Raw genomic sequence first — 232221 nt, 5'->3', positions numbered from 1 at the left:
ATGAAATTCAGATGATCAATGATCATAAATTTTCAACCTTCACATATGAAGTGATCGTTTCATTCAACTTGTGTTGTACTACAGCACGAATAAAAGGGCTGCCCTGACATGTAAATATGCTTTGACATGCAAAGCTCACATCTCCAGCATATATCTTGCAAATATCTTTGGATCCTCATTTTTCTGCTGAACCCTTTCGAGAAATTCAACAATGGATCCATCTTCACCTTCATCCTGCTGAACTTGTCTGGAACTTTTACCAAGTACATTTACATTAATGACAGAATGAATTGGCGTCAAGCTCAGATTTACTGTCAGCAGCACTACACAGACCTGGCCCCTGTCAGTACTGAGAAGGATAATGACAAACTTCAGCAGCTCTCCAGCAATGTCACTGAGTATATCTGGATAGGACTGGTAAGAAATTCCTCAAACCGAAAAGAATGGCTGTGGTCAGGAGGTGGAGTGGCGTCCACGTTTTTCTGGAAACCAGGTCAACCTGATGACTATAACGGGGATGAAGATGGTGGCTGTGTGCGGAATAAAATGTGGAATGATGAAAAAACCTTCTTCTGCTACGATGCAGTTGTGGTGAAGGAGAAAAAGACTTGGGAGGAAGCTCTGGAGTACTGCAGGGAGCACCACAATGACCTGGCCAGTGTGGCGTCTGAGACTGAGATGCTGCTGATCCAGAAAGAGCTGAGCAAACATAACACCACTGAACACGTCTGGATTGGATTGCGTTTTCTGGCTGGGAACTGGCTGTGGGTGGACGGGCAGGAGATGGACTATGACGCCTGGGGTGAAGAGGGAAAACCATCATGTCCACATGCCAAGATAAAGTGTGGAGCCTCACAGGTGACAGGAGGGAATAAGGCTGTTTGGGACGCTCATGAATGTGAGGAGAGACTACATTTTATTTGCTACTGAGCTTATTTACTGTGCATGATTCATTTGCATTAATCCTTCATTTCTGTGATTGATAAAGTTTTGAAACAAAACAGTTGGGTTATTTATCACCTACATCTCCTTCATGTATATTTCTTTCATTTCTATCTTGTGGGAATGGCAAAGTCAGCTTTCAATTATTTAACAAATATTGTGTTTCTTCATTTTTTGTTTCAGTGAATAAAAAGTTTTCAAAATAAAAGTTATTGAGAATAATCTCCAGATTCTGTTCATCATTCTAGCTTTTATAGCTTTTCTTGCACACAAAGAAAAACACTCAGAATAGACAAGCAGTCTTGTGTTACATTTTGAGAATGCCCCACTGTTTGTAGACATAGTGAAGCTACACTTGTTGAATGAGTGCTGTTATGGAATGAAATTATTCTGAAAGGTTTAAAAGTGCATATGATGTGATCGATAAGTGTAAACTGAACTAATAAATTTGCAAATTTTGAATAGTAACAAATGCATGCTCCAATCCATACACAAACACAGGCAATATGAATAGAACCAAAGCTATTTAGAAATGTGTATATAAAAATCTGACTAAATAGTCACAGTTCTATACACAAGTTCATAAATCAAATCTTTTTAGCTATGCTTTCCTGTCTGGATAGATCTCTAAAGATACTGTTCACAATCTTTTCACTCACTTACAAGCCATTAAATGCACAAATCGCCTGATATTCAAAGAACACATCAGTTGTGCATGTGGGATTTTGAGACTCTTTTCACACTGAATTGTGTCATAACTTTGTTTTTGTGAAATGAAAAAATATAAACATCAACCATGCACTATAAAAAAATGTCTCAATTTAGCACATTTAAACAACATAAGTTGTGCTTTAGAGACGGGTTAAGTTTTTCAAAAAAAAACAAACCAACCCTTAGTTTCAAAGTGCAGAAAAAGCTAAAAAAAAAAGTGTTTTTATTGCGTTAGCTCATTATTGTAGAATCACAGTGATTTAGTGGTTATTGAAATGTGTTCAGAATTTGCAAAGTTACGATCCCTCATGTCATAAATCATGATACACTGCTCTCCCCTACATAAGCTGCCTTTATAGATTTAAAGTATCAGTATATGTATTGGTATTGGCAATACTGGCCCTATATTTACCTGGTATTGGATCTATACCAACATCTGCAGTGTCGCGCACCACTAGTGTAAAACTGGGACACCTGGGCTTCCTTGGTATTTCTTTTCTTCTTTTTTTTTCAAATAAAAAACATCTGGCAACAGTTCATTACTGCTCTACTAAAAAACACATTAGAATATATTTTTTAAATAAGCTGCTGGTGCATGTTGGATGTGCTTCTACCGGAAAAACAGTTGCAGGGCAGTTGCAGACTAAAGAACAGCATGTTTGTAATTCCCTGTGGCTTATCCTCTGGCATGAATATATGCTAACTGATCCCTTGCATGTTTTCATATAATCCAAGTGATGTTGGGTAATTACAGCTGACACTTCAATGTTACCTCACTGACTGTTAAAGACTCAGTTTTCTTAAATCTTAATTAAAATAAATAACAATCTAAATTTAAATAATCTAGTTCATTTATGTTTATAAATATAGATGGATGTAAATCATAATTTCTTTATTGAACAGCTGGATTGTGGAGTGGTGAGGACCCAGATGTAGATGCATGATGAAGACAAACTGAGTGGACTACCAGGTTGTCCTGAAAAAGCATGTAAAAATAATGTATTGTTGAAAAAAAGAAAAAGGAAACACTGGTACTCAATGTAATAGTGGCTGAACCAGCCAATTTTTAAACATTACTGTTGATTACCATATGTGCCAGACCGGAGGGAGGGGACCAAGAGGATCCTGCCTCTGAAGTGTAAAGTGCGGTAACCACACACTTAGAGGAGAGAGAGCACCAAGGTATTCCACTTATTAAAAGTTTTAAGTGAGTGAGACTATATATTTGATCCTTTATGTGTACCCATGACACTTTGTGGATTACAGAAAATCCAAAATAAATGAAAACTTGTGCACCCATGTTTTTAAGTGATTGAAGCTTTTCGCTGTACAATCATTCCACCCAGCAAAAGAACAGTTTGCATGACATTCACGGCCACGATGACTGGATGCAAAATTCTGACTACTACTGTAACATCCCCAGACATACATCGTGTAGTTGTACTGTAAACCAATATTAAGTCCACTTTTGTTCAATTTATTTTACAATTTTTGCTTAGTTCTTTGTTAACATTTGCAAGCATTTAGTAAGTAAGTTTTATTTATTTATTTATTTAATTGCTCTTTCAGATACAAGGTCACAAAGATGTGCAACCAAATTTTGGAGAAAAAAGTCAGACTTTTTTCTCAGAATTTTGAAAAAGAAGAAAAAAAAAGACGAGCCCACTTTTTCTTTTTTTTCCCCCAGTGGCCCTAATCCTCTTCCATAGCTCCCTGATATAACACTGTAAAGAAAGAAAACTGTCCAGAATTAAATCAGCAGAGGCAATTAGAAACCTAACGGTGTGTTCACACCGAATGTGATAGACGCGACCAAAAAGCACCAGACGCCCCTAGCTGGTCGCATGCACATTCGCACCTCGACGCGCTTCAAAATATGCAATTTTCACGCGCGTGAAGTGAAAATGTGGGAGGAAGTATTGCTAGACGGTATGTTTGCAAGATGGCAGCTGTCGATCTAGCGTTTGAAGAGAGAGTCTCCCTTCTCTATTTACTGTGGAGAGCAGACCAGCGGCGTAAAGGACGTCCTCGCCGTACCTGGGTCCATCAGGTCCTCCAGAAGCATGAGCAGTTTGGTGAGTTTCACCACTTGCTCCAGGAGCTGCGTCTGGATGACGGCCGCTTTCAGCGGTACCACCGTCTTTCCCTCGCCCAGTTTGAGGAGCTGCTGTCCCGCGTCGGTCCCAGCTTCGCCCGCCTAAACACCAACTACAGGCGCTCAATCCCACCTGCAGAGCGCCTGTCTGTCTGCCTGCGGTTAGTAAGAGTGTTTAATACCGGTAGTCCTTTAATGATACCTGTGCTAATATATGTTCATTAGAAGTCCCAGTGACTTCCCCACAACGGCTCTTTTAAGAGCCAACCACAAACCTCTAAAGAGCGTTCCTGCCTTCTTTTTTTTTTAATTTTCTTAATAAATGGAGCTTGCCTCCAAAATAAACTAACCTCTCTTTATTCTCTTAAATAACTGGGCATCACTATGTTCCTATATAGTAGTATATTTTTTCATTAGTATAATATGAAATAAATTCTATATGTGTCAAGCAATGTTCCCTCTAATTTTTCATGTGTCTGAGCGAACACACAAGCTCCCTGAGCGATCTCGTGGACCACTGTAAGCGACATTAGACGTGTGCACTGTGGTCACGCCAGTGTCGAAGCCTTCCAAGTTTCATGGTTTATTAAAATAATAAAATTACAGTATTTACATTTCTGTTAGACTACGTTTAATTAACCGCTTTAGCCCATTTACAATGAAAATTTTAAAAAAAAAAATCTTGTTCATGACTTGTGTAGTATCTTAACACTATTGGAAGTAAAAATAACTTGAACTCCAATTTGGAAAACACAACTTTCTTTTTTTTTTAATAAAGCTCTGACTCCTGTAACTCTCTGTCTGCAAAATACAGCATATAATGACCAATGCTGGGCAATTAATTATATAGTTACTTCTTCAAAAAAGTTACTGAGTTTTGCAAACAAAGTTTTTTGCAGCTGTTTACCTAAAAATGCAGCCAAGGCTTTTTTTTAAACAAACATTTCAAACTATTTACAGAACAATCAGCTGTTCTGCATCAAATTTGATGCCAGACAAATTATTTGTGCCACTCCAAAAAATAATTTCTGTCCACTATTAGATAAAGGAGAACAACAGCCTGACACCTGCAGGCCTGACAACAGGAGATGTATCACTCCTGTAACACCTGTAACATTCAGCAGTCGCCTCATTGTTCTGACACACACAACAAAACTGTTGACTACACTACACACTAACTACACAAGATTTGCGCTAAACGTTGCAAATCTCTCACATCTCAAAACACCGCCGTCACTCCTAAAACTTCCTCCCGTTTCTTAACAACTAAATGCCATGTTTTGATTGGTCGACATGGTAGATTTTTCGACCAATAGGAAAGGGTGGTGTGTTTTGGTTTCATCACTGCTCACAGGTGGAGAATGCTTTCGAGCGTTTTCCTTGAGAAACGCCCTTTTTACCTTTTCTTCCCGCAGTAAATATGAACAACAATAGTATTCAGGAAGAAACCAAACATTGCATATTTTTTTTTTATCATAACTCTGGTTTTACGTGGCCTATCAACACAATTTAAAAACTGGTATAAAGTCCACACTTTTTCCGTTAATTGTTCCGTCTGTCCTGCTCACATCTCCAAAGGTTGTACACGTTGTCATTAATGTGGCTTCACTCCACATCAGCCACACCGCTTTGCTAGCTAAAACGCAGGTGTCGGCACATATTTACTTTAATTTCAATTCAGGTTAGAATTTTTTTTGTGTGCGCAACGCAGATTTTCTGTGCGCAGAGACCGTGCCAACAGTGCGCAATTGCGCACGTGTGCAGCTTAGAGGGAACATTGGTGTCAAGTTGTGTGCCAGTATGTGCTGTGTAGTAGAACTGAGACATTAGTCATTATAAAAATTTATTTGAAATAATATTAAAATTCTCGGTCAAGAAAGCAGCTGGTGTCGTACAGCTCTGGGTGGTTTCCTACGACGTTGATTAGCCTTTCCTCCATATTGAATGAAGAATGAAGGGCTTTGGCTGGACCTGCCCCTTTGAACTAGGTCATAACATCACGTCACCAGGCTCCTGATTGGTTGTTGCGGCGCGACTTGACGCTGGAGTTCAGATTTTTCCAACTCGAGCGGTAGACGCGATATGCGCGAATGCACAAAATGCACCATACAAACTGCCGCGCGTATTTTTATTCGCGCTTGAAACGCGTCAGTCGCACTACTTGCTTGCGCAACTGATGCGTTTTCGCAACGCAAATCTGCTTCTGAATTTTCACGGGACCCCCAGTCACGCTTCATCGCGCTCCTCCGTTGACTTTACATGTAAACCTGACGCTCTGGTATAGCAAGCCATTAGTGCCAAATATCGCCACTTTTCTAACCCGTTTGGTTAAGAAATGGCGTAAAAAGAACGCCGTTTAATTATTCAAAACGCTGAAAAAAACGGCGTTTCTCCCGAAGGAACGCCGTTTTTTCCACCACTCAGATGGGGCGTTCAAGGCGCCATCTGAGCGGCAGAAAAAACGCCGTTTTTATCTGTCTTTGAACACCGCTTTTTACGTCACTCGGCTGAAAACGCCGTTCAAAGATACATAAAAACGGCGTTTTTTACGGCGTTCTGTGTCAGCTGTAACGGCGTTTAAAACGGCGTTTTCTTGAAATTATGCAGGGCACTCCCCATCGTTCCCTCATCCAATTACTTTCAACTCATTTCACCCAATCAAAGAAGAGGAAGTGCAGACCACATTAATGCATCACTGATTCACCTTGCTGCTAAGTGATTGCCTATTCGGTACCAGTGCTTGTTACCCACTATGCATTTTGATATGCATAGCGGAATGCTTTTTCTGAAACCTTAACTGTGTTATGTGTTATGGCAGCTCTGCTCATTTCTGAGCTTCTTTCTTATTTTCCTTTTTACTTCTCTTAACCTTTAACTTACGTCTTAGCAATCAGATTCTGCCATCATGCACTACCGTTTCGTGCTAGTTCTGTTTGCTTTTCTCTTCTTTTGTCTCCACTTTTTTCACCCGTATTTGGAGACCCGGCGCATGGTTTACGTTAGGGATCAGCTGTTAGCGCTGCGCCCTGCAGCTGCGCTACTGGCAGACAGACCCGACATCCCCAGTGAGCTGAGGGGGAAGAGATGGGGGTGATGTCTCCCAAGAAGGACACCTTACACACCATCTCTCCTTTCTGTAATCACTGTAAATGTGAGATAGCTCCCTGGTATGATTGAGGAGGAGCTAATGACGCTAACCCGGTCACAGTGGCAGTACCCAGGCACTGCCCGGTACTCCCTCTGTGAGTAGGCTGCCCGGCTTCCAGCTGCTGCGGGCGGACAGGATGAGAGACAGCGGTGAGAGGAAAGGAGGGGGACTGGCAGTGTTTGTTAAACGACAGATGTGGTATCCCTGGGCACATCGCTGTGAAAGAACAACTCTGCAACAGAGACATTGAGCTATTAGCCGTTAGCATCCATGGAGGCATCCTGTGACTGTCTCTACTCTGTGGTCAGCAGACTGCAAACGCAATCTCTGAGAGCTCTTCTTCTAATATCAGGGGACTTTAATCACACATCACTGGACTCCACACGGCCCACCTTCACCCAGTATGTGACCTGCCCCACACAGATGGTCGGAGGAAAGCGGGGAGGCTCTTAAGGACTCTTTTGATTCTATTGTGGGGGAGGACATTGACAGCGTTGTGACCCGTGCTACGGGCTACATTAACTTCTGTGTGGATAACACCGGACCCACCTGTGCGGTGTTTCCCTAACAACAAATTCTGGATTACCCCAGAAATAAAAACAGCCCTCAAGCAGAAGAAGAGGGCCTTCAAAGCTAGAGACTCCACACTGCCCACCTTCACCCAGTATGTGACCTGCCCCACTGTAGACAATTAAACATTGTACTTACTGTATGCCAATGCAAAAGTGGCATACATTACCCACCCCCGGGAAGATATGATCACAATCTGGTGCTTTTTCTGAAAGAAGTGGAGACCTTAACTTTTATCAAAATACTGTTTTGCTCAGTGAAAAGTAATACCACTCTATAATATCCTTCAACTTTAATAATATTAACAGCGTCTCGGGAATATTTCTGCCCCTTCAACATGCATTTAAAAAAGAACAACAGATTTACAGTTTTTAATCAGACCTGTATGTACGTTTTCTGAACAGTGATGTAAATAAGTAATCTCAAAAACAGAAAATAGTTCTCTCCCGTGTAAACTGGAGATGTCCTTCTCAATGTCATCAGAGTACTCTGGAAATCTTACACAAATTTGAAACATAACACCAGAGAGTGGCACATGACAGCGTTGCACATAACATAACTAGCAAACCTGTATGACATGTCATCCACGTTTGCTAGTTATATCACAAGTTATAAAAAAAATCCATGTAACTTGGTTATGGCTTCTTTCTGATAACTGTAGATACAATTCGGCTGCAGTGTGCATTATCTTGACAAAAGTATAAGATACTGAACCCGATGATATGATGTGGTGGAGGAGTACAAATACCTGGACACCCACATATATACATTTGCTGAACTGGAAGATCAAAACAAAGGCTGTACACAAGAAGTGGATGGGCAGGCTGTTTTTTGTGAGCAAGCTTGTGTGTGCACCAAAATGTTAATGACAGATGTTCTGTCAGTTCAGGTGAGTGCAGTGCACTTTTATGTGTTCTTCTTGGATCAGGAGAGCTAGCTCTGTGATTGGCTGCCCTTTGGAAGCTGTGGTGGAGGGGAAGTGAGTGAACAAACTGCCATCCATCATAGATATTCCTCTCAACCCACCTCACCAGGTACTTCTCTAAAAGAGTGACTCAGGTCTGTTGCCCCAAAGGATACAGGAAATGCACTGATTTCCATGGCAGAATCATGTCTGTTTAATGCAGTTTTCTATGAGCGCTTGAAGATCACTGACATCATGGCTTTTAGCCTCATTGTGCAATCTGCAAAAGAGATTTCTCCAGTGAGTGAATCTTTTGATAAAATATATTTTTATGCCTCTAGAGGATGGAATATTTTAAGTCTTTACAACTTTACACTTGGGAACATTATTCTGAAATTGTTGCACAATTTGTTAATGGAGGTTTTTTTTGCAGATTGATCAACCTCTGCCCATATTTCCTCCAGAGAAACTCTGCTTCTCTAAGATGCTCTTTTAATATCTAATCATGTAACTGACCTGTTACTTTTAAAATATCCCTGCAGCTGTTTCTTTTTAGTACTACTTTTTTTCTAGCCTTCTCTTGCTGCATCCCAACTGTTCTGAAACATATTGCTGCCATCAAATTCAAAAGGAGTTATTTTTAACGACATAGTCTAGGTTTAAACATTTGACATCTTTTCTATGTTCTACTGTGAATAAATAATGGCTTTGAGTTTTGCAAATCACTGCTTTTTTCTCTCTCTCTCTCTTTTTTTACATTTTACACAGGAGTCTGGTATTTTCAGAACTGGGTTTGTACAATCTGTCTGGGGAACAGTGATCTGCTCTCTAATGTTAAGAATTTTTTTCAGCTGTGCACTGTCACAACACCAAACACACACTAAACCACTTTGTCCACTGCACTGTACTGAGCCACTTCAAGACCTACTATACTGTTTGTTTCTTCATTTAATTCTTTACTGTAAATGTTTTATAGTTGTGTTTGTCAATATCAACTGCTGTAACTTTTACATAAGTTTACTTCATGACAGTTTATATATATATCTATATCTCCATATACATACACACCTATATTGTATATATATAGATATATCACATCCTCCATTTATGTACGCAATATTTTAAATTAAGTATCAGCCCATTCACCTACATTACTCATAAACCAAAACAGGACAGAATAAATAATAAGATAAGCCTTTATTAGTCCCACACGTGAGAAATTTTTAGGTCACGGCAGAAAGTACAAGTTTAACAGCAATAAATGTTAAGAAAAACACAATAGGCTCAGGTAAATATAATACAATACTAAACAACAAGAATAAAATACTCTGTTATAGTAGGAAAAACTGCACACCAGGGAGATGGTTACAGCTGTGTATCGGATGTGAGTGTTTGTCTGCACAGGTTTCATTCATGCCTCCTGGATGAATCAAACCTGTTAATAACCTGTTTTTACTGAATTTCCTGGAGGAACCCACCCAAGGGATTAATAAAGTTTCATCTAATCTAATCTAATCTAATCTACTAAAGTGATTCAGTTCATTTGCCCACCTCACCTCCCCCACAGGCAGAGAGTCTTGATCTTTTATCCCGAGATGGTTCTAAGGCCTCTCTAAACTTCTCTAACACTATTCTGTGTGACCTTTCAGGTCTCTCTTCACCCTTTTCAGCTCTTCCTTGTCTCTAGCTTTGAAGGCCCTCTTCTTCTGCTTGAGGGCTGTTTTTATTTCTGGGGTAATCCAGAATTTGTTGTTAGGGAAACACCGCACAGGTGGGTCCGGTGTTATCCACACAGAAGTTAATGTGGCCCGTAACACAGGTCACAACGCTGTCAATGTCCTCCCCCACAATAGAATCAAAAGAGTCCTTAAGAGCCTCCCCGCTTTCCTCCGACCATCTGTGTGGGGCAGGTCACATACTGGGTGAAGGTGGGCTGTGTGGAGTCCAGTGATGTGTGATTAAAGTCCCCTGATATTAGAAGAAGAGCTCTCAGAGATTGCGTTTGCAGTCTGCTGACCACAGAGTAGAGACAGTCACAGGATGCCTCCACACACGCTAACGGCTAGCAGCCCACTGTATCTGCTGCAGAGTTGTTCTTTCACAGCAATGTGCCCAGGGTTACACCATCTCTCGTTCACAAACACTGCCAGTCCCCCTCCTTTCCTCTCACCGCTGTCTCTCGTCCTGTCCGCCCGCAGCAGCTGGAAACCGGGTAGCTCCACTCTCATGTCCGGAGTTTGCAGTGTTAGCCAGGACTCCGTTAGCATCATAATGCTACCCGGCGGTAGCGCAGCTGCAGGGCGCAGCGCTAATAGCTGATCCCTCAAGTAAACAAGGGAGCCATGCGCCACACAGTTAAGGTCTCCGCTTGTTTCAGAAAAAGCATTCCGCTGTTTGCTTGTTTGATCATGCTTTAAACATATCAAAATGCATAGTGGGTAACAAGCACTGGTACCGAATAGGCAATCACTTAGCAGAAAGGTGAATCGGTGATGCATTAGTGTGGTCTGCACTTCCTTCGGGAGAATCGCCGTTTTTTTCGGCGTTTTGAATAATTAAACGGCATTTTTTACGCCATTTCTTAATCAAACGGGTTAGAAAAGTGGCGATATTTGGCACTAATGGCTTGCCATACCCTGGTCGCATCTCTCGCGTTTGGTGTGAACGCGCCGTAAGGGAATGTTTGATTCTTAAATTGGCACTGTAATGAGGAAGTAATCATTATTTATTTAGGACTTGATGTAAGTCGAGGAATTTAGATCACCAAATTTATAAAGTTTGTTAAGCAAGAAAACTGAATGTCATCTGCATACAAATTGTTTTAAAATTAGCAATAGTGTAACCTCAGTGTTTACTTGTGGTTAACTAACTAAAGTAATGTTATTGCACTGTGTTTTACTAGTAGCTAACATAGGTGCTTACCACTTTAAGCACGTGGGTGTACATTGAGTCTCACGGTTTTCTGAATTTGTACATGGCAGTTCTTGATAATGTCTGATTTTAGAACATTAATGCTTAATTCTAGATGAAATGTATTGTTTCCTCTTTAGTTTGTAATAAATCCATCTTCAAATTGAAATTAGAAGTAGTAGTTAGTAGATACTATCATATTCTGATATCAGGAACAGATATCAGCCAGAGACTTCTTTTTTACTTTGTTTTTTCAGAAATTAGACTATTACTTACTATTAAGAAAGTTAATTCACCCATCCATTCTCTTCCACGTCTCTTTGCATTTACTTTGTCTAATATTAAAAACCTTTAAATGATCCGAAACATGTAAGTGTAACAAATATACAAAAAACTAATACTTTTTCACAGTACTTTATGTAGGCCTGCAATCAATAATTGTTCATTAACAATAATCTAATTGCACCCTCCTTCACACAAAGCCCATGAACTTTTAGCTGTTTTCTGCCGAGACCTTTACCCAACACAATGCAAGCTATAGTTAGCCTTATTTGTTCAGGGTAATGACTTTTGGGACTTAGACTTCTCTTAAAGAGTGAAGATTTTAACATTTCATCATTAAATGTAAAGGTTTTGTTAGCCAAATATATATCGTCCACATAATTAAAACCTTACAGGTTTAATGCCAATCTCTGCATGAACAAATCTACATAGCAATCATAATATTGGCAGATAGCAAAAGTAAGTCAAATAACTTTATTAAGCATTACCCGATTTAAATTCAACTTACATGATGGAAGAACCATTCAGAGAAAAGAATATCAATATTACTGTAACTGATCCGACACACCGTTCTTGCGATCGATTTAGGAGGAGGTTTTTATCTATTTTACATTGAGCTGGAATATCATTGCTTTAAGTTAATAATTAAAATTTTGTTTTGAATGAGTAAAGATTCATACTGGTGAACTGAATAAAATTCATAAGTAGGTGCTGAGAATGAATGTGATCTTGTTTAAGAGAGCTGAGTTTGCTTCCAGATTCCACAGTCCAATCTGCAATCTTTAAGCAACAAATACTTTAGATGCAATGTTTTATGTTTTTATAAACATTACCTGGTTGCAATTCCTAAATTAATTTACTTTGCTGTGCAGTAGTGTTTTGACATATTATGTATGTGTCAGTTGTATTTAAATACCTTTATAAGATGTCCCCAACACATTTACTGTGTAAGAGTATTTTTCTTTAATAAAATATGAAAAGGTTTATTTTCATCAGTGGCAATAAGATTCGTATTTGTACAGCTATAAAGCTCACTCTCTTGCAGAATTAATCAAGACTGTTCTGTTAGTGTTTGGACTGAAGCCAGGGCAGTTTGCACACATGTTACATCCCATGATAAAAAAAAAAAGCTCTGGTGCACAGCATCACTACATGTCATGCTGTAGCTGACCAAGCAGAAAATGGCTTAAATAGTGTTAGTCTCTGCTGCCCTCTATTGCTCAGAATGGCACGTGTTGGCTTTGTTGGTGCTGAAGGAACAAACTGCTGCTTCAGTGGGAAAAGTATTCTCTGAAGCGTTGTATGAATACGACTCATATGTGCTGGTATGCATAAAGGTCTCAGATTTTATCTGAGCTTAGCTTTATACTGCCATGGCTTCTGTTCCCTGCATTTATTTGTTTGTTTATTTACAGCTTCATTAAACAGTGCTGCAGATGTCAAGTTAATAGCACAGTGTGCAACAACATGACATCATTAAGAAAAAAGCACCAGATTTCTCAGAAAGTAAAATTATAGTACTGTTATTTAAATGCTGGCATGAAATCAGCAGATGCTTAGTCTTGCTAAAGTTAGATAAAAAACAACTGTAATGTCTGTAAGTATGGAGCAAAAGAGAGAAGCCCATTAACCACAGCAGAGACCATTACGTATATGATTTACCATATAACAAACACACTCGCTGAGAGTTGCTCTTTCAAAAATCATTCCTAGCTGACCACTTTTTAGTTATATCGCACATACATATTACAGCATGAGTACATATTTTAACATATTAGTGGTAACACTCTAAACTTCTCACTCATCAGTATTTCAGCTTCTGGTCTTGTGCTCAGCAGTCATCAATTACACTGCTCAAATTATTTTGCTCTCTTATTTCCTTCTTCTTTTGAGCACCACTTTTTTGATTTTGCTTGCTGAACATAATTTAAAATGCCGCTCCACCAATGACTAACTACATCAGTGGTTCCCAAAGTGGGGGGCACCCCCCCTAAGGGGGGCCGAGAGCCATTGCAGGGGGGGCACGGTATGAATTTAAAAAAAAAAAAAAAAAAAAAGATTGCTTGGACACTGCTAGCATAATGGACAGGTTTTTGACGGGGCTCCCACACAAACGCAAAGCAGAAGATGAAGCATCACCAAATATGTTTCCAAACCAACCTTCTTCCAAGCCAAAGACTAGAAAATATGATGAAGCATATCTTGCCTTTGGCTTCACCTGCACAAGTGCCAAGTTAGGTATCCCCGACAAAATTCTTTTCCCCTCCGTTAGAAGTACCGGGCTGTCCAAATCACAGACAAAAGTATCCCACAGTTGTTTATGTTTTTAAAGCAATTTTGCACAGAGAGCCATTTTTGGAAAAAAATGTATTGATAGTAATGTTGAATATTCTTACACGTTAAAAAATACAAAAGCAAAGAAAAACAACTAATTGTAAAATAACAGCATCATAAAGACAGTCTGTTTTTTCTGTTATTTACACTGTAAAAAAAAAACTGTCAAATTTACGGTAAAATACCGGCAGCTGTGGTAGCCAGGAATATACCGTGAAAAAAATGTGGAATCTGTAAAAGACAATACGGTATACTGGTTTTGTAACCCTAAATTTTAAGGTAGACAACGTATTATTTTACCAAAATCATGATAGAAAAAAAACAAATATATTTGTCAATTATACAGCAATTTAATATAAAAAATGCAACTTTCCATAGCTTTTTACGGATATTTGCAGTAAAAAAAAAAGGTTATGATATAATAATATTTACAGTAATTTGTTGTTAATTTAACAGTAATAGGATAGACCCTATTATTGTAAATAACTGTAAAAATAACAGAAATATGTTAAACCTTATTAAAACCTTTGACAGTAAAAAACACAGTGAAATTGTATAACAAATTACAGCATTTTATTTTGACCAGATACATTTTACGGTAAATTCCTGGCAACCACAGCTGCCGGTATTTTACCGCTAAAAATACAGTACAATATGAGGAACATAAATGGTTTACCATACATTTTACATTTGCAACCGCTAAATATAGAAAAACCTAAAGATGCTCATATATAACCAAGGTAGTGAATATTACTGATAAACAATGAGAAAATTTGACATACTATTTGAAAACAGACTAAACATATCATTTTCTCTATTCCTACAAAACAGCATAGATCTTGAGAATACAGCATGTGTCCATATATATGGCTGGTAATCCATGGAGGAATGAATAAACATGAAACAAAATATTACCTGCCCCTGACCTATCAACAGTAATGAGTCACTGGGTCCTGCCTTGGTGAAGGAAAGGACTCAGTGGAGTTTCTAATGCGCATGGTGTCGAAGATACAAGCTCTGCAGGAGTACTTCAATGTCCATCAGGAGTTCACTTTGGACTGGCAGGATCCCCTCTGCAGCAAAAAATGGACAAAGTTTGATCAGTGCTTGAGCAAAATGCACAGAAATGAACAAAACGTGCTGCCAAAAACAGATCTAATGATAAATGATTTCTTAAGTGTAAAATATACAGTTCTTAAAGGATAGCTATTGTCAAAATGCAACCTGGGCTGTTTTTTTTTTTTACTGTAAACGAGACAAACATATATCTAAAAGCATAATTACGACAAACAAGCCGTTTTTGAGATTGACCGTGATTTTGTTTTGTGGTCAATAGCCAGTGAATGGGAATACTAGGGGGCCGGGGCATAAATTTGAGCGCATCAAAATTGATACAGTAAAAAAAAAAAAAAAACAGCCCAGGTTGCGTTTTGGCAATAGTTATCCTTTGAATCTACTTATGTAAAAGTGATACATAGACAACGCAGCCCTAATCACAATCATAATTTGTTGGAAAACGTATTTAAGTTTCCTATTGATTTATCATAGAACTTGAAGTTAATGGCTGAATGCATGGTGATGAGACCCATCATTCAATCTACATTTTATAGCGTATGAAACTGCTCACCTGGACATGAACCTGAGCTCGGCTGATTAAGATTAGTGTCTCCTGTCCATCTTTCTTTAGCAAAACTTGAATAATACCACTGCTTACCTCTTCTTGAATCTTTGGGTGCAGACTTAATTGAAGAGCCTCGTATAAACAGGCAGGGTGTGATGTTTAGGGAAACCAAAGAATACAGGCGCCATCATTTCTGCCAGAAGTCTCATGGGGTGCACCGAAGCTTTCATTGTGGACTGGCTAGATACCTTCTGCATTCAGAAAGAAAACAAGAAGGGCATACACCATAAACAATAATAACTGACAAAAATAATGAGACAAGAAATTAAAGTAACAAAATAAGTGCAAATCAAGTTTCCCTGTGTTGCAGTGTAGCTGAATGTTTTTCAACAATTTGATTTACGGTAAAACACATACCAAATATTTCCAGCCAAGGTTTGTTTCAATCTTCAGCATGTTTTTCCTGCCATTGTCTTGAAACTGTTTCATCTGTCCCTCTCATTTGATGCTGTTTACAAAAACAAAACAGCAATATTGTAAAGGGAAAAAGGAAAATGAATTTAATGGAAAAAAAAAAAAGGAAAAAAGATTATGACCTGAAATCTCACCATTTCCTGAGAGTCACAGGTCCTTTGAGTATCCTTATGGTTTCTGCTCAAATTCAGTGTCTGAAAAGGGCAGGAACAAAACAAACCTTTTTAAACATAATAAAGACAAAATAAGATTTAGAGACAGACAACAAAGAAATGTGTATAATATCTTCTTGAATCTGTTTACTTTACTAACCTTGAAAGAGACTCTTGGGTCTTAGCTGTGCCACCACCCTTAAACCTTAAAACACATGCATCAGAAAACCACTGCAACAGAATTTCAGATGTCCTTCACTGACATTTTTATTGTCTTGAACATATTTTGACCTCCACACACTTGCTGCTAGTCAAATATATTGCTTTAAACAAATAAAGGCAAAACAAGCATCTAAAGCTTCTCCTGGCATTATGAAAAAAGAAAGCCAAAACTGCTTAAGGTCTACACTTATAGTCAACTAACAAATGTATATTAACCATTTTCAGGAAAACATGAATTTGAACAAGCACATAAGCTTGCGACATCACTTTTGCAGAAACGTACAGTTACAAAATGCTATAATAACAGTTAAAGTCAAGTAATGTTTGCAACAGACAGTGCTGTTTAAAGTTCAATGTTAACAGTTCAGTGCAACACTTAACTTGTTTGCTAATTAGGGCAATACAAAATTCAAATAGTTTAAACTCTGTTGTATAGAATATAGAACATCTCTGAAACATCAAAAGTACAGTTCTCAGTAACAATCCCTAGTTAGAGGGATTGTTTAAAGATATATGGTCAAAACCTCTGAAAAGCATGCCTGTGATAACAGAAATCAGGTAAGAGCACAGTACTCAATATCAGCTGGGATAACTGAAAACATAAACAACACAGTAGTTCCCAGTCAAGGTACAGTTAAACTGACTGTACCGATCTGTTCAAAATGTCTTTAAACGGTCTCTCGCCACTCGTGATCAGAGAGATCGGCGATGAGGGTGAGTACTCTTGGGTTCACATGCAGTGTCTTCTTCTTAGTTTTTTCAACTTTTGTTCCCTTTTCTGGGTTAATGTTGAAGAAACACCTTGATAAACACAATAATCCATAATAAAACACTATACAATGAAAAAAAAAAAGAAAGGGAAAGGCAAGGGAAAAGTAAAAGAATTACCTCTGAAGAAATTCAAGTGTGGAGCCAAGTTCCAGGGGATAGTGGATGTTCAGGCAGTAGTAGCTACCAAGCATCAGACAGATTGCAGAGATGAAGTCAGTTATTTCGTCATTTACAACTTTGTGGTCAATGCTGAGCATGAACAGTCTCGATGCAAAGCAGGAGGATCCTTGGAATGAAATACAAGTGTAAAAGAATTAACTGTAAAACCCCCTTTACCATTCAAATGTGTCTTAAAATAGTGAAAGTGCAGACATTTAATATAGCATATCCTTGCATTAGCTTAGGTTCTGTGCACACTGTACTGATTTTCAACTCACCACAAACAATGATACATGGTGTCACAGGCAGGCTTTCCACTTGGACTTCTTTTGCCAGACATGTTTCATCAACATAGTGGAAGAGGGTCTCCTCTTTTTCATCAAAATAGGAGAGGAGGAGGAGCATCATATCTTTCACGTCTTCTGAGCAGCCCTTCAGCTGTCCCCTCTGCATTCGAAGCTTTATGACAGCCTCCAAGACACGCTTGCTCTTGTCTGCACAAGTGGTTTTCAGAAAGTCCAGAAGCCGTTTTCCCTTCTTTTCCAGACTGGTGAGGAAAGTCTCTTTCAGCGGTACCCCAGTAAGTTCTTCAAAATGGACTGTCATTCCAATCGCCTGAAACAAAAAAGGCCACTCTTCTTTGAGGGTTTGCATGTCTGCTCCGCTGTTTATTGCTTTGCGCTGAGAGTAGTAGGTGCATTTCATTAGAGTTTTTACTTCTTCATGACTGAAGCTTGTCTGTTCAATGAGAATCTTCATACGTTCCTTCTTCTCCTGCTGGGTTTCCAGTGTCTCACTGACTGGCAAAAACTTCATGTCCCACTTTATGCAGCCATATGTGTCTTGAACAGATGCTCGCTTTTCAGGTGTCACTTCATCGGTGTCATCTGATCCTCCCTGTTTGCGCTTCTGTAACACTGGTAAAGTAGACCTCTTCACATTTTCAATTCGTGCCTGAATCTGTTTTACCAAAGAGTGGTACCCCTGTCCTACCACATCCCCCTCTATGACATCCTGCAGTGACTTGGGATACATCGCAACCAGTTTTTTTGCAATTTCAGTCGAGGCTCTTCTACTTGGAGAGGCACAGGCTTTCATCATCTCCTTCACAATGATGCGGATCATCTCCCTCCGCAGTCGAGGCTTTGGTCTTTTCTCTCTCTGAAGACACTGGATCAAGTCTTCTGGAAAATCTTCACTTGGAATTCTAAAGTTATCTACCCAGTCTAGAGAATATATTGGACTGGGTGAGGGGGAGGCAGAAAATGAGGAGCAAGAAGATGGAGACGATATGCTGGCCTGGCTTGAAATTTCCATATTTGGTGCTGTAAAACAATATCACAAACAATAGATTAATTGTACTTTTTGGACCTTGGCCAAAGCATAATAGAAAAAACAGAAAGCCCTTCATGGCTATTGTGCAATGAAATCATAATACTTACTGGTTTGTTTCCAGGCAGCCAGCAGTTTTCTTGCCTGAACTGGTCTCAGGACAGAGTTCAGATCAGTCTCACTGATGAACTGCAAGTCCTCAGATGTCTCCACTCCTAATGATTGTAGTGCCTCCAGTACAATTTCAAGGATTGAGACAGACAGGTCCGGCAGCACCTTAGTAATGGAACTTCTTATGCTGTCCCCCATTTCCGAGATGTCTGATAAAAGAATGTAAATAAAGGTCAATATACACCAAGTGGTACCTTTGGTCTTAAAATATGAAGCTGATCTTGCTTGATACTACACTTTTATACAGTGTTTCGTAAGTACCAAACTAACAGCACCATTATTGTGACAGCACACTGTGTTTCAATGGAACCATTTGGTACCCATACTTCATGTAAGATGTTAATGGATAGAAATCAATTAAGTCAATGATGTTCACACACTGCATCTTTTCTTTTTCCTTTCTCACTGAGTGCAGATGATACTGAGAATGGTATTCTGTCACGTGCACCGACACCAGAAAATAAACACTGTCATTCTTAATCAAAATGAGAACTACTTCACCAAACTCAACAGAGTCAGAGCCCCCTGTGACAAGGAAGTGTCCTTTCTTGTACTGTGTTCCCTTGTACATCATTTCTACTGTGACCTTTGTATTGGTTTCATTTAAAGTCAAACATTTGAACTGCTTCTTGAATGGCTTTACTGTACAGCACTGAGTAAAATGGAGAACCATCTTTGACTTTCAAGACAGACTGACACAATGACCCTGCTGCAAGATAGGCTTGAAACATCTGATGTATTTCAGAGAGTGTATGGCAGAGGTTTTTGAAGTTTTTCAGATTTCTGGCACACCTCTTGAAATAACTGTGCTTACTTTCAAAGCGCATTGTCCATAATCTTATCAGTGGGCCAAATTTCAGAATCAGTGCTGGGTAATGGCGTAGAAAATGGTGTTTTGGTCTCAGGTTGCATTCTGGGAACAGAGCTTTTCTTGACTCTAAATATTCTTGAATAAGAATATCAAGATATGCTACCTGAGCCACTGAAATTTTCTGAGCACACACCATGTCTACAATATCTTTCAGCTGCAGAGTTAAGTTCCACACATCATCTGTGGGGTCTGTCACTATGTCACCAACTATGAGAGGCAGCAATCGGAGGAAGTTCCAGTTCTGTATAGCCTGTCCTGAGAGTTTAGCTGCTTGAGGACTGACCTCAGATGGCTTTGTAGAAGCATCAGAGGCATGGTAACTAAACTGTTTGATGCGTCGGTTCAGAGTGGAGTAAGTGAACCATGCTTTTGTCTTTATGAAGTATTTCAGATACAGTGCCACATCATAAGCCAAAACTCCCTCAAAGATATCATGACCTAGACATGGTGGCAAGCCTGGCATACAAACGTTGAAGTATTTCAGTGAATTGAACACTGACCTGAACTTCACTCCTTCGACGTCTGGTGTGTTGTCAATCTGGAGGCGATCAACAGCAGAGTTGTAGTTCTCTTTGGTACGTTCTGGTCCACACAGATTTGGGTCAGCACCCTGAAATTCAGATTTCGTTATCAGGCAGTACCTGCAGAAGTACTTTGAAGAACTAAAGTTTTCAGTGAAGCCACCAATACAGTGAGAGCCCAGATTATCACCAGCAATGCAAAACAAAGTTCCTTTGACTCTAGTTTCATCTGATGCAACAATCCCACTGTCCTCCAATTCTTTCAAGTCTGCCAGTAATTCAGAGAACACATTAGCATGACCAAACTCTTTAAAATCTTTCTCCCTGCACAGTAAGACAAGAGACATGTGATCTGTGTCTGAGCGTACATGAAGTGGCAAGTTTGCCACTGATGCATATACAGCTAATACCTTGTGTTTTGTCCTTGCAGAGCCTAAAGGGTTAACAACTTCAAAGGCATCCTGGTAGAGTACTAGCTTGAGACATGATGGGTTTTGACCAAAAAAATCATTTGATTTAAACAGCTTACTATCACTTATGTCACACAGAACATCAGCAGGAGGCTCAGTAGAGGGCTCTTCTGATTTCTGCCACAGATCAGACTCTAGCAGACATCTCAAAGTCTCTCTTAAAGGCACATAATAGGCAAACCTATCTTTTCTGTTTTCATCTCTCCCTAAAAATATTTTCTTTGGTTCCACATAGTTGAAGGCTTTTTTAAAGGTCTGAGCTCTGGAGTGCACTGTCCTCAATGGCCCGGTATGACATGCAGAAAAAAGATCATAGCTTTTGACAGACTCGCAGACTTTGTTGATGTCCTCCTCTGATAATGATGTGTCATCTTTTAACAGTGATGCAAGTTTACCCAAACTGTATGTCTGTCCCAACTCATGTATGTTCTGCATTTCCTCCACAATGTTCTGTATGGTTGAAGCAGGCAGTAGAAACTGACCCTGCAATTTTAAGTAGAATAGTAAAACGTTTCTCAGAAAAAGATCACAGAATTCAGGGGGCATTTCCATGTTATCTTCATCTGTAATAGACTGCGCAGCAGGCTCGGAAATCAAGGGTACAAAGTCATCAGATGTGGTTGGAACAGATGATGATTGACATGCAGACTCTCTATATAAATTACCAATGCTGCTGTCTGAAAACTCTCTGTGTTTACGTGACATGTGAGCAGTAAAAGATGATTTAACTCTAAAGGTATTTGTGCATCCTCTTACTGGACAAGTGACCACGTGTCCTTCCACAATATGGCTCTTCAGATGAGCTATTAACTCTTTGGAGTTCTGACACTGACGTTGACACATCGCCATTGCACATGCAAACGAAGAAACCACCGCCACACCAGTGACATGGGTGGGGGCAGAGTGTCTTCGGTAAAAATGAGCCTTAAACGAGCCATACCTGGTGTATGTCTGCTTGCAGCCTGCTTCAATACACCGAAAGAAACAACGTGGCTCATTCCGATGCAGTTTACAATGAAGCACGTAGCCCCTTGATGACTGAACTACCTTACCACAGAAATTACAGGTTAACATAACCTCATGTACTTTGGTAATTCCTCCCTAGCGAATTAAGCACGCCAAACACAGAAACTAATCCAGAGCAATGTTTCCCTCGCGACAGTAATGCTAACTCAACTCACAAATGCTAACTAAATTCACAACCTCACTCATAAAAAAAACGAACTGCTAAAATTATCTATAAACGCTGGGTTGGTGGATTTTTATAACAGAGATAACCTGAAGTTGCATGTACTCACCTCACCTCGAACTAATTGTAAGCTGCCAGGATGCTGTGGTCCAAGCCGCAATAAATGGCGCTAATATAAAAGTTCAAAACTGTGTCCGTTAGCGAAGCCAACTTGAGTCTCTTGCATGAAAAAAAGAGCGGTTTTCAGCAGCGCGCCGCGCTATTGGTCATTTTCAGGTGACGTCATCCCGCAATGTAATGTCGCTCTTTGTTTCTTTAGGAGGAGTTTCGAATTTGATCAGAAGTCACGTCTGCAGACCGCTGCAGCCACGTCTTGCCTTGCTTCCCCTTTTTTTGGTGAAATGGTTCGCTTATACTGCACAATGTTGCTACCAGAATTTTTTTTCTCTGCAATTCGAACGTAAAAAGTCTATACACAGTTTACCAGCAGTTTAGCTACCAATCAACAGCGATCAAACAAATTCGAAATTTAAGGCGGACCCACTTAAGGTGGTCTGATAATATGGCGTGAAACACAACAACATAAAGTTGTTTTAAAATAATAATTAAAAAAGATTATTGAAATCAGTTTTATTCACAACCATGAACTTTATTTTTAACATCTTCTTTTGCTGTTGATTTTTTTTATCAGAAGGTTAACAATGATATACTGCAGGCCTAACTTTTAATCAGTATATCAGTATCTGAATTAAAAAAAAAAAAAAAAATACTATCAATTTTATTGTCTTTCACTGCTGATATTTGCTTTTTTTTAAATTTTTTTTTTAAGGTATTTACTGGTTGTATTATTACGGTGGACCCTATTTTTTAATATCTTGCTTCTGTAAAAATGAATGGTTTTGTTTGCTTAAAAATCCACAGCTTTATACTGTGAATTCCAATGTGCACAACCCCAAAACATGTAGTTTTACTCAAATAATACCGTAAAATCTAAGTTTTTCAGACATTTTCAACATTACAGTATTTAATTGTAAAATGTATGCATATTTATTTGTTTTCACAGACAATATTTATAATTTCAACATTTTATTACAGTAAAAAACAAAGTTTTATCCAGTCTCACAATTAACGGTTATTCAATCTATTTAATACAGTAAAAGGAAGTTTTTGGTTTTACGCTCCATTACCGTTGGAATTTGACGGTGTTTTGCTGTATATTTTACTGACTTTTGTTACAGTGTAAAAGAGGCCGTAGTTTATTTTATTTCTACTTGTAATTTATTGCAGTTTACTTTTATTTGTTTCATTGTTTACAAAAGGTTTGAGGTGTGAAATAAACTCCAATGGAGTCTTGGTGTGTGTGGTTGGCGGGGGGTATGCAAAGATTTTACTGTAAAAACAAAGGGGGGCCTAGCAAAAAAACTTTGGGAACCACTGAACTACACCAGCTACTCTGTGAGTCAATCAGCAACAAACAAATCTTGCATTGTAGACATCTACAGGTTAGAAGCATTTCGCGCAAATGAAAGCGAGCAACGTACAACCAATGTGTTTCCAAGCATGCCCATCTACTACCAAAACCTCTCAGAAAACAAGTCTGTTTTAGTCAGTGGAGTCTGAAATGAGTAAATATTTGGAGAGGTAAAATTCAGTTCATAAGAAAAATGTATGTTGCCAAAATACAAAATAAAACTATGTTCATAAAGTATAAAACCAGGACAAAGGCTGGGTTTTTCTAAATAAGGCCATTTCTGGCTCCCAAAAATATGGCAATGGCCAAAAAGACAGAAATAACACTTAAAAATCCCACTATCCAAGCCAATGGCTACATTTGTCTTTAATATAAAATGGGTGCAGACATATACATATGTCTTTTTCATTTACAGATAATAATTTTTTTTTTAAAGTGTGGTCCAAACAAGTCTGTAATAATACCATTGTGGGATCATGATTCCAGGACTTGTAGCCTTTCTGTTGGTAAATTGGTACACATTGTGGAAACAAAGTTTATCTATGTTTGCTTTTGTTAGTAGTAAATCATCTTTGATTCTGATCAAAAATATAATCAAATATAAGCTAACAAATGTTGGATGAGAGACGAGAAAGTGAGTGAGTGTGATGAAGCTCTTCTGAAAACAGACATTTCATTCTTGCATTTGGCTTCTTTTTACAATATAGTTTTTCATTGTTTTATTTTTACTATTTGCTGTGTTATTTTCTGTGTCATTTGGCAAAATTTATAATCATGAATGCAGACATACAACCAACTTACAGAACTTACATAACATGAAAACCTTATTTTCTGAAAAAGCAGATATTAAAGCTTTGTCCATAACATGGGCTTCCTAAAGGTACTAACAGGTCTCAGCAACATGTAAGAGGCTGCAATTGATTAGACTGAAAACAAAAAAAATTGAAACAGGTGAGAAATTGTATAAATGTGCATGTAATAACTCTCATTTTGATGCTTAAAAGTGTTGCCTGCATGATTTAATACCCCTTAAAATCATGTCCTCATAAAGAAAAGACTGGAAATTAATGTTTGTGCAAATTTAACTTAATCTTTAAAACCAAAAAAATTATTCCTGAAATGCCCCATAATGGCAACACTAGAAACACAGCTTGGTTAAGTGTGACAGCATCCATGTCTCACTTGAATCGCTCTTCTTTTTCTTTTTTTCCTTTTTTTTTGTCTGTCCCATTTGGTTCTTTAGCCGTCAGAATTGTTGTCTGAAGACCAACAAGAATACCAAATGGATTTATTTTGCCAAATTGATCATCATGGCATTGCCGTATTGGTCCATTTGATCAAACTTTGTTGTTATTATTTATTTTATTTTCAGTTGTTACAGATGAGACAGACATGATTGGGGGATAGGAAAGGGAGAAAGAAAGAGAGGAAGGAAAAGAAAAACAGAAGGGAAAAGGGACAGTGAGAAAGGGCACTTACAAAGACAAAGAGAAAAAAAATATCTCCTGGATCACCTGTTGAGAGAAAAAGAAGAGAAAACAAGCAAAAAAACAAACAAACAAAGCAACATACTAAACACAACACCATCACGTTAATCTAGCTAAGTGTGAACAGCAGTAAATACTAAATATTGAATGTGGTTGTGCAGCACGCAGGACAGACAGCGCACAATGTGCTTTGAAGTAGCAGCTAAGAAAGGTGTAGTTTATGTCTACGAACAGTGAACACCCGTGTGCACACCTGTGTGGATCAGCGCGCTTGTATACAAAAGGTTTCTCCATGTAATGGTCTGCTAGAGGGTGTAGAGGGCCATAGCCCCGTCCCCCAGGGCATGAAGCAGGCATGGAGGAGATCCAGGCTCCAGACATCCAGAGGCCCCAGAGTGCGAGAGCCCAAGGAGTACCACCGGAGGGGCATCCGTGCCACCCTCCTGGGAAGGGCTGAGGAGATCCCCAGACGAGGGGTCACCCAGTAGCCACGGAGCAGAAGCCAGAGGGGGCTGCACTGGCGTGCCCGCCGGCTCTGCCGGCAGCCAGCTGTGCCAGAGTGAACCGAGTTGCAGGCCCCGAGGCCGGAGGCCCGAGGGCCCCCTTTGCCCCGGAAGAGGCCTGACCGAGCGACAGGCACCAGGCCCCACCAAGTAGCCACCGGGAGTGAGCTGGTGTATACCTGAGCGCCCAGCCCCGGACACCAAGAACCACCAATGCACCAACCCCTGAGGGCATCAGTTACCGGCAGGGAGTGTGGTGAGGGGAGATAGGCCTCCACACTTTGGAGGGCCTGGGTGTTCCCAGGGAGGTGGAGTCTAAGACCTGACCTGACATACAAACACAGACAAACAGGCACACACAGACACAAACATGCTTTCCCACCCTCATGCACACATATACAAACACTCAGCACTCACCCAACGTAGGGATAGACATACATGGACATGTACACACGATCATACTCCCCAAACATACTCTATACCCCGGGTCCAGGTACCCTCGCCCCCAGAGGGGGAAAAGGCACCCAGACCCAAGAGATGTGACCCTTTCCCCCAGGGTGGAGGCAAGCAGACCGCCCCAGGCAGCAGCAGGGAGGCCAATCGGACAGCCAACACCTCCTCCCAGCCCCCCGCCCCAACGGCTAGTAGAGAACTGGGGTGTGTGAAGACCCCATACCTCCCTCCTCCCGCTCATGTGTAGTGTTGCTGCGTGTTGTTCTAAAGTGCATTTAAAACAAGGGTGGGCATGGTGCTGCTGCCAGAGAGCAGCAGGTGTTAGCACGGCCCCTCCCGAGAACCCTCAATGTCTACATGGATTTAAAATTGAGAGGTGGGCACCGGCGCCAGAGGTAGGGTTGAATACACAGACCGTCCACTGGACGCCGTAACCTTGAATCACTCTTCAGCTCCATCACACGCTCACCATCGCATTTGCAGTGTTCTCTTCTCCATGTCAGCCACCACTATGTCTTTTTTGTTGGCCAGAAGCTGCTTCTCTGTCTGGAACTTGAAGTCCCACAGGACTTTAACTCTTTTCTCAACCTGTTGTCCTAATCCATATGTGGCATAGATGTTCCTGCACATTCTTGAAGCCATTTGGGTTGTGCTTCTTAGTGTGTGCTATGCCAGCTCGCTTACATCCTACTACTGTGTGCTACATATTCTCCAGAGCACCTTTGCAGAGTCTGTAACTTGGGTCCTGTCAGCTATGGTAGACTCCTGTCTATTTGGGTCTGGTGCTTAAAGTCTGATCAGTCACTGTTCTCAATCAGCTACAGTAAAACATGATGGATCTGGAAAAAGCTAAAGCTGCTACATTTGAAAGCTATGATTAACTTCCTTCACAGTTATTAAATTATTCCATCTATGACTGGGGAATCTTAAATAATGTCAATGGACACAAAGTATATGTAGATAAAAATATATGGTGTTCATAAACTGACCTGATCCACTTTACTGATGAGGCTTCAGTCCCAATACTAGCACAACATGAGTCTCAGTCAAACCTGGAGGAGAGTGAGCTAAAGAATACAAACAATGGGATTTAAAGGATCTTCAGTCATATGAGTTCTATGCAAAACTACACAATAATGATAGTACAACACATGCAAGAAGGCAAATCTGCATCAAAATACACACACTGACAGACAGACAGACAGACACACACACACACACACACACACAAACACACACACACACAGTAAAAGAGAGCTTGCTGTGATGTTCTAATGCAAGTACGAGCATGAGAGCTAGCTAAAGAGCTGAAAAGAACCTACATGTTTGCCATCATTAGAATCAGCAACTGAAAGCTAGAAAAGCAAAAACTGGAGGCATTATGCCATCCTGTACACTAGAAGGCAGCACAGGCTAAAACTATTAAAGCCACTTGCTGTTCAGTCATGAAATCATAAACCTGTGGTGCATTTGAATTATTTTAAAAGCATCAAAACTGCTATAACTGATAACTTTAATTAAATTTCCTCAAGGCTTTTCAAATTATGTTAATTGTGACTAAATGTGTATTGGTGTAACACCTTTCAGTAGTGATGTTACGTCTTACACTGCAAGAAGGTGCTGAGTTCCACTCCATCATCAGGCTAGGGTCTTTCTGTGTGGTGTTTGTTCCAGGTTTCTCTCCAGGTACTCTGGATTCCTCCCACAGTCCTAAGACATGCAGTTAGCTGGGTTAGGTTAACTAGTGATTCTAAATTGCCTTTAGGTGTGAGTGTGAATGGTTCTGTGTCTCTATGTGTTAGCCCTATGTCATATGTGAGGGTCCAGGGTGTAACCTGCCTCTCGCCCTATGGTAGCTGGGATAGGCTCCAGCCCTCATAAGGGTATTCTACATCATTATTTTTACATATTCACCAGTATGTAGCCCACATGTATTACTACAGCAGGCTGCTATACAAAGAATGACCAGCAGATGTCAGTACTTTAAAATGAGCTGCTGTATGGGGATTCATGCAATCTGCCTTTTGGTGAAGCAACTAGCCGAAAAGATTTGACATATTCAAGAAGGCTTCATCACACAACCCCCTACCTTTCAGCTCGGGTACCCAGCACTACATACACATATGGACTTTGGTTCAGTACAAATTGCTTTTCATACATTTGTCTTTTCAGACTGAGTTTCAGTCTCTGTTTTTCCTCAGCTCACTACTCCTTCACATGGCTCAGGCTCAGCTCTCGTATTCCTCTTTTCTGGCACTCTACTGATATAGGGAAGGCATGACCGTTGTTATCAGTTGTGTCACCTGCCTGCCCTGGAACTGCCAGTGAACCTGCTGACAAATCTCAGCTCCAGTTCTGAAGGGCAAGTGTTGGACAAACCTGACACAGACAGTTTCTAGTATTTTTGCTGATAGCAGTTCCAAACAAAACTACACAATAATCACAGCACAAGCAATGAAAGAATGCAAAAGAGAGCAAAGGCCAGTTCAGTGTATTAATTCCTTCAGTCCTCTTTGAACTACTTTTCCTGACTTCTTCATTTGTTTTTTCCATTAGGAAAACGTGATAATATGTAAAATGACTTTGCCTTGTTCCTGAATACAGTGATTTGTTTGTCTGACGTGAAGCCAGCAACATTTCAGTTTTGCCTTATGGAAATTAAAAATTTGTTTAGCTTGGCCCAATATGCTTGTGTTTTGTTTTTTTTTTCACTTTATGCATCTATGGCGGTGGGGTGTGGTGTATGGCTCGGGTGTAGGAAAGCTCAGCTTTCCACAGTATGGGTTCAAAGTGTTTCTAAGTCTGGGACTTCTGAAAGAAAACTACCAAATTTAGCACCTTGTGAGCCTCATTTGTTTGATAAGGTACAGTTATTGTGAGTCAAAGTTATTAACTTGGCATAGGATTCTTCAACACACCTAAACACTTTTAGCTGCCTAACAGCAGCTACTTTAAACTCTAAAGTTTTAATACGTAAGCTTTCACCTTCACCTTCTGAATGTTAGTATGTATGGTTAATAAATATATCATGAATATGTGGCAACACGAAGGGGTGGAAATAATGAGGAAAAGAGCGAGGAAGCAATGATGTCATACACACACACACACACACACTAGAATGCTGGTGTGGCAAGTGGGAGCTTAAAACCTTTTACAATTGTAAGAAAAACTGGACAACGCCCAGTCACCTCCACTTCAGCCCTTCAGCTTCTGAGTAAAAGAAAACGAATTATTAATGTATCCAAAACAAAAATCAAATACACACCCTCTGTGGTTAGCACTACTGCAGAAACACACTGGTTATCTGCAGCTAGAAAAAGGGCCTCCTACAAGTGGTGTAACACAAAAAATGAGAATTTACAAATAAAACGTTGAGAAACCAAATGCACAAACACAAAACAAATTACATTTTCTCTTCTGAGCAGATAACTTCCAAGTGCTTAAACGCTAATCTAAAAACCTAAACCTAAAATCTAAAAAAGCCAGAGGAATGTACAAAGATCAAACATTCTGTTTCACTGCAGAAATCCAAGTCAGTTGTGCATAAGACAAAAAGTGACTCAAGCTAATTAATTCTCTGCCAGTTACTGAAATGGGCAGAAGAAAACCCAAACAAAAGAAGATAGTAGGCAAAACAAAAAGACAAAGCACAAAGAACATAAACAGGCAAAGCAGCAGCACTTCTGTAAAGGTGGCCTAGAAAAGCAGTAGTGGCCCAGCTGTAAAGCTATATCAGTCGCCCACCCAGGCGCAGACTTCCTGTAATGCATCATAAAATAGCTGCAACAGCTAACGAAGTGAAGTGACCGAAGGCCCAGATGCATACGGCAACAGGTGAGTGAGTGAGGGATGCTTAGATGTCAGCTACTATTTATAGTAACCCCATTCAATGTGACTGGCTACTAACGGTGATTAACAATGCAATGTAAAAAATATAATATTCACTCTGCTACTATATAATGATGTTGGAGGAAATAATCTATAGCTCTAGGATTGAGAGCAATAAGTTAAATTCAAAATGAAAATTGTTGGATTTGGAGAACCGGATTCAAATATATGTTAATATTAATATTATTATTATTCAGTGTCTTTAACTGTCCTCTGATCTTCTGCTTTTTGAAAATTGTGATGATGAATGTTCATACATTTTCAAGTTCCATATATGAAATAGAAATTTCATTCAAGTTTTGATGTGTTTAAGATATCAAAATTGGTCCCTGTTGAGTTTTTGGTGAATTATCAGCTACTTGAACAAGTGAGCAGTAAGGTGTGTGTTCCTGCTGCGGAATAATAACAGGTACTGACAATGAAAGGGCAGTCCTGTCATGCAAATAGTTTTTGAAAGGTAAAACTCACATCTCCAGCATATATATTCCAAACTGTTTGGATCCCCACTGCTCTGACGAACTCTTTGGAGTAAATCAACAATGGATCAAATCTTCATCTGCATCCTGCTACTGCTTAGCTTGTCTGCAACTTTTTCCAAGTACATTTACATTGACCAGGAAATGGATTGGCCTCATGCTCAGATTTACTGTCAGCAGCATTACACAGACCTGGCTCCTGTCAGTAATGAGAAGGATAATGACAAACTTCAGCAGCTCTCCAGCAATGTCAATGACTTTATCTGGATAGGACTGGTAAGAAATTCCTCAAACCGAAAAGAATGGCTGTGGTCAGGAGGTGGAGCACCATCCTGGTATTTGTGGGAACCAGGTCAGCCTGATGATCTTCTGGGTCATGAAGACTATGGCTGTATGTGGGAAAGCAAGTGGTATGATGCAAGCCTATCATATATAGAAACCTTCTTCTGCTACAGTCCAGCAGTGGTGAAGCAGGAAAAGACTTGGGAGGAAGCTCTGGAATACTGCAGGGAGCACCACGATGACCTGGCCAGTGTGGCATCTGAGACTGAGATGCTGCTGATCCAGAAAGAGCTGAGCAAACAAAACACCACTGAACACGTCTGGACTGGATTGCGTTTTCTGGCTGGGGACTGGCTGTGGGTGGACGGGCAGGAGATGGACTATGAAGCCTGGGGTGAAGAGGGAAAACCATCATGTCCACATGCCAAGATAAAGTGTGGAGCCTTACAGGTGACAGGAGGGAATAAGGCTGTTTGGGATGCGCATGACTGTGAGGAGAGACTACATTTTGTTTGTTACTGAGCTTTGTAATATTCATTTGAATTTCCTTCTATTTACTGTGGATATTAGATAGTAGTAGTAGATAGTAGATTATTTATCTCATTTGTTTATTTGTATTTTTATGCTTAATCTGTAATTATCTCATTTTTATTGTGGGAGAATGCCAAAGTCACCTGCCAATATTTTTCAAACAGCACATTTGACCAATGTTGTTTCATTGAGAAAAACTTTTTAGAAACAAAACTTAATAATTCAAAATAAATAACAATCATTTGAAATACTGTCCAGATTTTGTTCATAATTCCACCTTTTCTGGAAGGTTCAGACTTACAGTCTTTTTTCCCTCTAGTTTGTGCACCTTTGAATGGCTAAATAAAGAAATAAAGAAAATGAAGGTTTTGTGACTTAGAAGTCTGGACTTAAACCAGACTGAGATGGTTTGGCCTTAAACAGGCCATTCATGCACAAAACCCCTCAAATGTGGATGAATTAAAACAATTCTGTAAAGAAGAATGGGCCAGAATTCCTCTGCAGTGATGTGAGAGACTCATTGCCAGTTATTCAAATGCTTGATTGCGTTTCTTGCTGTCAAAAGTGATATCAGAATACTTTATTAATCGCTGAGGAAAATATGTGGTTTCCGTTACTTCAAGACAGTAAGAACAGTAACTGACTAAACTAAATAAAACAATACAACTTATTGCAAAGTTACAAAATATAAGAAACAGCTCTAATATATACAAAAAGCTCATTTAAATGAGGTGGGCGCTGGACCCTATCCGAGCTACCACAGGGCGAAAGGCAGGGTACACCCTGGACAGGTCACCAGTCTGTCATAGGGCTAACACATAGAAACAGTCAACAATTTGCATTCACCCCTGTAGGCAATTTAGGTTTTAACCATTTAACCTAACCCCACTCACTGAATGTCTTTGGCTGTGGGAGGAAACATGTAAAAATATAATATAATACATTTTAAACATATAAGAAAAAATTAATATATACAATTTAAATTGTATTGCAAAGTGTAAGGCTTTGTTATTTTGTTATTGTAACTATAGAGGATGTGCAGATACTGATTGTGTGCAACTACTGCAGTGTGTACTGAAAACTAGATGGAGGAATTTTATAGCCGCAGGCAGGAATGATTTCCTGTGTGCATTTGTGTAATCTTAGTCTCTCACTGAACGTGCTCCTGTGAATAGCCGGAATGTCATAGAGTAGATGGGAGGTATTGTCCAGCATTGTCCTTATCTTGGACAACATCTGCTTCTCTGACACCACCTTAAGGGAGTCCATCTCCATCCCCACAACATTACTGGGCTTGCAGATCAGTTTGGAGAGTCTGTTGGCATCTGTGACCTTTAACCTGCTGCCCCAGCATGCAACAGCATAGAGGATAGCACTGGCCACAACAGACTCAGAAAGTTCTGAGCATTGTCCGACAGATGTTGAAGGACCTCAGCCGCCTCAGAAAACAGACACAATTCTGGCCCTTCCTGTAAAGTGCAGTGGTGTCTTTAACCAAGTTCAATTTATTGTCTTTGTGTACTCCAGGGTATTCATAGTCCTCCACAATGTCCAATTCGACCACCTGGATTGAAACAGGGGTCACTGGTTTCCTGGTCCTCCTAAAATCCACAATCAATTCTTTGGTCTTTGATGCATGTGCACAACAACAATAAATCTACTAACTGGTACAACCACATTTCTTGTTTCACTCAGGGCCAAGCAGGATTTGAGAAAAGACTGGCAGACCGGGGTGGTGGTCCCCATCTTTAAGAAAAGAAAAAGAAAGCTTCTTTTCTCTTAATAAATGAACTCACCATTTAAAAAAAATGGATTTTGATAGTATTTTCAGGCTGTCTTTGTCTTATAATAAAATGTGTTTGATGACTTGTAAGTATGATGAATGTGCAAAAAACAAGAAATAAGGACGGGGCAACTTTTCATAACATTGTATACAGTCCTGGCATCATTTATCATAGCATTTCATACAGTTGTGCACTCTTTCACATGAGGCCTGTGCACTTTTAATTTAGTGGATTTTCAGAAGACCATATTAAATTCCGTTCTTTTGAATTCTTTTGGCGACAGAGAAAGACTGAACTCAGAGTGGTCAAGCTCAAAAAATAATCTTTATTTTTACATTTCCGGAAATGGAGAACTGCAGAGACGAAGACGTACCCTAGTACCTAGCCTTGCCAGGCAAAATACATATCTATAGTTCTGCTATACGTCACACACACAGTTTACTTAGTTCCGCTTTTTCTGTCTGGTTTCCTGTGTTTTATTAATATGCCTATGCAGCTCTACCCTAGCTTCCTGTTTTTTAACTTCCCCTTACTGAAGTCTCTGTTGCCAAGGCGACCTGTCACCCTCTGACCTTGTTGTTTCTTATGCCTCTATTACAAAGTACAAAAGACAATATAATCAGAAAATAAGCACTAAGAATATATATTTATCTTGTAACAACCATTTACAGACAAAAACTTAAGCTATAGATTCTCATTTATCCAGGGTAGTGACTTTTGGGGCTGAGTCGGCTTCCGTAGCGTGACTACGGTTGTATTTTTGTTTATGTATTTTTTGTCAGTATATAAAGGAGTGAATATAGTGAATATATAATATAGTCCTGTGCTATGGTTGCTGCAGTTGATGCTTTTTTAAAAGCTTTTTGGGAGTTTGCTGTGTCAGTTTTCTCCCACATACTGTAAATCAAACCTAGAAGCAGCAGGTGAGCCATCTCTAAACTGGAGTGAAAAAAGTTATCCCGGGAAGAAACAGACCAAACCTTCAATTATTTTGCGGTCGTGTGAAGTGGACTATCCCACTTTATAAACCTCACTGTAAATAGTAAATCTCTGTAATAGGAAAATGTAGAACATGTTTTGATAAATGTTATGATTGTAACAAAAGGATAAAAATTAAATTAAAAACAATTATATACAGTCCTCACATTTTGTCATAGACACACACAAGAAAATTATTACATTAAAAAGCAGAATAGAAAGAAAAGGAGATGGAAAGGCAGATAAGTGAAAATACCTTAAAAAATATTACTCTTACATTCTATAATTGTGTTTACAGTACAGGTATACTAATTTCCCCTGTGTGTTTAAAATTAAATTATGGGAACAGTTTGAAGCTATATTATTCTTTAATGGTCTTTTTATGGTTTTTAATGGTCTTTCAAATTCTCATGCATGTGTTGTTTTCCAACATGGTAATGGCATGACAGTATGAATGATGACTTCATTTGGTTCTCTAATGAGAAGAAAGCAATGTTTACACTTTGCTGTATGCAAACTAAAACATTTGTTTGGTGTGCTCACTTCCAATAACCTTTACAAGCTTTACATCTACCTGCGTTTGCTTTCTAAGTCTTGGTTAAACCTGGAGGGGCGCGATGTATAAAATACAAACAGAAGGAGAGATTTAAAGGATATCAGTTCCACACAAAACTACTCAATACCGTTAGCACAGGTCATGCAACATTGCAAAAATTAAGAAAGGCAATCCAATGTATCAAAAGACAAATGTCTAGTATGGTTAAAGGAGAAGGAAAAAGCTGCTGGAAATTACAAATTAAATATTCTCACACAACACATGGAGCTATTTCTCTTCAGTCCTCTTCCAGTTCCTTCTATTAACCCCTACATTTGTTTTCCAAGTAACATAATTTCATAATATAAAACAAATTAATTGGTCTTCTTCCTGAATTGTGTGTTCTCTAGCATATCAAGACTATCTCGCCACACCATTACATATTCCATATGTACTGGGTACGACCCCCCTTGGTCGTGGCGCGTGGATAGTTCTTTAAGACACTCCGGCTCGCCCGGCCACGCCCCACAGCTCATGTATAAAACAGCTGTGCAGACGTGACATTGGTGATCGTTTGATCTCCACTTGTGTTGTGCGTGTGAGTGACTTTTCTTCAAGAGTGCCCTGTGTGTGTGTGCGTCCGTCCGTCAGGAGCCTGTTTCGGCAGCCTCCCTGGGCGCTAGCCTCTCCCCTGCCATTTCCCTTAGCTTGGTCTCCCTTAGCTAGTTTCCCTCAGCCCTTGTTACCCTTAGCTTGGTTCCCCTTTAGCTTTCCCTCGGCCCCGGTCTCCCCTAGTTGGTCTCCTGTGGCCCGGTTCCTTTGCTGATTGAGCTGGCATCTGTGTGTGTGGCAATCGGGCTGTGTTCCGTCGGCATCTTGCCCGCTTCGCAGGCTTAGGCCCGCTGGGACCTCGGCCGGCGAGTGACCTTCTCCGGTCTGTTAGCCTATCTGGCGTTTGCCCGCAGCTCGGGTTAATGCAGCCAGCGGGACTACACTCATTGCTCGGCTACATTGGGAAACGGTGTCAGAGTTCCAAGCATACGCTTTCACCTGTCAGCACTGTGATACAGAAGCAAAAAAAACAGTGAAAGGGGAATTTAGGTTGCGGCTAGTGCCGGCTACCTGTTAGCACTTCCTGGTTAGCGTGTGGCCCCGCCCCCCTACTTGAAGCAGAAGTATGGCAGCCCACATGTCCCAAACATGTCTTTGTATGGCATTTTTGCCTTTTGAAGATGGGCACAAGCAGTGTTGCTGTACCCGGACAAGGAAAAAAAAACTGTGCCGAGTATTTGGTTGTGTATATGGGGGTGGGAATGCACGTTTGAGTCTGCGTGCGCCTGTTCGTCTGTGTCTATATGTCAGGTCGGGTCTTAGACTCGACCTCTCTGGGAACATCTCAGGCCCTCCAAAGTACGGAGGCCTATCTCCCCTCACCACACTCCCTGCCGGTGGCTGATGCCCTCAGACGTTGGTGTGCTGGTGGTTCTTGTCGACTGGGGCTGGGCACTCATGTATGTACCGGCTCACTCCTGGTGGCCGATTGGCGGGGCCTGGCGCCTGTGGCCCGGCTGGGCCCCTTCCGGGGGGTGGTGTGTCCTCAGGCCTCTGGCCTCTGGGCCTGAAGCTCGGTCCTCTCTGGCGCAGCTGGCTGCCGGCAGAGCCCGCGGGCACGCCACTGCAACCCCCTCTGGCCTCTGCTCCGTGGCTGCTGGGTGACCTCTCGTTTGGGGCTCTACTCAGCTCTTCCCAGGAGGGTGGCACGGTTCCCCCCCTTTGGTGGTCCTCCTTGGGTCCTCGTACTCTGGGGCCTCTGGATGTCTGGGGCCTGGATCTCCTCCATACCTGCTTCATGCCCTGGGGGACGGGGCTATGGCTCCCCACACTCCCTAGCAGATCGTTACATGGAGAAACCTTTGGAATACAAGCATGCTTATCCACACAGGTGTACACACGGGTGTTCACAGACACAAACTACACCTTTCTTGGCTGCTACCTCAAAGCACATTGTGCGCTGTCTATCTTGCGTGCTGCACAATAACATTTAATATTTAGTATCTACTGTTATCTACTGCTAGCTAGTTTATTGTGATGGTGCTGTATTTATTATGTTGCTGTTTTTTGTTTGTTTGTTTTCTATTCTGTTTTTTTTTTCTCCATACAGGTGATCCAGGTGTTTTGTTTGTTTTCTCTTTCTTTCTTCTCCTCTTTCTCACCATCTCTTCTCCCCTCTATTTTTCTTTCTCTCCCTCTCTTTCTTTCATTCTTTCTCCCTGTCCTATCCCCCAGTCATGTCTGTCCCGACTGTAACAACCGAAAATAAAATAAATACATAATTATAATAAAGGTCAATCAAATGGACCAATATGGCAAGGCCATGATGATCCACTTGGTAAAGTAAATTCGCTTGGCATCTCTCTTGGCCTTAAGACAACAATTCTGATGGCTAAAGATCCAAACGGGACAGGGGGGAAAAAAAAAAAAAAAGAAGATGGGCACAAGCAGTGTTGCTGTACCCGGACAAGGAAAAAAAAAAGGCAATAGAAGCCCAGAGCATGCTTTGCTGGCTAGAGAAGCCCATCTGACACTTGCATGAACTGCTTTGTTGCCAGCACGTACTAGGGAGACCGTGCTTGGTTTTTCTCCCCTCCCCCATCTCATGCCTCAGGCTACAATGGGGAAAATAGGGCTTTGGAGTTGACGTAACGCCGCAATGCATTGAGGGAGCGCGGCGCCATTTGAGAAGGCCACGAATCAAAACAAACACACTGTGTTGGAAGGACGACTGCCAGAACCATGCTTAAAATCAGCTCAAAAGTCAAAGGACTGTATCAAGACCGATTGCGCCCGGACGCCAAGAGACGGTACTTGGAAAAAATAGCATGCATTGGTAATGTGGACCCGTATGAAATACGGCAGTGGAGTAGAAACCCTGAAGACCCACCGCCATTGTCCTACCCTGATACCTTCTCGTACCTTGTCTGTGGAGTCAGTGCATACACGGCGAATCATTTTCGGAACTATAAATCCCTGGAGGCGCACATCTAATTCACAAATGGCTGGGTACAAGATTTGGCCGTTTTTAAGCCTCCACGTCGTGAGTACGTTGACCATATGACCAAGATACAGCCAGAGGTTGCACATAACATTGACTTCTTCTCAGCAACTGCCCCAAAAATTGCTCTAGATGAAAACATAAACACATCGTCTGCAGTGAAAGGCAAAAGGAGCTCTCTCAGGTGCCGCTGCTGCCTGATTGGTCTGGTTGCAGACAGTTGAGTGCTCTGCCTTCCAGCATTTATGGTCCCTGCCCACAGATGGTTGCTGCCATGCATGGCGGGAGTAGATTGCCTTTGGCTCCTCCCCCGATAGCCCCTCCCTTGGTCCCTCTGGATGCTCCTTTGGGCCCTCCCTGGGCAGGGCGGCATGCCCTAACAGGGGCATGAGGGTAACTGATGCCCTGCTGGCGGCCATTTCGTCACTCCCTCTATAGGGATGGAGCTTGACATGACAGCTGCAGGCAGGCTGGGGACACGGAGAGTCCTCCCCATCCTGTGCCTCTCAGGCTAAAATGGGGATGATGGCTGCAGCGTTCCCTCCCATGGCCCCGCCTCTGTGAGCCGGTGGAGGTTGATTATCGTGAGGTTGGATGTTGAAGAAGCTTCCATCCCCTCTGGCTGCCACTGGAGTGGGGCCCGGACAGGTGGACCCATGGACTGGATCGCCTGACGCAGCATTCCCTCCCATGGCCCCGCCTCTGTGAGGCCTGGGCCGGTGGAGGTTGATTGTCAGGAGGTTGATGTCAGGAGGTTGGCTCCAGTCAGACGACCAGGGTTGCCTTATGGGACTGCCTGTCTACCCTGCAGCCTATGCAGGCGTGTGGAGACGGCCATGTTGAGGTGAGGCGGGGAGGACTCGTAGCCTAGGCTCAGCTGTCCTCCAGCCACCCTCCTCCCTCCTGACATCCTTTGAGTTGGGCCTAGTGGCCAGCACTGCTGCAGGCTGTGCTGTGTTTCCCTGGCATATTGCCCGCGCTTCGCCGGTTTATACGCCAGTCGGGCCTCGCGACCAGCGGTTGACAGTTCGCCAGCCTGCGGCACTGGCTCTCTGTCTGGCAGATTGCCCACATGTTGCGGGTTTACGTGGCCGGCAGGAGCCCGCTCAGTGAGCTGACACCCCCGGCGAGTCACGTCCCTGGCTGCACTGCAGCTCAAGGCTGTGTTCCCCTGGCGTGTTGCCCGCTTCGCTGGCTTACACGTCAGTTGGACCTCGCTGTGGTGAGTGAGAGTTTTCCAGCCTTTAGCGCCGACTCTCTGTCTAGCGTATTGCCCGCATGTCATAGGCTTATGCGACCAGCAGGATCCTACTTGGCAGCTCGGTGTGCTGCGTTCCCTGGCGGTCTGTCTCACGGTTCACAGGCTGACCTTGAGCGGACGATCACTTGCGGTCCTGCTTCCTGCATGACCAATTCAGGCCAGTCTGGCGTCTGCAGACTGCTACCTCCACCCCCCAGCTTGGCCTTCGTGTCTGGCGAAGCCCTGACCGGGGTGGTGTGTCTGTTGGTACATTTGTCAATGGTTCATTGGCACCTTCACTCTCGGTGGTCGGTTTCCACTGTCTCCTCGCGGGGTGTCTTACAGAGTTACCCCGTACATTGGAATAAGTAATGGTGTGGAGAGATAGTCTCGATATGCTAGAGAACGTGCGGTTACTGTGTAACCTGGGTTCTCTTAGTGAGAGACTATCTCTCCACCGTCAGCTCTCTCGGAGACGCGTTCCGATCAAACTATCACCGATCCACGCACCACGACCAAGGGGGGTCGTACCCCGTACATATGGAATATGTAACGGTGTGGAGAGATAGTCTCTCACTAAGAGAACTTAATGTTTTCTAGTGGTTTTACACCAGTAGGAAACATCCACCGAGGGAGAGAGTAGAAAATTCTCTCAGATCAAGACATTTAGCTACTAGCAACTAATTTAAACTAACTTTAAAGTACTTACATTAAGCTTTAACATTATTGTACTTGACAAGATGGTATAATATTTAATAATTACGTGGGCAGAATGTTCATAGTGTTATTTTTTTCTATGTACATCTTTGAGATAATTCTGTTTATATGACAGGGAAAAACAATGTTTACCTCTAGGATTTAAATTCTGACTCTTTTATGTGAGTCAGAGAAACCAAGTTAATACTTTCAATTATTTAACTACCATTAAACTTAGCACCAAAAGTAAGGAAATTTGTGTGTTTGTCGATTAATTTTTGTTGTTGTAACAATGCTTCTTGGCAGTAAATGTTATACTGTTGGAAACCCTCTTTGTTTCCTCTTAAATGGTGCCACATTTGTAAAGATAATGGCTGTATCCCAATTCAGGGTCTGCAGCCTTAAAGTACGCAGCCTCAACGGTCCTCAAGGCCGCGTACTCAAAGACCGCTAAGGCCGGAAGTGCGAGGCTTGTGAAATGGGACGGTCTAGCCTCCGTCGCGCTGCCCAGGTTGCCTAGCAACCATGATACTAACAGCTGGAAATGTTTCATACAGCTTTGTTTGACAGAAATGAAGGAGAACATATTTTGTTCATTTGTTTCTACATGAGCTTTGTGTGATTTGATAAGTATCTGAGGCTGAGACCACGGGACTGTAAAAACATGATTGTTGGGCTTCATTTCTGTACTGAACAGTCATTTTAAGATTAGCTAGTAAATAACAATTAGCTAAGGTTGTTCATGAGACTAAAGTCATCTCACTTTGGTAATGTAAATATAATATGGCCAATATTATAGTTATTATATTAATCATTATTAGTTATTACAGCAGTGAGTTTGAACTCTGTGTCAAATACTGAGCTTCAGTAAAGATTCAAGTTGCAGTTATTTATATGTCCTATCACCTTAAAACTTCACTCAAAGACAAGTATCTTTGACAGTGTATATACAGATGTATTATATATAAGAGACAAATATTGTTCTTTTAATATGTTGGCATTACTAAATTTGGCTCAATGCTTACATATATGTGTAAAAAGAAAATGTACGAGCTGTGATAACTGTTTCTGATAAAATGAAGAGTAGACTGATATATTAAATATTCCTTTATTGGGTGAGAAAATCAGACCATGTCATAACTGCTTTAAGTCATACAGAATAGATATCAGAGCCTTAAACAGGCTGATTTCTGCTAAATGGGTCAAACTGGGCAGAAAGTATACAAACACATAACATCCTTATAGAATATGATGTAACACTATAGATCAACTTACCTCAGAATATATAAAGCATATAAACAATTACAGCAATATGATGCAACAAACACAGCAGTACTACTAATCCAAAATACTCAAAGCTTCATAGAACTGAAACAAACATTTATTTTTAGGTCCATTCTGCTGCTGATACATACTTTAGGTTTCTGAATATTAAACTTGTTGCTGCCTTTCATAGTTTTTAACTTGAAGGCCCTGAGTACTTTCTCCCACACTGAAAACACTGGAATGATAAAATTATTTGAACATTACCTAATAAGACTGATTCAGGACAGACAATTAGTTATTTTAAACTTTCCTAGCAGTCCTTAACAAACAGGGAACAGTCTGTCTATTCTCTCCATCTGTCAGCTGCTGCTGGCTCTTCCTCCTCCTCTTCCTCACACACTGCTGAGTTTGTCCTGGTGGATCATCAGGGGTGCAAAGCCTCACAGATGATGTGCAGCAGTGGGTCCCTCAGTCTGTCCTCACTCTGGACACTTGCAGTTGTCACACATGGAAATCAAATGTGTAATAAGCTGCAGGATTCAAACACAAGTGTAACTTATAAATACATGTTCATACTTTTATTACACAATCAGAGAGAAAGAAAAAGAGAGAGAGTGCAGGACAGACAGACAGGTGACAGTCTCAGGTGTATACACTGCTACAAAACAGCACAAGAGAAGGAGGATTTAGTGTTTGTGTTATTACGAGTGCTAAACAAGAAGAGTTCCCAGATGGTACAGTGGACACATGTGTGACTCCTGTGATTAAAGCATCTTTCTTTCAGCTTAACGAGTGAACCGTCAGCTCGTTCAAACACACGTTAAAGTCCGTTTGGCTCGACACCACCGAACAGAGGCAGCAATATAACATAGCTAACATTAACAGTGCAGTGAATCCTGCTTGTGCCGTGATATTCAGGGCTGCAAACCGAGCAGCATCACTGACTTTCAGCTTGTTGTGTTTGTGGATATATGACTGACTTTAATTATCCATAAAATCATCACATTCTCTGTAGGATTAAGGTCAACTATTGAACGGCGTATATTTTAAAGTAAAGGCTTTAAAACGTACAAACATCGCTAATGTCACATAACTTTGCCGACATGTGGCCAACAGTAATGTTTTAATGTTCTTCGTTATTAAACATTTGCACATAAATAAGTTACATAATATTCAGTACTTACTTTTAAAAGTTTACTCTTTCGCCGCTCCGCTTCCACCGTTTTTTTCGGCAAAATTATCCACACCCACCGCCGCGCTATGAAGTCTGGGATATGTTGGGCCACGAAGTCTACACCGCCACATCCTTAAAATTCAGGGAAATGAAGGCCGCATTTGAGGGCCGCATTTGGAGCAGCCTTCGAATTGGGACAGCCTTCATCGCGTCGCTGTGATGTAAGCGGTCTTAAAATGCGGCCTTTAAGGCTGCAGACCCTGAATTGGGATACAGCCAATGTATTTTTGGTTGAGCAGCAGTTTTCAACCACAAAAAAAACACTAGAGGGCAGCACAGAATAAAATTGTTAAAGCCACTGCTGCTTGGTCATGAAATAATAAATGGATGTGATGCACTGGAATGACTGAGAAGCATGAAAACTGTGGTACTTGATAATAACACTTAGGTTCTTTCAGGCATGTCAAAATAATGCTAATTGTGACTGGAGAGTATTAAATATTGTTAAGAAACACAGAATGAAATGAGCTGAGAATATTTGATGTTTACAAGATTCCTCTGCTGACAAGGCTTCAGTCACAATACAGAGAGACATTTCTATGATCTTTGCTGATATCAGTTCCACACAAAACTACATAATAATGACAATATAAGCAAAGAAAGAATGCAAAAAAGAAAAAAGGCCATGTGGTGGCAGGGTGTGGTTTTGGTTTAGCTGCCGGCGGAGAGGTGGAGTGGAAGTTTGATATGACAGTGCCCGTCATGCCTCAGGCCAATTCAAGGTATTAAAAGGTAAATTTGCAACGTGCTGAATTAAAAAAAGAAAAACTGTTCTATTGCTCTTGCATATTATAATGACTGTTTTCAGTTCTCTTTCAGTCGGTTCTCTTGACCTCTTCATTTTTTTCCAAATAGGATGTGACACTATAAAAAATGTCCTTGCCTTGTTTATGAATACTGATTTGTTTGTCTGATATGGAGCCAACAAAACTTCACTTTTGCCTCATGCAAACTAAATGTTTTGTTTAGCTTGTTCCAATAACCTTGGTCTTTTGTCAACTTGATTAGGGTTTTTAAATCTAGGACTCCTGACTGTGTGGTTAGATTCAACTGTTGTAAAAGAAGTTAAATAATTTGGCAATTTACTTACAGTAGCTAACAGCACTGCAGTTAACAGCCCAACAATAACTAATATAAACTAGAGTGTTTATACACAAGCTTTCAACTTCATGTTTTGATAAGCTCATGTAATACTTAATAAGGAAGATGTGAATGTTTTATTATGTACTTTTTTGAGATATTTATATATATGTGTGTGTGTAATGTAGTGGCCATCTGGCAAGCAGTCTTTCCAAAATACAAAAACAAAGACACAGTAAGTAGTAGACTTCAAAAGTCTCCAGTGGTCTACCCTGCCAAGGAACAAGCATTGGAGCAGTTCTGGGAGCTGACCTGAAGACCAACAGAAGAAAAGGGCAACTGGGAGGCTAGTGGCGGAGGTGGAACAACTCTGTAGATCAACATGGAACCACAGGAGGCCGTCTGGGAGGTTGACAATGGCGCCAAAGACCCACAGGTAGAATAGCAGAAGCAAGATGTCACTGGAGGTCGCAGGATACCTCAGGAGGGCTAGTTGGAGACAGACAGTGGTGACAAAGACCTACTGATGGCTGACGTCCTTGACAGGACAATTCAGATGATTTGGCTGTTGGCTGGTGTCAGCGAGCGAGAAGATGGAGACCCTCAAGAGGCTGACAACAAAGATGATTTTGGAGGAGATGAAAGGCAGAACCCATCCAGAGGCTTGGCAGATGGCCTGTAGAAAGGTGGAGACCCATAGGCAACAAAACCCACTGGCCCGAGCTCTGGCGACACTGACACCACAGGCTCTGGACTCGTGGGCTTAGGCAGAGAGGGACGAAAGTAGCCTGCCAGAGAACACAAACATTATCTGGGGGGGCCATGCACTGACCTAGGACATGGCCCCTAGGAGCCGTCTTCTCCAGTTCAAGATACAAAGGCCAGCTCAGCAACCACTTCTGTATTTTCCAACAGCTAGCTCTGAGCCAGAAAACTCAGTCTTAGAATTAACAGGTTGCAAAACATTCAGAATGAATACTAGCAGTAAGCTGGCACAGAAACTAAACACAGTCAGTAAAAAAGAAAAACTAAGTTTTACTATCTGGAGTAGAACGCAGAATTGAAACCTGGACTTTAGATTGACCTGCTGATAAACAGTTGAAACAGCACGGTTATTGGTAAGCTCAGAAATTGAAAACTTGATTGATAATATTCATTTTGAAATTAACTGGACTAAAATTTTGTTTTCAACTGCTTTAATAGATGAGATAGTATTAATCACATTCTGAGTGTAGTTTTTGTGCACAGTGATGACTTCCTTAAACTCCTTTAAAACAAAACTCAAGTCCATGGTATGCATATTTGTGGTTGCAACCTTCTGTCATATAGTAGTGTCAAAACTGTTATTGGCTTTTAGAAGTTTTAAAAAAAATATTTTGAATGTTCCTAAATTTCCAAGCTCCATGCATGAAATTAAAATTTCATTTGGCTTTTGACACACTTTAGTAATTAAATAGCATAAATTGGTTTGATGATTCATCAGCTACTTGAACAAATACAAGTGACCAATAGATGTGTTTTCCTGTTTTGCTGAAACATTGTCCAAGAATAAAAGGGCAGTCTTGATATGCAAATTCTTTTTGAAAGGCAAAACTCACAGCTCAAGCATATATTTTTCAAAACCTTTTGGATCCTCATTGCTCTGAGGGACTCTTTCGAGAAACTTAACAATGGATCAGATCTTTACCTTCATCTTGCTCCTGCTCAGTTTATCTGGCACTTTTTCCAAGTACGTTTACATTGACCAGAAAATGGATTGGCCTCATGCTCAGATTTACTGTCAGCAGCATTACACAGACCTGGCTCCTGTCAGTAATGAGAGGGATAATAATGAACTTCAGCAGCTCGCCAGCAATGTCAATGAAATTATCTGGATCGGACTGGTAAGAAATTCTTCAGACAGAACAGAATGGCTCTGGTCAGGAGGTGGAGCACCAACCATGTGTTTCTGGGAAAAAAATGAACCTAATGACTATGGTCATCAGGAAGACTATGGCTTTCTGTGGAAAAGCAAGTGGTATGATGCAAACCTATGGTATAAAATAACCTTCTTCTGCTACAGTCCAGCAGTGGTGAATGAGAAAAAGACTTGGGAGGAAGCTCTGGACTACTGCAGGGAGCATCACGTTGACCTGGCCAGTGTGGCGTCTGAGACTGAGATGCTGCTGATCCAGAAAGAGCTGAGCAAACATAACACCACTGAACACGTCTGGATTGGATTGCGTTTCCTGGCTGGTGACTGGCTGTTGATGGATGGGCAGGAGATGGACTATGAGGCCTGGGATGAAGAGGGAAAACCATCATGTCCACATGCTAAGATGAGGTGTGGTGCCTTACAGGTGACAGTTGGAAGCAAGGGTGCTTGGAAGGCACACAACTGTGAGGAGAGACTAAATTTTATTTGCTACTGAGTTTACATTATAAAATTCATTACCCTCTATCTACTGTGGTTAGTGTAGGTTGATTATTTTTCGAATTTATTTGTGCTTTCTTTGTTGATGTGTCGTTGTAGATGTGTAGTTTCATTTCTGTTTTGTCAGAATGGTAAAAAGTCTTTTTTTTTCTTTCTTTTAGAACTACTATTTATTCTACTAAGTAAAGAATATAGAGAGAAATAATACCGATGTTAATTCAAAGTAAACAAAAATATTTTGAGATCATTTCCAGATGTTTTTCCATAGGATTTGAGAATGCCTTACTGTTTGCAGACAGAGTGAAGCTACATGTGTTTACGAGTTAGAGGGTGAGGGATGTAATGGGGTGAAATTATGCTCAATGGTCTTACAGATATGTATGTTATGATCCAAAAAATAAACAGTCACTCCACCACTAAATGGCTAAAAAATTAAATAAATAAAATAAAGGTTTTGGAGTAGCTTACTCAAAGTTTGTACTTATATCATATTACGATGCTTTGGCATGATCTTAAAAAGGGAGTTCATGCTGAAAAACTTTCCAGTGGGGCTGAATGAACAGTTTCCGCAATGAAGAGTGAACAAAAACTCCTCCACAGTGATTTAATTATCAAAAAAATCTTGGAGGAATTAAACTCCAAACATGCTACTTTAAAAAAGCATCAACTTTAAAATACTGTGTATAGTGGTTGTATACCGCTCTCACTTAAAAACAGAGAAACATAGCAGGTCTGTGTTACTGTGGACTTCCATTACTGTGACTGCCCTGTGTTACTTTTCTAAGAGATTACTTTGCCATCTGCCTTAGCCGTTACTGCCACTTAGCGGCGAAAGTCAGTTTTGCCTTAATGCCACATCAGGTGGGAGCCAATGACGTCTTTTTCACTGTACCATGATGTTAAACTATGTACACAACAAAAACAAAAAAGTTGACGTTGGGGGGCAACACCAACGCAATAAAAGAAACTTTGACAGGAATCGTAAAACTTGTTTTTAATGGTTAAAATACTCAGGGTATAAACATATACACTTCAAATACTCAGATCATGTGGACTCTGACCCTCTCTGTTATTTTATGTAGCTAATATTTCCTTGTAATTAATCATTTTTTAATGATAAAACAATAATAGAATTTTGTCATAGGTATACTTAGACACAAAAGAAAAGGTTGTTGACGAAAGTTAAAGAAAATAAATTAAAAAACAGAAAAGGAAGAAAAGGAGATGGAAAGGCAGAGAAGTGAAAATATCTTTAAAAATATTACTCTTACAATCTATAATTATGTTTACAGTACAGGTATACTAATTTCCCCCGTGTGTTTGAAATTAAATTATGGGAACAGTTTGAAGCTATATTGTTCTTTAATGGTCTTTCAAATTCTCATTTATGTGTTGTTTTCCAACACATTATGAGTGATGACTTCATTTGGTTGCCTTATGTAAAGAAAAGTAATGTTTACATTTTGCTGTATGCAAAGTAAAAAATTTGTTTGGTGTGCTCTCACTCCCAATAACCTTCAGAATTACCTCTACCTGCATGTTTTTAGCGTCTTGGTTAAACCTTGAGAGGGTGATGTGTAGAATACAAGCAGAAGGAGAGATTTAAAGGATACGAGCTCCACACAAAACTACGCAATAATGTGAACACAAGTCATACAACAATGCAAAAAATTAACAAAGGCCAGTTCAATGTATTAAAAGATTAATGTCTAGTACGGTTAAAAGGGAAGAAAAAAGCAGTTGGAAACAAAGGAAATGCCGCATCCACACCTGTTACATGATGAATCTGCACCAGGGTACGTCCTTGCTATTCTATTTGGAGATAAGTGCAATCTGTGCAGTACCTTAAACTGTAGCAGGCCATGTCCGATTGATGAGGAATGAATTCTTGTGATTGCAGCCTGCCAGGCATCATCTGTAAAGAGTTTCCCCAGTTCTTCTTCCCATAAGTCCCTGAAAAGTTTTAATAGTAAGGGGACTAATTTAAATGCAAATTTCTTAAAAAAACTCGATGGGAAATCCAGGCTGGGGCGACTTAATAGCCTCATTTATTTCTGATGGTGTAATGCTGTTCTCCAATTTGGATTTATCTGAGTCATCCAGAGTGGGCATCAGTAGCGGTTTTAGATACGGGCAACACGGGCGGTTGCCCGGGGCGGCATCGTGGTGGGGGGCGGCATCACGGGCATCGGCAAAAAAAAAAAAAAATTGCTCGTACTCATGCTGCCCCGACATCATGCCAGCGCATATTGGGAATGGCATAGGCACCGATCGGTTTTCTATCGCCCATTTGCTGGGAGTAAGGGCGCCCTCCGTTTGCGAGGTGCGCCTGCTGCTTGCGGCACAGGGAGGAGAGGGCGGGGCGGCGGGGGATTCTCTGGGTGGCTGGAGCAGCATCTAATAACCAACTCGCAAAATAAAACAAAATAAAAACAAACCAACAACACGAAAACACCAGACATTATGATACAGACTTATAATTTTCACCGATGTTTTTTCGAAATTCTATACGCGAAAAGTGAGCGCGAGAGCCCTCGGTGCGCCTGCTCGCTGCTGAAGTCAAAGTAAACTTTATTGTCATCTCCGCTACATACAGTCCAGTATATAGAGAGACGAGACGACGAGGCTCCAGTTATAGCAGTGCAAGTAAACAAACAATAAATATAAGAAGAGTAAGAAAATAAATATACACTTTAGGACCAGGGGTAAAGGGATCAATAACAATTTAAAATGTATATTTTATATTTTGTTGATTTAAAGTCTCACACAACCCGTTTTTAAAGTTTAAAAAAAAAGAGAAAAGAAGAGGAGTGTAGCGACTTCCACAGTCGCAAGAGGCCGGGGATGGAGCCTGCCTATTTGCCTGACGCGCTGTCAACTGTACGCAATAATGCGAGAGGTGGAATTGCTTGCTTGTTTATTAAAGTGCTTGAAAAGTTTACAGAGCAATGCGATCGGCTCGCGATTCAAACTCTTAAAACATCACAGGCTCTAATGTAACAAGGGGAAACTCGTTGTGCTGCGGTCAACAAAAACTACGGCTACCCAGCCCTCCTCTATGTCAAAATCAAACCAGTGGAAGACAGACTGACAACGCCCTCTTAATGTCACCGCTAGCACCCACGTGACTCCCGTTACACATCACCATAGCAATCAAACAAATGAAAACCCAGTGATCATTAAAATTCAATACATTTAATTATGGCTCCTACAAGGAGAAACGAGCAAAAGATACAGGTAAGCAGATGTGTCATTGGATAATGGCAGGTCATGTATCCTAAAACATTAAGAATCAGAATACTTTCTTAATCCCTAAGGAAATTATGTGGGTTACAGTTCCTCCAAGAAGAAATGGTAAAAATAGTAACAGTAAGAGACTAAACTCCAAACAATATATACAATAATATAATATTAATTAGTCAGTGTCAATTGTTGATTTGTCCTGTTCTCATTGTATGACGAATTATGATGTCTGTTTGGTAGCCGTTTCCATACTATGCGTACTCTCTCTCTCTCTTCATATGTGTGTGTGTGTGTGGGGGGGGGGGGGGGGGGGGGTGCAGAGGGCGTGTTTGCCCGGGGCGCCAAACAGGCTAGGACCGCCACTGGTGGGCATAACCAGATTACTGAAAAAGTCTTCCACTAAGGCTGCATCGCAGGCTTCAGAAGTATACAAATTTTAATAAAATACTTAAACTGACTATTAATATTATTTGGGATAGTAAGTATGTTTCCACATTCATCCTTTATTGCTTTAATAAAACCTGCTGTGGCTGACTGCTTAAGTTGGTGGGATAGCATTCTGCTGGCATGGTCACCACACTCGTAATGCATGAGATGTGACCTTAAATACATGTCTACAACTTTGTCATTAGTAACTGAGTCAAATTTTGTCTGAAGTAAGACCATTTCTCTGTATAAATCATCTTAAGGTGATGTTGAATGCAATTGATCTAAATCTTTTGACTTTGACCTTCTTTAGTTTTCACCAGCAACATAAGATATTATCTGTCCTCTTAGATAGGCTTTTAGGCTTTCCCAAACTATAGCATTACTTATCGTAGGCGATTCATTCAGCTCAATAAAAATATCTTTTTGTGTATTAATAAAGTCAAAAAACTTTTGTTCAGATAACAACCTTGTGTTAAACCACCATGAAAAAGTGAAAGACATTTTCCGGGAAGCTCAACTCCAGAGTTACTGGACAGTGATCTGATATTATTATGCCGGTGTAGTTACTTGGGTAACTATGGGCAACAGTTTTTGGTCAATTAAAAATAGTCTATTCTTAAGTATGTTCTGTGTACAGGAAAGAAAAACAAAACCTGTTTGGATGACGGATATTTAAATCTCCAGAGGTCTACTTTTCCATATGCCTTAAGTAACGTGTTGGTGTACCGAGCTGATTTACTAACTGCAACAGCTTTTTTGGGCTGGAACCACCTCAGCGTCGCTAGATACCTCAGCTCATAGCGGACTCTGTTGCAACTGCGAAGTAAATTCCTCACCTCGGTAAAGGCAGCACGCTGTTTACTCACAGCTTGAATGAAGTCTGGCAGTACGCGAATACAATCACCATCTGCAGATTTTATTGCCCCAGCCTCGGCTACCTTTCTAAGAGTTCCTTTTCTATGAAGTAATGACATTTCATTACAAATGCCCTCGGTGGCTGCTCATTTTGTGTTGGCTTGGTGCGGAGGGTCCGGTGTGCCCTATCCAGAGTTGGCATTTTTTCCAGACCAAGAGCATTTTTCAGCATTTCAGCCACATATTCAGATGCGTGTTTTCCCTACTCTCGTCCCTCCTTTACCCCCACGATGCGGACGTTGCAGTGCCGTGACCTAGCCTCCAAATCCTCACACCGGGCCTTACCAGGGTAAGCTCTTTTTTCACACTGGACATGTTCGATTCCATAGCTTCAATAGAGTTGGAATTAGCAGTGACTCCCTTTTCCAACTCAGATGTGTGGCTTTCAGCCACAATCTTTTATTAAGCCTCTCAATGATGCTGCGCAGCTCAGTTTTGGGTCTCTGCAGCCTTTTCATCTATTTATTCATCTATCCATAGTTATTGCTGGATAGATTATTGCAGCTCCTTCAGGATCACCTGCTGCTCGCCCACAGTTGTATCCGTGGCATCTGGGCCAGCAGTTGCTTGAGAGCCCCTTGTTCCATCTGCTCCATCTTGTTTGCCTGAATTTTTTTTGGCATATTGTCCATAGACCAGGATGGTTGTTTTCTAATGTGTTGTTGCTCTTGTATGTGAAGTAATATTGCGTAATTTTTGAAGAGTGATAGTATAAATACAAGGGTTCAAGTGCGGAGCTCACAAATCCATATCCTCACATGGCGCTGCCTCAAACAGAAGTCTAATTGTGCCACATTTGTACAGAAAATGCATTTAGGTTGAGTAGCAGAGTTTATTATGTGGGTTGCACGCATGAAAAACACTAGAGGGCAGGACAGAATAAACCATTAAACCCACAGCTGCTTGGTCATGAAATAATAAATGGATGTGGTGCACTGCAATGACTGAAAAGAGCATGAAAACTGTGGTACATTATAGATACACCTAAGTTCCTTCAAAGATTTCAAAATAATGCTAAATGTCAATGAGAGAGTATCAAATATTGTTAAGAAACTGAATAAAATGAGAATATTTGATTTTTACAATAAAAAAATCACAGTAGGCTACAGAGAGAGAGATTTCTATAAGCATGGCTGATATCAGTTCCACACAAAACTACATAATAATGACAGTATAAGCAAAGCAAGAATGTAAAAAAGAATAAAGGCCATGTAGTTGCATGGTGTGGTTGTGGTTTAGCTGCAGGGGGAGAGGTGGAGTGGAAGTTTGAGGGGACAGTGCCAGGAGAGACTGGCTGGTGGGCATTACCTATAATTCTGCCTCTTCCATTTATTTAGTAGTTTGTAATAACTAATATAGTAATACTGGGAAACAACTGCAACATTACAGCATATAGTGAAAAAATAATACAATTCTGTGCATTTCTGGGACACTCCTGTGGCCCACAATGCTACAGGCCAGTTCAAGGTATTAAAAGGCAAATTTTCAACATATGATTTAAATTAATAAAGAATGTTTAAAGGAAAACAAAAAGCCAGTTGGGGAAAAACGATACAGCTTTCTATCTCTCTCACATAACATAATGAATTTTCCTCTTTCAGTCGATTCTCTTGACCTCTTCATTTCTTCTCCAAGTAGGATGTGACAATGTGAAAAATTACATTGTTTTGTTTCTGAAAACAGATTTGTTTGTCTGATGTGGAGCATCATGTAAATGAAATCTTTTGTTTAGCTTGTTCCAATAACCTTTGTCTTTTGTCAGCTTGAATAGAGTTTCTAAGACTTTTTAAATCTCGGACTCCTTAATGAAAACTCTTTACCAAAATAACATCCCTGTGACCTTTGTTTCTGTGATTAGATACAATTGTTGTGAAAGAAAGTAAATCATTTGAAAATGTACTTACAGTAACAAACACACTGCAGTTAACAGCCCAACAATAACTAATTTAAACTCTAGAGTTCTTATACATAAGCTTTCACCTTTATGTTTTTGATAAGATGATATATTACTTAATAAAGTATTCTTAATTCATAATATTCATAATATTGTGAATGTTTGTTATGTATAATTTTGAGATAATTCTGTATATGTATGTGTCATGCACCAGCTATCTCGCAGGCAGGATATAGACCCAAAACCTAGGACTTGGGAAACAGAATGTTAACTGAAGTCTTTCCAAAAACAAAAACACAATAAGCAGGATACTTCAAAAGTCTCCAGTCGTCTACCCTGTCAAGGAACAAGGATTGCAGAAGTTCTGGGAGCTGACCCAAAGACCAGCATAGGAGATGGCTAACTGGGTAGCATGGCATGTCACTAGAGATGGCACCTCAAGAGGCCTAGTTGGAGACAGACAGTTAGACTTGTAGTCAAGACCGCCTAAACCGAGACCAAGACAATACCAAGACCAGAGGGTATCGAGACCAAGACAAGATCGAGACCGAGACCAAGACCGAGACAAAATAGTCTTTAAACTGCAGCCAGATGCTGCTTTGTTTACGGGTGTCAGGCATATTTATGTGTTTTTGCGATGCACTCACACAGCCCTCCTTATCGCTGTCTACTGTCTCACTCACTTACTGAAAGGACAGACGCACGCTCCACTTCACTGTCGCGTCTCTCACCCTCTCTGTTTTTCACATAATGATATTATCCTATATCCTCACATGTGATTGCCCACAATATGGAGGGACTGGAGCATAGCTGAGCCACTGTGTGAGAGCTGAGCAGCGAAAGGAAATGAAGTGAGGAGCCGGCTCTCTCTCAATGGGAGTCGACTGATTCACTACAAAGCACTCTCTAAGCATGATGTTTTTGCACATGACACATTATCGAACGTTACATTGTGTGTCATGGATACTGTTGACTCCAGAGGCAGAGCCAGACATTTTATACACCCGGGGCTTAGCCCTAAAGGGTAGTATGCATGTGGGATGGGAGGGGGGGGGGGGTTAGAAATGACTGAAAGATTTATTAGGCTGTGTTTTGAGTTTTGTTCAAAAAAGAATGACTTCATGTAGGAAAAAAATATATATCGCATATGCAGGACACCTTAAACTAGTTTTTTAATTAAGCAGCAAGGCAGAACAAAATCAGGGCTGTCTCAAGACACAGGGACTAAACCCCAATTCAACCAGACCCAGAACTGATCCAGAATTAAAACAGGACTACAACAGTTCAAAATCAGGACTACTTAGGACTTAACCAAAACAGAACCAGAATCAAAACTAGATGATAGTAGCACTAAAAATCATCATAGACCTGCACTACACTATTTAGATTCAGAAAAGTTTATATAATTATATAATTTATTAATATAACTTAATAAATATAGAATTTGAAAAGTAACAAATGGTATCTAAAAAGTTACACTAGGTACTAGATACATGTTCTCATGAGTTTTGGCAAACAACCATTTGACTAACATGTCTGTCTCACCTGGCTCTGTTCTGTCCTCATTCTGCTCTCCATCTCCCTCTCTGTTCCTCTCTCTCCCTCTTTGTGCTGACAATCAAGCCAAACACCAACATCATCAAATATACAATTGAAACCAGATATTTACATACTCTTCAGATAAAAACACAAACACTTTTTTAATTGTAACATCAAATCAGACTAAATGTTTATTTATTTTTTTTAGACTTATAAATATAAAAAAACATATTTGTTAAATTTAAGAGTAAAGAGAGAAATTGTATGTATTTCTTAATGGCACCCAAATTGTATTCAAAATTGAGCCACACTTATGGAAGTCCACAATTCTTTTCCTGGTGTTTTGGTTGATATCTCTTGATTTTCCCATGTTAAAGAAACAGGCTCTGTGTTTTGGGGGTGCCTTATATGCATCTACAGGTGTGCCACCAATTTATTCAAATGGACTCTACTATCCTATCAGAAGCTTCTTAAGCTCAGAATGGAATCGTCTGGACTTTTCTTATTAATTAACAATAAACTTAGTGTATATATACTCCTAAATTGAACTCTCTGAATGCAGCTGTATTCATCAGTGGGCCTGTACCGCCCGTCAGAGGAGGAGACGAGAGATTCAGCAGATTGTTTGCACTGAATAAATGGCTTATATCAGCATGTACTGACCACTCAGTGCATTTTATCAACAACTTTAATATTTTTTGGGAACGCAGGCATCTGTTTAAAGCAAATGGATTTAATTTTAACAAGTCAGGGGTGAAACTGTTCACCTCCAACTTGTTTTATTCCATACGTCATCCATCTGTGCTTGGTGCCAAGGCTGAGATAAACGAGGAGTTATCTCATAAAGAGGAACAAACAGTACTCCAAGAACAGACAAAGCCCAGCAGAAACCTTGAGGAGGAGCTCCATCTGCCCCCACCCGGGAAAAGCCTCAGAAAGGAGAGACATCTGAGGCAAGAAGAGGGGTCCCTATTTGCCTCCAACTCTCTCAACAACACCAACGACCAGGACCAGGGACCACGACCTTCCCCAGTCCCCCAAACCCCTGACAGGCTATCACCCTCCTCCCCCTCCCTTTCTCCCTCCTCCCACACATGAAATTCACTGAGGAGATGATGGAGCGGGTCAATGCTGGGCTCAGATCTACCCCCCGGCCCAATCCCTTTTTGTCCCCCATAAACCCCCCACCAGAGCAGCCAAAGGTTCGCCATCGAGCTCCGCCCTCAACAGACCAATCGAAGTCACATTGCCCAGCCTCGCCCCCCTTAGTTCCACCTTACCACATTCATGCTCTGTCTCCGCAGTCTGATGTGTGATGTGTGGAGGGTCCAGGCTGTGAGGATTATGGCAGTGGTGACTTTTCCCAGGAGATGCTGGGACCCTGTTTACTAGAAGGTTTTAAAATTTCTGTACTTTCAGGTGACAGAAGGAGACGTGTGGCCTGGTCAAAACACAGAGAGCTGCACTCTAAAAGATCTTTAAATATAGTAAACATAGCTTGTGTGCCACAGACTGCTCCCAAACACGAGGGGGCAAATAATACCTCTAAAACACTTAAGTTGGCTTTATTAAACGTTAGATCTTTAGCTGGGAAAACATTTTTAATTAATGATTTAATCACTGAGCACAGCCTTGATTTTATGTTTTTAACTGAAACTTGGTTGGACCAAAGTAACAGTGGAGCTGTTCTCATCGAGACGACCCCTCCTAACTACAGTTTTATCAGTGAGGCCAGGGTGAGCAGGAGAGGAGGAGGGGTTGCTGTCTTATTTAATGAATCATTTCAATGTAAGCAGCTATCTCCTGGAAGTTTTCAGTCTTTTGAATATGTGGCGTTACAGCTGAAGGCTCCATCCAAAGTTGTGTTTCTTAATGTTTACAGGCCTCCCAAATACTGCACAGACTTTTTTAATGATCTCAGTGAACTGCTGTCTGTGATCTGTGTTGATTTCGACTGTGTAATTATTGTTGGGGATTTTAACATCCATGTGGACAACCCTCAGGACAAAGGGACTAAAGACCTGAGTAACACTCTGGGCAACTTTGGGCTGACTCAGCATGTAACAGAGGCCACACATAATAGAGGACACACTCTTGACCTACTGATCTCCAAGGGCCTGAGCATTTCAAAGGTTACTGTGTCTGATGTGGGCCTGTCTGATCATTACTGTGTTTTCTTTGAAAGTAAAATCTCAGCCCACACAAATATATCAACAGCAGTGATCACAAAACGGTGTATAACTGAACACAGTAGTGAGATCTTTAACCAGGTCTTCCCATTAACACCTGACCTGTCCAGAGGTTCAGTCAATGAGCTCGTCAATAGCTTCAATGCTAAAATGTTAAATGTAATGGACACTATTGCTCCCATTAAGGTGAAGGTTATCTCTGGAAGGAAAAAGTCTCCATGGAGAAACTCCGCACTGGTGAAAAATGAAAAAAGAGAGTGTAGGAAAGCTGAGCGCAGATGGAGAAAAACAAACCTCCAGGTTCATTATGACATCTATAAAGAGAAACTTCACAATTATAATGTACAACTGAGGAGTGCAAGGAGGTCCTACTTCTCTGACATCATCACCAAAAACAGTCATAATGCTCGGGTCTTATTTTCTACAGTTGAGAGACTAACAAACCCTCCTGTGTCAGTGGCAGCTGAACTTCATTCGACCATGGCCTGCAATGACTTTGCCAAATTCTTCACAGAAAAAATCCAAAAGATTAGACAAGCAATTGGTACATCAACAGCAGATCCAGGATATGTACTGTGTCCACCGAAAAACTGTTTAAACACCATCAAACAGTTTCACCCTATTAACAGCAAAGACCTGGAGGACATCTTAGGCCAACTGAACTCCTCCTCTTGCTGTTTAGATGTCCTGCCAACAAGTTTTTTCAAAAAGGTCTCAAAGACTTTGGAGTCAGACCTGTTACAGATCGTAAACTTTTCTTTAATATCAGGTGTGTTTCCAGAATCACTAAAAACTGCTGTAATTAAACCTATACTGAAAAAGGACAATCTTGACAAGACACAAATGAATAACTACAGGCCGATCTCAAATCTCCCATTTTTAAGTAAGATCATTGAAAAAGCAGTTTCTCAACAGCTCAATTACTTCTTAACACAGAATAACTGCTATGATGCCTTCCAGTCAGGTTTTAGACAGAACCACAGCACTGAAACCGCTCTGACCAAAGTGTTTAATGACATATGTCTGAATACAGACAGTGGAAAAATGTCAGTCTTAGTTTTACTGGATCTCAGTGCAGCATTTGATACAGTTGACCACAATATATTACTCAAACGACTGGAGAACTGGGCAGGTCTCTCAGGAACTGTACTAAACTGGTTCAAAACATACTTAGAAAACAGGAAATACTTTGTATCAATAGGTAACTTCACATCTGAGCAGACAAGTATCACATGTGGAGTTCCCCAAGGTTCCATCTTGGGACCCCTTCTGTTTAACATTTACATGCTCCCACTGGCACAGATTATAAAGAACAACAAAATAAACTATCATAGCTATGCAGTTGACACACAAATATATATCACAATGTCACCAGGAGACCGAGGCCCTGTACAGGCTCTTGGTAAATGCATTGAGGAAATTAATGACTGGTTGTGCCACAATTTTCTCCAGCTAAACAAAAACAAAATTGAAGTAATAGTCTTTGGAGCCAAAGAAAAACGATTATAGGTCACCAAAGAACTTCAATCTATACACCTAAAAACCACAAACCAGGCGAGAAATTTGGGTGTAGTGATGGATGCAGGCCTAAACTTAGAAAAACACATTAAGACAATAACAAAATCAGCTTACTATCACCTCAAGAATATATCAAGGATAAAAGATCTGATGTCTCAACAGGACCTGGAAAAACTAGTCCATGCATTCATCTTTAGTAGGCTTGATTACTGTAACAGCATCTTTACAGGTCTACCTAAAAAATCAGTCAGACAACTACAGCTCATTCAGAACTCTGCTGCTCGAGTCCTCACTAAGACCAAAAAAGTGGACCACATCAGTCCAGCTCTGAGGTCTTTACACTGGCTGCCTGTCCGTCAGAGGATAGACTTTAAAGTTCTGATGCTGGTCTATAAAGCTCTGAATGGTTTAGGACCAAAATACATCAGTGACCTCCTGACCCAGTATGAACCTTCCAGATCCCTCAGGTCATCTGGATCCGGTTTTTTATCAGTTCCCAGAGTCAGAACCAGACACGGAGAAGCTGCATTCAGCTTTTATGCTCCTTATATCTGGAACAAACTCCCAGAAAGCCTCAGATCAGCTGAAACACTCAGTTTATTTAAATCCAGGTTGAAGACTCACCTGTTCTCAGCTGCTTTTGAATAAAGCACCAAATCCACACTTTTAAGCTTAAACTTCAAAACTTACATTTTAACTACTGGTTTTATCTACTGTCCTGATTTTATCTACTGTTTTGATTTTTGATTTTATATACTGTTTTGTTTGTTTGTTTGTTTGCTTGTCTTAATCAATTTTAAATCATGCTTTTTATTTGTTTTTGTTTTTAATGTCGCTGTAAAGCACTTTGAATCACCTTGTTGTTGAATTGTGCTATATAAATAAACTTGCCTTGCCTTGCCTAAATTTGATGAAAGTGATAATAAATAGACAGCTCTCTCTCTCTTTATTCTGACATTTAACTAATTCAAAAGATATTTCAATATTTATCTAAAACAAAAAAAGTTTACTCTAAATTGATGTTCAACAGTAAAAAAAATGTTTTTATGTTTTTTTCCCCCTAAAGTGTATGTAAATATCTGGTTTCAACTGTGAATATACTGCTGTGTATTGAAATTCCTCTTGTTTTGCACAGAAATGTACTGAACAACATACAAAGCATAATATATAAAATAACATCTACCTGAGTTTTTTCTTTGAAAGAAGCCCCTTATGTCCATTGTTGTGTTCAGCAGTACATAACTGAAACCGATTTCATGCTTTGTTTAGCCGTGGAGGGTCACAACTGAAATTATGAAATAAACACACATGTAAGCTAAGACTAAGACTAAAAAAAACAGCAGCATTGTTGTTCGGCTTTTCATTTCGCCATTTGTTGATTCACTCGAAGAGCAAGCAACGTAATATGGGTCAAGTGAACAGTATAATATAAATCTTTTGTGATACACCGTCATATTTACATTATTTGTACAGTACGAATGATTTGCTTTGGTACCTGGTCAAACTTAAGCTCTCCTCTGTCTGCCTGTCTGCACTTCTCCTACAGCAAACTCGCAGGCAGCAGCTTCTCCCCCCTCGCTCACATGCGTAAGCGCTGTGCTCAGTAGTGATGTGTCAGTCGCGAACGAAACGGCTCTTAGAGCCGGATCTTTGACGTGAACGGCGCGAGCCGGCTCCTTATTGGGAGCCGTGGTTTTTTTTTTTCTTTCTCTCACCCTCTCTCTCGCACTTTTTTTCCGCTTCACTCCGCACGCGAGCCTTGTGCTTTGCACTGGGAAGAGGGGGGAGGGGCGGGGTTTACACTTGCAGTAGCACAGGAACAGAGCGGGAGGGAGAGAGACAGAAAGAGAGCCAGGGACAACAACGTCACATTAGAAAGGTATAGTAATCATCCACAACTATTTTCAGTTGCAGATGATAAATGATACAGAAAGTTTATTCATGCAGGCCCATATGACGGAGAATGTGCATCTTCTTTTTGTTTTCATATTTTAATTTATATTTAATTGTGTTGTGGTTTGCAGTGTTTTGTGTTGTTTCACTTTAAATTTGTTTAAAAGGAAAAAGCTGAAAATTTAAATAGTTAAAAGTTGAAACGTGAATAGTTGGTTTTTTTATTATATGATTTATTTATTACATTTTATGTGGAGTGAATAAACAAAAGTATATTTACGGTGGCCGCTAGAGACAAAGCACGTACAAACTTCAAAGCACGTACAAACTTCAAAACACGTACGAACTCTGAAGCACGTAAAAACTCCAAAACACGTACAAAACACAACCGAAGTGCTCCAGGATGCTAGGCGCAGTGTTGAGCTTTTGTTAGTGGCTACACAAGCCAGCAAGTACCAACGACCGGATTTGGTGTGTGGTAGTAACAGGTAAACAAACATTTTTTTAAAAAATTATTTGAATATATATGAGTGCTTGTGTATAAATACACAAACAATACACATATGCTTTCAATTGTGTAATTTAAGTGATCTAGGTAGCTCTGTTTTGGAAGTTCAGTTAAAGCTAGAAATGTGTTTTGGAGTTTGTGCGTGCTTTGGAGTTTGTACGTGCTTTGGAGTTTGTACGTGCTTTGTCTCAAGGGGCCACCGCATATATTTATATATAACCATATATAAATAAAACCACTTTTTTTTACATTAGTAATTCCTTTTGTACATAATTTTATATTATCGTTAATAATAAATTAATTAAAGCAACAAAACAACCTGAAGAGCCGGTTCAGAGCCGAAAGAGCCTGCTCTTTTTAGTGAGCCGAGCTGAAAGGGCCGGTTCTCTAAAAAGAGCCGGAAATCCCATCACTAACAGACGTCTCCAAAAACGTTGGAGCACTTTTGCAAATATGTGATGTCTTGATAAACCAAGCAGATATTTGAAGTTGACACACCTACATTATTGCTTGCAGATATGTTAAAAGTTTATTTTGTGACCCAGAAAGAGTAATATTGCAAACTCTTTAGCCACACTCCTCTGCCATTGCCGCATTTGAAAAGTATTTTTATATTACTATGGAAACATTATTCTAAATAATAATTTGATTAATAAAGTATTGACAAGAGTAATAAGAGTAATATTACAACTAAGTAGCTGCCACCATTGTTGGAAATTGGAATTGACTGGGCCGCGCTATGAATTTTGGAATAGGTTGGGCCACGAAGGATACACCCAACCCATCCTTCAAATTCGGGGAAATGAAGGCCGCATTTGTCAGCCGCATTTGGAGCAGCCTTTGAATCGGGACAGCCTTCGTTGCGTCGCTGTCACATAATTGGCCTTTAAATGCGGCCTTCGAAGGATGCAGCCTCTGAATTGAGACACAGCCTATATAAGCACAGAGTGAAACGAGGAACCTGCACACAAGGGAGACACAGCTGGACCTAATTAACATGACGAGACAGGGAGGAAGCAAAACTGAATACACTGACATAAGACACAGGCCTTCAAAGTAAAACAGGAAACACACCGACTGAACTCAAGATACGTAAAGAGAAGTGGTGTGCCATACGGCATATTTTGGTATGATCCGATACCAAGTAAATACGGGCCAGTATCGCTGATACCAATGCCGATACTTTTCAATAAATAAGGTGGATGCCTCATTGAATTGCTAAATCTAAATTATTTTTCATGACCTTAAGTGTTTTTTGTGATGTTTCCTTTTTTATTAATAAATAGTTAAAACCCAGGACATAATTAGGACAACGTTTATAATTAAATTTAAAAAATGCTTTATTATTGTGGCAGGTCGTGGTCTGCGTTGCCGCTGCAGGTGAGATGGACTCACCTTCATGGCATCTACAATCATGCCTCGCCGGCTTAAAAAATGTGCGCTGCTTGTGCTGTTGTTGTTTTTGGTGGTGATGTGTACGACTGGCAGCAGGAGAGCTGCAGCCGTTGAATGTACTTTTAAAGCAACCGTGTGACTACTGTAAGGGTGGACAGCGCGCGGCTCGTGGTGAGCCGGAGGCTGGCGCGCCAGCGGGACCTGCCAAGCTGGAGACGGAGGTCGAGGTGCGCGGGGGTCCTGCCACGCCCGAGAGCGGCGTGCTGTCCGCTCTGGCCTCCTCCAACAGAGGCCGGTGTTGTGCCAACACCGGCACGCTGCATGGTCCTCCGTGCCGGCCGCCTGCCCCGCTGCCGTGATCCCTGGCTCACTTCCACGCCTGCTGTGCCGCCGCTGCCTGCCACATGGGTGGCCACCAGACCAGCTCTGGGGCTTCCGCTGGAGGCACGGGCGACCGCCAGAGTGGACACTTCCCTGTCGCTGGGCCGGGACATGTGGCGCCGATGCCCTCGCCTGCTTGCGGAGTGGGGAGTAGGTTCGGCTGGATGGCTCCCCGGCCTGAAGCGGGCGATGGGGGTATGTGGCGGGGCGCGTTCTGCGATGCCGCTGCAGGTGTGGTGGTGGTGATGTGTACAGCTGGCAGCGGGAGAGCTGCAGCCGTTGAATGTACTGTTACAGCAACCGTGTGATTATTGTAAGAATAAATGATGCTGCGAAGCGTGAAAATGCCATCGGGTCTGCCGTGGTGGCGATCTTTTTTTTTTTTTTTTTTTGTAAATCCTAAGTGCATGCAAACCAGTAAACAAATTAAAACAAATACTGTTGATAAACTGTAATACAAAAGTTACAATTACAATTGTCAACAACAAAAACAACTGGTAAAAATATAATTAATATGTAAACAACTTAACAACCCCCAAAGTGTCTATGTCACGTCACGTGACAGCACAAAACCAAAACATAAGAGGGGGTGAGGGGGAGCAAAGTGTGCCTGCTCTTCGCTGACACAGGAGCGGCGGGTCCAGCGACCTGGCTGTTTCGTCTTTGCCGAAAGCACAGCATTGTAAACAAGCAGAACTCAAAGTAAAGAATCGATCTCACCAGGCTAGTATCGATCCGATACCGATGCCGACTTGGTATTGATACTATCCATATTTGGATCGATTCGCCCACCACTAGTAAAGAGTACACAACTCATTATGTAAAGAGTACACAAGAGTACACAACACAGAACACAGGGAAGCCAAATAACAAAACCTATGCACTAGAACTCAGATAATAACACAGAACTGGGAAGCTAGAAATACTAGGACAGAAACCTAACAACCAGGAACTATAAAATATGATAAAAACAGAAAGCCATAATTCACAGAATAAAACTTAACCCAAAAACACAAAACACTGGGTCAAATGATCCGGGACCATGACAATGCTTAATTTAAAAAAGAAAGAATGTTTAAAGGAAAACAAAAATGGGAAAAACAATACAATGATTTCTATACAGCTTACATAATATATTTATTTTTTTTCAGTCCATTCTCTTGACCTTTCATTTCTATTCCAAGTAGGATGCGACAACATGAAAAATGACTTTGCTTTGTTCCTGCAAACTGATTTGTTTATCTAATGTAGGAGCCATGACAACTTAACTTTTTCCTTATGCAAATTAAATGTTTTGTTTAGCTTGTTCCAATAACTTTGGTCTTTTGTCACCTTGAATAGAGTTTCTAGTCCCTTGTTGTTGTGATTAGACACAATTGCTGTGAAAGAAAGTAAATCATTTGACAATGTACTTACAGTAAGTAACAGCACTGCAATAACAGCCCAACAATAACTAATTTCTTATACATAAGCTCTTATACATAAGATTTTACTTTCACGTTTTTGATGTTTCATTTTTGTAGAAAAAAAATGATAAAAATGATAAAAGCTGTAGAAAAAAAGGTTAAAAAAACTGCAAGGACATCAGTTTCTCATTACATGTATAAATTTAAAAAAAAATCCCTCTGTTGGTTTCTCTTTTTTTTTTTTTTTTTTAAACCTCTCCCGTTTGGTTCTTTTGCCATTAGAATTATTGTCTAAAGGCGAAGAAAGATGCCCAACGGATTTACTTTACCAAATGGACCATCCCAGCCTTGCCGTAATGGTCCATTTGATTCACCTTTTATTGTTTATATTATTTTCACTTGCTGAATACGGGATAGACTTGACTGTTGGAAAGAAAGGGGAGAAAGAAAGAGGGAAAGAAAAAAAACTGAGAAGAGGGACGGGGAAAAAGGGCAAAAAACAAAAACCAACAGAATAAGCAGACAAAAAATACATATATCGATCACCTGGATCACCTGTTGAGAAAGAAAAAAGAAAGCAAGCAGAAGAAAACGAGAGTAATAAACAACATCACAATGCTATATGGGAATATGACAGTAAATACTAAATATCAAACATTATTGTGCAGCACGTAAGATCGACAGCGCACAGTGTGCTTTGAGGTAGGAGCCAAAAAGGGTGTAGTTTGTGTGTGTGATCACCCGTGTGTACACCTGTGAGCATGGACGCGCTTGTTTTTTTAAAAGGTTCCTTCATGTAATGATCTGCTAGAGGGTGTGGGGGGCCACTGCCCCGTCCTCCAGGGCATGAAGCAAGGACATCAGTTTCTCATTGGAGGAGATCAAAACTCCAGACATCCAGAGGCCCCCAGAACACAAGAGACCAAGGAAGACCAACAGAGGGGCAGCCGCGCCACTATCCCAGAAAGAGCTGAGGAGAGTCCCAGATGAGGGGTCACTCAGCAGCCGCGGAGCAGAAGCCGGGGGGGTTGCAGTGACGTGCCCGTGAGCTCCACCGGCAGCCAGCTGTGCCTGAGTGACCGAGCCCCGGGCCGAGAGGCCGAGGGCACCCCATCCCCGAAGTGGCCCGAGCGAGCCCCAGGCTCCAGGCCCCGATAAGCAGCCGCCAAGGAGTGAGCCGGTGGGTACCTGGACGCCCATCCCCGGACACAAAGAACCACCAAAGCACCGATGTCTGAGGGCGTCCGAGGGAGAGTTATGTTGTCTAAAAACTGATCAGTTTCCTTTTTAGATGGGTTTATTTGTGGTGAATACAATGTTTTATAGAAATCCCTGAAAATGTTGTTTATTTGTTTCGGGTCATATATTGTGTTCCCAGATGAATCTTGAACAGCACATATAGTTGTTTTTTCTTTATTTATTTTTAGCTGGTTTGCTAGAAATTGACCGGATTTATTACTATGTTCATAGTTTTGTAAGCGTAGTCTTTGTACTAAGAATTTTGTTTTTTTATCAATTATCTCATTTAATTCTAGTTTTGTTTTGCGTATTTTGTTCAGTGTTTCCTGATCTTGGTCGGACGCGTAGGCTTCTTCTAGTGATTTGATGGTTTTTTCTAATTCCTGAATATTTTTGTTTTCTTTTTTCTTTTTATGTGATGAGAAAGAAATTATTTTACCTCTCATCACAGCTTTCCCTGCTTCCCATAAAACAGAAGCTGATGTTCCGGGAGTGTCATTAAAGTCTAAATATGAAGTCCAGTCTTTTTTAAAATATTTAATAAAGTCTTCATCTTTAAGCAGTGATGTATTAAATCTCCAGTTTTTACTAGGCGTAGTATTATTCTTGTGCATTAGTGTTAAAGATACAGGAGCATGATCGCTGACAGCTATAGGGTGAATCTCAGTGTCTGAAATGTCCCTCAGCAGTGAGCTGCTGACCAAAAAATAATCCAGACGAGAGTAGGAGTGATGAACATGTGAGAAAAAAGTATATTCCTTACTGGTGGGGTGAAGGGAGCGCCATGCATCTCAAAGACCAAAGTCGCTCATATACTGTTTGATTATATTTATGGACTTATTTTATGGAGTTCCTGCTGTATTGAGCCTATCCATTTCTTCATTTAGTCCAAGGTTGAGGTCGCCTCCAAGAACAAGTGTGCCATCTAAGTGTTCAGAGAGTGCACTGAAAAAACTGTGAAAGAATGAGGGATTATCAACATTTGGACCATATACACTTACAATACATAGCTTTTTATCAAGTATAGATAGTTTAATGATTAAGAATCTGCCCTCTGGATCTATAACTGTATCGAGTACTGTGAAATTAATATTTTTATGTATTAAAATTGCTACTCCCCTTTGTCTAGAATTATAACAAGCTGAGAACACATTAGGAAACTCAGGTGTTTTAAGTTCATTCGAACCTCTAAGAGGTCTGTGGGTCTCTTGTAAAAGGACAACATCTGCCTGTAGTTTTTTGAGTTGGTTAAATATTTTTAACCTCTTTTCTCTGGAGCCAGCTCCATTTACATTCCATGTAACGAATCTTAGTGCACCCATAGATGTCTGTGTATAACTAGGGGTGTGCGCTGTGTGTGTCGCTTAGACAGGTGGAGAGAATACATCACTTGTTCATAAATAAAGAGAGGGAGAGAGAGAAAAAATGTGTGGCGAGATGCTCCCTGAGTCTGACTATGTGTGTGCATATTTACTAATATGAGTACGCTTGGCTTAAGTGTGTGTATCCTATACGACTGTGTGCGCTGTCTGACTGATGTAAATGTGCTGCCGTTGAGCGCATGACTGTGCGTGATCGTGCTGTGCGTATGTGTCCAAATAAAGGATGTTGTTTGTGGATGAGTGTGGAAGCAGGTGATCGAAGCAGTGAAAGAAAGAAAGAGGAAAGAAAGAAACCAAGGACAAGGGTGAGCAGCATAAAAACAAGAGGAGGAAAAGGAGAGAAGAAAAAACGAGAAGAAAAAAAAACCCGGAAACATTCCAATCAAACCATTGACGGAGAGTGACGGTGTTAATACTGCTATGATATCACACCTAAGATGTGATTTGATACTAGTAAGTTAAACAGATGTTAATGCAAGTTAGTGTGAGTGGATGGGGAAAGGGTGTAGCGGATTCTTATCTGGTGTGAAGTTAATACAGCCACGGAGTGATGTCGGGGTCGCGGTGGAGCTGTCTGTCCACGTACAGCTGGTCCACAGCGATGACAGCGCGGGAGCCCTTCTGGATAAAGCCACGTCGGATTGGGAAGAGGACCCTGCGTCGTTCCAGGATCTCTTTGGGGAACTGGACGTTCACGCTGAAGTCCGTTCCTTTTAATTCCCTGCCGCGGCTTTTCACATGTTCCTTTTGTTTGAAGTGGCCGAATTTGGCCACGATAGGACGTGGTCTCCCGGCCTCTGTTGGTCTCTCATATTATTATTGAGTGAACTATATATAAAATAGCTTATGTAACCATATATTATTCTTCCCTCAACCTGTTTGAACGTCATGCCATCATGTCCTCCTTTGATCCTCATTTGTTTTCCAAAGGAGGCTATTTGGAAATTACGTCTGCATACACAAACAGGAGTTGTTTGTCAGCTGCAGTCACAGAACTCTCGCTTTTGATTAAGCAAATTCAGCATTTGTTTAAGATGTTCTATGCTGATGTTGCATTAAATCCGTCTTTTATGTCACTGACACAAGACAGATGCCAATTATCAGCGCCGGAGAAGACAAACGAGAAAGCATGGCAGCCATATTTAAAGCACTTTAACACTTTTAACACTTCTCAGTGTCCTTCTTTCTCTAATTAATTTGTCAAAATTCTGTCAGTTACGACTGTGCAGAAATTGATAGACTGCTGCAACAACACCTACTAGCTCTGTAGCCGCCATTTTTACTTGTTGTGTGTGACGTCTTTGAGCACATCTCCCCTATTTTAGCTTCACTTCACTAGCTTTACTTTTTAGGATTCATTTTAAAATTCTTTTATTTGCTTTTAAAGTTCTCCATGGCCTAGCCCCATCTTATCTCTCTGAGCTGCTACAGCCTTATACACCCACCCGCTCTCTCAGGTCAGTTGATCAGCTGCTCCTGAATGGGGCGATTGTGGCTCAAGAGTTGGCAGTTCGTCTTGTAACCAGAAGGTTGCCGGTTCGAGCCCTGGCTCGGACAGTCTTGGTCGTTGTGTCCTTGGGCAAGACACTTCACCTACCTCCTACTGGTGATGGCGATAGGGGCCGATGGCACGATATGGCAGCCTCGCTTCTGTCAGTCTGCCCCAGGGCAACTGTGGCTACAACTGTAGCTTGCCTCCACCAGTGTAAATGTGAGAGTGAATGAATAGTGGAATTGTAAAGCGCTTTGGGTGCATAGAAAAGCGCTATATAAATGCAATCTGTTATTATTATCATTACCCAGGACTGGGCGTAAACTTAGAGGAGATCGTGCTTTTGCTGTAGCAGTTCCAAAACTGTGGAACGATCTTCCTTTAGAGATTAGACAGGCCACTTCCCTACCTGTTTTTAAGTCACTCCTGAAAACCCACCTCTTTAACCTGGTCTTTGACACCACGTGAAATGTTGGTTTTTATTTTTTAGTTGTTTTTAGTTGATTCTATGCTGTTTTATCTTGTTTTCTTTTTTAATATAGGGCTGTTTTAATTTTTAAGTATTATGTGTTTTCTTTATTTATTTTTGCTGTCTTCTGTTATTCTATTGTTTTTAACTTATTTTCTGTACAGCACTTTGGTCCTGTGCTGGGTATTTCAAAGTGCTTTATAAATAATATTGGATTGGACTGGAAAAAAAATCAGATTTAATCAAAAAATCGGAATTGAGCATTATACCTGCAGCGTGAACGTAGCCTATGATAGTGTGTACACTGTAAAAAAAAAAAACTGTAGATTTTACGGTAAAACGCTGGCAGCTGTGGTTGCCAGAAATCTACCGTAAAATTACGGGTGAAACATTTTCTTCTTTAACGGTAAGAAGGTATTGTTATTGTTGATTTTACGGTTAAAAATAGTGCTAGGGTCAATATTTTACCGTAGAAGAAAATGTTTTAACTTGAAGAAAAAATAATATTTTTCCCTAAAATTAACATGAAAATAACATATAAAATAAAGTTTGTGCCAGAAAACACAACATCTTTTCCCTGTAAAATTAACTATCAAAAAAATAATAAAATACAATTTTATTCTGTAAAAATTGTATTTTATTATGATACAGAACCGTTTTTAGACTAGAGTGCTTTTAAGTGTTCGACTCTGTAAGCTTAATACACAAACCATGATTTTATTCAAATTACTAAATGTAACACAAAAATGTCCACCTTAAATTTCCAAAAAAGTATTTTATTTAACATCTTTGATGTTTTGAACATCAAACATTTACATTTTTACTCAACAAATCACAAATAAGTTATCTCCATGACAGTAACAGTGAGGAATCACAGAATTCTTACAAGTTCTGTTCAAACTGTGCAAAACCAGTGCTGTAAGTTGAGCACACATTATATTTCACATTACCTTTAGCAGAAAATTCAGACACCTTTAAGTGTTTTTGGTGCTGTTCTCACTACACGTAGAATCTTGACTTTTCAAATTATCCAAATACAAATATAGAGAATGAAACATTTTTTCTATAATTGAAAGAAAATCTGAATTGAAGAAATTACAGGAACAAGTTTACACCCACATATTTTGCACACAGAACTGAGCAGTAAAGCTGAAAATGTACATCTTCAAACTGCATCAGGTAACAAACAAAATCTTTACACTTGTTTTGAGAACTTCAACTGCAAATTTTTGGATAACTACAAAATGCCAGCAATGTACATGCAGCATACTTTTACACTATTGGAATACAAATATCTTTAAAACTGGGAAAATTAAAATCCAAGAAACAAAATCGCAGGTTTACCACATTTTTACCAGATACATTTTTCATATATATAAAACAGAGAATCAAAAGTAGAACATGTACTTTTAGAAATTGTGTCTAGTAAAACTTCACATTGTTAAAAACTTCCCACTCACAATCAGAAATGTAACAATGTTTCAAAAACAGAACATCTGTAGAGTATGTAACATAGTATACCTTTATCACTTTGTCTCAAACAAGAGGGGTAGGACTAGATCCACTCATGGTCAGCAATGTCTGAGATGAGAGTGAGGACTCTGGGATTGACTGAGAACACTTTTTTCTTCTTGGATTCAACCTTGGTGCCTCTCTCAGGATTTATGGAAAAGAAAAACCTTCATGAAAAAAAAGGGCAAGAGAGATTGAGGAAATTAACAACCTGAGGTGGGATATCAAATGGCCAAGTTTGATAAGCACAAAAATAAATCCATAATAAAATAAATTTTACCGTTGAAGGAACTCCAGTGTTGATCGTAGTTCCACAGGGTAGTGTATGTTAAAGCAGTAGTAACTGCCAAACATTAGGCAGATAGCAGAGGTGAAGGTTGTGATGCGGTCGTTGACAATCTTCTTGTCAATGCTCAACATGAATGTCTCAGCAGCGAAGCAGGAGGAACCTGAGAATTAAAACAACAACAACTTAAAAACTTTAATAACAAGAGCTTTAATGTCAGTCATATATACAAATACAGAGATACTTGTTACATGGATCATAGGATGAGTTATGTTACTAGCTGAACTTATATGGTTGTGTTATCAAGTGTATTAGTGTGGAAGCAACAGAACATGAAACTAAACAAGCCAAGAGTACAAGAACGTGGCAGTTACAACAGGAAAAAAAAAAAAAAAAAAAAGTTGAATTTTGCTCTTTCGGCTTACCGCAAACAATGATGAAGGGCGTTGGTGGCACTTTCTCCATCTGAACATCTTCTGCAAGGCTTGTCATCTCAACGCAGTGGAACAGAAGCTCTCCCTTCTCGTCAAAATGAGCGAGTAAAAGAAGCATCATCTCAATGACTTCTTGCAAGCAACCACTGGACTGACCTCTGGTAGATGCTGGCAGAAGATGCTGTCCCTGTAGTTTAATGTAAAACATGCGAGATACAGGTCACTGAAATTAGACCCATCCATACCAGGGTCTTCTGTATCTGATACACTGGCACCTTCCTGTATGGTGGCACTTGTAGATGGACTCTCTGACTGAGTATCTTTGTTTAAACCACAAATCACATTTTCCAAACGTTTGTTTTCTAGACATACGGGAGGTAAACGTAGATTTTACAGAGAACACACTTTGGCATCCTCTCACTGGACAAGTTACATACCGTCCCTCTTCTATGTGTTCCTTTAAGTGAGCAATCAAAGCTTTAGTTCCCTCACATTGGCGTTCATAAAGTGAGACCCATTAAGGTAGCATTCTGAGAAACAGTTGCGGTACCAGTGTGGTGGCGGTAGAAGTGAGACTTTAAAGCCGCATATCCAGAAAACACCTGCTTACAACTTACTTCAACGCATTTAAAAATACACCGGGGTTCATTACGATGCAGTCTGCAATGCAAAACATAAGCTTTCACCGACTGAACCGATTCTCCACATATACTGCAAAAATACATAGTCAATATGACACAGCTGCGAGGCTAGCTAACTTAAAGCTTCAGCCGATGTCAAACAAGGCGGGAAAATCCAGGCCGCATTTAGACAAAGCATTCAAATATAGCTATACTAATTAGACGGTTTCCATTAATACACCCGTCTCCAAAACACGTCTCAAAACGCACACTGCTGGTTTTGCAAGGCTCTTTTCAGCCTAATGTAGCTAACGCTAATGCTAGAAACGAGCTAAAGCTAACGTAAATTTATCATTTGCGCCGTCACTGCCTGCAACACAATGCTGTCGATAAATAAACCAAGTTGGCTTATTTTCTTACCTTAGTAACTGAAGACGAGCTGTGGCAGACGTTAAATGAAAAAAAAAAAAAGAGAAACAAGTCCACGAAAATGAAGATGGCGTGCTGCCGTAGTCCAAAGCAAAACTTGTGTGGAGCTGTACAGACGTTGTCTGCGGTGGAGCCTGATGCAGTGCACTGATTGGCCCGTTTGAAATCAGGCGCCTTGATGTGAAACGGTGCTCTAAACTTCAGGAGAAAACGCCTAGTTTTGGGAGGAGGTGCTTTTAAAATCTTTTTTCTTCATATGATAATTAACTATGAATAAATAGAACAGACAACAGATTATTATTTTAACACTTTTGGGATTATATGAATTCACTCAATAATATAGTATGTCTATCATTAGCTGTAGGTCTCTCAAGTTGTTGTTGGCTTTTACATTTTAAGCTCATGGTTTATTGAGTTCAACAGAATGTAGATTTAACAGCTACATCCCATATTCTTTACAAAAACTACATCCAAAAATTGCCCTAATACATTTCTAGTATAAAGATCTTGGGACATGTACCTGTTATATTACAATTTGAGGAAGAATATGCTGTATTAAATGTGCTATGAATCAAGAATGGATTTAATGTAAAGTGCTTTGGGCTTCTTGAAAACCGCTATCTAATCCATTGTTATTATTATGTGAAATTAATGCAAAAATCACAAAGTCATATTACAGCATGTATCCATTATCAGCACAACCATGCTTACACAGCAATTAAAACCTGTATTTTTTCAATAAATAAATGTAAAAAAAAATTGTGTTTGCCTGTTCTAAACTTTATTGGAATCTTCCGTTAAAAAAACTATGCAAGAGTGATTTACAGTAGGTTTATGTATTTTTTTCAGAGAAAAAATGTACATATTACGGTTTTTCCACATTACTTTATTTACGGCAATTTCACATCAAATCAACAGTTTTAAACTGTTTTATAGTTAACAGGTTTTTCTTGTCGTATTTTTACTGTCTTTCACTGTTAAATATACGGATCTTTTTTACAGTGTAGCCTGGTTTGCCATGTGAATGTAGAATGTGTAGCAAGATTTTAGTTTTTAATACTAGTCTAAGAGAAACTGCATTCAGTAATTGTAATTGTTCAGTTTGACTGAATGAAAAGTGAAACATCAAATTCAACATTTTAATTCATTTATTGAAACTGATCATTTCATATTGAAATATGAGTGTCAGTGTCGAGTGGATCATATTTCTGCCCATACTGAACCCCCCACAAATACCTGCTGACAAATTGAAACATGCAAATATTTGGCCTATTCAAATATTTCCTGAAAGAAAACACTGAGCTTAAGCAAGGATTTTCAGATCTCGTTGGATTTCCTTTTCTTTTCAAGACTCCTTGAAACGACACATTAATGGATCAGGTCTTCTTCTGGATCCTGCTCCTGCTGAGCTTATCTACAAGTTTTTGCAAGTATGTTTGCGTGAACGAGGAAAAGACTTGGGATGAAAGTTTGAGTTACTGTCGGCAGAACTACACAGACTTAGCCCCGGTTAGTACTAAACAGGATAATGACAAACTGATGGAGCTCTTTCCCAGTGTCAATGACGGTGTCTGGTTTGGACTGGAAAGGAACCTCTCAGACAAAGACAAATGGCTGTGGTCAGGAGGTGGAGCGGTGACCTGGATTTTCTGGAACACAGGTCAACCTGAGAACCGAAATAATGAAAACAGTGGTTTTATAAACAAAAACAGCAGGTGGCATGATGCGTATCCAGGTAAAACAAGACCCTTTTTCTGCTACAGAGCAATAGTGGTGAAGGAAGGAAAAGACTTGGGAGGAAGCTCTGGGGTACTGCAGGAAGCACCACGAGGACCTGGCCAGTGTGGCGTCTGAGGCCGAGATGCTGCTCATCCAGAAAGAGCTGAAGAAACATAACACAACAGAAGTCGTCTGGATTGGTTTGCGCTTCTTATGTGAGGACTGGCTGTGGGTAGACAGGCAGATGATGGATTACGAGGCCTGGAGTCAAGGGGGAAAGCCACTGTGCCCGAGTACCAAGATGAAGTGTGGTGCCTTACAGGTGACAAGAGGGACTAAGGGTGTTTGGGAGGCTCATAATTGTGAGGAGAAACTACATTTTATTTGCTACTGAGCTACTTTACTTCATAAAATACATTAAAATCACAATTTATTTGATGTGTTTAATACATTTTGGTTATTTTTCTCATCTCTGTCTTTGTATTTTCCCTAATTGATGTGTAATTGTCTCATTTCTATTGTGTGACAAAGTCAGCATTTCATTATTTTACAAACACTATCTATTATGATTTTTGTTTCATTGAGAAAAGCATGAAAAACAAAAATAAAAAAACTTAAAAATAATATCTCCAAAAGTTGATTCTGTTCATCTGGACGTAGCGTTTTGTGGGAGAAACGTTTCGTCACTCATCCAAGTAACTTCTTCAGTCTCAGCTGACTGCAGGTTTCCCCAATCTTATAAACAGTACATTTGCATAATGACTGAAACCAGCCCACTGAAGGAACAATGGGCTGTTTAATCTTAAGGAGACCCAGGAAGTGGCTACAGGAAGAGGGTGATAGACTGTCTGAAGCAGTTAGAACAAGACAAGGCTCATACCACAGGCTATACCCAGGGGAGTCTACACCAAGTCTGTATGGTTTACCGAAAATACATAAACAGGGTGCACCTTTAAGACCGATTGTCTGCATGATCAACTCTGTCACCTATAACATCTCCAAGTTTCTGGCTTCGATCCTCAACCCGCTGGTGGGCAGCTCTGAACACCACATCCAGAACACCCTGGATTTTGTTGAGAAGGTGAGAGATGTCATTATGGAGGCAGATGAAACCATGGTCTCGTACGACGTTACATCTCTCTTCACTTGCATCCCAGTCACGGAAGCGTTGGAGGTAGTCCGTAAGAGATTACAGGATGACCCCAACCTCAGCAACAGGACCACTCTCAGCATCGACCAAGTGTGTTTGCTTTTGGAACTGTGTCTTCATTCCACCTACTTCACATACAAGGGTCAGTTCTACAGGTAGAAACATGGGTGTGCCATGGGCTCCCCAGCTTCACCCATCGTGGCCAATTTGTACATGGAAGAAGTCGAAAAGAAGGCTTTGCTATCCTACCCTGGAACACCACCAAGCCATTGGCTCAGATATGTGGATGACACCTGGGTGAAAATCAAATCTCAGGACATACCACAATTCACGGATCACATTAACTTGGTGGACCGACACATCAAATTCACCAGGGAGGATATGAAAAGTGGCAGGTTAGCCTTCTTAGACTGTGAGATTTCCATCAGTAATGGGGGACATCTAAAAGCTGACGTGTACCGTAAACCTACACATACGGATCAGTATTTAAGGTTTGACTCTCATCATCCACTGGAGCACAAACTGGGTGTCATCAGGATGCTACAACACAGAGCAAACACCATCCCCACTGACACAGCGGCCAGGGAGGCAGAAGAACAGCACATCAAGAAGGCCCTGAGTAAATGTGGTTATCCCAGCTGGACTTTTTTCAAAGCTGGAAAGGCACCTAAAGAAAGCTCCAGCCGATCCAGGAGAGAAGGACAACCACTGCCCAAGCGAAAACCTGTAGTGATCCCGTATGTGTCAGGAGTATCGGAGCAGTTGAGACGCATTTTTTCTAAACACCGGGTCTCTGTGGCTTTTAAACCCCAAAACACGCTGCGCCAAAAATTGGTCCACCCCAAGGATCGGGTCCCCCGACACAAACAGAGTAACATAGTGTACGCTGTTAAGTGCCAGGAGGATTGCCAGGATTTATACATCAGGGAAACCAAACAACCTCTGGCGAAGCGGATGGCACAACACAGAAGAGCTACCTCGTCAGGCCAGGACTCTGCAGTCTATTTACACCTACAGGCCAGTGGACACTCTTTCAAGGATGAGGATGTACACATCTTGGACAGGGAGGAACGCTGGTTTGAGCGCGGAGTCAAGGAGGCCATTTACGTGAAAAGGGAAAGACCATCTCTGAATCGAGGAGGGGGCCTAAGGGTACATCTTTCGCCATCTTACAATGCTGTGATTGCAGCCATTCCCCAACTCTCTGTGAATGGTACTCATGGCCATTGATCAGTGGTCTTTGATCAGTGGATTTTGGTCAGTGGGTTTTGGTCAGTGGTTGTTGATCAATGGTCATGAGAATTTGCATAATTAAGATTAAGGAACTGACCTCCCAGCCCATTGTTCCTTCAGTGGGCTGGTTTCAGTCATTATGCAAATGTACTGTTTAAAAGATTGAAGAAGTCACTTGGATGAGTGACGAAACGTTTCTCCCACAAAACGCTACGTCCAGATGAACAGAATCAACTTTTGGAGATTTACTTTCCTGTCTTGAGAATGCATCAAGACATAAAAATAATATGAAATATTTTCCAGATTTTGTTCATAATTTCACCTGTTCTGTACTTTCTTGAACACATTTTAAAGACAAATATTAAAAGACAAAAATAATAAATATTCAGACTCCGGTATGTCACACCAGTAGTTCAGTAGCACTAAACTTTATATAATTCATTTCAATAACCACTTATTTATTGTGGTCACCATAGTTTGGTTGTTTTACCATTCTGTGTCAATTCTCAAACAATAACAATAAAATGTTAACAGCTTTACCTTAAATTCACCTTATTTCTCCAGAGACTCCATTTTATTTGCTACTGATCTAGTTTTGATTGGGTTATCTTAAGCTTTTTGTGTGTATATTTGTTTATGTAAATGTATATTTACATATATGTACATGTATTTCTTTCATTTCTATCTTGTTAGAGTGTTGCAGCTTCAACTTTGTTAAATTAATAGTAAATATGTTTAAAAAGTAAATGAAAACATTTTACTTGGATAATACTCCAAGTTTTGTTCACAATGCAGTTTCCTGCACATGCTGAAGGAAGGAGTCTGTGGTGACACCGATTCCAAAGCTGGTGTTGGTAAACCCTCATTCATGTGTTCATATTTTAAACAAAAACATAGACGGCTCATCTCCCCAGTTTGCTAATCCAAGGTCACTGTCCCTGACTTCCATGCAGTATTACAGAAGCTTGTCAACCAAGACACTTCACAACATCCAGGGCCTTTAAGGGACATATCTCATCCACACCTGACTCCCACAAGACAACCGAGTTTGATTGGACTCATCCTTCAGCCTGACAGCTGTGTCACTTCTGGTCTCCACAATTTAGTTTGATGGTTGCCACCACGACAAGCACCAACAATATATACGTATAACCAGTAACAGAGATTAGATCAGGGTCTCTGAGGATTCAGGGAACCACTGATTAAATGTTTGGGCATTCTAGACCTGTCTGGCATCTTCCTTCATCACCTGATCCACCACACCACCAGCCTCTCTTGACCCAAGTGTCCATGACGTGGCCTCAGGTCTCATAATACAATTACAAAATCAATCACACACCCATATGTCGGCTTGCTTCAGTAGGACCGTGGATTCCCCAGTTGGGGAGCTTTTCAGCACCTCACCAGAGACTCCAAAAAAGGTGCATAATCTGTGATGGCACTCAGTTCGTAAAGGACCTAAAGGTGCAGGAAAAACATTATCTCGCCCAATATGGACAAACTCTATGTACAGCTGGGGGGCTAAAAATAAACTCACTCCTGTGAACCCCCTCACCTGACACTCCTGTGTCCCTAAATCCAGTTTAAACAGGTACAGATTGAATTGCCTTTGACTGCCGCCAAATTCAGAAAGTACCAGACCGCTATGGTGAGTGGTGGGTCCACAGGAGAACAGACCCGTACGGTTTGTTCAGACTGAGCCAAGCCCCATGCATTTAAGATATATTCCCACTAAGCAATATCAAATGAGGCTCCAAGCTTGGCCTTCATGAATGACAAATCAGCCCTGATGATCCCTCCAGTTAATTTTTCCATGCCAGGGTCTCTCTAATCAAACTGGTTCTGGGTGAGGGTCAGACTAAGAAGTCAGTGTCTGAACCCATTTATTAAAAAAGCGCAGTAAAAAAAAAAAAACACCCACATGCCTTTAACGTAATGTATCTGTATTGCTTTAATGTTTTTATTTCATTTTTTTCCTTAGGAACAGGTAAGCCATGACAGCATAATGTAAATGATAAGCGTAAACAAAATCTGAGACCCTTTTGCACATCCATAGTAGAACATTCATACAACATACAAGTCTCATCTGTACAAGGGGTCACAGAATCTTTTTTTTTTTATTTCAATGAAACAACAAGGTAACTCTTGACTCAAAGCCAACAGGTACAATATAGTTTGGATTTTTTTAAAATTGTATTTCAACATTTAATTCTTCAGTTTTTCTTTTCAAATGACATTGATTTAAGTGCACTGTACCTCTTTGCTTTCAATAAAGCGCCACCGTACATTCCTAAAATCATTAACGCTGTAAAAACTGCAAAGCTGTGACAATGAAACATGGAAATTTGCAAGGAAATAAAAGAATAAATAAGAATAAATAAATCACTGACTCTCAAAGAGGGGGAACGCCTTTGGAGGTCTGACAAGGCTGCAAGTGCAGAGCTTTAGCATCACGATGAGACATGTCTGACTTTATGTACCTCCAGCACTGACGTCCATTTGAAATTTAAGTCTCTCGTGTTTTGGTAATTGAACAGAACTTCATTGTTCTTCTTTGAGATGGGCACAGTGGGACTTTTCAATCTTAAGCAAATATATTTTGGAGACAACAAACGCCTGCCTGCCCCCAAAATACTTTTGTCATCTGCATCTCAATGTCTTGCTGTCTTGCATTTATTTAATACCGAACATCCCATAATAACCTGGCTGCTTAAGCTGAGCTAGACTGAAGAATGAAGGAAACACAAAAAAATGGAAACTGAGAAGCAGCATGCAGCGAGTTAGCATAGACGTATGAATCTTTGGCAAAATTATAACTGTAACTGTCATGGATGCATAAAAGCTGTTTTAATATTGCATTCGAGGTTGGCCTGCTCCTTTTTTTCTCACACATTTAAATGTAACAGCTTCGATATGTTTGCCTTCCAAATGTAAGGAAGCACACTCAGATGTTTCTGTCTACGCATTTCAGACCTATCTCCTTTGCGCCCCACCTCGTTTGGGAAGAAGAAAAAAAAACAGAAGCAGAAAAAAAGAAAAAAGGTTAATACATGACAAGGTGAAAACAAACATATACATGTACAAAGTAATGTACACCATATATTCAAACGCATTTCAAAATCGCCAGACTTTGAAATCATTAGCCAAAATAAGTATATATCTTTTTTTTCTCACCCCATTAGGTAATCTTCTTTATCTAGACTGTACAATATATGTATATATGAGTAATCATGAGGGACCAAAGCAACAAAAATAAATACTTTTTTTCGCTATGTCACCTTTCAAAGTAGTATCTATGTACATTTATACCAATATCAATTTTTTTTCCTTAGCTTATTGTGAATGGTTGAGCGTGTGTTCAACAAGCAGGCATTGTGCACAGTGTGGAAACTTCTCATGTGTTTTTTTTCTTTGTTTTTAACACTAAATGGTATCCAGATGTAAATTTTGACAACACCGTGGAACATAAAACTGTCCTTGATACAGCGAAAGGTAACCCTGGCCCAAACGGACCGAAAACTAAATGAAAACAAAGGTAAAAACATAGCATCTCACCATCATTTGACTACTTCAACAGTGGGTTGTTCTACTTCCTTTTTTTGTTTGTTTTTTAGGACTCTGAGAAGAGTACAAAAAAAGTTTCTATTTCATGCAGTCTTTGACAAGTCATACGACGTCAGTGTACTCATCTAAAGGTTTTTAGTTTTAAGCACATGGCATAGAATGATTTCAGTGATGTTGGATGTCACTATGGGGGGGGGGGGTGCATTTTGGGACAACAACATGCATAAAGAACAGTGCATAGGTCCAGGTCATTGGGCCAGTCCCTGGTGATTTCCAGTGTGTTTCAGTGGCAGCGTCTATCAACAGGTCCACTACTGCAAGCAGTTGGTGATGAGGAAGTCTGTGTGACTCTGGGAAGAAAGAGTCTCAGCCTGAATCAGCGGCTCCACCTTCTAGATAAAACAATCTCTCTGTCTGGCATGCAATTACGAGCTTGCCGATATCAGGTGGATAATCCAAGAAGCAAGGTTTTTTTGTGTTTTTAGAGAGAGAAATCAGGCTCGGACTGGATGCTGAGGTGATGCAAAAGTGGCTGCACTGACACAAAGTTCGGTGACCTTAGCGTGGCATTGTTTTATTGTCCTTTTTTTCCCTCCCCTTTTCCTTTTTTTTTTTGTTAAGTCTGGTCTGTTATGTGCAGTTTAGATCAGTCGTTTCACTGCAGAGCCCTTTCCAACACAAAACAGACCTGGAAATGGCCACTCTAAGGATTTCACAATGACTTTTGTGGAAGGTAGAAGAGTCAAGCTTAAAGATCAAGCTAACATGCATAATGTCTTCAGACAGTTTTGCTAAAAGCCATCAAGGCCAACATTTTTTTTTACTCCTGAAGATGAGTTCAAGAAAACAGATTTCTTTTTTTCAATGTTTCATCTTTTAAAAGGAGGAAATAATAATGGCTTAACAGCTACATCATTCTCGCACTTGTATTGCAGCTACCTTTGGTAAATCAATCGACAAGAACAACAGAAAACCCTGAAACGTCCACTTCCTTATATGTTCCCTGACTAGACTTTGCATTTTTCTTTTAGTCTTTAGCTAAGTTCTCCTAGCACAGGTTACCCTGTCGATAAATCTTCTCCCTCCAATGGCTTCCATGTTTGTCACATGCATAGCTCCACATCACACATCCTCTAGCTCCAGTTTCGATCCACACCAAAGCCTTCAAACAGAGACTACTTCAATTAGATCAAAACAAACCAGCAAGGCAGAGAGGAAAAAACAGAGAAGGAAAACAAAAACCCAACATGAAACAGAAAGAAAGGACTCCATCCAGCCCTGGCAAAGAGGACACCAACAATGAGGGAAGATTGCAAAACAGCCACTGCCATTTGAACGTTAAGGGTTTCATCGCTTCATCATTTTAGAGACAAAGCTGACGATGGCGGAGGCGGGCTGATCTGGGTCCAGCTCAGCAAACAGGTGGCTGACATTGTCTGTTGTGCTTCCTTGTTTCCTTGCCACAAATCCAAAAAGCCTGAAAGCAAGAAAAACATATATTACTTTTAAAGAAAGGCTAATGACTCTGTTATCACAAGTCATTAGTTAGTCAGCAAGCAGTTTGACAGTCTACTTGTTACAACTGGTTTGTTGATAAGCAAGCAAGACAATGCCAAAGCCAAAAGTACTGTGCCAAAGTTAAAAAAAACAAAAACAAAACATGAATGCCTTTCATAACAAAAATATTCCAGTGTGTTTCAGTGGCACCATCTATCAACAGGTCCAACAGGCATTTTTGTTATGCTTTTCATAACAAAAATATAATTAAGGTGACCTTGAACAACTTCACATTCATGCTGGAGCAAGCATCAAAAAAACATTTTGCTTTTAAAGCTTTGGCAGTTGATATCCTCAGTTGCTAAATGCTTGCTAGGTGGTGTTAAAAGAAGAGCTGATGCTTTTCTGAGACATTTTTATTGCATTAAACCAAAGATGTCGTCTATTTTTCAGTAAACAATCAAATTTCTCAGTTTCACCCTAAGATATGTTGAGTTTGTCTTAAAAATTTCTGTTAAATTTAAAGTTTGATGTGTCTCAACTTTTTTGCCAGATAAGATTAAATACTGTAGCTATTGGATATCTGGTAAAGGAAACCAAACAATATTTTTTTAGTGGTTAGTGAAATGAATTCAGTTGTTTGTGACATTCAGTACACAAATAACTCTTTATACACATTCATCTTTTGCATGCAAACTTACCTCACTGAGCCGCCTCCTTCTTTGCCCCATCTAAAGAAAAAAATATGATAAAAATATGATTTTGAATTGAGTAATTACACTAATTATATATATATATATATATATATATATATATACATGAGGTTTACTACATTAAAGGAAATTCTTACTTTCTGTCCTGGGGATCAGTGTCACAGTAGGTTACCGTGTTTATTGGATAATGTCTTCTAAAGAAAAGCCTGCAGTAAAAATGAATGACTAAATGAATTAATGTAAAATAACATTACATTAAAAGACCATGCTTGGATGTGAAACATTGCACAGGGTATCTCTTGGTGTTTGCAGAAAAATGCTGTCATGTGATTACTGGTTTACTGGCTACCACTAGAGGGTGCAAAATTACTTTTGCAGTAAACATTTTTTTTCTTTAGGGACTATTATACTAATTTTTTTATTCTTTATTCTCTTTCACTCATTATGTACAGTATCTCAGCTGTACATATAACAGATATAACAGACCATTGTTAAGACCATTGTTAATATTAGAGTTACTGCACGTGCTTACTCACTTTCTCTGACTGTCGGTGAGTGTGATGCCCTGTGTGGACACTTTAAAGTGGACGGTGGTGGCAGCGGGCAGAGGGTTGGTTGACAGCGTCTGACTAATTGCCTTGGCAATTGCCTGAGGCCCAGTGAGCGATTCCATGTCCACAGAGTTGATGTAGAGAACATTGCACGCTAGAGGTAAACAATGGAAAAACACTGCTACATAAGAGAAGATCCTACAAAAAACCCCCAAAACAGTGTGCATGCAGTTTGTCTTAAAGTGATGGAAGCTGTTAGTAAGGATACTTAAAAATGCATACAGTGAATAATGTTATGACATGAGTTATCATGCAATGCATATTTTTATATAATGTGGAAGTATAATATTGTATCAAATGCTTCTACTGCTACCTGCAATATAACATGCATGAATTTCAAGTTTTTTCTGAGTTTTATTAAGTTGCAAAATTTGTTAACAGTGACTGAAACCCTCTGGGAAAGAGCACATTCATATTCAGTAAAATTTCATGATGAAGCAGAGCAGTGCAAACCAGTATTTACCATGGGCTTCCTCAGGAACCTTCTGGACTGTAAAGTAAGGATGACAAGGTTGTGTAAGCAAGTGAAGTGGTGATTCTTAAAAAACACCAAAAAGTTTTTTTTTTTCTTGAAATGCACAAATTGTCCATTCAGGGACCAGAATAGGCCTGACTCCATTAGTCTGTGCCACAACTGGTGACTGGCCAAACAGTTTCACATATATCTGATTATAAGCTGATCTTTGTCATGCATCTGCAAAAGAGCAGCACACGCTGATATCCAAATGCTGGATGTTAAACTGGATGTTAAACTCTTCATTGTGAGTAAAGTGACAAATTTTAAAGTACACCACATTGGAACCGGCACTAAAACATTTGTAGCAACAAATCTAATCACACATAAAATCACCATCATACAGTTGAATATGGATATTTTAGGGAAGCGAACAAAAGCAAAGTGGCTAAAGCTAAAGCTATCCAGAGTCCGGCGCAAGCCATATGCTAGCAGCCTCAGTATGAACCTCAGTATGCCCGCGGAATAAAAGCAGTTACGAAAAAAACATTTATGACAGAAGTGAAAGGGAAAAGGTGTTGATTTCATGTTGGCTGCTGAATTTATAAACATATCGGAAAATGTAACTGTTTTGTTGTATGAATCTCTTGCAACTGGTTTTATTTGGTAAGCTGAAATATGTCAGGTAAAAGTAGATATACAGGAAGTCATTTTAATTATCTGCATCTCTTTCCAGTAGGTTATTTTCAGTTACTTCTGTGAGACAATACCCAGTAACTTACCGCAGTTTTGGGGGAAAATTTTGGAAGTTTAAAAATTTCTATTATTGATAAATAATTTAGAATATTGCATTGAAGAAAATGTGATTTTGTTGTCATTTTTAGTTTTAAGAAAGAAACTAGAATTCAAAAAAATTGGTATTGGCACATCACACTTAAAAAAAAGAACTAAAAAATTGGAAATTGGAACAGGCCAAGAAAATTGCAGTTGGTGCATCTCTACTTTTCACAAAGAGAATCATAATTTATCCCTTTTTTTTCTGGTAGACTTCAGTGACACTTACCCGCTCCCTGCTTAAGAAGTTCAACAACTGGATCAGTTGGTGTGGTGAGTTCTAGTGCCTCTTCATTTGGGTCTGGAGAGACCGAATAGAGTAGATGTTATATTTTTGCATCTGAATACAATTACTTGCGGCAAATAAATTATAAAGTCTAAAATTTTTTTACATTTTTTATCAAAAACATGGAAGTACCTATCAATAACTTGATTTGTACTAAAAGTCTGAGTGGATTCCCGTACCATAAAATGTTAAAGAAACTAAGAAAGTAAAGTTAAAAAAACAAGAGTTACCTTTGGTGGGGATCATCAGTTTGCATGGCAAAGCCAGTGGGGTCATTGAGTGTTGGTACACCAAAGCAGAAAGACAGCCTACAAACAGAAAGCAATGGTCTCTCTGTCAGACTGGATCAGTCTGATATTAAATTAAATTTCAACCTGTGATTTTGATGTTGTAAACAGAAAAAAAAAAACACCAGCAGAAACTCACCAAAATAGGGTTCATTGGGACAGCCCTTCAGGCGGACACCTTTGGGATTCGTCTCAATCAGGAAGTGCCGCACCAGCTCGTTAGTCATGTCACCAACTAAAAGAAAGACATACTCAGCTGACCCAGCTGTTGGAGAAGGCAGATGTTTCACAAGCAAGCCAAGAGTAGAGTGCGGGAAGCCTTTACCTTTTTTGTTCTGCTGGACAGTTGGTGGTGGGCAGGCCACCTTCATGGCCAGACCATAGGCCCCTCTGAAAGAGTGGCTATCCCTTATGACGAAAGCCCCAGGCTCCCTGTCCTTCAGCAAACTGATGGCTAAAAGAAGAAGATGAGGAGAATGAAAAGAAAAGCAATGATGAGAGGATGAGCAGCTGAAGTTGGTTGAAGTTCCTCACTCTCACCTTGCTCTCTGGAGATGTCTGGCTTGTACCAGTACTTGGAGGTGTCCTGGACAAACTTGACATTCATCTTGATGTCAGGATAACCGTCTGTTTGAATGAAATTAGGTGAAGAAAATCAGTGATATTTAGCCCATGAGGTTCATGAAAGGTATTAAAAAAAAAGAAAGTTCCCTCTTACCGTATATAGACTTGGAGACGTCTGGGAGAGTGTGTGTCCCAGACAGGTTAGGCGTGCTGCTAACACTGATCGGTGTTGGCATCAGGTTCTTGTTCTCCATTCTGTCTGCATCTCCACTGGACATGTGTCGCTTTTCTGGCAGCTGTGGGGAGACTGGGAAAGCAGGCGTGGCAGGCTGATGGATGCCCCCCTGGCGAGAGGCAGCGCCCAGCTCATCAGGCGTACTGTGTCCACTTGTTGCCGTGCGGCGCCCCATCAGAGGGCTAGGTGGCACACCAGCAGCTGCTGTTTTAGGGTTTCGGCCAATCAGAGGACTTGAAGGGACACCAGATGGAGGTGGGTGCCTACCCAGCAAGGGGCTGGCTTGACCCAGGCGTCTCTGCAGCGCAGGGCTCGGAGGAGTGTTGGTGGCCACTGTGCGGTGGAGGGTGTTAGGGCTGCCGGGGACTGTGTGGACGCCCATAATGTTGACCTGAGATCCGTCTGGGGAAGCAGGTCTGTGGGGGTGAATAGAGGCGGGGCTATGCGGGACGCCATCTGAAGAACTAGTTCTTCTTCTACAGTCATAAAAGTGAGAAAAGGTATGTTATTATATTTTTGTATCTGATCCTTACACTTAACTTTAAATGTGATGAGGAGGCTCAAGTTGACTTGATGTTGACATTTCAGCACTTATTCCAGTTCGTAAAATACATCTTGTGGATGATATCGGCAGCTCATATCTAAGTAACCTCAATGAAAATTACCTCACTGTATTATATTATTATTATTATTTTAAAAGCATTATTGGGTCTTTTGGTTGGTTCGTCGCCCTCCGAAATTATCCTAAACATGAACATATTGTATCAGTTTCAGGGAGGGGTTTGGGTTTTTGTTAAATAGTGGCATTGAATATGCATTCATTTTTGTCTCTATCTGTGTGGATAGTTATTATTTATTATATACTGATTGCCAATGTGACAAATCAAGACACACAAAAACTCCTCTTAAAGCGATACTCTAACTACCTAAGTCTGCCATTTTGAATTGAATCTGCAATTTTGACTCTATTTAGCTGTTTATGTGGATTAAATATAGATAGAAAACAGAGTGACTTCATCTGTGCTCAGTCTTTGATACTAAATTAATAAGGCTATTGAACTTTTGTTCAACTGCTCGCCAATGTAATGATGATGCTAATCCGTAAGTTCAACGAGAAAGATATGTAATCACTTATATGCTTGCTTTCCTGGATGTTTGGCTGCTAATCTATTCTGAGCTGGAGCCCCATAGTGAGCTGTGATGGTACTGCAGGTGGGTGCAGTAATAACAGAAATTCAGTTTGAGGTACTGGTTTTATTTCTATCACTGCTGGGATAATGCTGCGATACATCATATACAGGCCACATGACATGTGACTGGTGATTGTTCTCTAATGAAAGACATTGTACACAGGAAGTGATGTGGAATTTCTCAGTGTAAATCCTTACAAGCAAAGTCTTGAATATTCAGGCTCTGTCATGTCTTAAATACTTTTCGTTATGTTATTATGCTAACAGAGCACTTTGATCTCAGACTGCTGGTTTACTTGTGGTTCCTAGAGTATTTAGAAGTATGTGCTAGGACTTCTCATGATGCACTAAGCACTTCTTTTTCACTCACCTCTCTTCAAACACAGTGTGTTTATGTGCATCTACAGCATGTTATTAAATTTTTTCTTCTCTTTTCTATCTTTTCTGTTTTGTCCTCGTGTCTCTATGCTCTCTTTTCTTTCCTCTGTGTCCTCACACACTCTATAACTTGTCTGGCCCCTCCCTGAGCCTGGTTCTGTCAAAGCTCTCTTCCTTTTAAAAGGGAATTCTTCCTTCCCACTGTCGCCAAGTGCTTGCTCAGTTAACCTGAATATCTATTTTGGGTGTCCAAGCTATCTACATGCATGAAATGAAATACTTTCACAGCAGTATGTCCCGATGTGTGTCAATGAATTAGAACCTGAAACTTTTATTTTAATTTAAAAATTTTGGCCTTTCACGCTCCAGTTGCAAAATCACTTTATTTTAACCTCAATCACAAGGGTTCTTCAGAAAATTTTGATCCAGCTAAGTTGGAGTTGGGTTAACCTGTCAGCATCATACTCCGTAAATGACATCCTGGATATGAGTTTGAAAAAAAAGAAAAGTAACATTTGCTTAACATGTATAAAATGCATGTACAGGCTAAAATTTTTATCCAAGAAAAATAAGTGACAGAAGACTCACCCATCAGTGCTGTGGATGGGACTGCTGGAGGAGAGAGGAGCATTCAAGGCTTGTACCCTGGAGTCGCCAAAACCTCGATTATCTGCATGTTAAAACAGACACACACATACATGTGTATGGTCAGATCTGTTTTGGTGCATCACGCAACAGTTGGATGCCCTGAACGAAACAAAACAAATCAGTTAACAGGCATCAGAAGCTTGGAAAAGGCGAAACTGACAGAAACAGGAAATTAATCAAACATCAATCATCATAAAACAAAGACAAATCCGTGTATAGTCGAGCACAGAAATATCAAATATGGGTTTGGTGGTGCCACAAAAAGTAAGCTTACCTTGTTCTCCAGTGTTAGAATGAGAGTCTGACCACAAGAAGAAAAAAAAGCAGACACCAAGAGAAGAAGAGAGGGTGTGTGGAAGAGGAGGAGAGAAGAGAGATGCACTTGAGCTCAGAGCAAGAACTGATAGCGTTGAAGGATTTGCAGGAACAATTCTACACACTAGAGAGCAGCAAAGTATTAAAGTAACCTTCTACTCAGTCAGCTACAGTATGACATAGTGCAGGGATTCTGTGCACTGTACGCTTCTGTATAATTATCACTCGATGGCTAAAGTGCTTTTAGTCAAATCTAATTATGATTTGAGAGATTCAAATTCTTTGTATGCAAATACTGAAAACCTGAATGTTGTACAGGGTCATGATCAGCATGAACTGAATATCATTTTGTACACATCTACTGTAGTATATATTCTGTCAGTTCTAAATGAAGACGAGTATATTTGATGCCGGTAAACTGACCTGCTCCACCCTGCTGATGAGGCTTCAGTCCCAGCGGTGACACAGGAGTCTTGCTCAAATCTGGAGGAGAGCGAGCTACAAAGAGAAAGAAAGAGATTCAAAAGATTCTTAAAAATATTGTATTTGCAAAACTTTCTCATTAGTGATGACATATGAGAATATGTAATAATGTACCCTGACTAATACAAGGAATGAAAGCACAGAAGTTTTCCCTTTTGCAAAAGTATGATGCAACATGGAAATTCGTCAGATGGTGGATTTACATGTACGGTGAAGGCTGTCATTGCACATAGCCACGTATGCGCTTGTGCTGATACAACACCAGATGACACTGTGTGAAATGACAATATATTTTATTCACGACAGAATATTTTTACTATTAATATTCTTTTTAGATATTTTTACTGTTTAATGAAAGAATACTAGCTTATTTTGAATTTGATGGCAGCAACGTATCTCCAAAAACTTTGGATGGGTGTGGCAAAAGGCTGGACAAGTATGTGGTGCTGAAGAGAAACAGCTGGAGGAACATTTTACAACTCATTGGGTTCATTGGAAACAGGTCAGTAACATGATTGGGTATAATGAGCACCCTAGAGAGTCAGAGTTTCTCAAAACTAAAGCTCAGCAGGAGTTTGCCTATCTGCAAACAACTGCTTCTATAAACTGTGGAACAGTTTCTGAGTAATGCTTCTCAATGTCAAAAAATGTAGTCTGTAAACAGTTCACCATCTCCAGTTCACAACATCCTCTAAATATTCTGAAAATCTTTGTACGCAAGGGACAAGGTCAAAAATCAAGAGCAGGTGCTCTTGCTCTTCAGCCCCTCAGGTCATTAAAGACAGACGTAATTCTGTCACAGATCCCCGACCGTACCTTCCGCAAATGCAGGTAAAAGCGCTACAATGCAAAGTGTTAATGCTAAACAACATATAGCATCTATTACAACAGCATGGCTTCATAGTAGAAGAGTCTGGATGGGGCGACACTGCTCTCCTAAAAGTCCAGGTCCAATTGGTGTCCTCAGTTTCTAAACTGTTGTTACACAGTGTTAACACTGTGTGGTACCCTGTCCCAACTTTTTTGAAATGTGTTGCTGCAGAGTAAGCTAATGCTTTAAAAAATATATAAATGTAAACTACTGATGTCTTCTTTGCGCCGCTGTGAATAAAACTGTGGGTTTAAGAGATTTGAAAAACAAGTGCATTCTGTTTTTATTTCAGTTTTACACAGCGTTCCAACTTTTTGGGGAATGGATTTGTAGATGCACATAGAAATGCAAGTATAATGCAGTAAATTTAGTTGCTCATATTGTTGCAGACTAACAGGAAAGCCAAACGCAAAAGTTACTGCAAAAGTTACTGCAAAACATTGTACAAAATCACAAAATTGTTCCCAGAATTAGAAGTGTGCTGAGGGTGATTTCAGTTACTGTGGAGCCTGCTGAGTGACAGAAGTTAAATCTGTGCATATGTTCAAAAACAGACTTTGCTGTCACTGCCTTAAGGCATTGCAAACCTACACAGGTTTTTTAAATTTTATCTTCTGTGTCATACACTTTAAATTTGCATGTAATGAAATGTGCTACTTATTTAAAAACTATCTTTCCATATTTGTATTTCTATTTCTATTCATGCATAAACTTTGGAAATCTTTATCACGTGTATATGCCAAATTATTTGCTTCTTTGGAATTTGTATTTATGCTAACCTCGATCTAAATATGAAAAGAAATGTGAATGTGTTATGGAAATAAATTTGCACACATTTAGCATGAGCATCACCATGTCACCAGTATGGCAACATGAAAACATCAGAGCATTCTGCTACTCAAACAATGACGAGGTAAAATGGAGAGGTAAAAATGTAAAGATGGAGCTGTGATAATGCAAGGTGAGTAGGTGTGAGACACAGAAATCACCACACATATTTTCCAATGTTTCCCAAATAAGAGGCCAGCAAGCACCTTGTAACATGCTTAATTAATTAATTCAAAGGAAGTGGCATGGTAAAGGGTAAAGGTGGGCAAATATGAATGTTTGTGCAAAAGAACACCTTCTTATTAGAACACTTGTGAGTTCAGGACTAATGACAGGAGAGAGGACTCTGGGGTTCCCAAATATCAGTATCACACAGACTGTCTGAACACGGAGGTCAGTGCTATAACTGAATTGAATACATATATTTTGGGGGCGGTAGTTGGTGTGATGACTTGTAAGTTTGATTGTTTTGACTACAAAAACACACCTGGTTTGATGGAGGCAGTGAAAAGGACGGATAAAACGGCATCTCTTTTTCAGTGTTGTTGAAAGGATTATAATTTAATGTTAATAGCTCAAATATATCCTTTGTTATCCCCAACCTGGAGAACAGTTGAGATGCATTTTTTCTAAACACCGGGCCTCTGTGGCTTTTAAACCCCAAAACACGCTGCGCCAAAAATTGGTCCACCCCAAGGATCGGGTCCCCCGACACAAACAGAGTAACATAGTGTACGCTGTTAAGTGCCAGGAGGATTGCCAGGATTTATACATCGGGGAAACCAAACAACCTCTGGCAAAGCGGATGGCACAACACAGAAGAGCTACCTCGTCAGGCCAGGACTCTGCAGTCTATTTACACTTATAGGCCAGTGGACACTCTTTCAATGATGAGGATGTAAACATCCTGGACAGGGAGGAACGCTGGTTTGAGCGCGGAGTCAAGGAGGCCATTTACGTGAAAAGGGAAAGACCATCTCTGAATCGAGGAGGGGGCCTAAGGGTACATCTTTCGTCATCTTACAATGCTGTGATTGCAGCCATTCCCCAACTCTCTGTGAATGGTACTCATGGCCATTGATCAGTGGTCTTTGATCAGTGGGTTTTGATCAGTGGGTTTTGGTCAGTGGTTGTTGATCAATGGTCATGAGAATTTGCATAATTATGATTAAGGAACTGACCTCCCAGCCCATTGTTCCTTCAGTGGGCTGGTTTCAGTCATTATGCAAATGTACTGTTTATAAGATTGGGGAAACCTGCAGTCAGCTGAGACTGAAGAAGTCACTTGGATGAGTGACGAAACGTTTCTCCCACAAAACGCTACGTCCAGATGAACAGAATCAACTTTTGGAGACCTAACCTGGAGAGTTTTTCAAAGATTATAAAATACACCTAAGTCCACATTACTTTATATTTAATTGCACCAACATGGCCAAAGAATAAAATGACAAAAAGCAAAAGGATGGAAAGATAGAAAGATAAAAAGCAGAAGTAATAAAGATTGTTTCTTTCAGCTCTCACTGAGTTTGTTCTCTTGACCTCTACATTTGCATTTGAAAGAAATCATTAACAACATGGAAAATCCTTCTTTTGATTTGTTTGTCGGCTGTGAAGTCACGCAACCCTTATGCTTCTCCTTGAGCAAATGTAAGATTTGGTTGCTCTTTCCCAATAGCCTCAGGCTTCATGTCTGTGTCTTTCTTTGATATATTTGAAGTGCATTGATGACAGAAATTTAAAGAAATCAAATAGCTGTTGAATTTAATTAAAAATATGGAGTCCAAAATTACATTCCTAGAAGACCAATGTTGGACGAGGAGTGCACAGAACAGACATAATAATGAGTCTTTAAGAAAGACTTTTATAGTCTGTTTCTTTTCTCTGTTTCAAAGAGTTGGGAGGAAGCTCTGGAGTACTGCAGGGAGCACCATGATGACCTGGCCAGTGTGGCATCAGAAACTGAGATGCTGCTCATTCAGAAAGAGCTGAATAAATATCACACCACCAAACATGTCTGGATTGGTTTGCGCTTCTTATCTAAGGACTGGATCTGGATGGATGGGCAGGAGATGGACTATGAAGCCTGGGATGAAGGGGGAAAACCATTGTGTCCACAGGCTAAGATGAAGTGTGCAGCCTTACAGAAGACAGGAGGGCGTCTGAGTAGTTGGAGGGCTCATGACTGTGAGAAGAGACTCAGTTTTATTTGCTACTGAGCTGTTTCCATTGCAAAATCATTTAAAGCCTTTATTTACTGTAGTTTGGTTGTTTATCTTTTTTTTCTTCTATTTTATTTGGAGTTTGTTCTTTGCTGTGTATTTGTTTCATTTATATATAATGAAAACAAAATTACTTAATTTAAACTTCAGCCTCTGTTCACAATTCAGTGTTTTCCAGCAGCCTTTCTTGTGCATTTTTTAATTAAGAAACAAATGTAATTTAGATTCAGACCAACAATTTCTATCTAATGTCTTAGGCAGAGTGAGCCTATGTGTGTTGTGGCTATGACCAGGGGATGGAGAATATGCAATATGGAATAAATTCTCACCTCCACCACCTCCAAAGGTGGAACTGTTGGCAAACCCGTCTGTTTCATTGTCCTGAAACGTCTCTCGGTAGCTGTGCATTGGACCCTGAAAGAGCACACATATGGAGTTATGTCAGGAAGTATAAAAGAAAAGTATAATTAGTCTACAGAAAAATCAATGCAGCTTGACTTGATTAGAGTCAAGACACAATATCATGACAGAGTAATTAATAAGCTAAAAATAAATAAATAAAACAAAGAGAAAAATCAAACTATAATGGATCAATCAAAAAGACATGAAAGCTAAAACCTGCCTCTCTTTAATGGTTTTTGCCCAGAACTTTAGATTGACTAGCAGACATGCACCGGAGTGCCTGAGGGGTTGTACAAGTTCCTACACCGTGAGCATATGGGACACATAAAACAGAGCAAGACCACGAAGATATTTAAAAACAAGTAAAAGAAATTAAAATATGGAAAGTGCAGGAACATCAGTGTACTGTGTTATTCCTCTTCTGCAGCGTTCGCAGTCAGCTGTGGGTACTTTACAAAAGTTTTGGGCTGATGAGATAGCAGAACATCACATCAGTCAGCTCTGCTTGATATAAAAGCATGCGTAAGTTTCTCTGTCTCACTCAGAGCAAGCAGAGTTTGAAGTTCAAGCACATTTTTCAGCGGATAAGAGAAACAGAACAGGAAGTTAAAATCCAAATCAGCAGTCACTGCTAGTTTGTTGCTTGGTTGGGGTAGGTCTGAAGTCAGAACTTTTATGAACAATAAACAGTCGAGAGCTCGATGTTTTACTGTAGCTCACCTCATGCTGAAGGGGAAATTGTTTAGGACTCTCTTCCATAATACAAGGATAGGCCCAAAGGTGGGCATGAAGTATGACTGTTTGCTTCCTCCTGCACCACCCTAATTAAAAACATGTCGCTATATGTCGCTATAGCCCCTTCGTGCATAAAGTGAAACTACTTCAGTGCAAATATGAACTTATCGGCTAATAATAGCTACTTGCTGATCTATCAGAAGCAACATTTCTAATGGCACAACAGAATTTAAAAAGCAAATAGGAGAGAGAGCAGAGACATCTGTCAACTATGTAACATGTGTTGACATTGGATAGGTTGTCCACCAGAGGGCACTCTGCAACTTCCCTTTGGGCACTGCACAGCCTGCTGACCAGTGCAGAGTCAGGCAGAGGGTAAATGAATAACTACACATAACAAATATCAAGTAAAGGGTTTATTTTCCTTGTCTAAAAGAATACATATTTACATATTAGAGTATCAGATTTTTAAATCAGCTGATGCTGGTATTGGTCTTGAAAATCCTACAACAGTCAGCCTCTAGGATTTATCATGATTTTCAGTGGGGACAAAATTAGTGACAAAATCATGTGCTCATGGCTTAACCATAAAATCAAGTGCTGTACCTCTCTGGGTCTTCCTCCTGGGTTGAGAGCGAGATTGTTGGCAAAGTCTGGTGAATGCACTGCTGACGTATTATCATGGCTGCTCTGGTACTGTCCCTCACTCGTGGTCCGACGCCTGCCCGTCTCCTGTGTCACTTCTGGGGTCATCCCTCTGGAACGAACTCCTGTATCCCCCCAAAATATTTGAGTATGAGGAATCATCAAATCATTATGCCTTATTTTAACATCTTTTTATGTTGCTTGTGTAGTCCCGGGATATTTGTTCAAAGATGTATCAGCTAAAGAGAAAGCATCCTATCAATATAAAAGGGCGGCATCATTCCCTCTTTAAGAGAGGCAGAGCCAGTGAGAAAGATTCTCAATGTTTAAAAACATGGCTGCAAGTAATAAGAAAGCAGTGGGAAAGGACAAATAATTGGGAAAATGATGAGGAAGCAGAGAAAGTTTCTAGAAATGCAAGACAAATAAAATGAAACAAAGACAGAATTTAAAGGTGGGGTAAAGTGGACAAACCAGAGAAGGAATAGGAGCGATGGCGGTCAGATTGTTGTGGTGTCATGCTTTCACTGATGCCCCGAATACGAGCGTTGTACTCTGTTTCCGGGGAGGGATGTCAAGTGGTGGAAGGGAGGCAGCAGGTGAAGGTAGAGGAGGAGGAGGAGAGTGAGTGCAGAGGAAGAAGCAGTGGTGGGTAGGGTTTCCATAGAGTGAAGAGATGGGTTGAATGGAAAAGGAAAAGAAAAATCAGAGCAGAAATGGATAAATAAAAGTACTCTCCAAATGAGATGACACGCAAGCCCCTAGATAAAAAAGGAACTTACATTTTTGTTCCACTGGGAGGCACTTTAGAGCTTCCAAATCATTTCAAAGAAAATCGTGAATGCCGACAATGCATGGAAGCTGGGATCTCTGAATGCCTGGCTATTCTTACTCTTACCTCATTTCCACTCTCAGCAGCTCTGCACAGCTCTCTGAGTCAGAGAAGCTAACTTTATGAGTAAGGCTTATTCCTCTAATACAACACCCTGTAATGGATTGGTTATAGAAACTGCACAGCTTGCATTCTACTTGGTTCTTAAGAATACAGAGACTTCAAGATCATGCCTAAATTGTGTTAGCCATTTTGGGTATATAAGTTTTGTTGAATATCATTTTCAGAATATCAAAAGTGTTTTAGGCTATATCATATGCTACAAATCTGCTTTACATCTTTATGCTTATTTATTTGCTCATTAATTTCAGGCAAATCATCCATAATGTTCCCTGAACCTCAAAAACAGAGCATCGCTACTGACTGTATTAACCTGCTCTTTGAGTCCCCTTTAGAGGTTACAACATGCCACCATCAGTCCAACAACCCACAAATGCTGACATATGTGTGTTTGTGCAATTTTTTCCTTGCAAACAAGAATAGCAAAAACCTATTTCACATATTCTTTTTTAAACCTTAAAAAACTTGCAAACTTTGAAGTTAATCCATAATAGACATAATAGATAATCAACTGTAAATGAATTAATTTATGCACAAAAAAAACCAAACAAAGAACAGCATAATATCCTGCAACAGTTACAAGTCCAGTGCCACTCACTCTGTCCCTTCCTTATTCATACAATAACTTCAGACAATATCTTGAAGCCTTACCTGCAATACGGTGTGCTACCAGGCCTTCCAAGTTTAGCGTCTCCTCCTCTGCATCTTGTTCTCTGGGCAACGATGAAGAAGATGTGTCCTTGGGCTGTGGAGTTACAGTGGGAAGGGGTGAAGATGAGGCACTATAGCCTGGATACGGAGACGAGCCCTGCAGTTCTGGGGAGTGTGAAGTGCCACTGCTTGGGTGGGAGGTCATGGGCTTCACTGGGGTCTGCTGATTGAAATTAGAATCAGTGGTGTAATGAAGGGGTGCATAGCGAATATGGAGGTAGGGCTCAGGAGTGTGTGTTGGGGTGATATTTTGGTGTTGGTAGCCAGCATTGGGCCTCTGGGGAGAATGCACTGGAGACTCCATAACTGGGCTCTGGCTGACTCTCCCAGATGAGCGATGGGGCTGATGAATGCCGTCGCCAATTGATCCAGAGCTGTTGTAGCCATGGATAGCAGAGTCTGCTTGGTATGATGGCCTGGCCAGGGTCTGGGAGAATGGCACCTGGGATGAATTGAGGTTGTTCTCACCAGGGGGCGCACTGTGGGACTTAGACATGTGAGAGTTGATTGGGTCTAGGTCAAGCATCAGCATATTTAGTGCCTCGATTGACTGCTCAATGTCACGCTGTGAAGCTGAGGTGGGAAAGTGGGGCAAGCTATGGGTTGACTGAAGAGGAGGACCAAATGGATCGTCTGGTAGGCTATGCTGATGCCAGGCACTGAGACCTCGTTGTACAGCATCCCGGCTACTGGTGCTCCTCTCAGGGGCCCTGGGCATATGTTTTGGGGTGGTCTCAGGGCTGCTGGCAGGTGGGTTCCCAAAGGACTGTGAACGATACATCCCTCCTCCATTTTGATAATTGTTGTAACCCCCCTGTGGCGATGGTGAGTCCACGGATCTCTCTTGCATCGCTGTAGGAGTTCGTACTCCATGCACCGGCATCTCGCTTCTATCAAGGTATGGCTCGTCGTTCTGGCCACTGACAGGAGTCTGTGATTGGTAGTACAAGTCAGCTGGTGTTGCTTGGCCCTCAAGGGATGAGATGGTGCCCAAACTGTCCACACTGTTGCCCTCTTGACTATTAGGCAGCTCGTCGTCGAGAATATCTGTCTCACGCTCCTCTGTTGAAGGAGCGCCCACTAACCTGGTGTGGCTCCCGTTGACATGCACCTGTGCAGGAACTAAGTGTCGTACTCCTCCTCCTGGACAGGTAGATGTAGGCAGGTAGGCTTGCCGCTTAGTTGGTGCCTCAAGGCCACTCAGAAGTTGGTCGAGCTCTCTTTTTTCTTGCGGACTGAGTGGTGGGTGAGTTGCTGTTGGATTGTTGTGGCTCACAGCACTCTGCACAGACTGGCTTTGCTCATCTGTGCGATCAGTCTTGATCGATGCGGTAGAATTGCCTGAGTCACTGCTCACAGACAGGGTATGGTCGACAGCAGGGAGGGAAGTGTGGCCTGCCACAGGAAGGGTGTGGTCAGTAGTTTGCAGGGGATGGTTGGTGTGCTGCAATGGGTTCTCATTAGTCAAGGGGTTTTCACGGACTGGGAGGCCATTGACAGTGACAACTCCCTCCAGGGAGTCTTTTTTCCGGATTTGGGCATAAAGACTTCCATCAAGTGGGCCCTGGGTATGAACAACATCTGAAAGAGAGAAAGAGTACACAATATAGTAAACAATATACTAAAATTATGAAACAGCTCTCAACTCTAAAGTTCATGAAATGGAATTAACACAGTTAAAAAAATACTTTCATTTAAATAATTTTGTGTTTAGGAAAAAACTGTTTACGTTAAGGTTAATGGGCCCCAATCATCAAGTCATTTTTTGTGTGGGACAGGATCCCTGACACCACAAACATAGTGACCCCCCTCTGCACTCAACTCGTTTGATTCTCAGCTGCAGCATGCTGCCCAGCCACCAGCAACACAACCCTTGAAGCTCTATTAATAGCCAATTTTCAGATCTTAAAGCCCCTGTCACGTTGCGTCAGTGCAGGCCCACATGGTCTGACGTTAACATGGGTGGGTTCTGCACAACACACTGAAACAACTGGTCTGTGTCAGCCAAAGGGAAAAGAAGTCATGCCAGTTTGAAACCCCAGAGTTGGACTATGAGAGGAGCTGTCGTCTTTAGGTTGATTTCTTGCTGCTGAATCATGCTTGCAAAACAAAACCAGAGTAATTGCGTACATATTGTGCAATGCTATGAATAAAAGTAGCCACCTAACGCTTTACAAGAATGTGCAAACCATGTATGGGTGGACATATTATTATCATTTATTTTGTGGTGTTTATCATTTATAACAAACCAGACAAGGTAATATTTCATCTGAACCAAACAAGTAAACTAAATTCCTTTGGTCTGGCTATGGTTGGTCTGGTTGGGTGTTAATTCAGTATCAGTGTCAGCTGACTTCCCTTTTTAATGGAGTAGCTCCCAAACTTTTTATTTTTTCATTTTTTCAACTCAAGGACCACTTTATCACCAACACATCTAATGTTCATTTTTACAATTTAAACTGTATCACAACTAATTTTAGCCTTATGGCAAACAAACTGTTTCAACCATTCAGCTCAAACTTTACACTGTTAGCTAAAATGCATCATAACTTCTTTGTAATAAACAAAGTTTAATTAACTGATAGCTAGAGCTTTACCAATACCTATATTTTGTGATTTAAAAATCAGCTGATATTTTTTCCTATCAGATATACAAAACAGATACAGATTCCCATAACACACACCAACCAATATAATACAACAATACAGTTTAAAAATAAACCTGTTTTATTGTGTATTACTTGTCTATGCTCGGCCTGACTCTGCTCAGATCAGCTGGTTGTTGTGCTTGTAGTCTTCCAAAAATGTGTTGCCAACAGGGAAGTTGCATCCATAGATACATCGATACTTTGGGTTCTACTGAGCGTAACACTCCGCTAAGACTATTGAATTATTAAATTGAGATTTTTAGCTAGGTATTGTTATATTCGGCTGACAATTTTGACTGTTTAGCCATACTTTTTGCAAACACAAGTTTACTTTCACATTAACCGAACTAATCTTTTCAAGTACCCCCTGACTACTACAGAGACATCACTTGGAGGTTTTCTTCCCGTTCACCCCTTACATGAACACCAAAGGATAGGTCTTATGCCATATGCTCCAATATTTTATCCATATAATAAATACACAGTCTAATTGTATTTTAAACTGTATTTTAAAAAGTTAAGATAAACTATTTAAAAATATAGTTTTACACCAGCAACAAGTCATTCAGTGGCACTACCAACATATTTACAAGAAGGAAAGTCATGCAACAGCAGTGGCTTTCAGTATCTAGTGTGCATATGCAAAGTGATACACAACATATACAGAAGCATGGCTCATATGTAGGGTGTTCCAAATTGAGCGACCCCTGGGGACAGATGGTGAATCACTCAGACCTCAGCTATTTCCAAACCCATGTCAACAACAGCTCACGGCCACAGTAGCAACAAGAATGAGAGGACAGGGGAGGAAGCCATAATCACAGTTTGTTCCTGTGGTTGCTTTTAGTGTTGGCACATTATGAGAGCATAATTCCAGGTTTACAGTTACATTTTGTTTGGACTTGCGGAACTACTCCAAAGCCTTACGCATAAAAATTTAAGCCAAAATAATGAATCTTTTTGTTCTTGCCAGCAATATATACACTTTAAATATTCATGTTTCTTATATTAAGTTTCTTCAAGTTCTAAACCCCATATTTATATTTTAAACATATATTAAACATCCTTACCTGTAGATCAAACTTCCAATTCTTTTTCTGTGATGATTAAGTAAAAAAATCAGGAAAGATTAAATATTTCCTTTGCAAAACAGTGATTCCGTTTCAATCTACAATTCGGAAGTCCTTCCGAAGTCTCTCAGTGACTAAACTTTCTGCCTCTGAGCTTCTTCTCTCACTCCCCCTGTCCTCTCTGATTCATGTCACCCGACATGTGCTCTTCTGGAGCGAGGTGGGGCTGTACCATTGAAACACCCGCAAGGGGTGAGTTGGCACTCTGGGATGATCACTGAGCGTTCCCGGCAGCGGGGGAGGAACTCCACCGCTGTCACCACCTCTACCTCCACCCATGTGCCTGGAAAAAGATGCAGGAAAAAAAAAACCTACAACTCCTGCACCATCTGTCTGCCTGGCAATGCCATTAAGGGGATCCCTTTACTGTGCATCTCACTCACTCCCCCACATCCTAAACTTTAAATCCTTAATAAGTGGGAGGTTCTATTGTTTAAAAGAATCCCATAAACTCTATTAATTATATTAGAACCATAAGACTTTTCAGAGATCGGTTGTGCATATTTTCCACCAGCTGAGCTCTCGGTCTTTTCCTCCTTCTGACCTTTAACAGAATAGGAAATGCCTTTGTTCTGGTTGATAAAACATGCTCTTTTAGACTTGACTAAGCCAGGATGGCACTTTTCCAGCTGCAATTTAACCCCATAGTGATTGTAAATCATCGGAACAAACACTGCCATTTGCCATGTTATGGCTCAGATAAGACAAACTAAAAACGCACAGAGCAGCAGCATCTGGGTAACAGTGTAGTATCAGCTTCCAGTGGATCAAAACTCTAACAGACCCACAAATACCTAATTTGGTCTCGCCAACTAACAGATGTTAAATGAGCCAGTGGGATAAAATTACAAAAGTGAAACCAGTCTCTGACTCACAGGGTGATTGTTTCTGTAGTGAATTTTATCTTTTTAAAGACGGTTTGGGGTATTTTTATTTTTGGTATTTTTTGTTTTTAACTTGTTTAGATGTCACATTGAAAAGAACAGAACCAAACAATTAGAGACTTTCACTACATTTTTACACTTGTCCCAGACTCATGCTGGTATGTGCATACATTGGGAGACAAACATTAAGTGGTATGCACATCTGCTCCAGATGTAGCGTAAAGGAAGAGGGGTAGACTAGTGTTAAAAGAGCTTGACCTTCATCTGGAATATCAAGGGATGAGCATGCTGCAAATAACCAGCCTGCCAGAGTTCCCTTCAGCCAGGCAATGATCATTGTTTCTGTTTCAGAATGTGCAATTTCTGCTAAACCTGAAATGTTTTTGGGAATGTGTCATATAGAAAATTTACTGTTTTCACTACTGTCTTGCAAGAATGAAAGTTTTCAGACAATCTGACCTGCCATCTCCTGGCCAGTATGGGAAGGCACAGGATCCAGAGCACTCCTCACGCATTTCTCCAAGATGCAAGCAACGTCTGACAGAATAATAGGATTTCATGCATTGGCTGAAAACCTGTCACATGTTTTAGGCAGTCAGCTATCAATTTCGGGATGTCAGAGCTTCTATCATCAGAAAAGTCCAGCAATTATGTAATATTATAAGACCGTTATAGTATAATGATGTCATTACTGCCTGAGAGAAGGGTATTAATACAAGAATATATGGATTTTTTATGTTTGCAAGATTTAGAAATATGGAAAGCCAAACTTATCAGAAGCTACTTAAGTCTCAGCACTGGCCAAAGGACTAAAGATGATATGTCCTAGATTTGACTTTGCTTATGAAATACGGACATAGAAATACATTTAATGTCCAACAATGTCAACAGTCAAAAGATATATCATGTCCCAGCCTGGTGCCTATCGTAGTACCGTCAATGTTAGGGAGCAGAGCTCCAGTGTGGTATTTAATCCAGTGACCATTATTATGAATGACACAAACAAGCAGCTCTCCAGCTGCATAGAACAAATTGCTTTCTTATAGTGTCGATAAATAGCTGCAGTGGGCCTCAAATTAGATTGGTTGAGTCACCAAGCCTTGGCTAACACAAATAGCTTACAGCTTGCTTCTTACACCAGCTAACAAGTATAACATGCCATTCTTTCTGCTGCAAAAGGACAATGCCATGCCATCACTACTACTATTTTTAATATGTAGATGAAGCCAAATCAACTCAAAGAAATATTTGAACATATTGAAGCAAGAAAAAAAACCCCTTTTTGACTTTGTCAGAGTCTTTCAGTCTCTCTTACTCACACACTCTCACTCAAACCTGTGCCTGTGCATGCTTTGTATTCCCTCAAGTAACAGGTGCTGTCCTTTTTCGCGAAAGTGGCAGAGGCATTACTCATGCTGTGTTGCACGTGGACACGCATACATCCACACGTAGCACCTGGCTCTGAGCTGTATTCTCTTAAGTGTTCACTTGAGTGTCTCATTGCTACATCACAGCCTTGGAAACAATTAAACAGCCATTTAAACACCTGTGTCCAATGGCTTATTATAAATAGACAACGTGCTACACAAACTGTTATTGCCGTATCCATCCAGCTGGGATGGAGATTATAGACATTGTTAGTACATTCAGGATTAGCAGACAGGTTGATTGAAGTGTCCCATTTGCCAACATACCTATATCTCAATTAAAACATAGTTAGCATATCATTTGATACTGTATACTGTCAACATGTGTCATATTTACAATACTTCTGTTCCAACATGTATTGTTTTTTTTTCTTACAAAACAAAAATAATTTAGTTATCCAGCATGTTCTCTCTAGTCATGATTCATTTAAGTAGAGTTCAAACTTGATTTGTTGTCATAGTCATAGAATATTGGTCAATTTGTTCATGTTGAATGTAATTTTTATACAGATGATACAGTTTTCTATCTAAATTACTGACTATACAAAATAACACAGATTCCCAGCTGTGCCGTGGTGTTCAAGGGTTGCAACCTTAAGATAAGCTGAACACACCTAAAGGGCAGACCGTGACCTTCTAAAATATAGGAGCCATTTTTTCAAAATAGACAGATTTAAATATAGAAGCACATTTAAAGTTTACGTGGAAGATTAAATGGACCCATATGGCGTGTCTCTCACCCACTTAGAAAAGAGGTGTGAAATTATAGCTTTCGTGGACACAGATAATGTTACCTCTTCAATGAAGGTCTTTTTGAAATTGGGAGTGTGTCTGCCTAACAGTTAGCTTTGTCAACTGTGAAAACATTTTCACTGTGTTTTGCAACAGGAAGCATTGTAACTCACATTTCAAATGTTCCTATTTTCTGTGTAATACAATAGTTGTAGAATTCTAAGGTGTACATTTTATTGGTAATTTAATGTATTAAATATGATTGACTCTATTTTAGTTATGTTGTAGAATAAGTTCAAAGACATACAGTGAAGTTTTTACATTACTCTATGCACTCTTGTAAAAAAAACAGTGGTGTAATTACATCGCTGCTGATTCCACAGGAATTAAGAGCTTCTGTTTTTAAACAAAATGGACTTGATTAATTGATCATCAGTGTGAAGTGAGGAGTTTTGGCAGTTTGCTGGATGGGAGCATTCAGGTGTGTAAACACAATGCCGCAGTCGTTCCAGGAGTGGATGTTCCATCAAGGTCAGACAATGCTCAGAAAAACTGCAAAGAAACTCAACAGCTACACCTCAGACTCTACAGGTTTCAGTTAGCATGCTGAATGTGAAAGTTCATGAGGGTACAATTTGAAAAAGACTGAACAAGTGTGTTTAGTATGGTTTCCAGGAAAAACACCGTATTTTAAAAATGACAGTTTGTTTTAGGTTATCACAGGTGAATCTTTACAAACCCAATGACTTCTAGAACAATGTCCTTTGGACAGAATAGACAAAAGTGCAGACAAACCCAGCACATGTGCACAAAAGACCTCACATCAACTCTCAAGAATGGTGGTGGAGGGGTGATGATTGTTTTACAGTCACAGGACCTGGGCAACTTGCATTAGACCATGAACTCCACTGTATAGCAAAGTGCTCTAGAGTCAAATGTGAGGCCATTTGTCCAATGGCGAAAGCTTGGCTGGGTCATGTAACAGGACAATGATCCCAAGCGTAGCAGCACATCTACCACAGAATGGCAGAATGAAGGTATCACAATTGTCCAGTCAAAGCACAGACCTCAGTGTGATTAAAATAATGTGTCTGGATCTTATGAAACCTGTGCATAAACGATTGCCTGCAAATATCATTGAACTGAAGCCAATGTAAATAAGAGTGAGCCAAAATTCCTCCAAAATAATGTGAAAGTCATACACATAAAACAATCACTTCAAAGTGCAATCATTTTTGCTAAAGGTGGTTCTACAAGCTCCTGAATCGTTATACACATTTTTTACTTGACTATATTAAATGATCCAACAAGATCATGACTGGCAACAAAGCTTTGAACATACAGAGGCAGGCCTGCACATGCACAAACATCTATATACATACACGCGGTGATGTCAGCAACTCATCCAATGTCTCACAGCAGGATGTGACATTCACCTTCACAGCTTTCATACCACTGTGACGACGGCAAGTCTGCATGCCACCAGAGGGTGACTGGGTTTGACTGACAAATGACTGACTTTCCCTAAAGAGCTGTGTTCATGTGTGTATATGTGTGTGTGTGTGAGAGTGAGATATATGTTAGAAGAGGGGGCTCAAAACAGGGTGATATTGCAAATAAATTCTTTATTGTGCATTAATTTCAGTTATGGAATCCTTAATTTTAAGACATATAGGTGTGTTTTTTTTAATTGAAAATTCCTGAAAAAATACAAATCTATTAAAGCCAAGCTGAGCTATTTTACTTTTCTAAAAACAAAACTTTCAGCCATGTCCTGGACTTCACAGCAGAAAATCAGAGAGAAAGTGAGACAGGATGATGTGACAGTCCATCGGTGAAAAGGTGTCATGGTTGGCGTATCAGTGACTGGCACAAGGAAAACTGTCGCTGCCGTGGTTTTATATTTGCTATGTCTGTCTCTCGGTCTATCTGTCACTGTCCGGCTGTCACAGTTTGAATTGACGTGATGCGTCTGTATCAGTGTCTGTCTCCGAGATTACTTTCAGGGTGATGTCATCCATCTGTCTCTCTGTCATCTGAGTAACTGTCATAAAAAGCTATATGTCTGACCGTCTGCCAGCAGCATCTGATTCATGTCAACTCATTTTTATTCATGCAAGAGAAGAACTGTCAGATCAAGCTGGAGATTGGAATATATGGGATTTCTTGTTAAGCTAAACCTCAAAGAACCATTTTTACCATTTTGGGGTGAAGCTCGATGTAAAATAAGGCCGATAATAATAATAGGAGGCCATGAAGTACCATTATTGCAAATATGTGTTGCAATGTGGGTCCATCTGTACAAAAATGTCATTAGCAGGGATTTAAAGTGTGAATTTCTTTTTCAATGTTTCAATGTGCTGCTTTCTACAGTATAATTGATCACATGTTCTAGTTGCTGCAGGAGAAAAAGACAGGAGCTCTGAATAGCAGTAACAAGTAAAAGTTAAAATATCCAAATCTTTATTCCCAATCTAGAGGTCGCACGCAGAAGGTCTATCAGAAGAGGAACACTGCTGAAAGTTCCAGTAAACATGCGCAAGGAAGCACAAAAGCAATAACACTAGAAATCATGAAAATGTAGAATTTAAACTTGAAATGCATAACAATGTTTGGAAAAGTAGAAGAGGAAATGAAAGTGGCGAGAAGAAAAGCAAAAACAGGAAACAGAAACTGCTTAAGCACAACAAGGTAGTGAGCAGTTACAAAATAACAAGTGTCATTAAGTAACAGTAAATTTTTTAAGTAACAGTAACAGTGAATTACTGTTATTACATTTAGTAATTACATAACAATTAACAGGTAAATATTGCTTTCTGGGTAATTTAAGAAATGTAACGAGTGCTAAGTTTGAGAGAAAATTTTGAAGTTGTACCAATTCCTGGTGGCAGATCAAATGTATGCATCCAATCTTACAAGTAGATTACTTCTGATTGGGTCATTTCCAAACTCTTCCCAGCTTTCTACAAAGCTAAATAAGTTATGATTGGATCTCATCACTCCAGAACATTTTCATCTCCTTTTTATTCCTTTCATCACAGTTTTTGTCCTCGAGCATGAGTTTTTACTTAGCTATTGTCTTGTTTTTGTCAGAAAATAAAATGTTGGGGGCGAAAAATTTAACACTGGAGTAGTGCAGCCGATTACTTTCTCTGGCATGCAATTAAGTAACTATTATTAAGCAATTATTAAGAAAAATAATGAGTAATGTGTAATATACAACCAAACATCCATCCATCCAGTTCAGGGTCAGGGGCAAAAGATTGTCAAAGGCTATATTTGCCCTGAAATGTAATGTTTTCCTAGGCTTCATCATCCTGTCACATGCCTTTCTGAAGCAAAATGCTGCATGTCAGGGCATTCAAATGTGACAGCAACAGGTCCCAATAAAGCGTCAGTATGTGATGAGCAGAATATCAGAATTAGAATCACACCAGCATATCTGGCGTGCCTGTCTCTGGACGTGGCGCGCTCTGCTAACTGGCACACGTGACATCATCAAGACATCATCATCTGCATGCTGTCTGCACAGGTGCTGGTCTGTCATCCCCTGACTCTGTCAGAGCTTTCCACGACCATATTTACCTCTGCTGCATTCCTATAACACCAATATACAAGTGTGGTTTTTTTTTTCTTTTTTTAAGACACATTTCTTAATATTTGACAACTTAACATGAGTAAAATGTATGTTAAATACTGGATACTAACAGTCATAAATGAGCCTGCGTTGACCAAAGCTGTTTGAAAAATGGGAAAAAGCAGGGTGGCAGACAGCAAGAATTTATATAAAGCTACATGGAGACATCTAGGCAGACAGTAGGAGAAAGGAGGCATTAAGAGATGGGGACACGCTCAGCAGGGTTTCCATTGCTGGGATTTGAACCTGCTGCCACCGCTCACCGTGCTGTCAGCAAGAAGTCTAACTAGAAGCATTATGCGGTCATGCGAGGCACACACATGCAGGCTGCTTTTAAAATACCCCACTGCGCTCCATGTCTCAGGGTTTTATCTCTGCAAACGTTTAATGTGTACAGTAGATCTGTCAGTAAATGTTCTCAATTCAATTATATAGCTTAATTTTTTGTAAATAGGCTTTTTAATGATAAAAAATGGCAATGACTGTGGAAAAAACCACCATCACCAGTTTCTGTGTGTCACTGGAGCGACACAGAATGCAGAAGCTGGGTTTCCGTTAGGATAACAGGCAGGGAGGTTACTATCAGCCTGCAGTACCACACACTGTGTTTGTCCAAGTCAGAACAGCTGTTTGGTGTAGGCCTGTGTGCGATGCTTCAGACACACCGCTGCCCGCTCAAGCAGACAGAGAATGATTAAGCCAAGTCTAATTAGGGATCATCTGTCAATGAGTATCTGCTGAGCAACTGAAGGTAAGTCAGACTCAACAGTTTAATCCCGTGTGACAGTTTTTAAACAGATCTTGGAATATAATTTTGTATTATCTCATGCGGCAAAATTTTCAACTCACTACAAAAGTTACAATTGTTCAAACATCGTTTTAAAAAGAAATTCATTCCTACATGAACTGTGTCACAGTCCAAGCTTTCTGCAGCTCACACGACGTTACCAGCCAACCGAGGTCCCTAATAGTTTTGGTGTACCCAAATTGCAGCCCGCTCATAAAATGTTCCACACACAAATTGCTTGCTCCATGAGTCATTTTATACCACATAGGTGCCAAACACACAGGAAGCAACACTGTCGACATGGAAACCTAATAAACAGACAAACAGACTCGACTATAGACCAAATAGACAGAAATGTGTACTCTTGTAATTTTTTCTGGGCAACAGTGTAAGGAGATGGTAGTCTAAAAGCAAAGTGATGTATATATAAAATGAAATACCATAAAAAAAGAGTTTATCCAGAGAAAAACATAGCAACAATATAATTAAATATATCTATATCTATCTATATATATATATATATATATATATATATATATATATATATATATATATATATATATATATATATATATATATATACATATATATATATATATATATATATGTACACATATATACACATATATATATATAACTTGAAAACATTTGACTAAGGCAACTGCACAATTACTTGAGATTGATAGAAATTTAAAGTTAAGAAAGTTGCTAGTGGTAACTGAAAGGCTACACAGAACCACTCACCAGTCAGTGCTTTCCAGCTGCTCTTCTTCTGTCCTTGACTTTATGTCATTCCTAATTCTGTCACTTTCTTTTTCTTTTCCCAATGCACTCAGACCTCACAGTCTCAAATCAAATCCTCACTTGTATTACACCTCAAATGTAAAACGTCTTTGCTTCTCTCAGCCTCTCCGTCTCTGTCTCTCTGTCAGTCTCTATCCAGCTATTCCAGACATGTTTCAGGGCTCAGCCCCAGCCAAATATGGGAGGAGGGCGGTGAACGAGGAAGGCGGCCTGCGCTGTCAGTGGGCATGCTGCCCTACTGTACACCACACAGACACAGAGTGTGTCTGTGTACACACTCTCCAGTGGCAAGGATGTTTTTAGAGGCTGTTTCCATTCTTTATAGATGAGTTATCTAACAATCATTTTATGTAATGCTCTTATGATTCTTTAGAAACTTATGGAAAACTTGATGAAGGTGAGGAAGCACTTCTAAACGTTACTGCAAACTCTTAAGGACTGAATTATGAAACACAAATGTATCCAGCACCAAATGATGGTGTTAATTCATTTGACTTCATAAAATATAGCGAAAGGGGTCCAAATATATTTGATATTTGTATCAGTGCTTTGATACTGATGGAGACTAATTATGCCTAAATCAAACATATTGTGCCCTTTACTGCAAAAGTCTGGAGTCATCCTTCATTTCTTTGTATTTTGGTAGGAAAATGCGGTATAGGCACAGTGATTTATTAAAATGTTTAAACATACATGAAAATATAGTATGTTTATCTGTCAAGATGATCTCAAACTGCTTCAGAAATGTTAAGGTGGGGAGGCCAATCCATGATTCACAGTGTTCATTTTTAAATAAAATGTTTTCCAGATGGTATTGCATGTTGGATCGAACTCTGGTGGTACTGTTATGTGTTTGTAATTCATCACTTTTAACAAGATCTCTAACACCACTGACTGAAATGTATCCCAAACCATGACAGAGCCTCCACCGTGTTTCACAGATGGCTGTAGACAGTGTTGTACCTCTTTCCTGACCTCCAACATACATACTGATGATGATTTGGATTCAACACTCCATCAGACATGTTTCCACTGATTTCCAGTCAAGTTTTTGTGTAATTTTCATACCTCAGCCTTTTCTCCCTGTTTCCCTTCACTAAGAATAGCTTCCTGACAGCCGCCCTTCCACTGAGACTATTTCTAATGAGGCTTTAGTGAACAGTAGATGGATCAGCTGAAGACCTTTGTTGGATTTTTTTCTGATTTCTTAAGGACATGACTTTCAGATACTGTTCATTTGCTGTAGGTATTTTTTTGGCCTGCCACTTTTTCTTTTGTCCACCACTTTTTAAGGACACATTGTGCAAAATGCCAAGATACACCAAGTTTTCACAATTTAAAATACAATACAATTTAAACAATATTTTTTTGTTAATGATTAAAAACTCATAGGTCAGTGTTAAGTTTCTTAATAATTATATACATTAAAAAAACAATCCGGAAAATGTTCACGTACAAGGATTGGACTGAAAATGAGTGAAAAAACAGCCAATGTCCAAGGAAAAACATTGAAAAACCTTCAGAAAGTTGGACAGCTATTGCTCAAGACAATGTTAAGAAATTACAAGAAAAATCTGACTCCCTGCAAGCTAAATGTAAAGAAATGAGTGATGGCTCAGGTCTTCTACCCCCTACCTGTCATGAAATCACTCAATTCTGCTACAATAGTGTGTTTCTTGGCTTTTTAGCCGGGCCATTAGTGATGACAAGACCAGACCAGTTAGAGGTTTGGAGCTAGGATTATTAGTGGATCCTTGGAAAATGTTGTCTTCTTAAGGTGTTAGCAGCCAAGCTGGAGTACAGAATCTCTACGGCCACCCATTGGGCCAAATGGTTGCCTTTTTACTGATTTGACCTCTGGGCCAACAGCTGCCTCCAGACCACAGGGCTTCTAGTGGAGCAAAGGGAAGCCGACAAACACAAGGTGCACTACATAAACACGCACTCCTGCATACCTCATAAAAAACTGCAACAGAGCTACACTAACATGCAAATATTTACAAGCACACAGACCAGCTTGGATGCCCATATAGAGCAAAAAACACTGTATAATACAAACAGCCGGGCACATACCAGACTCCTCTCCTTTTTTTGTCCATGTGCCTGTGCGTCAGTATGAACCACACACATCTCTAAGCTACCAAATCCTTCAGACCTTTTTAAGATGCCCGTCTTTCGCCGAGTTCTCTCAACTGGATTTCCAGGGTCAGTGGACTCTGTTAAAAATGGCGTCAGGAAGAGCTAGCCAAACCTCAAAAGCATTCAGACATCAACACCTGAGGATGAAGCATTTGTTCAATTATTTAAATGAGACCTGACGAGTGATCATTGTCCACTGAGCTGGAGCAGTTAAAAATAGGCCATTCTGTCATAGAGCTTATAAGCGTTTGGAGTTTGTGTGGGCTTGCCAACTCAAATGTACATCGCACACGTGATTAACCTTTTTTCACAGAGGTGGTTATATTTTATCAAACGCCAAAAAAAAATTGTTCACCAGTCTTGTGTTAACCAATTCTTTGAATCTTGCATTTTCAGTTTTGTGTCTTCCAAAACAACTATGGTACAGAGCATCCCCTGTCGATCCAAACCTTGTGAATACAGACACCATATTCCTGCACAAGTCTCGTCTCAGCATCCACACTCCCGCATCCAAGTGTAAGAGCGAAGCCTGCAATTAGAGAGATGAATACACTGGCCGGGAGTTTTTTGTTATTTTTTTTCTGCTGAGTGCTGCGAACACCGCTGCCCATTCAATTAGGATCAAACTTGCAATCCTGGCGATTCCCACTGACCTTCCTGCAGCACAGCAATTACTGCAACGGTTCTCTGGGGATGTTCATAAAAATGAAATGGGTCTTTGCAAAGCTGGAATAAAAAATCCCATATATAAAAGTGGACGCAGCACTACAAAGACTGCCAAGTCCTGACTCAACCAAGGGTGACTACATCCTCCTGTTTGTGCAGATTTCTTTGATTAACAGCAGTAATCATGAATCTCATCATTACTGAGAGGATCCAAGGGACCGTGCCAGACTGGCAGCTATTGTAAGTAGCCAACAGTACATTTCACGAACTGCAGAAGCAGTGATGATGATGATGATGTGTTAGTGATTCCACTTCTCCAGTTGTTCATTTGCACACTGGATATATAAACATTAACAAAAGGTAAACGCTATGTAAAGCAGGTTTGTAGCATATCCGGGATAAAGCTACAACATAAACTACGAGGACATGCGTACTTTTGCATTACATGGCTGCAAACATTCCTTTCTTTGTGCCATATTTCAAAAATCAGGGCTCTGAAGTAAAAATACTTTAGATAAAAAAAACAAACAGAGCTTCTATAATGGGTGTTTAGCATTAAATGGAGTGCCCGCATTTTAAGTTCTGGACTCCTGGCACAGAAGCAATAGCTCAGAGTGGATAGAAATGAATAGGGGCACTTGTGGCCCGGTGGTGTTTTAAGTTACACCCCCCTCAGGGAGGGAGCAGCCAGTAACAGGGTGACTGACGCCCCCTATTTCTTCAGCAGCTATTTAAAGTCCTAACTGACAAGCTGGGAGAGTAGCAGGAGGAGGAGGAGGGTGTAGGGCTTTACAGGAAATCCTTCCCTTTGGTCAAGGCTCTAGATCTTGATCTGATAAGGGTGAGGAACTTGATTTATCTGTGAAAGATAGGTTGGTACCTATATGTATTATTATTATTATTATTACAAACTATATATATGATTTTGTTTCTGTTTTCTGTTTCAGTCTTCTTCATATTTGTGTATTCCTGTGTGTACAAAATACATTAATCTCCTATCCAGGTTGTTTTATTCAAAAAAGTCAGGTTACCTGGTTGACATTTTTCCCTATTTAGAATTTCGCCTCTCCAAAATAGTCACTGTACTTCATTTGCATACCGTGGTCAGCATCTGCAGCTTCCTCACAGCGATGGCTGAAACTCTCATATGAGTCCCAGCGGATCAGAGGGTCCTGGGTGTTGTAGTCCACTGAAACGCTCGGCCCATTCTCCAAGTGACTCAGGCCTGTGGTTTACGCAAATAACATCATCATACAGGGCACTGTCATATTAGAACCTTTATATAGAGCGACAATATTTGAGGTTGGAATGGCCTAAAATATATTAATAATGAGTTATCTTCTATTAGTCTGTACATTTGAAATGGAGTTCCTCTATCAGTGGTTTGTGGCTATATTGACTTACACTCATCATTGGGAAAACCACTTTTGATTAATCAGCATTTTTATATTAAGGTATTTGTGTCTGAAATTCATTACGCCTAAATAACAAATGTTGTTTTATTCTTAAATAGTGTTTTTTCAAACACAACATTGATTTGTTTGGAATAAATCTTCTGTTATCACTATGTTTTCTTTTTGCTATTTTATTTTTATGCTAACACATTTCTCATGAGTTTTACTCTCAACGGACTCTTTGGTTGACTCTGATGCATTTACATTAACGTACATTATGCTTTTGCATGAAGTTTATTAAGGTAAATAGTTCCTTTATAAACAAATTTTTAAAAAATAATTAAAAAAGAATGAAGTACCATATTTTAACACACTGACACACATTTAAACCACCACCCAATGTAAGGTCTATGCCACAGCTGCCCTAAATTAACAATATTGGTAATTACAAAAATCATTTCTTACATATCTGTAATGGTTAATCCAAACATTTGTGCACATAAATATTGTTCTTTTCCACGAACTTTCAAATTTACTGTTATACAAAACAGCAGAAAAAAAGTAAAGCACACTATTGTTTTTTGATTAAAAGCTGATATCACTGTTTTTGTTTTGTTTGTTTTTTTTTACTTGCTTTACTTTACCTGAACAAAAACAAGTGTTTAGGTGATTGGATGTTTTGCTTGATTCATTTCTGAATTCTTCTCAGAGAAGTCCAGCATGCCGGCTCAGATTTGGGGGTGATAACGTGCATTCAGTATCTTATTTACCTAATAAATAACTATATATACTTAGTTAGTTTACATATATCCATTTTCCTGTTTTATTTTTTATAACAGGTGGTCTAATAAATTCAGGGCCTGTATATATGCACACTTATGAACCCCTGGTATTCTCTGAGTGCTTCAATTAAATAATACATTTTAAGAAAATTCTTTTTTTAAATTTTGAAAACAAAAATAAAAAACTTGCAATGGCTAATACACCAGATCTCAGTTCTAAATGTTGAAAAAAACATGTGATGTTAACAATCAATTTCTCCTTTCCAAAAATGGATTACCTTTGATTTTCTCTGGTCCGTATGAGAAAACAAACTCCACCTTCCCATACTCTGGAAACCTCTCATCTGCAGACACACACAGCGAGAAAATCTTTGTTTTTTAAAACCATGAAAGCATGTGTGGGTTTCACATCAAACAAAGTCACGGTTACAATTTATCATACATAGGGTTTACTATTTTACAGTTTTTCTGTATGAATTTAAATTACTTATCCAAATTCAAATCAATTGTGCAAATTTAGTGTGAATTTGATCTTCCTTTAATAAGATATCTCTGGTTACTTATCACCATAATCACAGTATTACTGTAAGTGAATGCTTTTCTGCTTCACCACCAGAGGACCCTGTTTACTGTGAAACTGTGGGGAACACTGTCCTCCTGCAGCAGGACCCATGAATTTTTCCATGCCGCAAACCAGAGATCCAAGCAGCAGATAGAAGAGCGTCAGACACTGAAGCCATTATACAGTCTTGAGGTAACATTTTGATGAGTCTAGGTCAACACTAGGATAGTGAACACCACCAGTCTTTTGTGTATAAATACATATTTCCATAGATCAAAGCAAAATAAGTCATAAAGTTTGTGCCATATCAGTGCTAATCTTGTGTATTTTTTAAAAATAACCCTTTTTGAGATACATAACCTTGATTCACAAAAACTCTATACAACTGTATGTTTTTAAGTGTCAAACAGTGTGTTGTGTAAATCCACCCAAACCAAAATTACCTTTGAAGGTCTCGTCCAGCTCATTCTTCCCAAAAACCACCCCAAGATCATGGATGGCACAAGTATGGAACTGCACCCTGAACACAACGTCTCTGGTTGGGTTTCTGTATCTCTTGTGGTAACACTTGAGCTAAGTTTAACAGATAATAGAGAAAAAATGGAGAAACATCATGAGACTCTATATAATATTAGGAAAATGTAAAGAAATATTTTTTGTTATCTTACCAGGATGTCTCCCTTAAGAAGCAGTCCAGGTTCAATGGTGATACAGATACTGGTGTTGCTGTCCCCTTGCACATTGCTACAGTTAAAAAGACAAAATACTAACCTTTAAAATAAAATTACTTTTCACCTCACAGGTTCAGTTTATGCCTGAATTCAAAGGCAAACCACGCTGAACTAGAATAAAAATTCCCATACTATATTCCTGACGTATAGACTGGTTGCATTGCCTGGTAGATTTTCAGGAAAGGACGGCAACCTGTGAAGTGATATAAATAAGAAATTTGAAATGTGTTCAAGAAAAACAGTTTTTTCTAGGTTTTTTTAAAATTTTCTTTAAAAACAAATTTGGCAGTGGTAGATGCTCACCTCCTTTGGACTCAAAGTTAGGTATTCCGTGCATGATGACGTGATGCAGGAACAGAGGCTTGTTGTTGATTTTTATGTGTCCTGACAGAAGGCCGTTGAAGTATCGCACATACCTGGACACAACGAAAAGTAAGCACTCAGTCCCAAAGTCTCAAAGTCTTTACAGTTCAATCCTTGTTAAAGCTGAGGACAGATAACAAAACTGCAGGCTTTCCTCTCTCCCTTCACTTGATTTTCATAGGCATTTATTTTAAACAATGCTTTAGAAAAACCCATAATGACATGGATTATTACAAGGCATGTAAATGCTTTAGAGTGTAAGTAAAAGAGGGAATGAAAAACTAAAAACAGCAGACTAAGGGTGATAGCGTGGTGTTAAGGTTGTGCAGCCAAAGAAGTAATAAGAATGGATGGATTATTTTGGAACTAGAAGTCTTCTGTTATCGGTACTAGTCACTTGTAACTGAACAAACCTTTGATAAAGGGATTCTTTGGACCTGATGTGAACAATAGAATGAATGTTAGAAGATTGCCTGTATTACTGGGAAATCTCTCGGGATCATGAATATCTTCACAAAATCTCATGGAAAACAGCCGAATCCTTGTTGAGACATCTCTTTATCCTCCCACTAAGCACCTCCTGGCTAAGTTACACGCCAAATTCTCATCCTGCTCATTCGGTGCGGTTCACCTTTCGCCTGTGAGCTCCAACAGAACAGCCAGAACAAAATTTCACTCGTTAAACAGCCTTTATCCACTTTGGGAAATGTCACACTGAGTTGATGTGTACGGAGGCCAGTTGGGGGTCTGCTGAGTTACTGTGGTCTGGTTGTTAATGATGATAATGATGATGGTACCGAACGTAACCTTGACCGCAGGGTTGCCACATGCACACGCCTTCCTTGCTCTGCTGTCAGTGGCCAGATGGTTTTGCCTCTGTGAAATTCAATTAGACCGAGCTGGGACGCCATGTTAGCAGTACTGAGATTAACAAAGGCTTGTAAGTATACCATATATGTGTGTGTGCGATATGACACATAATTATATTCTGTCTTATAACAAGACAACATCCTGTGATAAAGGTCCTGGATGAGGCAGTGCCATTACAATGTCTTTTTGTCATTTTCTGTTAAGTTGATTTTCTTTTTTTAAACTCATACTGCTAGCAATTGTATTTATATAGCACATTTAATTACATGTAATCTCAATGTGCATATTAAAATTAAACCTAAAAAAAATCTACAACTGTCAGATATACACTCAGTGATATATTAGGTACAACTACTCCATCATTTGTTGATGTAAATTTCTAACCAGGTAATTAGATGGCAGCAAAAAACTGCATTTAGTGATTTAGACATGATGACTTGCTGAACTTCTGAGCATCAGAATGAGGAAGAAAGATCATTTAAGTGACTTTGAACATGGTTGTTGGTGCCAGACATGCTTATCTAAATTTGGTTGGTAGGGTCATGTGAACAACATGAAAGCATGGATCCATCCTGGTTGGTATCAACGGTTCAGGCTTCTGGTGGTGTAATGGTGTGGAGGATATTTTCTCAGTCCACTTTGAGGTCTTTAGTACCACGGGAGCATTGTTCAAACACCGCAGTCAGTACTGACATGGCCAGTATTGTTGCTAACCATGTACATCCCTTTATGACCACAGTGTACCATCTTCTGATTGCTGCTTCCAACAGGATAACACACCATGTCACAAAACTCATGAACCTAACAGTGAGTTCACTCTTCTCAAATGAACTCTACAGTCACCAGATCTCAATCCAACAGACCACAACTGGGATGTGAGATTCACATCATGGATGTTCAGCCTATAAATCTGCAGCAACTGTTTGATGCTGCAGATACTGGTACTAGTGAGTTATACCTAACAAAGTGACCAGTGAGTCTATATTTTTAGCCAGACAGATTTCCAATTTTAAAGTTACAGGAGTAAGATAAAGCTGGGGTATGTGGGGTTCTGCTAATGCCATCACTTCACTGTACTGTGACCCTTATGCCTGTGATTTCCGTTCAAGTTCTTTGTGAGCAACTAGAAAAGCACATAAAACAGGTTAATGGTGTTTTGTCCCATAAATTAAATCAGAACACTTCCAATCCTCTACACAAATGTTCACTGTGCTTTCTGCTGCATACTACTATTTTCACGCTAATCATTTAATGACACTAAAATGCTACACATAACACCTTTAATCCTGCCTTTTACTGGCTTTCGTGGAAGCGGCGGCCTGAGATCATCTCCCACTCTTGATGTTAATGTCACACATTCCAGACCATAATGCGGCCAGTCTCTGGGGGCAGAGATAATTATATCCAAAGCAGGAAATAGCAGCGGGGCAGAGGGCAAGCCTATAGACCTGTTAAAGAATGACTGGCTGACTAATTCACAAGCTCAAATGAAGTGGTGTTAAGTCCCCTGGTGTTTCCTGTGTTCCTTCGCATATCCCCCATAACCTTTTTCCTGCTCATCCTTTCTGAAAAGCCCAGATCAAGACACCAATCTTCTCATGTGAAGAAGGGAAACTGAGAGGGGTCAAGCCTTTTAGCACCTCCCTGCCTAATATGCAAAGGCAGCTAATAATGTAATAGGAGCAGATTTATGACTTAGAGAACAAGAAGACAGTGTCCCTTGAGTGAAAAGTACAACAAAAAATAAATTGCTCAAATGTTTTTTAACCGTCCTTGATTGGTTTGACTGGCTCGGGTTTGGAGTTATACCACTGTATTGCAAAAAAGTGTAGATGAAGTCACGGAAAATATGCTCTGATATGCTTAAAAGACAAGAATGTACTGTCAGCAAGCCTTGCAGCCTCCCCAGAGACACCAGTGGAATTCCTCAGACAGACAAGATAGATCACCTCTCTTGGTGCTGTTTCCTCTTAATTACCCTAATTAAAACAAAATTGGTGATAAACGGAAAAAAACAGAAAGAATTTCCTCTGTAGAATTTTTCTAAATCTAAATGGGAGAGATTAAGTTAACACACTCACTATTAAAAGCATGGAGCTGAGACTTTTTCTTCCCTTTTTTTCAAAAACAAAATCCAAAAATCAAATCTCAGTTTCAGGACTGTAGCGATAGCCTTGTCTGCTGGAGTGGAGTTTTGCAATTGCACTATTTTTAGATACAGGTAACTAGTTTCTTATTGGCATTCTTATTAGTGGTATATTGAATTTGAATCTGATGGTCATAATTCTGTTAATTTTGACAAAACTGTCAAACATGGATTTATTACTCTACTAATCGGAAAGTTAGTGTTTCAACCCTTGGCCACTTCAAAGCATCCTTAGGAAAGGGTCCTAATCCTAAGTTGCTCTCTGATGCTTTCATCGGAGTGTGAATGTGTGTGAATGTTAGAAAGCATTTAACCTAAATGCTGTGGTTAATGAGACATGTTGTATAAAATGGTATGAGTGCTCAAGTACAGTAGAACTGTGTAAAATTACTAAGAAGTGTTAAATCCTCTACTAACCCTTCAGAGCCTTAGCATCAGTCATTAAATGGGCTGCAAGAGTCCTTAAAGAGCTACTCCTTAATATGGTTTATGAAATTGTTGTTACAGTTGCTAAACAAATCAAATTTGGAAAGTAGTGGGCGAAGTGCTACAGTGTTCAGACTAGTTCACCTCATAGCAGATGTCAATAGGAAGTGAGGTAATAACTTACCTCCTCTGTGATGGCTGACCCACTGGAAGTGCTTTGTCTTCATAGAAGCGCCTCATTGCAAACCTGTCCAGTGCCTGGTCAGCACTTAGAGACACAAGAACTGGGTAAGTGATGTTATCATTCACCACAGAACATTTTGAAGATTACAAAACAACAAGGAGAACAGCCTTTATTTTGGAAAACCTGCTGAGATTTAGAAATACCCCCCAGCTTTCATCATTTATGAAGCAGCTTTCATTCCCCCTGGAACCCTCCCACCTATTAACATCTGGTAGCATTAAAGAACGATGACATTTTCAGAGCGTTTCTTCTCACAGAGCCAGAAAAATGAGCTGGCCAGAGTCGAGTGTTTAGCTGTTATAATCACATCGTTGTTTAATTTTCAAGGCTGCTCAAGTCCCAGAGATCAAGGTCTAACCGTGATGGATTGTTGCTCCTGTCCTTACATAACCCTTCGACGAGGAGATTTAAAGGATCAAAGCACGTAGATCAAACTTTTTCAGTGCTGACAGCCTAAAATGTTCACCTTTGTTTAAACTCAAACACCAACGCAATCTGATATGTAACTCAACATTTTAACACGTTTTAGGCTGTGTCTGATCATGACATGTTTGATACCTTGCAGATATGTTGCTGTAATGCATGTAAGCAGCCACCACAACACCCGTTCGACCTCGGTTCCCCTGTGAAAGAAACACAAAACAGGGCTTGTTTAAATGATTTAAAGAGTCAAGATGCGTAACAGGAAAACTGATGGGAATTAGGGAAGATTCCAAAAGGATCATTGAATTAATGATCAAGAAACAGAGCAGAAACAAATCCCCCTTCGATGGTAATAAATTGGTCTTCAAGCATTTTCACGTGTAATTGAAACCCAAAAGTTGGAGCTATATATAAATAATAATGTTTAATCATTCTGCTTGGTTAAAGCGGTCAGCTCAATTCGAGCATAAACTTTGTTGCTTGTCCTACTTTATCTGGATACCATGTACAATTCTCTGAAACAACAGAGGATTCATTGCATAACTGTGAGAGCTAAACAATCTGCAACCTCCAAGGCTGAAAGATGAAGAAACTGTAGTTTCTCAACTTACGGCTCGCTTCACAAGCAGCCAATTCATGCACATGCCCACAGTTAAAATGACTAGCAGAATTTAATGCTAAATTAATGCTAATTTTCCCTTTTGTAACATCTTTACTGGTGGTGACCACTTTAAATTTTAATACTTTGAATGACTGGTGGCTATGAAATAGGTTGAATGCCATTTACTAGACTTGCCTATCAAAGCTGAAAAAGTAAGCTGAAACTCCTAATTGTTTTTGTGGAATTTTGCCTTTTGGAGAAGTTTTAATACATAAGACATCCTTGTGTATCTCTAGAGTCTAAGCTTGCTAACCAAGCAAGCCAGAGTTATCCAAAGCTAGCCAAGTGTTAGCGCTCTAGCCCAATTATGCTCACTTCTGATTACCTTAAAAACAGTGACAACCAGAATACATAATAAGAACACCGGTAATACAGTAGCTCATCCGGCTCATAAGCCACTACCTTGATAACAGTTTTGGGTGAAACCCAATTATGTGATCGCGGTGTATTATTTTGATTAAATTCACATGTTCAGTGGGGATGTTTCACCATAGCATAAGGTTATTGGTCCTTCAGCTAGATGAGCTTAAAACAGTAGTCCATAGCTCAATGTGTGACTTCACAGTGACTATGTTTTATGTCGAGCTATGAAACTGAATAACTACAAATTATGTTGATTTTATGAGATCAGCAATGAAAAAAATAATCACATTTCCATATTTAAAGGGAAACTTTACAATCTCTATGCCCAGCCAATAAATGTTCCAGCACATCACCGCCGCATTATAACAGATGTTTTTACACTTTGTTTTTCTGCCTTACCTTATTGTGCAGTACCACCACATTGCGTGTGTCTCCATTGAGCCACGTGTCAATGGCCTTGCACATGCTGCAGATCTTATCCAGTGCTGGTGCATGGTGGTCCGGCCAGCCAAACTCAAGAACCTGAGAATGATTATTCGTCAAATGAGCTTTCGCTTTCCAAATTTGTTCTTCCTAAACATGAATATACAGTATATGTCATGTTTGTACCTTATGGTTTAACTTTGTTAAGTCGCTCTGTCCTTCGCTCAGGTTGAGCACCTGAAATCAGGAAGAGAGTACATCAAAGCAACTGATGGACATGTGATGCATTTTAGAAAATCTTTGTTTTTTGTTTTCAAGGACATACTGTAACCATCTTCCAAAAAACCTGACGAACAGCAAACAAAAGTGTCAATACAGTCCTGTGCTCTAGTTTCAGCTGAGGGTATTTCTTACCAGATAGTGCTCGCCATGTTTTGACCGCAGCATTGTCGCCACCTCTTTGAGGTTGGTGTTGTAGCTTTGCTCCTCGGCCCCAGCGGGAAAAGAGACAGAGATGATTCTCTCTGTGATGTAGACCAGGTCGACCTCATAGCTCTCCTCCATGGCCTGAACCACACTTTGACTCCTGCAGAGGTAGAAGGTGCAGAAGGTCTTGAAGCTTGCCAGTGGCAGATTTTACATCACAGCACCATTTCACATTTTTGATTGGCAACAAGCTCTTTTCGAAGCAACATAAGCTGTGATTTCAAAGGGAATGGTCAACTCTATTGTATATAGATCTGCACTGATCAGAGTTCAATCACAGAGTCCACAGAGTTAAGCTCAGCCTGCAATATTCATTTGCAAACCCTACTGAGTTTGTCACATGTCATATAGTGTCATACAGGCTTAGACCCCCAACCAGTAAAGGGTTTTTAAGAATGATACCAATATTTGATAATTGAGAAATCCAATACATCAGACAATTTTTTTCCATTTGAAACATACAAAACATATCTGTGTTCTCTAATATTTAATATGTGTAGTTGTCCATACTATGGCGAGAGTGACGTTTAAGTCACTCTGTTGCCAATAGGGAAGTTGCTTGTACTCTCTGGTGGTCAATCTGTGCAACGGCAACACTTATAACATTGTTGAAGGGTGTTTTTCCTTTCTCTTATTTGCCTTTTTGAATCTTCATTTATCAGACACAGTAAATGCCAAAACCAGTATATCGGCAAGCAGCTAATATCAGCCAAGCTTTATATAGCACACTGTACGTAATTATTTTAGTCTATCTACAGTTATAGCTGCCTGTGCAAACCGCTTTGCAACCATCTCCATCCCAGCTTCTCATTTTCATGCAGTTTCTGACTTGGTGTAAAATTAAATTTTTGTTGTGTTTGGGAAAAAGACCATCTTTATTACATCTCATTATGATAAATACAAATATAAATTAATAAAATATACTGGTACTTTTCAACATAGTTACTGTATAGTTGCCAGAAATTTTTAAGAGGCAACTCAATTTAGAAGGACACATCTTGTAAAGGATGCTTTGACCTTTTAACCTTATCAGCGCTAATCATAAGTTTTCCAGTTATATTCTAGTGCAGGATTGCAGCTGCTGTGAGAACATTTCTTGAACTCTCTGATTTCTCTCTGGGATTAGCCAACAGAGTTTATCACAAACATCCACTTCATCACATGTAAACTCCTGCAGCTCACTCTTATATTTCTTGGAAAGGAAAAGATTTACAGTCCTTCCGTGACTGTTGACATGACCTCTGCCAATATTACGCAACCTATTTCACCGGCCAAACAGCGCAGTTTTTTGTTTTTTTTTTTGTTCTGTTTTGTTTTTGGTCAGTGGACATACGGTAAAGCCCTGCATGAGAAACAGCCATGCTTCAAGAATGACAAACAGCGGAGAATATGGAGTGAAAATTTACATTCCTACACACCCAGCACAAACAATCAGTTTCTAATCTTCATTAATAATAATCAAGGACTGTAATGACTTAAAGAGCTTATTAAAGACTAAACAATAATTTGGTAATCTTAGAAGTCATGCTGTTTAGATTGTAGAAAAAATAGACTTAATTTTTTCCACTTATGGAACCCTTATTTCTCCTAATGAAAGCAGTGTGAACAACAATACAACATGGCTGTGTGATGGTGCTTTCTTACCGCGACTGCTTTCGCCTTATCTCCACGCTCTTGCAGGACCTCGTAGATCCCTGGTGAGCACATACACACAGACACACACAGGCAGATGGTGGGAGACAGAGGGAGAAAAATGATTCATAAGCAAACTCCATCTGGTAGTCATGATGATTTTATTGAATTACAGTCTGACATAAGCTATTAGGGAAAAGTCAGATCACAGACACAAAACTGAAACTGCTATGAAAAGATGGAGAAAGAAGAATCAGCTGAAACAGAATGATGAAAAGTAAAAGAAGCAGCTGACAAAAGAAGGCATTCAACCAAGACGCTTGACAAAAGGAAACCGAGCAACAGAAAGAAGACGAAGAAGAACGAAAAAGTATAAGAGGTGTAAAAAAAAAACAACCAAGTATGAGAAATGAGGAGTGTTTTAACAGAAAACCATCCTGAACTGGGATCTTGTCAAGACTCGAGCACGCAATTAATTATCCTGTCCTTTACCCAGATATTTACAGAGGGAAGAGTGAGAACAGGTTGTTTCACTGTGACAGGGCTGCAGATGGAAAATGTTACTAAATATGCTGTACTGTCGAGGAATTGCTGCATAATAGATGCTAGAGTTGGCTCTTCCTCTTACTGCCTGTCGGCAGAGGGGATAACTCTGTGTGAGTCAGGAAGATGAAGCCATCCAAAAAGACAAAACGACTGCTGAATTAATCTCCGCGGACATCATCTGTGACATGCTTTACTTTTCCCCCCACATCGTCATAAAGAGTGAGCGCTCGGCTTCACCGCTGAAGAGGTTAAATAAGTGATGTTGGCAAGAAGTGTCTCAAGGTTAAACACGGAGCTCCCATGGCTCTTCTTACTGCTTGCGAGTGGCTTCTCCTAGAAAAAGCTAATGCAACCCCCCCCCCCCGCAATGAGCCAAAATGGTCACATAATTCTAAGTGATCTGACAGGAACCAGATGCTAAACGCACCACGGACGATGCTGTTTGCAAAATGAAACAGCCTGTTCACACAAGGCTTCACGAGTGTTTCGATGTTATTTGTCACATCACAGGGACAATCTGTTAGCCTGCAGCAACATAGATACATAAATGAAAGTCAATCTGCATGTAAAGTGGGGTAAACGTCTCTGAGATTTAACGTTCACTTTTTGCCCGGTGACACCGGGTTTTGCATCTACCTCACACTTACATCTGTACCCAAGCTCTCTATTGACGTTCACTATTAAAAACACAAGCCACAGCCACTGCATGACCAATGCAATGTGTTTTGACTCAATCTTGCTCCTACTATAAATATAAAGGAGAATAGTGGTTCCCAACTTATTTTCTATCCAAGTGTTTCCTAAGCGCCAATAGACTGAAAAAAAAAGCTTTTCTTAAACACCTTTTATGTTTAAATGTGTTGAGTTCAGCTTTATTCATCTGTTTTACTATTCCATAACTTCCAATTTGAAACATTCATCCATGATTTTTAGACACTATTCCATTTAGCAGCTCGGCATCTGGGCAATTCTAAATGTTTATCTGTTTTATTCTTTCAGCTGTTATGGTGTGTTCCTGACTAAGTAAGAAATCGGAAGTCCCTAATTGCACATTTTTTGCGGAAGACCCCCTTCACTCAGATTTCCCATTTGGACAGTCGAAGTAGACTAGCATGCCTTGAGTTAGCAATCCAAGATGGTGGCGCTGACTGTAAACTGTAGTAGAACTAAACTTTTAATCTGTTCTGTATTTCTGGCTCACTAAATAAGCGCAACAGTAATGAGATCTATAAATGTGTTCTTTCAAGTGCAAAAAATCACGTATAATCACTTCCTGGAACTTGCAAGAACTCGGAAGAGATGTCACTCCCAAGTTCTGACATCCTAGTTTCGAGGCATCTGGAATGGAGTATTAATCTGTATTATTAACATGCAGTTTAATCTAGTAATAGTCTAATTTTCATATGTACTAATTTTCATTTAATGTTCTAATCTTTTAATTGCTTTTGTTTCAGTCTCTTCAGTGAGGAGCTTCAGTTTAATTTCAGTTATGCTAACAAGAACTTTTAAATGTGTATATGTACTTTTGTCTTGCTATACCAATTCATTCATCATGTTTGTGATGACGTGAAGTTTTTTTGTAAGACACTGACTTTTGGTTACTTTGTTTTGTTTTATTTTATATACTCTGTAACTCAGTTTTTTGTTTGTTTGTTTTACTTCTGGCCTTTGTCTGGTTTCCCACCCATGATAGGCCAATTGTTTATTCACACCTGTGTCTGTGTATATTTAGATACTTTATATATTAGATATTTATACACTGAACATTTTTTTATATATTTAAAAATACATAAATAGTTAATGTATTTTGTAATTAATGTATTTTGTTTTCAATTTTCTAATGCTTAGCCATTATTTTGTTAAACGTTAACTTTTCCGACAAATTCCTTTTTTAGTTCCTCTCCATTTTTTAAATAATTTTAATGGTTGAGCTTGTCTTGTCATTTTACCACAGACTACTACTTATCTTATTATCACAAATAAATTATTTTCCTCTCAGTTTAAAAATATTTTAGAAAGATTTTTGAGTAATTCATTTCTATATTTACAATATACGTATCTCATAGAGAAATAGTGGTAGAAGACTGAATGCAGTACACATAGGTCAAAAGGCACTAAGAAATTTAAGTTTAGCTATTTTACAACTTTTAATCACAAATAAATAAAAAAAAACCTTTATTCCATGGGAGTGGCCTACCTTGCCAAATTGGAACCCAGTACTACACCTCCAGCCAGAAAGCAGGTTGGCAAAATGCATTCGAATGGTGCTGACCAAAGGCATGGCGAGGACCCACTGCTCTCTGTTTCTAAGCAATGATAAAGCTGCAAATACCAGGCTTTTTGATAAAATTGAAAGAATCCAGGCAAAATTTGGTGTTGTACATCTCATTCTTTTTTGGGATTTCAACTCATTATCCAGGTGGTCAAAGCTTAATCGTTCATTCTCTCCAACATCCTCATGGTCAAGATGTTAGAGTCCCTTCCATTTGTGCCGAGCCTGATCAGCGATTATGTAATATATCATGATGCATCTTCCTTTTCTTCGTTCCTTCTCAGCTGTCTTCTCCCTATTTTCTCTATCTTTCTTACTCCCTCCCACCCACTTTGTGTTCTCTGGAACTACTCCTCCCTTGGTCTTATTATCTCTCATTATATCTGACTGCCCCTCTCTCCCCTCCAGCTTCTCTTGGCTCATATCTCTCACCATCCCGTGTGCTTGTGTGGTGTCTGGGTCCTGTAAATGTTTGTTCCTAACTACCCTTAAGAATATGGTCAGCAGCATGGAATAACAGGTTGCATAAAGTGTGGAATAAAAATAACATTTTCTGTCTGTTAGAATTATGTTTGATTTTTCTCTAGCTAGAGCTTACATCTGTGCATCCACTCTTCCATGCTAAATACTGATTTCAAAAATCCCCATTATACCGTTGGATGACCCTCAGTAGGCCCCACACTGACTCTGTTATGGTCACAATGGTGCATTTTGAGTCAAAACCACAATGCATGTATCCTGCATGAACTAACCAAATAAATATCCCATCTGCACGTTGGTCCACACACCACAGATAAATGCACACATACACGGAAAACCTCATAAATGATGACTCCAGGATTTAAGTACAGAGAGAAGAGGATACCATGACAACTCATCAAGATATTAACCAATAACCATAACACTATATCTGTGAAACATATAAAAGGCAACTTGATACAATGGGATAACACAGGGAATGCTATAAAAATACATGACAACCACAACAGAGATCTTACTGGTTAAACAAAAGGCATGATTGATACATTAGGATCACAAATTCAGCCGACGATACAACAAAATTTTTATTGGAAATGTCTGGAAGGGACTGTATCTGTTTAGTCCCAAATACCAGTATGCCACTGTCAAACTGTTTGTGACAACTTTTTATAGTTACAATTTAAAAAGATTAACAAGACCATAGTCAAGACAATTAGTAGCCTCTGTCTTTGTATTTTTAGTGCTGGTGTTTCTCATCAGAATGCCTGTTTTCCTCACAATCTCAGTTGCTTGCTTGTTTACACAAGAAGATGACATTTCTATGAAGCCGCAATACATGGCTTGCATTTAACTGAACAGGATGAATATAACTTACACTTCTAAATGCACTGCTAAAATATTTTTTTTAAAAAGATTTTGATAGAATGATGTTAAAAATATTAAAAAGTATCGCTGAACAATAAACATTGAACAATAAGAGGAGGGGGGAGGTTTTCACATGTTTGCAGCTTGTTTTATTGTGTTTGACAAGCTGTAGTTAGCTGCAATTCATAGCTGTTGGAATGGTTTCCAACACTAGCCTAATTTCACAATAAAAAAGCACTCTAAAACATCCATAAAAGCTGCTCAAAACACTGAGACATAACCAACTTCATCCCCAGGATGTGCTAAACACTAAATTTCTGCCAGAGCATGCAGTTAAGTACTTGTGGCTAAATACACACTTTAATTTGTTGCTAGCTAGCACAATGTGTTGTTTACTTTAGCCTTATGTTTGCTTAGATTCGTAGCTAACAACAAATGCAAAAAGCTAACTAAAGAATGCTCTTGATAAACTAAAGCTGTGTACCTCTGGATGTGTTTCAATCATACTTCCTGGACAGCGATAGGAGGACACTAACTGCGTTGTATAAGCTAGCTAGCAAGATAAAATGTGTCTGGTCATTGTTTCTCGTTTTTTGGGGGTGTTTTTGTGCTTTTTTCTGTTTTAGTTTGCTTGTTTGTTCTTTGCATATAGCACATTAGACGAAATCATCTTCCATTCTGTCTCCCAAGGCACAAACTGTGGATAAATCTCTATATAAGCTGGTGTGTACATGCCGATCTGTGTTAATAATCCCACTCTGAGTCATCTCCTTATTTCTGCTTCTGATCTAAACATTCGGGGGACATTGGATGTAGACATCGACTCATTAAGACACACAAAAAAAAGAGAGGAGGAAAAACAAGGATGTAAGAATTCTGCTTTTATCTTTTGAAATACAAAATTCTTCTGGTCTTATGAAAAAGGAGACAAAGACAAAGGAACCCTTTTAGTCAAAAATAATTAATTGTGACCTTTGGATTGGTTTGCATTAAATAACAGTTTTTGTTTTACATTGGTAGTGTTCTGCTCTGTTCGTTCTTTGTTTTTTGTTTTTTTAGCTCTTCCTTTCTTGGGTCCCCACCACCTATGCCTACACTCTCCACTGTTAGCAATGACAGGCAGAACAAGCATGCCTAGTCTCTAGCCAGGACTTGGCATTGATTTCTGGCACAAATAAGAGAAAATTTGCAGTGGACTGGCAGAAACATATGTCTCTACAGCTTACTATTTTTTTTGTTGTTGTTTTTTTGTTTTTTCTCAGGTATGTACCACATATTCATTTACAGTAGCACAGAACAGACACCTCAGCTAACCTGAACATCTGAACATATGCAGTCTGAAATTATCCATTGGAAAAATATGTACCAGTCTTTAAGGGTCTGTAAACTGAGTTCTAAATGGATAGCTGTTATGTAGTGGATGGTGCTACCACCTTTTGCAGTTTGTATGATTTAAAGTGAACCATGTTTGAGATCAAGGCTTAACAGAATTATTCCCTGATTAAATTATTGATTCAAAGCTAATAAATATACAACTTGATGGAGACTCTCCTTAGTTGGTTTAATTTAGTAAGAAGTAATTTTACATGCCTTAATGCAAATATCAGAGCTCATGTGTGCAGTTTGCACTGTATATTGTCTGTAGTTAGCATTTGTTTCTACAGTAGGTTGCTGCACATGTTTCTCTATTTCAAAACATACAATTCAAAGCACAGCATATTTCAGTGACTGCTGAGTCATCGTTATTACATTTATTGCTTCTTAATGATTAGATTTTTTGAGAAACTGTATGTGGACGCCTCAAATTACAACCTTAGCCATTGGCATTAATCGGCTCCTCCGCTATTCTGTGAAGGTTTTCCATAATTATCTGAAACCTTGTTAGACTGCTCCCTTTCAGCCACAATAGCTGAGGCTGGCTTGTGATAATTGACAGTAAGGTTTGGCGTATGTTTGTGTTATATAGGGTTGTGAAAGTGATTCAAGTACTTCAGCACTGAATTGGGGAAACCATTTCTCTACAGACCTCAGTTTCATGCATGTGGTGCAACATACATGGAACTGCGCTATTTCTGTAATTGCAGGGACTGAGGGGTCTTGAGAAACAAAAGTACATAGCTGTATCTATCCAGGTGTCTGTGTATGTTTTGCTTCATACAGTAATGTACTTGAGGATTGTTATTCCAGCGTCTTGTTGCAATAACAATAGTAGCTTTTATGAATGAACATATTTTAAAGCATGTCTTGTTGGCATTACACTTACGCAGAAGAAGTGTTACTTACCGGTGTATCTACATGCTTTAATGGCAGCTGAGGAGTGGGAGGCTGGAGAGAAAAGTGAGACAGAGTCAGCGGGTTAATCATTGTTTCTTTCACACGAAGGAAGAAACAACATGGTGAGAAAAAAAGATGAGAAGGAGATGTGAGAACCAGGTTTCCTTTCTGGATGTCCCGCTCTCGCTTATTGCCTGGATGACAGTCACCTACCAGTCTCACTCTGTGTGTGTAGGTTTCAGTCGTAACATGTTCCAATGTAATGCAACATTACATTTGCTTGTAATACAGTAATGTAATGCATTACTGTATTAAATTCAATTCAGCTGAGTGTATGCAGACTCCAGCCCAGCAGTCAGAGCCTGATCTTCAACAGGTAACAAAGGCAGGCAGGCTTGTAGCCTTTATTTCTATCTGTTCATGTTTATTCACAGCTTTTTATTGTTGTTTTTGTGTGTCTTCATTAAGACAGATCATGGTACAGAGTACCATAAGCGTAACATAAAGTGTAGCGTAACAAATTGCTAATTAACATCCTCTTATACTTTTAAGGACCAAGAAGTAACAAGCAATATTTACATTTTACATTATTATATTACTTTTTTTTACAATGACCCCAACTAGCAGATGCTATATGATTATTTGGCTTTAAGGTATGTTTTACCCTTCAAGAAAGCAAAAAGATAGGCAACAAATGTAAAGTAAATTGCAGCAGCTGTTGAAAGCACAAAGAGTAACTATTCCTTCTTTTGTTTTTAATTTTTTGTGAAAATACAAAAACCATAACAACATTTCCATTCCTCTATATAATCAGCCAACATTTTCCTATCAAAGATATAGTCATATTAGCATAAATTTTGCCCAAATATTTTCTGTTGTATGGAGCATAATGCATAACAAATATGTTTTTGGTGACTGAGCAATAGCATCATCCTATAGTTTATTAAGCAAAGCGCAGTAAATCCTTTGATTACAGTACTCTCAACTTAGCAGTTGGTGGAGTGGAGATAATCGGCATCTTCACAGTAAGTTGACAACTAAATATTAAGTTAGAACACTGTTGGAAAGTCCATAAACAATGAATATTTAATTTTCTCTGTTCAGTATAGCAATAACATAGTATTAGCATCAGTATTAGCTCTGAAAAATCTACTATCAGTCACGTTTTTAAAAAAATGTTGTTTTGAGGTTACTTCAGATTTTGATGCCAGTTCAAATTTCCTTATTTTAGGGTATTCGGGTGTTTAGGGTTGACCAAACTAACAACTGAGACAAACTAAATGCAGATATATGTTCGGATCCAGTTTTCCTTGTCATACTTTTCAGTTAAATCCTATTGCATGAAGTCTCTGCTGACTAATTTCATGACATTTTGTGAGTTTTTACAGTGTTTACATTTAAAGGTATATAAAGAGTTAAAATTTCAAATCAGTTTCTTAAATTGTGCATGTCTGTCCCTGAACGAGGCAGAAATGGAGAAAGAAGGAAAGAAAAAGAAAGTATGTAATTAGAGGCACAGAGATACAGAGCTTGATCCATGTTTTAAGGAAAATCTCTTAACTGAGTTAAGTACAGGGTCTTAGGCTGCTGTGAGCTTTGTAAACAAATCCGAAAGACTGTTTAACAAGCTGCAGCAGTGATTTTAAAAGGCCAAAGCCCAAAGTAAATAAGTGAAAAGTAGTTATTGTAGCCTGGAATCTTCCTAATTTGGTCAAACCATTGGTGGTTTAATCATAAATATATAAAACAGGACCAACTGATCCCTTTCAGATTTGAGTTCATTAAATACTCACTACAAATCAGGGAAATTATCAAATTGGTATTTCTCCTGGTTTTCTAATCATGACCTAACATTTGCCGAGCAAGCATTCTTTGTGGAAATGAATGAAAACTCCAATTTCAAGCTCATTAAAATGAAAATGGCTCAAGTCTTGTTGTCGCAGTGCATAAATCCCATTTTATCCTCTAAAGCAGAAAGCCTTAACGGAAAAGGGAATAATGATTTTCACTGAGACTCTCTATCGTTCCTCTTCTGCTCAGTGTGGCAGCATCCGCATAGCTCATACCAAATTACTGAAAGCACCACAGGATGTGTGGATGCTTTTGACAAAGTCTGTGTGTAAAAGCCACCCCCTTTACTGCAATCCTTATACTTTCTTTTTGTATTAAGCAAGATGATTGACGTAAAGCTAAGGGGATAGTGAGAGAATATGTCTGTGATGGTTCTCAGTCACCCTGGCGGACTGATCCCTGGCTACCAAGACTAGCAATCGGGACATGGAATGTCACCTCTCTGGTGGGGAAGGAGCCTGAGTTAGTGCGTGAGGTTGAGAGGTACCGGCTAGATATAGTCAGGCTCACCTCAACGTATGGTTTGGGTTCTGGAACCAGCCTACTAGAGAGGGGCTGGACTCTGTCTCAGTCTGGAGTTGCCCCTGGTGAGAGGCGGCGGGCTGGGGTGGGTATCTTGGTATCCCCTCGGCTTGCTGCCTGTATGTTGGGGTTTCTCCCAGTGGATGAGAGGGTTTGCTCCCTTCGCCTCCGGGTCGAGGAATGGGTCCTGAACATCGTCTGCGCTTATGCGCAGAGTGGCGGTTCAGAGTACCCAGCCTTCTTGGAGTCCCTGGGTGGGATACTGGAGGGTGCTCCTCCTGGGGACTCTGTTGTCCTACTGGACATGCTCACGTGGACAATGACAGCAAGACCTGGAGGGGCGGATCTGAACCCGAGCGGTGTTTGGTTATTGGACTTCTGTGCAAACCACAGTTTGGCCATAACGAACACCATGTTCGAACATAAGAGTGTCCATAAGTGAACATGGCACTAGGACACTCTAGGCCACAGGTCGATGATCGATTTTGTAATTGTATCACCAGACCTGAGGCCATATGTTTTGAACACTCAGGTAAAGAGAGGGGCTGAGCAGTCAACTGATCACCAACTGGTGGTGAGTTGGATCAGGTGGCGGGGGAGGACTCTGGACAGACCTGGAGCGCCTAAACGTACAGTGAGGGTGTGCTGGGAACGCCTAGCAGAGGCCTAGGTCCGCGAGATCTTCAACTCACACCTCCGGCAGAGCTTCAACAGCATTTTGAGGGAGACTGGGGACATTGAGTCCGAATGGACCATGTTCAGCATCTCCACTGCCGAAGCTGCTGCACTGAGCTGCGGCCACAAGGTAGTTGGTGCCTGTCATGGTGGTAATCCCCGAACCAAATGGTGGACACCAGAGGTGAGGGGAGCCACCAAGCTGAAGAAGGAGTCCTACCGGGCTTGGTTAGCCTGTGGGACTTCGGAGGCAGCTGATAGGTACCGACAGGCCAATCGGAACGCGGCGCAGGCGGTGGTGGAAGCAAAAACTCGGGTGTGGGAGGAGTTCAGAGAGGCCATGGAAAAAAAAACTTTCGGACTGCCTGGAAGAGATTCTGGTAAACCGTCAGGCAACTCAGGAGGGGAAAGCGGTGCTCTACCTGCACTGTGCATAGTGCAGGTGGAGTGCTGATAACTTCGACTGAGAAAATTGCTGGGCGGTGGAAGGAATACTTCCACCGCCACAGGAGGTCCTCGAAGGAATACTTCGAGGACCTCCTTAATCCCACTGACACGTCTTCCGTGGAGGAAGCAGAGTCTGGGGACGAAGGGGATGACCCGCCAACCTCTGGGGGTGAGGTCACACCCCCACCAACAACTCCTTGGTGGCAGAGCCCCTGGGGTGGATGAGGTCCGCTCAGAGTTCCTGAAGGCTCTGGACGATGTAGGGCTGTCCTGGTTGACACGCCTCTACAATGTTGCGTGGAGATCAGGGGCAGTACCCCTGGACTGGCAGACCAGGGTGGTGGTTCCCATCTTTAAGAAAGGGGACCAGAGGGTGTGTTCCAACTACAGGGGAATCACACTCATCAGCCTCCCTGGGAAAGTCTATGCCAGGTTGCTGGAGAGGAGAGTTCGTCCGCTAGTCGAACCTCGGATACAGGAGGAACAATGCGGTTTTCGTCCTGGTCGTGGAACACTGGATCAGCTCTTCATCCTCTCAAGGATACTTGGTCTGCATAGCCGGCAATAAGTCGGACTCGTTCGTGGTGGGTGATGGGCCTCGCCAGGGCTGCCCTTTGTCACTGATTCTGTTCATAATTTTTATGGACAGAATTTCTAGGCATAGCCAAGTGGCAGAAGGCTTTCACTTGGGTGGTCTCAGAATCTCATCTCTTCTCTTTGCAGATGATGTGGTTCTGTTGGCTTCATCGGGTGATGGCCTCCAGCTCGCCTTGGAACGGTTCGCAGCTGAGTGTGAAGCGGTGAGAATGAGAATCAGCACCTCCAAATCTGAGGCCATGGTCCTCAGACGGAAAAGGGTGGAGTGCCCATTCCAGGTCAGGGACGAGTTCCTGCCCCACTGGAGGAGTTTAAGTATCTCGGGTTCTTGTTCACGAGTGATGGGAGAAGGGAGCGGGAGATCAACAAATGGATTGGTGCGGCGGCCGCAGTGATGTGGATGCTGTACCGGTCTGTTGTGGTGAAGAGAGACCTGAGTGTAAAAGCGAAGCTCTCAATTTACCCGTCGATCTATGCCCCTACCCTCACCTATGGTCATGAGCTCTGAGTAGTGACCGAAGGAACGAGATCGCGGATACAAGCAGCAGAAATGGGCTTCCTCCGAGGGGTGGCTGGCCTCTCCCTTAGAGATAGGGTGAGAAGTTCGGCCACTCAGAGTAGTGCCACTGCTCCTCCACATTGAAAGGAGCCAGTTAAGGTGGTTCGGGCATCTGACAAGGATGCCTCCTGGGCGCCTCCTGGGAGAGGTGATCTGGGCATGTCCCACCAGGAGGAGGACACGCTGGAGAGATTATATCTCTCGGCTGGCATGGGAACGCCTTGGTGTTCACCCGGACAAGCTGGAGGAGGTGGCTGGGGAGAGGTAGAAGTCTGGGCTTCTCTGCTTGGGCTGCTGCCCCCGCGAACCGGCCCCGGATAAGCGGAAGAAAATGGATGGATGGATGGATGGATGGAGGTTCTCAGTCATTCAGGTCATCACAGTCTAAGGAGCTTGGAAAGAAAAGCATCTGGACTTCTTTAAAGTCCATAGTGAGAGAACAGGAGTGACAGCCTAGAAAACTTCTTAAAAAGGACCCTGTGACACAACCACACTATGACGGAGCCCCGGTTTCATTTCCTTCTTGTTCATGTGTAAACATGCGGGTGGAAATATGTGCCAATGATTTTGCAGACTCCCACTCATTCACAGGTAGCGATAAGTTATCAGTAAACTGGCCCCTTGTCATGAGAGGCAGTGAAGAAGAAAACCGTTAACATGAGATAAACATTTTGGGCAGGTGCAACTTTGCAATTATCTTGAAAAGAATGCATCAAGCACATTTCATCTTGGACTTAAATGTTTTATTGTCAGTGTTACAAGTATATGTTTTGTGTTATGAGGTAACAAACTTGTTATAATATTTATCTTTTAGAAAAGTCACTGGCCAGGAAACGCCAATCACAGCACATACATTGCTTAACAAATTTGTCAGGTGACCATTACATCTAAGGTTTATGGCACATCTGCCCTAAATTAACAACACTGGGTATTACCAAATTAACTTTTTATGTTTCTGTCATTTTTAATCCACCAGTATGTTCAAGATCTTTAATCAAACTGATTTTAAATATAAAATATAGTATTATATATTTTAAAATATGGTATTACAAGCTTTAGCTTGTTATTGTTATTTCTCACGTTCTACTCTAACTTTATTTTTCAAACCATGCATTTTTCTGGTCAATCTGTCTGCAAAGAAACCCCTACAGTAGACACTGCATGCATTGCCTGTCGTGTCTTGTCACTGCCTGTGGACAGTGTGTGAGTGTCATGCCTGAACTCTGACAACTTATCACTGCTTGCTACAGTGGAATACCAGGTCATCTTCATGTTCATGGCAGAACAAAACAATCAGGACACCAAGAAATGTCCCAGTGCTCCTGGCAGACATATTGCCTGAATAGTTCTTTGTGCTTGAAAATTGATTTTCTACCTTTGGCTAGGTTTGATCTGCCAGTCACATGGTGATTGTGACCAACTGCTATTATCATCTCTACAGGACACAGTTTGAGTTAGTTTGCCTTGTACAAACAGCATTTATGAGATGAGAGGAAGCTTTTATAGTTATAGCTTCTGCCCTCTGACATCCAGCAACGACCTCACAGAGCTGCCTGTGTGTGGCTCTGACACAATTCTAGGAAGGGCCATCAAATTTATGAAAAGGATTTTAGAGGTCAATAGGAGTTTTAAATGTTTCCTTAATGGTCTTGTTTGACACACACACAGATTGCTGAAACACATGCATGCACATGTCATACTCACCGGCTCATAGCTGGTATTTGTTTGACATGATGTGGTGACCTGTAAATGGAGAAAGAGAGAAACCAGCTGAAGTCATATCTGACTTTTAAGGAGAGCATGTAAAAAATAGGTAAGTAAAGGAGGGGAGAAGCAGAAAAAATGACTCAGCTAGTGTCCTCAGTTCTCTGAAGTGCTTTAAATTGTGTTTTAAAAAACACTACTGTAAGAATTGCATTTATTTTTGTAGAGACAGCGGGGGAGAGACATCTCTGAATATTTCCTCTTGAATGCCTGAGTGTTTCCCAACATAACAGAAATAACCACTGCCTATAAAAAAGAAAGCACCCTTGACTGTTCCTCTGTGTGGGAAATATCTATTCCAAGCAAAAATCACATTTCACAGTCAACTCACACTGAGAGAATGCTTCCAGAGAACATCACAAAACTAATGAACACTGCATTACACTCAGCTCCCACACGGATAAACACATTACATTATAGTATAACTATCATTTATTTTGCATGACGCTTTTCTTGGTCAGTCTGTATAAGAGAATTCAGGCAAAAACACAGTACAGAGTGGTTTTGCTTGTGTTAAATAACAACTCAGACATCATGGCAGAAATCCAGGTTACACACTACCACCATCACTAGCCTTAGTGAGCTTACATGCACTACATGAAACAGAATTGTACACGAGTATCTGACTGACAAAAAGTTTTGCCTTTCAAAAACAAAAGACAGTGTATAATATTTGGTATGCTACAGTCATGTGCAAAACTCTTGAGCCACCCCTTGTTTCCTTCTTTTGATTCCAGTGAGCCTGACATTCTTGTAATTTTCTAAAGCAGTCTTAACAGCCACATAACAGAAAAGTTAGCAAAGAACCATTTAGGCACTTTGCTATGAGCACCCTTTCCCAAAACACATCATTTGTTCACATTTCTTTTGTTGAATCTATGAAAGATGCCAAAGATCTCATATTCTGACAGGAATAAAATAAAATAGCATTTTCTTTTCAACAACAAGGTGATTCCCAAGGAGCTATTAGATGAAAAACTTAGTTTGCAGTATCTCCTTAAAAAAAACAGTTTCTGAAAAAACTTTTCCAGAAACTAGAAAGATCTAGGACAAAAGAAGAAGGCTTAAAAACTAATTTTTTGAAGTGCTTTTAGGCAATAGTTCTTTCTGAAGCTTTATCAAAGTGTTCCTTTCGACATTGGCTGCTTTTTGACTAATTTTCAGTCCCATCTTTGTACCTGACCATTTTCAGATGAATGTTTTTTGTTTGTTAAGACACTTAACACTGACCTTTTAATCACTGAAATATAAAAAAGGCTCCTAAATCAAGGGATGAACCGGTGTTATGTCAGAAATTTGGCATTTGGTGTGTGGGATAGCCTTAACAAATTTGAGGAAACTGGACAAGTGGAGGGCCAAAGAAGAAGCATCAGGCCCAAACAGGTATCTACAGCAGATGAACAGTATCTGAAAGTTGTGTCTTTAAGAAACAGGAAAACTACAGCAAAGACCTAACACGGGACCTGAAAGATGCATCTGGACCTTCAGCTTATCATCTACTGTTCACTGAAGCCTCATCAGAAATGGTCTCAGTGGAAGGGTGGTTGTCAAGAAGCCGTACTTAATGAAGGAGAAAAAAAGGGAGAAAAACCTCAGGAAGGAAAATAACACAAGAACCTGGACTGAAAATCAGTGAGAACAGGTCTGATGTAGAGATGAAGCCACATTTAGTGTTGGAGATCTTGTAAAAATTAATGAATTATGAATACAGAAAAGTGCCAGCAGATTTTGCTCCACCATGCAAAACCATCTGGAAAACATCTGATTGGCAACAGCTTCATTTTTTTAAGATGACAATGATCCCAAACACACTGCCAATACAGTAAAAGCATACCACAGTGGAGCACTATCAGTCATGGATCGGCCTCCCCAGAGCCCGGACCTCAACATTATTGTGTCATGGTCCCTGTGTCTGCCCGGCTGGCCCCGCGAGGCTACATTTGTTATGGTGGTTTTCTCTCCCCCTTGTCGCTCTGCCTGGGTGGAGCTCACTGTCGAGTCCTGCCTTTGGCCCACGCACCTGGCACTAATTGCTCAGCTGATTACTCCATGGCTATTTAAGGCTGGGGCTCAGATCCTGTCATCGCTGGATGAGTGCATGACACACGTTAGTGTTAGTTCCTAGCTTTCGTGATACTTCGTGAGTGAGTTTGACTTTTGAGATTTGTCTCTCTCTGTGTGAACAGTCTCCCCGGACCTGCTGCTCTCTTTCCTGCGTTGGATTACGGGCATGTTGGTGTGTGGATTCGTGTGGTGGAGAAGAAAGAAGAGCTTTGAATGCCCTTCAAGAAGCCTGGAGAACTATTCCTGAAGACTACTTAAAGACATGACAAGAAAGCTGCCTAAGAGAGTTCAGACTGTGCTGTAGAACAGCGGTCCCCAACCCCCGGGCCTCGGACTGGTACCGGTCCGTGAGTCGTTTGGTACCGGGCCGCGAGAGTTGAGGCTCAGGTGTGAAATGTATGGTTTTCAGGGTTTTTATTGCTTTTCAGCGTTATTTTGTTATCGTTTTTAACGTTAACTCGGTTTTCCTGGGTCTTTTCACTTGTGTTATGAATAAATCTTCTTTTTTTTGGTACCGGTACTAGTTTTATTTTGTTGTATTTATCCGCGACACCTTAAAGGCCGGTCCGTGAAAATATTGTCGGGCATAAACCGGTCCGTCGCGCAAAAAAGGTTGGGGACCGCTGATGTAGAATAAAGGTGGTCACACCAAATACTGACCACACATATGTGCCATTTTTCCTAATATTAAAGAAATTAGAGGTGCCTCAAGACTTTTTGCATATATAACAAATAAACACTTTTTATTTAGCCATTTCTGCTTAATAATCCTGATATTAATATGTAACTTTAGTATAGCTTCCATCTGAAACAAGTCACTACAGGTCCTGCCCCTGTCTTCTAATTGCCCCTCTTAAAAAAAAGGTTCTGATTGTCTGATTGGTAAGGCATTACTAACATAATCAAAGCACTAGAACTACTGCATGAGACCTGACCTCAGCTGGTACTGCTGGAGATTTTGTTTTCATGATCCGCTCCCTTTTTTGCCCTCATAGCGGAAAATTATTGTACCATCCAAATACTTCTCTGCACCGGCAGCTGGAGGTTTCAGCTCCTTTTTGTCTCAGCATCCTTCCCCACTTTATGCTCAACATCATGTTTTCCTTTCAGTAAACAACAGCAGGTTTTACAACAAATGTGTCTACACCAGTACTAAAAAATGCAGAGCCAAGGGACAGTACCTGTTGCCAGACCTCCCAAGCAACAGTATCACTTGTAGCCTAATTATACTATCCCCTCAAAATTAGAGCCGTATTGCTTTCCTGATGTTGCAGTGTCACATGGAGCATCTTTAAATAGCAGTCAGGGCATCCCGGGCTAAACTGGGTTTCAAAACATTTTGCCCATAGTATTCATGGCAGGCAAGTACGTCCCCTAATAGTCTGTGTTACCCTCTGCACCACAAATCACTGATTGCGATGCATAAACAGGCACCTCTCCAGCGAGCTGTATGACGTCCATCTGATTGTATTTACTTTAGTGTGTACAGATACATGCATGGTTAATTGAGTGCGTGCAGCAGCCACTATCCCAGCACGCTGTGAGCTGACGGATGTTTACGAGGGCTTAGATGAGAGCGCGCTATCAGCATACAGCAGACGGGGGCAGGAAGGAAACGGCCATAATTAGTTTGCTCTGGGAAAACAAAGGACTCATTGACTTTGTAATGCTATCATCAAGCATATCAGAATACAGTAGCGGGATAACATCGCAGCAGAAAAGATCCCACCCAAAGCATGCTAATGTGTAATGTGAAGGCATCAATCCACCAGTCAGTGCTACCAAAAACAGCATGAAGCAGGTCATCTATAGACCAAGCTGACCATACCACATTGTAGAGACACTGTTACCAGCCTTTTATTATACTAACTGCCAGATTGCCTTACATACGGTAAGACTTTGCATATCAGGAAAGCCACACGGTTAAACTCAACCCACAATCTGGGCTGATCAGCTGATCTAAATGATAGCCCACATTAGCCTCTTGTTGTCAAATCTCACAAATCATTTGTGAACTGCTGACAACTGCTGCAAAACTGCACCCTGCTTTGAAGACCCCCTTCCTTCGTTCATGTTGTGTCTGGCTTAATCGCTTTCATGTATGTTGTCAATGACTGCTCTGAACTGTTTTGCTGCTTCACCACCTGCCCCAGGCTTTCAGTGTGGAGAGTTGAAAAGGGCCAAGAGGTCCTAGTCATATTTTAAAATACAGAACTTGCTTATTAGGTTTACGAGGCAATTACTTTTTCACACAGGGCTAGGTAGGTTTGGATAGTGTTTTTTCCTTAATAACGGAATTCAATATGTAAAAGCAACATTCTGTATTCACTCAGGTTATCTTTGTCCAATATTGAAGTTTTTTAGTAATCTCAGACATGCAAGTGTGACAAATATGCAAAAAATGTATAAAAATCAGAAATGGGGAAAATACTTTTTCACAGCACTGTAAATAGGTAAGGCTGCAGATGGAAGTTAAAATGTTATTTTGGCTGTCGTGGTCCTGATTGAAGGCTTAAAATCTCTTTAAAAGACAAATTGTGTATTTTTCAGACTGTTTCTATTTGCCTCAAACCACCAAGATGACAGCTATCTGGTACTACCTAGTCCAAGTTTAGCCCTACCATATCCTGGTTAACTATGTTTACATTGATTTTGCATGTGTATTGTGTAAATCAAAACTAAAGCTATTTTAAAGGCATAAATTTGTATCTTTTCTAAAATGTCAGTAAAGCATTTTACTGACACTGGTGTAGTCATCAGCCTGTATATAGCCCTTTAGTGATTCTTACGCCTACACAGTTTTTTCAGCATCATTGCAGCAGTTTTATTATCTCTGTTATACACAGTGTAGATTCAAAGTGAAAAATCAGCTTGCATGTAACTCTAGTGAACTTCAACAAAATGAGGAATGATGAGGAATGAAAATGTTGATATTGATTAATTGGTGCTGGTGATGCTACACGTCACTGAGCCCAAGAGTGTCTGCCTTTATGTGCAGCTCACAGGTTCTGTCCTGGTGATGACTCCTTCCAGCACTGATCTAAAGCTTAGAAGGATTTGGACTTTGAGTCAAACGCTCACATCCAGACACCAAACTGTCGGAATCACATGTGTACAGGAGGTGCTACACTGCTGGCAGAGAAGAAATTACAAGCAAAACCTTCATAGCTGCTCATCTCAAATTCCTTCAAATACTGCGGCTTAGTGAGACTGAAAATCCTCAGCAGATCACCATGCGAGAAAGTGAAAGAATAGCTACCTCGTCCATATATGGCAGCTGCAGCTGGAAGGTCTCACGTGGTTTTTACCAGCTCAGACGGATAAAGCACAGGAATCTCAGAGAGGCCCCACCACATGCTTCAGCATCCAGCCAGACTAACACCTGAGGTTCATCCATCAGTGATTGTTTGTGCAGCTCCATCTCAAAATCTGTGAAATTATCCAGCTCATTTAGCTGGTTTTGTAATGCCTGAGAAATGAAGCCCGTTTATCTGATCATTTCTCTTTATCGATGCATCTTCTGCAGCGGATCACTTACACTGGAAAATTCCTTGCAACTGGACGATTTCAAGGGATTCATGCTATGCTGTAGTTGTTATCATATTTTCACCCCACCCAGAATTTACATGATCTTAAAAAGACCGTAACTCATTGTCCATTGTTGTACTCATGACCAAGCAAAGAGCATTCTTTGGCTTTTGCACAGGTTTCTTCAATTCGACTGGGTAGTTACAAAGCACCAGACCACAAAGAACTCTCCAACAGCAAGATAGAGTCAAAGTGGGTTTAGTCTCTTAAAACAGGGAGCTTATAATCACATCAAGTCACGAGGGGTGTCTGGGAAGCTACTGAGCTAGAACAAGGAGTCAACTGAGCCACTGGGGGACCCTCTGCAACCCTACCCCAGCTAAGAGGTCTTACTGAGGGGTGAACAGAGGTTAAGATGGGCTGTTGAATTACAAAAATCAAACATCTCAGATGAGACTTGACACCTTCATGGTGCTGCCATTCTCTTTCTAGATCTCCTTTTGCCTCATACCAATAGAGTGGCAAATGCTGTAATGATTTCAGAAAAGTGTTGCTCAAGGAGGATTTATATGGGAATGGAGAACCTGGAATATCAAAGAAAGACTCTCAAACCCAATCCACCGAGCTGAATCATTGTATAATGAGTAAACACGTAGCACTCCGAGCAGGAAAGTGATGAGCTGTTTTTCATTCGGTTTGACAAACTTCAAACAGGCTGGAACAAGCATCCTCTGATAAGAGGAAGAGGAAGAGAGGAAGAATAAGGGCAGGATTATACTTGCTTGCAGATGTGCCCACAGACAGCTGCAGCTAAGTAGTTCTTATTACACCACTTTTACATTTTTCACATCCGTCATAACTCATTAAACATCAGGAATTTTAGATGCCCAAGTGCCGTCCATTTTGTTGTGACCATGTGGATGTGCCTTTGCAGACTGCTGTAGGATAAATACTGCACATTAGGGATGTGTACAAGTAATCAGGCACATGACTAAATGTTGCTGCTCTTGCTACTCAGCACCAGAAAATAGCAGTGAGTTAAATTACTTATTCGTGTTTTCTTAATGTACTGACAATTAACTTTTGGATCTAAAAAGTTATCAGTTGGTGCATCTCTTCTTTTTCTCCATTGTAACGCAACAAAGTAAAAAGGAAGACAAATGACAGCCCCAGAAACCAGTGCAGTTCTTCAGTACTACAGAAAAATCATGGTTGTACGTAAGCTCACTGTCATGGTTGTACTTGGTCTCAACCTAAAATATACAAGCAGATATTTCTGTCTTTGCGACTTAAAATAACTACATGGTGGAACGCAAGGAAAGAATGCTAACTGCTAGCACTGCTAACATTAGCCACCACAAACCAATCTGTGCACAATGACATACACAGTGCAGCATTTAAAATATGTTTTGCTTATAAAAGACAGTGATTTAAAAGATTTTAAATCATTCTTAATTACACACAGAGTAATTTTACAGACATTGTTTAACCTAATCTGTTGCACTGTGTTCAGTATGTAGTGTTTCTTATTTTCACTCTTAAACTTGACTCTTCAGCCTTTTTATTTTCCTACCATTTCATCAACTAGGATCTTTTCCACTGCAGATGCATCCTCCAAATAGACTCCAGGTCTAAATAGTCTAAGGTAAGGTTTCTTATCACTTGTAGATACCCTGGACAAATACTCAACACAGTAACAACTAATGGGAAGCTGCACAGGTGTCTAACATGATTGCAGTATAACACTGGCCACTAATTTACTCAGCACCTTTTGCATCCTTTGTTTCACCTTTTTCATTTTTCATTACTCTTACTTTTTGACTCTCTTAACTTGGAGCTGCTGTGTTTTGTCTTTTTTTGCCCTTTTGCCTCTTCGATTGAGGGATAATGGCTGTGATCTTGGTTCATCTACTTCATCCTAAGTGATGGCAGAAAGCATGCTTTTGCCACTGTGAATAAATCATCTCATTGGCTCCAATAAATCAGCCTGCCATGGGTCTGACCACATTCAAAATTCCTCAAGCACTCGTTCTGCCCACACAAGAGTCACTGCCGCATTGATGGCAGTTTGCCTGAGAAACTAAATTCTTCACTTTCAAAACGGGGGCCAAATAAGGACTGGAGCTCAAACAGGCCTTTTGGAGGGATTTATACATCGGCTGGGTTTCTGTTTTACTTGGAGGCCTAATAAATCCGCCGAGTCCTGTGATGCTGGAGTGCATGTTCCTGCTTTCCCGGTTTGACATTTTGACATAATGTCAAGTGTGTAATGCTCCATGTTCAACTGGGTGGCACTGTGTTGCTGGCAGCGGCTTGCTGGCAGCACTGAACGTCGTCTGTGGTTAAATAATATCTGAAAGGAGGCTTAAATCAAACTGTAGTAAAATAATGGCAAAATAAAGGACTTGCTGCTGCCAAAGGAGAATACTGCATGGGGATAATTTGTCACTAAAATGCTCTCCATCACTTATAAGAGCCATTGCATCAAAGTCATGATTCAATATCCTTTAAAATGGAAAATCCACTTTGTAAACATGGTATTTTGACTGAGCTGTTTGGTGGATATCTAAATTTGGAAAAGGACATTTTGAAAACCTTCAGTCTGGGGTGAACAGCTTCAGAGAGAATCCAAACAGGATGGAAAAGGGTGGTGTGTACATAGAACGTCTAAATAATTGTTTTTGCAAAGTAAAACACGCAATTCACCAGCTGTTTTGCACTCCATCAATGCCTGATAGCATCGCACAAACATGAGCTTCCATGAAAACCATCCTGTGATGGTTGAACAAACGATCAGACCGTGACAGGATGAAAACACAAAATCCACCAAGCGACAACTTCCCTTTTTTTTTCATGCCAAATCCACTGTTTAAATCTCGTGAATAACAAAAGAACAAGATTTTTTTTTTTACATGAGAACAAAATCACTACCACATGGCTAACACACCATAAGTAAGCGTAAAACTTGTCCAACAAGCGTAAGTGTTAGCGTCGACCCTAAATGGTTCAGACAAAGTTTACCACAACACCCAGGAGGTTATTTACGAGATCCATCTCACTGGATTGCCTTCACCAGAGAAGGCACTGCATTACTTCACCTCGAAACCAAGATGCTGATGTTATGTTTGAGGCCTGAGCGGACGAGCAAGAGGCCAAAGACCATGGATCACCGAGGAAGCAGCTATTTGATCATGGTCAACCCACAGTGAGTGGCTTGGCTACATCACCACTTTGAACGGTTACAACCCAATCACTGCAAGCTGCAGACGACAAAATATCCCATTAAACATAGCAGTGATGAATATCAGATGTGCAACTGTGGTTCACTTTGGACACAGGTTGAAAACCTCCAACTCTCAAAGTCTGTCTTGGAGTTTTATGCACAGGGGGTATGATCGCACACCATAAAGGTTAGGTCATTTGATCACGGCTTCAGCAGTGGAAGAGGTTTCACATTTGGCACAGATTTAATAACATGCAATAACACTTCAAAGACTGAGCTTCTGTGGAGGTCGAAAACAATCATGTTTTCATCATTAGTGGATTGCGCCAGTGTTGGAGCGTGCAAATGTGCCTGTTCCTTACACCGTTCGCCTATCACTTCCTGTTTAATTAAGTGTGGCCGCAGGATGCCGTTTAACCACTAATGGCACAGTGAAGCAAGAATAAAGAAACAACGCCAAGCCAAAATCAATGATATACATACAGAAAAATGCAATGAAATATAGGCTTACTAGAAGAATTGGTGAACACTCCTTTGCTATAAATTAGGCCTCAGTTTATGCATTTGTCTGCACTCTCCTTACAGAGTAAATCTCAAAGTAGATTGTCTGTGTTTTCTGGTAGTGAACTTTCCTTTTAATCTAAACTTGCTTTTGGGTTTTCCTCTCTAGCCCCTCACTTATTGACAGAAGTAAGCGAGCATGCCGAGTCGCCGCTATTTCAGCCACGTCCTCTTGTGGGATTACATGTTAAATGCCATCCTCTCTGGTCACTACTGCTTTTATAATACTTCCCAGCACATACTTGAGAGCTGATGCATCACAGTGGTTCTACCAGGCACACTTACTTTCTGTGTAGAAGCCCAGTGGATAACATCTTCGATCTAGACAACTACTCTGATGTATGACAAAGGAAAATAAAGGCTGTACCTGCACAGAAATTTGAGAGGAATTTGTAGTTGGGAAATAAAGCTCAGTGATATCCATGAAAGTTTCACTTCTCTGATAAGTCAAAACATGATAAACCTAAAGGGAAAACAGACTTATACCGTATGCTAAATAAAAGTTAGGAGGATTAGGGCAAGAGAACGAAAGCAGAAAAACATTTTCCTTTGAGACTTACGATCAATTTAAAGGGGCAATTAACTCTAGATCAAATTGACACATTTGTCTTCTGGACAGTAGTGCTATTTATCCATCTATTCACTCCACTGTTTTAGTACCAGTGGCCCAGCTTTGGTTACATCAGTTATAGAAATGGTACATGCCTTTTGATGTCCTAGGGGTTGGTATGACCCATTTGGCAAACAGGCCAAAGGGCTCATTTTGAACCGAAGCCAACGGAAGGGTGAAAGTGTTTAAAAAAACACTCAGAAGCAACGTCTTTTCCAAATATAATTACCTAGTTATGTCACAATTCTTATAGATAGAGTGTAGCTTGCTAGCAGCTGTCATGAGTAGATCCATGCTTATTTTGTATTTAATTAATTGCTTTGAGCTCCACAAAGCAAGTGCCTTTAAAGTTTTACTATCTTCAAGAGAAGGCAGATATCTCTTCAGTTAATATCTACCAAAATAATTTAGGTGGATATATGGTACGCCAAGCTTGATCTGATTTTTGGGTCAACTTCCCCTTTTATTGGTGCAATCACAGGGCAAGAACACGATACATGCAATGTGATGTAATGTATTGAAAAAGATTTCAATAAGTTCTCATTAAAATGATTTATAGTCTAAAAAGGGTTTAACTTTAACCATTTATCTCTTTTGTTAGTCTCTTTAAGCTTTAGCAACATCCTGACCACCTGTGTTTAACTGCCATTCTTGTGTTAGCTCAAGGTCAGAGGTGAATGACTATCATCACTCTGCATCCTCACTCAACGAAAGATAAATAAAGAGAAGAAAACTGAAGGAAAAAAGGGAAGACGCCGTTACTTTTCTGCAAAGGTTCTACCTAAGAACTGCTCTGTTTTGCTCTTGCATTACCACAGCAGATGCAGGTCATGCTGAGAGAGAAAACACGTGTTCGCCCTCCTGCGTTGCTCCCTGACTTTGCTGCTACAAATCTCCGCTTGTCCAGTCATAAAAAGGTTCCTGAGCCCCCCCCCAAAAAAACTGCAACTTACATGAACTCTGCCTGTCCCACTTCCCATGGGACCAACTTTCCCATGAGCATGTGGGAGAGTAGCCTACATCCAAAACATACAGAGAAAATCAGCTTTAACTGAAATGACATCCAAAAACATCCCTCTTGCTTGTAGATACATAGCCCGGCAACTGCAGCAGCTTCTTTACGAGTTTAGAGAAACAATTCTCATCTCAAGACCTTTTAAGCCACAAAAGAAATAATTTTATAACCCAACAAACTTGCAAACACACCATTTATTCGAATTGCAGACCAAGTACATTGCAAATGAATCAGTCTGTGCATCTTAAAGTCTGCTCTTACCTGCACACTGGTGCCACTTTTTCTCACGCTCTCTCTTCTCTCCCCCTCTGCCTTGTTTCTACCTCTGCATTCTCCCTGCCCTCAGACCCCCCCCCCCTCTAGGAGAGAGAGAGAGAGGGCAACAGAGGGAGTACCAAATACAGACACTTTCCTCCTCCAAACGCGTGCCAGAACTGCTACTGAACTCGATTCTGTGTATATGAGTGCTCACATGTGGATGTCTGTGCAGCTTGGACTGGACCAGGATACACTCTTTATACTGCTGGCTTTGATTCCTCTTTTCAACTGCCAAGAAATGTTGAAACACGCTATATAAGGCCAAGAGAGTGGCTTGGGGCTCCTTATGATTCCGGTACCCAAAACGAGAGAGCAAAAGACGTCTGGGGGCAGACAGTAACTGTATCCCTCTGTATCCCTCCCTCTGCTCACCCACTCCTACAGCCTATCTCTCTCTCTCTCTCTCTCTCTCTCTCTCTCTCTCTCTTTTTCCTCCTCCCTCCTGTTCCTCATAGACTCTCTGTAGCTGCTGACACATGCTTGACAGAAACTGAGAGGCAGAGTGGGAAGAAGAGAAAGAGTAACCTTCCTGGGGGTTTTTTGCACTGCAGAAAACTCTCATCAGTTCACATTCATCAGTATTAATTGATATTACTATAAAAACCAATATGTCAATACTATTAAAACATTTCTTGTGTTGCTTTTGTTATGGCCATACCTTTATATGAACCATTACTTTATCATTGTTTGGTATCTCACCGATGTCATGATCCTGGCTTTTTTAACCAGCAATTGGGGTTTGGGTTTCCTTTTTCTTTTTAAATTGGGTTTATTTATTATTAAACAAATTTTTCTTAATCCTGGGTTTGGGTTTCAGTAAATTGGTTTCAGTTAGTAATTTGCTTAGGCGTTAGTTTGTATAGGGTTTTGTTATTTCTTAGCATTCCCTTCTGTGTCAAGTTTGTATGTTAATGTCACTGTCTCAGTGTTCGTTACTTCCTGTTTTATTTTTGCTAGTCTGCTGTGTTGTTTGCCTTGTTTGATTTTGCTTCCTCTTGTCTCATTAGTTAGTTCTCTAGCATATCGAGACTATCTCTCCACACCGTTACATATTCCATATGTACGGGGTACGACCCCCCTTGGTCGTGGCGTGTGGATATTTCTTTAAGACACTTCGGCACGCCCGGCTACGCCCCACAGCTCACGTATAAAACAGCTGTGCATACGTGACACCGGTGATCGTTTGATCTCCACTTGTGTTGTGTGTGTGTGTGAGTGCCTTGAGAGTGCTGTATGTATGTGCGTCCGTCAGGAGCGTGCTTTGGCATCCTCCGTGGGCGCTGCCTCTCCCCTGGTATTCCCCGGTATTCCCCTGGTAGCCCCGGTACTCCCCTGGTAGCCCCGGTATTCCCCCAGTATGCCCTGGTGTTCCCCGGTATTCCCCCAGTATGCCCTGGTATCCCTTAGCTTGGCTACCCCTAGCTGGCCCTTTGAATCCCCTTGGTTGGTCTCCCTTCCCCAGCTTATCGCCTCAAAAAAAAGGGCTTATGCGCCGGTCGGACCATGCTGTGCGTCTGCCGGCTAGCGAGTAGCTCGGCTACAGTGAGGAAACACGGCAGGGACACGGCTTCAGCGTTCCAAGCGTTCGCTGTTGGCCTGCTTAACACTGTGGGGAATAAACAGTGGGGAATTAGGCTACCGTTTGTGCCAGCTAATCGTTAGCCGGTCTGCGAGTAGCATTCCAGCCGGTTAGCCTCTCTGGCGTGTCGCCCGCAGCTCGCGGGTTAACGCGGCCAGCAGGGCTCCGCTCGTAGCTCGGCTACATTGGGGAAATGTGTCAGAGTTCCAAGCATATGCTTTTACCTGTCAGCACTGTGACGCAGGAGCTAATAAACAGTGAAAGGGAAATTCAGGTTGCGGCTAGTGCCGGCTACCTGTTAGCACTTCCTGGTTAGCGTGTGGACCCACCCCCTTGCTTGGTAGCAGAAGTATGGCAGCCCACACATCCCAAACATGTCTGTAACATGTGTGTATGGCATTTTTGCCTTTTGACGATAGGCACGAGCAGTGTGGCTGTGCCTGGGCGAAAAAGGAAAAATAAATAACTACATAAAAGCAGCCTAGGGCATGCTGTGCTAGCTAAAGTAGCTGACGCTTGCATGCACTGCTTTGTTGCCAGCACGAACTAGGCAGACTGTGCTTGGTTTTCTGAAAGCATTAAATGGCCCGCCCCTCCCCCTTCTCCAGCCACCAAAAATGAGAGAGCAGGCTACTATGGGGAACATGGCTGCCACTGCTGTGACACCAGTTAGGCAGGCCATGGGCTGGGTCTCCTCCCACACCTGTTGCTGATTCACTGCTGGCCCCTCCCACAGCGTCCCTCCCATGGCTCCCCCTCTGTGAGGCCTGGGCTGGTGGAGGTTGACTATCAGGTGGTGGATGTTGAAGAAGCTTCCATCCTCTCCTCCGGTGTTGCCCACCTGTCCCTGGGCTTCCCCCTGCTGGTCCCCGGGCACAGTGTCGGGCAAGATGGGTCCCTTCAGCTCTTGATTGGAGCTGGAGTAGAGTGGACCTCAAGGTTGATGCTATCACGCAGCCTCAGCGCCTACTGTCTAAGGTGCCGCTGCTGCCTGGTTGCAGGCAGTTGAGTGCCCTGCCTCCCAGCATTTGTGGTCCACTGTCCGCAGTTGGTTGCTGCCGTGCATGGAGGTAGTTGCCTTTGGCCCCTCCCCCGATAGCCAGCACTGCTGCTGCAGGCTGTATTCCCTGGCCTTTTGCCTTCGCCTGCCGGGCCTCGCTGTGTCTGATTCTTCAGCTGGCGAGTGAGTGTTCTCCGGCCTGCAGCACTGTGCACGAGTGTCTTGTTCCCCCCCCCCCGCTCGTCTGCGGATGGCTGGGCGGCTCCGTGGTTGGATGGACCCTTCAGGTCGCATCCCTGCCTTGGCCCTGCGTCTTTGCCGCTATACTGCTGCTGCGGGCTGTGTTCCCCGGTTTACACGCCAGCCGGACCTCGCTGTGTCTGATATGTCAGCCAGCGAGTGAGTGTTCTCCAGCCTGCAGCTCCAGGCTCCCCGCAGGCGGTTCACCGGTTACACGATAGCCGGGCCTCGCTGTGTCTATGCCAGCCAGCGAGTGTGTTGTGTTCCAGCCTGCGGCGCTGGCTGTACTCGAGTGTCTCGTCCTCGAGTTCACTCTTGCGGCTCCCCTGTCTACGGACGGCGCTCAGCAGCCACTGGGCCCTGGGGCGACCTGCGGGTCGCGTCCCTGGCTTGGCCCTCCTCTCCAGCGGCTGCAGCCGCTGGAGAGGCTTACACACCAGTCGGGCCTCGCTGTGTCTGATACGTCAGCCAGCGAATGTGTGTTCTCCAGCCTCCTTTAACCAGTCTCTGTCTGGCATATAGGCTGCTACGGCTGCAGGCTGTGTTCCCTTGGCGTATTGCCGCATTCGCCGGCTTGCCCACCGGTCGGTCCTCGCTGTGTCTGATGCCTTAGCCAGCGAGTGAGTGTTCCCCAGCCTGCGGCGCTGGCTCCCTGTCTGGCGTTGCCCACTTCTTGCAGGGTTGCGCACCCAATAGGGTCCCCTCTCAGCGGCGCAGTGAGCTACGCTTCCTCTCCTCTCTCTGGTCCTGGGATTCCAGGTTCGGGCCCTGGGCAGAAGCTGAACGCTCCAGCTGGAGATCCTTGGGGAGCGTACGCACGGGCTCGTCCTAGCCGACCGCCCGTGCTTCTGGCATTCCGTTGCTCCAACCGCGTGCCGTGGGTTGCGCTTGTCGGACCTTGTTGTGTCTGACATTTCAGCCAGTGAGTGAGAGGTCCCCAGCTTGCACTTTGGCTCCCTGTTGGTGCTTGCCTGTGTGTCACGGACTTACACGGCCAGCACGGGGACACCCAGTAGCTGGGACTTTGTGTCTGACCTCGAGTGTCTCGTTGCAAGTTCACTCTTGAGGCTCTTCTGTCTGCGGACAAGCACGTGGTGACGGTGCTGGGGGTGGACCTTCGGGTCATCGCCTTGCTCAGCCCTCCACTTACACAGGTTAGGCTGCCAGCCCCCCCTCCCTGTCTGTCTACAGCTCGGGGCGGCTTCGGCTTTGAGGATGGACGGGTCACATCCCAAGCTTCACCTGCAGTTGCTGGCTGTGTTCCCCTGGCGTGTTGCCCGCTTCGCCGGCTTACACGCCAGTCGGACCTCGCTGTGGCGAGTGAGAGTTCTCCAGCCTGTAGCGCCGACTCTCTGTCTGGCATTGCCCGCATGTCGTAGGCCTACGCGACCAGCGGGATGCTACTTGGCAGCTCGGTGTGCTGCGTGCCCTGGCGGTCTGCCTCGCGGTTCCCGAGCTGACCTTGAGCGGCCGATCACTTGCGGTCCTGCGTCCTGCATGACTGGTTCAGGCCAGTCTGGCGTCTGCAGACTGCTGCCTCCGCCCCCTTGCTCGGCCTTCGCATTGCGAAGCCCTGACCAGGGTGGTGTCTCTATTGGTGCGTTGTCACTGTCTTACAGAGATACCCCGTACATATGGAATATGTAACGGTGTGGAGAGATAGTCTCAATATGCTAGAGAACGTACGGTTACGGTGTAACCTTGGTTCTCTTAGTGAGAGACTATCTCTCCACCATCAGGCCGCTCGGAGACGCGTTCCGATCAAACTAACTACCGGTGTCACGTCTGCACAGCTGTTTTATACGTGAGCTGTGGGGCGTAGCCGGGCGTGCCGAAGTGTCTTAAAGAAATATCCACACGCCACGACCAAGGGGGGTCGTACCCCGTACATATGGAATATGTAACAGTGTGGAGAGATAGTCTCTCACTAAGAGAACCAAGGTTACACCGTAACCGTACGACTTTGTTCACCTGTGTCATGTTTTCACCAGCTGTGTCTTGTGTAATTAGGGAGGAGCTGTGTCCTCTCTAATTACATTGTGTGCATTGAACCCTCGGTTTTTCGCAGTACCTTGTTCTGTTGCACTGATTGCACTGTGTGTCTGCCTGAATGCTTTATTCATCACTAGAGTTTCTGTTTCTGCTGTTTGGGATTTTTCCCATGCCTAAATAAAAGTTAGTTTATTGTTTATTAAGTTTGCCTTCAAGTCTACATTTTCAATTCAATTGAAATCAATTTTATTTATATAGCGCCAAATCACAACAGCAGTCACCTCAAGGCGCTTTATATTGTACAGCAGATCGTACAATAATAGATACAGAGAAAAACCCAACAATCATTTGACCCCCTATGAGCAAGCACTTTGGCGACAGTGGGAAGGAAAAGCTCCCTTTTAACAGGAAGAAACCTCCAGCAGAACCAGGCTCAGGGAGGGGCGGCCATCTGCTGCGACCGGTTGGGGTGAGAGAAGGAAGACAGGATGAAAGACATGCATTTTGGGTCCAGATTTTCTAAGAAACATGACAACTGACTATTTTGAGGTCAATGTGTGCAGTACTGAAGTAGTAACCCTTTGCTCTGTAAAACAGACGGAGCTTACATGTTTAATTTGAATATACTTTTGTTTTATTTTCTTTGACTTGTCCAATTCAGAATTTGTTGTAGGGCAAAAGGCAGAATACAACCTGGACAGGTTATGGGTACAAGACAGGGCTAACACAGAGAGACAGATCACGCTCACTTTCACATCTACAGTCACTTTAGAATTGCAAATTAATCTAACCCATGCACGGACTGTGGGTGAACGCTGAGAGTACCTGAGGAGAACCCACGGAAGCCCCGGGAGAACATGCAAACTCCATGGCAAGGCGCCTGGCCAGCCGGTTGTTTCAAAGGCAACAGTGCTAACCACTGCACCATCATGCTGCGTGAAAATGCACAAATAGTATGCAAACAGAACATTTTTCACTGTGACTTGAAGAAAAGCTACAGTTGTACTTTTGCCTATAAAAATGCGCAGACATGCACACTGACTCCAGAGCAAAGAAACATAAGGTCAACAAACAGGCCATCTCAAGATCCTTCTGTTCTAAAATACTTGTAGAAAAATATTTGGCTGACTCCTTCGGGGTTTCAAGCTCATGGGATGAACTTAGCTCTTGACCTCCAGACAAGGAATGGTAAATAGGGCCATCAGTCATCTGCTAGCGCCCGGTTATTAGACCGTCCGTACCATTTGTCTGCCAACGCTATCTCCCAACTACTGCGCTGCATCTATACTGCTGAAGGGTGTTGCTATGGAGACGTGCTGTGATGGCTCTTTGATGTGACGCGTTTGCACCAGGGAAACAGAGTAGCTTCTGTGAGGGCTGCTGAGGAATGAGGAGGCTTGGCTCTGGCAACTTTGTGCATGTGTGTGTCTCATCACTTTCTCTCTGCCTCACCTCTGCTACCTCTCTGTCTCTCTCTCACTTTCATGCTTGGCTGGATGCTCTCTTTTCCATACCAACATTCTTGTACGCTCCTCATCCCTGCTTCTGTGCACGTCTTACTGTGTTTTTGGTCTTGCTCCACTTTCTCCCTTTTGGGAGATAAAGCAGATAAAAGAGGAGAACCTTAGAAGGAAAAAGCCTGTACAACAACACCACTAAAAGGAGCCATGAAAGGCTGTTCTGTGCTAAATTTGAAAAAGTGAATTTGAGGTCACTTATTACCAGCGTTAGTGCAATAGCTGATATATCCTTTTTCACCTTGTACATCAGTGCATGAGTGTTTGTGTCAAGGAAAAATGTGATCTTGGAGACAGGTTGATTTAGTGCGAAGAACGACAAAGTTGCTTTTGAATACTTTTGAAATGTCTTTCTTTGGAAAGCTTTTGTCTACACAGTGGCATCGCAGCTTTGCAAGATGAAGTAATGGAACATCTACATATAGCCATGTAGTTAAGATCAAAATAAAGCTTGTTTGGAGTCTGTTAAAAGAGACAGAATTCATAGCTTTCAGCATCCATCTATCCATCCATTTTCTTGTGCTTATGCATGGTCGCTGTTTGAGTTCAGTAGATTACAATTGAGTTCTGTCTCCTCACCCCTCCCAGTTCAGGCGCTTAATCCTACCTGCAGTGGATGCTATAGGACAAACATGCTTTACTCAGCCAAGAGAGATCAAAAATATTAAATTTAGACTGTACCCCATAACACCGACCAGCATGTTTCTACTACTGCTTGAATCAGATTTGGATTCGCCTTTTTGTGGAAAGTTGTCAATCTGCTGTTTACCTCAGCTGTCAATGCTGGATGAGAAGTGTCCACCTTTTATTTGCTGTGCAAGAGGCTGTAAAACTTTGTGAAAGCAGTCTGACCCTGGTCAGTGAGTCAGAGAAGCTCACTTCTGATTCATGGCAGCATTGCTTAGGTGAGCTAAGCAATGCTTAGCTCACCTAAGCTAAGCATTGCTAAGCATTGCAATGTACAGCACTGTTTGTGTTACTTTTACTTACTGATAACTTCTGTTAGCTGCTGTTCGCCAGTGCTAGTAAAACTAACAGATTTGGTCTGCAGTGGCAACTGAAATCGACTGAACTTGTGGCCAAACTGTTACATCACTCTGTATTAGGTTTAGATCAAATATATGGTGACATCCTATCTTCTTTATGAATCTGAGCCGAGATCTTTTTTATAGTGTTCTTTCATTAGTTATGTATTTCTATGAAACAAAGACATAAAATACTCCACATAATAAGAAGAATTGCAAAAACATGCTTCTTACAAGCCCAGGAAAACTAGCGTTTGTAAGCAGTGGCTTTCAGGAATACTTCTCAGGAGTAAGGCCACACCATTTAGCATGTAGCTGATCATTTGTGACTTTCAGAGACATAATTTTGAAGCATTTTAAAGTTTTAACAAACATGAACAGGGCTCGCAAAATTTCAAAATCCCTGGTAGCCCTTCGGGCAGGGACTCTTCAGCTTTTGGTAGCCCAAAAAAAATTTAAGTAGCCCGAATAAAAAAGGGAGTAATTTTTTTTATGTTTTGTTTCCTGTTTTGTTTCCGTTACAATATTATACTTTAATGTATAATATTGTAACGGAAACAAAACATTAATCAAAAAATTGTTGAAACACAAATTACAATATTGTATAAAAATTACAATCATCAACTCAAATACTTGGTTGTAATTGAACAGAAATTTCTATGAACTTGTAAGAACTGTACAACAGGAATCAGTCTGTGTCAGATCCTGAATTTGAAATTTCCACTGAAATCACAGGTAAGAGGCAAGTGGAACCAAGATCTAGGCCATTTGCTTTTTGAAGTTTGCAAAGACTGCTAAATTTTGCCAGTGGTAGTTCACTCTTTGCAACATAGTAGGCTGTTCTAAACAGATTTTTCAGGTTGATTTTTAGTATGTTATTTGCAGACTGAGCAATAATCCATTTCTTGCATTTCTCATGGGTTCTAATGGGGGCCTTTCTTAAAATTACTGGTCCCAGTAACAAAGACACTTGTCGACTCAGAAATCGAGGGAAACCAACAACACACCCGGCAGAACATTATGTTATTTACACGGGTGCACATGAGTGGTCCGCATGTGCGCATTCGCTGTCACAATAAAAGACGCGCACCAGATAAGAAGTTGCAACGCGCGTTTGCGTCCATATAAACGGCACTGTTTTTGTCCGCTAGAGTGGGATTTTCATGGCACATTCTGCACCACATTTCTGTGCGTTCATCATTTGTTTAAAGCCAGCTCACCTCCTGCAACCACTTTTCCTAGAATACGCGCTTCTTTTGTGGTTCGGACTCCATCTGACATTTCTTTGGAGGTGGAGGAACACCGAAGTAATTGCTTAAAGGAGCTTCTTCGACATCTTTAAGAGTTCTAAACAAATGTCTGTCCTCCTCCAGAAAATCTTATGGACGCAAACACGCGTTGCAACTTCTTATCTTGTGCGCGTATTTTATTTTGACAGCGAATGCGCACCTGCGGACCACTTATGTGCACCCCTGGTTATTTAGCTTGTCATATTCCAGCCACAGAAATTCTTTTGTCCATGAAACCATAAAGCTGCACTTTCTTTTTGCCTTATAGTCTGATTTGTCATAACTTTTCCGTTTTGTGGTAAGCTTTTCTTTGGCTGTCACTTCTTCACACTGACCGGTCTTATTTGGCTCAGCAGAACTAAAATATATATCCTGCTGCCTTTACACACGCACTCACATAACGCTCAGCGATTCTCTGCGCGATCAACCTCTCACATGTTTAAGCTTGCTGCGGGAGATTTCACTTGTCATGTTTGCATAGTAAACTAACGATTGATAAGACGATGTCAGAGGAATTGGTGCGCAAATTATCGTCACTCACCAATCAGTATTGTCGCTCTCTATACACAGTTCGCGCGATTGCAAAGTGAAAGCAAAAAACAAGCGCAAATTCCAATGTGATTTCAATATGTCACATATAGGGCTGCTCGATTATGGCAAAAATGATAATCACGATTATTTTCACTGAAATTGAGATCTCGATTATTTGATGATATTTATTTAAAAATAAAAATGTATTGAATAATGGCTTTAAAGATTGTCAAAAAATAGTATAAAATAGTGTGCAAATACTGATAACAGTGCAAATGTTTGCAATATAAAAAATAAAATGTAAACATCTATGTTTAGTGAACTTTGCCATGTCGCTCTGTGGTGCAGCTACAACACCAAAGTTTACACACTATGTCTACTTGATCCACGTCTGACTCCGCGAACCCATAATGTTTCCACACCACTGAAGGGTTTTTTTTACCTCTCTTTTCAGCCAACGGCAGTCACTCTCCTCTCCAAATAACTTCTGCTTAGCTTTCCGAGCTTCCCTCTGTTAGCTCCTCTTAATTGTTGTGCCGCGTATTCGAAACCCAGAGGGGTGCGCTCGATTTGCCACACGGAGCAGCGCGAGAGTAAAGCACGAGGGAGGTGCTAATAATCGGCTCAGTCATTTTTAATGATCGTTGAAAGCCCAGATCGTAATTTAGATTAAAATTCGATTAATTGAGCAGCCCTAGTCACATATTGGCAGTGGTTCACCGATGCCAATGACATATTTACCCAGCTACATTTCCGAAAGAATGCAAAAGCATTGACATATATTTTTCCTTCCTATGATAGCCCGACGGGCAGGGCAGGGATAGATTCTGGTAGCCCGACTGGAAAAATCGCTAGCCCCGGGATGTCGGGCTAGCGATTTTGCGAGCCCTGATGAAACAAACTTGGTGTCATTTTGTTTGGTTGTATGCTTCACAGTTATTGTAGTCTTGTGTGTGGAGCACAGCTGGGCCATATACAAATTGAATGAGAAGTTCCCTCTCTATAATTATTTTTGCAAACAATTAATACAGAAGCAAAGGAAGTAAGCTGAAACAATAGGAAAAGGTGAAACTTCCTGTAAAAAACCTGTTTGTATTTGTTTCCTATTCCCCCATTACCTCTTCTCCTGTTTTTCCATTGGTGCATATTTCTTAGCATTTATTTAGAAGAAGACTACAGCGAGTTATGGACCCTTCAAGAGCAAGTATTACATTTTATGGTTCTGTGTTGTGTCACAGGTTGCATGTGCAAGCATAATGGGGCTTAATTTGGAGGAAATGTTTCCATGTTTGTGGATAAAATAAATATTTAAATTAGCAAGAATGCTAACCCTGTGGCTCTTTTATGCCTGGCTACTGTCTAGCTGTTAGTCAGTGTAGCTACAAAGGTTACACGGTAGGTATTAGCTAATGCAAATGTAGTTAAACTGAAATGGTTTTAGTGGTTCTATGCAAATGTAGCCAAAGTTTACAGAGAAGCAAGAGTGTTTCCATGAGTCGATCTGAATTTCTGAACTGCTGACAAACACACACTTTCTAAGTTACATAAATAGCGCCAAGTTTTACAGGAGGTGATAAAACGGGGTTCTAACCATGCATCTTATGACATTAAAGAGCTTCTGTGTTGCATTTTATAGACCATGTCATTTGCCAGAGGTCTAATTACAGGACTCTCCCAGTTTTCACACATCCACACATGTTAGGATGTGGATTAAAATGTTTGGATGCCAGGATTATAAGCTCAGACCTCAAAAACCCTTGACCTCAAAACTCTTCACTGGAGGAGACCCAGCTTAGCTTTTGTTAGGCTTAACTGAGGTAGGAATGCACATCCATAGACTCCTGCAAACTGTGCTTAAAGGACATTGGTTTTTTGTCTAAGTAAAAGTATCCTTCTGTTGCGGATAAAGATCCCGAGAGCTTTCTGATATCAGTTTAAAGTTTTGCTCTGAAATGCTGCCTATGTTATGTAAGCTCAGGCTGACTGACATGGATTTCTTGCCAGAAGAGATGAAATGGGACTGTCGAAGTCTCCTCACAGCAGTAATATCCCCAAGATTTTCTTTCACATGACAAAGGAGAGATTAGAGTTCCTAAAAATAGAGACTGGATTGCCAGATCTTCTGCCAAACCTGAGCAGCTTTAAGACAAGGCTGCACTTTCAAAGCTTGGGCCTGTTAACCAAAAGCCAAGTGTCTTCTTCTCACCCTATTTGAGACAGAATAAATGAAAAATTATAAATAGGGCATATGTGGCTGAGAAACTAGTGACAAAAGATGAATACATGAACCAGAATATGCTTGTTTGGTTTTAAAATGGCCTCATTATTTTATTCTTTGAATGCAATCATGACTCACTTCCTCGACATTCTGTTTTACCCTTGCTGCAGCTCCAGAATCTGTGAACATCTACAACTACAGGAAGTGGAAAAGCCTGATTGCTAGAGCACATTGTTCAGCTTCAGCTGATAGCAGCGATAAGTGAACAATAAAAACTTGGTATTGCCTGGCATGGACAGGCTGGATGGTGGCGGTTAGAGATTGTCTCTACCTGCAGAGTATCCCAAAAAGTAGCGTAGCATTTTCAGTGGGATAAAACGCTACATCCAGATAAACAGAATCATCTTTTTGGATCTTTACCTGGATGATTGAGCATGTATCAAGATACATGTAGAGTAACTGTAGTAGCAGCAGAAAACTGTCCTCAGAATAATATCTCTATAATATTGAGATAATATTCTTGATTTAATGTTTGCTAACAAACAATATCCCCCAAAACAACTTAACTTTAGGTGGGCTTTTTTTCTTTTTCTAGTCTCATTTACATATATGACATCTGTAGTCTTGCCCATATTCTGTAAATTTAAGGCAACATATTAGTCCATCCATCTATTTTCCTCTGCTTATCTAGTTCACTTCAATTCCGTTTTATTCATATAGCAACAATTCACAAGAATCTCCTCAATGTGCTTTATATTGTAAGGTAAAGACCCAACAATAATATACAGTCAGAAAAAACCCTATGAACAAGCACTTGGCAACAGTGGGAAGGAAAATCTCCCTTTTAACAAGAAGAAACTTCCAGCAGAACCAGGTTCAGGGAGTTTGATAGTTGCTAACAATTAAATACAATAGTTTGCATAATACAAAATAGTGAGTGACAGAAGGTGAGTCAAAAAGAAACACTGTTCGTTCACAGTCTACATTGAAACCTACAGCCAAGTTAGAATCACCATGTCTTCCGACTCCACACCAGATCGGCCCCAGTTGGCTGGTGGAACAGAACAGTGCTAGCCATCACACTACTGTGCAGCTCCAATTGAAAAGCCTTTTTGAAATAGAGTTTACCTTAAAACCACAAGGACTAATGGCACTATTTCAAGACTTTTATGACATTTGGGGAAGTCAGAAACATGACAGCCACAGTTTGGCGTTGACTCTATAGCTATACTGTGCCTGTAGTTTGATGCTTAGCAACCCTAACACAATGGAATTCCCTTTCTGCCAATTTAGAAATCCATCAGCTAGTCAAATGATTCAGACTATTATTTTTCAGCAGTTTTGGTGGACTTTGCAGCTATCTGGGCCAAGAATTCAAATCCCATTTTCTGGTCACTATTTACAAAGGCAGCTAAATTAAATAACGCTAATAGACGATGCTAATCAAAAGCTAGTCAGCTACCTTTTGGCATTTCAGCAAACACAATACTCCTTTTTACTTCACACTGACTGATGTCAAAGATTGGCCAATCAACTCAGATTATAAGCAGACCATAAAGGTTCCGATACCAAAAAGTTTGTTCCTAGCCTACAGAATGTGCATGTTCACATGCAGATATCTGTTTATAGAGATTATCTTTCTGTGCATATTTTGAATGTTTTACGGCTTGACAAACCAGAGATTTCCTAGTACTTCAAGGTTTTTCAAACAAATTTGTCTTGCAGCTTAGGTAGAATTGCAGCAGTAAATATGTCAGACAGGACCACATAAATTTAGTACAGAAAAAAGACACAAATGGGTAAACAGAATTTTATAAAGCACTCTCCAACATTGTTGTTTATATGAGAAATATTCAAACTTCTTGTACTTTCCTCGTCCAACCCCTTCCCATCATTCCTCTCTGCCACTACCTTTCCCTGCCAAACCTCGCCCTGTGTCTTCCAACCCGCCAGCCCATCGAACAGCACAAACCACTGCAAGAGCATTCCAGGAAGCTCCTCCAAGACATGGCAGGGATAAATCATGAGGAATAATGAGGGCTTGTTTCCATGGAGGGTGAGCGAGAACAGAGAGCTTACAGATGCTGTGCTGTCCAGTCATCAAAACAAGACAAACACGCATGTACTCAAGCGGAGAGATGATATGCTACTGGGTGGATCTGTTTGCATAATTCTGTTGCACTGATGCCAGACTGAACTGAGAGGCAGTGATTTACATCCTAAAGGAATTAAGCCAACTGAAAAAGTACTTTAAAAACGTTGGAAATGCAGTAGTAGCAGGCTGGCACGTCCTTGAAACATAGGTACATACTACTTCCATAAATATAGTTTAAGTCCACACAGTAGACAATTTATTAGGTACACCTGTTCAACTGGTCGGTAATTCAAATATCTAATTAGCACGTCACATGGCTGCAACATATGTGTAGGCATGTAGACACAGTCAGGACCACCCGGTGAACCTTGTGAATCAGAATGGGGAGGAAAGGTGACTTTGAACGTAACATGGTTGTTAGTGCCAGATGGTCTGGACTGAGTATTTGTGGACTCTCCTGATCTACTGATTTTCCCACACAACCATCTCTACGTTTTACAGAGAACGATCTGAAAAAGAGAAAATATCAGGTGAGTTCTCTGTGCAAAATTGCCTTGTTGATGCCACAGATCAGAGCCAGACTCCTTTGAACTGACAGTGAGGCAACAGTACTTTTAAATGGCCACTCGTCATAATTGAGGAATACAGAAGAGCATCTCTGAATGCACAACACAATGACTGCTCCTTCCAAGAACAGGAAACTGAGGCTACAATTCACCAAAGACACACAACAGAGGTTTGGCCCGATCTGATGAATCTCAATTTCTTTTGTGAGGTGAATCTTAAAACCCAGAATAAACAAATAGATTAAAATACTGATACTAGCATGAGATAGACAATATTTTAAAATTTATGACATACTTTGACTTCTAGTTTGATAAAGATTAAAAAAAATAAAGGCTTTGGAAATTTCGTGTATATTTCGGCAAGTAGGGGCAGGAATCACAGAGTTACTTAAAGTATGACATTTTCATAATACATTGATAGTATGGTGGTATTATGATCCCGTGATCATGGGATATAACCTTATATGTGTACAGCTAATGACAAATAAAATACTCCTAAAAGCGATTAAGCACGTCAGGTGTTACTTCTATACAAAATAATTTACATTACTAGTAAAGTATTGCATGTATGTCTTAAAAAATGAAATTTGGTGCAACTTTATCGCTAATGTAAGGAAGTGATATAGGATATATTGCTGTACTGATATTATGCCCCACTCCAAAGAAAGGTCCACAGCAATGGCTAATCAAGTGTCAACCACCTATTTGTCTAAAACTAATGGGATGTATTTACAGTGGAACCCCAACTTACGAAATTAATTCGTTCCCGAGGGTCTTTCGTAAGTCAAAAATTTTCGTAAGTCGAAGCACCCATCGCGCCTTTTGAGTGAACGATAGGCTATAGGCTAATTGCTAACTGCAACAACAATACATCGTTCAAGTGGAACAGCGAAGCGCAAGTACTAAAGCCAAGGGGGTTGTCACATGATTCAGAAGGCATTGTGGGCATTGTAGGCATTCTGGGCTCAGCCAATCAGAGCCAGCGGATTTCGTTACACGGGCATTTTGCCGTAACACGGGCAGAAATATTGCCGTTAAGTGCCTTCGTAACTTGAATTTTTTGTTAAATGGGGTATTCGTAAGTTGGGGTTCCACTGTATTTATATTTATTCTTATTATTACTCTTTTACATTTTGCTTAACACATTTTTTGCAACTTCACAAATTATGACCTCGCAACGGCTTTTTTAAAAACTTCTGAATAAGTGGTGACAATAGTGGGATATGTACAGTCCCAAGAGCAGAAAGTGGCAAAGCACACAAGAACGGCAAAAAGTGCCAGGTAACCAAAAATAAATAAACAAACAACAAGTGATAGAGCCATGGAAAGTAAGTTTGTTGTTTTCAAGTGTATCAAGTGTTTGGATGCACTAATTTGTTTTCAGTGACAATAAAGATAAACAGTGCAGAACTTTGTAACTGTTTTTCAAAGTGCTATACTATTATTATTATTATTATTATTATTAATACTCTCATTTATCAGGTGGTCACAAACACTACTCCAAATTAATATCTATTTAAAATTCTTAAACATTGTTTATCTGATGCTCAGCTTGAAAGAGAGAGAGAGAGGTATGAGGAATCAACACAGGAGTCTCCTGTCTAACAGAGAGCCTCTGTTTCCAACACTCAGCCTAGGTGTCCTGACAGACTTTAGGCAAAATGCCAGCCACTGTGCAAACAAGTCTCCTCATCAACATAGGTGCAATACTGGCAGATAGAAGCCTGTCGAGTTTGTCTTCTGTGTGCTGTGGAGCATCCTCAGAGCTCTAATAACAGACATCCACATCGAGATGACTGCGGTCAAACAGAAAGAACGGAAAGAAAAACAGAACATGAAAAGGAGCCAGAAACTATTAGCTGCCTTCATCAAGGCACATTAGTGGATGTCTGTCTTTTGCATGTTTATACTGACATTTTCATAAGCTTTAAAAGTTAATGACTGAACTGCATGTGGTTACTGACTTTCAACATTTAGCAGAATTAGGCTAATTGTTTCACTGACAACAAGATTACAGCGGTGTTTGCAAAATGGTTTATGGACGTTATGGAAGAGCCCAATGACAAAACATTTTCAGTACTATGCATTTCCTTATATTTTGTGATAAAAAGTATATAAGGCAAAAACAGAGTTTGTACAGTTGTAATTAGCTTGAAAGTCAATATTTGGTGTGACCATCTTTATTCTTCAGCACAGTCTGAACTCTCTTAGGCAGCTTTCTCATCATTTCTTTAAGTAGTCTTCAGGAATAGTTCTCCAGGCTCCTTGAAAGACATTCAAAGCTCTTCTTTGGATGTTTCTGCCTTCTGTTCTGTTCTCTGTCAACATAATCCCACACTGCTTCAATAATGTTGAGGTCCGGGCTCTGGGGAGGCCAATCCATGACTGATGGTTTTCCACTGTGTGTTTTTCTATCCAGGTATGATTTTACTGCATTGGCAGTGTGTTTGGGATCATTGTCGTGTTGAAAAAGAAAGCTGTTTCCAATCTGATGTTTTCCAGATGGTATTGTACGGTGGATCAAAAATCTGATGGTACTTTTCTGAGTTCATAATTCATCAATTTTGACAAGATCTCCAACACCACTGACTGAAATGCTGCCCAAACCGTATCAGAGAGTCCACCATGTTTTACAGATGGCTATAGACACTCATTGTATTTCTCTCTTGATCTCCTCCAAACACACAATGATTTGAACAGATTAAAAAAAAACTTGGATTAATCACTCCATCAGATCTTTTGCCACTCATTTTCAATACAGTTCTTGTGTAACTGTCATAGCTCAGTCTTTTCTCCCAGTTTCCCTCCTTTAAGAATTGCTTCCTGATGGCCACCCTTCCACTGAGACCATTTCTGGTGAGGCTTTATTGAACAGTAGCTGATCAGCTGAAGGTCCACATGAATCTCTCAGGTCCTGTATCAGGTCTTTGCTGGATTTTTCCTTGTTTCTTAAGCACACGGCTTTCCGAATACTGTTAATCTGTTGTAAATAGTATTTTTAAACCTGACACATCTTCTTTGGCCCTCTGCTTGTCCTCAACACTTTTTAAGGATATCTTGCATACCATATATCAGGTTTTTGACATACCACTGGTTCATATCTTAGGTTAGGAGCCTTTTTATGCTTCAGTGATTCACAGGTCAGTGTTAAGCGCCTTAACAAACAAAAAACATTTGTCTATAAATGGTCAGGTACAAGGACTGTTAAACTTGTAAGTCATTATATAATCAGCACACTTTTGTCCTTCTTGTCCTATGTAGCAGGCACCAAAATAGATTATGCAAATATTATCTCATAGCATATGTTAAAACAATTACCATCATCACGCCCTCATAAAAATCACTATAGGTGCCATTAAAATACTATAAAAACACAGAAATGCTTAATAAACCCAAATGAAAAACCCTTAAAACATTCAAGCAACTGTCATTCAATGCCCTGGGTAGTGTTTGGCATATAAAGGGGAAGCTGTGGCGAATTAAAATAATAAACACATAAAATGAAATCAGTGCAGCGCTGCAGTTATCTTCATGTCTGGTGCAAACTGCTGGCAACAAACCTCATTGTGCTTCATGACAAATTTACTGCTCAAGGTCAGGGAAGAGGCGGCCCAAAGCGTTGCCTAAATTCACATTCGTATTTGCACAAATCGTAACCGCACTTTTACAACCTGAAACAATGAGCACGGCGCTGGCATATTTGTGTCCTGTTTGTTTTTGTTCAAGGGTCATTTCCCTGGATAAAGCCAACACAAATGTTTGCTCCCAAGTAAATCAATATTGGCATTTGCACATTAACGCAACTCTAATTTTCATCCAGATTTACAATTTCCCTCCATCTACAGTCCTTTCCCTTCTGACACGCAAACCTACTCTCTTCTCAAAACATTTCCTGTCGGCTGTCTGTCACCACCAGAACGAATGACTCATGACGCTATCCTGATTATTCCCCAAATTGCCACCACAAATGACTTTGCCCGGTTTTAGAGGTATTTGGCAGATTTCTCCGGGATGTTTTGGGAACACATAACTTTTGTTCCTATAGTAATATTTGGGTAGACGAATGGCTTGAGGGGAGGTTTTTTGGGGAGAGGAGTTATGAACTGGAGAGGAAAATAAAGGAGAGGAGAGACATTTCAACATTTCTCCCCACCAGTCACAACTAAAACCACTAAGTATACAGCCTTTTTACACTCTTCCCCTCCACCCTTTCCCTTGCTTCTCATTCCTCCGCTCCTTCCTTTTCATTTGCTCTCCACTTTTTTCTTTATTTTTTGTTACCGCTGATTGGGATCAAATGTGGTGAGTGGAACTGTGAGGAAGTAGAAATAAGTCAGTCAAGAGGCAGAAATGAAGCCTTACATGGCATATTTGCCCCCAAGTAGTTCTTCTTTTGTAAAATTTTTTCTTTTTTTTTTTGCACATGTATTTGAAGTCACTGATCCACCACAATATTAAAAACCACTGACAAGTGAAGTGAATAAAATTGATCATCTTGTTATAAGACAATGTTCTGCTGGGAAACCTTGGGTTTTGGCATTCATGTGGATGTCACGATGATATGTACCACCAAGCAAGACAATACGCCTCACGACACTTCAAAATATACTCAGTGACAGCTCGAGGAACACAACAAATATACCGAAATTGTGATCCCAATTCAATAGCACTATCAAAATCCAATCCCAGTAGGGCCCCACCGCTAATCCAAAGGAGCTGAAGACCGTGATGCCAAAGTCCTCATACAGGATACCCCGAGAGGTCCGATCTCCATGCCCCAAATGGTCAAAGTTATTTTGTTAGCAATGCATAGTTATGGCTGATTATGGTACAAGATAAAGCCACTATACTAATAATAATGCTTCATGCATAGCTGGTAAGTATCAGCAGTTTCTGAATGATGAGGTGTAATTGAAGTGAAATTAGGGGTTGATCTGAGTGGGCGATCATTTACAGTGAAAAATAATTGTGGGAAAACGAAACGAAACCACACAAAAAACAGAGAGCTGCCAAGTACAAATGAGGCGACGATGTTTTCAAAAGATTTTTTTAAGTATATAAAATTGTTTTAAATTACATTTAAACTGATAAAGTTATTTGCGTAAGGACATGTCACATGCTACTCAAAAGTAATCAGAATCATGATTCTTTTTATTCTCTGTGTTGGATCAAACAGCCAAAATCTTAAATACTTAAATAACTGAACCATCAGATGCACTAAAATAATCTAAACAAAAATGTTAGTATTAATTTACAAAATATGGCAAATTGATATTTCTTCTTGTCTTTGTATTTATCTACTCCTTTATTTATTTTTGCCTTTTGTGTAATTTTGTATTTCATGGATTCAATTATTAATTTTCAACCTGTGCTGATGATTTCAGCAGTTTTGGTCCTCCGTAGACGACCGTATAAGCACTATAACCCACACCATTACAAATGGTAAATGGTAAATGGCCTGTATTTGTATAGCGTTTTACTTAGTCCCTAAGGACCCCAAAGCGCTTTACACTACATTCAGTCATCCACCCATTCACACACACATTCACAAAGAAATCTAAGTGGGGATGTGCACTTGCATGAAGTTTATTAGCCAGTGCGCTGCTCTGGATGACGTCACACTGCAGTCTGAGGCAGGCAGGTTAAAGCTTTTTTGCCGGACCGTGCATTTTTCCATGCAGTGCTAAAATTGATTTAAACAGCCTGAAAAAAAACCATAAATGGGCTTCGCTTAACATTTGCAATAGTGCTTCAAGAGGGGGGGAAAACTGTGTAGAAAAGCAACTTTTAAATTCCTGCTATTCCCGATGCAATGACTACGGTCACAGTTTATCTGCTGTATGTGTGGTGCATTGTATGTGCTTGTACAATAAGTAAAAATATGTGTACTTCTATACAGTAATATGGTGTGACAAAGACTAGAATGCACAATGAAGACATCAGTCTCATCAGTAACAAAAGAAGACGGAGATGATCGTGTCTTACCTTCACTTCACATTTCTTGTGGCAGGACAACCGGCACGCTGAAATAAAAGAGGCAGCATTAAGTGCAGTTGTTGATTTACACCCACAGGAGCAAAAACCATTAACAACCGTAAAGAGATTAATGGATGTTTCCTTTCACATAGATCACAAAATGAAGCTGAAAGCAGCAACTGTGGATGTGTGCTCAGTATTGGAAAACAATTAAAGTGCTTAGATGGTGTGGAGAGTTTAGAATTGCAGCGCTGTACTGCTGAATGCACTGAAACTGAAATAAGGTCAGCACCATCCCTGATGCCAACATGCTGTGGTGCTGCCCTCAAGTGGTCACATGAAGCAAACATCCATCCATCAGTTTGCATTTCACTACCTTAATGTTTCAGGCAAAAGGTGAAACGTTGATGCAAAAATCAATAGCAAATGCAAGCCAAAGTGATTGAAATGAACACAGAATGTTGATTAAACAGTGATAAATTGGACTTTTAATGTATGTTATAGACTGTTAATGGGTCACACTTGAATCAAGGTGGTACAAGTCTCCCCGGCACATAATAGTAACAGTCTGTAATCAAATTTTATTCATTTATTAATGCAAATTTGTCTTTTTGCATGTTTGAAGCAAACACTCTTTATGAAAGATGGTCAGAAGTTTCAGGTCAGAAAGGTTAAGCCTTTGCACAGAAACCTTGAAGCTGCATTCTTTTTAACTACCAGGAGGGGGCGAATCCTCTATTTGAAAACAGGTTGTATATAGGTATGGGAGGAAATAAACCTTCTTCTTTATGGATTTATGACCTCAGCAAACACTTTGAAGATACGCGTAGAATTCCAATCATTAGTTTGAAGTGTTACTGATTACAACACGATGCTTATTTTACAAAACAAAGTCCTATGTAGGGTAAAATACACAGGACGGCAGGGCTTGCTTTATGACTTTGCTTAATATGACCTTTTCCCCCCATTTTTAGTCAAAGTCAAAGTCACATTTATTTATATAGCACATTTAAAACAACAAATGTTGACCAAGGTGCTGTACAATTAAGATAATCAAAAGACATAAAAACATAGGGAGACATGATAAAAGAAAAGAAAAAGAATCATAAAATTAGAAGATTTGAGTAAGATATAAGATAGATAAAAGTAATACAAACTCATTCTGATTTAAAAGCCAAGGAGTAAAACTGGGTTTTCAGACGGGTTTCAAAAGTGTCCAATGTTGGGCAGGTCCTGATGTGAAGGGGCAGTTTGTTCCACAGTTTAGGAGCAGTTACAGCAAAGGCCCGATCTCCTCTGGACCTCGGGACAGCCAGGAGCAATTGATCCGCAGACCTCAGTGATCTTGCAGGAGTGTACCAATTTAAAAGATCAGAAAGGTATGAGGGTGCTAACCCATTCAATGCATTTAAAAAAATAAATAAAATCTTAAAATTAATTCTAAAACTAACTGGCACCAGTATGAGAGATATGTGTTCTCGCTTGCGTGTGCCAGTTAGAAACCGTGCTGCAGCATTTTGGACCAGCTGTAGACATTTACAGCTCTGATGACAAACTAACACCAGAGTAAAGATTATTACAGTAGTCTAGGCGAGATGAAATGAAGGCATGAACAGCTCTGTCAAAGTCTCTAAAACAGAGAAATGGCTTCACTTTAGCAAAGTTTAGCACTTTTTATGTCTTTTGTTTGCTAATGTCTCATTCTTTGACATTCAAAGGGCCTCCCTGAGAGTTTTCTTTAGCTGATTTTAAAGCAATGTATCTGGACGATTGCACAGCACATAGTCTTATTGTCACATCTAATCCTTTGGTTACAATAACCTCTAGCAATGTGCTGCATAGCAACCCTTCCTGGTAACTGTAAAGGACAACAAGGATTCTTAGATAACTATAATTGTCCAGGTGCTTGTGAACATATAGTACACTATAGCTCTAGTTTAACAGGACAGAAAGTACAATAAATAAAAGTGTATGCCTTCTTTTCTTTTCTTTACCCATATCTATCACCCAGCGTCATTGCTACCCAAATTTCTCACTCTTCACCCTAGCTCTGCCCCCCTCCCCTACCACTCATCCCTTTCCCCCTCTTTCCCCCTCTTATCTAGGCTAATGCAGCAGCAGCAGCAGCCATGCTAATTTTAACACCAAATCCTCAGCCAAAGCCCTATACAAGCCCATTCCCCTACTGCTGGGCTTTTCTCCCCGTTTGTCATCTGGCCTCTGCTAAAGACACTCTGTTTGTACTATAGTTCAAAAATGGGGAGAGCAAGGGAAAGAGTGCAAAGACAGATAGAGGGAGACCAGAGAAAAAGAAACAGAGGAAATGTGAGGCTGCCTGGGAGTCTTCTAATGTTAATTTCCCCTGGACTTTTCTTGGAGTGACAATAAAACCTTTAGTACTTCTAAAATTAGACTCAAAAACATGTGACTGGATCGTTGAGGAAGAGGGGGAGGCAGGGGCTCAAAGGCAAGAGGGAGAGAAAGCAAAGCTAAAACAGTAGACCAATGCATACATAAATAGAGTGTACAGTGTAAACAAAAAGGATGTGTATATTTAAAACAGACTTGGGGAGAAAACACATTCAAATACAAATAAAACTTTGTTTTAAACCTTTCTTTAATGTAAACCTAAATGGCTTAAATTATGCTAGAATCAAGCTTTAGCTGAACTGCACTGAACTGAACTGTGCGGCAGTTCTCAGAGAGAAGATTCTTTCTTGATGATAGAGGTCTGAGGAAAATGGCCAAAATGCTTCGAGCTGACAGGGAGGCAACAGTAACTCAAATAACACTGTTACAACCAAGGTATGCAGAAGAGTATCTCTGAATGCACAACACATTGAACTCAGCAGCACAAGACCATGCCCAGGACCTTCTTTTAGTCAGGCGATGGTGCTAACTACTGTAATAAAGATGTCTAGGGGTTTGTTAAACTATTTGCCCACACTTTTTTTCACAGACTGACAATGTTTATAATAATGTTTCTTAAAGTAAAATTGGGTCAAAACTCTGATATACATCTATTTTCTGCCACTTCCAGGTTGCAGGAGCAGCAAGTCTAAGGAACATAGAGGCAGTTGTTATAAAATGGTCAGTTTTTATATTTATAAATGAATCTCACCCTCAGCCATTCTGGGAACCCGACCCCTGCCTGGTCATAATTCACTCGGTCTACTGTCTTACGTCTGCTCAGATCAACTTTAAAGCCAACATGCTAGACACCCACCTTTGCAGATGAGGCCCTCCTTGGTGATGGCCTGCTTGCATATATCACAACTCTTGGCCTTCTTGAATGGCTTCAGCTTAAAAGTGTGCGTGTGGACGCCCTCCAGCTCGTCGGGCTGCGGGAAGAAGAGGAAACGAGATCAAGAGTGCGTCGCTACAAATCGATGGAAGCAGATCCAAAGCCAATCAAAACACATTCGATACATCTGGCTGCACGTGAGAGTTTGACCTCAACTTTTGATGATTTTTGGTTTCAGCTGAGCTGTTTCCTTGTGTCTTTGTTATACTGAATAGGAGGGTTAATGTCCGAAACAGTGATGCAACTCAAACAAATAAGTCATTTTTCTACCTTATAAGGCCCAAAACACTGTTGCGTGCAAATAAGTGCACTCACACTGACACACACGCACACACATAGAGACACAGCCCACCCAACAGCATAGGATGTTTTCACTTTGAAGTTCTCTAATTAAATGACTAATTAATGATGGAGTGAAAAAAAGGCCTTACAGCAGCCAGCAACCTAAAAAACTCTAGGAATGATGCTTGCCTGTGTGTGTTCGTGTGTGTGTGTGTGCAGTATTGTTTGCAAGTGTGTGTCCGGGGCTTCATTTCAGAGCAGCCTGAGGACACAACAGCTCTAGAAACTGTGCAAAGCAGTGAAGAAGAAAAATCAAAAATATTGTTATACGCATGCTGATGATGAAGAAGAAGAAGAAGATGGGGTTGCAGCTGCTGCGAGCATGTTGCTCATGACCAGGATAACAACTTGGAGGATCCCAAAAGACCCTTGCAAAATTAATTCCATGACTTGTGTAATTTATTCCGGACATGCAATGACATCTCGAACGCTGTGTTAAAATGTGGGTTTCTCTCCAAACAGCTGCACATTACTCAGAGTTGATCTGATTAGTCTGTCCTGCAGCTTGGAAAATGCACTCAACGCACGAGTTTTTCCTTTGAAGGAAACCAGCCGATGAACGCTTCAAAATGTGCTCAGAATAGACGAGTTGGTTTAGGTTTCTGAATGTTTTAGGCCTTTATTTTCTTTCTGACTTGCTTATGTGGTTTGATCTGGTTTTATTTTATCATACAAAGGTCTGTGGGTTGCTTTGATGCAGTTACCCCAGTTCGTAGGGCCAAAAAGACAACAGGCAAATCCCAGATCTCTTCTTTTGTCATTTCATCATGTGACATCATCACTCAGAATTGCACTTAAAGCAAACACCCTGCTAGATCTCCCTCTTTCCCTGTTGTCCAGAGCCCACTTTTCCTAACAGCCTCCTCTGTGAGTCATAATAATGATGCCATTTCCTTTGTGTATTTGTGCAGCTGGCCTGGTTTGGGTTGGGCTCGGCTGGACTGTAAATCTGAGTTTGCTTTATTGAAAACAGTATTTTATATACACCTCCTTCCAGATATCACCTTGAAAGGATGCATGAATGAGTCAATGAATTAAGACATTCCTCAAACATTCCCACGAATATAAATCATTGCGAGGGCTTTCGAATATTCATTTCTGGCAAAAGGAGAAATCTAGCTTTCTTAAGGTGACCTGGTCTATACTGCAAACATAGTTTTTTTTTAACAGATTAACAGTTGAACAGTTAACTGATTATCTTATTCAACATAGGCAACATTGCTGCCACATCATGTTGTGCAAGTTGCTCACTGTAAATAGATCACTGATCACTTCTCCTATAGAGGAGTGATCGGTTTTAAGTTTTTCTGCTTTCTGTGTCTTTCTTTAAGTTGATAAACAAGCTAATTGTTTCTACTTGCACCAGTTTGTGTTGACGTCTAAAGGTAAGTCTGTAATTCTGTAGTAGCACACAGTAATTAATTTAGTTTGCAGAGCACCAACGATGAGGAGCTGTTTGGAGGAGGGGAGGTTCTGGTAGAAAGAGTAGCTCAGAGCAGCTTATTTAAAATGCACAGGAAATGCATGTGCACGTGTCCACAGTGCTCCTGAAATTTATTCATTACCACTCACAGATTGTGGTCCATCTCTAAACCAAAGAACAAGTGACGGCTTACTTAGGACCACTATACAACAGATAGCTCCTACTGCTACCTACAACATAACCTTCTACCACAAGTACTGTTTGAAATGCCGTGCTGTGGAACAGACTGGAGAAAACCTTCATTTTGTAACATTTTGCAAGGAAAATGGGGATCAATTTACGAAAAATGTGCAAATATACAAGAAAATGTCTAATGAGCTTCGAATGAGCTTAAAAGTCAATATTTAAGTAGTCTTCAGGAATAGTTCTCCAGGTTTCTTGAAGGACATTCAAAGCTCTTCTTTGGATGTTTCTGACTTTTGTTCTGTTCTCTGTCAACATGATCCCACACTGCTTCAATAATGTTGTCAGTCCGAGCTCTGGGGAGGCCGATCCAGGACTGATAGTGCTCCACTGTGTGTTTTTCTATCCAGGTGTGATTTTACATTATCTCTCTTTTCCCCTTCCTTAAGAAGACTTCTTGATGGCCACCTATCAGCTGAGACTATTTCTGATGAGGCTTCAGTGAACAGTAGATGGATTACCTGAAGAGCCAGATGAATATCTCAAAATCTGTGTCAAGCCTTTGCTGGATTTAGACCTGCCACTTTTTTTGTCCTCCATTTCCTTAAATTTTTAAGGACACACTCCAGAGAGTGAAGTAGAATAGAATAGAATAGAATAGAATAGAATAGAATAGAATAGAATAGCCCTTTACTGTTATTGGACATGTACAATAAAATTGTGGGTGATCCACACCAACTGTGCCGGAATAAAATATGAATAGTAAGACAGCAGGATTAAATAGCAAACAGAAGAAATATATACAAAAATAAGAAAAAGCCACAACCTAGAGAACAAAATAGTTGCAAAGTGCTTGGAAGTAGTGCAAAGAAAAGACTTGGTCTGAGTACAGAGTTCGTTTTTGAGTGGCCTGAGTGATGAAGGGTTACTCACGCCATGGCTCAGGGGTGTGGGGGGATGTTGTTTGCTAACAGTCTGAATGTCCCAGGGTAGGAACCTGTTTGTGAGTCTAGAGGTGTCGGACCTGATTGACGTGAGGGCTGCAGGTCAAACGGGTGGTGGGCAGGGTGCAAGGGGTCACCTGTGATGGCCCTGGTTTTCCTGAGCTGGGGGGATCTGGTGATGGCCTCCAGGGGTCACAGAGGACAGCCAATGATTTTTTGGGTGGTGTTAATTACAGTGTTGGGTAAGTTACTTTAAAAAAGTAATTAATTACTATTACTAATTACTTAGTCAATATTGTATTTAAAATACTTATCTAATTACTGTGTCAGAAAAGTAACTTAATTACTACATAAGTATTTAACTAAATACTTCTTAAAATCCATATAAACCTTGAGTGGACAAACAATAGAAATTAAACTCTTTAAATAATAAATAAATTTTTTTAAAGACGGACACTCTACAGTACGCAGCGGTAGCATCTGTTCCACAATGTAGCCTGGCAGGGCTGGACTGGGACAAAAAAAATCGGCCCGGGCATTTTGACTAGAGACCGGCCCACCAGGTATTATAGGAAAAGCCATAAAGCCTTTGAATGAAAACAAACGCTGTTGTCACAGTGATGTACACTGTCTTGTTGGTATAAATGTATCAATCTAATAAACTTAAACCTACACCATCCTCCCTATTCTGGTATTGGTCGAGTTAACCTCCTGAACTATCTACAACACATAGTGAAAACCTGAAAGTAAGACAGAGAAGACTAGAGGTGAGACATGATCATTACTGATGACAGATTTAGATATATTTTCATAAATCATTCATTTGCCACATCAATAAACAGCATGGCAGGGCAAAATATTTTTTCTAACATGGCAACCTTTAAAAAGTGAAAGGAGACAGAGAGACAGGTGAGAAAGAATAAAACTTAATTGACTTTTTGATGGCATTTTACACACAGTACTGGTACAGAATCTAGAAAATGTGGGAAAATGCTGGCATCATAAACAGTACTTAGCTACTTCTGAAGAAATTATGATGGGACCCTAAAAAATTACTATGTACAATAATGGATTTCTATACATTTTACATCAGATGAAAACGTTTGTTGTAAGATTCAGAGCGATAAACAAACAAGAGAGAAAAGCCGATCAGCTGATCACTGATCAGTTTCATGATTGAAGTAGAAACAGAGGGAGATCACCATCGGCCCACCGGGCAAATGACCGGTATGCCCGATGGCCAGTCCAGCTATGTAGCCTGCAGTCATTTTTTAAGCTCACCTTCAGACGCTTTCTGTGCTGCTGAAGTAAAATCACGTTTTGCTGCGGTGTTATCCATGGATGATGAACAAGGCTCACTCAGAAGTGTTCGTCTATGCTCTCGTGTCAGGCGCTTCAGTAGATTACTCGCGCTATTAACAGCAGCCGATAGTTTTTTCTCCCCAGCACATAGCTTACATATTACTGTAATATTCTTGTCTGCTTGTTTCAGAAAAGTGAAGAGACGGGAATATGTCCATTTCGTAAAACAGCCACACGCTTCAGCCGAGTCCGACATCTTCCGCTGTAGAATACGACTATGCAGCAAACTGGCGCGAAATGACGTGCAGATGCACTACAGCGACGTTAAAGCGGCAGAGTTTACTTCTACGTTTAGAAGATAAATTATTGAAATTAAGTAATGATATTCAGCGAGTTTAATTATTTTACAATGTAACGCAAGTACATTGTAAGTAACTGTAATTAAAATACCTAAAAATGAACAGTAATTAGTTACTCTACTTTTTCAGTGGAAAAGTATTTACACCCAACACTGGTTAATTACCCTCTGCTTAGCCTTCCTGTTCTTAGTAGTGGCCCCTGAGTACCAAACACTCAGGCAGTAGGAGAGCACGCTCTCCACTGAGGTGTGTGAGAAGGCCAGCAGCAGCTTCTTCTCCAGGTTATTCTTCCTCGGGATATGGAGGAAGTGCAGTCGCTGCTGGGCCCCCTTTACCAGGGCGTTGGTGTTGTTGGTCCAGGTGTGATCAGCGGAGACGTGGGTGCCCAGAAACCTGAAGGTGGAGGCAGATTCCACCTGTTATCCTTTTACAATGGCAGGGGAGTGACCTGTCTGTGCCTTCTGAAGTCCATTATGAGCTCTTTTGTTTTAATGAAGTTCAGCTTCATGTTGTTGTCCAAGCACCAGCCTCAATCAGCAAGTCGGACAGATTGAGGCTGGTTAGTGAAGAAATCTTTAATCCAGGACCAGGTGGCAGGGGGGATCTGAAGGTGGTCAGTTTGGTAGTACAAAGACTGGACTTAAAATCAGCAAAAGAAAAAAAGCCAGTGTTCAAAGAAACACTTTAAACGAACTTCAGTAAACCTGAAGAACTATTGATGGAAACCACTTAAAAAAAGTAAAAGAAAGTTTGGCTTCTTGGCAGAAAAATATAAAAACAAGTAGTGGCTCAAGACTTTTGCACATTATTATAGCTCACTGCTTTTTCTACTACCATTGCTAATTTTAATCACTTCGACTACAACTAGACCTACTACATCTTCAAAGGACTGTAGGTATGATGAGGCTCACTGATGAAAGCTGCACTAAGTCGTGTAATCCTTTGCTTCATCATCTTTGAGCTCATTTTCCTGTTGCTTTCCAAAGCTCCCTGGCTTTTTTTCCCCTCCTCCATGTGCTGCAGTCAATTTGGCTCAAAGCTTTTTTCAAAAGTGTGTTTCTCAGCGTTTTCGCTCCCATATCTCCCTAAATCTTAATGGCTTTTGTCACACTGTGACACTCTCGCTATAAGTTCCAAAGAGGAATCCTGGCTGACCTTGGCTGGCCAGCAGCACACACAGCATATTAGAACAGGTAACTTCAAACAAACAATATGTTACATGCATGGTGATAATTCATGTAAAAAATTAATTATGAACCACTGCAACATCTATCTCTCGAACAGCCTTGTTTCTTCCATTTGTTTGTTCTGCTCAACAGCAGCAGCTCAGATTGATACAGAGGCAGACTAAACATTTTATCCATATATACTGATTAATGGAGAATTGGTTGAACCGACAGATTCAAAAGTACTGTGCCAGGTGAAAACATGATATAGGAAAAAAATAATAAAATATTAAAGTATTGCTTGGTATTGGTATAACGAGTATCTCCTCAACACTGTTTGCACTGACTTTAAGTGTAATATGAAATGTTACTGTAACTAGCTACTGTTATTACAATTGCTAGCCACTGTAAAAAAAATTGCCTTGATTTACAGAAGCACTAAAAAGTTTCTTGAATTGCCACCAAAAAGGCTTCAAAAGCAAGTCACTCTCCATAGACTGCTGTGTTAACATGTCTAGCTCTACAGCAGAAATAAATATGTTTATGCTACAGCATGCTACAAAACCAGTTTCTGTCTCTATAACTTAAAGGCTATTTTATTAAAACTGTAATGTAATTTTTAATATAAAAACCTACTCATTTTAACTTTATTAAGACTGAACTTACACTATACAACATAAGGGGTGAAGCTTTGAGAGATGAGTAGGTATAGCCACTCTCTGTTAGATAGCGCCTTAGCTAATTTGTGTCAGTGGGCTGTGATTGTGGTGTTGGTGCCTTTTGGAACATTTTCAATGCAAAATATGTGGCTCGCTGTGCGGTTAGCAGTAATATGACCACAGAAAAAGGGTGAGCTTTGAGTTTTGGTGAGTGACATTCAATCATTTTGTTTTTTTTGTATGTTACTTAGCAACAACCCATTGACTATGTTATGTCCGCTTAGGGGCTATACATGTTGAAAACGAAAACCAGAAAGTTTCTAGGACCAAATATTACATCCCCTACCCTATAGATAATACCAATTCATATGACAAAATCTGTTTATAGCAGGTTTAGCAGATTTCAGTGTGTATGAAATTCACCCCTAGGGTTGCTATGTATTCTTAATTTTATCATCTTCAAAACAAAAACATCACAGTGGGCCAGATGCTAACAGTGCTAGCTGTGTGGAGTTTGCATGTTCTCCCCGTGTTTGCGGGGGTTCTCCCTGGGTACTCCGGCTTCCTCCCGCAGTCCAAACACATGCAGTTAGTGGGGATAGGTTCTAAGAGAAAGAGAAAACGATGCGTTTTCTTTTGAAAACGCATCGTTTTCTCTCCGTTTTGGCGTCCCGTCCACACTGAGACTGCGTTTTCCTCAAGGAAAAACGCAGCGTTTTAAAAATGCTCTTGAAAACGCATACATTTCAAAACGGAGCTGCCCCGTCGCAGTGTGGACACTCGAAAACCAGACTTTCTAAAATGATGACGCATTTTAGTCATGTGATGCAGTCATGTGACCAATTAAACAAAGATAGCGGAGGGCATTATACAGCAGTTGTTTTGATTGCTCTCAATTTTGACAGCCCTAAAAAAGATTATTATCAGTTTGTACATGCTCCAGATAGCTTTTCTTCAAATTCTTTAATTCTCACTCGCTTTTGCGCATGCGCAGGACTGGAACGTAAGCGTTTTGGGCCGTTTCAATGTGGATGCGCAACTCTGTGAAAACGACTGAAAACGCTAGTGTGGACGCGGAGCATTTTCAGACGAAAACGCCGTTTTCAAATCTATCCGGGCTAGTGTGGACGTAGCCTAAATTGCCCATGGTGTGAATGTGAGTGTGAATGGTTGTCTTTCTCTATGTGTTAGCCCTGAGACAGACTGGTGACCTGTCCAGGGTGTACCCCGCCTCTCGCCCTATGACAGCTGGGCTCTAGCACCCCCCGTGACCCTGAAGAGGATAAGCAGAAGTGAATGGATGGATGGATGGATGGATCTGAAAGCCATTCAGATTAAACATGAGAGCAAACACCTGCTTAAGACTGGCATTTTTTGCAGCGTGGGCCTCACTGAGTTTATAAATAGCCTTTAAAGCTCCACAGTCTCGATGTTAAAGATGACCTGGCAGAAAGCCGGCGGCTAAACCAATCAGACGCAACCAGCTGTGTCACAGTCAGGTGCCATGGTTACCTGGCTGCCACAGCAACTGGGGTCAACATGTCCTGTCAAACAATGATAGATGGGTTGGGGGAGAAAAAACATACAACCACAAGTTTACACACACACACACACACACACACACACACACACACACACACACACACACACACACACACTCATATAAACATGAATGCACAGCCTGGCGCACGGGCCCACTGTGAATATCGAGACAACAGAAGTGCAAATGGCACTTGGATTTCTGCCATGTAGCATCTGGGATTCAACTTTTTTTTAAAAAAAAAAAGAAAAAGAAAGAGGGCAAGGGCCTCAGCAGCTGAAATGGCTAGTAATGAGCAAAGAGATCATGCGTTTACAAATGAAATGACTCTCTGAGTTTCTTTTTTTTTCTTTTTTTCTTTTCTAGGAATGAAAAATATATCTCAAGCTCACACTTAGGCATGTAATCAAAAAGCTGCTTCAGTAATGAATGCCATCAGTTTCTTAATCTTCCATGACAGACTGTATCATATGGTATGAAACAACTTGCTTCCTGTGAAGCTAAAGTTTTGCCAAGAAATTAACATTCAGGATGTTGGTAATCTCTGCTGAAACCTGACAGCACCAGCATATAAAAATATTAAGGTTTACCAGAGCATTTACATTGTCTACATCCTTTTACAAACCACGAGGTGATCCGACCTCTGCAGATGTCGAGAAAGTAAAAAAAAAATCCAACTTGAATCATGCTTTTTCATGAATACAACAGTAAACCCAAGTAAAAGGCCTTCTTTTCAGCATTATGGAAAGCTGATGTTACTTTCAGTGGTATTGTGATGACCCTAAAAAAAAATGCATTTTGACATTTTTAGCGCACAGCTGAGGACAGCAATGTAAAAGAGAAAGAAAGCTGTCCTCTGTGTCGTGCTAGAAGGAGACTCCCATGAGAGGCTTGAGAGAGAAAATGGAAAAGGAAGTTATGTGGAGAGACAGAGATACCGAGACAGAAAAAGAGAGGCTCAAGGTAAGGGAAATGGATGGATCTGGAGGAAAAAATAGAGGGAATAATGGGACAGAGTGGACAGGGTGAAAGAGGAGAGGAGGCGTTTTTTCTGAGTATGTGTGTCCTGGCATATAGACAGGAGGCCCAGTAAATCAAGGCTGTGTGCTCTTCTCCCCCAGTTGCACTTAGCTAATGAAAAGCATCACTACGCTACCTCGACCGCGACCCCACTTAGAGCAAAGATGTGGGAGGAGGAGGAGGAGGACGACGACTTTCTCAAAGGCATCGTTCTGTCCTTCTGATCAGAAATTATACATGAACACGAACTAGTCCTGGAAAACACACATAAAAGTCATTTATATCAATCCATATATATGCACATGCTGGACTGTTGGTGATAGACACATTTGTATCGTTTGTATCTTGGATGACTGCTTCGAGTATTTCGAGAAAGCATCTTGCTTTTATATTCGCAGTGATTCACATGGATACCCACACGTGGCAGGACTTGAAGAGTATATTAAAGTATTGTGAGGAACCACCTTTAGCAGCAATAACCTGAAGTTATTGTTTTCTGTATGACATTATCAGTCTCTCAGATCATTGTGGAGGAAATTTAGCCCACTCTTCTATGCACCGTTACTTCAGTTTATTGAGGTTTGAATTCATTTATGCAGAGCTCACTTAATGTCCAGCATTTCAGTTAGGTTGAGTTCTGGACTTTGACTAGAACATTGCAGCACCTTGACTGTTTTCATTTTCAGCCATTCTGTGGCAGATTTGCTGAAGTGATCGTCTTGTCGCATGAACCAGTATGCCCAGGCTTAAGTTGGTATATAAAGGAGGTCATAGTTGACGCAGTGACTGTAGACCAAATCATCACCCCTGATGGTCGGTATGCTGTGTTTGTGTTCATATGCTTTGTTTGGTCTCGTCTGTCCAAAGGACATTGTTCTAGAGGTTTTGTAGTTTGTTTAGATGCAGCTTTGCAAACCTAAGTCATTCTAAAAAATACCTTTTAGATAGAAATAGAGGAAATCCTTCCAAATAAGCCATATTTTTTGTTGTTTTTCTAATTTTGAGAATTTGAGATATAACATGTTGATTGCACCTTGAATTTGTTCTGGGAAGATGTGCAGATTAGAAGATTTACTGAATGTTTTCCACTTTCTCATTGCAGAATGGTGGACCGCAGATTATTTGAAAATAGTCTTATGACTCTCTATAATAAGATAATTGCTGATGTCTTTCCTTTGCGTTGTGTCATTGCTCCAGACCTGCGAGCTGCAAGAAATTCTGATTTTATCAGGATATTTATCTCACTTGCTGATGATCAGGAAACAAGCACATTTGATTAGCAGCAGATGACTACTTCTGATTCTCTTAATTCCCATGGAGGCAGTATAGGTGTACATAGTTTTTTTTACAGCACTGTTTTGAGTTATGTGAAAACTTTTTTTTTTTTTGCTTGACTGCATCTGCCCAGGGAAAAAAAAAAACCTTCTATGAACTAAGCCAAATACAAAGCTAAAAGAAAGTAATCGGCAGAAAGACAAACCAGCTGACTGCTAATATTGCTTTGCATCATTTGCAAAAAATATAAATCATTTGCTAACAAGTTAACAGCCATTAGCTACATAAATCTGTGGCTGCTTAGCGATTTGAGGTGTTGGCACCATTTAGAGCCTTCTGAACAGTTTGGATCCCTGGATCAACAGGCTACTTTAGCATTAGCTCATGACTTAACATTCCAGCCTTTTCTCACTTCTTGCTACTAAAAATGAAGTTTGGCCAAAATGCCAAACTCAAAGCTACAAAAAGGTAGACCATGCATCAAATTGGTAATGTCACAGTGGCTTTGTCCATATTTTGTATATGGGCCATACTGACACTACAGTTTTTTAAATAACCAAAACTTAATTAAAGGTTAGTTAATTTGAATACTATATTAAGTTAAAATGTTAAGGCTGTTTATGTTAAAAACTATATTTTAGCCTTGATACATTTAGCTAGCTTGTAGCTACAAAATCCGTTAAGAAGCATAGAAATAATGTCCTTCATTATATAATATTAATGTAAAAGTGTAAGAAAAACAATGCTGTGAATATGCTACATTTACATTATTAAGAGGCTACATTTTAAAACCTAATAAAATGGAAGCTCTCATATTACAGTTACTAAAAAATTACTAACGTGTGCTGAAACACAACTGGGGCATAGGTAATATTTTTGTAGGGTACTTACTTACTTACTATATCTTTCTTACATCAAGATATATTGAACCTGTTTTTCTGGCTATTTTTTTATTATTATTTATTATAATATAAGAAAATGAAACATATAGCCATCTATAGCCCATCTATGGTCACCAGTTCTGTCTGAATAAAGTATGGCACCAAACTCAAGAAGCCCTTTACAGAGAGCCTACACATATTTATACCAATATTTGTCAAGAGAAGAAAGCCTCAGTGTAAGGGTACGTGTTTGTAGTCCACACATCCTGTTTATGCAAGGTGCCTTTTGAGCTGCTACATCTGGCAGCTCAGAAGGCACCTTTTTCCCATAAATCCCGGATGTTCAAATCTGGAATCTCTCTCACACACACACATATATAGGAACATAAATGTCCCCACATCCAGCTTCATTCCCATATTCATGCAGACCTCCACATATGGTTCCACTTATAGCACAGTCAGAGGAAAGTCTTTCTGCATGAATTGAAAGAATGGTTGGAGGAAGGAACAAAGATGTGCAGTATTATCCTGGATAATGATGTAATTTGACACAAATCCTGGAGCTCATTAATTTTTCAGCGAGTGTCCCCCTATGTGCAATAAACATTTCCAAGAGACAATAGTGAAATAAATACAATCATTTAGAAATTAAAGTTAGTAGCTGGAGACATTTTTACCCAAAGGTTAGGGGTTTTCTGCATCATATTTAACAAAATGTGCAGAATGCTTATCAGCAATGCCATGTGAGACAGAAATGAGACATGATTTTCTGAATGAGTGACTACCTGGCTGATAGATGAGTCGGACAGATGGAGCAAATGAGTCATTATGTAAAAAAAAAAAATCAACTGTGGGGGGTGGGGGTGGGGGGGGGGGGGGGGGGGTTTACCAACCCGTCAATGATTCAATGAAACGAGCATGAGGAACAGGCCCACAGAAATAGAAAAGCCCAGCACCCCCCACAAGATGAAAAAGCAGAGCCACACCTGCTTTCAATTTCAACCAAATTGAAATTCGGTCAGGAACAATGGGCGCCTTTGTGAGGCATAGAGCGGGAGCAAACAACAGGGAGAAACATAAAAAGAAACTACAGAACGAGGATGACATTTGTAATGTTTGTATATAAGAGTCTGTGACAGCATTTACATGCTTTGAGCAATTACTTATTGTAGAAAAAAAGTTTTCCTAAACACATGAAAGCTATGGCGGTGCAATGGATTGTTCAATAACTCTTTACTGAATCTGATGTCTTTACCAGAATCTGTGTGAAGAGCACGAAACACTTCTATACGCTATTTGTGATCATTTACACGGAATTCAGAGTCTTATGTTTGTTTATCTGATGCTTTGATACTTTACATATACTTGTACTCTGCTGCATGTAACATGTGACTTAAGTACTTAAGTACACTACGCAAGTCAAATACTAAAGTATGACTTGAGTTTTTCATGTAAAACAAGTCAGATGTTGTTGTGTGTAGAACGGGTAGTACTTGCAGCTTTCTAACATAAAATTGTGTATTTTAACCCAACCTAAGATCTTTATGTAATGTTAACTAATCAGTTTTATCCAATCATACAGAAGTAAACCACTTGCACTTTTGCGGTCTTCATTTCAGAAATTTTTCTACATTGCTGTTTTTGAGACTGTGTGAACAAACCGCTGACTCTACATTTTATCTCAAAGACTAGTTGTTCCCTGTTTTTTGTTTAAAGAGCCCTGCAGCAATTTATCATAGCAGTTTCATAAAAGTGACACTCTCCTAAGAGGTAGAAGAAACAGTTGTCACCATCATCAGAGTACCAGCTGAGATATTGTGAGCTTTAGGCCATAGTATGAGTCAAATTCCTATTTCCTAAGACTCAGCTAAACAGCACCTTTTGTGTAATTATTAGTGTAATTCTTCATAGCTTAGATTTGACAAGGGGATGGAAACACTCCTCAGAGATTTTGCTCCATATTCACATGACAGCACCATACAGTTGCTGTAGATTTCGCAGTTGTACATCCATGATGTGAATCTCGTGTTCCTCCACGTCCCAAAGGTGTTCTGTTGGACTGAGATCTGGTGATTGTGGAGGGCAATTGAGAACAGTGAACACATCTTCAAGTTCAAGTAACCAGTTTGAGATGATTTGAGTTTTGAGACGTGTGTGTGTGTTATTCTGTTGGAAGCACCCATCAGAAGATGGTACACTGTATTATCCTGGCCATGAAGGTCATAAACAATGCTCAGTTGGAACTAAGGAGCCCAAAATGTGCCAAGGAAATATCTCTCACACCATTACACCACCAGGCTGAGCCGCTGACACAAGCCAGGATGGAAACATGATTTCATGTTGTTTGTTCCGAATTCAGACCCTACTATCTGATGTCTGATGTCAATCAGAAATCGAACCTCCTCAAACCAGGCAAGATTTTTCCAATTTCCTATTGTCCAACTTTGGCGAGCCATGAATCCTTTTGAATATTTCTGTCAGCGTCAGACTTTGTTCACATTTAAACTCTGCATCACCTCACTGTAAACTCTGCTCCTGCTGCCAGCCTCCACTCTCGAACTCTCTCTGAAACTGCGATCTCAGACACACAAATGGCATATCAAACAGCTGAAATTAGCACTTTGGCTATCATCAGTCCTCAAGAAGCTTTGCTCTGCTTCTTTCACCAGCTTTAGGCAGCACAAAACTAAGGTTTCCCAAAATTATCCTTGTCAGTTTGATGCGATGTTGTGCTGTGCCCCAACATTTATGAACATTTCCTTTTATAGTAAATAACAGAAGGGAGCGTGAAATGCCTTATCAGGATAGTCATTATTCTGGTTATAACCCCCAAGGGGCCTTCTTCACTGTGATTATGGCTACATTAGTGATTGCCAGGACAGAAGTGCCCATAATCAGAGACTGTTACAATCTACAGACATAGTTTACTCAAACAACACTTTAAGAACAAAACCAGACCAAATATATCCTTTCCTGTCTACCTCTATACACTGTGGGCATATGAATCAATGTAAAAGAACACACAAAAGACAGGAGTTCAAGATATTTTATTTATACTGCTGAAGCCGACAACCCCAGCGGACTCACTGACACTGTGGGCCAGTTGCCAGATTGTAGTAGATCCCAACATCGAGCATCAGCAAGTTGAGAAACACTTGTGTGTGTGTGGGTGTGTGTCTCCGTTCTCACTGCTTATGTGTGTGCAGCCTAGAAACATGTATATCAGTGCGTGAACCTGTGGGCGCATACTGTTTCCACGAGCTCGCGATACAATCAATACAAGGTGTAGACTGAGAGACACAAAGATCATTGGGCTGTGATCATGAAGTCTCAGCTGCTTATAATCATTAGTCAGCTGCTAATGAACTTAGAATCCATGTTTGCTAATGAGCTCTCCTCTCTTTGAGTCCATCTCTGGGGATTAAAAAACAAACAAACACGTAATCACAGCGAGTACAGGACAAGAACACAACAAGGATGCAGCTTTGAAATGTAAATGTGGAAATCGCATTACAACTTTGTGCATGTTGTTGAAGATGCTCTCTTTCATATACCTTCAATTTGCAGCTTTCTGCTACTTCTAGTACTTCAAGTTTTATAGATGCTATTAATGTCTGATTAATTTATTAGTCAACTAGCAGTAGCTTTAGCAGTTTAAGCTATTGACTGTTTCAGTTATATCAAAAATACATATATTATTTTCATCTCAGCAAGAGTGTTTGCTGATTTTGTTTGTCGTGCATACCCATCAGCAACTTCATCAGGTATACCTGTTCAACTGCCCGTAAACACCAATGTCTACAGTAGCAACTCAAAAAAGAGAGAATGCACAGACTGCTTCGAGCTGATAGGAAGGTAACAGTTATCCAAACATCCACTCATATAGGTATGCAGAAGAGCATCTCTGATTGCACAACACAATAGTCCTTGAAGCAGATAGGCAGCAGAAGACCACACTGGGTGCCACTCCTGTCAGCCAAGAACAGGAATCTGAGTTATTGGCTTACCAAAATTGGACAACAGAACATTGAGAAATCATCGCCTGGTCTAATTAATCTCAATTATTTCTGCAACCATCAGCTGGTAGTGTCAGAATTTGGTGTTAGCAGCATGAAAGCATGGATAAATCCCTTGGATCAGCAGTTCAGATTGTTGTTGGTGGTGTAATGGTGTTGGGGATATTACTTGATATACTTTGAGAATGTTGGAATGTGGGGTGATGGGGAATTTGCATCTTTATTATTACTTTTTATTGATTTATTTTTAACATCTACAGAATCAATATATGTTAATCACATATTGCTTTTGGATGTTGAATATTAGCAAGTGAATTGGAGATAAAGTACCTGAATTTCAGAAGCAGGACCACGCCTCCAAACACACTCCTTCCGGTTCTCATCTATATATTATCCCCCAGTTCTACAAGCTGTTTGTTCTCGTTTACGTGGATTTGGATTTGCTGGTTTTCTCTACTGACTCATCATGAAAATGCTAAATGGAAGACACGCTTGATTTGCTGTCTTTTTTGTCATACAGTATTTTTATTAATTCATCTATTTCTACATCTTTATTCCCAAATGGCCACCTATAATCTTAAACACTTTTTGATGTTTGAATGATCCACATACTGATCTGCAACATCCCAGCCAGAATCCATTAAACTTTACAGGCAGACATTCAGACTCAGGGATGAGAAGCGGGGGCAGAGTAGTGCACAGTACCCAGGGGAAGTGTGCTGAAGCTGGGTCAAGGGCTAGCTGGTGATAGCCCAAGGGCCTGGAGGAAGGCAACCAGTCACATTGGATATAAATCACCTGGTCACAGATACACAGAGAATTGTTTAGCCAGAGTGACAGCTACACTCTCTGAGGACAGTCTGAGTCTTGAAGATACAGTATCGCACGCCTCGATGCATATATACATACACAGACGCACACAAGTGCAAATGCACTGGTTAGAAAACGAGAGCATGGAGAAAGCTCCGATGAGAGTTGGTTGGAGGGATTTCTGGCTGAGGACAGTCAGTCCGTGTGGCAGCTGAACAGGACATGAGGTCCCTTTGGAGGCTGTTAAACCAAAACTAGGTCTGAGTGCAGTTTCATGTCATTTGGAGGTGGGTATCGACATCAAAACAGCAAATATCACAACCATGTGGAACTTTTTCATTGATCTTAAGCAATGGAGTTTGGAAATGACTTCAAATAATACAGCAGGTGATGAAGTCACAGAAAAGCCCTTTAAATAGGACTTAATTCTTCATCTTTTAGGTGCTCTCTTTAGGAGTAGATTATCTGCCTCCATCTCATCCTAACCCTTGGAGCTTTGTCACACCAACCCTCTGCATGTCTTGGTTCCTCAAGGAGGGCAAGTCCACCCTGTCTCTGCTTCACTCTCTTCTTCAACTCTCTGTCTGTTTCATTGAATGGTTGATCATAGATATCAAACTCATCTACCTTAACTACCTCTGCTCCTTGTTAGACCTGTCTCCCTCTCATTTCCACATACTGTACTGTCTTTCATTCTTCTTCTCTGCAGAGCAAACCTCCACCTTTCCAGGCTCTCTTCCACCTGTTTCCTACTCTCACTACAGATCACAATGTCATCTGCAAACATCATAGTCCAACGAGACTCCTGCCTGACCTCATTGGTCAACCCGTCCAACATCACTGCAAACAATAAGGGCTCAGAGCCGGTCCCTGATGTAACCCCATTAATCTATCTGTCACTCCTACCACAGAGCTCACCAGTTTCTCACTGTCCTCATACATGTCCTTCACCACCCTCACATACTTCTCTGACAGTCCCAACTTCCTCATGCAGTACCACAGTTCCTCTTTTGCCACCCTATAATATGTTTTCTCTAGATCCACAAAGACAAACTGAAGCTCCCGTTAACATTCCCCATATTTCTCCCTCAGCACTTTCAAAGGTCAAATGTCTTCAGCCAAGGTAGCACAGTTTTCACTGGCTTCCCGTTAGCCAGATGGTTTTACTTAATCCAGGACTCTCTTGATGATCGGAATGTTTCATTAGGGAAAGATTTTTTTCCCTGGATGCCTTTCTTGATGCAACCCACCCATCCAGGTTTGGTATCAACAGTTGGAGAACTCTGGCTTATGCTGCCCCAGCCCAGATGGCTGCATTCAAACTTATGCTTAATTAAGCAGATTGTTAGGAGGATGGTTTTTGGGTGGTTTATTAAAGTATTTCATGTTTACTGTAATAGTTTTCATTCTCATATAATCAATGAAACAGTCTTTATTATACAATAAACACAATGCATTGTTGCTCTTTTTGAAAAATCTTAAACTATTAGATTGTTGTCTGACTAAAAACCTTATTCAAGCTTGACCTGTTTTTTTCTGGACTTTTATATATTAAAGGGCTAAACATTATGCTGTGGGGAATTAGATACCACACATACAGACGCTGAAAGAGATTAATCTCTCAAGAATCTCCTCACTCAACACATGTTAATTACTAAGCAGGGATAGTAGACACTGTTATTACAACCAGGCCACACACATACACACACACACAATACAGAGGTGACACACACAGAGGCGTGGCAGGCAGTAACGGTCCAATCAAAGCTGGATTGATTTTCAGAGCTCACTGGGGATTCTGTTCAGTCAATAAAGGACTCTGTTAGACAACTGGAGGCATGATGGATCTACCATACATCTTTCCTTATAGTGTATCAGCTGCCATGTACTGGACTACAACACAGAATGAAATTGAGCAGTGCTTAAATCATGGCAGGTTTGCTATGTGGTGTGTTACAAAGTACTCTGTAAAATTTGCAATCACAATTTTTAGTAGCAATCAATAAAAAACGAAAGAAAGAAATGAAAATATGAAAAAGAAAAAACACAATACACAATATATAAATAATATCTTCTTTCTGATACTGTGCTTGTATTGTAAATATTTTAAAGCATTTTTTTTTTTTTTTTTTACAACCCTCAGTATTTTTGTACGGCCCACTAGAGGACCGCAAAACTTACACTTTGAATGTGCAGCGGAAAAACACGTGGAGGTGGCTACTGTTTGCATCACTGTGCAAACAAATACAATCAGGTACAAACAGAGAGACATAATCAGTCCCCAAAACTTTGGGGAGTTAATAGTTACAGCTAATTGCACGACCGCTAGCCACCTTCAACCTGTCCACCACTAGCGTGACAATCATGGTGGCAACGATGCAGGGTAAAGTGAATAAGGCCCACAGGCCTACAGACCACTTTGTTACTCCCTGACAACCACACATTGCTTTGGAAAAATGTGTATTCCCTGACTGGTTGGCAAATATCTCTACGTGATTTCTTTGTTGGCTAGCAGATTGCTGTGGTTGTCCATAGTTTGCATTATAGATACTGGCTTGTCTGCACATACTTGCCAGGGACTTTTCAAATAGTAGTGAAACTTTGAAAAATGTGACACAAACCAGAAACAGAGACCATCATTAGTCTTCAAAGTAAAAGTTGTGGCTTTCAAAACATGTCAGCTATACCAGTGAGGAACAGATTTTACTTCGAAGATGAACATTGTTCAATTCTGATTTGTGACATAGGAGGAGGCTTTAGGTGCAGCACCCTATTTGAGACTGATTTCACTTGGCAACAGGTAGGAACCTTCAGGAACTCTCACCAACCAGTCTGGGAATAGTCGTCTTTCCTTCACAACTGGTGGTTGTATCACATTGGGTATGGAGGGCAACTCTTGAGCAATGTGCAGTTGACTTCACATGAAAAACCTCTATGGAAGTCTATGACAAAAAAGTCCTTAATAAACTTGATCTCTCTAATTACTTTCCTTACACGTATTTATGAGCTCAGTCACTAATTAAGAGTGCTACTGAATTATTGATCATGTCATTTTTTGGTAATTTTGTCTTTCACCAAGGAGGCAGTTATACTGTCAGCTTCATCCCTCTCATTACGTCCTTCATCAACACACCAAGATGGCTACAGTCAAAATGGTCATCTTCAAAACAGGACTTCACAAAGCAATGGATGACAGCACCGTAGCTACAGTTTAGCAAGAACAAACATAATGGCTCAAATGGGCCACTAGGTGTAATGACATTAATAGCTGTTAAATGTTACAGTAGTTACAAGTAGTGGGTGAGTGGATGAAAAGGTAAGCTAAAAGTTGATAAGTGAGTATAATTCATAAATAATAAGTTGAAAATTGTTCAGCTCCAGGAAAAAGTAAGTAAGATGTTATTAAGAAAGGGTTTTTAGTCTTTCTGATTGGGTGTATTGTATGAAAAGGTTTGGAACCACTGATCTTTGGCTCCAAAGTGACTACACTATGAAAAAGCAATACTAAGATGTTGCTTAGTAAAGATGCTGTAAGTGTTAGCAAAGACAACCAATAACGATGAAGCAGAGAGTGGCGGTCTACAGTCCAACGTGCAACAGTGCAAAGTAGCTTGACCATAAACCCTGGGGTACCCTGGTTGCACTCGGATAAACACGGGCAGGAAATTCTTCTGCAAATTTGTTAAAAAAATATACCGCCGGCTGCTGTGTCGAATAACAGTTGTTGTTATTCTTAGCAGGGTTCCTTAGCATATTGTAGAGCAGTAATGAGCTCACAGAAGTGTTTAGCCAGTCCTATAGGAACTAGCCCGCATTTGTGGCTGTTTCTGTCAGGATGTCAAATCTAATATTCTCCCTGTGTGCGTGGGGCTGATAAATTATTAATAGCGTGTATTTGAGGAGCTTTCTTAGAACCTGCTTCTTGCACGTCACTCAGCCTCTGCTCGTTACTCCTCTTTCCTCCCTCTGCTAACGTCACGCCTCACGACATTCATCTCCGTTTCCTTTTCCTTCCCTTTTCAGCCCTCGTCTCCTTTTGTGGATGTGATAATATTGGAATTGGAAGCTTTGCATCTGGACAACTCAATGCCTCACTTTGAGTGCGTGGGAGCTTTTCCTCCACTCTGCCTCTTTCCCCTTGCATCTAAATGGCTCTCTGCTCTGCTGCAAGCTACAGAAAAGTAGGGCAGATGCCTCATTTAACACTTGGGTGCAATCATTGAGCAGTGTGTATACATTACACAACCCCCCCAAAAAGCAAGAAATTCATCTCCTTCTCCAATAAGGTGGTGCTGCAGCTAGGTTTGTAAAAAGCTAAAGCATCTGATGTGTCAATATATCAACATGCAAAAGCTGTCATTTCAAAAACGCCACATTTCACATGTTTAGGAAGAACTGTTTGAATCTAATCTGATTTTATGCAACTATGCAAGAGAGAAATATTTGTTTCCAATGTTTCCCCACATCAGGGATTGGCCTGCCCAACTTTTGCTTAATTTCTTTTCTGTTTTATTGGTATTTTGGTTTCCGCCCCTGGTTCCTGACACACTCAGTCAGTCCGTGATAGGAGAAGAAGTGAGCAGCAGCAGATTAAATTATACAGGAGAACCCAGAAATAGCTCTAATGCCGAGGCCGCGTGGACTCGGCGCAAGAACATGGCGATGTAAGTCGCCACTGAGCAGTCAACTAGATTATCCCTGAATGCATCACAGCATAAAGCGGACTGCTGTAGGTTTGACTGCCGTGCAGCTATCTGATGGGATGAACTTGACCTTTAGTAACCAAAAAATATAAAAGACGCTAGAGGAGGGATCTAACATTCAGGGTGGATTAAAGGGCCATTAGACCTTTAAATTTTGGAGCAGTCACCTTCCAACTTCCAGCTACGTTAAACACGTAAAACAGAGGAAGCAGCTGAGCTGAACTGTCCACACCTTCACCCACCATGCGTAAACACAACCACCCACATGACAACATCTAGAAAGGTCACAGAGCGTGTTAAAAAAAAAAAAAAAAGATAAGTAAAACTTCACGTTTGGAAATACCTCTGCCAAATATCACATCTCTTTTGTTGCTTACAGAAAGATTGACGCCTGAGACCTGCACGCATGCCCTTCTCCAATCTCTTACCCAAAACATGCAGGAGAGGCAAACCCAGGTCCTGGCCCTCCCTGCCAGAGCAGAGGGCATCGGCAGAGACACGGAGGGCATCCTGCAAAAAAGATGCCACTCGAGGGGGCTCCCCAGCCTCACAGCTGAAATCCACAGTATTCCCAGAAATTCCCGGCAGTTCCACACAGGCCGCATAAATCCATGCCAGAAGTGCGAGGTGCACCGAGGGCGGGGAAGCAAACCCTGCTCTCGTTTTTCTCACTCTGATGGCCTTAAGTCTGTCTCTCTCATGTGAGCTCCCTCCCTCTCTTGCTTCTATCCCTGCTCCTTCTCACTCACTCCTGCCTTCTTGAAGTGTGGTAACTTTATTCCGTGGAGCAAAGGGGGAGGTGAGTCTTCATTTTTTTTCCCTCTCCCTTCCAAAACTCCCTTCTCCTCAAATGATCCTTGTTAACCCCTCCTTTCCCTCCTCTCCACACACATATACACTCTATTCATTGACCACCCTCCACCCTCCCTCAGCTTCCTTACATGGCATACCTCACCTCTCTTCCCCCTCCACCTCTCTTCTTCTGCAAGCATGCTCGCTCATGTCTGCGCTAATGTCACTTCAATTTTTCATCGGCAACCCCCTTTCCTGTTTCCAGATCCTCTCGCTCTCTACTCCAAAATAACTGCAGGACTTGCCGGCTGTCATGACACAGCTGAGGGAGGCCAGGCAAACTGCTTACATGGAAAAAAAAAATAGCAGGTACTCGCTTCTGTCGCTGCACATGCAACCTCATGCGTACGTCCTTCAGGAGCCGAGGTGCACATATGCTCACAATAGTTAACATGTGGCAAAATTAGTATTAAGCCTCGTTCCGATGTCCCAAAAGTGCTAGGCTAGCAATTTTCCCCACAAAGCTGGGTTCAGTTATGGAAGAAACATTGAAAAAAACCCACAAATAGTCATAATTAATGCAGCTAAGGGAGCGATGCCCAAACTAGTATGACACCAGAAATTCGCTTCCCCTTAAGACCCTTCTAGTCTTGTCTGTTCTTGTCTATTTTTAACATGTATTCCAATAAAAGTATTTAATAGTGCCATATTTAAAAGAGACTTCTCAATGCAGTGATTTTTCTTAAATATATATCATTTAATATATCCTTGTAATAAGGTCCTAAAATTGCCAGTCTAGTTGACCTGGTGTAGCATACCAAAAGTATTCACTAGTTTGCCTTCACACACACATAAACTTGAGTGACATCCCATGAAGTCAGATCACCCTTTGCAGCTATAACAGGTTCAACTCTTTGGGGAAGGCTTTCCACAGGTTTAGGAGTGTTTATGGGAATTTCTGTCCATTCTTCCAGAAGTGCTTTTGGGTGGTCAAACACTGATGTTGGACGAGAAGGTTTGGCCCACAGTCTCTGCTCTAATTCATCCCAAAGATGTTCTGTCGTGTTGAGGTCAGGACTTTGTTCAGGCCAGTCAAGGAAGGGACAATCCCCAAACTGTTTCCACAAAGTTAGAAGCATGAAATTGTCCAAAATATCTTGGCATGCTAAAGCATTAAGAGTTCGTCTGACAACTACCGTTGTCCTGGCAACTGCCAAACCCAGACTCCTGTAGATAGAGAAGTGAGATTCGTCAATCCAGAGAACAAGTCTCCACTGCTCTAGGGTCCAGTGGTGGCGTGCTTTACATGACTGTGACCTTGGCATTTAGCCCCAAGTGTCCATGCAGAGTTTCGAGCACATACTTGCTCATACAAAATCACATTGCAGGATATCGTCATTGTTGTTGTGACAATTTGCTTGTTATAGGGAATTAGCTCCATTTTCTTACCGTGGAAGTGTACATCCTATGAAAACCTTTCGAACATGCTAGGCCCTGGTCCCTCAATGAATTCTCTATCCGAAACTAATTTTTGTTGCTTCATTTACCCCGCCTTTGAGCACAACTTTACTCGGATTGGCTGCCCCCCATAAACACAAAATTTGAATAGCAAATTTTAGTGGAAGTACTTTGGTTGTTTAAATACTACATATCTAACAAATTGTGCAGGCTTTCCATCTTCCCATTCCAACCGCCCCCACTTATGCCACACATTTCTATCTGCATGTATGTAAATATTGCACAGCACATGACAAGGGAGTTACTACATGTATGTGTATGCAAACCGCAGCACTGGATCCACATTAAATCAGCAGTGGAGGTGCATTACATCACTCCACAGTCAGATCCATAAAGGGCTAAGAGCCAATTCATTTTGAGAAAACACCTTCTATTGATCCCTGCTGCTCTCCATCACTTACACTGTAACAGTTACCTCAATCCATAGGCTAACCTGACACATAATCCGTGTGTGTGTGGGTTTATGTGTGGGTCTGCCTTTGCAAGTATTTTATTAACATAATGTCAGCAAACAGGACACATGGGGGAAATGCCGCAGGGTGTTCTATGGCTGTCCTGAACTCCTTTTTTAAAAATTGATTTCAGTGTCTGTGTTTGATACAAGACAACTTCCACTTCCCTACAGCTGACTGGTCTAAACTGGGTTGCTAGCAGCCTCTAGTGGCCTTCAACCAACCTTGAGACACACTCATAAGAGCACCAGAAAGCATTTCTCAAATTTTGGGGCTCACGCATGCATCTCATGTTGTTCCTTTCTCCTCTGATGGAGCCAGAGTAGCCATTTAAGTGATACTTTACTACCTGCGAAGCACATTGATTTTGGCTCCGCTACTGGGAGTGCTGGATTTTCTCAGTACAACATTTTTGCACAGTTAGGTCAGGTTCTTATTCCCTTATTCCCACTGCAACATGCCGGAGCTCTTTGAAACAGGCAGACGGGCAGGCAGCACACAAGCGTGCGCACACACACTTTGTTTCCCACTGAATTGCACCCATGGAAAAGCAAATTTAGGCCATGGGACAGTAAAATTCCCTTTAAAAATCTACACTAAAGGCATTAGTGTATCACTGTACCTTTTTAAAGGTTGTAGGAACTCCGATTTATGTGTATTTTCACTGATAGGGTGACATTTGATCACTAGCTCCACTAATGTGAACAAACAGATGACAAAAAAATTCAAAAGGGAAAGGAGAGAAGAGAGAGAGAAAAAAGTCAAAGATATGAATTCCACACTCCTCTAGAGTCTCTTCTTCTGTCGCTGGAGAATCCATCACATTAAAGCTTTAATGCTAGAATAACAAAGCATCCATCACGTTGAACGCCCCAGAATACAGAGAGCCATTCAGGGCAAAAGCCTGCAATTCCCTGGGTGCGGTACCTGTGCGCTGTTCACCAAGGCTGGCCAACATTTTTTTTGTTTGTTTGTTTGCTGTGGAAGTTAGGAGCATGTGATAAATGCAACAAGCAATAAATTAGGTTTTTGTGCATATCCTACTGAGGCAGAGCCCAGAGAGCTGACTGACTGATGTGAATTTACAGCTCAGGCTGACTTGAGTTAAACATATTCGAAGGGAAGTAAACAAAATATACAGGACAGGAGGGGGAGAAGGTGGAGGAGATAAATACAAGTGGACACAGGCGTAAACAGGGGCGAGAATAAAAGACGGAGAAGAAGAGGACAAAAGGAGATGACAGAAGAATCAACAGGAAGTGAAACGAAAGGATGGGAAACGCAAGGAAGGAAAGGAAGAGGCAGCAAAAAGAAAGATAGCTAGATGAAATAGGAGGAAGGAGATGGGAGACTGGAGAAGGACATAAAGAAAGAAAATAAAAGGAGGAAGAGAGGAAAAGAGGACGGGGTATTGGGAAAGTGAGACATGGTTTAGTCAATTTAAATGAAAAAAGAAAGGAAGGGAAATATGTGTGAATGAGAGGAAGCTGCGTAACACAAAACATAGTAACACATACGACCAGCACAGCTTCCCTCACTCTCCCGACTCTTTCTTTCATCGTACGTTCACAGTCACAAACGCACAAACCCGCAGTATCCCCAGCTGCATCTCCTGTAGTAACCCAGCCCCAATCCACGGCGACCGTGTGAGGCGGGTTACCATGGAAACTGAAAACCTCACATCAGTCCTCGGGGGGAAGGCGCACAGAGCCTTACCTCTCCACTTTCACCTCCCAGTCAATCACATGACCAGCTCTAGTGCTGCAGCTGGAGTGGCAGAGCAGCAGCAGCAGAAGTAACAACTCACTGAATGTGAATGCTGACTGCAGAAGACGAGACAACACTGGGATAATACAAACCTCTATCGCAGAAGCTCTATGTGCAAAAAGTTGCTAAAGGTGTTAAACTGTAGCTCTAATGGACACATAACTAAGAGAATGGTGATAAGATTTCCACCTGCTTATCCAACCAGGGATGCAGGGGGTTAGATCCTAACCCAGTTCACACTGGATGAACAGGTCACCAAAAAAAGAAAGACTAATCCGAATCCACATCTACAGCCAATTTAGCACACTTGGACTAAATTACCTGTGTGAAACACAAGCTGGAAGAAGGAGAACATGCAAACACAGCTCAGAAAAGTCCAAGATGGCCTGCAGGTTCAGATAAGGTGGAGGTGTTCCCGGGTAAAACATGTTGAACAAAGTTATGCCCTGTCAAGATGTCAAGGTGAGCCTAGGTTATAGCCTCCTACATGCCCAACTGGCTGTCTTATTGCCAGTGGGGCATAGGGCACACTGCTTCACCTGCTCACAGTTGCTGTGATTCTGCCAGCCACTCTGCAACCCAACTCCTTCTTTCATGTCGTATCTGACTTAAATTCATATCTGTTGCCACTGATTTGTTCTACAATATTTATGTAATTTTTTATGCATTGATTATGTAATCATATTTTTTAAGATAATGGTCCTTAGTTGGTGGGCAGGAAGAGGTAGTACATGCTCACACTGTAAATGCACCCAAAATATCTGCTGCAGCAGGAAGGATTCAAATCCACCCCAGAGACTTTAAAGCTTCCTTACATCTTCCTTGTGTCACACCTGCTCACCAATGAGGGATGCAAAAAACCCCAATATCTTAAATTGTTTCTTTATTTGGTTGCTGTGGAGCCTGTTTTCTTAAAATAAGTGAAAACTACCTTCCCCATCTTTTTCAATTAATGATAGAAGTTTCTAGAAATAAGTCTATACAGAGGACGCTGCTACAGAGTCCAGAAGACAGTTCTGCTTAATTGCTCAATTACTTGAAACGATTTGAATGACATAGTTTAATTATGTAAAGTGCATGCATAGTCATATCCCTGATGACAAGCATTTATCCCCTGTTGCAGTACGGATACAAGAACTGCATCCAATAAAAGCTAGGGTCATTCAAAAAAAAAAAAAAATCTTCATTCACCGATTTATAGATTGTATTTATGGAGTGGATCTGAGACTGAGAGACATTCAGTTTTTTACTCTACAATGAAGACACAGCCGGTGCTGCCAGGACTGAGCAAAAGCTGCGTCTGAATAAACCTCATGAATTGGGGATTCATTGTAGAAGCGCTAGCAAGCTTCACACACATTTACACACACATACAAGAGAGTGCGACGGTGGTGGTGGTGGGGGGAGTAAGCGCGGGTGTAGAGATAAGGAGCTGCGGCAGTGAGGTGTGGGGGTGGGGGGTTGTTGCTGGTATTGGCGCTGGTGGGAACGTGTTGGGGCTTAAAGAGATGGGAGGCTGCAGCAAGCTACGGTGTCACCAGGACCAAAAATCCCCACCGTCACCAGACTGTGGAACGCCACTGCTGCTCTAAATGTTCTCACAGGAGCGCAGCACTGCAGCGCTCGAGCTGCAAAACCCTCTGACTGAGATGTGTGTCTGTGATCGAACGCTTTCACAGTGCACGTTCGGCCAAAGACGATGACTGAAATGAAGGATGCGAGGGCATGTGAAAATTCCAAAAGGTGTCTTCTCCTTATGGGAACATTCTGGCTAGGAGACATATAATTTTACTGCTGAGGCTGCGGTGTGTTACGCTGATTTGTTTCTAGCCTTAGGACAACTGCTATGCAGTTTAAAAAAGTATCAGGTAAAGAAAATGACCTTTAAAAAAAGATCACCCCAAGCATTTTGTGTGGTGTCTTCGCATGTGTGCGGCTGTGGACATGAGGAAACCGTGGTATTTAAACATGTGAGAGTTGTTACACATGATTGATTATGTCCTGAAGGAAGTTACAGCTTATAAAACTGAGTGTGCATTTGGCCAATCTCATTCACCAACTTCCACATGACCATCGGAATATGTCGTATGGATGAAAGCTTACAACCTCCTTTCCAGGATGGCATGCAATAGCATTAGATGAATTGGGGGTGGGGGGTGTATCAGGAGCTCTTTCACCCCCACTGAATAATGGTGCATTACCATTCTGCTGCTGTAAAAGCAAGGTGACCCATATCAACCCTGAGGTCCAAGTGCTTGGTTCTAGAGGCAAATTCACAACCTGATGCCCGTGATTCCATCTCTGTCGCCACCATTATTATCTGGAGCACCTGCCTGGAGATCTCTTGGAGATGTAACACTGACCTTGAAACAGCACTTAGAAAGAGGCACACCAACCGGTTTTCCAGGGCCCGCGGTCCACGATCGGTCATCAAAAGCTCATTTTCACAGCTACGTCATTTGATGGTTTAACCAAAGCCAGCTGTGTGCGTGCTACAGCTGAGCGTGGTGATTCTTAGGAAGGCCTGTTCTTGTGAATATTTCATGCAGCGTGAGGATTTCAGACACACTCTTGTTGCCAATCTTTGCAGAAGAAAGGTCGAAGCAAGCCACAAAAGACTACATGTGCAGAATTTGTCCTCTAAGTCCACTGAATTCCTCCTCAGTCTCCCATTCCCAGCATCCTTCTCTCTCTCTCTCGCTCTCTCTCTCTCTCATTGTGTGAAGCCTTACCTTGTTTCGTTTGGCCCCCCGCAGAGGAAAGAAGCAGGCGAAGAGGAACTTGCCCCAGCTGATGACGGCAGCCAGGCACCAGTTGAGGCGAGCCATGCCTGCGTCTGTCCCGTCTTGTCTGCCAGCCTCTTATCGCTCTAGCCCCCCACCCCCCACCCCTCAGAGGTCTGGAATAGGATCTTGTAACCCCCAACTATGCCCACCTCCCACAAAAAAAAGAAGAATGATATCAAGGAGGAAAAAGATCACAAAGAGTCACGAAACCTTCTCGTCCTAGTCCGTTGAGCAGGTGCGAAGTGAAAATGTTCCTTCAAGTCAGATGTAGTTTAGGGGTGGGGGAGATTTCTTTTTCTTTCTGTGGTGGTCTTTGGCAGTTTTCGGGAAACCTGTCTGGCTGTGTGTCTGCAATTCCAATTTGAAAGGGAAGTGGCGGTGGCGGCGGCGGTGACGGGGTAGATAACTGGGGCTACTGGCGTCCCACAAATGACTAGACCCTCAGATGGTCTAGAGGGATCCACAGCATTCAAAAGCCTAAAACTGAGTCCCTGTCTTCCCATCCATCCGTCTTTCCCATGACCAATTCCACTCTCAATCCTCCTCCGTTCTCCTGCTTTCCAAAGCCGGGTCTAGATGAGTCAGTCCTCAAAGTGTGATGAGCACCGCCGGCTGCAAAGCGCGAAGAGCCCGACACTGATCGACGACACTGTTACACATACACGCGCATTGCCGCTGCTGCTGGCATGCCCACACTCACTTGTCTCTCACACGCGCACACATACGCTCGCCTGCGAATAACACTGTCCTGGTGGTGCATACATCCATGGGCAGAAGAGCCCCCCTCTCTCATTACAAGGCTCCCCTCCAGGCTCAGGATCCCCCGGTGGTTCGCACTCACACTCCGCTTACACACACTTGTCCACCTCTCTCGGTCTGTGCTGCTCTCTCACACATACATCGATGCTGCAGCACTTACTCAGTCAGAGCGGGAGGAGGGGAGCAAAAGAGTGAAGAGGAAGAGGAGGAGGTGGAGGTGAGGAGGGGAGGAAGAAAGGGAGAAATGACTGGGAAGAGAAAGGGAAAAAAAAAACGATAAGACAGAGGCTTTCTGTTGAGTGTGTTCATTCAGTGTTTATATTCCAGGGGTGACGCCAGAGTCAGCGAGGAGACCGAGAAGGCGGCAATGTGCGCGTGTATGAACGAAAGTGCGCATCAACTAGTGATAGCTATGAGAGGTGGAGGAGTGACAGGAAGGACCGTGAGAGTGAACAGAGGAGTCAAAATGGATGGACGGGAGGCATCGGGGGAAGGAAGAGAATGACATTAAAAAAAAGGGAAAGCAGAGAGTGCGCAGCATATACAAACACACACACACGAAGGGACACGCGGCAGCCGTCACGGTGCAAGGCTGATACAAAGCAGGCACAGGGTGATGATTATTTTGTGTGTGTGTGCATGTGTGTGTGCAGAACTGGGTCGAAGGGAGCTAAGGAGGGAGGAGAGGAGGAAGAAAGGATGGAGGATGAGAGAACAGGAGAGGAGAAGGGTGTTGAATCATTGTGTCTTGGGTGATTATTTCCCTTTTCTCTCCCCCTTTTCTCATATGTACACACACACACACACACACACACACATACACACACGACTGCAGGTGGTGCACAGGCTCGTTCACTCTGCTGCAGTCTCTCTACGCTTCAGTGGGAGCACATTCTCACTGCAGAACGCTGCCACCCCCCCAAACCCCACAACCCATCCAATCCCCGACCCCTCCCACCCAGCACACCACTGCCACACCAACGCAATCACAACACATCAAAGCAATGAGCGAGGGAGATAAAGTGTAGAGAGTATGCTGTTCTGTCAACCAAAGCTAGCTGAAACTGAGGGGTGGTGGGGTGGGGTATAGATTTTTGGATGTTTGACGGGGGGGGGGGGGGGGGGGGGGGGTAGCAATAATAGTTGCTTGGTGATATCCAAATGTGCAGGCGATAAAAGATAAGTATAAAAGTTGACTGATTGAAATCGATCTTGAGTCGGGTCTTGCTATGAAGTGCATCTAAAAGAGTAAGCCTTTATGCTCAGCATTACTGAATAAAGAAAGCTACATGACAGTTAATAAAATGTATTAATATCCTGTCAAAAGAAGTGATGCTTTTGAGCAAGGCAATATTTCCCAGATGTTACAGTAACACCATGGAAAACAGTGTTTGCACCCTGCAGCAGGACCAAAATCACTGTGACCCCGTGCAATGAACTCACTATCTCGTTGCCTTTGAAATGGATGCTTCAAAGATGCAGACGAGGTCTGCCCCCACTAGCAGTCAGTCGCTGTCTTCAAAGCAACTTTGGTGCATCAAGATGGCAATAAAATGGCAATAAGACAATGTCAGTCTGCTATCAGTTTAAAATTGAACGGAGTCAAGTCTGCAGTTACATGCTATAGTGTAGCATTCAACCACGATAAAGTGGCAAAAAGCACAGATTCGTATAATCACAAATTCAAGAAGTTCATATTAAACTGTCCTGGTCTGTGGGTCTGGTTGGGTTGTTTTGAATTTTCTGTTAAGACTTCTTAGTCTGCAGTTGAGGTTTTCTTTCATTCTGTAATTTAGTCAGCATGTCGTGGGTGTAAGGGGTATATTCTTTTCTTCTCTCACTAAGCACCCAAAGGACTTCCTACTACCACCAGAAGCTAGAGAAACCCAAGGAATCATCCCACCAACCTTCCAGTTGGTAGATAAACCACTCTACCTCCTAAGCCACTCACAACTCTTTCTTATGGCTTCTTGTTTCTGTTTAACTGCCTGACTCTGTCTTTAATTTGTTCTTGTTACATTTGTGACCTGATTTTAGAATACTATATATCTGATTCCTTGTATTTTACTTTCATCTGGTCTCCCGAGTGTTCTTTCCCCTTGTTAAGTCTGTGTCTCTGTAACACACTTCCCTTTAGACATAGTAGTTTCTGCTGTGTCTTGTTACCCCTGTGTTTCCCCTCTCCCCTGATTACCTTAAGTGTGTATTTAAATCCTCAGTTTGCCTTAGTTCCTTGTTGAGTCATCCTGTGTTATCTGTTACCCATTCACTGTGTGTGTGTGCGCGCAGTGGATTTGGAGTATATTTAGTAATTGCTTTATTTTGGATTATTTGCTTCACCTCGATAAAAATAAATTTATTGGTTTAAGAATTCTACCAGTGACATTTGCATTTGGGTCTGCAAACTGCATATGTCGACATAAACAGAAACACAACTGACTATTTACATTCAGATTCCAGCCAGAAACTCACAGATTTGTGCTCCAACACCGACATAGTTGATGCAGGATGGTAATTTAATTGGAAAACAACATAGATGCTCAGCAACCTTGCCTTTTATATAGGAATATAACCAGAATTCAACCAGTAGGCAACCTTCCAGAACATTGCAGATATGTCAGTGCAGACTTAGACTCAAACTGATTGCAGAGTGTTTGCAATATGTCTGAGTTTATAAATTAGAAGGCAATTAAATGCCAATCTGTCTGACTTTGATTGTTTTGAGACAGGTTGTGGTTGCTGCACCCTCAAACGCTGGGTGGACAGTTCATTACCACAATTACTTCCAAACGGTCTACAGCAGCAAATATTCAAAGAAAGTTGCCATCCTACTCTTACTGTAGTGTGAGTGAGCTGTTAGTGGCTACTGTTGAAGATGGAAAAATGGGATTAAAAAGTGCAATCCTGTGGGGATGTAATATTCTTACAGCCCACTGTATATAGAAAAATTGGCATCGTAACCATGCCTTCCCCTACTGGTTTCTGTTTTCCATGTTTTGAATCACCCATTTAAGGTTTATGTTGATTTTCCTGGTACTAAAAGTGACACCTCAGAGCAAGACAAAATAATTGTCAGAAAATTCTATTAAGTATTGTTCAAACGGGTGAATCCAGGATGGATTTCTCCCCCTTTATGCATAGGCTTTCTACCACTACTCCACCGTCCTCCCACAGTCCAAAGACATGTATTTTAGGTTAATTGGTGATTCTAAATTTGCTGTAGGTGTGAATATGAGTGTGAATGGTTATCTGTCTGTATGTGTTAGCCCTCCAACAGATTGGTGACCCATGACGCTATGAGAACTGGCATAGGCTCCAGCCTATCCTGATTACCCTACTCTGATTTGGATAAGCATAAGAAAATGAATAGAAGGATAGATGGATCCTCCAAAAGGTACTAGCGCTTTCTTTTGCTGTAAAGGCATGACACTAGTAGAAATGGCATCTCTAAAGGAAGAATCCCTGAATGTCTGACTGTCTGCTTCCACACTCAGACATATATATGGATATGGACTGATGCATGGATGGGAAACCTCAGTGTAACATTGCACATATGACTGGCCACCAGTTTGCAGGTACAAGAAAAATGTTTCAGCCAAAAGCAAATGGACCAAGAATTGCAAAGCAACTAGTGTAGTTCTCCTTTACGTCAAGATTATTGATGATGTCCTGTGGACCTTCCGATTCTAAGCTGAACTGTTTTATTTTGCAAGGGCAGCAACACACCTAGAAGATTTTTACAGAGACATGAAATCACTTAGCTATGAAACCAAATATTAGGCTTTTGTACAAGTTTGGAATAAAATTTTAAATATGTATGGGCTGGAATTATTTGGGTGTTTTGAAAGAGAACATTTCAGTTTCCTGCAGGACAGATTCATGAGGAATATGGAGGAGGAGGAGGACTATGCATGTGTGCATCGCGATATTCTACAACACTGTGTGCCGTACATCTCAGTGTGGGACTGGGCATGTGTCCCACTCTCTTGGCAATGCTGACCTTTCTCATTAGGCATAAGCAACTTGCATAATCACTGCTGACTTCTATTGACTGGCCTGTCACAATGTCTATCCGTTTGACTGGAAACCCTGTGAAAAAGTGCCGGCTGCCAAAAAACATCTCACCCTGTGACTTCCTGCTGTATTGTGGAGCAGGATCAGTAACTAAGACTTTTCATTAACTATACACGTTATGTAACTTATGCGCAATTAGATATATTTTTCTCTTTTAGTTTTATTAAAAATATACTTTAGTCTTACTTTTTAAAAATGTGAGCGGTTTTACCCTCCAAATAAGTCTACGCACTGTTTCAAATTATAATTTTCACAGTAACACTTAATGCACATCTATAGGACAGGATTTATGTCATTAATGGACTGCTGCTTACTTTTCTACTATAACTGAGCACTCAAAGTGTTTTTTACTACAAACCTCATTTGCCCAATCACACACACATTCACAGAAGTAGTGTTTTCTATATTTAAGTGTCTGGTCTACTATTCAGACATGCTTACGTTCAGATGAATGTAACAGGGAAACTCGGGGTCAGTATTTGTCCCAAGAATACTTTGACTGGGGATCAAACTAACATCCTTTCTTTTTATGAAACTAGCAAACCCTAGCAAAAACTTAAGTCAAGATTAATATAGTGGAAAATTTACCAGAACAATACTGATTAAACAGTATAAATATGTAAAATGAAGAATATATTAAGATAACATGAATATACATCGTAACATTAATGATGAATTATAGATGTAGAAGATTTAATATCCAATATGTTGCTTCATAAAGTGTCTCATGACATGCTGAAGCTCACACAAACTTCGTCTTCTTATCCCCACATTGTTGGTGCTCAACTCAACTACCAAATATAAAAATATATATGACTGTGGGATTTGTATAAAATACTTGTATACACCATATAGATATTGGCATTCACACTGTCCTAGGCAAAGTTTATGGAAAGGTTTCATCAGGATATGGATCCTCATCCATACTTATACAGACTATAGCATCCAGTCTGTCCAAAGTCAAACATAAGAAGAACTGGATCCACCCATTTAGAGTCTAGTGGACATTTAGCAGCAGGTCTTAGTCTCTGCGACAGTCCTAAACTGCCAGAGAGGGTGGGCTTTCTCAGCTAGCTGCAAGAATTAGGTCCTTAGTTCCTAGCATCACTTGATGCCTTTCATGAGGTAAGTGGTGTGGCAGACAGCAAGGCATGAGTTTGTCAGCACTAAGATGTCAGTATAAAACATGGGCCAAGCCGGTGTAACGTCAGCTATTGTTTAGTAGGGTCCCAGTGAGAATTTCTGTTGTCGTCACATTGGTGTTTTAAAGGGCTGAGTAGGTGAGGGGTAAACAGTAAATAGAACAGGAACAGGAGCCAGGCCAGTTCTCTCATCTAGCCTGCTTTGTCATGCTTGTTCTGTGGACAATAATTTGGACTTGCTGGAGAATTTTTAAAAAGCCAGAACACCACTTTATTTGACATTCACACAACTTCTGGTAGCAATGTATATAAAATCATGTAAGTACCTGAATGATGCATTGTATGTATGAAAATTGATGTTTTTTTAATAGATTTTTTTCTTACTGTTTCTACATTTTTTTTTTTTTATTTTTTATTTTTTTTTTTTTTATTTAACCTGTCCCGTTTGGTTCTTTTGCCATCAGAATTATTGTCTAAAGGCGAAGAAAGATGCCCAACGGATTTACTTTACCAAATGGACCATCCCAGCCTTGCCGTAATGGTCCATTTGATTCAACTTTTTATTGTTTATTTTATTTTCACTTGCTGAATACGGGACAGACTTGACTGGAGGAGAGAATGTGGAGAAAGAAAGAGGGAAAGAAAAAAACCTGAGAAGAGGGACGGGGAAAAAGGGCAAAAAACAAAAACCAACAGAATAAGCAGACAAAAAATACATATATCGATCACCTGGATCACCTGTTGAGAAAGAAAAAAGAAAGCAAGCAGAAGAAAACGAGAGTAATAAACAAGATCACAATGATATATGAGAATATGACAGTAAATACTAAATATTAAACATTATTGTGCAGCACGTGAGATCGACAGCGCACAGTGTGCTTTGAGGTAGGAGCCAAAAAGGGTGTAATTTGTGTGTGTGATCACCCGTGTGTACACCTGTGAGCATGAACGCGGTTGTTTTTAAAAGGTTCCTTCATGTAATGATCTGCTAGAGGGTGTGGGGGGCCACTGCCCCGACCTCCAGGGCATGAAGCAGGTATGGAGGAGAGTTTCTACATTGATTTGATTTAAGTCGGCATTTAAACACTGCTGTGTGTTCATTATACAATGACAACAACCTTTAATGACTGTAGATGTGATGTTATAACACATTTATCTTCGGTTTTAAAGATTTGCCTGATAACCCATATCTTCTGCTTCTTTTTTTATTTGCTCGGAGCAAGGTTGGGTCAAGTTTTCATTACAACATGCAAATAAAATCTGAGTGAATATAATTAGAGGTTACACTTCTGACAAAAAGACATGAGGCCAAGCTGGAGGTGGCAGAGCTGAATATGCTCAGATTTTCACTGGGAATGACCAGGATTAGTGTATGAGTACATCCAGGGACAGCTTGGGTTGACATGATTTGGACATGTGCAGAGGAGGGATAGTGGATACATAGGCAAGGTTCAAAGGATGTTGGGACTTCCATGGAGGTGGAAAAGAGAAAGACCACAGAGAAGATTTGTGGATGTAATGAAGGAGGACATGCAGAGAGTTGGTGTGACAGAAGAGGATGCTAGAGATAGGGTGCGATGGAGGTAGATAGAGGTAGATAATCTGCTGTGTGAACCCATAAAGGTAGAAGCCAAAAGAAGAGGATGAGGAAAAGCTTTCTGTAACACAGATTGGTTATTAAATCACATGATATTTCAAAGTGGCTTCAAAAATTTGACCCCAGTTTGAAAAAATGTTGAGAGAATTCTGCTTAGTCCGACTCATGTGACGTTCTTCTCTGCTAAAGTTAGACATGTTTAAATCTGTTTTTGATGATTTTGCAAAACACAAACGTTTGTTTGGCTATAAGCCTAATTGAAGATTAGAAAGTTAATTAACTCATGCCCTCCCAAGAGTTTTTAAAGGATTATTTCGGCATCTTTTGAAAGTACTTTCCCAGGATTCATACCATCAGCAGCAGTTAGCACTTGGTGCTAACTTCTGTGAAGGGGCAGATGGGGGCAGCTAGCCTGCTACCATTCAAATGTCACAAAATCCAAGCCCCTTGCAAAGGTGACATGTTGTATCTCACCTAACCCAATAAAAGGGGTTAAATAAATGGCTTTATAACAGGGCTTATGTGGAAAAACTGCATTACCTAGATGCTAGTTGACCGTTTAACACTACTCAGCGTATTAGGCTACCTGTGGACAAAGCCAAGCCAAATATAGTGCAAAACTAAGGTAGCAAGCTTCAGTATACATGAGACTGGTATAAACTTTCTCTGCAAGAGGATATTTTTTCACAATGTCAAACACGAGAATCATGGAGAAGCTTATTAGAGGATATTTTCATTTACTTTATGCATGTACCTGATTATTTGACATGATTTTGAAATCATTTGGAATGATCAAAGACAATTTCACATTACAAGGATTAAAAACATGATTCAGCATTTGTGAAAAACTTCTGTTTCTAATGAAAGTACACAATCAATATAATTAGCAAAACCAGCTCGCAGCCAGAATTTGCTGGCTAGCTCGATGTCATAAAGGCCACAGTGGAAGGAGATTGGGCACAGTTGTGAAGAATGACCGGACAGCCTGCTATATGAGCTGCAAGAGGAACAGGAGAGAGTGGGAGGTGCAGGGTTTAGTTTTCTGCACCAGCATCCCATTCACATTCAGTGCACAGAGTGGGCACTGTACTGAGCAGACAGCAGATTAGTTCCCATCACACACCTCATCATTCACTAACACGTAGACTCATCTGCCTTCCTTTTCTCTACCACTCGTCCTTAAATTACCTCTTTTCACGTTTGCCCCTACTCCAGTTTCTCTCATGTGCTTTATTTCTCTCCCATTTCCCCTTTTCTCCTTACTGGTTCGGTGCATTTGTGGTGTTAAAAAAGTAATTAAATCTCAATATACGGAGTAACAGTCTCTAATGTCCTTCCACTGTAGGCATACCAGTCTCGACCCTGGGGTGCACTGTGCCATACATCATGCAGAGTAATACATAATGATGGCGACGCCTCCTTGTTTCAGAAATGTTCCTCTTCATCACATCTAATCCAAGAGAAAGCCCTGTGGAGGCAGGGGTGACCCTTATGGCCTGTGATCAATGATTCAGTCTATTAAATGAAGGTGGTTTGATCAGTAATTCTCTGCCACACTGGATCATACTAAATCTGTGACATTTTTGTTCTCTAATCAGCTGTCTGAGGAATAATTGCATCTTATCATAATGATAGGAGAAAACAAGGATAAATATCCTGTAGTATTGCATTCTCAGGGTTTGGAGTCCAAGCCTCTGCTTGGAAAAATCTCCAGGTGACAGGTTCATCTTTAGCAGGAGCAAATTATGTGCAGGGACAGGGAAGCCCTTGGATTCGGTTAGAGTGGAGGTCTATGAGCGGTGACACTTCCGGGGCCTGCTGCCAAGGGAAACTCAGTTATCTAAAAGCGTCTACCCTCCTCTCCCGGTGCACACACGTACTTCCAACCTTTCCTATGACCAAAGAGAGGAGGAACAATGGGAGAGGTGATGATGAAACTATTGACAGAGAGGTATATCTGCACTCCCAAAGCACATCTCCAACAACATAATCAATTTTTACTTGCATTTAGTTTTATTTACAAAATTGATTAGTGGTGCAAACATTAAAAGACAGCTGCAGGAAGTTTTAGCAGTTCTTGAAATAAATTATATCTGGGACAGGATAACAGAAGGAGCCCAAATGTTCAGACAGGTTCAATGAACCCAATTAAGTCAGGACCAATATATCTTGATGCATGCTCAATTATCCAGGTAAGGAAATCCCAAAAAGTTGATTCTGTTCATCTGAAAGTAGCGTTTTCAGTGGGAGAAACGTTCCATCACACATCCAAGTGACTTCTTCAATCTCAGCTAACTGCAGGCTTTTTACCAACCTTATCAACAGTACATTTGATAACCATTGATCAGGGCTATTATGGTCAACAGATTATTGTTATTTCCATTTGCTGTCATTTATAGTTGGCAGTGTGCCACTCTGTGTCCTGTGGCCTCCCCACCTAAAGATGGGATTAAGGTGGGTTGTAAAGCAGCTTGCAGATGCACAGCAACTATAGGCTGGCTAAAGAAACTTATTGTGTGCTGCACTGGAGAAAAGGTCTTTGCCCCTTCGTGATTTCTTAGTATATTGCATATTTGTTTCAAATCATCAGCCAAATGAAATATTAGACAGCGATACAGTATCTAATATAACTAAAGTAATGCAACATGCAGTTTTTTAAATGATGATTTCTTATTTTAAAAGGAAAAAAGATGAATCAACTGTGATTAGCTACATATTTTGAAAAGCCAAGTTCAATTTCATTAGCCACACCCAGGCCTGATTAGTGCCAGACCTGTTGAATCAAGAAATCACTTAAGTAGAGCCTGTATGTTAAGTGAAGTAGGCTAAATGATCTCAAAAATCATGTCACAATCTAAAGAAACAGGTGAGAAACAAAGTCATTGACATTTATCAGTCTGGAAAGGGTGACAAAGACATTTTTGAGTCTTTGGGACTCCAGTAAACCAAAGTGAGAGCCATTATCCACACATGGAGAAAAAAGTGGTAAACTTCCCAAGAGTGGCCAACACATCATGAGTTGACGACTCATTTTTGTATTGGGTATTTTTTATTTACTCAAGTTATCTTTGTCTAATAATAATACTCATATATAATACTGAAGATCTGAAACATGGAAGTGCGACAAATATGCTGAAGATATAAGGATAAGTGTATGCTCAGTATTACCGATATCATTTGTTCCCTATTACATAATAGATAAATGTGCAGCATTGACTTTTGATGCAAGTTAAATGGGAAAACTGCTCTGATAACTTTTACCCTAAATATGGATTTCCCTATCTGTTAACGCTGACCAAGTGTTCTGTTTTTCTTCTACTGTATTTTCATTGCTGCATCACATTCTCAAGTCATCTGCTCTACCATCACTGGGCTTTATTTTAGTTTTACTGTCTTACAGTCGGGACAAGGACAGCAGATTTGGGTTTGGCCATTGAAGGCAAGAGGTAATCAGTGATGCAAACGTCCCTGATAAGCTGCAATCAGGTATCAGCCAGACGACAGTAGCTTAATGCAACTCAACAGCACCTTTATCGTGCAATCAGCTGCAGTCCAAGTCCAAATTAGAATCGACCCCAGCTCTCCACTCCATACCTTTAAATCATCCGCAATGTGCAGCTTTTACCCTGACGAGGCTTAAGGGCAGAAGAACAGGTTGATTCTTATTAGGCTTTTTTGGAAACTGTCAAAAAGTAAAGAAAGGAAGTGGGGAACATGGAAAATAAAGTCACTTCTTGAACCTTTGCAGCAGTGCTCTCTAAGATACTGTTGAGGTACTCTTGAGTATTTGTGGTTTGTACCTCTTTAAAGTCTAGAGACTACCTGCATCACATCTCCACTTACCATCCTCGGGAAGAAAAAAGGGCCTAGGTTTGAACAATTAGAGTGGACCTTACAATGTAGTATTACACTAACAGGACATTTGATTTGAGTTTTATCACAGCTAGAGCTGCCCTCTAAGAATGAAATTACCACATTAAAATGGGGAAAAACAAAACTGCTTGTGGTTATTTAACTGTAAAAATCTGACAATATGGCTAAAACAATCTCCCCTTTAGAACACCTAACTTACTCTAAGACCTACTTTAGCTCATCATCTTATGAGTGCCTGGAACACAACAGCAGGAACCTGTGTTGTGGCTATTTTCATTTGGAGCAATCTTGGAACAAGCCTGAGGGAGGCTATCCACCACCACCCCCCCTTATGTCCAAACATCCAACTCATAGCTCACATCCCGCTGCTGACTTGGCTGTCCTCCAGTAGGGTCTGTGGTGTGCTTTTAGCCCCGCTAATGTAGCTACCAATGTAGGTTAAAGACCCCCTCGTGGTCGACAAACACGCCAGTGCCAGGGGAGACATCTCAAGGTGAACACAGTGTTTAGCTGATATTCTCCCCCTTCAGATGTGGCAGTAATAATAAATAGGACAGAAACAACAATGTCAGAGAGTCACATCTCAGCTGTGATTGATTTATTCAGAGTCAGACGGGACAAAGAACACACTGAACCAGAACAAAAAAGAAAAAAAGGGTCTGGGTTCTCCTTTATTGTAAAATCTAACATCCAACATTAGAATTTCTGCAAGTAACTGTAGGCAGGAAGGCTGGTTTTTCTCCCTGAAAGATGGGATCTGCGTTTAATCCCCTCGTCCTGTCTGCTGTGCTTAGGAATTTGCAGACCCCTTAATTCCCTAAATGAGGAAAGAAATCGATAGGAAGACTATGGGCCTTTACTCAGTCTAATTATACGCATTTATCACCAATCACAGCCTTGAATTTGAAGGGACCGCAGAGACTCTGTAAGGCAAAGTGACAGTTCAGCGCAATCCAGTTCATCCATGAAAAAAAAAGACTCAGCAATGTGACATCAGGATAGGGACAATTTACTGTGCGGATGATAAAGATTAGAGAAAATAGCCATGAAACCAGAGGGAGAGAACACCGAGTAGAGAACCACTGTGTTCTGGATAATCATAGGACATGCATTTTAGATTGCATGAGGCTGGCCAAAACACACTGGAAAAAAAATAATAATGAGGCCTTAAATGGCAGCTCTCATTAGTGTTTCTCGCAAATGTATATTCCTTACACTAAATTTATGTTTACTCAACAGGATGGGGAACAAAAATGAGTCACTTTGAACACGGCATGGTTGTTGGTGTCAAATGGGCTGATTTGAATATTTAACAAACCGCTGATCTTTTGGGATTTTCCCACACAACCATCTCGAGAGTTTATAGTGGATGGGTTTGAAAAAGAGAAAATATCCCATGAGCAACAGTACTCTGGGAAAAAAAGGCCTAGTAAATGTCAGAGGTCAAAAGAGAATGGCCAGACTCACACTTTGTGCTAGTAGCAAGACAACAGTAACTCCCATAGCCACTTGTTGCAACCAGAAGAGCATCTCTGAATATACAGCACGTTAAACCTCGAAGCCGAAGGACTACACCAGCTGCCACTCATGTCAGCTAAGAACAGGCGGCTGATGCTACAACTCAAATGGGTTCACCAAAATTGGCGCAGTAGCAAATTTATCCCAAACTACCAGCTGTTTCTGAGTGTGTTGTTTTTCATGCTTAAAGATAGGTGCTCATTCTCATCCCAGCCGTTTCACACTTAGCTATAAACTGACCCACTGCAGCCTGAAGGTCATGGCTTACTGAAGCCAACAAAACCACAATATCTGCAAAAAACAGACATCAGACCAAAACCACTGAATCCAACACCCTCCACTCTTTACCCTTAAAAATTGTTGCTAGAATTTCTGCCCATAACTGATGACTAAGGGTAGCCCCAGCAGACACCAACACCCATTAGGACATGTTTAGCTTATTGCTGGCAATGCAAACCACTAACTCCCACAACTTTCTTTTTCTTTTTCTTTTTTTTAATCCAAAGAAATTTGAAACTTTCTTGCAATGTGGTAATAACAGCTCTCCTTTTCATGTGTGCTCCAGCTGTCTCAGGTAGATCTGGCATCATCTCAGGTAGATCTATCACCGTCTCCACCATTCTGATAGCTTTCAGTCTGGGAAGTCCTCAATGCAGGTCATGAATGAATCAACAGCAAGAGTTTTTCTTCTCTATAAATACTGACAGATACTGTGTGATACCCTAATTTATGACCCATGGCATGCCAAACATTAAACGAGGAAATAGTTCAATTTTTTAAATCTTCAAAGGAAGAATTGGATGTTTCTGGCTGGGTTCAAGGTGCTAATGAAAGCAGAAATAGAAAACAATGATGTTATATTATTAGAAACATTGTGAGTGACAAAGTCATACAATAAAAAATAAAATCACCTATGAGATATGACAAAAAAAATATACCTCTAAAGTTTACCCCAGGCAGTAGGATGAGGGTTTATTGCAGGTTTTAATTACAAAACAAGCTTGTCCACAACACAAAAGAGAGTTTCAAGTAACAAGTCTCTCTTGCTTCTTGCTATCCTTCCTGTTACAACAGATGCAGAACTGGAATTTCTTTCAACAGCAAGTACATTGTGGCCTTGAGAAGGGATAAAAAAGAAAGTTCAAAGTAAATGAGGGAAAGAAGACATACTGAACATGGCCAAGACTTAAATTTACACAGTGGCACTGAAATTAGACTGTTTCCTAATCAAAAAGGTACAAATGGATTAAAAACAAAATAAGCAAAGGCAAAACATTTCCCACCCGTCAGACACTGGAGCCTTTCTAAATCTCCTTATCTCAGCTGAGAGTCAGAGGAAAGAAAGCAAAGGGACAAACAGGAAAGGACGGGACAAAGCAGACAGAAACAGAGAGAAAAAAGCTTAGAGAGGAGCGAAGAGGTCATATTAACAAGCAGAAAGTGAAGGTGGGTGAAAGAGTTACGAGGAAAAAAGGCTGCTGAAATAGTCAAAGTGAAGGAGAAAAAATGCCAAAGGTGTCATAAAAATGAGAAAGACCTTTTTCCACGTTGTTACCTTGTTTTCTTTCTGGGTAACCATTATACATTTTATGAGATAGTTAGGCAAAATGCTGGTGGAAAATCACTTAAAATGTCAAAGTCATGAAGTAATCAGTTAGTGTTATTTTTGGACACTTTTTTCTATATCTGGCATTCACAGAGCAGCATAACCCTTTCTTTTGGAGTCATGTTTGTGTCTACCTAAGTCCAAAACCTGCTCTCTTCTACCTTTGCTTTTAGTCTCCACCATCTAAGCTTGGAAATACCTGGCTTTTTTACAGGAGCAGAAAGCAGCTGGAGTTTGGCATCAAGCTCCAGGTTAATTGCTAGCCACAAATAGAGTGTGATGAAAGCCTGCACGTGGATGTAAGGATGGTGGAGGGGTTGAAACAGCAGGGAAGCAGAATCACTGACACACCAGAAGAAAAAATGGGAAATGTTGAGGTTCAGACACATTCATTATTATCCAAATGTGTCTGTCTGTCTCCAAAATCTGGAGTCTGCTGAATGCTGATTGGTTGACAATGGGCCAGAATAGGAAAGGGCGTGACATCAGAGTTCACTGGGAGCAGGACAAGCACAAAACAAACACTGCAGATCAAAAACTACAAAATAATCAGCACAGACAGTGCCGTTGTGTGTCAGAGCTTCGTAATTATTCGCAGCTGGTTGATGAAACAACAACAGCACAATCGAGAGTGGCCCACAGATTGGTTTTACCACATACTTTTACAACAGAGGTCTGTGCAGGTGGACGGGCGAATATGCTACCCCTGATGAAACATAGGTTCTGCTTTAAGCACAAAATGGTAATCTCTTGGGTCCCAACACCTGAGCTCCTCCCTGATAGACTGTGCGGTGCTAGAACACTGTCACATCATTAATCACACAGCCACAAGAAGGAGACATGAACATAAGAGGGAGTTTAACCCACCAGTGGTGTGGATTTTTGTTGTGTTTTTGTTCAAAGATAGTTTCTCTATCACTATGTTTTGCCATTTTAAACATTTGATGTGGTGTCACATCTTAGTACAAAGCAAGGTGACCTGAACTGCATCATTCTTGGGTGACAAAGTGTTTATTATTCAGTGGGCTTTGGGCCTTTTTTCAGACAGCTAATTAATCTTCCTATAACCCCAAAACTGTGGGCATGTGAATGCCAAATGTGGTTACATCCCCCTGTATATTTAGGCACTGGAAACTCTAAATATATCTATTGCAAGCCACTACACACTATCTGAACAGCCAATCAAATTGCTGTACAAATTGCATACTTTTGGTACAAAATTATGCAGGCAGGATAGCAAAGTCCATACAAAATTCCACTTGAGCCCCTTAACAGCTCCAACACGTCTGACCTCTCTCATTGACAGAATTAATATAGCATTACTACAGACTTTTCATGGACAACAGCAAGCAAGAGAGAGACCTCCACTATCCTTCAGAGTCAAAGCCATGAGAGACAGTGAGAAATGTGTCTCTCCCGAGGGAATTATGGGAAATGAACCATTCCAAAGGCCCACTATATTCAATAGGACACAACTTCAGGCATTGCTGCCAACTGTCACAACATTGGCAGGCCACAAAACACTCAAGTACACAAGCACACAGAGACTACACAGGGGCTACATGAACATAGAAGGAGCATCCATTGAGTGCCATTGAGTTTTCTAGCAAATCAGAGATGTAAGATGTATATGTATTATTTTTTTTAAGTATAACCATAATAAATCAGTCACCTTTTAGTGTCCAAATCTGATGATTTTAAAGGATTATTTAAACATTTTGCAGACACAGGAAACACATTGCTGCAAACGCCTGGCCTTAAAAAGCCAGCTGATGCTCAGCTGACCAGAATGGCGATGATGTTTTCCGGTGACGGCTCTTCCCCCTGCCTTCGCCTGGCGCCGGTGCACTGTTGCTATGGGAGATGTTTATGTAAGCCATTTCTAATCCTGTTAACTGTTACTGCGGCTGCTGAGCAGCATAAGTGTTCAGCAATAATGCACTGAAAAAAAAAAGTCCTTTCACGGAGTGTTTAGATTTATTTTTATTTTCATGAAACAAGTGAATCGAGAAAATGGAACGGGATTATGTTAGGCTTTGATTGAGGAGAAGAGAAGGAAAAAAAGCAAGAGGACACATTTCATTGAATGATTTTTTCACTACAACAGCCATGAACCAGTAAATGTTGCTCTAAAATCAGCTGAATTTGAAAAAATAGAGTTAAAACTATCTATTTGCTGTTTAAGCTTATTAAAAGTAAAAAGATGTGTCCTCAAGCTCTTAAAGAGTACTCATTTTTTTATTCCATTGCCTTACATATTTTCTTTTAAGCTTTTGCTTCTGAAAATTCTGACCTGTGCTACACTTGATCAATATCTTGTTAGGAACAGGAGAGAAAATGGGACGAGAAAAGGCAGAATTCATGCAAATCTGAGCAGAACCCTTTGACGCAGCCTCGTAACCTTGTCTCATTTCCTGCTGTCGAGTGCACTGCTGTCAGTAAAATGGATTTTGTTCTGGACAATCTAAGACATCATGGACCATAAACCCCTTCCTTACTGCCTCGTCTTCAACCTTCACTGCTATTAAATATTTTTAGATGATTATCCTTCAGTAATAAGAGAATAATTTAGTACACACATTCCACTGTCTTCTGTAGGAAAGGAATGGCAAGGGAGAAGCCTAAGCCTAATTATCCTGATTAAAAAGCAGAGTGTATGAACGATTCATACAAAAGAGGATTATGCAGACATGAAAGAAGAGAGAGTTGAAGAGAAGGAGGATGACAGAGAAATGGAAGAGCACCGGTAAAGGCTGACATGGATGGCGAGATATCATATACGTGAAGCCTTTATGTCACAGAGAGCAGGCTGGACTAGAAAAATATGCATCCCTGGTCTCCTCCCCCTATTCTCACTACTCTTTCTTTGCTCCATTAGCTTTATTACCGTCTCTTAGCTGAAGAATCAGGCTACTGTACAGTCACTTGGTCACAAAGGTCAACAAAAGATCCATTTCAGCTTTGATAATGTTTGGTAGACAGCACTAGGGGTTTCCCCAAGCCACTAATAGACCTCTACCGTCAGTGGCTAAGGTTATGCCTCTAGCAATAGATAGTAGAAGTCAATCGCTAGGGACATAGCAGCCATTGTTGTAGTAACGATAATGGTATATGATAAACATCTGCATGATGCTATTGACATTGTTTACATGTTCATCATTCGGCCGTGTTAAATATATGTTTAGAAAGAAAACATTTTATTTTTAGGATAGTGTTATGTGTATTTATTACGGAAACAAGATTAAAACAGAATGGCCAAATTGTAAATGTTACAGTTCTACAAACCCCTTTTGAACTCTTTACTTTATATTATAAATGTCTCAGTTCCAAGCCGGTATTAAAATAACTGTGCACAACAAGTTTCTCTGAGATTTTAAATAGATCCCATGCACATATAGCTGCTGTCATGGTCCTGGGTCTTTAACCCAGTGCTTTGAGTATTTGTAATTTTATTTTCCCTGTGTTAGTTCCCTATTGTATTATATTATGTCTCTTGTTTAGTTATAAATGACTTTAATTTTATTATTTCCCAAGTTTGTGTGTCTTAGTCTTTGTTTCCTGTTTTATTGTGATAGTCCCTCGCCATGTTTGATTTGCTTCCTGATGGTTAGATTCTGTTCAGCTGTGTTCCCCAGGTGTATCCTTTCAGCCCTTATCTCTCCCTGTGTATTTAAACCCCCAGTTTGCTTCTTTTCTTTGTTGTGTCCTCTGTCATGCCCTGACTCCTTATGCTGTGTGTTTTTCTGGCGTCTAAGATTTCAGGCTGTTTAACTCCTGCTCTGCCTTGTTTTTGTTACTGTCAGTTACTAGCTAATAGCTAATAGTTACTAGCTAGCAGCAAGTCTTGCATCTGGGTCTCCTCTATGTTCGCCACACAATGTTTCATGGCAAATACTTTCACATGCTCAATACTAGGTAACTCCATAGTGTAGTGGTTTACACATTTGCCTAAGAAGTGAAAGAAAAAGGACACACAACTCCCTTTGGGGTTGTGTCAGGAATGTCATGTCGTCTGGCATACAAATCTGCTAACTTAAAATACTTGGGCTATCTGCTGCGGCAAACACTTAAGAATAAGGGAGATTCCAAAAGTAGCTTTGGTTTACATGCTCAATAGTACTTTGAATGGTAGATAAACTCAAATTTATTAAGAACACAACAAGAAGATTATTGCAGATATATAAAGGATTTCTTACAGTTTGCCATCATTGTTAAACAAACGCTCCCATTTCACCTGCACCTCCCTGTGCTCTGATCCAGCAAAGCACAGCAGCTCAGCCTCTAGCCCATTAAACAGTTTTGTTCTACTCAGCATGCTATCATCACTCTGATGCGTCTGCTGATAACAGTGCGCAGAGGAACATTAAAACACAAGCCCTGCTTATCACCAGGGGACCACTGAATCCAAAACCTACCAGCACTTCTCTCTTTCGAAGTCTCTCTTCACACCTTTAGTTCAGTTGGACCTCTCTTGACACTGGAACAGGAAAGAAGGACCAGAAGGTGCTTGGATGTCAGTTATCCATCCTTAGATCATAGACGAACACAACCGGTATTTGACCTTATAATCAAAGAACAAAATGTTTCTAAAGGCTAGGTCATGCTCTATGATTTAACATTAATTCTAATTATGTCAGGACCGTTGTAACTGTCAGCAGAAATTAATCTTCAAATTAAATGGTTTTATGTAAGAAAATTGGTATTTAATCCCTATGTGTTGTAAAACATTTTTAAACTACCTTGTCTGTATTTTTGCCTTGCGCTGCCTATTGAAGTAATGTCAAAACATCAAGGACTAAAACATGAACATGACCTTGGCAATGGCCAGCTTACTGCAGAAGAAAAAAGAGAATTAAATGGTTGGTAATTGGCTTTTTTTACAATGTCTCTCATATATCCATGCTTCACTCTTCTGCTATTAGACCAAAACATTTAAATATAGTCATTTGACTTATTGAATGATGACTGTTAAAAAAAACCATGAAGTTAAAGTTTTTAAACATGATACCAAAAGCTGTACCTTGCCTCTCGCCCTATTATAGTTGGGATAGGCCCCAACCCTCCTGCCACCCTGATAAGGCTAAGCGGAAGAGAATGGGTGGATGGATGGATTGGGAACTAGGTACTCTGAAAATAGTAACCTTTAGCTGTGAAGAAGGTAAATAAATGTGTTGTTAGAGTAATGCTTGTTAGTGAATTTGTTAAAGTATAAATGGTTTTGTATTTTTTAAGTGATCTGAGCATTAGCTCTTCAGGCTTTCAAAGTCCTTCTTTGGACATTGGCTGTTTTTTTTGTTTTGTTTTGTTTTTTCACTCATTTTCTATGATTATTAAACCACATAATATTGACCTATGAGTCATTTAAGCATAACAACACATACCAGTGCTGTGTTTACAAATGTAGACAACATGCAAAGAAGAGCACTAAATGTCCTTCAAGAAGCCTGGAGAACTATTCCTGATGACTACTTCAAGAAATTATGAGAAACCTTGTCTAAGAGGTCACACTGTGTTTAAGAATAAAGGTGGTCATACCAAATAATGACTTTCAAGTTTGTTAGAATTGTACAAACTTAGTATTTTTAAAGAGAGGAAGAGTTTTTTCGTTGTTTTGTTTTAGTTGTCTTTACCATCTTTCTTATAGTAAAGGCCTGCAGCATGGTTTCGTGGGTTAACATGGAATGAGCCATAATTTTTCCACTCCTAAATATCAAAATGCTTTTGACTCTACTTTGGATGCAGCTGTCTTTTGGCATCTGTCTAATGTCTGGTTTAACAGCGTCAGACAGGCTTTCCTGGTATTTGTTTTTTGGATGCCAGAGGCCAGGGGTGCAAAACAAGATTTGAATCATTCACCAAGCTCATTAAAGGAGAGACAAACCAGCAGCAGTCTAATACCATTCCTGTGCCAGCTCAGCAGCACCAACAGTGGGGCGCCAAAGTTGAAATGGAAGCGTTGCCATGAGAAGGAACTTGCCATGTAATGGGTTTGGATCAGAAACTCAAGCAAAATAATGCAGAAAATCAAACATGAAACAAATTCACATGAAATTCAATTTAAAAATTGTTATTTAAACTATAATCCACAATACTTTTGTGTAACTTTTGGTTCCATACAACTGATAATCTTTGTTGAAAAAAATCAAACACAAGAAACTAAGAGAATCAAACAACAGCTACGGTAAACCTACCTAAACCCAACATCGTAACTGGTTATCCCAGCTGACAGTCGGCAAAACATGTGCTACCCCTACAACTGTGCCCCTCTCCTCAAACCCAACACAGGCAGTTAAACAGATTCACTAGCTGGGCCCACGTCCTCATTTTAGGTTTGACAGCGTTTTAGTAGGTAAAGGTGAATGCTTGGACCTGAATTGAGCTGCGGTTTGGGGAAGGCCTCGAAGGGGACTGTCGACGGCTCCCAGGCCTGGCAGATCCCCGTGTACTAAATGGGAGTGAAGAAGTTAAAGAGTTGAGAACAAGGAGGGAGGGAGGGTGGGGAACGTAAACGAGAATGAACAGCTTGCAGAACTGGGGGAACCTATATAGATGACAACCGGAAGGAGCGTGTTTGGAGGCGTGGTCCCGCTCCTGAAATTCCGATACATAATCTCCAAAACCAAAGTTAAGATTGCTGAAATGGAATAATTCAAAAAATATAAATAAAGGGATGAAACAGTAATTAGCAGATTACACATGATGTACTTAACTGACAAAGACAATGTTGGTGCTGTTAGATGAATTCAAGGCCAGAGAAAGCTTCCTGCAAATCTCAGACAGAGCACACTATTTCAGCTGCTTTAGCCTGCCCACAGTTACAAGCTGCTTTGCAACCCAGCTCCTTTGCATGCTCTGCCTGAATTCAGTGTCCTGTCTGCTTTCCACCAATGCAAATGAAAAGAATAGAGGCATGCAGACACATATAAACTATGTTGTCTGTATAAAGGTCCTATCTGAAATGCGACTGTGGTGTAATTAATTACCATTCACGAAGAAGCTGTTATCATAAACACCAACATGCCATGTGCAAATTGCAGAGGCACCTTTTCAGGGACTGGCAGGTGGATCAGAGCAGCATGGAAGCCGTGTGAGTTACATCCTCCCAGGCCAGCTTAATTAACAGTGCCATCTATTTCCTCATCTATCTTCCACATGGGAAAGTGGCTTCCACTGTGCTGTTGGGAAAAGGATTTGTGGTCAATACACTTGGCATTAATCTGCAGTGCTTTAAGAAAGGAAGGAAAGCATATGAATTCGTACTTGAGCAGGAATACATTGAAAGACATTCAATTTTCATCAATAGGTAAACATCCTGATAATATGTTGGTCTAACTCTGATTTGCTCTATGTTAACTGATGTGCAAATCTTGAGATATTCATAGCAACATTTATAGGAGTATATTTCATAATGTAATCATTATACCTAGTTTCATATCCATTATTCAAGGGAAATAAACATTTATGATCTAGTCGTGCCACAGTTTTGCCTTTTGCTGCTTGAAGAAACCATCACAGCAACACTATCACTCCACGCACAGAAAAACACAGAAATGCACCAGCAATACCCTCGTCGCAAACATTCTGTGCAGATCAGCAGCAGCACTGCTTTGACATTGTACAGCTGAAGAGTGTGTGATATGAAGAGTGACCTGAGTGTGTGGAGGGTAAACGGAGTGACTCCCTGGGGCTGCGACGTGTTCTCTCTAGCCCTCTTTTAGAGTTCAGACAAGTCCCACGATGCTGGGAGATTAATGAAGCTGCACTGGCACTATGATCCCTACAGGACGTCCACACACACACACATGCACACACACAGTCATCGGCGTACATGCACACACACTGTTCATCTCAGATTATGACAGTTTTCTTGTACCCACCCTGATATGAGCTTTACAGGATGCACCGAGGATGGTACTCAGGTTGTGAAAAGGTTAAATGTTGTCATATAGAATCCTGCGCTTATTCAGTCAACAAAATACAAGAAAAATCTCATCAGCATGTGCAGATGTAACAATAGACTTCAATAGAATCACCTAAATAAAATCCGGTAGAAGATTTACCTTTGAGTAAGATGTGTCTTATACTAATGGAAACATCTAACCATGCATCCTGCCTATTGGTCACTAATGCTACTTCAAAAATGCATCATTAGAAGCGCTTAAAAAAAAAAGGCATCAGCAAATTTTTGCTCCTTGGACGAAAGAGGCCTGGTTGAGTCGCTATCCTCTGGTCTGGCGACGATACAAGCAAGCTGCACCAAAACTCAGAGTCAGGAGGATGTCGCATTAACACATGGACCACTCTCACACCTGCAGTCAGCTCAGCTGTCTTACACGCTGCTGCACTGCCCCTTAGAGGTCATAAATGGGTACTACTTGTTCATTCCATGCAGGCATTTCAGTCTGGACAAGAGGGCTGGACTAATCAAATTCAGCTGGCACTGTCATCCATATAATCATATTTTGTATGTAATTTAAGACATTTAATTTATGTATGTATAGCTATGATAAGAAATGTACATTCACCCATCATGTACAAATGTGTGCATATAGATTCAAATATATACATATAGAAACCTGAATCTTTTAATAAGTGCTGCTGAAGGTTCTACACTGTATTTTCACTTGAAAGGACCAAGGCCTATTAACTTCTCGTTAATGATCATGATGGACTACAACTGGTAGTTTCTCGTTGCAGCATAAAAAGGATTTGTTTCACAGTAGTCATCGGACTGATCAATACTCAGAACAATGAGAAAGTCCAAGGAACTCCGTGAAAATCTGAAAAGGAGGACTGCAGATTTACACAAGTTGGGAAGATCTCTTGGAGCCATTTCTAAACAACTGTACCTAATTACAAGTTATTCTGATGTGTCAACACACAAGATTAGAGGAAATTGGTTAGGATATTCAGGAACAACTCAGAAACCGCAGAGGCTTAAGCCTTAATTTTGAAACTGCTGGAACATCAATGTCATTGTCCACAATGAAGCCAGTTCTCCATCATCATGGGCTGAGAGGGTGCCGACCAAGAAAGAAGCTTCTGCTCCAAAACTGACATCATCAAGCCCAGCTGAAATTTGCAGCTGCCCACATGGATAGGACTTTTCTGGAGAAAGGTCTTATGCTCAGATAAGACGTTGGCAACAAATACAAGAGGTGTATTTGGAGGAGTAAAGGCAAGGCTTTGGTAGCATCGTGCTTTTGGTCTGTTTTGCTGCCAGTAGTACTGGTACATTTAACAAAGTGAATGAAATAATGAACAAGGACAAATACATACTTCTGTGTAAGTCAAAATTTCAAGATACTAACTGGAAACTTTGACTTGGTGATGGCAATTGTTTTTCCTTTTTTCTGTGCTGGAAACTAGCTTCCATAGATATCAGTAGCTTTCACAAAACAGAAGTATTTGATTCTGTGGCAATAAAATAATCTACTGGCTTTGTAATTTCATTCATTTATTATGTCCCATTAACCAAGAATGTCCATTACTGCCATTCAGTCATAACATCATTCTCCTTATATACAGCATTAATCAAGGAAAGAAATCATTCACACACCTAATGACTGTCAGCGGTTTAGTTGTGTAGGTGTAGTCGCCATGTTATCCATCTCCACTTCTTTCTTCTGGTCAACTTGACATGTTTCCTTTCGAATCTGGTCAGCATGCCTGCTCTGCTGCAGTCAATCCACCTCTGCCATCACTGCAGAGTAGGATTCACGGTGAAAGACTATCTGCCTAATCTGTGGGTTCCAGATGGAAAGAAAAGCTATACTGATGCAAAAACCTATTATTTTAAAACACTGGTGCCACTATGGGACTGATCATCCTACAGGAGGATGCTGTTCTCTTCACTATCATTGTAAAAATGACAAAAAATATCTTTGATGACAACTGCAGCAAAAACAATAAAAAAAAGAGAGTCTCACAAAATTAAAAAAAAAAATTAAGACAGTATGAGGTCCAGAAAGCGGCATGTGATATGTTCCTTTATAGTGACAGCATTGTGCAGGAGTCCGGTGGTTTGCTGCTGGAAGTCATGCTTTAAATTGCTTGGCATCAACACTCAGTGAAAGCTCACTGCCACACTGACCATCCAAATGAGTCCTATGGTAATGTGAACACTGCAGTCGGTGATGATCCTGAGGCTGGATGCCAATGCAAATGAATACGTAGCGTTCTACAGCCATCAACACCAGGGTCATCTGGGAAAGGAAAATACAACACAGGGTACAAAACTATGCTATGCAGTTCAACTTCAATTCAGTTTTATTTAAATAGCACCAAATCACAACAACAGTCACCTCAAGGTGCTTTATGTTGTCAGGCAAGAGAAACCCCAACAATCAAACAACCTCCTTTGAGCAAGCGCTTGGTGACAGTAGGAAGGAGAAACTCTGTTTTAATAGGAAGAAATCTCCAGCAGAACCAGGCTCGGGGAGGGGTGGCCATCTGATTCCCAAACCACAAACTGATAGGTTTTGTAGTAGAATATATACTGTGATTGCCACAGCAGCTGTTTATACCTAGATGTCAGAACCAAGAGGAATCAATTTACTTCAACTGAGAAGAGCAAACTTACAAAAAGCACAAGAAAAAAGGTTTTTTTTTAGAAGAAGGAAAGTTTCAGGAAGAACAGCTGCACGTACCACCATACTGATCACAGCCATGGGTAGTATATTGGATAGATTAAAGACAGAGCTGTTTGAAGAGCTAAAACGCAGTTTACTTACAGCTGGATGTTCGTTGTACATGTTCATTCACAATAAAAGGCTATTCTATTCTATGTTGAACCACCAAAGAAAAGGAAAAATTGAGAGAGGTTACTAGGAGACAGTAACCATTCACTTCATTTTCTTAGCATAAAATCCTGCTTACAAAGACACACAGTATCAGGTTTGACTCATATATTTTTTTTCAATAGAAGTAGTACTATTTTATGTTCAAATATCTATAATCACTTGATATTAATTGTTTATCGGTATCAAGGATTCTCTTGTTGACTTTTATGCCTTCAAACTTAGATGTTTCTTATACCGTGTTGTGTATACTGAACGTCCATTCAAAAGAAATACTACATGTGTATCTTGCGATTCATATAGACACTGATGTTACCTGGCAACTGCATCAAAAGGAATGAGTTATTACTATTGTTACATAATGAAAAAACAATCATTTTTCTCCTTGAATTTTGTAACTTATGAAACAGGTGCACTTCAGGGACGGGAAGACTATAGATGAGGCGTGACTGTGAACAGATCGGAGAAGAGATCCTTCTCTCTCACTGCTATCCTAGTCTCACTTTTAGAAGCAAAGACAGCTGGTATTTAGAGAAGCAGCCCTAAAAACCCCATAGGGTGCCAACATAGTTATTTTTGAATTTCCTATTCTGTTCTCTCAAAGTCAGTGGACTTTATGGATTTTCCATTAGATGCCTAACATAAAGTCTGCAATTAACATAAGCTTTAGACATGTTCAAGTTTTGTTGTTCTAAAACTTAAAATATTTTAATTAAAAATCCCACTTGGGAATTCAGAGAAAGTGAATAAACGAGACAACAGAAATTTGTGGGGACATTCAGTTCTGTGGTGTCCAAAACAGGAGCTTAGTGGTGATGGCAAAGTCATGTGACTGACCTAAATGATTCTGCCCTCATCAGTTAAAATGCAAGATATTTCCACCATGACCACAAATGGAGATTAAAGAATTTGATATTGAACATATCACAGTCATTAAGCAATTAATTTCAAAAATATGCTATATGCTTTATTAATCACATTTTATTTTGGTAACTTGAATCTCAGTCTCACTGAGTAGCCTTTCCTTTACAGCTGTGAGAAAATCTTTGGAAAGCAGAATCACTGAGCTGTTTGAAGGTCTGTTTCTAAATCGCAGTCACTCTGAAAAGGTTTCATTGTAGCATGGCCAAACCACTTGAGAAACCTGTTGATTTAATTTCCAGACTGTGAAAAAGCAGTCACTAAGTAGCTTCTTGATTCCACCGTAGCAGTTGACAGTGTTCTACCCAGGCCCTGCAACAGCAAAGTGGCCCGTCTGATATGAGGGGCAGTTTAAGGGAAAGTGGCACCTGCCAGGGTAAAAGGCCTTACCTGTACAATTTTCTCAGGTAGAGAAATTACGGATGGCATGCATGCATTCTGAAAAGACGATGCCAGTATGTGCATGAAACCAGCAGCCAGATACTAATCAGTACCAATCTTTTGTCCACATCGGATTCTCTTTCTTGCTTTTGTTCAAAAGGACTCCTTACTTTTGATTCCCGCGTGCTAGCCAGATGTCTTGGGTCTCCGAATTGCTTCATATGAATCATATTTATTCCTTCATACCAAATTTTTATGGCAAGAGAAATGCATCACCTTCTCTTGGTGAACGATGCACAGCAGTACAAACACGAGCAAAAGTCTCAAGTCTATACTCATTTCTTCAATTCTTCAAAACAGTGTTGTGAAAACATAATAAAAAAACATAATAAATTTGTTCGATTTCTTTAGTTGAAGCTATGAAAAATGCCAAAGATAACAAAATTTGACATAAAATTGTATTTTATATCCCAGCATGGTGTGTAGTGTGTTCTTAAAAAAACTGAGGAAAATTTGAAGTATCAGGACTAAACATTATCAGCAGTTGAACATAAATTCATGTCCTTAAGAAACAGGAAAGAAATCCAGCAAAGACCTGACACAGGACCTGAGAGATGCCTCCGGACTTTCAGCTGTCTGAGTGTCTACAGCCATCTGTGAAACACGGTGGAGGTTCTGTCAGGGCTGCATGTCAGCCAGTGGTGTTGCAGATCTTGTCAAAATTTCTGAATTAATAATTTATCAAAGTACCATCAGATATTGATCCACCATGCAATATCATCTGGAAAACATGATTGGCAACAGCTTCATTTTCCAGCACAACAATGATCCCAAACCAAAATGCCAATGCAGTAAAATCATACTTGGAGAGAAAAACACACAGTGGATGGATCAGTCATGGATTGGCCTCCCCAGAGCCTGGACGTCAACATTATTGAAGCAGTGTGGGATCATGTTGACAGAGAACAGAACAAAAGGGAGAAACATCCAAAGAAGAGCTTTGAATGTCCTTCAAGAAGCCTGGAGAACTATTCCTGAAGACGACTTAAAGAAATGACAAGAAAGCTGCCTAACAGAGTTCAGACTGTGCTGAAGAATAAAAGTGGTCACACCAAATATTGACTTTCAGGTTATTACTGTATAAACTCTGTTTTTGCCTTACATTCTGCCACATATCATACACAAGACCTTATATCTTACGCTATTAACTTATACCTTATATGCAAGGTTTGGTTCTCAAAGCTGTGGGCAAGCTCTGCACCGTCACCACCTCTGTGCTAGAGGTGCACTGAAATGATCAATTTGAGAAAGCTCACATCTTCCACGAACAAAAAACCACCATGATACACTTTCCCACTTAAACAGCATGAATTTGAAACAGCGAGTGAAATTTATTTAAATTAAATAAAATCTTGTACATTTCACAGCTATAGGGGCCTACATAGTAAGCAAAATAAAGTCTACTCTTTGTCCATGTGCAGAACTACACCACAGGGTAGCTCCAAAACAGTCTGTCATCATTTGAATATAGGAGAGGGAGTTTGCTTGGTGGAAGAAGACGGCCATAGCCAGATCCTACTCCCCAAAAGACTGGATGATGTAAAGAAGAAAAAAAAAAAAAAAAAAAAAAGACGGAAAAAAAGGTTATGTGTGGCTTCTGGTAGTGCTTTCATGCTGATTCCTTCCAGCTGTAGACATCCACCCTTAAAATACAACATATTTTTCACCATATCACCATGCTTTAAAGGCAGTTAGCCAAAGTTCCTTGTAATGAACACATAAAGACTGATTTCATTATATTGTAGTGATACTGTACGGTAAATCGTTTGTTCCTCTCCAAAATGAGCACATAAGCTTTTGTAATGAAACTTATCAGCTGCTGATATTAATGCAATCTACTTTGGAAATGTCTCTCAGCATGTGTGGCATCATATCCTGTAGATCTTGCAGTCTGCTCCAATGATAGATGGCTGTCACAGACTTAAGAGAGTACGGCCTGTGCAGTCTTGATGCCAACTAGGTTGTCTGCACTGACAGACCTTCTCATGGCCGATTTACTCAAGTCCTTATACTTGTCCTCACATAGCCTGGAGATAGCCTACAAAAAAGAGAAAGATAATAACAATAAAAAACAATAATAATCAGAAGAAGCATCAAACTGTTACGACAGAACAAGCAGAGCAGCCACAGCATAACAAGTTCTACCAACATTTACTTTATCAGTTCAGCAGTTGGAATATATACATTTCCAAACTGCAAAATAAAATCAGCCCTGGAAAATTACTCACCTCTAGTTTTTGGGCCCGCTTGGTACTAAGTGGCTCCAGAGGGAAACTGAGGTTGTTGTCATCAGCCAGTGAGCGCAGGTCAAAGTAGTACTTGGCGTAGACGCTGGCTGGGACATTAATGTTGAACTGGAGCAGCTCCAAAAAGTGACGCTCCATCTCATTCCTGCAAAACAGTTCGGAAAGGTTCACGATCTTTTATTAAAAAACAAAAGGTCCTTTCCAGGCTGCAGGAACCTTTTGAGGGCTTTCCTATAACTCTTAGAGGTGGTCCCCACTTTCCGTGTGTTTGCACTGTGTGAACTAGAAACTACACTGCTTAAAAAATTAAAGGAACACTTCTCAATGGGGGGAAAAAAGCACGTCTGGATATCTATACACTTATGCACTGGTATTCAGAAAAAAAAAAAACCACAATGCCACTTTGATGGAAATTAAAATAATCAACCTATAGAGGGCTAAATTCAAAGTGAAAATGAAACAGTGAGTCAAGTGAACGTGCGGGCCAGGCAATGGTATCAATTCCTTTAACCTCCAGGAACTACTTGCATACTCTTGCCACATGAGGCACTGTTGTGCATCAGGAGGAACCCAGTACTCACTGCAACAGCGTAGGGTCTGACAATGGGTCCAAGGATACCTAATGGTAGTCAGGGTGTTGTTGCCTAGCCTGTAGAGCTCTGTGCGTTCCTCCATGGATATGCCTCCACAGACTATCACTGACCCACTACCAAACCAGTCATGCTGAACAGGCAGCAGAATTTTCTCCACAGCTTCTCCAGACCCTTTCACATCTGTCACGCATGCTCAGGGGGAACCTGCTCTCATCTGTGAAAAGCACAGGGCGCTAGTAATGGACCTGCTAATTCTGGTACTCTATGGCAAATGCTAATCGGGCTTCACAGTGCCGGGCAGAGATCACAGGGCCCACTAGAGGATGTCAGGCCCTCAGGCCACCCTCATTAAGTCTATTTATGATGGTCTGGTCAGAGACACTGACACGAGTGGCCTGCTGGAGGTCATTTTGTAGATCTGGCAGTGCTATACAAAAACTACTGTAATACTTACATGTCCTCCACGGTGATATCTTTGAGGATCTGGCAGTAATCGACATTCCACACAGCCTGATCATCCCAGACCTTGGAGGCCAGTAAGATGGCACCAAGAACAATGCGCTTCCAGTTACAAGGACAAATGTCCATCTCAGCATACGTTAACAGCCTTTCCAGATACACCTAAGGCAGAAGAAACCCATCCATTCACACAAGCAGAAAGGGTGATAGTTCTCAATACTTCTTTACATCATTCAACACTTTCTGCAGTGTAGTGGATGTTTGAACTTACCAGAGTGACGATGGCGCACTCGGCGGTGAGCTGAGCAGAGCTGAAGAGCGTTCTTATGAAGCGGTAGATGAGTTTGTGTTCTGGGTCAACCACAGAGTAGTCATCTGGAACCTTTTCTCGCTGTTGGGCAGAAGGTCATCATCAGTGGTCCACTAATACAGCAAATATCACTGCTTGGTGTAATCAACCACCTCAACTCACCGACAGAGGGTGCTTCTTCTCGTCGAATATATCCAGCGAGCGGTTTGAATCTCTGTAGATGCAACAAGCCACTGTTAAATATACGTGATATGTAACTTCTCATGGTTTGAAACTACCATCGCTTATTCACTGGGGTTTCATGGTGTTAGATATCACAACAATTATTTATCTTTCGTTGAGTCCTACAAATACTTTGTATATTACAACCACTGATGTGCAAATTAACAAACATTTGGTTTCCTATATTATTAAGTATCTGACTCACTGATGTCCAAAAAACTAATTTGATTTTCCAACTGACCATCAACACTGGCCACCTGCTGTGAAAAAGTATTTGCCCCCTTCCTGATTTCTTAGTTTTTTTGTTGCGTATTTGTCACACTTAAATGTTTCAGATAATCAAACAAATTTTAATGTTAAAGATAATAAGTGCATTTAACATCTAGTTTTTAAATGAAAAAAGTTAATACAAACCTACCTGGTCCTATGTTAAAAAGGAATTGACCCCTAAACCTAGTAAGTGGTTGTGTCACCCTTGCCAAAAGAATGGGAATCAAGTGTTTCTGAGAACTGTGGAGGAATTTTGCTCCACTTTTCTTTGTACAATTGTTTTAATTCAGTTACACTGGAGGGTCTTCTAGCATGAACGGCCTGTTTAAGGTCACGCCAAAGTAATGCCATCTGATTTAAATCAGCATTTCGATTAAGTCGCTGAAAACCTTTCTTTCTTTCTTTTTGACGCATTCACAGGTGGACATGCTGGTGTGTTTCTGATCATTGTCCTGCTGTATAACCCAAGTGCTCGTGAGCTTCAGGCCATGAACTCATGGTTGGACATCCACCTTCAGGATTTTCTGGTAGAGAGCAGAATTCATGGTTCCATCAATTACAGCAAGTCGTCCTGAAACAGCAAAGCAGCCCCATCACACTACCACCACCATGTTTGACTGTTGCTGTGATGTTCTTTTTATGAAATGCTGTTAGTTTTATGTCAGATGTAACGGGACTCAAACCTTCCACAAGGTTCAGCTTTTGTCTCGTCAGTCCACAGAATATTTTCTTGGGGATCATCAACATGTTTTTGGTAAATGTGAGACGAGCCTTTGTGATCCTTTTGGTCAGCAGTGGTTTTCTCCTTGAACTCTTCCATGGATGCCATTTTTTCCCAGTCTCTGTCTTATTGTTGAATCATGAACTCTGACCTTAACTGAGACAACTGCAGTTCTTTAGATGTTGTTCTGGGGTTTTTTGTGACCCAAAAGTGAAACTGTCGCTGTGCTCTTGGAGTAATTTGGATAGGCCGGTCACTCCTGGGAGGGTTCACCACTGTTCCAAGTTTTCTTCATTTTTGGATAATGGCTCTCACTGTGGATCCAATCCATGTTCTGTGGATCAAGTGGGGCCAATTACTTTTTTCCACACAGGATGAGGATGAAGTAGGCTTGGATAACTTTTTTGCCTTAATAAATGAAGTCATTTAAAAACTGTTTGTTTGTATTTACTCAGGCTATGTTGGTCTAATATTCAAATTAGTTTGATGATCTGTAACATGTAAGTTTGACAAATATGCAAAAAACTAAGAAATCAGAAAAGGGCAAATACTTCTTCACCACACTGTATCTATTCTTTGAGTTGCCACCACCAAGTGCTATGACTCTGGCCATAAAACTCAAAAACCATACTTGACCTAAATTAGGCAAAGTTGCATCCTTGGATCACTTCCAAGAACATGACTTTAAGGAAAGTAGCTCCTACTTTCCTTAAAGTCATGTTTTGACAGTTACTACATTTGAAATGCAAATAAATTGCATTTCAAACTGAGATGATGCAAACAGAGAACTCAATTTTCAACCTATTATGTGCAGACATGAGATGAAAAAAACTGTTAATTTAAAAAATATATATATATTTTTTTGCAATTCTGACCTGATGCAAGCCACCTTCTGGTTTGTTAATCAGAGCTAAATCTCTGGCTCTCATTACCAGTGATGATCTTTAAAAGCTATACCCATCTGGCACTTAAGTTGATATCCACCTTCTGCATACGTCTGTCATTCATGCATGATGTATTTAGCAGTAAGACAAGGCAAGTAGCATTTCCTATAGGACTTAGGCTAATTTTTAATTACTTCATCTAAGTACTAAAAGCAGTCTTTCTTACAAACTTGATGACTAATGTTTGCAAATATCTTTGTAAATGTTTGTAAATATCTAAGTACTGGTTACAACAATGAAGAAAACATTGCACTACCAAGAGACAATACTTCTGACGTTTCCTACCTGTTTTTTATGTGGTAGTATATGGCCAGTGCAACACTGCAAGAGACAGAAATCAACAAAGAATAAAACACTAGAGCTGGATTTTCACTTTTACAGCTTTTTATTTTTACTTCTACTTTACAAATAGATATTTAGATCTTTACAACTGCAGCTATTTGGTGACTTTAAATGTTACCTGCAGTTCAGGACAAACAAACAGAAACATTTTGCAAATAATTAAACAGTAGACTGACAACATGTCAGTAACATAATTGTGTATAAGAAGAGGATCTTAAAGGGGGCGGAGTTTCTCAGAAGTAAAGATGGGCCAAGGTTTAGTAATCTCCAAAAAACCCCAAAAACCTATGTACAAATTGGGGAACAAATTCAGAATAATGTACAGATGAGGAGACTTTGAATATCTAATAATATTCAGTACATAGTGATATTAAACAGAACCGGAAGAAATATCTGTGCACAAAGGACAAGGCTAAAAATCAGTGCCCGTGATCTTCAGGTGGCACTGCATTAAAAACAGGAATATCTCTGTCATGGAAATTACTGTATGAGCTCAGGAAAACATCCACAAATCACTGTTAAAAGTTTACCATGCCATCCACAAATGGGGGTTAAGCTCTATCATCCAAAGAAGAAGCCATATGTGAACATGATCCAGAAACACTGCTGGGGTCAAATCTCACTAAAGAAGAGCAGAACCATCCAGCTTGCCTCTTAGATGGTACAAGGGGCGCATCAGTGCCTATTGAATTGGTAGCTTGGACATCTGGAAAAGCACCATCAATGCTGAAACGCATATGAAGGCTTTAGAGCAAGATATGCTGCTGTCCAGAGAGCTTCTTCAAGGAAGTTTTTGCATATTTCAGTAAAACAGTGCTAAACCACATACTGCATGTATTACAAGAGCATGACTTCCTGGTAGAGAAGTCCAGATGCTGAACTTTTCACCAGCTGAAAGCAGCAGCTAGAATCTTATATCAGGACATCATTCCTCTCCCAAATGTCCAGCAAAGCTCTCTTTTTAGTTTCCACACTTTTATTAAAAGAAGAGGGGATGCTACACAGTGTTAAATGTGGCCATGATGCTGCCATCAAATTCAAAATAAACATCTGATAAGTTTAAAATGTTTTAAAGTGAGTCAAAACTGTGTTTGTGCAATTTGCAAACCATTGAACTCTGTTTTTTATTCACATTTTACACAGCGTCCCAACTTCTTTTGTACTTGCGCTTGCAGCAGGACTGAGGTGAGGGCGGTCACTTACCATTTAATGGTGCTCTTGAGATTGGGCTGGCTGACTGTGCTGTCATCGAGGAATATGGTTGAACACGAGCTGTACTTTTTAGAAAGGAGTCCCGGGGACATCTGGCATCGAAAGTGTGACAATGTTTAGAGACAGAACGGAGGGAAAAACGGGTTATAGAAACACATTCAACCCCAGAGAAATGAGATGTATGACTGTGAGTCATTTCAGCAACAAAAAGACCCATGAAGAACACGCAGACCCGTAACTTACGTGATTCATGTAGTTGCTTTTCCTTTTCTCGCGGACTGAAATTGGATAAAAAACAAAATCAAAGAGATGTAGGAGTTTCAGAAGAGAATGGGGTAAAATATTAAAGCATCAGAGAAATACTGACCATCTGTCTGAGACTTGTTGAGGAATAGAGTGCTTGCTCTGGGGTGGTCGGATGGGTTGGCCTCTTGGGCCAGCTCTGTAGAAGGAAAGTGTTAAAAGTCTTCATATAAGACTACAGTGTTTGTCTAGGAGCTGCCACGCTGCTGCTGATTTAATGGTAAACAGCTCTTAAAGCATGTAAAACATTTAAACTGAATCACTTGCAGTAAACCGGCACCAGAACAGGGCAACATCACTGCATGCAATCACATCTCCAAAAATAGCAAACTAATCTTCACACACCATCTGGAAGCTCCCTGTCGCTGATGTGCTGCAGGTATGTCCCAGTGTCCTCGCTCACATCTTCGGTAGTGGTGATGGGACACTCCTCCAGCTCCACCTCTCTCCTGTGGATCTTGGGGCTCTCTCCAGGAGAGATGCAGCAGGACACCGAACCTCCCATCGCTGACCTGCAAAAGTCCTGCAACAGCCAGCACCGCTTTCCATACAATTGAGGGACCACCTGCTAGTCTGGGAATTCTGAAGCTGCAGGAAGGTCTGCAAGATCTTTAACCCAAACCTTACAAGAGGTTGTTAGGAAATGTACATAAAACACTAGTTTTGCTCTGCCTTGGCGAGATCGGGTTCAATCACAACCTGGAAGTGTTCGGATTATTTGAAAATGTGCGTGTTGTGGACCAGCACAGCCCTTGTGTTTTTGCTGCAAAGTGAACGATCTCGCTTCAGAGCAGAACGGGATCTATGCAAGGACAGCCAAGTGGGTATCTGCGGTATGTGCAGGACGGCTGACATATTCAGGGTGTGTGCGCAACTCACGGATGGCGCACTTTAATATGAACTGCGTGCGTGGGCTGCATGGTTTTGGGCTGAGAATAACCGCTACCAAGTCATTTTACGGAAAACAGTCTAATGAGACCAAGTCAGGCGTTCCTCTGCCTCCCTCCATGGCTAGCCGGCTAACGCTAGCTTCCGCACCTCAGTCCACTGCTGGCTCCTCTAGCAGCGTGACTCAATCCATTTTCACTGCGGCTCAAGTCTGTGTCACCGCTGCGGCCCTTTCAGCGAGAGCACCGGGCGAATTCACCAGCCGGAAGGGTTTTTAGAGGAAACGGGAAAAGTGAACGGCCAGCGGGTGTCAAAGCGGTGGCAGGAGGTGGCGTTCATCTCGTCGCACTAGCGGGACACAAGCTTTAGATGTCAAAGCGACCGTAGCAGGTAAGTTCAGAGGTAATTTCCTGCTTAAGGTTTTCAAAGTAAAAGTCCGCTGGTGGTAACGCCAAGACCACGTGTGAAACTAAAAAAAAAAAAAAAAACAGATAAAAAATAACTAATAAATAAAATATTTATTAAAACTATTCAATCTGTCTACTTAAAATAAAATAAAAGTGTAAGCTGTTGTATTAAAAATAAAATAAAAAACTTAGTGAAAAGAAAACTGATTTGTTGTTCATATAAATAAAAACGTTTATGCTGAACACTCTTTCTTAACAGACACCTATAAAAGATAATAAGTCTTAAACTAATTTAAGCAACAGCCCAACATTTCAATACAGTTTTCATACGTTTCTCTTGTTTTATCTATTTATTTTTATTTCAGATTTATTTCAAACTCTTTGCTCAAAAACACCATACATGTAATAATTCAACAACCTTTTCAACAACTAGGTTTTCATTTTTGTCTAATTTACTCAACCAAGGCATGTTTTAGTATTTTTTGTTCATCAGTTATTTTCAGTATTATCAATAGATAGCTGCCATGGACCCGTAGCTGCAATAGATACCAGTGGTGGCAGGTTCTTACTAAGAAAATATCCACCACTGTGCAGCCTTTTCATAATCGATGAAAATATGTATTTTTTTTTTCTTTTTTATTTCTTATGTCTATACTGTCAACACAGAGTGAGTCTCTTCACGCATCTCAAAAACCCTTTATTTGCAGTACACCGGAAGCTACATCGCTGCTATGTGTCGCTACCTTTACAGACCTGCCGGGGGGTTTTTTCAGACCACGCCCCCCTCGATTCTAGCTAAAACAACACCGTTAAGAAAATCTTGCAGACACGCCCATCATAAAGACTTACTCTTTTCCCA

The 232221-nt window shown here is 40.7% G+C and overlaps 2 protein-coding genes and 1 long non-coding RNA gene across 8 annotated transcripts; all 3 read right to left on the bottom strand.

Annotated features, from left to right (window-relative positions):
• Positions 1-15700: 15700 nt before the first annotated feature.
• Positions 15701-16198, bottom strand: LOC134620566 (uncharacterized). The gene is made up of 3 exons (XR_010092125.1): positions 16126-16198; positions 15935-16025; positions 15701-15768 (listed from the first exon to the last, which is right to left on the bottom strand). It is a non-coding gene; the product is annotated as an uncharacterized LOC134620566 (long non-coding RNA).
• Positions 16199-76439: 60241 nt separating this feature from the next.
• On the bottom strand, positions 76440-195766 carry tns1a (tensin 1a). Of its 6 annotated transcripts, none has more exons than XM_063465880.1 (34): positions 195662-195766; positions 167700-167814; positions 164483-164520; positions 133067-133105; positions 126721-126762; positions 120288-120337; positions 118572-118743; positions 118344-118394; positions 118134-118256; positions 116846-116910; positions 116228-116311; positions 112542-112654; positions 112371-112431; positions 112176-112251; positions 111951-112080; positions 111224-111289; positions 109869-109994; positions 93856-95496; positions 92214-92377; positions 90800-90884; positions 86493-86567; positions 86029-86055; positions 85695-85776; positions 83458-84014; positions 83280-83366; positions 83065-83193; positions 82879-82974; positions 82683-82760; positions 82396-82467; positions 81342-81368; positions 80804-80972; positions 80405-80473; positions 80256-80285; positions 76440-79534 (listed from the first exon to the last, which is right to left on the bottom strand). In XM_063465880.1, the coding sequence occupies exons 1-34, from the start codon at positions 195755-195757 to the stop codon at positions 79405-79407; spliced, it is 4965 nt and encodes a 1654-aa protein (XP_063321950.1). In that variant the 5' UTR covers positions 195758-195766; the 3' UTR covers positions 76440-79404. The 6 variants fall into 6 exon arrangements, with proteins under 6 accessions (XP_063321950.1, XP_063321947.1, XP_063321949.1 ...); XM_063465877.1 differs by lacking the exon at positions 195662-195766 and adding an exon at positions 188829-189121; XM_063465879.1 differs by lacking the exons at positions 86029-86055; positions 195662-195766 and adding an exon at positions 188829-189121.
• Positions 195767-223746: 27980 nt separating this feature from the next.
• LOC134620827 (cyclin-Y-like protein 1) lies at positions 223747-231339 on the bottom strand. Its single transcript, XM_063467138.1, has 10 exons — positions 230413-231339; positions 230132-230206; positions 230008-230042; positions 229756-229856; positions 228496-228531; positions 226216-226267; positions 226015-226134; positions 225739-225905; positions 224674-224836; positions 223747-224483 (listed from the first exon to the last, which is right to left on the bottom strand). The coding sequence occupies exons 1-10, from the start codon at positions 230570-230572 to the stop codon at positions 224367-224369; spliced, it is 1026 nt and encodes a 341-aa protein (XP_063323208.1). The 5' UTR covers positions 230573-231339; the 3' UTR covers positions 223747-224366.
• Positions 231340-232221: the final 882 nt, after the last annotated feature.

The sequence above is a fragment of the Pelmatolapia mariae genome, linkage group LG23 (assembly GCF_036321145.2).
Source record: "Pelmatolapia mariae isolate MD_Pm_ZW linkage group LG23, Pm_UMD_F_2, whole genome shotgun sequence".
NCBI lineage: Eukaryota > Metazoa > Chordata > Actinopteri > Cichliformes > Cichlidae > Pelmatolapia > Pelmatolapia mariae.
Note: the sequence above shows the minus strand (reverse complement) of the source record. Positions and strands in the feature narration are given on the sequence as shown.

Bases quoted from the DNA above. Each gene is read 5' to 3' on its own strand.
- tns1a (XM_063465877.1), bottom strand. From the start codon at position 189,005: ATGCGGCCTGTGTGGAACTGCCGGGAATTTCTGGGAATACTGTGGATT. The intron at 86,056-86,492 runs GTCAGTTTACCG...TCTTGTGGTCAG, and splicing joins TCATCAGCAGGGTGGAGCAG to ACTCTCATTCTAACACTGGA. The intron at 80,286-80,404 runs GTAAGAATTTCC...TTTTTTCTTTAG, and splicing joins ACTGATCCCCAGGACAGAAA to ATGGGGCAAAGAAGGAGGCG.
- LOC134620827 (XM_063467138.1), bottom strand. From the start codon at position 230,572: ATGGGAGGTTCGGTGTCCTGCTGCATCTCTCCTGGAGAGAGCCCCAAG. The intron at 229,857-230,007 runs GTAAGTTACGGG...TTTCGATGCCAG, and splicing joins AAAGCAACTACATGAATCAC to ATGTCCCCGGGACTCCTTTC. The intron at 228,532-229,755 runs GTAAGTGACCGC...TGTCTCTTGCAG, and splicing joins CTCAAGAGCACCATTAAATG to TGTTGCACTGGCCATATACT.